This window comes from Callorhinchus milii, unplaced genomic scaffold (assembly GCF_018977255.1).
Source record: "Callorhinchus milii isolate IMCB2004 unplaced genomic scaffold, IMCB_Cmil_1.0 Scaffold7, whole genome shotgun sequence".
NCBI lineage: Eukaryota > Metazoa > Chordata > Chondrichthyes > Chimaeriformes > Callorhinchidae > Callorhinchus > Callorhinchus milii.
In genome coordinates, this window is record NW_024704748.1 from 17,440,889 (window position 1) to 17,729,246 (window position 288,358).

A 288,358-nucleotide genomic window follows, 5' to 3' on the forward strand; every position below is an offset into this window, starting at 1 on the left:
AATACATGACTCATTTTTTTCATATAGTGAAACTAACTGGAATTCAATCCAGGAAAACTAATACATGTTACTCAGCTGACCTCTGGAAGGCCCTGCTCCCTCATACAGATGCTCTTCCTGCTAGCCTTAGAATCCCTGTCAAACTATATTAGAGCGAACGACATGTCAATGGAGTACAGACTGTTCACAAACTACCTTTTGTGTTGGTTCGTAAATAAACTAAACCCACATTAATCCCCAAATCTTCCACAATATAAAACATGTTGATTGGCTCTACAGGTAAGACATAGGAACAGGAATGAGAGAGGCAAAGGGAATGAGAGAGGCAAAGCAAATGCACCAATGCTCTGAAAAAAGAAATCCCTGAGCCACATACTATGAATACAGGTGACATAGGGTGAATGGAAGAGTGAGATTGAAACTAGCAGATCCAGAGTGGAGTGAATCAACACAAAACACTCTATAAGGGTAAAACTATCAGCCACCGTTTGTTAAATAACATCTGGTCTTGGTTTACATCTGCATGATTTACTAAGTTTCAAGGTCAACAGACAAAACACACCAATTTTCAATGCACAGACTATGAGTAATAGATCCGGATAGTCTTTTTGAAAAGAACAGAAGTTGTAAGTAAAGCATCAAAGCCAGGACTTATTTTACATATCCAAGACAAGCTAAGCCTCTAATTTTGGTTGACAAATATTTGCACACAATAATTCTAGAAGCGTTTGAACTCAAATTGATGTGCAATTTTTGTCAATGAATTACTTGGAAATTTAAATTTTGCAAAATGCAATAATATCTTGGTACTTATAGAGCAATGTAAATTTTCTCAATCTGTTACATATGAAGGTACAATAATACATATTTTCTATGGATAAGAAAGAGTTAAAACAACTTATCTGAGAGCCAAAAGCAAGTTCTTTACTGGTTTTGAATAAAAAATTTATGGTAACAATTGAAAATTGAGTTTTATACGTGTGCTGTTTTGGCATTGCTCTTTTCATCTAATTCCTGTCAATCACAGATCAGAGGTAACATCTGCTTCTTGTTACTAACATCCTATTTACTAAACTATTATCAAAACTCATTATCTTAGGAACATTATTGATTTACAGATTAACTGTTTTACCTTAACTCCAAACACAGAATTTGGCAGTGTAACTTCAAAATAAGTGACTAACAATCTGAAGCAAAAAACAGCACGTATTATATTAATAGGAAATTTAAACCTGATCATGATAATATTCAACCATTACATCAGCCTACCTCCAATTCAACGCTTTGCAGATTGTACAATACGTCTACACTGCACAAGTAATGCCTCTGTACTCACTAGCCTAAAGGGTTGTAATTTGTGGGTTGTGCTAACTGTGTGTAAACAAATGTGTAAGAAGGGACTTATAAATTAACAGTCAATAACGCCTAATGGAATCTTTGGTTGTTATTTACATAATTAAGCACACCTGCAGTTCCTCCTGTGTTTACACATAGTTAACACAACCTACAAATTAGATCCTTGTGTGTCAGTGGACTTTTAAAGTGCACTAATAATCTAAATATTAAAAATGTCTAAAAATAACTGAATATTGGATATTGAATATTCCGAACATTATGCGGAATCCACTCTTTTGAAGTGTAAATTATACATGAATAAACTAAATATAAACCATGAGAAATTACACACTTTCATAGACAGCAGTTTCTGATGTACCTGAAAAAAGATGCAGACACCATTGTCACGTGTTACACAGGAGCTTTGTTTCCCCAATTCGAGTGCCATCTTGAGGATTGCTTTGAATTACAAAAATGTAAAGTATCATCTTGATCTCAAAACGATTTTTTTGTGCAATTGTTTAAAGGAGTAGTATCATGATGTTAAACGGCTTGTATGTAAGGGTTTAAAAGTTTATGGAGTGTCAGTTTGGCTCATTTGGTAGCAATCTTGCCCTCTGGTTCAATAGGTTGAAGCTTCTTTATCAGGACTGGAATTCATAGTCCAGGCTGATTCTGGACTGCACTCCAATGTATTTCTCCAATATTTTAGCCACCATCAATCCTTCAGATGAGTTCATTTTGTGGCTATTTGTCAGAGAATAACATGACTGTGGCAATTACCTACAATTACTACACTCAACAGCAATTTCCCGCTGAAGCACATTGAGACATTTTGACATTACAGGTGCTATAACAAATGCAAGAATTATTGTAATGGAAGTCCTGGGCGATATGTTTATTTCTATCAGTCAGAAGTTCTTATGGCGCTTCAACTGAGATTAAAAACGAACATATACTGCCACATCTGCAAGCTTTCATCAGCAGGCAGCACGGTGATGTAATTGGAACCAGCTTGTTGCAAGAAGGAACTGAGTCTCCCAGCAGAGTTAACAAAGCCCTTTTGCTTCTATTTTAAAGAATATTAAACCAAACTATGAGAGTTTTCATCCAGAAAAAACACAATTGAACAAATTAATGCTGATAAGATCATATAAGTGGGTTATACTGAATTTAAACTATATATTTGGATCATGCTTGATTACACCCCCTCCCACCCCACTGTGGGTCCTTTAAAGTTCTAACCATCCAATGATTACCGAAGAGTTTCAACAGAGATTTTTAAAAAATGTAATTGCGTCTGTAATGTAACCAGCTCTTTAATAACACTAACAACTACACCCAAGTTTCTCAGTGTGGAGCAAGATTTATGTGTGAATGAATTATTTATAAGTATGTTTATTTGAAATGCAAACAAACTGAGCATTTCATAGGGCAAGAATAATATAAAGGAATACCAAGGATGACAAACATTATCTAAATACAAAATTGATATAAGTAATAATTTTGTATTCAAGCAACTGTGTTACTCTTATTTGTGAAATTTAAGGTCAGATTCAGTGTAAACAAAACTTGTTCCTGTTTTGTTGGCAATAATGCTAACTGTGGTGAACATCTAAAATATTTCCATCCAATTTGCTACTAATAGACCATGCAGTGTCTCACTTGAACCAATGCAAATCGTAAGGCATTGACTAGAAATAGGATGTTAATGGTACAGTGACCTACTTTTAATGTCCCAGCATTCTTCATAAGTTCACTTTATAATGTATATTAGAAAAGTTGCATTTCTTGTTTTAAATACATTTAAATGTTATTTATGTGCCCCATTACTCCTTTGAATTTTTTTTATTTCATACTTTTACAAATAGGAAATTGAGTCCAATTCGAACCATTACTGCCTTGTCCCTGCCTAGACCAGTGTTAATTTGTGCCAAATAGTTGGTGCACAGAATCTGTTACTGTGCGCATATTGTCTGAGACTTGAGGTCAAGTGGGTGACAGCGCCTAACTCACACACCCGAAAAATGGTAGCGCTGGCAGAGTTGCTTTCCTGCTTAAAATTAAGTTTAAAAATTATTGATAATTCTTTGCCAACTGAGTTAAATGAAATAATTCAATCCTTTAATAAACTCAAATTTCAACTGAAGTAGCCTATAAAAAAAGTGCACAGAAATTCAATAAAAAAAGTTGATTTATTCTTCCTTCATCAAAATATCACTTTCAATCTCTCAATATAATTTAGTGTACACAGAGTTCTTTTAAATTGCAGAGGCTTAGAAGAACTATTGTTGATTGGCATTTAAATTAGGATCTGATGACGTTCAATACTGGCATTTGGTGTCCTTGCCAAGTGTATGGAAAATAATCCATCCCTTTCTTCAGTTACCTGACCATCATCCTCATGTAAAGTTCAGAAAGCTATGCTGGAGGCAGGGATTGAATAAGCAAGGAGTAAATGCCTCAATTGAGACAGCAAATCAAGCTTGGTGATATATTGCCTCCCTCTGGCTGCATTTCTGTTCCAACTTCTGTAAATCCAAGGAAGCCTCAGTTACTAAACTTTAAGGAAGCTCAGCTGGGTGACTGATTTGCCACACAAGGTTAGGTTGAGATGAGGTCAGAATTAAGTTAGTACCATCTGGTTGAGCATCCTGTAGAAACATTACAGTGAAGTCTCGTAAGTGACAGATTCCCTCAAGTGTCGGGCATCTTAGAAGATAGGCATTGCACTCACTGCCTGTGCTTAAATGTAGCTTTTCAGCTGTAGCATTTATGTTCTTTACTTACAATGATACAACGCAAAATACTTTATCTGACTTTTAGTTAACATATTATGAATAATAATGTGCTTTAGTGTGTTTTGTAGCTACTGTAGTGTTTTATAAAAAATAATACAATGTTGCATTCCAGTTCAATAAATATGTTCACTTCAGAAAAATTGTTAGTTGATTGGCAGATTAGTTTAGGGGATAATAATTCTGCCCTGTTCAGACTACAAAATAGACAGTCAATTCACTTTACAGTATATTCTGTGAAGCGTTTGAGACGTCTCAATGACATGATAAGGTGCTATATCAAATGCTATATCAGATGCAAGGATTATTAAAATACTCAAACAAAAATGAAATATCTTAAACTGTCCAGATATATTTTAAAATCATTGCATATACAAACACAATTAAATACCTTGACTTTTGCTAAATATTCTTTCCTTTTTTTGTGTTCTGAGGGCTACACATATCCACATTAATAATTGTAAGTGATTGCTAGAAAAGTCCATGTATTATTTGTTGAGCCACATTTCTGGACACTTAATCAAATCATTAAGGTTCATCTCACTTTGTACTTATGAGGTAAAAATACAGTTTTTAATTACTTTAATTTTTAATAAATATATATTTTTATGGTTTTATTTGTTCACGAGTGTTCAAGTGTCCACCAACTTCCATGTCTAGCTCCAAGTGGACCTAAGGTGAGAGGATACATGGACAGGGAAAACATTACCAGGTGATTCTATTGAGAAGGACATATTGCAAGGTCAAGTTTTAGTTATTGGAACCTAAAAATAATAACTGGAGTTGCATCTGTTTCTCAACAATAATTATGTGATCATGATAACTTGGACACATCCATTGTACTGTATGACCACGACAGAGAGTCTTACTTACAACAGAAGACACATAGCCAAATGTTTCTCCATACTCTTGAAGAAATGAATGGACCTGCCAGCCTTCTGTAGGAATACATCAGTCACCTCTCGAATGCTGGCACACTTGGTGCCTTGATCAATGACACTGTAGCCAAATAATTAATAACTACTGTCACTTTAAGAGTCAGAGGCAAAGCATTTGGAATCATTGCTAGCCTCCCTAGATCTGTGGCTGGAAATTCACTTATATGTGTAATTACCTCCCTCTTGAGTCGAGCCATCCATACACCTTATGCTTCCATTAAATCCAGATGAAGAAATAACTTGCATTTTTATAAGACCTTATTAGATCAAAATGTCTTAGAGTGCTTTGCAAGTTATTACTGTCCATTGCAATGAAAGTTTTTGTAAAACATTGAACGGCCTTATTAGTGTCGGCAGCAAGCAATGTTTCATAGATGGAAAGCAGAGTGAGTAGGAGCACGGATATGGGGATTTGAAAGATAGTGTTTGGGAGTCAAACAGTTGGGAGTCAAACAATAACTCATTAATCAGAAGGATTGCTAGCCAGTGCACCAAGTAGATAATTTTTGATGCCTGTATGCTTTTTCCAGACCAATGTTTCGCAATGGTTCTTTTAATTTGCTTTGTTGAATTGCCTATTGTCAATAACATAGATATTGTCATCTCTCTGGGGTGAGTGAAGATGTGTAACTATGATAATTTAAACTGTTACTGAAAGTCAAGCTGCTGTTCGAGATGGTGTCTGACTGCATGGCCACCAGAGATACATCAGTAAGAGTTTAGAAGCATTTAAACACTGTGATCTTCAAACAGAAACTTCTGTATGTTGACAACAACTTCCATTTATGTAGTGGCTTTCAATGCGAAAAATAACTCAAAGAGCTTGACAAATGTACACCAAGCAGGGAAATTAGAGATTTGAAAATGCTGACTAAAGTTATGGTTAAAGAGATCTGTTTATAAAACAATTTTAACAACAGGGAAACAGGCAGTTTACAAGTTAGAAAATTCTGATTATAATGGGTCTTTTTTTAAAAAGCTTTTGTCGTTTTGTGAAATAATAGAAAATTTGCATTGTGGATGGCTAGTGTGGTGAGAATCTAGGGGCACAGATCCATACATATGAATACCACGGCATCCTGAATAATGATAGGAAACAAACCCATTAACTTATCCAGCCTGAAATCACATCCATCCAACCCCATCCAATCTAATTAAAAGCAATCACTGTCTACCTCTACCATAGGCCACAGCAACAACCCAATTACGGCACAAGGTTTCTGTACAACAAATCAATGTTTTTAAGTAGGTGACATTGTATTGCATAAACCTGTCAACTACTACTTTAGTTTTCCATCAACAGCAAAATGATAACAATCCCAATACTGGGATTTCAGTTATGAGGAGAGGCTAGAGAAGCTAGGTTTATTCTTCTTGAAGCAGAAAAGGTTAAGAGGAGACTTAATAGAAGTTTTCAAAATTATGAGGGGATTCGATAGGGTGAACAAGGAGAAACTATTTCCACTGGCGGGTGAGTCTGTAACCCAAGGACACCAATTTAAAATAGTTGTTAAAAGAAATAGAGGGGAGGTGAGGAGAAATTTTTTCACACGAGTTGTTCGGATCTGGAATGCATTACCTAAAAGGGTAGTGGAAGCCGATTCGGTAACAACTTCTAAGAGAGAAGTAGATAATTATTTGGGGAGGACAAGTTTTCAGGGCTTTGGGGAGAGAGTGGGGGAGTGGGATTGATTTGGATAGCTCTTTTCAAAGAGCCGGCACAGACACGATGAGCCGAATGGCCTGTTTCTGTGCTGTATAATTCTATGATTCTATGATTCCATGACTGTACACAGACATTTGAAATATGTACTAGAATTAGGCATTTCAAGTGGAATTATTATGAATTGCATTTACAAGCAAAAGGTCACTATTGTTCTTTCTTCAGGTTTGTACTTATACAAATGTCAGGCACGACATATGGCAAACTTTTTTTAAGACAAAACTGCAACCATGCAGAATTCTTTTTGAAATGTAATATAACTTTCAACTGGATTTTATTATAAATGTGCTTTCAGTTTTAGGGATTACAAACTTAAATGGATTGTAAAAGGGATTCCGATTCATATTTAGGTCCATTATACTGGATCAGTTTAAAATAAACAGGAACACATGATTATATTTTTTCTAATTGAAAGCAGACAACAGGCTGTGATTTTTGCAGCCAAAGACAAACAAGCAAAAAAAATCTGACTTTAGGGATTGTTGATCATGTACAATATAAAAATGTATAATACATCCTTCGTACTTATTGTAATTGATTCAGTCTGCCCATTGCCATTTTTGATATTACTAAATAACAATAAGCTAATGAACTTTGTGTTCACGAATGCAAATTTAATTTTTCTAGGCATTCCGAAGTCTTTGACTTTTTTCTTACTAAATGTGCTGATTGTCCAAGGATTATCCATCCTCGATCTAGAAATTATTTTAATTTTATTGTTCTGATCTAAATCTTATCCTTAATAGAGTACTTATCTTTTTGTATGATATAATTGTAAGAGGGAATCTTACAGAGGTATATAAATATTTAATGAGAGAGAAGGTAACCCCTGAACAATACTGTCAGATATACCAAACAGCAGAAGAGGTCACAGATTGAGAGTTAATAATAATCTTTCTATTTGATATAATGTATGTTACATCAGGTGGATGTCTCAAAGCATGCCACAGGAATTTACTGTAAAGTGTGGTGACTCCATATTTTGTAAGCTCAAACGACAGTCAATTTGGTGCAGTAATGTCCCACAAGTAAATGACCAATTTTATCTGTTGGTTGTTGGTAAAGGCACTCGCTTTCCTTTTCAAATAGTGCTATGGGATCTTTAACTTCCACCTGAACAGGCAATATGGGACCTCAGCTTAACATATTTTCTAAGCACAGTACCTTCAACAATACAGAGTTCCCACAGCATTGCATTGAAGGGTCGTTTTAGACTATGAGTTCAAAGACCCAACATAGGGTTTTGAACCCACAATCGTCTGACTCAGAGACAAGAGTGCCACCAAATGAGCCAGGCTGACACCTGCTTAGGACAGGCACCAAGACTGTATTCATTATGCAGGAGATAATCAATAGGTGGAACAATTTTAACCAAGAAGGGTGGTTGAGTCGAGGGAAAGATACTGAAGTTATTTATGAAACTTTTTAACACTATAATGGGTAGACAGTAAGGTTGGTATGCTGGCAGGTGAGAAAAATAGGCAGATTGGTCTTCTTCACCAAACTCCCCTTGTGATCTTGTGATATAAAAATTGGAACAACAGAATTCTGTTACTCCAAACGCAGTGTTATTTGTTATTTGTGAACTCCTCCATCTAGTGGTTTAGCTAAGAACTGGTACATCTTTCCAAATAAAGATTTGAATGGTAATACCTGTCCTAGACTTACATCAGTCACAATTAAAGCACGTATGCTGTGGAATGACAGCAATGTGTTATACCAAATGGTAAAGTATGGGTAAAGTTTGCACGCATGAGTTTCCATAGTGGATTCCTGATCTCATTTTGCTGTTAGAAGGAAGGTGGGGGCTTCCATTACTGAAAGGGTGGTTAGCAGCAGGCAATCCACTGAACTTCTTTGCTAGGTAAATGACACATGGCATGGGGAAACCTAACAAAAGGAGAGAAAAACACAGAATGCAAAATGAGTGAGCCACAATCTATCTGATTAAACAGATTATGTTAGACATAACATTTATTCATAAGATGGTAAATTCAAAGTTTGGCACCCATTTAGTATTTCACAATGTCTGTTTCATTCCATTCTCATACTCAGCAGGACAATGCTTCTTGCAATGTCTTTTATAGGGTGAAAAGAGGTGGCACAGGAGATATTGAAGCTAGTAATTGAAGGTTTGAAAGAGTGAACATGGTGCCTATGTGTTTATAAATACAATATTCACCACTGTAAATAGTTCCTTAAGAAATATTGGATTCAGTAAAGTTTATTTGATCCAGAGAAGCTCATTCCTTCAGTACATTCACTCTCTAATTATGGCATCTGAGAGCAGATTCTATTCTGCCTATTCTAAGTTTTTGAGACCATTTTATATTAACATTTAGGGTCGTGCAGAACTATACAGAATTCTTAGATTTATACTTGTGTGGAAGCCAGTTCTTTTTAACAGCTGCAGAAACCTCTCTTCCAAATTGAAATAATTTATCTTCCAAAATTCTGAGTGATTTTTTCAGACAAAATGGTATTAGACAAAGGTTGGATGGAACTTCAAAGCCATAAATGTATTTTGAATGACCATAACGTTTTTGCCTGTGACCTCGATTGACTGATTATGCATTTATCACTTTTATAAGTAAAAAAGTTTAGATATGTTTTACTGTGCTAGTGGCAATTTGTTATCCAGAGTTATAGAGTGCCTTAAACATGTATGCGGATGACACCCAACTCTACCTTTCCTCCTCTAATCTCAACTCCACGACCACCGATGTCCTGACAGCCTGCCTGTCCGACATCGAGTCCTGGACGAGAGACAACTTTCTTCAGCTCAACGTGCGAAAAACCGAGGCCCTCCAGATTGGCTCACGTCAGCGCCTCCGCACCTCAGGCGCTGACACCATCAGCATCCAAGGCTGCACTCTCCACCTCTCAAAGCCAGTCAGGAACCTCGGCGTTTTGTTCGACCCTGAGCTGTCCTTTCTCCCTCACATCCGCACCACAACTGGCACCGCCTTCCATCACCTCCGGAACATCGCCAGACTACGGCATTACCTCACCCCTCACGCTGCTGAAACCCTGGTTCACGCCTTTGTCACCTCAAGGCTGGACTACGGGAACTCTCTCCTCGCCGGCCTTCCCGCCACCTCCCTCCACAAGCTGCAGGTCATTCAGAACTCTGCAGCTCGTGTACTGTCCCGCACCAGGCTTCGGGACCACATCACTCCCACCCTCGCTCGCCTCCACTGGCTCCCCATCCCCCAGAGGATTGATTTCAAGATCCTCATCCTCACCTACAAGGCCATTCACGGCCTTGCTCCCTCCTACCTCTCCAACCTACTATCCCCCTACCTACCTGCCCGTACCCTCCGTTCCTCTGGCTCCGGTCTGCTCCACGTCCCCCGCCCCAACCGCCCTACCATCGGTGGTCGGGCCTTCAGCCTCTCAGCCCCCAGGCTCTGGAACTCCATCCCCCAGTGCCTTCGCCTTGCTTCCTCCCTTTCCTCCTTCAAGGCCGGTCTCAAAACCTTTCTCTTTGACCGTGCCTTCAGCTCCCCTCTCGACTCTCTTCCCCCTCCTCGCTCCCTCCCTTCCCTCCCCTCACCCTGACCATTTCCCCCCTCCTCTCTCCCTCCCTTCCCTCCCCTCACCCTGACCATTTCCCCCCTGCTTGGGTCATGACCCAACTGTGCAGCGCCTTGGGACGTCCTCCTGACGTGAAAGGCGCTTTACAAATGGAATCTTGTTGTTGTTGTTGTTGTTGTTAAAGGCTATATGTTTAAATTTCTCTTATTCTTGTTGTATCCAGAATTACTATGGTCGTTCATGTATAACACCCACTAATTTGCATGGTGGGTCATATCGAAACATTTTTATGAAAATGGTCTTTGAAGGGATGTAAAATGCACTGTAATTTGCAATGTCCATTCCCATGGTATCAGGGTGTATCAAGGTCTTCTTTGCTGGAGTAAAGACATTTAAAAAGAGTCTGCAACTCTTTGTTCCGTGCATGAGTGCTAGGTGAATGGCATTTCATTGCAATTGTAATTTCAATTAAATTTTAGATAATATGGCTAGACAAGATAACAACACTTTTCCCCTTTTAGGGAAAGGTAACAAATGCTACAAGAAGAGAGAACAGAGTACTATCTATAACTACTAGATTATTGTACCAGCAACAAATTCAAAATCTTTTGTAAGAAGGAACAAATAATCTATCGATTTCAGCATAAATCTAGTTGCGCAACAGCAGCGAAAGGTTACTTTCAAATGTAAAATAAGATTTTGGAAACACAATGCATTCTCCCCCGCTCCCCCTTCATTTCTGTCAGAACAAAGTTCATAAATGCAAGGCATTGCTAAATTTAAACTAAGAAGGTATAATAATAATCCTTGCATTTGATGTAGCATCTTATCACGTCATCGAGATAAAACACCCACAATAGGTATAATCGTAATACAAGTAAAAATGAAAAAAACAGAGCCTTGCCAGCACTCTAGCAAATGATGGTACTTTGACCTGGCAATTGGTAACATTGGAGTGTCAGCTCCCAAAGGTAGATCTGCAGCTGTTTTATCATCATTATGTTTGTCAAGTAAAGCCTGCAGAGCCACCTGAAAGCTCAGTTAGGAACAAGATGCATGGGGCTATTTTCCATTCTGAGAAAGAGGTTGCAAAGCCTCAACTTACTCAAGACTTGTGCTGAGACACAGTTGGATCTCCTATCATAAAAGGTAATTACATTTGTCCGCAATAAAGTATCCATTTACTCTCTGCTTAAGTATCTCTGTAATGCTTTTGTTGCTATTAGTTACAGTACACTTTCATAGTACCTGCTTATCAGTCAAACCCAGATGACTGCAGGCTCAACCCAGTACTGCCTGTCTCTAGGATCCAAAGATGACTTCAATGAACAAATAGTATCACAACATTTCAGTGGCCTCATTTTAAAATAAAGAAAAACCTAAAAAGGCATATCTCTCCCTCCCCTGAAACCTCATGTGAAATATAAATATGACTACTAGTTTGGCCAAATGCTTTGTTTTCTTGCCAGATAATTCGATGTTACTCTCAACAGGTGATCAGAAAGATGCATTGATAATGATTGTGCAGCAAACTGCAGCTCAGACTGTTACTCATCCAAGAAACAGTGTGGAACAGCTTTTCAAGGAAGGTAGATAATATATTACTAATAACAATATAAGGCAGAAAGGAGAAATAAGATAACAAGAGAAAAATTAACATTACACATCTGTGCCAACGTGAGAAAATACACATTATTGTGCACATAACAATTTTGTTTTAAAAATACTCCTTTTTTCTTTTTTTAAACTTAGTTCTGGATGCAATCTAAGAACAGAAAATTTAGAAGCTTAAAGCAAGCACCAGTTGATATTTTCCATTTGACCAAGAAATAGGAAAAATGACAAAATAGCAGCTGTATATAGTGATTGATATGATCAGTTCCACATAATATAAATTGAATTGCTTTCTGGCTTTGTGCTATTATGATGGTCATAGTGGTGAGTATTTTTGAATGATGTCTCAATGGTCTTTTTGGTGGTACTTGTTGCCTTTGACATGGAATAATCTATGGATTTTCCACTGCCATTTTCCTGACAAACTTTAAAAGTACTATCTGCAGCAAACTAACAAGGGACTGTGCTCTAATATGCTTGAAGGGTTAAGGTAGTATTATTTGTAAATACAAATGGCATTATGAAATTTTTCACATAACGCTTGCCTGTTCTTTTCAGATTTCACTAGTGATCCACTTGATAAGTCCAATTCATTCTTGAGTTTGACTCCTAACATTTATTGGCTCAACTTGGTTATATGAATAGTTATTTTGTTCTGTTGATGGCAAAAAAATTAAGATCCATGATGTCAGTGATCTTGCCCAGGGTGAAATTTGATATTTGAATGAATCTACGTTTGTTTGAATGAATGGTACTATGTCAAGATACATAAAGTACTGCAAGCGTCATTTTTCGAGGCTCTGAGGGCAGAGTTAATGCTGACAAAAGTACAATGGGTAACTTACAGCAGTTGTAAGACCTCAGTCATTCTAGTTCAGCATTCTTTGAAAAAGCGCCTCAGTTTGCTGACGTGATACACATCGAGATGGATGTCAAGTAGCAACAAAACATCGAAGCTCAAGTTCACCTCCCAGTAATTCATTTTCAAAGGATCTTTCCATCTTATGTTTGACTCATCGCTCACAGCAAAATGTGTCTCTCAATCTTAAGTAGAATGGAAAGTCGACTATAAGTCATCCAGAGGCACTGACAATATTCCAACTGTGGCTGCTTGTTACAGCTGATACAATGGGATTTGGAAGGCACTCAAACTGAGAAAAATGTAGTCATTGAAAAGAATGATGCTTTATACATTACTTTTCATTCAGGAAACTGAATCTGGCTCAGAGGTTTTATGAATTAATTGATATAATAAATATGGTAAGATTATACATAACTTTGAATGCAATTCATTAGCAATTGTTCAAAGGTGACCAAGAGAATGCAGTTCACTAAGATACTTTTGAAAGATTTAGATAATATAATTAATTTCTGTGTTTGTTTCAAGTCTGCAACAAATGCATTATGCGTTGAATTAGAAGACTGTAGAATAAAACCAATTCTTAATTTCCATGAGAAATGTCATATGCAGTCACTATACAGCATTTGTTGCCCATGTGAAGGTGGATTTCACCCTTAGACATTAAAACACTCCACATTTGTTTAATTTTGAAGTTAAATCTACCAACTATACACTTTCCAAAAACCTAGAAGTCCCCAATTTTCACTGGATTAAAATTATATTCCATTTTTATCTCATTAGATCAAGTTGTTTTATGTAATTAGGTTTTAATTCTGCCCTTACAGTTTCAAAATGAGAGTAGAAATTAGTTATGAACTGGGCCAATAGAACAGTGCGGAAATATTTGCCTAAAGCTGCAGGAAAATGTGCTGAGATTTTTTGGAAAACTCCGGGGGTTGGGTGTGTGTTATCGGGTACATTTTACTGGCAACCTACAGTTTTTCACTTTATTGATAAAAATGAAACATGAGGAAATTACACATATTAGACTGTAGCAAAATATTTTTATTAATTTCTTCTTTAACAAAAACTGGGTGGCCCATTTGGGGGATGGGGGTGGTGGGGGGAACACCAGAGCAGGCTGGGGATCCACCAAAACCAATCAGGACCAGTATCCTGACTTTTTCATTTTCAGGTCTCTGCTGAAGACCTTTCTTTTCGACCGTGCCTTTGGTCACCTTCCTCCCCCTCCCCCTGGCTCGGTCCCGGGATCCGTTACTGTAAAGCGCTCTGAGACGCCGTCCGGCGTGGAGGGCGCTATATGAATCCAAGTTGTTGTTGTCGACTGTGAGGCTACAGGAGCTCATTGGATACGCATGCGCCTTGCGGCCCATGCAGCAAAAAGCCTAAAATCATTAGGATTTCTGTAATACTGTCTGTCTTTTTGTCAAAATATAAGTAGAAAAAGGTTCAGTGATGGTTTGAATGGAATAAATTACTTGCAAAGACTCCAATACACGTCTACTTTAATACAAATAGCTACAAAATAGAAATGTTTTCCCTCATTGTTTTTGACTAGGAAACAATGATTTTTGTGCTGTTGGGACAGAGGCTTGGGGATGTTATCTGTAGAGGGAAGGAGGCCAAGGCTGAATAATGAAGATTTGAAGATACAGTGGATAGGGTAGATTGAATCAGAGGGTGAGTTTTGTGTCATTTGGAAGGAGTGGCCTTGATGGGCCAAATGCCTTTTTTCCAGTCTGCACTAGAAAAAGGGCATCAGATGTTAATTTGCCTGCTATGTATTCTCAGAATTTTTTATGTTTCTTTTCAGATTTCTAGCATAAGCAGCTTTTCTTCTTTTATCTCATTCATCACTATGGTGATTTGGGGAGGGAGGGGAAGGGGTTAGGAATAAATGAGCCCATTAGCTCTTTCAGACATTTATGTTGACAGCAATGTGATTCCTTGGTTTTGCTCATTGCCAGTTAATTTAAGCCATTAAAATCCATTAGAAATCTCCGCAGGAAACCCATTACTTCCTTTTCCCGAGAATAAAGGTACTCTTGTTTCTTAAAGGGGCACTGCTTTTATGAAAAGCATCTTGACCACATTTTTTATTTGTTTGCAAACATTTATTGCGATGACATAAATTGGGATAATTTGGATTATCACATCCTCTGTGCAAGACATTGATATGATAATGCTGGTACCCAATTTTTTTTGGCTCTTCTTCCTCAAACAAAACTAAATTTATCAAACTTTTTTTTGTAAATGCATTTAGAATCTTAAAATTTGCCTTATTTTTCCCAAGCCTTGCACATTTGTTAGCCATTCTTTTCCACTCATAACTAGCCTGGCGAATATTCCACTGACTCATGCTACTTTTATATTATGGATCCAGTGGGACAAAAAGCACAGACAGCAAGACTTTAAATTCGCTTTATTGTGCAGCTGTACTTTTACGGGTCTGAAATTCCACACAGTAATTGTCTGCAAGACCATTTTATATTAAGATTCAAGAAAACACAGAATTGTAGAAGATTCTTAAATTAAGTTTTAATTTGGAGGTCGAATTTCATTAGTGATTAAACAGAATAGTCTTCGAAACTAAGAAAAAATCTAAAACATTTTGCACATTTATTATGATCAAAGAGTCCACAGACTACAACTGGGTAGAATTTCAGCCTTACTGTTTGGGAATAACAGAGTGTCTGGTAATTCATAATTAATGTGATGGTATCAGATATTTTGTGCATTTACAAGTACTTTCAAATTCATATTTTCAAAATTGCTTGATGCTGAAATAGCAGGACTGGAGGCCAGGGTGGGCTTTTTTTTCCAGTTCTGCAACCTGTATTCAAGTAAAAGTGTTTAGGGAACAAATTGTGTCAAAGGCTTCATGCATGCATGGTGTATACAATGTCCAAACATCCTTTTGCTCTAAAGTCGACATTTTTCATTTACAATGATGGAGCTCCTTGCCGTGGAGACAATTGGAGATTCATTGCCCAGAGGATCTATGGACATTTAGCTCTGGAAAATTGAGTCACTTTTCATTACAAATTGCTGGCAGAGGTGACATTGAAGTCACATATAGATAAACCGCTAAAACGTCTATATCTGAGGTAACTTGAAAAGAGAAGGTAGTTTCTCCTGGAGTCTTGCCAGCATTATTTCAGATTTAGGCCATTTTTTTTACCTCACTGGAGCAAAGGGTATGATATGTTTGTCAAAATAAATCTTGCTACTTGGCAATAATTACTTTTAAATACTTTGAGATGTTTAGAACATAGAGATAGAACACCATAAAAAATGCAAGTTCCTTCCTTCAAACTCTCAGTCCATATAATAATAATGATAATAATAATCCTTGCATTTTGACATAGCACCTTATCACATCTTCGAGATGTCTCAAAATGCTTCACAGAATATACTGTAAAGTATAGTGACTGTGTGTTTTGTGGGTGAAATGCGGCAGCCAACTGCACACCTAACCCTAATCCCACAAACAGTCATGGATTGAGTGACCAAATTATTATTATTTTTTTGAAGGGATTATTACCCCCGGAAAGCAATCTGCCAATCGACTAACAACAGTTTTCGTACTTACTACTAGTTAAACAGAGGAGTAAGGAAACTTGCCTAAGGTTTTGCCCTGGAATCAAAGCCAAGTCCTCTCGCTTGTGAGGTGAGTGATCTAACCACTTCGTTACAGATCTCCATATTTGGCTTCAGAGGGCTTGAAATTGGACAATTGATCGAATGAAACTAGTTCTGAAGTTCCTTAACATAAGTAAAATTGCTCTAGATGGATATGGAGTTAGAGAGTCTTCTACAATAGTTTGAATAAACATGCTTGGTTTCTATTGAGAAACATGCTTATACAATATTTGACTTGCTTATTGTCTAGTCCCAGCATTTTATTTCAAAATCCCAGTGTGTTGCTAGTAGAGAGGTAGAGTAAACATAGCACTGGACTGCACCAATGCTTTGAGACCTTATAGTGTCTGCCTCATTAAAACAATAGGGATAAGACAAAAATATAAAGGGATAGGATAGATTGATTGATTTTGCCAGGAATCAAATGCTTGTCTCCATCGACCAATGTAGAGTTACATAGACAATCAGGCTATTCAGCCCATCTAGATTTCTCTGAAACAAATTCTTCTGAGACTTTACTTTTGGTATAACAGAGTTGCATTCTGACCTTCTGTCCTTTGTTCTATTCCTTGCAGTTTCAAACGCTGACAAGATTATTTTTTTCAGATTCCAACCTTTCCTCCCATTCCTGTGTATTTGCCAAACCAGAACACAAAATGGTTAAAATGTTCCAGAGTTCATCACTGCTGCTAAGTGGATCAGAGTAATTTGAGTTGACCTTCAAAAGGCCAATGTTAATGGTTTTACAGTGTGTTCATGTCGGATCTCCAAATTCCTCAAGACAAGAAATCAATGTGAAGTATCATTAACTATTAAAGGTCATCCTTATAAAGGCACCAAATACAGCTCACTGGTTGGAAAAAAGCTGGAGCTTCAAGAAAAACTAAAATATAGCAAATATTTTACAATTAACAATATAATATGGGCTGAATTATGCAGTGTACTGGACTCTCCTCCTATACTGAAGCACGGACTCTTGCTAGTGTTTAGGTGGACTGCAGTGACTGACAGTTCTACAACTACAGTCAGCCATTTGATACTTCACCCATGAGGCTATTTTTCATGTTTAAACCTGAAACAGCAACTGGTTGATATTCAACTATGGGACATTACAGCTTATTCCTGACATAGATACACTTTCCAGTAGGGGTGATTGAGTCAGGGTCTTCAGAGTAAGAGGGGAAACATTGGAGAGGGGGAAAAATTTGAGAGGGGAATTGGAAGCAAAGGATTTATGATGCAGGTGAGCAGCAGTAATCCTGTATTTCCATATTTTATTTTATTGAAGGATTAGAAAATAGGTAACACAAAAACTCCATTATCAAGTACCTTACCTTAACTTATGAACTGGAGTTTGTCATAGGAAGCCAGCAAATTTCCTTAAAATGTGAACTTGTTCATGTCAATGATTCGTTGAGTTTCAAGAGCAATATGCTAATTAAAGGACTGAGTAATCAAACAAAATACAGAGATTGTATAATTAATGCAAGGAATAAATCCCTTTTGTGGCACACAACAGATATCCGTTGATGATTGCATACCTTGTTCCAGCTCTCACTGAAGAGACAAATTATTTATTTTCAATGTTTAGGTGGACTGGATGAGTAGTCAGCATTAAATCAACAAAAAATCTAATTAATTAGATGTAGTGGACATTTGCAAAGCTGTTGGTTGCAGTATTCCTCAATGGTAATTCAAAATCTCCCATCTTCAAGTAAAAGCAAGGTGATCTATCCATTCATTGCTGCTTCTGACTCCTACTGATGATGGTAACCATCCTCCTACAATGGGTATTGTTCCTGAAATGTCAAAAGAAATGTGAAACAGTGCCCTTCCACAACCAGACTGAAGTGGCTGCATACTAATACATGCCAATAGAATGGGGTGTACAATATGAAATCTGACTGACTCAATCACTCCTCCTTGCCCCCTTTACCTCTCTTCAAATTGCATCTGTAGATTTTCCTCATTGACTGTGTCAATGTTAACTTTCCCCCAGCTTGGCATCAAAGTCTACCCTGCTCTGAGATGCTACCCCACATGAAGGGCAGAATATAAATGAAAGTTGTTGTTGGTAATGTTTTGTTATTGTTGTACAAAGTGTCTGAAAGCATTCGGTGCAGTTTGGCAAAAGCCAAGGATTGAGGACCTCAGATTATGTATTGGGGTACTGCTGATTTAACTAACCAAAGTCACACAACGTGCTATAATAAATACTGTCTGGAAAGTTTCCCGCAAGCTTCCAAGTCTGCAGACTATCTAGAACTCTGCAGCTCGTGTCCTCTCCCTAGCAGGCTCCCCATCCCTGCTCAACTCCACTGGAGTTCAAGATACTTATTTTCATATTCACATAAAAAATAGGGTTTTGACTTACAAGGTTAATAGATCCAAGTGGGAAGAACATCTTTATCATGCTGAGTCTGTATTTGCTCCAATACTCATTGGTTCAATACATTCCACAACCATCTGGTGATCAGTGTCATTTTCTGATTCGTTCTGTATGAGTCCCTTACCAGACAAAAAACACATTCCAGTAATTTTATGGATGTAACAGAAGAGGTAGACAGGTCAACAAAATCACTCAAAGCTGCAGTTCTTGAAGATATAAGAACCTGTGACTTCTCTATTCAAAAAGTCTTTAACCTTGAGTCACTCCTTTAAAATATATGATTTTATATTTTATATCAGAACTCTGAAGCTTGTGACCTCTCTCACACCAGGCTCCTGGATCCCAGCACCCCCATCTTGTCCCACTCCACTGGCTCCCCATTCCTCAGAGGATAGAATTAAAAATCCTCATCCTCACTTTCAAGGCCCTCCATGGGCTTGTCCCTTCCTACCTCTCTAACCTGCTAACCCCCTATCAACCTGTCCGCTCCCTCCACTCAGCAGGCTCCTGCCTGCTTCACGTCTCCTGCCTGACCCACCCTACCATCGTCGGTAGGGCTTTCAGCCTCTCTGCCCCTACCCTTTGGAATTCCATCCCACAATCCCTTTGCTTTGCTCCCTCCCTTGCCTCCTTCAAGGCACATCTCAAGACCCTCCTTTTTGACTGTGTTTTCAGCCGCCCTACTACCTCCCTGCCCTCCCTCATCCCAACCCTGCTCCTCCATGCTTAAGTCCTAATCCCGTAATGTTCAGCGCCTTGGGATGTTCTCCCGACGTGAAAGGCGCTTTACAAATGTAATTTTGTTGTTGTTCCCATGAATTTTACAAAATCTATTCATGTTACATTATTTCAACATGTGCACCAGGCATAGATGGGTTAATTTTTGTAACCTTTCTATTTTATAAAAGCAATGTGATTCATTTTGATATTACCGGCTGAAAATCAACATGGTTTTGGTTCATTTTAATGGTCTGGTTAATACTTTACCCCAGACATTTGAATATGAAAGCAAAATCCACTTTGTAGCAAAACAGGATAACAATAATAATAATCCTTGCATTTGATATAGCGCCTTATCAGGTCTTCAAGACATCTCAAGGCGCTTCACAGAATATGTTGTAAAGTGAGTTGACTGTGTATTATGTGGATGAAATGGATGATGAGATAGTGGAAGGATAGTGCACTCATGAACGCTACATATACGTAAAATGAAGCAGTCTTTGGAACTAATTGAACCAAAGGTAGAAGGGTCAATGTCCAAGTTTTAATTAATTTAAATTGATTAAATTCTGTTTTTGATAAGCATAAAGGTTTACTTTAATTGAATACAATAGAAACACAGTTATTATTTTCAAATATGTCCATATGTTTCAAGGAACTATGAAAATCAATTTTGATATTTAAAGACTGTCAATTAAACAGTTTAAATTCTATAGCTCCATAATGACCTGAAAACAATGAAATGCGCAACATTAGCTCTTAAATGTATTGTTCTAAATTGTTCATGTATCTGATATACAAACTAGATTGCTATTATTTCTTTTCAGGTTACATGCAGTAATGTAAGAAGGGACTTTAAAGGGTATTATTGTATAAAAGCAATTGTGGTGTAAATTTTGCATTCAGGTGCGGGCACATTCTCCATTGAGTATTTGATGCCAGGACTGATCTGGCTTTATTGAATCAGTCAGCAGGCAATTCAGAATATGTTTCAGTATTTGTGTTTCGGAGAGTAGTTAAGAGTTCTAAACCTCTGCAATTTTGTGAAGAAGATGGCATCTGTGGGTAATACTGGACTTCATAAGACACTCTGGGGTTGCAAGTACTACATTAGTAGAGGATGCATAGGTCGAGGAGGAAGAATATCTACTACCTACAATTAACATTTAATTTGGAGCAGTATTGTCAAGGTGACGTGGCTGACTCAGGAGACTATCACTGAGCTATGCCATCTCCTACAGACCTCCTATTAACATTGCCTTAATAATCCCGGGCTACACCCTCCTGTTATTCTGCCTTGGAATATCTTTACGTCTCATTCTCATTTACTTTGTCTATTTTATTTATCAGATCTCCAGTTAAAAATCAACGTGCTGAAACCACAACTGAGAATCCTAATAATAGAACAACTGATTCAATGGTGAAACTGCTGGCATGATGATGGATTGATCAGTCATACTATTTTTTGGTCATTCCATTGGTCATCCCGCTGGTCTATCATTCTATCCATCACTTTGACCCATCTGGTCCATGGTTCTATCCGTTCCCCTCATTCCTTCCAGTCTGTTGTCTGTCCCATATGATGTTCCCATCTCATTATTTCATCATTCAGTTCTGACAACCTACTGTTTTTTTCTGATGTGTTGTTACTAGAAACATTGAAGGTTTGAAATGAAGTCCAATAATGTCGTGGAACTGAACAGATCTGTTTTTCCATGTTATCTTACGACAAATCATGCTTATCCAATGAATGCTATTTTTCCCTGAGGCAAGGCATCTTGTCATTACAAATCCTTAGAAAAATGATACTGGTTATCATTCATCAATAACACACAGCTAAAATAATAATCTACACAAGTGGAGGAAAGTTTGATATCTTTTGTTCATTTTGGCAATACTGTCTCCTAAGAATAGTACAATTAATAACGAGAGGGAAGCCATTCCATTCCATCTCAAGACAGAAAACTTAGCGATTGATTTCTCTTCTCACTATATACAGAGTTACAAGCATTTCATTTCTTCCAAGCTCAAAGATACTAAATCACTTAATTACAATTTTAAAAATAGCTTGGCAATTAAATCCATTCCATATGCTGGTCTGTTTCTATGCTTATATAATAAAACTATTCTAACAATGTTATGGAATACTTGATCTCTTTATATTTTTTTGAAACAGAATATTGAAGATCAAACCTGGGACCCTTTATCAGAGAAGTATTTATAGGAATTTATTCAAGAGGGTTTGGTTGGTTCCTTTTTAAAAAGTGCAACAATTATTTTTACATTATTTGAACTTTTTGCATTATTTTCTAAGTAGTATTGAAATTCTGAGTTATTTTGGTCACGTTTAACCCAGAATTGGACAATATCAGCAACTTATTGTATTGTAGCTCAAACTAAGATGACAATAGAACACACAAAGCCACACTAGTTTTCATTCCTTTCCTTAGCTGCCCACATCATCCTTAGTCATGAAGAATTCAATTCTTGGTTTTCTAAGGCAATTCTTAGTCTGGGCTTTTAAAATACTGGCACAACTACCAGTAATAATAATAATCCTTGCATTTGATACAGCGCCTTATCATGTCTTCGAGACGTCTCATAGCACTTCACAGAATATACTGTAAAGTGAATTTATTGTATAATTTGTGGGCAAAAATAATAATCCTTGCATTTGATAATTAGAACAATTAGAATCATATGCAAGTTTCAAGATCAAATTTCATTACAAAGTAGCATCTTTTCTAAATTCATTGAAAAAGAGGCCTTAGTCATTAAGAAACTTAGTGCTCTTATACATACTTTCCACAGGGAAAGGTATGTCTAAGTGATAAGCATTCATTGTGGTTTTTACAAAAACATTTTGTGAATCCTTGAAAGTGTAATAGAATGCTGTACAAGATCAGCACCTGTTTGTAATGAAACTCCACACATTTATAATGAAACTCAGGCTCAAGTGATATTCAAATGTGGCCTTCTTCAGTGGGTTAAGTTTTGAAAGTTCCTTGGGACCCCCAGCGCCTTGGGATGTCCTCCTGACATGAAAGGCACTGTATAAATGTAATTTGTTGTTGTTTTGTTGGTTCTAGCAATCCCCAAATACAATCGATCATCACGTCACAATTGTTTGTGAGACACTGCTGTGCACAAAAATTGGCTGCCATTTGCTTATAAATAGTCACTGCACTTTACAGTAAATCCAGCGAAGTGTTACAGACATCCTCCCGACGTGAAAGGTGTTATTTCAAATGCAAGGATTTTTAAAATTATTATTGTGAAATTACATTGGTGATGGACAAAGAGAAAAATTCTCAATACAGAGTAGCAGCTATCAAGAATATAATGGAGATAAGAAAGCAGGAGAAAATACATTCAAAATGTGCACACATTAGTGGTGGGGGCACAAAGTCTGATTTTAAAGATATCTTTGCAATATGCTTTGGTGGTGCAAAACCAATACGACACAGACAAACACATAGGTATTGCACACATTTTTTTATTATACTTTTCATGTTTTGCAACCATAAAATACAGACATCTTGTTTCATGCTAAAAGTAATTTTTTAAGTGTTCAGCGACGCTATCCACAGGAAGGGCAGTACATAAATGCAAGTTATTGTTGTAAAAGTAAATTATTTATTATTTCAAGTAACAGCAATTTTAGCCAAGGACTGGACTGAAAATTCTGTTGTCAAAGGTCCTAATTAGAATTGCTCTTTTCTCTAATAAAATGAATCTTATGCTATTGCTTGTGCAACATAATACTAAGATAATATGCTCTAACTACTTCAGACAGGAAGAGCGGAAATAATTATTGAAGGCTGACGCAAACTGAACAGCCACAAACATTTTGTGACGCAAAACGGGCAAGAGAATAGCTGGATTTATGTGAAGTAGACTTCAGAAGGTACTATTATGCAAAATTATTCAAACCAAAAGAGCAGCTATTATTACAGGAAAATGAGTACACTAATCTATGCCCTTAATCATTTCAAGTACACAGATTTGAATGTGGATAGGAGCAAAAATGACTCCAGAAAAGCAGAGTCTAATATGTGGTTCAGGTTTGTGTTGATATTTCTGTTATTTACTTTAATACTGTTGTGTGTATTGAACAGTACTTCATTGGCAATGTATTTTTTTAAAAGACAAAAAACAAGTTAATACTGAGAAGCAAATTTCAAAACTGTTAGGATTTCGTTTTTATAAATGCATTCAGTACTTTTAAAAGGGCATTCACATTCAGAAGCTTCCTGGTTCGAAACATGTTCTGTGCTGAGTTTAGTTTGCCAAGGCTGCATGGAAAAGTTACGTTAGTCTTCCTTGGCTTGGGGATGATGAAACTAGACAGGGTTCCTGTTTCTTGTCTCTCTTCAGCATCCTTTATTCCATGTGTGAGGCTCAGTTGTGCTACAGCTGAGTAGCCTCCTGACAGTTACTGGCATGGTTCACACATGAATAATGTCCACTGGGTGGGGTACCAATGGAACAGCAGAAAGGCGAATGTCAATGTGGAGAAAATTCAGACAGAGACTAAAATATAATTTTAAAAATATAGGCCAAGTAATAAAATCGAAAGGTTAGCACAGGTAAACTAAAACGATAGAAGGATGTGAAAGACAAAAAGGGAAAAGTCAAAATAAGGCAAACTTTAAACTTTTAAATTTTAAAGTTAATATTAGTCATGAAACATCTTGAAATTTGAGTAGCTTTATTACTGGACTGTTATTTTCAGCACCACAGCTTACAAAAATTCTGTTAGAAATGACCACATATTAGACCCAGCATTGTTTAAGTTAAAAGGCGATATTTGTTGCTGTTGTTTTCTTGGTTAAGTTTAAAAACAAAACCATTTATAAGTTCCCTTTTAAGTGCTACTTTAGACTTGGCATTTGACGTATGGATTTTCCAAATTCTAGCAGCCCACTAGCAGTAGTCTTTTAAGCTCGGCCAGATTTACTGATGACAAAGTAACCTTTATGGTACTTTTGTTTTAAAAGTTACTTGATATAAGGGTCTAAAAGAAGCAATAAATAACAATATCTTACAGAAGCAATATCTTACAGAAGGAAAATAGAAGCAAAATTTTCAATCCCATTATTATAAGGGCACATTTTCATATTGCACATTTTCCTCATTAGTGTATACTATAACCCTTACATTAACAGGTCATTTCAGTGCTAGGCAAACAATAATAATAATTCTTGCATTTGATATAGCGCCTTATCACGTCGTCGAGACGTCTCAAAATGTCCTTATAAACAAAATGTCCCTTATAAACTAACAAAACAGAATAATAAATAATTGTCAACAAGTTTTTGACTTCATAATATACTAACACAACGAAGCAGGAGTAGGTGTTTAGCTGGACAGTTTGGCATCTTATCTGCAGGCTGTTACAATTTCCATTTGTGTGATGTTTATTTGAATGAACACAATTGTATAGCAGTTAAAAGCTTTGATGGGTGTACGATGAATGTTTTATGATAAATGTTGTCATAAAAAATCTGATTTTAAAGAAAAATCATATCTACTATAGTTTTGTGACTGGTTATTGGGCCATTTGTAATGTCATTTGTGAGACTTACTGAATGATTAATGGGTATGCCTCAAGCAAAACTGCTTTTGTAGCTTATAGGAGAGTATTGAAGCCATTAGAACAAAACAGAACACTAAAAATCACAACAGCTTGCACCAATTTTTATCTGAGCAAAATATAGCTCCATAGAAACAAATGGGATCAAATCACTATATTTGGAAAGATAACTTTCTCTTAATAGAATGGCCCAGATACGATTAAGCCTATGAGCTAACAGTAATGCATCCCAAAATATATGCCCTAATTATCATATTTAATTCACTTTATAAAGTATTTCTAGCTGTTCATTCAGGTCATGGTCAAAAGTTATGTTCGTTCAATGCATCTTAAAGGTTTGTGATTTAAAGTAGAAAGGTCATTAGGCTGAAACTGTTTCACAGCATTGAAAAGCTCAATGAGAGGAATTTTTGTAGGAGTTTAGTGGATCAATCCACATTATCAAAATTCTGGAGCCTTTTTTAAATGTTTGGGAAAATCACTGAATCTTTCAAAATACTGAAAAAGCTCCAGTGAAATTGGGATTTGTTTTAAATAACATTTAAATGTATATTTTAAAAAAATAGGCATTAACTGTATGTTGGTGCATTAATGTGCTTGCATCATGAGAGGGTGCAGTTTTTTGAGAAATTCAAATTATAGAGATACTTGAGTATGTACAGCAACTTAAATGCTACTACATTTAGTGAGAAGACAAATATTACCCACTGAAATCCAGGAATCAAAATACGGTCACAGCAAAACTGAATGGGACCTTTATTTTATAACAAAACTGGTTATAGAACTGGTCTGGATTGATTCTGTTTACCATTTGTGGAGATTATAGTTTCAGTAATATACTGCAGATTAAATTATGGCAATTTTACACCAATCAGTGCAAATTGAATCTTTCAGCATCAGTGATGGCTACTATATCTACAGCACGGGAAAGAAATCATTTGTTACTGCCCATGTGATATTTAATTTTCCTTAAAAAATATTACTAGTGCATGTGAGTGAACGGCTCGAGCTTCACTCTCATGATTTGTGAACGAAGGAGTGGAGTCGGGCGACATCGATCACAAGATAGAAATCGAGAGTGGGAAAGCCCTGAGTATTTTGTTCCTTTCTCTAGTCCAGAAGGGTTTGTTAGCCTGGCTCAGTGGTAGCATTCTTGCCTCTGAGTCAGAAGGTTGTGGGTTCAAGCCCCACTTTGGGACTTGGAATCACATAGTCTAAAATGACACACCAATGCAGTGCTGGGGAGGGGGTGTTGCATTGTTGGAGGTGCCATCGTTCAAATGAGACTTTAAACTGAGGTTCTTGTCTGCGTGTTCAGGAGGACACTAGAGATCCCACGGCATTATTTCAAAAGAGAAGGGAGTTTCTCCTGGTGTCCTGGCTAACAATCCACCAGATAAAATTGGTCATTCATTCCATGGCTGTTTGTGGGCACATTGCTGTGTCCAATAGGCTGCTGCGTTTCGCCCACTTTACAATGTAACCTGTGAAGCACTTTGTGATGTCTCGACAACGTGATAAGGGAAGGATTATTTATTTATGAGAAATAATATAATAATAATATAATAAAAGTACTAAGATGGACTATAATATCCCGACTTCTGCAAAGTAGATACCATGCCATTGAACAGAAATTGGAGTTTGGGCCTGTGTGGCCTGGTCTGTGTGGCTCAGTTTCGCATTGGGTATGCAGCTGAGTTGCTAAAACTATTGTGAGTACAATTGATTTCACATTTACTTTCTGGTAAGGTGAATAAATTAAAACCCTTTTTTACAATAAATTGTGTATAAATAAAAAAAACTTCTTCTTATAGTAATAATTAATCTGAATTGAACAGATGAAGACTCTTAGAAATTCTAAGGTTGTTGGCTCCTCGCAGAAATCTAAGATCTATTCAAAATCACTAACAAAATGGGGCAAGAATTATTAAATTATATTTTTGATACAGCCTATTAAGTGACTACCACAGAAAAGATTACTGATCACAGCCAATCAAGCTAATGAAAGATGATCAAACAGTGAGCAGACAAAAGAAATGCAAATATTTCCCTTTGAAATCTATTGCTGCATATTATACATAAAGTTCTCAACCACTTGTTGGTAATCAAATTCAATGGCCGTCCTCACCCATCCCATTGTTAAACTCAATAGCTGCTTGAGCTGCATTTGCATACGTCTGTACTCTTCTGTTGAGTACAGGTTTTAAACAAAAGCAGAGATGTTCTTATTGGACAGCAATTCAATTACACAAGGAATAAATTGTTTATAATAGGCCAAATACTGGCTGTTCCTGTTTTCTCTTTGGCTGGAACACATTTGTCTTGAGAATGTTCAGCAAAAGCTCTTGGTCAGGAATTTCCCTGAAACAAAAGCAGGTAACATTTGAACATTAGCAATTATAGAATACCCGGATTGTGAATATATTAAAGCACTGACAGACAACCGATGGCACCGTTGCAAAACTGCATTACTAATGCTATAGTTATAATGTGCATTTTATGCCAATTTGACAAAAAAATCACTAAATCATTAAAGAGCAGAATAAATCCTACCTAAAAAATACAAACCATTTATCAGACAACCCAGACTTTTAAAGGAATTTTTTAAAATGTTATTAAAAATTTGATTGCGTGAAGGGTGCGATATAAATGCAAGTTGTTGTCCATTGACCTTAGTTAGTGAAACCTCCCTACCTCCAAAGTGTATACAAATATTTTTTTACATATTGTACATCAAAGTAAATTACTACTAACCTGATTCTGGTATAGTAATCTGTATTTGCTCTGCTCCTTTACTGTAGAAAAAGTATACTTATGCTTATAATGATATAAACACTTATGTTTTCTAACTTATGATACCAAAGAGACCTTGTTGTTCATGGTATTCTTGTAACTGTTTTTCTGCCACAGCTATCCGATGAAGCAGGCCTTCTATGAATCGCTGCACCTTGACTTTCCCACGTGCTTCCTTTTGAACTGCTGCCTGCAGAAACTGGTTTATATCTGCTGCTTCCCTGAAAAATAATGTTACAGAGATGTCTTCTGTGAATCAATAATTAGGTAATTCCCTCACCAAAGATTTCCACAAACTAAATTTTGTGTATTGGAACCAATGTTATATAGAAAACTAAAATGCATTTGGGTCAATACAGTAAATGATATGCATTTTATCTGATATTCTTCATTCATCATCTTAAATTCTAATTACAGATTTGAATAAATGAACACTTCTTTCTGTTTCTGTTTGTAGAATGCTGCTAGCACAGATTGGCTGCTGAATTTGCCCGTGTGACAATAGTCACTACACCTTAAGTAACTTAATCCCACTCTCTAACACATTTTGAAAAGTCAAGCTGCTTTATCAAACAAGTTTCTTTATTATTGATTTGTTGCTTTTCAATAATGCACTCTAAAATTGGATATCAAATTGAAAAATTTAGGATAAAAAAATTCTATCCAATAGAAATACATGCAAAATATAAAATTTTTATTTCTGTGCATTTCATTTTCACTGAACAGCTACAGTATCTTTCATTGAAATAGAAGCAAATTCAAAAGAATCACACCACCTTTGTCTAGGGTAATTGCAACTGAATGGATCAGTCGATACAAAACATTCAATTATCAGAATTTTGCACTTTGTTTTAGGAAGAATACTCACTGTTCTCTTGCGTGTAGTTCTTGCTCCGTCTTGGCAAGTTTTNGTTTAAGTATGATGATCATTTCTATTGCTAAGTTTACTTGTGTGCTCAGTACCCGCTCTCGCTCTTGGATCATCTGCTTTTCTTGGGCAAGCTGTGCAGACTCGGCCTTTATCACTGCTATCTGTGCTGCCATCTTCTGCAAACAATGGGGCAATTGGTCTATTCTTTTCTCAGTTAAAGCATCCAGAGCCTGAACAATCTGCAATCTTTCCTCCATGCAATTCTCATATGGAGCGATGAAGTTTATGTTCTCAGAATATAAATTAGATACCAAATGGCACCGTGTTTCTGTACCTGTCCATTCCTGGGGTATTTCTGATTTTCGGTCTTTAGTATTTTTGCAATGTGCGTAGTTACTGTGAAGATTCCGATTTGAAAAAGAGTGTGGGTGTTTTGTTGTGCTGGACATGTGCAAGCATTTCTCTGGAAAAGAAGATTTTAAGCTTGACTGTGGAACAGATGAGAATGTGTTGCACTGCACTACAGTTTCATATGAATGGCTAAACTCCAAGTGCGCTCTCAAAGATGATAGGCTTCTAAATCTCATGTGTTCTCCACAGCGTGGGCATCGATAGGGTAGGTTTGCATGACAATGCTCAGTTGGTTCCTGGTCACTTCGAAGTAATTTTCTGCCAAACATCTTCTGTTATATTTTGAGGAGCACTACAAAAAGGGACACAATGTTTCAGAATTGTAATTATTTCATAAATACAATGTAATTTAAAAACATGGCAAATGTCATACTTCCATTCTCTAAAAGCACTTTCCTCACGCACAAGATGAAACACCAAATGACATTGAGTGTACAACACTAAACAGGCCATTCACCCCCAACTAAGGTATGCTGATGATTACACATCAGCCTACACTGCTCCTAATCCCGATTGCCTCTATTACCTTTTCCCTCACACATGCAAGAAACAGGAAAGGCACTGTCTTCGAGGACTGGTAAGTTCACCCGGTTGTTTACCTTTGTATTTGAATCCAGTCTAAAATGAGGCAGGTGGACCGAGTTGGATGGTCAGTCTTTGCGCTATTCCCATATTAGTCTATTTACCATTGAATTAAGAATCCTACTCGAAGACCATTTATTGTGGCACAAAAACTTCTAATTGAACTACCTGTAACTCCACAATAGGGCAGACTGCTATGAAATCTACCCAACATATGATGCAGGGTAGATTTTCAACATATATACCAACCCTGTGAAAATCAATCCTGGGCTGCCTATAGCGTTGGTGTACATGGCTCCTGGCAACTCTCTGTGTTTAACAAAGTGGCTGTCTTTTGGGTCAGTAGATCACCACTGAGATCACTTCCTGTTCGTTACACCCATTGCATGGTATACAAGAACTCAAGGCTACTACCTGTGTAAAGGGCGCTATATAAACGCAAGTTTTTATTGTTGATCTGCCACTGATGTCACTCTGCACATGAAGCGATGTCTGCTGTGCTTAATATGTATGCAGTGTGCAGTAAGTAATGATAGTGGCACATGGAACATATGAAGCAACAACAACAAAATTACATTTGTAAAGCGCCTTTCACGTCGGGAGGATGTCCATGTCAGTGGCGAGCTTATGATCCAGAACTTGTCCATTTTTTATTTCTTCATTTTAACACTTTGGTCTGAGCTTATGGATCCAGAACACTGTGTGGTCAAAAATAGGATTGACTTGTACCAGTAAAAAACATAGCATTCACTTATGTGAATTGTAATTCTGTTGTCTGGCTATTAGACCTTCCCCAGTGGTCAGCAGATTCATTGAAATAAAATGGCTTTTGATGTTGTCAGACATTTATTGCCCTTTACCTCCAAGACTTAGGTTTTGATGCAAGAACCTATACATCTGATCTAATTTACATCAATTACAGGTCTGACAAAAATAGTAGGAATAATTTTGTTCACAATATATTTTTGAATTTAGTTTGTAGCCCATTGGTGTCATTTACTGTCATGATCAGAGCATTTAAGTCCTGAGAGATATGAGTAAAATGAGATAAGATTTACATCCATTGAAGCCATTGCGTTTTATTTTTAAAAGGCAAAACATACATAAAAAATAAATGTTTTTTGAAGCTGAAATTAATATTTCATTCCCGAAGAGCCATCTGAAGGTAATAGATTCTGCAAACAGCCCCAGTGGGCCCAATGACCTCTTTATGCTGTAAACTTGATCACTGCAAATTACTAACATGCAGCAAATATAGGTGACATATATACTTCACTGGTATCTAAATCAGACACTTGCATTTGAAATATTTTTCCACGCAACAGGTGTTTCGAAATGAAAGGTTAGATTATGGTCATGAGATGGTTAAAGGGGTCCCCGGTCTGTTTCTACACAAGAGCTGCTGTGGTGAACGAAAAAATTAATAAGCATTATATTTTTGCAACATCACAGATATTAGATACAGATACACAGATATTAAACGCTCCGCACAGGAGCCAATGCATAGGCGGTTCTGCTGAATGACATACACACACATACATACACACACATACATACATACACACACACACACATACCTGCACAAGACTGACACTGAACTCCCCAGAGCCGTAACAGCCCACAGGAGCTCCTGCGGAATCGTGTCTCCGCGCCGGACTGAGCCTCCACCGGGCAGAACCGATCAGATGTTATTTCTAGTTGGACCGTGAGCTCTCGAGTCAAGTCAGTCTGTACTTATCCGCAGGACTGCATCGCCCGACTCGTCCCCGCAGCGCCACGACCGCGGATGGTCATGTTCACCGGCCCCGATGGACGGCCGCGGGACTTCCAGTGAGGCCTCCTCGGATTCCCACATCTGTGGTCCCCGGGACCGGACACTCCATCTCCGGACCCAACCAGACGCCCGCACACTGGGAAGTTATGTATGTACTGTGTGTGTGTGTGTGTGTGTGTGTATGTACTATGTGTGTGTGTGTGTGTGTGCGGGCAATAAAAATACAACGCTAAGCCAAGGTTTTGCGTGAGGGATTGGGCGACTGAGGTTGGCACTAAGACTGCCCTTCCCTCACCCAATGCAATCTGGAGCAGGCGGTAGGCAGGTAACCTGTCACTCACTCAGGTGGCAGTCTCTTCCCTGCCCTCCTCTCTCCTCTCTCCTCTCCTCCCTTCCCTTCTTCCCCCCGGCGGGTGCGGCCAGTTTGAATTTGGCGCCACTTTCGCGGCTCCCCTGGCAACGGTGGAACGCTGACTCGGGCCGAGCGCCCGATTCGAATTCGGATTCGGATTCAAATGCTGGTCCGGGGTCGCGAGACCAACGGCGGCGCCTCCGCCAAACGCTGGGCGACGGCGACGGCGGGGATGGAGGTGAAAGGCGAGGGAAGGAGAGCCGAGCACACGGTGAGTGGCCGGTGGCCTCCATTACTGCCGCATTATGGCGACGGGGCCCGGGAAGTCGGCCGTATGTACACAGACATACACTACACTACACACACACACACACACACAGCCCCTGCGCTCTGCGCGACCCGTGGCCCCCGTCGGCAGTTCGTGAGCTTGAAGGCACAGACAGACAGACAGACAGAGAGAGAGAGAGAGAGATTTTTTTCGTTCACTCTCCTGGAGTCTGGCCGCCTCCGGGTTAATCTTCAACCAACCCTCCAAGACCTTTTTTTTATATATATAGCGAGTGAGAGGTAATTGGGGGGTGGGGTGGGGAAGGGGGTTCTCTTCGTTTGCGGGTTATTTTTAAAAAAAACTTTCGTGCCCCGTCCACTGTCGAAGCTCATTTAACCGGTTATAAGAAGTCGACAGAGAGGGAGAGAAAGAGAGAGAGAGAGAGAAAAAAAATCCGCCTCGAGAGAAGATAGAAGTAGCCCCGAATTTAACCGAACCGCGTTCGTCCCGAACGCAAAGCGCTCGGCCGCCGCGCAGGAACTTTCCACGGCTTCCAGTCTGGACCCTCCACCGGCAGAAAGCAGGTGGTGGACTGCCATCTGCACCACGTAAACAGCGTCAGAGACCCCCCCACTGCTCCGTTGTGACCGTGGGTCGAGGTCGAGCTCTCGGCAGAGCGCGCTCACCGAAATGCACCTCCTTTTTGAGCGAAAATCTGCGAGTTATTGAAGTGGAGCAGCAGAAACTATTGCTGTTTGCAAAGTGAAAAGAAGCGTTTAGCAAACAGAAATCTGTGTGTGTGTGTATATATATCTCTCTCTCTCTCTCTCTATATATATATATAGAACTGCTGGGGTCAAGTTAAATTGGGGTGTGCAACACCAAATGCATTTCTTTAGAAAATGGGTGAAAGTTACAACAGTCCATTTGTTCGCTATCGTTCAGATTTCGGCAGTGCGGTTTGCTAAATGTTTGGGGTTTTCAGTGCTGTCTGGCCGCGCCCCTCTTTGATTCTGGCTTTGAATTGAATTGGCAAGAGCAAAGGGCACAAGAGTTAGCAGATGTTGAATAACCCACGAAGACATTATGCCTGATCTGCAGTCTTCTTTGTTCAGCGGATATTTATCACATTTCATTGCTTTTTTTTTGGAAAAAAAAAGCTCAGCAGGCCGCTGGGGCTAATGCGTTTAATTCAAAGATATAGTTTTTTTTTCCTGCAGGATATGTTATATCCTCACTGTGATTTTAAAGGTCGAAAATAATTTTGTTATTCAAGTGTGGTAAACACAGATGGTGCATTTGCTTCATTGCAAAGTATATTTGCATTTATGAGAGCTGAGTAGATTTTGTGGTCGAATCCGAAGGCAGTACGGTTTTGCCTAATTCAGGAGAAAATCAGGTCTTCTCCAGTCATTTCTATATATCGGTGACTGTGATCGCTCATGATGTATTCAGTGCTTTTTTATGTATGACGTTTTTTTCAGGCATTTTTAGCTGTTTTTCATTGAGTTACCAAAAATGTAATCACCAAAATCCCAAATTTTGGCTTATTAAATTTACATTCATTCAATATAAGATCTATCTAGTGGTAACTCCCTTCATCCTTATGCAATGTCTATAAAACATACATTTTGCAGGTATGTTTGCAGTAGGGTTTTGAACCAAGCATAAAAAACATCCGAAAATAAAACCTTTTTCACGAGATATTGTATTGGGAGGAAATGTAAAGCAACCTGCATCACTGGAACAAATTCTTAAATTGTAATGGCCGGTTTTATCGTTCTTTTAGTATGTAATCTTGGTGAATACAATAGTAAAGTACATTATAATATTTATAAAACATACCAACAACCTCTTATAGCGTATATCGATACTGCAACTAACTGTCTCTGACTTGCTGAAAGGAAAGTTGTGCACATTTTACCTGTTTCTGAGTTAAGGAGCTGGCTTGCACACTTAATAAAAGCAACCTCAATTACAGTTAGGAGTTATTGCCACGATTGTTGAGGGAATTTAATTGAGGAATTAGTGATGTGTTACAAATGGTCAATGGAATGACTGATCAGGTGTGTCTAAAACGTAGAAATGTCTCATTTTTGTGTTCACTCATTTAACGGCACACTTGCTTGCAGGTAAACGCTATGAAAAGATGCGGTAGTTTGAATGATGCTCTCCACATCATCGAGGACATGAACTTATTATACATACGACAGATTGCATGCAAGATGAAGGTAGTTGGAAGTGCAAGTTTCTTGGGAAGATGAGTTATTAGAGAGAAATCGTGAATCTAGTAGACTTTTATTGTTTTGGAGATGCTAAAACAATTGTTTATTGCATTTTGATGTTTGCAATAAGATGTTTCAAATATTTTGGAGATCAGTCAAGGCAGCAGAAGCAGCAAGCTGAACAATAGGATGCATGAGAAAAAATAATACTGATTCACACTGCTGACTAGTGACTCCTGCTGGAAAATGTGCATTTGTAGCTGTTGGGTGAGGCAGAATTTGGTTCAGACGTTACACCAGTCGGAAGAGCCTGTTGTATTTACAGTTTAGGTTAGACGTGAAGATTAGTAATTTAGATGAGGTGCCAGAGGACAGTTGTCACCTACGAAATTGAATAGAATTTATATTCTGAATGCTCACTCTAAAGTGAGGTTCTATTCTGCTTCAATGGAAGTTTTAAAATAGATTTTATCTCTATGAGCTCATCAACCTTTGAAATACGACTTTGCACATTTCAGTTTGCTGTCTACATGTATTGTACTGTCTACATGTACTGTATTGTCTTTACCCTCCATTCTGAAGGTGCTTTGTTTAGAGAATAATAGAATTTTTTTTTGGACAGTAACATATTCAGAATTCAAAACCTTAATTCTTCACTCAGCAATTTGGATATCCTTTTGTTCCATAGGTTGTATGCTAATTGATAAAGCCATTTTAAGATATAGCAGTATCTCCACATCAAAATATAGCGCTAACATTTATTGTTGTCAGTTGTCTATTTAAAGTTTTATTTTTCCACTCACACTTAACAAAACTGTACCTGTTTATCATCTGCTTTTTCTTTTCTACTCTTACATGCTTTCCTAAAGTTTAGCTATTAATGCCATTTAGATTAAACTCTTTAAGCGGTGATTTGTGTGAACTGTTGAAGGATTACATTAGCAGGAAGTGTAGAGGGAACTACTCATGAACACCACTGAGCATTTTGACAAGCCTTTGGGCGCTTTGTCAGTACAGTTGCTTATTTTAGGATTATGTTGCAATCTTTAATTCGTTGATGTTTGATATGGTATATGCTGTTTGTAGAATTTGTACCTTTTATAAAAAGGTGAACGTTTAGATTTCTTGCTACTTTGTACAATATTCCAAGGTTAAATAATGTTTACAGGAAATGGTGTTCTTTATAATATTACTTCAGGTTTATTAAAATATTAAGCACATTCCAAGGAAATTTCATTCAATGTATAAGTCCGGGGATTTATTATTCTGTTTAGATGGAGGACTCCCATGGCTACCCGGCTGATTCGTGTGAACCTTCTAACTGAAGCATTAACAATAAAGTCAGGAGTGTATTACATTCACAAACTGTCATTCAGTTTGACATTAGTTCAAAAACCTACTCCATAAATCAATAGTGAATCGATCAATAGTGAATCACACCAGTTGCTGTGGATGCACAAGTTGTACACCGAACGCACTGCCATTTGGCAGTACTTTCATTGTACGGTAGACTTTATAAAGTAAATATGCTCTTTGATGTATATAAAGTGCCTGTTTATAGGATTCTCTGTGGTCCCATAAGTAATAATAATCCTTGCATTTGATATTGCGCGTTTCAATTCTTCAAGACATCTCAAAGCGCTTCACAGAATATGCTTAAAGTGAATTGACTGTGTATTTTGTGGGCGAAACGTGGAAGCCAGTTGCACACAGCTGTGTCCCACAAACAGTCATGGATTGAAGTGACCAATTTATTATTGTTTTTTTTCCTTGAGGGATTATTATCAGGTGTGTGGAGTAAGGAAACTTGCCCAAGGTTCCGCCCTGGCCAGGAATTGAACCCAGGTCTCTTGCTTGCAAGGGGAGTGCTCTAACCACTGAGTTATGTAATGGAAAGTAGAGCAACCTTCAGCATATAAGTGGGCTTCTTTAGCATTCAATCAGGGAAAAAAAAACTAAGCTTGTTGATGAAGGCAGGACCTTTTTCCACAAGTAAATGCCATACTTTCTGCAGTATAGGATCTCTATGGCTTATTACACAAATTAGTTCAAGTGCATGGAGAACAGGGAAAAGTATCTGCTTTGCACTTACAGATTCTACCTGCCTACATTCCTGTAACTATTGCACAAAAATGTCTTGAAAGATTAATCTTACTATAAGCTATGTTTTAACTCTTGAATTGATTGGAATTACTGACGTTTACACTGTGTGTGTGTGTACGAGGGTGGCCAGAGGAAGTAACCTTATCTGTGCTTCCCTAACACCCTGGTGGTAAGGTTGCACACTGCTATCAAGTCTGTTCGACATAAATACCTGCTTAACATAAGATGCAGTCATATGGCTCAGCATGATAAGACCCCCCCCCCCCCCCCAAACTTTCTTGGGTATTGAAATGTAGGGGGGGAAGGGTTGTATTTATTTGCAAAAGAGAAAAAAAATGTTAGTTTGGGTTCTCTCTGTTTGTTGTCCAGTTTTAATGGGTGTCAGAACTTGATTATTTCATTTTAATAAGCAATTGGTTGGAAGAGATGCTCCTCTTGTTCCCAATACAAACTCAAATTATTTTGTAGCCCATTTACTACTGAGTGTATCTAGCCACCTCTGCAGAGCACTGGAAAGGGAAAACTTGCCTCTGGCGGATTTGTTTTTGAAACTTAACCAAATAATTCTGGCCTTGCTATTTGAGTGAAACCTATGATTATCAAATAACCTATGAGTGAATGGATTTTCAGTCTTTTTACATTTCTTTTGTGCTTTTGTCTGTTGTTTATAAGGTGCGCTCTTCTACTGTCTAATTATACTCTCCTGCAGGATTGCAACATTCAAGACAAAATGGACTTTGAAATTCGAATGAGGGAAGGCATTTGCAAACTTCTCGCCGCATGTACCCAGAGGGATCAGGTGGTACAAGCTGCCAAGAACCTGCTAACGTGTAATGCCCGTATACTGGGCTACATGGCAGAGCTTCAGAAGCGCAAAGAAGAGCAGATCCTGCACAATATGGCAAGAAGGTGGGTTTGAACTAAGTTTGAACAGGATTTTGTAGACTTCTTTGTTTCATGTTGTCTTCCTCTGGCATTCTTTGATAAACCTGTTCATAACTTCCTTTCTCATGGAAAAAATACCTAGTTTACTTTCTGACAGCATCAAATTGTTTGGCTCTTGCGGATAGTTTTATGGAGTAAAGAGAGTTTGCTGTCTTTTTATTGTACCTGCTTAAATCTTCTTAAAGGAATCTTCCTTTAACTTCATTTCCTTCTGCTTAAAACACTGTTACCAAAAAACACTATAAATTCTGTTGAAATATGAATTATTAAATAATGCCATATGACTGGAAAAGCACCATCTGTTGGTAATTTAGAGGGGAATATTGATTTGGGAAAATCTTTTTGAAAAGCGCCTCAAGGGCCTGCAATTTAACTGTAGAAACAGATTGCCCTTCTTGCGCAAAAAATGAAAAAGGCTTCCTGCATTGACAGTATTGTACTTAAATATGTGATATGTAAATGATGTATTTCCTGAAAAGACTATAACAATGCATCTCTACTGTGTCAAGTTAAGATTCTCCTCTTGCAAACAACAGTGTATGTTTTGTCAAAAACAATGCATGTTTCTAGTTATTTCACAGCCTGTTTTAATTTTTGTTTTCTCTTAATTGTACAGATCACCTGACGCTGGCAGAAAGGAGCATTCTGCATGTTATGGAAAAATTGCAATATCTGGTAGTGATATGAATCTTTGTGCAGTGTTTACGCTGTTGTAAACTTTTTGGAAGTTCATTTCACATCTCTATTAATAATTCAGATAGTGATTTTTGCGGGATTAGCCTCTGTTTCTAGATGTCTCGGATAAAGTTCATCTTTGTATTCTGAGGTCTTGTTTTTGTTGAGGATACACTTTCGGTGAGTTATGCACATTGAATTAATCACAACTTCCCATGGGCAGCCACCTCTTTGGTAGGATTGATGTTGGGATCAATTTGGAGGTGGCACAATATAACTTACTTGATTAGCATCTGGACATAATGTATTCAAGCCATACTACCTGCTGTTCACTACCATTAATTGCTCCTCTCCCTCAGAAATAAAATGCTTACAAATATTTTTATATAAGGATCTGAGATGCATATCCGGTGCCAATTCTGTATAAGACTTTATTAGTATATGCAAAACAGAAGGCACCCCCTGAGAGTCCGAGGTATAAATACCAGCATCACTCAGCCTGCATCGATGAAGCACACATTAACAAAACTTTATTTAAAAGTACATTAGTAAAATATTAAATACAAAAAGAATACAGAGATTGTAGACAAGACTTTTTACTTGTATTAATATCTTAGAGTTGGATCTCATTATGTTATATTACCATTTCATATCTGAATCTAGGATATTGCTTAAAGTGTGTTCCAGATGAGTCTTGTTCCATTGCATAAACTAGGCAAAACATATCAAGCCATTTAATTTCTTACTGAGAGTAGAATGAGATTGCTGTTTGTGCATTTTATAGATTAATATAAATAGTAATTTAAAGTGGCACCTAAATTATAAGAGGGGACGTTGAGATGCTATGTTTGGCTGACCATATTCATTGTAGAAGTAGTGCCATGTAGGCCGATCCCACTATAAGGTGTATATCAAGGATCTGCTTCTAGCCCTGGTATATTGGAAGTGCGGTACACTTCTGTTTTGCAGTGTTGACTGTGTAACTGGCCAACTTCCTGCAAATAGCGAGCAGCCAGAAGGTCTCCTGACTTCTCCTGGTGTCCCAGCAACCATCAGAAACATTCGTGAAACTGGCTGCTGACGTCCTGCACATTGCGTGCAGGAAGTGATATCAGCAGAGACCTGACAATCTGGAAATGTGGTCAGCAGTTTTTTCTATTTCTTCACCTTGTAATAACATGGGGTCTCAGTTTATGGACACAAATTCCCAGGTTATAATGGGTCAGCCTGTATTAAAGAAGTGTAAAGACAAGCCAGTGTACTTTTCTATTTAACTTGATGGACATGCTTCCTACATTGTAAGTATTGGGTTTTATCATATTGTACAGTTCTATGAATATACTATTTTCCATTGCAGATATTCGAATTCCATTAATGTGGAAAGATTCTGATCACTTCAATAACCGAGGGAGTAAGTGGACGATATATATTTTTTTAAAAAAAACTTTCTTTTATTGATTTCCCAATTTCTAGACTGATCTTCTCCTTGTTTTCCAGAGACTCAGCGTTTTGCAGTGTTTTGCCTCCTGAAAATTGGAGCAAACGTTTTCGACACCGAGTTAGTTATTGTGGATAAAAGTCTTACCGATATCTGCTTTGAGAATTTGATAATATTGTGAGTATTAACTTGTTTTGAAAAGTGTATTTTCTTTCATTAGTCATAGATAAATATTTTCTTTGTTTTTATAAAGAAAATGCATATCGTAAACCTACAATGTAAATAAGGTTTCCTCTTGATGTAGCACTTGTTAAATGTTGCAGTACTGCACTTTCTGGTTCTTGATGTTTGTGCTACGTCTGTGCAACTTTGAACAAACTACAACATGGATTCATTATAAATATTTTGTTTGTTGCAGTTAAGGGCGTAAAACATAAATATCAAGGTCTATTTTCAACCACATGGCTACTCATTGTAGCTGCAGGATAATGATAGCTATTAATGTGCTTATTTTATGTGAGTTTTTGCAATCATGAAGATGAGGGGTGGCAGTGGTCAGAGTAGAATTCCTTTTTATGCAGCCCCGTTTGTAAGGAGCCAGTAATTTCAGGTGGAGTGTAGTAATTTGCTACATTTAAGGAAAAGCTTCATCTACAAAACCTCAGCATTGTACTTTACCCCAAACTCTGGGGAATGAAGGCACAGTCTCTTTGACCGTGCCTTCAGCTTCCCTCTCGACTCTCTTCTCCCTCCTCGCTCCCTCCCTTCCCTCCCCTCACCCTGACCATTTCCCCCTTCCTCGCTCCCTCCCTTCCCTCCCCTCACCCTGACCATTTCCCCACTGCTCGGGTCCTGACACAACTGTGCAGCGCCTTGGGACGTCCTCCTGACGTGAAAGGCGCTTTATAAATGGAATCTTGTTGTTGTTGTTGTAAAGATGATTTATGTTTATCTGATTACTTTACATCATTTTATTGTAATAGTGTAGTTTTAATCTGTAGATACAACAATATTAGATTGTCAGGATGAATGCTCTTCTCTGTGTAATGCTCCACTGATGAATACACAGAATCACCCAATAATAATTCTAATTCTGACTAGTTGAAGGCAATATGTTTTAAGCAAAGTGTTGCTTCCCTCCCCACCACACCCAAACACAGACTTACACAAATACGACATGCATCCTCCTACTCAGCAGTTCCAGTAACAAATTCATCGGGATGATTAAATGGAGACAGGCAGCTAGTGAACAAATACACAGAATTTATTATTGAAATAAAAAGTAGAGTAAGACAGCAGCAAGCACTGGGAATTAAAACCTGAATTTGTGCCCCCCTGCTCTCAGCTTAACCAATTACATTCAAAATAATAATATCGAAAGTAATTGTGTCTGTAATCATTCAACAAATTATTGCTTCCCTCCTCACTGCACACCCAAGCAGACTTACTCAAATCCTCCATACATCCTCCTAAAATAGCTCTGCAGATTGAATTTATTTTCTCATTTAACTATTTTTCCATCAAACTAGTGTTAATTATTTTGCTCAAATGCCTCTTGACTGGTGAGTGAGTTCTGCTACCAGCAAGTTATGAGATTCTCATTTATTGCTAATCACATTGATTTACAGTAATAATACAAAGCCAGATTTTGAATTGAAGCTGGAGGTGTACAGCTGCTGCATGGAGGACGAACCTTCCTTAGCCAACACTCCAAGGAGACTTGCCAGGAAACTCAGCACCTCGCTCAGCAGGTCTACGGGAAAGAAGATCACATTAGGAATGGAGAGTGGAGACCTCAACTCCATCCTACTAACCAACCCTGTGGCAATGTAAGTTTTTAAACTTCATTGTGCTCTTATACTTTCGGAACTAAACAGTAATTTGATCATCTTATTCTCACAGATGTTTTTATTTCACTGATTTCATAATCCTTTAGAAGTTTACCCAATATATGAGTAATATTCTACTGCTAAATCTTCATTAAAATGATTCTGTGTATTTTACTTTTGTGTAAAACTTTATGAAATCCACACAGAGCTCTCAATGAATATTAACAAGACTATTATTGTATTGCATCTTTGTATTTATGTTTAAGCAGTGAAGTTAAAGTTCATCAAATACGTCCATAGTTTCAAAACAGAAATTAAACGGGTTTTCAAAAAAAGTTTTATTTTGAAATATTGAATCCAATTGTGCATTTACAGAATAATACTTTATGAAATCAATCCATTCAGAGATCCATTATTCTGCTGTAAACGTTTCTAAACAAATGGTGTGAAAAGACTTATAATGAAAAGGATGCGTTGCTGCTTCCCTCACTGGGTTGATGCCTCATGGACCAGTAGCTGGATAGATGCAGGCTGAAAAGAAGAATAGAAAATTTAAACAAATTTAATGGACCTCCTCAACTTGTCCTTGTTAACTAAGATGTTCCTTCTACTCCTGTTCGTGAATTAAACTAACTGAAGTCTTGCTGACTGCAGAAGTGGCACAGTTTGTGGGTGAATTCCTCTGGTGAATAAATGTCAGGAGAAATCAAGTGATAGTTAGACTATTAATGTTCAGCAGGTTGATCTATGCACCAATGCATTATATCAGAGAACAATAAAATCTATTCCTTTGCCATCTGTTTTCTCAGCTTGGTAGGGAAGTTAGCCAGTGAAGGCTAAATAGTTTCCCCTCAGGGAAGGAGGAAAAACTATCAAATCGATCAGGTTGTTCCCATTGTATTTCTCATGTCTGATTACAAAGTGGCATTCACAGAGGTTTGGGAACAGATCATTTTCCTACCTTCTTAGTCAAGTAAGATGGACAGGAAGTAACGATATTTGGCAGAGAAACGGACAGAGTAAATACAGGAGAATTTTTAAAAAAAGCTAATCTGTTTGGCTCGTTTTCTTCAGAGACGTTGCAGCAAACTAACATTACACTCTTCTCCACCTAGTGGTGCCAAATATAATTTGCTTGCAGAAACCCTCCTGAGAATTGATAATGCTGAAAGCAGCTTTCGAACTCACAGCCTCACCATCATAGGAAATGGTGAGTCAATTTCTTACTGTTTGATGTTCCTAAAGCAGAATTGATATCTTCTTTTAGAAATGTTTATCTTTTGAAGGCTGAAAATCTTTGGTGGTCTTTAAATACACTTTGTTTCCAGATCAGCTGCTCCATGTAAAGTTACATTGATTGTATTTTTGGGTTTAACTGTAATTTTTTTTAACTCTTCCTTGCAAATTCTCTTTAACTCCTCCACTATGTTTCCTGAGAAATCAGCTGTATTCTTCCAATTCTGCTGTATGCTCTACATTCACCTCCAGCACAGCCTTTCTGCAATGTTTCACATCTGATAAATAAACCTCAGTCTACACAACCACAAACCCAATGATAGCGCTTTATACATAGCGTAAAACACAATAATAGGGGGTTAAGGACTTTTGATGTGCTATTGTAGCCTACTAATTGACTATTCTTTAAGAAACCCAGTAATCTCCCAGTGAATGTTCTGTTAAATCCATCTAACCTGTCTGAACCATTCAATGTGGAGAGATTGGGATCTAAGGCCGATCGAGTAAACAGAATGTTATCAGTATACCTGCAAAGCATCCTGTAACTAGGCAATCACAGATGCACTTGTGGCAACAGCTGCAACTATTTATGTTCATTCTGTGCAAAACAGAGTCAATGTGTCATCACTTTTTTGACAGTTGATCTGAAACATCACTATTAATTATGGACATGTTCAAACAAATCATTTCACACATTTTAAATTAGGACACAGATTTTTTTTAAAGAATGAGATGTAATTAATATATTTTGGGATGTGGGTGTTGCCAACAGGCCCACCAATTATTGCCCATCTTGGCCTGACCTAAGAAGGCAGTTGGGGGGGCTTTCTCTTTAGACTGTTGGTGTCCTTGCTGTGGTGCTCCCTGGAAGATGGGGTACAGAGTTCCTGGAATTTGACCCAATGACAAAAAAGGAACATCAATGTATGTCCAAATCACAATGGTGTGAGTGACATGGTGAAAAAAATGGGTGTGGCAGTGTCCTCATGCTCTCCTGGATGGTGGATGTCACAGGAAGGTGCTGTTGAACCAACCTTATTTCAACAACATCTTGCATTCAATTACCTCATACAATATTAACCCTTTTCTTCAATAATTTAAACTAAAGGCACAAGGAAACTGTGAGGCAAATTCTAAATGTTTTTGTTTTGCATGTTTGTCACCATTTTTATTTTGACTAGCGAAATGTAAGGCACTGTGAAAATAGGAGATGGACAGTAAAATGCATTCTTACAATAGATTTGCTTCGCTTATAGAGCAAGTGATCTATTGTCTGAGCAAGTGCGGAAAATGCATTTTAAACACAGGTGAGAACTTGCTACTCTGCATATTTGCAGATTGCAGGGCTATGGAGAGAAAGCGGGCCAGTGGGATTGAGTTGGATTGCTCTTTTAGGAGCCGGCGTAGACGCGATGGGCCGAATGGCTTCTTTCTGTGCTGTATGATTCTATGATATAAATTTTATTTCAGATTGGTGCTGCATTTCTGTTGAGGAGGTCCTTTAGTGAGCAATCACATCTACACTACAGGGCTTAAAACCATCACAAAATGTAACAAAGAAAACTATTATGTATCTGCCAAGTCAGCTGAATGCTGATTTCAGCTTCAAGATTTCCCAGCACCTCCGCTGCCACTCTATATTCCCACTTAAATTATTACACTAGTTTTAAATATATATGGTGTATTTAACCAGATGTATAAATGTGAGAAATAGAGAGCGTCTTTCAGAAAGCACTGTAATTATTTATCAGGGTTATCCAAACACAGGGTGTAATTAACCAGAAGATAACTACCAGTTTTGCCAATTCCAGCTGCTATTATTTTTTTATAGTGCAGTAAACAGCTCCTTGTAATATGTAGTAAACCGATTAAAATGTGGGCAGCTTTCAGATGTATAAAACTGTTCTGTTATTACCGGGCAGTAGTACGAAGAACTACAGCAACTTCAATCATTTTAAATCTGATCCAGACAGGGAAATGATTACAGTATATAGAATTGCTAGTGGTGTTCTACAGAGACATGTAATGATATTGATAGTATAACAGCATGCATTGCTCTCCACGATTATTACTGGCATTATACCTTGATTATAGTAATGGTGTACTGAATTTTGAAGGTCACATCAAACTTGAAATTGGTCAGAATCCAACCTTTCAAAACAATATATGCAGCAGTCAATTTATATGAAATAAATCAACAGTAGTGTAGACCAGACCATTTTATAACTGGTTTCATATCAGTATTCATTCAATGCCTGAAGTCACATGTAAACCTGCCACTCTCAAAGGGTTGATACATCTGTTCCTATCCCTGTTGACATTGTTCCAATTGGATAAATAAAATAACAACTTTCTATCCATGCATAAATACATAGTGTGTGTGTGTGGGGGGGGGGTTGGGTGGGTGGGGGAGATAAAATCTGGAGCTGGTCTGTTGAGAGCATGCAATACAGCTGGCTGGAGCAGGTTTTTTTTTAGCCATGTCTTTCTGGCCTTTAATTACTGAAGCTGCATTACACCACCCAGGAATAACCAATCAGGGTTTTGTGGAAAAAAGTAACAAGTTATAGGATGCCACTGAGGTAACTAAAATAAATGTAATTCTAATTATTAATTATAATAATCCATTTGATATAGCACCTTATCATGTAGTCAAAACATCTCAAAGCGCTTCACAGGATATACTGTAAAGTGGATTTGAGTGGATTTTGTGGTCGAACGTGGCAGCCAATTTGTACATAGCAATGTAATTATATCAGATGTTTGATTCTTTACCCTGCATTGATATATTTATCAAAACATTAAAGTGTCTAATTTCAATTAAAATATTGGATATCAACTCATCAGATTGAATAGGACAGGAAAAAAATGGGCATCTGGGTATCCGATTTCTTTCTGTTGTAACTTCTTCTGTGTCAGGATGTCTCTTCTGTAGACATATAGTGGCCAGACTTGCGTGAAATTCTGGACCAGTGCTTTGACAAGCTGATTATCACTTCAGTTGAACTTGTATGATATCCCTTTACATTTACAAACCATTGAGAAAAACTTTCTGAGCTTTTGCAAGTTGTATCTTTAAGTTGTTTGATAAAAGTAGATGGAAGTTGGAACTTGCATTATTGTTCATCTGTTCCTTTGTACATTGTTAACTTCTTCAGAGGAAAGTTCGTTCTGGGTGCCTCTGTATGGAAATTTGTGCTGCAGATTAGTAGCTCAACCAGCATGTATGACAGATGATGTGATGACCGGATTCCTCAACCTGCAGGTAACATTCACTTTGTAAGATCACAAAAGTGTCTATGTATGTTTACAAACCACATCCTGCACTGAAGTGTTATTTTTACTGCACTGAAACTGAACTTCTTTTTGATCATTTGTCTACAGAATTTCGAATGTACTTTCCTGTTTTGTCTTCTGATTTGCAGATAGCTTGTCTTGTATGGTATCTTGGAAGTTTATCAGTATGAAATTCTAGGTATTACGGAAGACAGTCAAGTGACAGAATTTAGTGTGCATTTGAACTGCAGTAAGACTAAAAAAAAACCAAATTATGACTTGTTTTATTCTGTGCATTATTTCCTTATAATTCACTTCCTCTTTCCCCTTTTTCCATTCCCTGCTCCAGTATTTCACTGTTTTGCAATTTAGATATATCAGAAGGAAAATCGGACAGTTTTAATAACCATATCAATTTTACAAATGTATTTATCTTCACTGATCTGATGAACAGTTGTAGCAAAGTGTTCATCTTCCAGTGTATCTCATACCTGCTACAGTATTTCATTCAACTCCAACCATTATGAACAGGAGAGCAGTCTCATTATTGGGCTTCAAAGTGATATCCACAGCCATTCCAGTGGTCTGCCTTCTCCTGTGTCAGGATGTCTCCTCCTTAGACATATAGTGGCCAGACTTGCATGAAATTCAGGACCAGTGCTTTGACAAGCTGATTATCACTTCAGCTTGAACTAGGCTTTTATTTCTCCTTAAGTTTTTTTTCACAAAAATGTATCCCTTGATCTTTTCTCTACGAAATGTAAGTTTCATATTCAAGCTTCATAAGAATATACTGCTTCCCCATGTAATAGATTTGCCAGTTTCAAAGGTATGTTGGAAGTCCATGGTTCATTTCCTTACTTATGGAAGGAGTCTTGACAACCCAAGTAAGGAGCTGTTTTGATGTGAGCAAATCTTATATCTTGTCTGGACATGGATGGGAATTATTTGTTCTTGTCTAAACACTGACTGTTACTCACTAATTACCCTTTGATCCTACAGTGACTGAGAACATCATCAACTAATACTGCCACCCCTTGCATCAATTGTTTTACACTGGACCTGATGACTTTTGCACTAATCACATTTCACTATTATTCTGGGATTATGCTATTAGATCAAAAATGACAAAATGGAAAAATAGAGAGCTGCTTTGTGAAGACAGCAGCTGTATACTGTATCCTCTTCTATTACCATTTAGGTGACTTAATGGCCAGCAGCGGTTTGCCATTCTGTGGCTCGAGAATTTTTTTAAATTATAATTTTTACTCCGATAGTTGCTACCAGAATAACAGTAGTGGAACCAGGGAACAAAGCTTGAAAGCTCTGATATTGAGCCTCAATATCCAACCTTCCTATTTCAGAATGCACATAAAGAATCGTCATTTTATAATGTTTTGCATTAACCTGCATAAATCAGGAGAAGTGATGAAAGTTTTTTTAATATTTAAAAATACATTACATCCCTTTCCCTTTTTTACACTCAATACAATAAGTATGCTTAAGAAAACTAACCACTAAATACTTCTGTTTTTTTTTCTCTTTCCACCATATCAGCAATATGTATCAAAACATTACACAAGTCAGTACTAGAATATACAAGTCATCTTTTGGACAAAACTAAACGTGTGTCGTGCAGACTATATAGATTGTGGGTGCGATTATTTGGCTGTTTATGCAAACATTATTGAATTAAGCACTTTTGTAGACAGAATAATCACCCATATCTTAAAAGTTAACATCTGTCTATATCTGGTTGAAATTTTGCTGAATTTAGAATAGTGAATGGTTATGGAGGAACAAAGCATGAGCCAGTGATTCATAGTGGAGTTTTATTTCTCAAACTTTACACAAAAATTGCAAACTACAAACGCATGGAAATGCTGTTAAAAAACAAAATTTTTATTTTTAAGTACACTTATGTTTTGTTTTTGAAGGAAACAGTTGTAAGAGAATGATTCTGCTAGAGTACAGTAGCTGATGCCAATCCTACCAGCACCGCCATAAAAGGCAGGTTGGATTGCTGGCAATTACTGACCCTCCTTTTGGTGGTGTGCTTTTTAATAAAATAATTAGAAATCACTGAGGCCCTCTAGGTTGAATAGTTTTTTTTTAACAACCACTGTTGTTGCTAGGATAACCCTGCCTCCATTGCATTTTACTAGAGTATAGAGTAACAGATTGCCACACATATCATTTCCACCATCCATAATTCTCTAAATCTAAAGTGCAGCATGTTTACTATGAACTAAAGCCTTTTACAGTCTTTGAGTATAGCTTCTGCTGCATAGCAATGTACTTTTATTAATTAAAAAAAGCATTATTTTGAAACCATAGTTTGAGTTCTGTGCAATGTTTTGATTTTTCTCTATGACTGTACATGTGAGATTTCTAAGGAGGCTCAGAGCCAATGTCCAATTCAACTTCGTGAACGAGAATCAGAGTGATAGCTGCTATACCTGGAAAGAGAGGCTCCTCATTAAATATGTTAACAGGACACCTAGATTTCAAACAACTGTGATGTATTGTGTTGGAACAAACAAAACAATCCTCCATTATGTGGTTCCCAGCACTAATGCATTTTTTAAATTGTTTTACCTACACAGTTAAAAAAAACAAATTTGAACTTGAATGTCCCTTCTGGGAGCAAGAACACTTCTGATAAATGGGTTTGTTTTGCCTTTTCAAAGTAGATTTGGGAGGCTTTGTGCCAGAAATGCTGCTCCAACGTTCAGTCTAGATGAAGTTAGTAACTAACAATTTAGAGCAACATAAAAATATTAAATTACTCTTTTGTCTTCAACCCTCAAGTAGGCCTCTCAGTGAAAACTGAATGTATTGGCAGAGAATATAAATATTAAACAGCAAGTCAGCAGATTTACTGGCACACAAAAAAAAGTCTGTACTGATAAGGGAAGGAAACATTTAGTGCTGGCAAAGCAACTTCTTAAATGAGGCTTGATGAACGCAAAGTTTTTTTTCCAAAAGATCAATTGCACATTTTATTAGTTACATTAGAAAAGCCCTAATGTAATCTTGTCTAAATAACTTTAATTAGTATGGGAATTTATAAGTAAGCACAGTGTACAAAGCAGTAGAGAGCGGCTCTGTTGCTGTCCCACCCAAATTATCTTCTCTCTTTACAAAGTCAACAATGGTACCATTATTGAAAACTTTGCAGCACTTCTCACTTGTTAATACAGCAGGCTTCCTTTTGGTGTTATTGTGCGACGGATTGAAAAAAGAGCCAGAAAGGTTTATCAAATAAACTGAAGTCCACTGTAGTTTGAATAAATTGAGGCGAGTCCCATCACAGGTCAAATTGCTGATTTCCAGTAATACACAATACCATTCAGATTTACTTAGTACAGATTGTAACCTTTGCGTATTTAGGGTATCCATTCTTTTGTTTGTTTTTCCAGCAAATTGTGGGAGGTCTGCTTAACTGGACCAGATTGTACTGCATCCTGCGAGGTGGCTATCTTATAGCTCACTATACACCAGAAGAAATTGAGGCAAAAGTGGATCCCACATTAATCATTCCTGTCAACAAGGTATTGTGTTGCCCAGTTTTTATGATAAACTTTGTAACTACTGCAAAATCCAACTTATTTGCTGCTGTTTGTAAAAAGTCCATTGGAAGATACTTTTGTCCCATGCATAGTGTAACAAACCTGACATGCTTAGACTTGAATATCAAGTGTTCAGCTTTACTTTGCTAATCAGATAAGCGAAAATAATAGTTTAACTGCTGGAGGAAAGTGAGCCAGCTCTAAATAAAGATATTCTATCACAATGATTTTGGAAACATCCTTTGCACACTGGGTTCTATTATAGTCAATTCTTTTTACTAGGGATAGTTGGTATCTGAGTAGTGCAGAAGTTTAGTGAATTGTCTATTCAGCTGCAATACCTAGCTTTGAAAGTAGCTGAGACTCACTAAATTGGAAGTGCCACTTCACTCTGATAGCTGGAATAGTTTTCCATATGAAATTAAACGTTTTGATAAACCCAATCTCCCTTTTTTAATTTCGTATTATAAATTTGTAATATTTAACACAGTTTTAATTAAATGAGCTTTTATTTTTTTTAATACCCACCTGTCAGATACAGGATTTCACCATTCCCTCTAAATGGGCAATGGAATTACATAAAGTAGCAGTTTCTGCTAAACATGATTGGCACTCCTTCTAAGGATTTAATGTAAAATATCTCATCGTAAAGAAAGTAGACTTGTGTAGTGAAACCCTTCACACGGTTGTCATTTTTTTGGCAGTGAGTTGAACACATCAATAATAGGAAAACCACTCTACTGTCAACAGCTGAAAATATAAAATAAACCTTCTACTTTCTGGAACCCAAAAGCTCATATTTTCACCCATTTTACTCCAAGGTTCATGTTTTCTGGAATCCTGGATTATGTAGGAAACAAATGGATTAGTTGTTAGGAGTCAGCAGAGACTCCTTGTGAGATTGTGAGATCTGACATGTTGTGATTTAATTATGCAGGAAACTAGAGTACGAGACATTGACAAAGACTCAAAGAAAACCATGTACAGTTTCTCCATCGTCAATCCATATGCTGGCAAAACTATGAGTTGGGTGTTTGCAACAGACTGTAAAGAAGATCTGTGCAACTGGATGGAGGCTTTCTGGCAACATTTCTATGACATGAGTAAGTTGGCAGAGAGGTTTGCTGAGAATTATTAATAAAATGTATTTACCAAAATAAAAACAAAATGCAGCCATTCGCTTATCAGTCTTGGGGTATTTAAGTTTTGTGCTGATAGCGATTTGGCTGCTTCAGTGGGCAACTTCATAGAGTACTCAGTGAGCTATACTGTAAGTTGTGCCATTAGAATTTTTTTTATTGTAACTTTTTCAATAATACTGTAGATACTAATGTTAACAAATTGCATTTAAATGGAGCCTTTTACGTCGGGAGGACGTCCCAAGGCACTCAACAGTCATGGGTTTGCCTCCAAGCTTGGGGTTGGAATCAAAAGGGGTGGAGGGCAAGCACTTGGAGTCGGAGGATGACCAAAGGTACGGTCAAACAAGAAGGTCTTTGGACGGTCCTTGAAGGAGGCAAGGGAGGGGGGTGAGGCGGAGAGATTCCGGGATAGAGTTCCAGAGGGTAGGGGCAGACAGGCTGAATGCCTGACTCCTGTTGGTAGGTGTTGGTAACTACTTGTCCATTCAATTCATGGCTGTTTGTGGAACTTGCTGTGTACAAATTGACTGCTGTGTTCACCTAAGAAGTCACCGCACTTTATAGTAAATCCTGTAAAGTGCTTTGAGGTATTAGAATGATGTGATAAGGCACTATATCAAATGCAAGGATTATTATTTAAAGCTAGCTGATACAATCCAATTTATGAGAATACTTTGTCATGGGAAAAAACGTTAATTCATTGTTGTATAAAATATAATGATTTGATTAATTTATTAGATGAATGTTTTGGGGCCCAAGTCTAGTTCTTTGGTCTCAATTATTTGTTCATCAAATGACTGTGTGCTACTGATAAGTATTAACTTTCTGTTAACATTAGCAAGTCAGTTCAGAAAAGTAAGCTATGCTTTGAAGTTGGTAAGACTTGAAGCTCTATTTTCAGAAGTTTTGCAGCTAAATGCTTATGACACATTTTCAAAGCATTATTGTATGACAGTGCAGTGTGTTTGCATACTTTCTGAGCAGTGTCAAATGGCATTGCAGCAAAAAGCCACTATTTAAAGATGTTTTGCAGAGCCATAGACTACATTTTTATAGTCTGGGTTTATCTCACTTTGTAAGGAGGGACCAGTAGGCCAACAGATATTTATCTTTCATTCACTCTTTCTCTGAAGAGTTAGGATTTCTGAATCTAAGACACTTCCGTTTTTTAGGTTATAAGGTAGTCATCTAGTTTACAATTATTTAGGCATTTCAGAGCCTCAACAACAACAATTTTTACTTGTATCGTACCCTTCACATAGAAAAAAAACATCTCAAAGAAATTTGCAAAAGCTGAATAGGAGTTCGAGCTGGAAGGGAAAGGAGTTGTAGGGGGGAAGATGGCATAGGTGAAATCAAAGATAGGTTTTTAGACGGGTTTTGAAATCAGAGATAGGGCTGGGACAAGACCATGGAAGCATTTAAAGGTAAGAACAAGGATTTTAAATTCAATCCTCACAGGCTGGTGGAGCCATATGAGGAATGGGGGTAATACACTCATAGAACCTGGTGCCGAAGAGGAAGTTGTTGGTGATGAAGAGGAAGTTGTTGGTGACTGAAAGTCAAAAGAGTCATGTTTTCATTCAGACACATAAGAGAACCACCACATGTGCTTTCAGGTGACTGATGGCCAAATGTAAACTAATATAAAGTTGTGGGCAAGCAACAGTGCACATAGTGTTCACAAAGTCCATGTTTAGCTATCCATCTAGTGAGTCTGCTTGGGCCTAATCCCATCTCTGCATAAGATTATGGGCTCCCAACTTTAACACATGTTTCTGATCTACAAATTACCCCTTCTGAAGATTGCATCAGAAGGATAGATTGTCCTGATCCCAAAACAGTGCCTGAATTGCAGGTGGCACTGAAGCTAATGTTCAGATTTTTATACTCTGCTCAGTGTGTGTTCTTAAGTGGGTGTCTGAAGCAAGTATTTTTAAGAAGTTGTTTCTGAATAAACTTGAATGAATGTTTCAAAAGGAGGCTTTAACGTTCAGTCTTCATCAGCCTGTTTGCACAATGATTTCTTTACTTAGGTTCATTTAGTACTGGATTGCTGCCACTGGATGTCTTTATTAGTGTGCTATGTTAATACTGTACAATGTCCTTTTACTAAATAAACACGCAAAATCAGGGAGCATAAAGTAAGTTCTCTATCAGTTTTTTCCTTTATTTGTTTTGCAGAAACAAACAAGGAAATCTGTTGAGAACTAATCCTCTAAATAGCCACTTTTTCTTCTGTCAAATGGGAATTGATCCTAAAAGAGCTGCAATTTAATTCAATTTTCAGGTTTCCATGGCCATATTTTCAGACAACCTATTATAAACTGCTTGAGAAAAGCTTTCAATTTGTACTTGTTCCAAGTAATTATGTAAATTTGATGCATGATAAATGCTATAGTGCCAGATATTTAGTCATTTCCAATAGAAGAGAAGTCTGTTTGAATTTGCTTTTTTTCTTTAATTTTTTTTAAATTCCAGTAATGCTGTGCTTTAACTTTCAGGCCAGTGGAAGCATTGTTGCAAAGAGCTTATGAAAATTGAGATTATGTCACCACGGAAACCACCTTTATTCCTCACAAAACAAGCAACCTCAGTCTACCACGATATGAGTAAGTGGCTTTTGTCTTCTGAACATGGCCTTGTTATAAAAGAATCATTGTTGAAATTTGAATAGTTCCCATGTTAAAAAAGCTACTCCATGCATAATTTGAGGCTGCATGATTTAACCAGCAATGTCACGGACTAGTGCCAAGCGAATTTTAATATCGGTCAAATTGTTAAGATGTCTCACTGAATTCTGAGAAATGTCAGTGCTTTGATAAGCTGCTCAGTTTATTCTAAAAAAAAGTAAAATGTTATATTGTGTACCTACAGTTTTATATTTTATAATACACTATTGCTGCTTTTAGCAAAATATGAGATACATTCTTATGTTTTTTTTAAAAAGGATGCAATTGTTCTATTTCAGAATACAGAATTTGTTCATTCAGGGTGGTTTTATTCTAATGCGGTATATTGCATCTAAAATATTAGATATTGCATTATACTCCCCCATAATACACTCAAACACACACTTTGCCATTATTTTGTCGCTGACATCACTTCCGCTGGCGTACGTATAGGAAGCCAGTCAGTCAGACGCGAGACCGATTACAACTGGCTAGCCAGCCTGCACATGTGGAAGCTGTTTAGTCTACAATGGAGCACTGCAGTTCTGGTTACTGTCAGTTTGCAGTGGATCCATGTTGTAAACCGGCTTGGGTCATCCTGCATTGAGTTTTTCTTCCTTTAGTCCTGAGCTGTTCACAAGTAAGATGGCAAATCATCTCCACAGTTATGTGCCTGTTTTCTAAGGATTAAGGCAAATAGCTGAAGAGAGAGCTAAAGATGGTCCCTCCATATTGCTATTGTTCTATTCATTGCATTCAGCTGATGGCTAATTCTTTACGCAGATCCTGTTCAGTGTCTAATCAAACACGTCATTCAGAGTCCAACGCTTGGCTGACATTTTAGCTTCACTGGAAGATTCACAAAGGAAATAAGTTGAGACCACAAATCCAGTTTGTTCAACTTTTTAATGGTATCTAGCCTGTTGTTCAGTATAGTTGATTTTTTAAATCTTTACAAATGCTAGTGTTTCTGTATAAAGCAAGGCTAAAACATTAGAGCTTTAGGCTCCAGTTAGAATAAGCTCAGCAGTCCTGCTGCCGACAGTGATAATGATTCATCAAATTATCGGGCGAAGGAAACTTTATGAATGCAAGGTGTTGTGGAGATTTGTTGCAGTGAATATTATAAATTTACTTTTATTGTAGGGAAAATGTAGTACCCTTAAATATACATATTTAACCACTTACATATTCTAGAATATTTTTGCATTTACCTCCTCTTACAAAACTCAGGCTGCTTTCCAAAATAAAAATGGAAAGTATTTCACCAGCAATTGTGCTTCAGTATGAGCAGTTATTTATGGTCTGAGCAGTAGGTGGAGATGTATCCCAGTCTTTAATGTCAAATTCATCAACACTAGGTGGCACAGTTTCTGTGGAAGGAAGATTAACAAAGCACAGTTTGTTTGCACACCAGCAAGTTCTAAAATAAAACTTGTTATTGTTGATTAAAAATGTTTTGCAAAATTGTTGTTTGTTTAAGTTACTTCAATAAAAATGTTCTGGAACAACATGGTTATTTGGGGGCTCTAAGTGAAGAAAGCAGTTCACTTAACACAGCTCAAGGAATAATCTACCAAATTTCTCTGCAGCTTTCACCACATTTTAGTCAGTTCTCACCATAGCATATTTTGAGTTATGCAGTAGTTAATCATAAATCCCCCTGCCTTATCGCACCATGTCCAAAGTCAGTGAGTTAAACAAACTGCGGAAATGAAAGTAAATTCAACTTTACAGACCCCTTTCGTAGCTTGTTGTGACCATGTATATTTATGTAACCTGACGTATGTCATTCAGTCACTTTGTGTTACTACAGTGTGGAGATCAAATCTGTAAAAATTAAAATCTGGGATTATTAATAATAATATCCTTTGCATTTATTATAGAGATCAAAATACTAAAGTTGATCAAAGTGTAGTGATGGTATTTGTAGCAACCAATTTGACCCAGCAAGGTCCAACAAACAGTCGTGAAGTGAATGATCAGTTCACTGGAGGACCGTTGCCAGGAGACCAGGGAGAAACTCCCTTCTCATTTTGAATAATGTCATGGAATCGTTAACTTCCATTTGAACAAATGGATGGGACTGTACCCAAGTATCAAACTAGATTATGAACTCAGAGTCCCAATGTGGGGTCTGAAATCTACCTTTTGACTGAGAGACGAGATGTCTATCATAAATTGATTATGAATATCTAGATAGGTAGAGTGAGGTCTGAGATCCATGATCACTTTGATAACTCATAGTGGGTCACGTGCAGAAAGTCAAGTCAGATTCTCACGTTGCACCATGGCTGACTTCTTTGTCATCAGGTTGTCTTCGACCGCATTTCCTGTGATTTACAGTACACCAAGTGACATTGATAGTAACTTAATGATCTTGAAGTCAGGCATATTTTAATTTGCGGGAAGTTGACTGAAGGTCCGCATTGCACAGTGTTATAACCAAGTACTCTATAACAGGGCCCTTCTATAGTCTTCTTTTCATAAATTGAATTCAGCAAATAATTGTAATAGTACGGTTTCTGTCTGTTGCGTGTGATTTGTCTTGTATGTTTTGAGAACATGGTATCCTGTCAGTAGTTTGCCAGGAAGGGTGGTTGAGGTTAGAAGACTGGACTCAATTTATATTTTTTAAAAATTTCTGTTATGATGGGAAGACAGCAGAATGGATATTGTGGAAGGATGAGATCAAATGGGTTGAAGGGCCTTCTTCATTCAAACTAATCTTATGATTTTATGAGTTCTCTGAATTTGAGATGTGGTTGATCTGGAATGGTATTGTATATCACATGGAATTGTACATAATATTATTAATTGTAATTGTACATAGGCTGTTAAATCAACCAGTCCTCTAATCCATCACTGTGCTATAATACTTAAAGATAAACCAAGCACAAAAACAAGTGTTTGCTTTAGTCCACACATGAACCACTGTGAAACTAGGTAGAAATGACATGGAAGTGACAGCATTATTCTGCTAGTATGAAAAAACCACATCTGTGCGTAAGTTACTCCATACGTTTTTACACTAGTACACTCCAATATAAAAGTGCAAGAGAAATAATAATTTACAGTTTGATTTAAATTGGTGGTTTGGGATATTATTGCCTGTTATTTTATTATCTACCAATTTATATTTGTTAATAATAACGTGAAAATATACTGTGTTTACACAAAGATTGCAGTAAAAGTTGAGGTTGATGCTGGAGCCCGATGGAAGATGGCTTGGAAGCACATCAATTCTCATTTCTCATTACAGCTCCACTCAGAATTGATTGTTTAAATGTTCTTGTGTGGTCCAATAAATGACCAAGGGCTTTGGAATAAATGTATTTTATTGTTAATAATTTAACTTATTCTTGATATTGGAATTCTGCATATTGCCTTAGTTGTGTGTACGTAGAACTCTCCTCATTACCAGGGCAATAGGATGAGGTGTGGGAAGTATAAATTGCTTTTTCTCCTCATAGTGTTGGAAACCATTATCACTTTGTTTCCACCAGTATAAAAAGGCATGAAAATGTGTTTTAATTTTTTTATGTAGTCTATGTAAATAGACTGTATAACCTTTGTAAATCCCGATGTAATGCATGAAAACAGAAACTAGTGAGGTGAAGGTTGTATTACAAAAATATGAACTGTCAGTAATTAGTCCAGGTAGACACTACAATGATCAACTCCAACACTGAATTTTCTATATTTTACAGCTATTGAGTCACCACTGAAGGACAAGAGTTTGATGGATATTATCCATAATAAAATTGAGGAGACTGATGGAGAATTTCTTCTTGGTCATCAGCAAGTTTCTGAGCCCCCTCTGTGGGCAGCTCTGTTCGATGGCACACACAATATAATTGTCCAGAGAAATGTACAAGTGCCAGATCAGAACAAGGATAACGCCACAACTTCATCCACAAAAGGTAAAAAGAGGCCAGCTCCTCCCCCTCCTGTGGACAAACAGCCGTACAAGCCAGAAACAGCCTGCATCAACCAATCCCAGAAAGAGAATTGGAAAACCTCTGTTTCAACTCAAAAAATGTCTATCCTGGTTCCCAAACTATCCTCCACAATGCAGCAAGTGCACAGGTCGACAGCCATTTCTCATAGGCATTTTCCAACCAGTCAAGCGTGCCTGAATGAAGGCAGCAACCAGGCAGCAGCCAAGCCACCGCTGTTCAACAGACCAGTACCTGCTCCACGTCAGAGAGGACCTATCAAGAACAAACTTGATCCCAGAACTTGGGTTCAGTCTCAAGTGTAGCACGTAGAAACAGTGAACTCCTAATAGTCAGAGACGATAGATAACGTAGATAGTTAATGAGGAGCCTTTGTAGCAGGGTTGAACATCAGCATTTTATTTCATGTACCAAAGTGTTGGAGAAAAAAAAAAGCTTGACTTATTTAGGGATCAGTCACTTACATGGATTGACTTGAATGGTCAGCAAATTGATTCTTTGAAGCTACTTTTAAAATCCTTACCAATACAGTTACAAAATGCACAGTAACAATATTTTCATTGAAATAATGCTGCCTTGTTGATGTTTTGTCAATTCTCTTTTAATTTGACTTTCCAAGTGAGGAGTCTATCCAGAATCATATGAGAGGTATTTTTATTCAGAACTTTTTTTTAAAGTAAGACATGCTACTTTATTCATCATTGTACAATAATTGTGCAAGTTATTACTGTAGGGCATATACCATTAAATTTGTAGTGAAATTGGGAGCACAAATTTTACTCCCACATTGTCTAGATGTGTTTTAATGAATAAGATAGACTAACTGGATGTTGCCTAACCAGTGATATGAAAATTCACACTCAATATGCTTGTGGGAAGAGGGAAAGGAGAGAACAACTGCAGAATAACTCCTGATCTACTTGCTCTAAATGAAGTGGCTCCAGCTGCTATGGAATGTGTATAGAAACCAACATGACTTTTATAACATTGAAAATAAGTAAGTTTCCAAGTACACCATGATTTGTTTTCCTGACTTACATTTGTTTATCTGCACAAATGTAACTTATGTCAAGCAATGAGCTGCTTGTGCTGATATTGGTACAGTCTATAAATTTTCAGGGGCAAACAGAAGGGAGATTTTTGTTCAATTCCTCAACTGTTCTAGGATTGATAAATTATTCAAATGTTGGTTATTTTTGGAGTTTTGAACAAGTGTACAGGATTTCATACTTTCTGGCTGGAATTGTACGACAAGTCTTAATAGGTCTGGAATAGTCCAGATGAGGAAATATGTTTTAATTTTTATGCTAATTTTACTTTAATAATTATGTAATTATTTTAATTAATATAGTTTTGTTAATATAATAATCGTTGCATTTGATATAGCATCTTATCACGTTGACCTGATTTACTGGAAAATGGCTTCACAGGATATACGGTAAAATGATTTGACTGTATTTTGTGGGCAGGCAAAAATGTAATTTTCATTAATATAATTTTCTAGCCAGCGACTATTTTTAACAATAACAGTTGCTACTATGTAACAGGATATCCCGTAGCTTAGTACATTTTAAGCAATTTGCTTAAAGCGTGACTGATCAATGTGATATGAAAATAGTGATTGATTCAACACTTCACCACCCATATCCTTGTCAGTACAAAACTCACCCCCATCAATCGAGTCATTGCCCGACTCCTTGTCACAGAATAGATTGATTACCAAGATCCTCCCACCCATCCACAATTGACTTCATGCACTACCACCTCCTCACTTCTCCAACCTGCTCACACCCCACTTTTCTACCTGTATCCTTCGCTTCGGCTTTCTGCACCTCCCTCGGCCCCTCCACTTCACCATCATCTGAAGACATCCACAGCTGAAGAATTTCCTCTTTGATCACACTTACAGTCATGCCTACTGCTCGGCATCAAACCACACAATTGTTAAGCGACGCAGGGACACTACCCCTTGTGACGGGTGCTATAGAAATGTTGTAGTGTTTCTAATATTGGAATCAGCAAATTTGGATTAATGTTAGAGAAAATATTTTGAAAAATGTAACAGTAACTGGAATTCTGAATAATTTTGTATGTTGACTACTGTTATAATAATTATTAATACTGTTAGAAGTTTTTTGCAATTAAAGTGTGAACGTTTCAGAAAATGATGATTACATGTCATTTGATAGCTTCTGAAGGAACATGGAAAATCTTCAAAGCTGCCCCACCAAGTTATAGATCCTACAAATTCTTTTAATGGGCTTCCTAGTTACTTTCCTTGAAATGATGCATATGCCAGTTTGCAATACTGACTTACAGTACTTTATAGTACTTGCCAATTGCTGTCTACTGTGTCCTTCAAAGTTAAATGTTGGCACATAATGCATACACTTTAACATGGTGTTTCAATTTGAAGATTTTTTTTAACTCAGTATCACACAGATTGATACTTCATAACAGATTCATAATAGATTCATGTTCAAGTAATTGATGGTTCTATTATATAAAATAAGCTAAAGCAGCAACAAAACTACTTTTGGATCTAAAATGTTAAAATCTCCTTATGATACAATCCAAGCCAAATGTGGATGTCATTTGTACTAGTCTGCGAAATCGAGACTATATTGGAAAATAGTAGAATTGACTTCAGTCTTTCTTTAGACCATCTTCAGTTTGGTAGGCTTGTAGATAATGAGCTGATTTACTGTTTTAAAATATTTAAAAATATTCTAATACTACAGAAGTAATTTTGTTGGGATTGATAATGTTTCTGACAGTTTTTTGCGATTTGCAAAAAAAAAAAAAGGCAAATCAGCTACCACTTTCTATTGGTTTACAAAACTACTGCAAAAAAACATTAACTAAGCTATTAAAGTATGATCTGATTATAGCTGTGCTGGAGTTTCTGGTCACTTAGGGGAGGGAAATATCAGTGGAGAGTATGTTTCATTCAAAGCATGCGCACAACTTCAAAGTAGATTACATCCTGATAAAACGGGACACAATTTCTCCTAACCGCTGTGATGACTATTTCAGTGTGTTTTTTTAATGAGTCATAAGTATTGATTTTGTTGCTGAGCCAAGAGACTCTGTGGTTGCATTTCAGAGTACATGTAATGAAATTTAGAATTATTCTGGGGCCACTCATGTGCACTACAAGAAATCCTCTGGGAACAGTGGGAATCAGAAATGTTTTTTGTTTCAGCTTCACATTTTGGTTGCATTTCAAATGGCCTGTCGGGTGCCTGTTTTGCTGTTATCTATAGCTCTTTACAGTTTGATCCTTAAAATCCATTTGTTAATATTCATGTTTTATTATTACTGGGCTTGCTATTGACCAACCCCACTGCCCATTGAAATGCAGCATTGGAAAGCTTTGCACTATTACAAGTTTTAATGGCTACCAACCAAATCCTGTTATTGTATTATGCTAATTTCTGCTATGTGCCGATGATTGATGCAGAAATCTTCACAAAAAATGCTTTTACAATTAGAGCAATAATTGCTATATTTATGAGTTTGTCAAGTTAGAACATTGCATTGTTTATAATTTACTAATAGATAACTGACACAAGCATACCCCTTATTCTTTGGCCTTTTTAACACTGGATATTAAGTGCGGGAGGAAGGTGATTCTGTACTTCCAAAGTATCAGTATTTTGTAAAGATATTGTTTATTATGGTGCTGTAAAATCTGATCCAACGTCAAGCAGAGTTCAGTTGAAATCTGCAAAAGGTTTCTTCATATGTTTAGAGACAGATGAAAACAATTAATTCTTTCTCCCTTCAGGCAGAGATAATATTAAGAGGTTCCAAAACTGACTTTACGACTATTCAATTCAGTTTTTCCAGTGCGAGTTGCAGCACTTTGTTCACTAGTTTGCTGAACCTCCAGCAATAGAACTGTAACTTTCAATTAAACAGTGTTATTAGCTTTAACACCAGCATTTATCTCAAAGCAAATCAAACATACAGGAACAGTGTCCTGTATTCTCAAAGAAGTTTTAGTTTTAAAAACGTTAACATTTATGTTTCTCAATTGTGGCACTGTTTTTCTTTAAATGTGTATGAGCGTAACTGCAACAAACAGTGCCTTTTCTACCACACTGACTTGCACATTTTATAAATCTAGGGATGCATGTTATAAGTGCTCTATAGTGCTTGCTGAATGTTATACACCATCAGTTTTTACTTGAGAAGGTTTCAAGCCAGACTGTGAAGATAAACATCTTGTGAACAAGATGAGCCATTAGCAGACTGCTTCAACCTGTCATTCTAGGGATTTCTTGACACTTCCCAGTGAGAATGTAAATATGCAATTCAAAATCCACTGTGAAAGCTTCTCCATAGCTAATGATGCAATGCTTCTATTGGAAAGGTGTTGATAGACCTCACCCTCGTGCCAACTAACTTAGAACAGGCCTAGAGACAAATCCGTATTTGATATACCCATGCTCTTGGTGTTCTTTGTGCTATTCAAGCTTCTATCTCTAATCACTACATTCTGCTATTTAGATTTGTCCAGAATATTGAAGGCATGTGAACCTAAAGGTATATAAAGCGCCATGTCCTGAACTACAATATTATAATTTGCAAGAAGTGTATAATCCTAATATACTATATATTGCAAAAAGTGTATAATCCTGTAAACCTCAGAGAACAAACTGGTATTTTAAGAAGCGTGAACTATTCATCCAAAGTAGGTAAATGTGCATTCAACAACAATAAAATTACATTTATGTAGCGCCTTTCACGTTGGGAGGACATCCCAAGGCGTGAAATACATTCCGGGAATGTATTATGGTCTAAAAATAGCATATATACAATAATAGATTCTAAAACTAAAAAAAACTTAATAAGCTAAATGGTTGATATAATATTTAGCATAATTAAGCAACATCTGTTTCAATTAATTGGTACTAGCTACTTTAATTTTGTAGGGTATGTTAATGATAGATGTGCATTGGAGAGTTGGACCTACTTTCATTGTAACAGCCCACTCACTACTATTACATAGTCTGTATTTGCACAGTGATAAATGATGAACATGGCATATCTGATTTATTCTCCGAGCAGGCCTGAATACAGGAAGACAACACTTGTATTTATTTTAAATTTCTGCACTGCAAATTAGTAAAAAGTCCTTAATTACAAGTGGGGGGTGGGGGAGACATTATACTATACCACTGTTTTACTACAGTCATTTTTAAATACCCATGGCAATAATCCCTCTTGTCTTGAAAAAATCCAATCTGAAGAACACGGTCAATGTTAAATAAATTACCAACGAGGAATTAGAAAATTCATATTAAAGTAATTGTGTGTTGAATATTTCATTATTATGGTGTAACAAAGGTGGAGAACAGAAAGAAAATATGACAAACCGACATAGACAGGGAAAGTGGTTTGTATATCAATGAAATAGATTTTTCCCCTATAAAGTGGGACTGCACGGTGTAGTTAAATCACTCAGACTAAGTAGACAGAATCTAGGTCAGTCATGCCAGTATCCACTCTGTGCTCTGTTAAAATACAAGTCATTTGGGACATACTGGGAATTATTCATGGCAAGATGGAATGTTCTTTAGTAGTAAGCAGAGTTCAGAAAAGATAAACAGTATAGTCAACTAGTTAGAATAAAAATAATCCTTGCATTTGATATAGTGCTTTTCATGTCTTCTGGCCTTCTCAAAGTGCTTCACAGAAGGCACTGTAAAGTGAATTGATTGTATTTGTGGTCGAAGCACAGCAGTGTCCCACAAACAGTTGTGGATTGAAGTGACCAATTTATTATTGTTTTTTTTTCTTGAGGGATTACTATCAGGCGTGTGGAGTAAAGAAACTTGCCCAAGGTTTCACCCTGCTGAGAATTGAACCCAGGTCCCTCGCTTGCGAGGCAAGTGCTCTAACCATTGAGCTACAAGAATCCCAGCTTCAGCTAGATTTTAGTTTTAGCTACAACTTTAGCTAGTGTTCCTTTTCCCTCTGGAAGGTATGGTAACTATGCCGGATTATAGGACTGTTGTAACTGGAGGATGTAAGTGAATCTTTCCACAGTGAACATTTCCTACATAAAGCATTGGGGGGAAGGGCAGAGTATGCAACATCTGGGAGTTACATGACCAGGATAACTTTACCTTGGTGATTATCTTAAACTGCATTAGCAGCCCCAAGATATGATGTAACTGAAGACTCTGTAATGAATAGAACACTGCATTATTAATAATAATCCTTACATTTGGTATATTGCCTTTCACATCAGTAAGATGTCCCAATGTGTTTCATAGGTTATACTGTAAAATATGTTTTGGGGGCGCATGCAGCAGCCAATTCTGCACACAGCAATGTCTCACAAACAGCCATGAAATGAATGACCAATTTTATCTGGGGAATTGAAAGAAACTTCCTTTCCTTTTCATGTAGTGCTATAGGATCTTTAAAATCTCTCCAAACAGGCAGAGAGGGGCAGATGGGGATTCGGTTTAATGTCTCATATAAAGGATAGCACTTAAATAATAATAATCCTTGCATTTGATATAGCGCTTTTTACATCAGGAGGACGTCCCAAAGCGCTTCACAGAACACACTAAAGTGAATTGACTATATTTGTGGGCGAACGCGGCAGCCAATTGCGCACAGCAATGTCCCACAAACAGTCGTAGATTGAAAATGACCAATTTATTATTGTTTTTGGTTTTGGAGGGATTATTATTTGGCGTGTGGAGTAAGGAAACTTGCCCCAGGTTTCACCCTGTGTGGAATTGAACTCAGGTCTCTCACTTGCAAAGCGAGTACTCTAACCACTGAGCTACAGGACTCCACTTTCTACAATACAGCACACCCCCAGCACTGCATTGGAGTGTTATCTTAGACTATATGAGTTCCAGCTCCTGATGTTTGGTTTGGGCCACAACCTCCTGACTTCGAAGCAAGTGTTACCAATCGAGCCAACCTGTCACAATGTATATATGTTACTTCAGGGAACAGTAAATGTAATCATCAATGTTAGGAAAAATAATACTTATATTTGATCCTTTGTTTTATAGTTGATTTGCAACATTATTATTATCTAACTTCTTATATTAAAATGGAAGCTTCTCACAAGGGGATTAATGGATTCAAATCCAGTGTTTTTTATACTTTTTTTAATAAGGGATACTGCAGAACATTTTATATTTGTAGAAAATAATAATAATATGATATTCCAGATATTTGATGTAGTCTTTCACACTGGGAGGGCATCTTACTGTGCTTCACAGAATTTACACTAAAGTGTAATAATAATAATCCCTCCAAAGCAAAACAATAATAAATTGGTCATTTTCAATCCACGACTTTGTGGGACACTGCTGTGCGCAATTGGCTGTTGAGTTTCGCCCACAAATATACGGTCAATTCACTTTACAGTCTATTCTGTGAGGCGCTTTGAGACGTCGAGAAGACGTGAAAAGCGCTCTATCAAATGCAAGGATTATTATTATTTATTATTGTAAATTGTGTATTTTGTATGAGAACACTTCAGCCAATTTGCATACCGCTAGAAAGTAGCTGGTCTTCTAAACAGAGGAATCTTACATGAGATAATGGGGAGTATTAAACTTCCATCTCTTCCTGTAATACATATTACATGTAAACACACAAAAGAGCTAAATACAAAATAAATAAATTCTTCTTTAGAAAATTAACATCACACATTCTGGGAGGAAATACAACAACAAGATTACATTTGTATAGCGCCTTTCACGTCGGGGGGACATCCCAAGGCGCTGGACTGAGTACAGCATTTCAGACCCAAGCTGAGGTCGGGGGGGAGGGGCAGGGGGGTGGCCGATGGCATGGTCGAAGAAGAGGGTCTTGAGGCGGGACTTGAAGAAGGCTAAGGAGGGGAGCGAGGCATTTATATATACATATATTTGTATATACACTTATAAAGAACAGCTAATTTATTCCACTTCAAAACAGGTTCTTAATAACCCAGTTGTTATCTGATGTCTGAGCACGGTGCATTAAGGACTTTTCAGCACAATCTACTCTACAATTGTATCAATGTGATTTGAAAATAATGGACCCATTTCTAGAGCTCAGAGATATCATTTCATTGATGTGAACATAAGTGGACGTGTTCTGATGACATCAGTGAAAGGGATCTCTATGGAACATTTCAGTGGGCAGCTTTGGCTGAGCTGGGCTTCATTGTTTTCTAGAACAATCTGGTACTTTTTTTTTAGAAAAAGCATGATTTGTTGTGCCAGACATTTTTCATGGTCAATTTCTGTAGTTTATATTTTTGAAGGAGTTCATATGAGCAATGTCAGTGCTGAAAAATGGAAGGTTATACTGCTCTTGATTCGACTGAGTATTTTATTACTTTCATTATTTAGGCTGCTCATTTTGAGACCCCACTCGTGACATCATTGTATGGTTTTGCACTGGTATCATTTAAGAACCGTTCTGCACGTGAATTCTTAAAACACATGCACAGAATTCTGCTACTGCTATTCAAAGGTGGTGAGATGTTTAACTTTAGAGAATGTACAATGGTGCTGTGGTGCTTTCTGTGACCAGCTGGCTGCATTGGTGCTGTATAAATCTGAAAGATTTAGACAAATGGCTGACCTTGTGCTAGTTATACTCCAACCAGTGCAAAATTGGGCCATTTTTGACCTGATAGCAAATCTTGGAATGACACCAGTTTGGCTTTAGTTAGTTAGACTGCAATATTTTGCATGGCTGTAATGTCGAAACCACATTGCAGTGAAACAAGACGTGTGGTTGTAACTGCCTGATTAAAGTGCACCTCTTCTGATCCCGTCTGTATCTAATTTGCATTACAGTAATTCCATGCGTTGCAGAAGACGAGGTTCCTGCTTATGTGCTGAGCACGTTTGCTGATGAAAGTTATTTTCCGTAAAAAAAGCTCTTAACCTCTAAAAATGAAGTAACTTGCTTCTTAAGAAAACGCAGAAATGTTAAGTAGTAAAACTTTATTAAATATAACAGTGAATCAGAAAGTACAAAATATTTTGCCAGCTATGTGATTGATAAACTATTGGCACAAAGTATCAAAAGCATTTGCCAAGAAGTACACTTTAAGAACATACAAAAACTTAGTGTTTACAGTTGGCTCAGCAACATTAGATTGAAAGTTTTAGCCTAATGTAAAGGTTACTCAATAACCTTAAACTATCAGGACTTATCTTAATGTTACTAGTCTTTACTTTTTACTATATACAAATAATCACCATACAGAAAAAAATGTGCTAAATAACTAAAAATGCAAAGTGTCATTATTTACAAAGTACAAATTATAATATGAATGTGTCAGTATAAATATCTTGCTGATAAGATTCATACACTGAAAATATTAAGCAATGTGTCCTTGTGAAAAACAACCACTTTGGAACAAACATTTCAGTAAATAATAACTACAATCAAACAAATAATCTCATAAGTGCCCATTTAATCACATGTACGGAAACCAACAAAAATAATATATCCTGATTTCACAATACTTATTATGACCATAATACTCTTTTTAAAGCTAGACCAGATGTGACCATGGTATAACATTGACAAACATATGTGGTTAAGTACTGAAGTTTTAATGTGTTGTTAAAATGAAAAGGCACAGCTAGTTCTTGATTTAGCAGTGTGGTTGCCAAAAAGCCATATGTAATACTGAAGCATCAGTTAAACATGTTTAGTGTAGAACTGAAAAGAAATTATTGCAACCAAATGTTAAGTTCTCGGAAAGCAAATGTTTGAATAAGTTTAAAAAAGACTTTCTTTGGAAGTATTGCCTATGTTTAATTTACTTAGCATGAGAGCACTTTTAAACACAAAGTGACATTTTCCAAGCTCTAAATGAAAAACAAAAGGCTGCCATTGATTGGAGGCCAAACCCAGAAGTTAAATAAAAAGCCAGAACTGCATTTCAGCACAAATCTTATTATGTTTCACTGACAGCTGCAGAGACAAAAGAGATAGACTGGAGGGCTTTTATTACAAAAGAGATCAACTGGATGGGTTTTATTACAAAAGCTACAAAATGGCAACAAATGCCACGTTGATGTCGATTTTTTGATGTTGTTATCCATCTTCACTTTAATTCTTTTTAAAATCTGCTTTGTTTACATTAGAGATTTAGATTCAAATATTGTGAAGGATTGATTAGCTACAACTATATGCACAACCACAGAAAGAGCCCCAGCAGCTATGCTTTAGTAACATTTAACACAAGATAGGCATGATTCAGCCAAGATCTAAATGTAAAATTTTTACCATCTTTTTCTGGAATATAGCAATTGCAGACAACAGCTAGCATATCATGTGCTTGCATTTTATATACAAAGCAAGAAACAAATAATCAGCTTGTATAATTAGTAGCTGCTTATGGCAGTGGGCTTAAAACTTTGCCATGACGCCATTTAAGTTATTTAACTATATCCAGAAAGAAATTTAATTTGAATATTTACATTTACTTTGAAGTATTAATAAAGCTGAGTTAAGTGTTTCTTGAATTACAGTCATTTTACCCTTTGTAAACAATTATTGTTTTATCATTGTGAATGACAAGCTCCTAACAATAACGTAGATGGCAGACATACCAAATACATAGGAATCAGTGGAAAACAATGGTGCACTATTACATAGTGTAGAAATTAATCACCACATGGGATCTACAGAAGGATTCAAAAGAATCCAAACAGACATTTACAAGTTCAGATGGACTTCCTGTAGTTATTATGTCTATCCTGCTCTGGAGTAAGCACACAATAAGTACACATCCATCATTTTAGACTACTGAAAACAACCCCCCACCACCAAAAATAAAATAAAGCTGAAACTAAAACTGAACTACAATTGTATAAATTAAGGATGTAGCTATGTAAACTTTTGTAGTGAATATTTACAGTCAATTTAATGTGTTGATGCTGCAATCGTGATAGTGTTGTGATGCAGTCATTATTATATACAGAAAAATTGTCATTACTATGCATTGAATGCACTAAAGTCAAATGATATATAACATCACCAAATAAGTGCAAAAGGTTTACAAACCAATTATGTGTAGCTTGTGATTATTTAAAGACTTTTACTATGCATTGTGGAATGTCCGACTGTTGCTATACCTTCAGAATTCAGTTCTGCTTTCAGGCAGCAACATTAAAAAGTAAGGAAATTATAGTTTTGTGCTAGGGTGTACAGAAGACACCTGAGAGGAGGAATATGCAGCTTGTGGGTTCAAAGCAGCTAGAGGATAGAGACTGTGATGCAAAAGATCTCCATATGAAGCAGCTACTGGTGTTGCAGCTGCAGACAAATGTCTATAGAGCTGTGGATTTGTGCCAGAAGCAAGGATCTGTCTCTGCATTGCTGGTATCATAAAGGAATGGATAGCAAGTGGTTGCATGAGAGGTGACAGCACTGCCTGGTTTTTCAAGTACTGTAAGGGATGAGCGTATCCAGCTGGAAACCGTGAACCTAGACCATCACACATATCTTGGACCTGAGACACAAAAGCTCCAGGATACAATCCTGGGAAAATAGGAGTTGGCATTGGGAACTTGTGGCCTTCTAATATACTGCCAGAGGGCAACATTTTACTGCATTCACCCTCTAGGTCAGATGCTTTTTCTTTCAGAGCCTTGTCTTTTGATGAAAGTAACGGTGATACTGCTCGTAACTTTCTCTCAGGGCTTTCATTGTTACCATTATCGAAATCCTCACGATTCCTTTTGATAGGTTTGGTGGTCCCGATAATTTGCGAACTACCTTTGGAACTCATTATTGGTCTGACCACTTCTTCCAACTTTCCAGAAAGCTGCACAGTTTGTTCACTGGTTTTCTTATTGGTTGAGATTGTCATTGGAGGAACACGGCAAGACTTAGGTTTGCAGTCACTGTTTGATACTAGTCTACTTGCTGATGTGTGTTTATTTTCTGGGTGTATTGATAAATAAGGGGTATTGTTTACGAAGTTCTTAGATATTGTTTTCTTCAGCTTCGGAAGACTCAAGTCAGTTGGCTGGTCATCAGTGGGAGGTTTCAGTTGGCATCTCTTTTCTTGTTGATGCAAAGTTGAAAGATAATTTAAATACATCTTTTCCTGGTTTTTATGTTGTACAAATGAGGAACTCTTATCTTTTTGGATATTGCTAAGATATTTTGATGTTTGATCATTATTAAGGTGGTGTTCTGTATGTCTGTAAAGACTGTGCAGATGAGGGGAGGAGTAAAAGTCGGCTAGAAAGCTAGATACATGTGACGGTTGGGGTAATCTTCTCTCACAACTTTCATTGTCCTGAGATTCAGAATAGAATGGGTAGGGAACACTGCTTTTATATGAGTCTAGGGAATTAAAATGATGATTTGAGAGATAACCAGACTCTGAATCTGACAATTTATTTAAACCGTCATGTTGAAATGCTTCACTTGAAGATTTTCTCTCATCAGTATGTCTTTTCTGAAAACTATGTGCATGCTGAATCACAGAAGGTCTGTTAATGGTCATGGTATCTGATGAAGAGCCTTGTAAAAAATTTGCTTCCGTTGTAACCATTTCCTCTCCACTATCGACAATTTTTTTACTGCTAATTAATGGTGGCGGAGTTCCAAGAGAATAATTATTGGGCAAAGCTCCACTGACCTGTGATAATAACTTTTTCTTGGCCAGTGGTGACATGATCCCAGGGTTTCCTCTGGAGTATACCAATGGCATGTAGCTTGGGGAAGGTTCGTTTTTTACTGAAATAAACTCCTGTTTTTCTGTATTCACTTCTGGAGAAGGATTTGTGGCAATCCTTGCTGTCTGTACCTGTTGCTGTCTATGTGCATTTTGTAACTGGTTGTTCCCAACCTGGGTTTCCAATTCCTCTTTTGGCGATTGATCAACCTTAATGGAGCAGTTTGCAATATATTCTGTTGTTTCACCTGATCCCTGATCGAGACCATTATTTTTAGTTGATACATGGGCATATGTTTCAGCTGTATCAATGTTGGTAGAGTTTTGTTGAAGTTCATCTCCAAGTGTCTCAGTTGCATTTTTTGGTGATTTAATTTCCTGGCAGGTTGTTGTAGTGATTTCCGTTTCTAGACTAGGCTGTCCCTCACTTGCGTTTTGTGTGTTAACATCTCCTGAATGGATTGTGGGGCCTGGAGGCAAAAATAGCTGTTGAGCTTCTTTTTCTTTTGATTTATCATTACTGGCTTTGTTGGTCAAAGAAGCCATTTTTTCTTCAAGTCTGCTTCCTTTCACATCTGGCCCATCTGCTGAGATGTGGCACTGTTGTCCTTCTGTTTCCTTTTGCAACTGGTCCACTGCCATTTCCTGTGTTGAAGCCACACCATGTTTAGGACTATCAATCTCTTGGCTGCCTTCTTTAGCTAAAGTCACCTGATTTAAAAAAAGAAAGAACACAACTGTTAATCTTGGCAAATATCCATATTATAATCTTCACAATAATGACAAATCTGGACTGACATTTGACAATTGCTTCTAATTACATGGGTATCCAGGCTTAGCCAACTGCTGAATTGTAGACCTATTCAAATTCAGCAGATTAAATGTAAAGTGAGACATTTTCATTATACTATACTATTTAACCATTGGCACTTTTACAATAAAGTCATTAAATCGTGGCATTAAAATAATTATATGAACAAGTCTTATATTTGAGATGTATTCAGTATTGAAATTTGAGAGCAGTGCATTACTGGCATTTTTGGGAGATGAGCTTGATCCACCCACAATCTTAGATGCACTGTTGTTAAGAGTTGCCAAGCAGAGGATAACCCTACTCATTAGGTTGGGAAGAGAAAATTGGAAGAGACTATGTCCATGGGTTGTTTCCCAGCGACTAGCTCACAGGGGTTTTGGCAGATTTGGAGTAGTCAGGCTGCCGGATGTGTGTGGCCTTGGCAAACAACAACAACAAAATTAAAAGATTGATTGGTATTTCTGTACTACTTTGTTAGAGCACATGCAAATATAAATTAAGGCTTTCATTGATCAGACATTAAACATTTTTGCTTTCTGTGTCATGTGTATTCTTCTCATTCATTTGCTGCAATAGTCAGGAAGATAACTTTTAATGTTTACCACATTGAACAGCTGTTTTCTTTGTGCCAGGCAGTCTGCTTTTTTTATAATTATGTAATTATTTTATCACCAACTCAATTACAATGGAAAAGTGCATATTTGTTATTCCTCACTCATAAAAACATGATTCCAATGGGTGAGAAGAGACCATCTACCCACCAAAGCCTTTTTTCTTCTATCCTCTTACCCAGTGCATTTTCTTTTTAAGTGACTTATTATTTTTGCCTCTGTTTTCCCACTGTGCAGATTGTTCCAAACGTTTGAAAAAAAGCGTTCTAAATATTCTAAATGCATGTCCCATATTCCTATTTTCCTGGAACTATTCCACTTTTACCAAAATGCTATTTAAGAATTTATATACCTCAATGTCCTCCCCCTTAAACTGCCTTCTTTCTGAACTAGGGATTAAGCTTCTTGAACTTGTATATGTTTTGTTTCATGGTGACCAGAAGTGAACACAGTATATTACTGCAAGTGTGGTTAAAGCAGTGCTTTGTAGAACACCACATAAACCCTGGAGACGTGTGTTCTGTGAAGGCTATATTCTGTTTGCTTTTGAACTGGTTCACCAAATTGTGCTGCCATTGAAATCGATAAGTCAACCATTATTCCCAAGTCCCTTGATTGTAGCAAGTGATTGTGAAGTGTAAACAGTATAAGACATATAGTTTTTTATTAATATCTAATGTAGTGTTAACTGTTTTTGCTAATATAAAACAGTGATTCAAACAGAATCATATCTTCACATAAAATTACAAACTTAAGGATTAATTTTTAAAACACCAAATTATAGTGGGAAATTATCCCAAACTGTTATCTAATCTTAGAGTTAGACGATGGTTACAAACCACCTGAGCTTTGCTCTCTTAATTTATGACTTAATCTGAACCATTTGGTTAGACTCTTGCTTGTGATCCCCTCCAGCTATTCAGCATTCTCAATTTTATTACCCAGAAATACTGCACTCAAATAAGACTAAAACCTTGTTTATCAAACCATACATGAATGATATTAAAATCATCAGAGTTCTTAAAATGTTAAACCTTTTTTTAAAATCCATTCTTATATAGCAAGAGATTATGCATCTTGCAGCAGATAATCTAACTGAAACCGCATAAAACCAGACGTTAAGATTCCTGGCAAGCTTCCCAGCTCTCCTTACAATGTTTTTTTGATCTGTTCAACTAATTTAAATGTTCACTGTAGGAAAGTCTTGCAATGAAAAAAACATCAATGCCTAATAACATGAGCTATTATTATAGAAAGCAAGAAAGGATATGATTCAGGACTCTTTTTAAACAGGAAAAGAACCTGTACTGAGAATAAGATGAGGTTAGGTTAACATTATGATCTTCCACTGGAATAAGTCCCTATTGAATTAACGCATTCATGAAAAATCCTGGAAAAACAAACTACTCTGGTATCTGATTCTGATACTTGGTTTAATGAAACAGAAGCAATATCTGTGGTCAATATACATGCCAAAAAGGAAACTAGTAAAACTCAGTATTTTTTTTAAAAAATAAAACAGTTTACTTGATGATACCACACATTTACTTTTCTTGTAAAACCCTTTTTTTTTCCTGTCACCTGACATAAAACCACATCGAAATACTTGGCAGCTGCAATGGCCGTTGGTGGTAACAGCAGAAAATACAAAGCCAGACAGGAAAGCCATCTAATGAATAAAAGTGAGCATTGATCCATTGTTTTTCTAAAAGATGGCTAGGATTGTGTGTTGCTTGATGTAACAATCTGTGGCCTAACATGACTTTATAAATAACTTCAGATTGATTCCCCCCAAGTGTACTACACCCCTGGTGCAAGTCATTCTCATTCATTAGGTAATGAGAATAGACCAAATTCTAAATAAATTGAATCATCTTAAATTAATACCAACATTATTTCAATAACTACAAAGTAACTAACTAAAACTTTGAATGCAAAAGTTTTAAAATCACATAGTGTTGTGCCAGAGAATCCTAAATTAATTGCACAACATTGCTGTTTATGTGTAACATTTTCCACAGTGATTCGACTGTGCAGAGTGTAATTCAGATTTCTAGCAATATGACTTGTGAGCATAATTATCCCCATTGATACCACTATGTTGAATATTGAACTCTGACCCTAGAGGTCAGAGCAACTCTCTATCTGTATCAGTATTGACTGACAGGCCTTTTTAAGTTTGTTGTCAGTCTGTTGCAACATGCCTTTATTCACTCTAAATGGCAGCATTGTCCAAGGATTTCATTTTCCTCTAAGTAAATTGTCATGATTAGTGGCACATTCAGAGAATCCTCATTTTTAGCTGTAAATCTCAACTGAAATATATCTCTAAATCTAGTTTGTAACTCCAGTTGTACATTTTTCTCCATATATTTTCCATTTCCCTTGAGGCACACACCATTCTGTTACTGCGCTGTGTCAGAGTGTAAATGTCAACTACAGCCTTGAATTTTCCTTAATATCTCCTGATAAAGTCACTTGTGAATCCTTTACCTGGACTGTCTGCATGTGGAATCGCAAAGGGATCACCGATTCTGTTCAGCTGAGGTTCAGTGTACAATACCAGCACACCACCCCACCAGACCGGCACAGGTTTCTACAATACGTCTGTAACAGACTAAAACTGCATTTCATCCCCTTTAGGAGTAGCTTAATTTGTGTAAAATAATTCTTTGCTGAAGAATATTGGAAGCCAAGTATTTCAATGTATTAGGATTCTAAAATACTCAGTGAATGGTAAAAAGATAAAAGCTCCATTAAGATTTGGACAGCAAAATTTATTTTAATGGAGTTTCCTTCTGGAAAATATTGAAGTCTTATTAGTACATTTTTTCCTTTTTGACAAAGGGAAGTGGTTGTTATTAGTACTCTACTGTTTCTGGAACATGTATGTATCCTCTTACTACTACAATAAAGTTACTTGGTCTTCTCAGAATAAAACTGTATCCTTAAAATAGCGGACCCACTTTTGTGAAATCTCAATTTACTTCTTAAGTGCCCATTACTAAAGCGTTGAAGTAAAATCTAAATTATATAATTGAAGAAGAGCAATTCTAAGATTTTGACTTTACATCAGTCTAAGTTTCAAGGACTCTTTCAACCAATTTTAAACGACATAAAAGGGTAGATTTCGGTTAAAATGTGATTATTCCAGTCTTCTCCAGAATATTATTCACATTCTCTTGGGCCTATGAAATTGCATGAAAAATACCAGACAGATGAGCAAACCACAGAAGAGTCAAATGTATTCTGCACTGTTAAATAGTCACCTCCGGAAAAAGCTCTCTCTGGATCTGATATGAATTAACTGAAATTGATACAACATTCACCTCTGTTTAAACAGGAGCTAGTGTTTAACATGAATAAATCCAGACTGATTGATAATGTGTGTGTGTGTGTATGTATACTACATAAATTTGGACACACTAAATATATGTATTACACATATATAGAATCATTCCAGGTGTTGCCCAAGTACATAGCAGTTGGTTTTATTCATATTGTCATGTATTGGATTTAAGCTCTTATTGTGGACAGAGTAAAGAGGTGAGCACTGAATCATATTTAAAGCACAAAGTGGAGGACAGGTAGTTGTCTTATTTTACGTTTGGCAGAAGTGTTCCTCTGTATGTTTGTGGAGAGGGGAGTTCCTTTACATATATGCAGCAGCATGTTTAGCAATTAGTATGTATTGGTACGGCCACTGTTAAAACTAGTTGTTTTACTATTTTTTCAATTTGTGATATAGGGAGGAGGATTGCATACAATTTCAAACAGCTTTATAGGGAAAGAGAAGACTACTTACAATCTGGGAAGAGGGGTGACCTTGGGAAGCATTATGATCTAGTAAATCTAGATTTCCAAAAGGCATTTGACAACAAGAACAAATTATATTTATATAATTCCATGCCCCATGTGAAAGAGTCGTTCTCCAACTGATGTCGCTGGGCATCAAGGTCATGACATTGATATGGCCCAATTTGGGTGAACTGGAATCAGAGGAGATATAGGATAGCTTGATTGGGTGTGCACATCGGCTGATGAATGGCAAATGAAATTCAATACAGATCAAAGCAACGTATTGAATATAGAAAGTAAAAATGGGAAGCACATGTACTCCATGGCTGGGACAGAACTTTTCCCATTCTGCACCAAAACAGTGTGAGGCAGCAAAATACAAGGCAACAGGATGCTGGGCAATATTACCAAGTCAATTGAGTTTAGATCCACATAAGTCATAGTCAAACTGTGCAGCACTCTAGATAAACTGCAGCTAGAATACTGTGTACAGCTCTTGTTGGTGCAACATAAGGAGGCTGTCCAGGCTCTGGAGACAATACATAGGAAACCAACAAGAATTATCTCCAGTATTTGAGAAATAAGGAACAAGCAACTATTAGATAGTTTGGGGCTCTTCAGGCTAGAAAAGAGATATCTCAGCGGGAACCTTATAGTATAAGATTTTAAATGAGGTTGAAAAATAAACCCAGAACAAAACTTTCAGATGTGCCAAAATAGCAGAAAGAGGACACAGGTTCAGGGGTCTTTTCATCCGAATCTCCCTGGCACCATGTGTTGGGTATTCATTAAATACTTGGGGGCGAATAATATATTTGTAATCATGGGATGTCTTGAATATCCATCTGATTGATGGTTGCATGCCACTAGAAGTGTATGTGGCGGGGAGGTGGAGGATCAATGTCCTGTACAAGTCTAGGATGCCTTGTTCAGTGGCCTGAATTTTATAGGCATGAAAAATCAGCTTCAGTAGTACGGTGATGTGAGGGTTATGTTTCAATGGTTTGTGACATTTTCCCTGAAAGTCCACTGGCAAATGAGGAAATGCCTTTGATTTCTGATGGTCTAATTGCTGGATATGCATCTGAATCCTTGGCAACATATTGGAGGGAGGAAACACATTTATTCCCTGATGGTAGTGTTAGCGATTAGTCCAAGACATTGGCAGTTTGTTTCTACAGGAAGCTTGTGTGCCAGATAACATCAATTGACACCTGACATCTGAACTGTGTGAATCCAAAGTTTAAATTCATCAGAACATTCAGGCCCACTAATGAACCTTTGTCAGCTCTTAGCTAAACCACTAGGTGGGAGCATCCCATTAGTTCAAAGAGCAATTATTTGTTGTGCAATTCCTCTGGACCCACACAACCTCCCTCCAACCCTCTGCCCCAGGAATAGCTTCTCATCCATTCATGTTGTCGGAGAATGAAAGACAGAAGGTAATCAGGAGGATCGGATAACTAAATAAACATTCTGCTCTTAGGTGCAGCCTAACTAAATTAAATTACTTCATGTTGTTTGCATGCCATAGACTTTCAAATGAGCTGTTTTGAATTGGAATGATGAAGATTGCTGAAACTATTGCTTCCCCCCAACATTAATTTTGATGAGACCAGGTACTCTTTGAATATTATAAAGTGAAGTTAACCCGAAATCACCAATGCAAAACAAACTCTCACAAAGTTACTTGAAACATGGCATTAGTCCATGGCAATAACAAGTATAAAATTACACAACAGAGACATTTATCAAACTGTGGCACTGTGATGGCGTGGGCAATTGGAGGTAGAGCATGAGGTGTCCTTATATTTCTTTTAATCATTGGGAAGATAAATGGTGAATTAATATTACCATGCAAATATTATTCCATTTCTCAGTACTTTTGTTGTAAAATCAGAATAATCAGTGGAGACTCAGATAACATTTTCACAACTGATGACATAACTTAACAGCTTACGAGTTAAATAGGCTCAAAATCATGAGTTGTTAAAAATCTAATGTTCCATTAAGTAACTTTTATTTCCCACAGCCCTAATCACAGCAACATTCAGCTTTTTTTTCAAGGAACGAAACTCATACTTACTAACAATTTTACTGCACGGACCCGTTAAACAGTTTTAAAGAACAAAAAGGAAATATTACTAACCCCAGAGGAATCCTTGATTTTCTGAGTGGCGTCTTTTTCTTTCTTGCCTTTTCTGTTTTGTTCAATTTTGCGTTTTGTTCCCACCACCTTCATTTTACTTTCACTCTCCTGGGGGCTGTTATCCTGTTTTCGAGGCTTAACTGGCGGTAGAGGCTTGTCTTCTTCTCCTTTTATGTATCTTTCATACGGCAGGATCAGTCTGGAATAACCATGAAACACACTTGTTGATAATGTCCATGCAAATTGCAATAATTATGGCCACCCTTAATATTAGCCTCTTGTGCTTTATTCTAAAACAATGCCAAGTGAAGGAGGTTTACTTCAGAAAAACACATCAGGCTGCGTCGACTAAGCAGAGCTTGTAAAATACTTTACATTCTCTGCGGTTTCCTGGTTCTGCTCACTGGAAGCAAGTGATGGTGAAAATCAATAACTGAGACCACAAGAGGTATTTTGTATGGTTCTTTTCAGCCCTTTTATCGTTTGTGAAGAAAGTAAAATATAATTAAGAAAGGAGATGGGACTGCAGTAAAGTTTTATTTGGTATCCAAGGATTGTCGTGATTAATGTGTCTAACAGGGATTAAAGTTAGACTGAAGCAATTATATATACAATATATATTCATTGCGTTCAAACAGTCAGTCAAAATCTATTTTCTAATCAAACAATGTTATGCGGTTTAATTATAAATAACTGCACATTAAAACAGTATTTCATCTGAAAAAAGCATTAATCTTCTTTTTCTAATTTGTAAAAGCTAAAGATGTCATCCAGTAAATATTTTATTGCTAAGGCACAAAAATTATCAGCTTAGATATTCGCATTCTATGTGCAGAGGGGCATGAACTAGCCTTTACTGGCAGTAAAATGGCAATGTGCCAGCAATAATGCTTCAGTAGAAGACCACAGGGTATATTTATCATTAGATGCCATTAGAAAGAATGTTTAAATATGTTACAGCTGCTAAAACTGGAAAAGGTCTTTCTATGCACTGGAAATGCACACTGATATCAAAATAATGAGGATCAGCCAAATTCCTGGTCCCTGCAGTAATGGTGTAGTAACGTTTATATAATGAATAACACATTAATGCACTGGATAGCAATTTGGCTCACATTATGTTCTATTAAATGCGAATTGCAAAAAACAATATTTCTTACAATGATCTCCCATAGATTAATCCTGTGTGATCTTTTTTACAATGTATGATTATTTAGATTAAACCCTGATGCTCTTTTTTGCACATTTTATTTTGGAAGGAAATCTAATACATTGTTAATGCTAAAAAGGAGACTTCTAAGAACAATGCTAAACCATACAGAACAGCTAAGTGCAGAAATATTCCTTGTGGAACCCAAGGGATGATAGACAAATATGGGAATTAAATAGCGAAAACATCCTTTTGCACAAAGTAATGCAACATATAATTAATGGAATAACATTTATAGCAATGGACAATGCAATAAAACTTGTATTAAATAAGCTGTTAAGTGCTTCCTGTTGCGTTGATTCTGTTTTTTACCCTTTTCTACTGCCATAGGCAGTGCATACAACGCTATTTCTATCCAGTGCACCAGCTATTCATATAAAACATTACCACTCCTGGAAACAATGATGTTATTCTTGCAATATGATGTGATTTAAATGATTTGAGGTCATATAATAAAAATTCCTGTATCGTGTGAACATTCTTATGCTGATCCTAGTCTGGACCAAAATGGAAATTTTAAATTCTGCAAGATGATGCCCAACAAGATTAATGATCTCACATTCTTTCCACTTTCCTATCTATGGAGTTTTTCTGAGAACGACTCCTCCTTTTTCTTTTGAAATACAAAACTATCTTCAAAAACAGATTTGTTTGTTAGCAATTAGGTACTATGGCTACAATTTCCTTTTGAATCTCTTTTAACCGTTCAGCTGGGACTGAAACGTTTAATTTTATTTTATTTTTCACAGAGCTCAGCAGCTGGCAGTGAGACAAGAGTAAAAATACATTTAACACAGCTGGTCAGGGGCCTTCTGCCAACAGCAGGAAATCTAGAATGAAATGTTCCTTGTATCTGGAGAGTCATGACTAAGGTAAAATCAGAATCAAAATACAAGATTTGGTTGTTCCAGGCTATCAATTTTTATCTGAGCCAATCTGTTGCTGCATCTCTGATGCTGGGCAGATCATAAATTTTACCAACAAAACAGGCAAAGGGAAAACTTTCAAGAACATACACTGGGATACCCTGGGGATTTGAGTTTAACTTAAAAAACACAGTCTGTACCACTGGCACTTACTCCATAGACTTCCGTTTACTGTTAATGCGGACGACATGTCGCTATAGTAAGCTTGTAATGGTGCAGGACAATGTACAACATTCAATTTTACAAATTGTTTCCCTATATTCATTACATCCAGTAATGGGATTGAAATTCTATATATATCAAGAGACTTTCAAGAATCTAAATTTGATGTTTGGCTACAGGAAATATCTTAATTTATTTTATTTTGTGAGGAGGGAGGGGATGGGAAGAGGAATGGGCATGCAAAGGTCACTCCAACATTTAAGACAGGACTTGTGTTCAAGCTCAAAGATTAGTTTTGTTCCAGTTTTTTAAGTAAATGTGAATACAATCTTTTGTTAAGCACTTTATCTGGAAACCAGAGGAAACAGTCTAAACACTTACTGGCGGAGATACAATGAAAACAACAGCTGAACACAATTCCCAAACTGTTTATGTTCACTTTGTATTTGCTTCTTTTACATGCAGATTTGAAGAATTTGATATGGTCTAATTTTCCAACCACATTTAGTTGCAAGAAAGCAATGGTCAAATTCTCTTGAGGTGTAAACATTAAATCTGGAATGTTTTCAAGTTATAATATTTCCTTAATATAATTATGTTTTATTTAGTATGGATTTATTCCCGCAATGTACTGATGGAATTTTTTATTAAAAAAAACTTATTTTTCTGGTAAGGCAGTTAACCATGAGAACAGCTGAACAAACATGATATATTACCTCACATAAATAGCTCACACACTCTCATTAAATTCTCCCTAGTCATAAACCTTCTTCAAGCTATTACTCTAAGATTGCTGACATTACACATCATACCATTATTTTGTTTTTCAGATCGTGCAACATTTCAAGAATAGAAGCTGGGATGGTGAAAATGACTGTTTTAGCAGTCCTAGCAACTGTTATTTTCTTACTGTCTAAACTTATTACACAGCAACAGCTGTGTCCTTGTCACATTGCCCTGTAATTCTCTTTTACATTGACATTTCATGAATAGTAACAGTAATAGGCTCTGTGCATATTATGGCAGCTGTAAAATTGGATAGGTATAAATCATTGTTAGCTGTGAAATTAATCAATTCAAACTTGTAAGGTGGTTCACAGAAAAACAGTTCCAAAAACAGAATTGATCAAAATTGATTTGGTTTCTGCCTTTAGTAAGTCATCATTGACATTCACAGGCAGAATCTAGGGCTCATGTCATATGATTTAGGCCAAGAAAACTAATATTGCTGAACTGTAATTTTAATAATAGCAAAGACTAGCAGAATAGTGAAAATGCTGATCTGTAAAAAAAATACACCAGTTGCAAGCTGTAGAGCAATGCAATCTGTAGCTTTACAAAGACAAATAACTCGCCCTTCATGCGGATAGTGTCTCAGATTGATTTGACATTAATGACAAACTCTTTCTAGAGTCAGTAAACTGTAACCTCACAATGTAATTTCAGTATTAGTTACCTGACTCAAGCTGTTTTTCATATATATTGTAGATGTTTAGATTTTGTCAATGAAGACCTGTCTTCCTGGCATCTACTTCTTATCAACTAATTCCATTATGCCCCTGATAAGATACCAAGTGATAAAATACTCCATACCTGCAATGTGATACGCAGTAAAACAGGGAAAACAGAATAGCAGCAGTGGGCAACTGCAATGGAGATTACACACCATGATGGTCAGGAAAGGTAAACAAGCCTGGACTCTACATAATGAAGCTTGAGAACATGTTCAAAGGTTTAAAATACTCTAGGATTTATGCAACTGTGAGAGCTTGGCTTTCATATTTTATTACGTAATCTGAAGCCCACTAGTGTATTGCAGTCCTGTATGTCAATACCAGGCATTGTTTATTCTCTGTATAATTACTGCAATAACTAATCATTACAGGAGTGATTTGAAGATTTTGGTTATTTTTCCAGGAAGTAAGCATGCCACACATGTTTTTGAAAGTGATATTCTATTAAAAGCCTAATTATTCTTAATTTGGATATCAACGTAAAAAATTAAAACAAAGTCTCTAGTTATGAAAGATACTGAAATAAATTGAAAATTCTAATGCTACTTTATTTTTAGATCTTGCATTATTCAGAGTTATATACAGTTTGTATCTTCTCTATGATATGAAACTGTTCATTTTAACATCAAAATATTGGTCTTTCAAACTTAACTCTAGAAAAAGTATTGCAATATCACTGCCCAAACGTCCCACTATATTATAGTGAATTATACTCAGGCTAAATACAGTCATTTAAAAAGAAATATCCAGTTGATGTATCTTTTCAATTCTTAATTTGTTAATTCTTTCACTGACTATAATTTTCTGCTCTCCTCCCCTTAAAGAACAAGCTGATGTGCAGATCCACCCAACCCTTGTCCAATACTTCATCTGTGATCCTTGACAGGTGCCATCAGTAGTCATTGCCATTGTGGGGTGGGTGGAGGGGACATCATTACCAAGCACGATGCTCTCCTCAGCCAAAATCCATGTACCTGCACTTTCTGGCAAGAATCGCTGGAACTTTGGCTGACCTTTTTCTTCCTTAGCCTAGGGCATGAGGCCAATTGTAGCACACTTAGCGCTGCCCTGTCTGAGATCAGCTAATTCAGTACAGACAAGGGATCAAACCCGAGACCTTTCAGGTTTGTATGGTTCAATTTCACTCCTGCTTTAGGAACAATTCTGAAAACTAAGTCTAGAAATATCTTGTTATAGATGCTCGATGGATACAGACATAGAGAAAAGATGCAACACCTACAATTTTAAAAATATATAAATTTAGTTTTGTTAAGATTTATAAATTGAGTCATAAGCATTTAGCAAACATTGTGCAGAGATCAAATATGTCACTGCTTTGGTTACCTACCCTGCAACCTATCCCTTACCAGGACTGGTTTCCTCCTGCAGCCTGCCTCTGACCAAACCTCAAAGCAGCTGAAACCCTTGTCCACCCTTATGTCACTTCCCGCCCGTCACTTGACATTCCAATAAACCTTCTCGCCAGTCTCCCCATTTTCACTATCCACAAAATCCAACTAATTCAGAACTCCACCACCTGAATACTCACACGCTACAAACTCTGTATCCCCATCACACCAGTCCTTGCTAGGCTCCACTGGCTCCCTATCAGCAGAATGGATCGACTTCAAGATTCTCACACTCGTCTACAAATCCCTTCGTGCTCTGGCACCTCCCTACTTCTCTGACCTGCTTACATCCACTCCACAACCTGCCGCCTCTACTTGGCTGGCTCTGGCCTCCTGCTTGTTCATTCGTTCCCTCCGCTCAATCCCTCCACTTTGACCCCTTTGTCCCCATTTTCAAATCATGCTTGAAGACCTTTCTCTTCGACTGTCCCCCCTACCCCCGGCTCAACATCGTGCTCCACCACGGTTAAACTCTCCAAGACACTACCCCAAGGGTAGTGTGCTGTATGAAGGGTGCTGCATGAATGCAGGTTGTTGTTGTTGCAACTCCAAGTTGGTGCTGTGATTATAGCACAAAAAAAGTTTCTAATTGCATTGTGACTTAGATAGAAATGTACAATACCTCAAATTTTAAAACTATTCTGAGTATGCTTTTTATGTTTTTTTCCAAAAATGTTCCAAGGCCAACAAAACACATTTTCCAAAAACTATAAAAAAGTATCAGTTTTTGATTTGAATTCAGCAATACTATTGTGTGTTCCAAAGCTGCTTTCTTCTGATAACTGTGGAAACAATTTCTTGTGAGAATAGAATATCTTGAGATTGAAAATATTACATCAGGCAGCAACCATTGAGAAAGTCTGGTAGAGCTTTTAAGTTCTAAAAAGAATTGACATGTTTGGAAAACTCCACTAATTTTATACATATATATATATTAAAAAAGACAATATGTGATATGAATTGGCATGATGTTAGGTAAAACCAGGCTTAGTCTGGTGCCCAATACAATAATTTTAGTTCCAATAAAACTTTGGAAACCACAGAGATTTTGTCTGTTTTTTGTATTTTGTAAATTGCGTACACCGTTACTTTGATTATTGGCAAAATCAGAGATACATTACTGTAATAAGACCTATTATGTTGACTCTATGCTGGGATACAATTATTGCAATGTAAGCAGTGCTGGAAATCTGTGGTCTGTTATAAATTATTCATTAAAATTATTTATTTGAAGAAAGATGTATTCATCATAAAGAGTTTCAAATACTGAGAAAAACAATTCAGCAATTCAGAAGAATTTCTTGCTGGATTTTCATTGCAGTTCAAAAGGTCAACACAATATAGTGTGGCTGAACATTATGTGAGATAAACACACAGAAACAGATAATAGGTAAATTCTTTGAATTTACAATTTGAATTAGCAGGCATGGTATCCTCCAAAAATGTATTCTCTCACACAGCAGGCCTAAACAAATCTTATTCAGGAAATAGAACCAACTTTATTTCTATAATTTAGAAAGATAGTTGCATGAGAGACATTCATTTAATTCAGTAGAGCTAGTCTCGAGGCCATGTCTCGGAGGTAAAAATATAGTGATGACCTGTGGCATCCTATCTCAAAAGTTTCACAAAAGATCTGCCATGGTTACTAAATCTCAGTAACTATGCCCTAAGGACACTATTATATTTTCTTTTGAAAAAAAATCTAGGACAGGTCTTCCTTGCTTTCATTTAACCTATTAACATGAGATGTTGATGAAAATGTTGATGTTCTACCTTTATTAAAACAAATTGGCACATTGGGATCATCCATCATTTTCTCCAGCTTACACTGAGCAATGTTTCGAATGTTTTAGTCATTTGTTGCTAATTCTCTGACAAAGACTGTTTATTATGTCAGAGTTGGCAAATGTGTTACGATTGCTTCAAGGAAACTCTTTGGTGGTGACACAGTTCAGCAGTTTAAAACAGAAAGTATTAGTTTATTTTGAAATATCATTGATATATGGTCATAAAATGAACACATTTTGTAAGCAAGATAATTTCCTCTTCGTTTACATTTTAGTTAGAGTATTAGAGTGAAATTTGGGTAGTGGAGAAAATCTGAATGGCTTTGCAAATAATATCCTCTATGACCCCAATATTTCTGTTATTTTTCCACCATGTTAATTATTCTTGCCATAGACAAGGGATATGCAAGGATATAAACAACCTTGCATTTTGAAAGAATAATAATTCTAATAATAATCCTTACATGCTTTTCATGTTGGGAGAAAATCTTAAAGTGCTTCATAGGATACACTGAAAAGTGTAATGACTGTATTTTGTAAGCGGATGTCTGGGAATATTTTATTGAAGAATTTAAGATTATGAAGTGCAGATAGGGCTTCCGTTTTTCAGGGTTTAATAATTGAATATTTTAGGGTTTATTTTTAGGAATTTTAGAGTATTTATAAATTGTTTTTTTGTTACTGTAATGAGAACACAAGCCTGGGCACACGGAAGGGAGAGAGGTGCCCTAATTCATATGCAATGCCTCCCTCCTCTCAAATGCTTCACCAGAGGCACCTGTGCACATGGAGGAGAGCGAGCGAGAGAGGCGGAAAGCGATGCATTCGCAGATCAGATCGGCGCCAAGAGTGAGCGTTAGAGAAAACCTCACCTTGGAGTTGAGTTGCCATTTCTGGTGTTGTTCCAGTGTTTATTTGATTACATATTTTTGTATCAAAGGTGTTTTATCGGTTTTATCTCAGTTAAAATCAAAAACCAGAAGCCATATAGATAAATTGAGCCCTTCCCTTTTTAAAAAAAAACTCAACATATAGGGAAGGTGATCAAATTTGTATCACACTACCTACCCCAAGCAGTGGGTATGTGAAATGGATTACTAGAAAGGTGGTGGAAATGGATTGGGCCAGCAAATTCAAGGGAGCTGCGAATAGTTTTGATGAAATCAATTAACGGGAAGTATGTTTTTTTAAAAAAAACTTTGATATTGACCAGATGGTCCTGTACATTCCTATGTAAAATGTTTGTTTTTGTGAAGAATGTTTTCTCAGATTTCAAGGTCATCCTCTTCATGTCAGTCTGACTGGAGGCTGTCAGCAAACCTGTAGAGCAATCTGGTAGGGCAAGCAAAATAAGGGGCAACAGACAAACTGTTGCTTGAGACTCAAAGGGCCTTTACTTAGACACATAGTTGCTGCCCTGTCAGTGGTGTTCTGACTTCTAAAAAGTTGGTGTTGCAAATAATACCTTATGAGAAAGACGTGCGACGATTTGCCTGTCTGACCATTCGCAATCTTGAAAAGGGGTTCCAGCTACTTATTGGCAGGTTTCATGAACCTATGAATCTAAAGAGCTACTTTCAGTTTATTATCGCTTGCTCAAATAAATATTTGAAGACCTTTTGACTTCAGTGCCAAGGGAAATTGCTGCCTAATCTCATGGATTACTGCTCTGATAGACTGATCAGGTCCCAAGTGAAAAGGAAGTCTCTCTGAGTGGAACTGTATTGGTGCTTGTATAATATAGTTATAATATAATGTATAATAGCCTGAGCTTTACAGAGAGGCAGAGAAATCCATCAGGATCTGCAGTCCAAAGTAGACAACATCTAGACCTCCAAGACCACAAGCATTGCTAGCTCCTCTTTGGTAGAGTTCAGAGCATCTGCATGATCTGAGGAGGAGGATGGATCTTCCTTCTATCTGTATTTTTGTTACAAAAGGTACATTTACTTTGATCTGTTTGATATGCTATGCTTTCAAGAAGGTACCAACAGCTTGAGAGGGACAAAATTATACTGTTGAGTTCTCACAAACAAGTCTGCCTTGTAGCCAAAAGCAAAACTTCTTTTAACTCTCAATAGATAGCACTACTACTTCAATTTTAAAAAATAATAGCTATTGGAGTGGGAGAGAAAACACACAGAGAAGGCAATTTTGCAAGTTGTGTTAAACATGTAAAACTACATGTAATATAGAGGGTAATACTTAATTATGTAATTCTTGGCTGTCCCCTATTTGTGATTGGGATCCAGCATCCACCACAGCAACAATTGTTACACAAAAGGAAGGGAAATCATTTATTAAAGCCTGGTCATAAATGCTTTTAAATTACAGAGATGGCATGTTGTAAATCACAACTCAGTGGACAATTGGATGGATAAAGACAAGCAGACGGACGAGCACAGGAGCAATGCTATAACATTAATCTTCCTGCTGCTAGCCATGAGTTATCCTGTCTTTGTAATTTTAAGATGCCGGGTGTAGCAATAGACCTTCAAGCCCTCAGGGTTCTCTTAATTCTCTAAATGAAGGAGATTATTTTCTATTATACTGTATTTCACAACCCACTTGCTGGTATGGATTCCTTGAATTGTTACAGACATGTGTGTATTGCAAATTAATTCACAAACCGATCCATGTTTACAAGCTAATTATATGGCTGAATAAAATGAATTTAAATACACTCTTAGCAGCAACCTCATGGTGGGAATAGCATTAATGCTGATTCTACAGTTAATCATCTGTAATCCAACTAATTAAATTTGGTGCAGTGGAGAACTTTAGCCAAGTGGCTGGCAATTTGTATTAAATTCTGACAGTGATGGATAGTTTCAGAACAAATTAAGGCTGACTAAGACATTTTTTTCTAAAGTACCTGAGCCGATTTGAATTAAAACAAACTAGAGGCAGGTTTGGACCAGTTAAGCCTGCAGGGACATTAATGAAATCATCAGCATTAAATTGTTCCTGCTTTGCTTAAAATAAAAACATCCAGCGAACAGCTGAGATCACATCATAAGAAATATTTTTTTAAATACATTCTGCACTAAGTGCAAAGGACTCAAAATAACCTGTGTAAAAATAAAAAATAAACGTCTTTTGTATGTTATAATGTTAACCACAATTCATGGTGACAACACATAGGATATTCAGTGCTGCACTTAATCATTTTAGGGAGACATAGCATGAATGGATAGCTTACATGTATTTAATTGTTGCTTTTCTGGGAAAATTTCTAAAGCAGATTCATTTATCATGCTCAGCAGCTTGTCTATAGGTTTGAAATGACTGCAGACTATTACTGAGAAACAAAATCATGTTTATCTCTTGATTCCTAAAAAAAAAATAGCTAATGTTAATTTAGTTTCATGTCAAACATCAGAGATGTACATAAAATGATTGATGTTACATGGAAGTGTTTAAGGAAACGACGTATTGACATCCAAAAACCCACTTCAATTCATTTGAAGCGAAATGAGTCTTTCTAATTTGACTTTCAGGTGTTCTTAAAGTCCATGGTTTCCATAGATGTCAGTGAGCAACTGCTCAAACCAAAAAGTTTGTATGAAAAGATCTGAAATATTGGTGTCTTACCTCTCATAATGCCTGCGAGTGCATGTAGCAGCACTTGTGCTTCCAGGATTACCACCTAATTCATCATAAATATGTTTCCATTGACGACGTGCAGTTATCTGTCAAGATTACAAGTAAGTCGGCATTAATTGACAACTCTGGACTGATGTTCTATTCCTGACAGTGTAAACAGGTGAAGGGAGTCACTTCAGGTTACCCAAAGTCATTGAGTCCAATTCTCAAGGTGAATTAATGATGTGAAAATGCAAGTGTACAGTAGGAATTGCAAATGCACGCAATTAACAGCCAATGGGAAGGATTAAAAAATCATCTGTAATCACTTGTAACTGTTCACTTACAAAATGTATTCACTACGCTCCATAGTAAATTCGGTGAAGCACTTTTGAACGATGTGATAAGCTTCTACATCAAATGCGAGGATTATTTCATATTTATTTATTAATCCTTTATATTGCTTATTAATTACAAAATTGAAATGACTGCACACATATGCTTGCAAATTGGACCCTATTTAACAGGGGCAGTAACTCAAGTGGTAGGTCACTCAACTTGAAGAATCACAGGTTAAAATTCTAGCCCATAAGTCAAAATTCTAGCCTCAACTATTCTTTGAATTTCACCTCCTGTTCTGGTAAAATCGTCTCTCATTGTTTGAGAAAGCAGAGAAATCTGCCCCATCAAAGTCCATTTTCTATAAACCAATACTGTGTGCCATTAACAGAGGTCATGGAAACAAATAATAATAATAATCCTTGCATTTGTTATTGTGCATGTCGTTAAGAGTCTCATAATTTTTGTATTGCTCCACAGAATATACTGTAAAGTTAATTGATTGTATATTTTGTGGGTGAAATGCGACAGCCAATTGTGCACAGCAGTGTCCCTCAAACAGTCATGGATAGAGTGACCAAAATATTATTATTATTAATGAATCATTATTATTAAATAGTCCGAAGAACCCTGTACTCCTGACCACTGGATACAGAAAAGCGATGAAAGGGATGGATGAACAGGCATTTCGTTCAAAAAAAAATCCACATTTTCTTTCTTTTTTAATTCCCCAATTTTCTTACATCTACTTTCTACTGATCCTAAGTCTCCCAATTGGCACAGGCAAGTTGACTAGCCTCAGTTAATGTTGTACTGTAATTGGCCACTAGGAGATGCGTGAGAGCAACTCAGAATGTCTTGTCAAACAATTTCCTCTCCTTTGAAAATCATTTCTGCTTTGCTCACCCCTCCAAACATTGGCATGGCCTAGTTAAAACTATGCATTGTGTGGGAAATTTATAATCGTCTTGTAGAGAATTACCAATAAGTTCTTTGAGACATTTCAACATGATGAGGTGCTATAAAATGCAATTTCCTTTTTTCTTAAAGTCAGACTGTGCAATTTCACAAACATTTCATCATATGACTAATGTAAGATAATGATTTGTAATTGTATTCTTTTGAATGGAATAGGTATCTATAATTTTTTTATTTTGTCTGAAATTATTCATGATCTTAGACAGGACATGCGTCATGTTAATTGGAAAGGATAATCCCAGAACTGTACATTATTTTCAAATCAAGACTACTGAAGAGTTCTTTTAACTTTCTAAATTACATCCAAGGTAAAGAAATGTAAGGCAAATTCAAATACTGTAACATCATTTTATATGAGCTGACTTTTCTGTTTTGTGTTCAGATTCGATAATAAGTTAGTTTCCAAGTTAAGTTCAGCTCTCACTACCTCAGTTTTCCGAGTTACAGCAAACAATATCGTTATTTGACGTGCATTATTTTGACAGGATACAATTACATATGAGTCAAAATGTTACATGTTCAGAGAAGTCTCAAAGGGGAAAACTCAGCTGAACCAGAGCCTGATTTGCATAAGGATTCTGTATAAGAGTATTGAAAATATGTTTTGCATAGTGCAACCTTCAATGGAATTTCATTACTAAACGCTGTAGTGGAAAACCTATGCATGAAACCACCGAGATTGCCTTTATTAAAATAAACAAAATAATTCATCTGGTTTCTGAAGCAATTGAACCTTTGAAAGATTTCACTTGCTTCAGAATTGTGCAAAACATATTTATAGCTCGCATATAGGAAGGAGTTTTTAAAAAATATGTATTTTTTATTAAAGGGGTGACAATTTAAAATTAGTAAGCCTTAATGTGATTCATATTTCACACCTGTTGTGTCAGGCACCAAGAAGACAGATGTAAATTTTTGTCTCTATTTAAAAGACAATATGGTTGATAAATGTTTTTTTTACTTTGACAAAGCACAAAATCATTTCCAAGCCTCAAACTGCCTGGAGAGTAATTTTCCGTTCACTATCAGATTAACATTTCGACAATAGTATATCATTGCCACATTGCCAATTAATAATAATGCAAGGTGGAAAATTCTGACTCGCCTTTGACAGTGCTATAATAGAGACTCGTTAAATGTCTACACTCTGATGCTGTTATACCCATTATGAAAATATCATTCTAGAAATAACATAATGGAAAACATTTGCTGACTAGATACCAAAACAAATTCCTTTAGTCATTCAAGGTTAATAATTCTGGTTCAGCAGATTAAAAATCATTTGTAGATATCTGCCAACAACACAAAAATTATTCACTGAGATGGAATGCAGAAGTACCACATCTGGATGAATCAATATACAGGTACAATACAATGTTTTTAAGCGGCATTTCGTGATCTATATTCTGCTCCCATAAAATTCATGTGAATACGTTAGGCATTTGCCTAAAATGTATTAACATTGAAATATGCAGAATGTAAGTCTTAGAGATCTTACATTGACTAATCAATTCCAAACCATTCCACTGAGATGTAATCATTCTGACTGAAAAATGTAGATTTAGATTTGTTTCCTGGTTACTGTGATGGTTTTTTATTAATATATTGTATATCAGTTTGTCAGACAAGTCATTTACACCACCAGCAAATGGAAACAATACCCTTCACGATTCTTTAATGGCCATGACTGACTCACGTTGCAGACATTAATACTTTCCCATATTACAAACGAACACATGCCAAGTAAGCAGCCAAGTCAAAATTCTTTTCTGCAGTCTTGGCTTGCTTTCATAATTGCCCCCTTTGAGAGGTAACATGGGAAAAAATTACAGATCTCACTTATTTCTGTGACAGAGAAGCTTTACATATGTTTTCCACTGGTAGCTTTGTACAATAACTCTTAACTGCACTGAATCTGGATCTAATCTGTAGCCTCTGTGTAAAATGATTCTATAAACGTATCCTGGCTACAGTCATCATAAGAGTTTATGATAGGCTGTATTTATTTATAACAATGCAGAATGACAGACTGAATAGAACAAAGTTAAAGGGAATAATTATTGTGAGGTACTGCAAAACTTACCGCCTCATATCCTCCTAGTTTTTGAGCAGCTTGAAACATAGTCCAAAGGTTAACTGTTAGAAGGGACAATAATAAGTGTAAAGATAAGAATTTCAGGGCAAAAACGCTTCCATTTTCAGACTTCAGGAAAAGGCAGCAGTGGTAAACTTTCATTAACAATGCTACCATAGAAAAATAACATTTGAAAAATGCATAAAAATACTGTACTTGGAAACTGGCTTGTTAGGGCATGTTTAATTCCACCAATATGTAACATATTCAAAGTATTCTGAGCAATGCTGATTGTGAAACAAATACTGTTTTAAAGATAATACTTTAAATGTTCAACATTTGTTCTATTTTGCTAAAACTAAGGAAATGAAAGGTACAGCCACTGTTGAAATCATTCCACTTCATGTCTTTCTAGTAATAATATTTACATTGTAAGAAATCTTTACTACTCTGACATAGTAGTTAAGTGTTTTCAAAAATAAATGATAATGTGTAAAACAGGCTTTGGCATGTTATTTTCATCAAACAAGCATGAGCCAGCGACAATTAATGAAGGGCAAACTGTTGAGTTCCTGTGTTGGGAAACCACTACCCAAGGTAAACAGAGATAAACTTTATGGAGTAAGTCACTATATCAAGTATCTGTTGAATATTCAGTGTCACAATTGTCCACTTTTCTTTTGTATTTTGCACTTTTCCTTTGCTCTTTTTTCCTGCATTCTTCCAATGGCCATGTGTGGTTTAACGTCTAATCCTCTGAGAACTCTTTTCCTGGCTGTATATTTTATATCTGCTTGGTTACTGTTTACTAGTGTGTTCCCAACAATTTATGTGCACTTTGATAACTGTCTGCATATAAATACTCCCATTCATGTGGCAGACCTATTCTTGGTTACCTGCTAAGGTAAAGGAGCAACAGATACTTCTGATAGCTCTGACATTTTAAGCAGACACATCACCCACATATCATGTTTTTTAAAGAGATTTACCCATAGGAAAAAAAGGCTTTGCATGCATTTCAAACTCTTCCATTATGGCAACATTTTGTAAATGTCCACTCTTAACACTCTTTATAACTCTCGAAACAGTTCCACATACTGTTGAATCTGGGCTGTACCAGCATATAAATCACTGGTTGCCGATTTAGTCAATAAAAGTTGCATGGTAAATTTTGAGGATGAGAAAACTGTCTGACAGTGTGCACTATACACTGGATTTTATTGTACATATTGTAATCTTACGACTGTATCCAGTTCTTTCACATTGTTAACTGCTTTAGAATAATCTGCAGTAGTAGTACTCTGTCATGAATGTTCACACAATGGGCAAGTGCCCTGAGGTAATTCTCAACAAGCTTTAATGACATAGACTTCTCTGGTAGCACCATTAGAGCCACTACAGATCAAAGATAAAACAAATTGTACTTTACATCATCACTTGAGTTTAAACAGGGCATTCAGAGGTGATCTAAAAAACATCTGTGCAAATGTTGTTCCTTGGTTATATAGGGTTACAGGCTTAAAGCCTATTTACACTACAACAAGTTTTATTCTGAAGTGAATCTGATATGGACTTAATTATGTGGTGAAATTTCTTTAATAGATCTCGTGTACTAGTTATTGTGCTATAAAATCTGTTTTCCCATGGATTTCAAACCAACAATCATAGGTTTAGACCATACTGACACAATGAGTGCTTGTGAAGTTACCGCTTTGCTTTCCAGAATCCTAGGTTTGGTCTGTGTGCACAGAGAATCAGGTCATATAAATGCACACATGGATCGCATAAGGATCCGATCAATCATGTAATCGCCTTTACCAAAATAACAGTAGCAGAGGCCAGAAACGGAATTGTTTGAATTTCACACAATTTTGCCCCTGGCCTTTTGTTCCTGCCTATGTTCTAGTTATTTACAGTAGTTAGTGGGCTTGTCGAGTAAAGGTTCCTCCCATCATCATTATGTTACTGATCATGTCACAGGTTCCACATATGTGCAGAAATAACACTATAAATGCCTGCCATTCAGCCACCAGGATCAGTCACGCTGGATGGTTATGTCTGTGCAGGCATCTGGTGGCATGTGTGATCCAGCCACCGGTGCCTCAAAACATGCTGCCTCTTTTTTGTTCTTCCTGCTAAAGAGGACTAACCTCAGATCAGTATTGGCACCATTAAAAGTGTAAGTCCAGGGACATCAAAGTTTGACCCATAAAAGATCCCTTAAGCATCAGAAGGTGTTAGTGAAATTGTACAAAGTGGCTACACTACTCTCCTTCTGGGTATCTATAGAACTGGATTCTGTCTAAAAGTGGTGTAAGTGCTGAGCCTGATCTTGGAAGTGCATAGAGCACTGGACCACAACAATGTTTCCTGAAAACAAGTGGGCCTTGAAGAGCTGAACACAATCACCTTTGCTAGGCTGCCTTAATGCAAATCAAATCCTTTGTTTCTTGAAAAGCAAAGTACATTGAATAACATGGGGTTTCTAATTCACAAATTACACTTTTCTGAATCATTATAGTCGTTATTTATTGTTATTACAGTTCTGCACATATAAAAACATCTTTAACACAAAAGACTGATGAATCTGAGCCCATAACAGCATATGGAAAAGAAATGGGTCAATACTTGAAGTAAAGAAAGAGCAGTCAGCACCTGTAGGATTAGCAATAAAACAATGGGGCAAATTACCACCTCCTGTGCTCCAAAGTATGATCTATGGTGAGAATATATTCTAGCTCCTAAATGTAATAATTTTGACATGAATAAGCTTATAATGGGATATCACCATCTAATTCCTTATTGAACATGACTTACAATCATTGAGTTCATCAGTAGGAGGAAGACCTCACTGTAACAGATTAACTGATGCAATAATGCTGAAATGGTACATGGACAAGAAAATACAGAAATAATACTCTTTATTGTTCTAAATGTTAGATATTTTAATATTATGGGGAAACACAATTTTTTGTTGCTAAATGTAGCACTTATAATTGGAAAATTCCAGTGGTCAACACTTAGCAGCAAGAATAACTTCTTATTCTGTTGGTAAACAGTGGGATACCCCCAGATAGGCTGAATATCAGTCAGATGTGCAAAATGATGTGGCTCAGATGTGAACTGACTTTATCAGTTCATCATAATACATCCCTCATGCAATGTCGTACTGATTGATAAAAGTGTACTCTTGAGTTGGAATATTCTTAAACTACTGTAGTGCTGTTACTTCTACCACCTGATTTGGTAATGGATCAGTACTCAGTACAGATATAATACTTTTTCTTGTCCTAAATGTTAGATATTTTAGTAAAAAAAATTACACATACTTTGTTTAAATCCAAGATAAGGGATCCGTTCTATTGGAGTGCTTCTTTCCTTCATGTATTTGTAGAGTTCAACAAGGAAAGCCTGCTCCTCTGCTCTGCACTCATCACCTGATGCAGTCTTTGTTTTTTCATGACTTGTGATGTTTTTGCAGTTGCTGTTGTTATTTTTGGGTTTTGCCATCATAGCTTTAGACTCACATTTTGACTGAGAAATAAAATAGGCAGAATTTACAACAGCAGCAAAATTTTCCATTTGACGTTTTCTACATAAACCCAAGTTTCATTATGCAGTGTAATTTCCTCAGGATTGATTTGACTGACATGACATCCATCAATGATATTTTGAACACAATTGCAGCCAATAAAAGAAAAAAAAAGCTGGGACTTGAATTAGTTTGTTGAACGTGCATACCTTGGCAATGTTCTTTCCATCTGAATCATCATTGGAATCTTTCAGTCCATTCAGAGCTTGTGAGTCGCGTCGTTGTGAGCCGGGCTTTTTCTTGCGAGGTCTGCCCTTTAGGTTTGGTGCTGAAATCAAAAGAACCCCAAATGTTCATTTGGCAGTGTTTTTTCAGGACTGACAGGTGTTTACACTGTTACAATTGACCAATGTAAAATGCGCCAGACTATAAGCTACCCATTTCCATTCTGAACGTGAAGTGCAAAATCTCATGAAAATTTCAGGTACCAAAGAATACACCAGAAGGGCTTATTAGAGAAAGTAGAACTCTGCACTATGAAAATGTGCATATATATATATATAAGCAACTATATATTTTATGTTAGAGGTAGCATACACAACTAAATACATAATGAAGCAAAATATGCTATTGAGAGATGACCAATCTCACAGCTGTAAACTAAAATGATACTTGGAAACCCCTCAACCTACCCACCCACCAACCAACTCACATTATCACTTTTGTTCTGTGTTTGTACTAAAATGCCATTAGGTGAGAAATTCCCATTTTCAATTATTTCCTATTTCGCTTTCTTTTCTCACTTTCATTCTGCCATTGTTCCATTATCAGTGATTTTTAACCAAATTCTTCAGTGGGCATTATAATAATAATTATAATCCTTATAATAATAATTATGTTACAGTCCACCACCACGTGGTTTCCACATGGGTTTTGGCAGATATTAAAGGTCCATAAGTCAGTCAATGGTGAGTTCTGTTTCCAAGCTTACATAGAAAGACAGGCCTGATCCACCTTCATTTATAGGTGGCTTCCAATACAAATTTTGCAAAACACCTTAGCTATATTAAACAGATCACTGTTTATTGTAGCTCTATTATAATGCTAAATTTTGCTATGAATTGCACAAATCGTGTGAAAATAATTTAATTGTAAAATGATACAGTTTTACAATATTTAGAGCTTCAAGCCTCACTTTAAGATTTGATTTACTGTGTTTTCTAATCTTTCACATATGTCAACCCTAGTAAAAGCTGAAACACTGTTGTAAACCATGCCAAATATGCTGTGTTAATACAGAGTAATCTTAGAAGCAAGGATTGTTTCATCCAACTAACGCTCTGAATCCACAATTTAAATGCAATTTGTTTCACTAGTCATCATATCGCTGTATTGATGAATCTGAACAATACAATAACTCCCAATCTGTTCTCATTCACTGACAACAATGCAAATGACATGCTCACACAGTACCAGTGCAACGCCCCAGGAATACAGTTTACACCAGGAATATATCAATTCCTCTATTTTAAATGATGAAATAAAAGGCTTCAAGTAATTATGCTCCTCCCAAAGCAGCAGTATTCTGAAGTTAAATAAGAGCTGTCTAAAAAAATTGAGATCTTGTTTTATTTAAGTCTTTGGAGCTAGACTGTATTCAATCCCAAAACGTTTGTGAGATTTGGGAACATTAATTATAGCGCTGCATATTTGAAAAGCTAAATTCATACTTTCTTTCACATAATACCATAACAAGCAACCGTGACATCAAAAGTAGCATGTAATAAGAAAGGATTCTGATCTAATTACTATGTATGTATCCAGTAGCCAGAGCCTATTCTAATGGCAGAATGTGTGGTTTAACTGTAAGCCATAATTAACAAAGTACAGATTTTAAAACAGAACTATCACAGAAATATAATTCTGTATGTGCAATAATGCCATGCAAATCTGTTGGGATGTTTAAAGACCATAAGGCTTGTATTTATATTGTAATTAAAAGAAAGCAAGTCATATAATAAATACTTAAGAGCTCTGACTTTGCTACAGATTCTTTAATCTTTAATTAGTTTTATTCAGTGTTCTGAATTATTCACCTAAATAAGTTTGGGAAAAGAACAACTTAAGGTTGATACATTATTTCTGGTAAAATGCCTACAATGCTTTATATATACAGTACTAAATATAAATTCATGGCCTGCATTAAACATCGACTAAAGGGAAATATTAGTTAATTAGGTTTGTTGTGTAATGAGCAATGTTGTTCCTTTAATTAGCAAAATCTTCCTTGTTGTATGCTACTGAGTATTCTAAGCATGTGTAACAAATGTCATTGTTAAATTTCATAGTAACTCTTAAAAATCAATGCCTGAAGAGACAATCCAATTTAAGGTGATTAATAAATTCCAAAAAAAACACTTTTGGTTTAAAATACCTTAGCAGCAATGTTAAAATATGGTGATATCTTGTATTACAGTAAAAATGAACTCTTTCTCTCTTTCCCCCAAACACATACCACATATAACTTGAGTTATGAAATGCTAATTTATTTTATTACACAACCACTATAACATGGTTATCTTTCAATTCAGTTCGCTAATGCTGTGCAGCTATTGTTGAAATACTTTCCCCTTGATTAAATACTACAACCTACAATGAGTCATTTAATATACAATACGTTTTCTACACTGCGAATTTTTAACATCCTTCTGTATAGAGGGAGGAACGAGAACCAGTCAAAGAATATAACAGACAAACAGAATAAACAGAAAAGTCTTTTACCCATTTTAGCTGAATCAACCTTGTCCTACTAGCTTCAAACATTAATATTGCAGCATGTGACAATATGCAGCATTCTGATGCACAGTAAATTGAAACTCTGGTGAATTATCGTAGCATTTCCTCTCTGCCCACAACTTCTCGCTCCCACTCAAACGCCGATTACTCATGTAATAGCAGATCACTGACAAAACAAAAAGTGGGATGGACTGCCTGGCAAAAATACTTGTGAGCTTAGCTGCTCGAGGGCCATTTGTCGTCATCTTGTCCCACCTCCCTTACAGTAAGAGTGATTTCAGTTACTGGAGTTGCTTTGCTGAGTCTGATTATGAATTAATTTGAAGAGTACTGTGTATGCATGCTGCGCAGGCTAGTTACTCATTTCTAAGAATGTGGCACAGAAAGGGCTGCTGGCTCTCAATTTCATGTGCTCCAATTTGGTATTTATGGTACATTTAACATTTTGAGTTCTGGCTCTGTGTTTTATGTGACAAATGATATATTTTGAACTTGTACACAATTTATTTTCTAACAAAATTATATGGTTAACGAAGGCAACATAGATGGATTGAAGTAGTTTGTGTGTACCTTTCAAACACATTAAGCCATAACATAAGCACAATAACAGCCCTGCTTAGCTGAACCAATACCAAAAGGATTATTAAAAAGCAGGATAACTGTTTGTTACGCTTAAGCTAGTAAATTATTGAAAGCAATGCAAGGTTTTCAGATTGTACAGGTTCCTCAGTGCTTCCTCTACCTATGAGTAAACAAGTAATTTAGTGTGTTTTTGATAGATCCATTAAGAGATTTGCTTGCCAAATAGTGCATTTTGTGATTAAATGAATACCACCAAGGAATGGTTATGTGCCAGTGGCTGAACAAAATGTCCTCCTAACGCAAATTATTTCATTTGTTAAAGACAGCCACAGATTTCACATTGAAGGTGGCAAACTTCAAAGTTCACATAAAATGCAGCAGTTTGTAAGCAAAAGTTAATGCATCACAGATAATTTCACACTCATCATGCAAACAACTGACCAGATACTGTAGTTAGTTAAAAGGAGGACAATGATTGTTTTAGCAGTTCACGAGTTAAATATTCTTACCTAAAAGCCGAAAGACTCCATTCTAAAGGTAAACTTATCTCAGCAATGTATGCCTATAAAAAGAGTAACTAAATCTCAGATTGAAAAATGTTTATTGGCCTTGTGTAAGATATCCTCTCCTGATATTTGTGAACATAAAACCCTTACCGTTTAAATATCAGGGCATGTAAATCAAGCACTGCAGCAATCTTAACAAAGGATTATTTTACAGCGAGGCATAAATTTATTCTTGCCTATTAAGTTTCACATGGTAGTGCCAGAATGTGAACAAAACAACCTCTTAATTACTCCAAATGAAAATCCAATTTAGTATCACTGGAACATGATCCCATTACTTCAGTTATTGTACTCCTTCCATAATTCTTTTGTGGACCAAAACACAGTATAAACAGTTCAATCAGTTTCCAACCATCTCTCTTTTGGGATCTGGCAACCAACATCCTGTCTCATTATGTCTATGATTAAAGCAACGATGGCAGATATTCTAAAGTAGAGAAACCTCTAAATAGCAGCACAACCACAGACAGCCACTCTTTTAATATAAGGCCTTTAATTCAAGTTTGCTTGTTTAGTTTTAGTTCAGTTTAATTAGATTTGGGAAAGATTTTAATTCTATCGCATAAAATCTTTGTTGAGCATTTAGCCAGGGTGCAAACCCTTGACTGTCCAAAGTCTTGAGGTGACCTTCTGACGTGAAAGGCGCTGTATAAATGCAAGTTTGTTGTTGTTTACTGTGGAAAATGTCGCTTGCTACAAATTCTAGTTCAAGAAATAAGATGTTATATACATATATATGTGTGTGTCCACCCTATTTAACTTATAAAGTTTATCACATTTTACCCATATTTCATTTAATTGCTTTCAGTAGTGTGGAAAACAATCTCAAATTTCATTCATCTGATGCACCTGCATTGTAGAAAATGATGGTGAGTCCAATGATATGACATTAGGAACACCAAAGACATCAGATTCTGCTGCAGGGGTTCCCAAAGGATGAATCTACTTTCAGTTCTTAATTCAATTTATACAAGCTTTATTTAATTGCATCAAATCTAAAGTGAGGTCACCCAAGGAGGGTGTGCCAGAGATTTGATATTCAGATTTAATTCATTTTGTGTTTATGTAACATACTGTTAGCACAATGGCTGTCAATGTAAGTCATCTATGAATTCACAGAAAACTTTAATTAGGACAAACTATCCTAAGCAATGCTAATACTTGCCACAGCTTGTACATAATAACGCTGAAGCAACGGTTAGTTCATTGCTTAGATTTCAAACCTGATTCAAATTACAACAAAGTTTCACTACAGTACTTCCAGACACACTGACAATTTTCTCAGAAACACGTTTCAAGTGGCTGTCAATGGAATCTGCCAGCTCAGTGGATATATGAGCAATTCTAAGGTATAATTTACTGATGTTCATAAGTGGCCTGAGCTTGTTTTTATTGTATTTTTGTCATTTCCTATAGACAATTCAAGTTTTCCTTTTTTAAATACTGTGAAATGGCTTCTGTTTAACAAATGTGTCTGGATTAAGTTCCCAAATGCCTTAAAATAATAAATGATTCATGCATTATTTTACTCCCAAGTAATGTACCTCTCAAGAGTCACATTCATAAATGTAGATAATAATTGCTACCAAATATGGGTAAGGTCTGTTATCTGAGCGGAATATTTAATGTGATTGCTATTGTATTTGACTGATTTTATTCAGTTCAGTTCTTCTAAGGCTGTCACATATAAATGCCATTTCAACAGCTCTAACTTTACAGTGGGCTGTTAGATTTCAATGACAGACAAGAGCTGCTGACAAGAAAGAAGAGTGTTTTCACTGTTTATAATTTTACACACTTAAGTGCCAGCAGCAGATTAGGCAGATGTTCAACCCTGACTGATCAAATTTACAGTATCTTTATATTTAAAAATACTAACATAAAATGTGGTTGTAATTTGCACTTAATTCAGTTCAATTGGTGATATTCTTCTTACTACTAAATCAAAATTAAATAATTTAGGTCTGCAATATGAAGAAATGAAATGTGTCTGTAGACATTATCTCTCATTTTAATTTCAGATATCCAATCCACAATATAACGTCGTTTTTGCAAATAATGTATGCTGCATATTTTGACATGTGCTAAAGAAAGACACCATTCATACAGTTATATGGTGTGTTGGAGAGGATTAAAGTTGTGGTGCACCTTAATTACTACATTTTAAAAAACAAACTTCTCAAATGTATTTACCCATTTAAATTAATATTCCAAGATTCATGCTGGTTGACATTCTTGTGTTTGCTAATTTTAGTGACAGTGTAGAAATTTGTACAAAAAGGTTTAAAATATTAGGAATTTGATTGAGTGCTGAGTGCTATTGTTAGCATTCCTACCCCTCAGGGTTAAAATCTTTAGCAAAATAGAAGAAAAAGGTTGGGTGCAGTGGCTATAGGTGGGTATAGCATATGGAGAAGGCTTACACTCACCAAAGTCTGAAATTCCACCTAGTTTTAGTGTGTGATTCCATTTTCTATGATTGTATTGAATCGTGAAAAAATCATGAATTTAATCTTCATTCAGATGCCAATCCTTTTAGGTACTGTGGGAAAACCAATCAAGGCTGGATTGAAGAATTTTCCACAATTCTGAGCAATCTTACATTTTCAGACAAACAGTCTTACACTCTTAAGACTTGGTGGAATTTCAGCTAACACCAAGGCTATGACTGAGGTGTAGCATCTGATCCAGACCTAGAGAGATTGTCCAACATTAGGCCTGCACACTTAAGGTCATTACTCCTTCAACTGTTATGCAACTCTTGACATTCCAGGCACTCACAGGGAACCTCTTGCGAGCCAGGTTGCATTAGAGAGCTAATTGAAACTCTGTATTACCAGGCACTCACTACATGAACCTTAGCAGCAAACCTGGCATAAAAGACATCAGACAGATATAAGAAGATCTCATTGGCTGGTGTTTGGGTGACTTTTATTTTAGGTACAATTAATAATGATAATAATAATAACAATCCTTGCATTTGATATAGCGCTTTTCATGTCTTCTAGACATCTCAAAGCGCTTCACAGAATATACCGTAAAGTGAATTGACTGTATATTTGTGGGCGAAAAAGCAGCAGCCAAATTGCTCACAGCAGTGTCCCACCAACAATCGTGGATTGAAGTGACCAATTTATTAATTATTATTTTTATATAATTACAAATATAATTACAAATGATAGTGTGCAAGGTGTATTAAAATAAACATTTTTTTTCAGTTGTGTAGCACTGTGGTGTACTGATTTGATGCGATTCACTCCTGCGTTGACTCCTTGTGTGCCTTGAACCGTTCCTTGCCAGTGTTGTACATAACTATTAGCTGAAGCTTCATTGAAGAGAGATAAGGGTGGATGGCTGACCAGCGAAATATGAACAGAAGGCAATATGGAACACCCTACAAGTGTTTGCAACTAAATAGATCTGTATCAATATGACGGCAAAGAACTATTGATAACATTGGTGTGATATTCTCACAATGTCTACTAATCTGTGTGAGGAAAGAATACAGTAGCTGCATATGTGGCATGTTGGATCTTCCAAAGGTGTATGTGTGCATGCGCTGCTCATTTCAAATAGTGGTGCTGACACTACATGTTCTGATGTGTGTAGCTCTTGTCCTGCAGCAGTGACACACTGGGTTCTCCATGTTCTTTGAAGAGAGCAGATGGTAGATTATCAGTACAAGTGTTCACAGTTCTATTTGCATAATTGCCTTGCACTGCTATATAGCATTGCGATTGCATGCACAGTATTGCGATGCTCTTATGCACAATTAATGTATACGTTCTTGTACCATATACTGAACTGGAAATATCCAATTTCAGATATTTGCAAATCGGATTCATTGAGTGAAATACAATTTCTGATTTGTACCCCCCTAGTTAGCAAAACCTGAACCCTACTAATCTCAAGATAGCAAAAGTCATTTTGTTGCCTTGTGCTATGATGCTGCGAATCTGCAATTAAAATTATTGCAATGATCGAGTTTCAAAACATTGCAAATTAGGCGCCATTATCGGAATAACACAGCACCAGTCTCATGTTCTTCTTCTCTATGTCCATCATCCCTATTCCTTCAAAGATTTTGCTCTGAATAATTCCACTGTCCTGTTCTCTTGTGATTTTGGTCATTTGAAGTATGGAGCCCTCCTCCAGTTGCTTCTTCTACTGCACCAGTACTCAACTACTGAAGCACATGTCAATAGCTTCATCAATATGAGAATTGATTTTTCAACTGCTTTCCTCACTGGTGATCCTGGCTCCACATTTCGTAATTATCAACCCTTTCAGAGCTCTGTTGTCCAAAGTCCATCCTGCACAAGTTCCTGCACACAAATCCCCTGCTTCCCCAACCATCTTTGCCAATCTCGACTGGTTCTCTGTCATTCTGCCAATCAATTTCATGCCGACATATCCAACTCAGTAGATTCTCCAACTTATGTTCCACCCCAATATAAGACATACATATCATTTACAACTTCAATTTTGTTTTAAGATGCAAAATACTTCAAGACTTATCATCCTTCACAACAATGTTTCTCCTTTACCTTGGAGCTTTTCTTTAAGCTATACGGATTTCATCCAATACATTGTAAGTGCTGTCAAATAGGTCCATAACAGGTGCCTCCTTTATACTTTGCGAGTGGGGAAACCCATCTCCCTCAGTAAAAATTCCATGAAACCATCCCATTACCATATCCATTAGCACTGGCAGGGCTTTATCCATACATCAGCTGTTGAGAATTTGTCTTTCCAATATTTTTACTTTAAATTCTACACTCCACAGCTGGATTCACAGATTTTTCAAATTTTATAGCTTCAAGTAGCTTGTTATTGCTTCAGAAGTGAAATAGTAATTACTGCAAGTGCAGTGTCATTAATGTTAACAAAATTCACATTTCTTTCAAAGGAGATATACAATGCTGGGTATCATGCTATTTCATTAACACTTTGTTACGCAATTGATAAAAGAGGCTCTTTTTCCAATTTATATGAAAAGAGGAAATTGAACATCTGAATGAGAATAAAGGACATGACTCACCTGTTACATAAACAAATTCAGATTGATTTTTAAGTGTATGGGAGTGATGTCTATTTTATTGTAATGTGGGCTCAAATTAGACGTAACATAACACATTTTATCCATCCAAGTAAAATCACATAAACCAGTTATTTGAATATTTCCATGGTGCCACTAATCAATACAGAATTAAATAATATGATTCTGTGCTTGAGGGTAAATTTGTACAAGAGCTAAAAGGACACACAATATACTTCTAGGATTAATATCTCTTCTAACTTCTAAAGATTAATGTACTGAGTCAAATGAAGTGGATATCAGGTTTATTGATCTTTCCCAGCAAAATATCCAGATCATAATTTCACAAAATCAACCAAATTTATAAAATAGCCCCAAGTATTAACTGCGGTGAATAGGCCATGTTACTGAACGACTGCAAAGGCTTACCAAACAGTAGAATTATTGTGCTTCATTTTTGTTACCACTCTGATCTGGGCCCGAGCATTTGACCAGATCTGGTTGCGCTTATACGAGATTCTCAGAAAAGCACAGTTTCTAATAGTACCCCAATCATTCAATTTAAATGAACATACAAAGGAAACAAACACTAAACAATAGCTTCCAGGTTGAAGAAAATGAAGGCAGAATTTGTGACAGTTTATGATGTTGCCTAGGTATTAGCTACAAATGACATTAGTATTTCTAACATTACCCTCTGATGGCAAAATAATATTTTAATTTTAAAAGTATTATAATGACATTGGCCCCAGACAAGTACATATTAATTCAAAGCTGGAATTACTTTTGGAAAAATAGATTTTCTGGAATACATTTCTCATCCATTAGATCATAACTGACCACATGAGGGTTTAATATTAAATATAGGCCCATATTATGACTAAGCTGCTGTGGTTATATTGAGTCAGGGACCATTTTATACCAAATAGTCCACATACCTCAACATCCAGTCCTATTAATTTACAAGCAGCTGTCGTCATGTGGTCATCGTAAAATGTTTAGAATCTAACATTTTGTTGAAATCGATTATACCATAATAAGACTTCATAGAAGAAAAAGATGTATTTTAAACAGTACATCTCGTAACTTGCCCAAATGATGCATGCAGTATTACGCTCCCAGACAAAAAAAAATGCAGACAGAAAATACTCAGCTGGAGTATGTACTTAAGAACTACTAATACAAGCCAGGGCACAGGAACTTTGAGGAGCCAGATTTAAGGAAATATCTAAATGTCCTCAGTTTGGGTTTTTCATTGAAGCTCTCAATTGCCCTCTAGTGTCAGCCTTTTATCCTGTTAAACAACAGAAAAGTAATTGCTGTTTTCTTTTATCCAATTACTGAAGTATTATTTCACTTGGATTTTGTGTTGAAAACATACCACGGGGGAAATTTACCTCAGTTACGTGTAAACAGTGAAGCATTTCCTTCTGGATAAGCAAACAGTAAAGCTCAGTGTCTGGTTAAAAGCTTAAAAATGGAGTTAGTCCCTAAATAGTAGATTAACACATGCTGATTCAATTTAGCTTCATAAAGTTACCTCATTTGAAGCAAAGTTCATTCATGTTCAAGATTCCAGGAACACTATGTTAGGAATACAGTAATTGAAAAACATTATGCTAATCTTTAGCAGGTTTTATTATTTACAACAGGCTCTGTAAGTAGGGTTTCACTCAATTACATGCTGTAGTCAGGATTTTCTTTAATTACTACATTAAAGACCGTAGTATAGTTTTCTGTTGACTTTCTTAAACCCCTGGACTCATTCCCTATTGACCTTTTTTCCAGCTAAATCAGCAGTTAACATTCCCATTGAAAATACTGTCAAAAAAGGTTATCGGTGAAAGAAGATTAAAATTCAGTCTTTAAAACAGCATTAAGATCGCTATTGTTTGTTAATTAATACATTTCAACTAAAAAACACAACTGCTTAAGTTCATGTAAGAGATCTTTGTTAGACCAAACAACCCCTCCCTATCCCTCAGCTGAAGACATTCAAAGCCCCATTCTAGATCATAGATTGCAAACTTCAAAGCTCAGTGTCATTGTAGATCTATGCAAAAGTTAATACTTCACTAATGTGTTGTGCATCGCTGCACAAACCATGGTGGAGAAGTTAACTAGCAGATTAGCAATTTTTGCTAAAGATTTTTGGGCTCTGCTGGTAAATGGAAATTTTAATTTAAGAAGTTCCTGGAAACTTTGTGAAGCTGTGTTTCACAACTACGCAAGACCTCTTTAAAGAACACTTTATACACTGCATTTGAAATAGATATTACAGTGAGTTGTCCCATAAGCTTATTTTGCTCGAGGCATTGGTGGAAAGACTCATTGAGGCCACTGAAATGTGTGGTATAAAATCAATAAATGACTTACAAGCTGTGGCTTACTGGAAAATAAACCGTTTGCTGACATCAGCATATCGTGGGTTATACAGTCCTGATGTCACTCAGTGGTTTATTTTCCAGGAAACTGCTGCTCTTGCCATTGTTCATATGCACCAGTTGAGGATGGACATGAAAGTTGCTCACAACCAGACTTGCTTGTAACTGGAGCAACTCTGTCATTATTAAGACATCAACTAGCTGGAACTTTGTAAAAATGTGCTTACGCCAACAATATACTGGAATTTGCTTATATCTTATATCTAAACTGCATATTACTGTATTTCAGCTATCTTTAACAGTCGTATGTTGTCAGTAAAAAGAAAGCTGAAATGTAATAAAGGAGACTGATTTCTGTACTACAGCTATCACCGTTTATACGTGTGTCAGCAACAAAGAAAACTAAAAAAAACTCAGAAAATTCCGAAGAATGAAGAAGTTGATATAGTTTTAACTTTAATTCACCCTACACTAGACAAAAACAGGATCCCGTTTTGTTTTGAAAGTTCACTATTTAAAGATTACATTTTCCAAATATTTTCAATAACTTTTGGGTCATTTGAACAAACACAAGCAATCACATTTGTAATCATTTAAAGTATTTGCATTGCAAAGAGGAAATTGCAAATTAAAATTGGCAAAAGGTTTCTGAATCTCAAAAGCTTTAACAAGTGTTTTCATTTATTGCTGCAACCTATTTTGTAGATGTTTGATGAAGTAGTTGGAAGTCTACAATGATTTCATTATTAAACACATCCTGCAGCTACAAAGAAATTATTTCAAGAGTGCAGGAATGTCCACAACTTCTTGCTTAGCTTGTTTGACCGCTGCTGTGTGACATTAAAATGGGTTTCTCTTTGCTTAATATCCATTGTTCCCAGTTCACTCCCTTTTTACATTGTATGTCATAGGAGTGGGTAGAGACATATCACACTATTGACTCAGTTAAGTATATAGCTTTCTTGCTAACAACTGTTTGCAAAGTTTAATTTTAACTTGCTATTGTACAACACACATTGTGATTAATGATACCTTTTATAAACAGGTTTACACATTAGAAATTCAGCAAGTTGCTATCTTCAGTGTATGAAGATGAGGAAAGAAGCATTTTTTACTGACCCTGTATCCAGTCACAACAACTCTCATTTATTGCAATACATGTTAAACTTCACAGCTGAAGACCAGATGCGATGAAAAAGAAACATCACAACAGAAACTTTTAACTCAGCCCCCCGACCTTTTTCTCTGCCTTTTAACAGTTCCTGCAAAACACATGAAGCTCCTAAAGATGCCCATTTCTATATATGCAATATATTGTAAATGATGTGATTCCTTAGTTGGATTCCTTATTATATTGCAATAGTGTTAAACATACAATATAATGAAATGGAGGTGTTGTAGTCTTAATAGAAACAAGCTCCCGGCCATCAGGTAAGGTGACACAAATTGCAGGTATGTATGAGGGCACCAGCATTTTTGTTGAATTGCTGATTTATAACACTTTTACTTGTTACAGGATCAACAGGTCTGTCTGCATAAAATTCTAGTTTTAAACAAAGTCCAAGAAAATTTTACATGTCAAAAATGTAAAGCGTATGAGATCAGGGACATTGACAATGTTTACTTTAATAAAGATGCAAACTTTCCATTAGCCCTTAGTTAAACATAACCAAATCTGGATCTGTTGTCATACTCTTGTGGTATTTTGTAGCACTAAGGTGATGCAACTATGTCAATATTGGCACTGGGAGAACAGGAATAGTAAGCACCGCTAAACTAAAGATGAGATCATACTCGGAGGGAAACATAAAAAAAACAGATGTATAATTAGTAAAAGCAGAACACTCATTTTCTAAGTTATTATTGAAATACTTCAAAATACATAACCCTTTGTAATCTGTTTCATTGGCTAGAATCCCAAGTTTAACTTGATGCTAAATATCTTTGGAGTGTAAGCTATCCTTCAAGTCTGTACAGCTTTGTACTAAAGCTATAATTAAATTGAATTGAAAATGTTCTTATGGAAAAAAATACAGAACAGTTAAGTAGAGACTCCCACCTCTACTTATTTTGTCTACAGAACAAGTCACAAAGAAGCCCTTAAGCATGTCAAGGCTAGAATATTTAGTTTCCGCTTTTATCAAATTCTAGGTAGGGTATCTGGATCTTTTTCTTTGAAAAAAGAGCCACATCTGTTTAATTCACTGATGAATTATGAAGGAGAAAAAGTACAAAGTTATTAATATCTAAACATATTTAAATATATTTATTTTAATTACATTGTATTAATTATAACACGTCAAAATAGCCACAAGACATACCAGTTTAGCTTACATACAGAACTTGCAATAGGTAAATTTGCTGAATGTTACAAGTGGTTGAATATTTTTGAATGAAAGAGATAACTTGGGCGAACATGGGTCAGCTTCAAGATTCACATTCTTGAGGTGTCAGCTGATTAATGACAGTTACATATAAAGTCCTGCAGTAGTTCCTAAAATGTTATTCTCCACTCTATAAAGTCACATGTCTTTTATCATGTAGCAGAGAGGTTTGCCCAACTTCAATAAATGATCTCAGTTGCCACATCAGATGTAGTGTGTTCTTTGAGTTTATGCCACTAATTATGTTGACTGAGTTCACTTTGGTTTCCCAAAAAAAGCAGTGAACAACCGACGGGTGATTCAAGTGTTATTTTGGTCTCTGCGATTAAGCACCACACTGAAGTAGAAGATAGAAAGAAATGGCTCCACAGGCTATTTATTATACACAGTGGAATGTAAGTGATTTGTGTCAAAACCATGCGCCTTATTATTGAAAGAAATGTTTCAGATTCTGGGAACATTCTTGAATAATCCACATTGAAATGCTGCTCTAGATCCTAATCCTACAGATCAGTTAATGAAAACTTGGAGCATGTACTTGAAAAATACTGTATATAACTTCCATTGAATAAACAGTTGTCTATACTGGCATTAGTTTGCTTCTCATGGGCCTGCTGGTTAGAGGTCCATTAATCACCAAAGGAAAAACTAAAACAGGGCACAAGTTTAAATAGCCTTATTGCAAACAACTTTGGTACTCTTGGGGATCACTTTGTTGTTATAAAATTTTAAAGTTTAGCTTGAGGATAAATCCTTGTCTGTAATATATTGTATTAGATATTTTTGGAAGACAAATAAGGAGTGCATATGATAAACGGGAACATTTTAAATGCAGTAGAAGAGCAGAGAGACCTAGGGGTTAATGTACATCAACCTTTAAAGGGGGAAAGACACATGGACAAAAGTGTGGAGAAAGCTAATGGGTTTCGAGGTTTTATAAATAAGGATAAATAATAAACCCTCAATTTTTTAAAAATAATAATATTTTGGTCACTCAATCCACGACTGTTTGTGGGCACTGCTGTGCGCAATTGGCTGCCGCATTTTGCCCACAAAATATACAGTCAATCCACTTTACAATGTATTCTGTGAAGTGCTTTGAGATGTCTCAACAACATGATAAGGCGCTATATCAAATGCAGGGATTATTATTATTATTATAAATAGGGATAAAGAACATAAAGAGATCATCTTTAACTTGTATAAATGGTTAATTTGAACCAACCACAGTTAGCATTGTGTTTAGTTTTGGTTACTCTACTTTAGGAAGCATGTCAGGACTATAGAGAGAGATAGAGACCATAGAGGAGATTTGCATGATACCAGGCGTGATTGATTTGACCTATGAGCAGAAACTGGAGGAACTATTTTCAATGGAACAGAGAAGTTTGAGGGAAGACCTGAGAGATGTCTTTAAAATTACGAGGGTGGTTTATAGAGTCAATAGGGAAACATTATTTCCATTGGTTGGGGAATCAGTGACTGTAGGGCATCAATTTAAGATAATTAGTAAAGAAGCAAAAGGACATTAGGAGGAATTTTTTTTACACAGGGAATTATTAGGGTGTGGAACTTCGAAGAAGAATCCATATTGGTTTTCAAGAATCGGATAAATATCTAAAAAGGAGTAATTTGCAGGGTATCTGGGAAAATAAGTAGGTAAATGGGACTGAATGGATCGTTCTTTTAAAGGGATTGCACAGACACATTTGGCTAGATGACCTTATCCCGTGGTGTAAATTTCTATGGTTCCATAAAATAGCAAAGCATTCACTGAGGAAAAGTCACTTATTCCATCAATATTAATCGAATGGAATTATCTTCCCATTAATTAGTGGTCAACTCCTGTAGTCAATTCCACAATCTGAATATCGAATAAGTGAATGTGTCTGTTAATTGAATATAACTACAGCCATTGTATTCACTCCAGTTGGCTCAATAATTTTAGTCAGTGAGCATTTTTGTCCCAATTACATATTTTACCATATTTACATACCAAATTTTACAATTATCTTTGGCATAATGTGTTGCATAATTTAGAACATTCTAAAACCTAGGATATCTGCTAAAAGGTCATAACGATATAAAAGGGATTACATAGAGAAACTTTCCAGTTAGAATTAATAGCAGACATTTAATTGTGTAGCACTTACTAATATGTTCCTTTATATTTAGCGTAATTTGCTGTACAGCAGTTACATGCCCTAGTTAGAAGATCCTGACAAAGCACAATACTGCCTAACATGTGGGTAAATTATTTGTTAGCACATCACAAATGCAAGCTGATAGCCAGCCCAAGCATTGCTGCATCAGCGAGTTGGCTCCAGGATCTGTGACAATGGCATTTCCTCTATTATTGCCAGTCGTAACATTGCAGTCACAATGCTGTGGGTATCCATTCTTTTTTAAATTATGTCTTATTCTTGATCATTCTGGCAGTTTCCTTTTGCAGGGTGCCCAATACATAATATTCAGTACCCCCTAGCCTCGCCCACACACAGATACGCATGTCAGATGACTGATAGTACTAGGCAACCACTTTGCTGCTGTACAGCCAGCTATCTTACATGTAATCAACAATGTTATCTAGCACTGATGGCAAGAATGTAAATTCTTCTCCAACAATTACACAGCTTTTGCCCTGGGTTTGTACTGAGTTGAGTATTTTCAAGAAAGTTTTGCCTGGTCTTGTTTAATAAACGAGGAATCTGGCTACCAATAAAAATACATAATTATGTAATATGTGCGTATCTGTTTGCTTATGTGGGAGGGGAAAAAACCTACTTTAAGTATAAATCCTTACGCATACCGTAAAGTCACATGCAAAGGTTCAAATGAGTTTACAGTAAACTGTTGAGTGATGCAAACTACAACATGTTCTAATCAATAAATACAAATTGAGTCTTATCATTTTTGCAGTTCCTTTTAATCAAATTGTTTTTCTTCTTCTTGGCAATGACTCTGGAGAGTATGCTTGGATTATTGAAGGCTCAGTTGTAAAACGTATGGACTAATTGCTGAACAGGAGCTAAAGGACTATTAAGGTTGCAGGGACACAGAACTTCAAACAATGGACTATTATTTCAGCATGAATGCTATTGTATTGAACTGAATTAACAAGCGGAGGACCCCTGTAGGCTAAAACCCTAACCTAATTTGATTATTGAGCAGTGTTCAGCCTGTGTACTCTGCAAGCAGCAGACAAATTCACAAATTAAACACACTGAACTAGCCTTAAAAATAAATCTGCATGTAAAATTTAATCAAGTGCACATTACAACTTAGCCTCAACCAATATTAGAATAAAAAGTTCAGTGTTTTCAAGTGAAAGTTGGTCTCTTTATCTATATAGCTGCTGGATTTAAATTTCTATGTTAAGTACTAGGTACGCTCAAACAAAATAGGTTCTTTGTAGTCTACAAAAGCTATCATTGAAGAACAAGCTACTTCAAATTGGAATGGTTTAAATCACCTACTTTTTTAAAGAAAAGTTTTCTTTACCCCTTTCCCTAAAAATGTTTTTATTAAACTCTACATCGTAATATACAATGACTTGTTTGCAAACACAGAAACTTCAAGTCAAGCTTCATAATAACAATCTCATAGGGAGTATTCAAGTAGTTCTTAATGAGGTTGAATTTTGTCTCCAGCTTTTACTCTATCACTGCAGGCTGCTGAACAGATCCAGTGTTTTTTAATCATTGCGAATGCACAGTAAATTTTAGATCAAATTACAGAAAATCTATATACACAAATTAAACTGCATGTTTATTTTGTTACATATATCTAAAACATCAAAAATTTTGGATTTGTTTCTAAGTGTTGTGGGACATTATATAATTCAGGATTTCCTTGGTTTGTATGGGATTGACAATGTCATAAGGGAGATTTATATATACTATCATAACGTAGTGCTTTTTTAGCTTTACTATAAATAACACAACCTCACTATGATGTATTTCTAGAACATTACAAATAATAATAACTTTTTCAAAGCTGAAATGAATACTCTTTGCGATTGAAACTGTTTGCCAAACAACTATTGAAGGAAAATTTACAATGCATGACACATGTAACATAAAACAAAAATAAATCTTCGTTGATTAAAAATTCCATTAAGTAATAGCAAAATAATAAATACCTCTTGTGGTAAGAAATAAAACACTAAGTACTGAACACTAAGTACATGCACAAATTGTGTTCTTAAGATTTTTGTTTTGTTAACAATTTTACTTAAATTGCAGACATTGTACCTGTCAAACAATAAAGCACAAATACAATCACATCATAAAAGTAAACATTACCGAATCCCTACATTTTTTATGTTGCCAGTATTTTTGCTAAATGGATTTCATGAAATAATCACACTAACAATCTAAGCTAGATATATACATTTTTTAACTTTTGAAGAATACTTAAAATTGTACTGCAAATTTGTATCTTGCTTCTTTGAACTTATGTCTGAACATGTGATAATCCCATGATTTTAGCATTGTGTGCCGTAACCACTCATTAACACAGATCACAGTTGCAGCTTCTCTGCTTTAAGCTTAGGCTCTGTGCCAGAATGAAAGGTTCAGCAGATGTTACTTTGACCTTCTATCTAATACTTCAACCCTTAATTAAAATCTGTAGTCTTTGTACTCCCTGACTCTTATTCTGTCATTCTGCATCTCAAGACACAATTGTCCACAGTATGATAGATAACTCTACAAATAACATTTCAGTAACAAAATTGTGAATATACTGGGGCAGTCCTACAGAGCAACAGCAAAACAAGTAACTAGAAACTTACATCAATAAAACAACTAAATGATTTAAGGCCTTCATACTGAAAAGATTATTAAATGGTTATGATTATCAGATTTTGTCAGTCATGGGTTGAAACAAAGCTAATAATATAATGCTAATTTCTTGGTTTTTGTTCCAAAAATAACTATCTGTAATTTCTGCTAGAAATCACATCTGGTATCAGAATTCCACATGAGTATGAGCTACAGAAGAATGTGATTTTAACCAAGTAAAGTGCTTGCATGGCAAATAATTTATAGCCTTATTCAGTATGGCAATAAACCCTTCATCGAAAGAACATTTAGCATTTCTTTCAATCCTTCACCAAACAAACTCAGAATATATATGGATATATTGGATATCTCTAGCGTTGTTTAATATTATTTTAAAATGTAAAAGAAACCAATAATTATATAAAATAGGCTCCAGACATTGTCCTTGGAGCATAAATTCTTATGACGGAAACTTTCAGATTTTCTACTTTCTCAGATAATGTCTTATTATACCGTTTGTGTGTGGTTATTTTTTCTCCCCACTTTAGATTTCTGCATGCCATGCAAATTTCCAGACCAAGAAGTTAGGATGGCAACCTGCTTACAGAGTTATGCCAAAAGCATTCCAAGTTGTAACATAGTAATCATTTCAGGCAGGAGTGGGCCATCGGTCCATCGAGCTTACTCATCTACTTTCCCACAAGATTCCTTTGATGTATCTATCTCTAAATCTAACATCCTTAAATCCTTTTAGTAGTCTGGAATTTATCTAGTTCCTTTTTGAATTGAGATATAAGAAATGTGTGAGACTGGCTGAGATTCACTCATTCTTCTGTTCCCCCGTCTCTCTAACCCTTTCATTGGGGGAAATTATCAGCATCCACGCAGCACCTCAATTTGCTGACTGAGACAATCTGTGGCATTGCCACTATAAGCCAGAAGCCTATCGTTCAGTGGCACCATGTGTTAGTACACCATCACAATGCACTATCAGAGTAGTCGTTTAATATAAATAATATTATAGGCTGTTGAACAGTTAAGGGAGCTGAGCTTCATTTGTAGGATGCTGGTGCCAGAAGCTGAGAGAACCAGTAGCTGCAGATCTTGTTGTAAGGCATAATTTTTACTGTATGCGTATTCACAATATTTGAATACCAGTTTGAGTGAGTAGCTATATATATCAAGTGAGATAAAAGGCACTATTGTGGCTAAGCCAAAGTCAGTTAGAGCTCAGGTTGGTCTTCAATGTGTTTTACACATTACATTACACATTTACACAAAAAATGTCACTTAAACAACTTGTACCCAAACGTCCACAGAGCAGCTTTTGGTGCATTGGCAACACTTGCACTGGCCTATGCCACACCTTCAGCTGAAAATAAGAATGTCATACATCCATCATATACTGAGTTGACCTGAAAGAATAAACATGGATTGTTTTATATTTCAAGGACTGCAAAATCAATAAAATCCCTGAAAAATGAAGAACTAGAGAAGAATTCATGCAAAGAAAAATAATACCCTAAAAATACTGGTTTTACTTTTAGTTTTACAACTAGTATGAAATCCATTCCAGTTATCCTTTCTGTCAAACAAGATAAAAATAAGCATAAATGTTGTTTCAATGTGGCTTCATCTTATTTCTGTCCTCAACAAACACCTCACATAGTTCTTGTACATCCTGAACAAGCTGCTGTAATATTGCTAAGCATTTGTAATTGTTTGATGACATATACTACCCTCACAATAGTGAATAGTCCAGCTTGTTATTGAAAATGTTACTTTCCAGTAACCTGAAGGACAGAAATAAACAATGAGTAGAGTTATATCATCAAAATAGAAGTACGAAATGAAAGCATATAATGATAATAAATGATACACCTCATTTCATCTTACAATGCAATTTAAAGGTGTTAGATATGGTATTTTGCATAAAATTGTTGTGATTTATATGATAATAGCATATTAATGAATTATTGAACATACAACAATGACTTTGGCAACTAGATGAAAGAATACATTTATAAAATATATAAGTCTGTTATTTGGTATTTAGAATTCTTCATTTATATTCATTTATTCCAGCCACAGCCAGTTGTAGACAATCAATTCATTGTCCAGTTTGCTAACATTCCACATTTTTGTCTTAATGAAATTCCAATGCATATAAAACTAACAGGTTCTGCTTGGAATATTTCCTAATAGCAGAACAACATACCAAAGTTCTCCTGCTGATTTAAGGCAACCATTCATCACTACAGTAGCCCCGAAAGAAATGCAGAGACTTGATGTGATTCTGGAAACAAGTCTGAACAAAAGAATTCTTTGTAAAATCATAATTTCTCATCAACTGTTACAAATACATAATCTAATGTTTAACCAGCATAGCAGGTACTAACATGCTTGCACTGAGTCAGTGTATGAATCTGTGTAAATAATATAACACCTAAATCAGTATTGTCATTAATATTCCCTGAAGCAAAAATATTTATTATTGCATGTTTGGTGGAAGAACTAGCCAGAAGCAAGGTCTTTCTTTATAAAGTAACTCTCATCTGATGGTGGTTAAATTAGTTTATTAGTTTTGTATTGCCAGAAATGAATGCTAATAATGTAATCTTGTTCATTTCAATCAAATTATATTTTTTCTATTTTGTTTCTATTACCACTTCCCTAGAAATTAGTAATCAGAGCCACACGTATGTGCATTAATAAGGGCAGACAACAACAATTTAAATTTATATCCAGAGGACATCTAAAAGCTTCACACAGCTGAAAGACACAGAAAAGAGTGGGCTTACTACATGACTTATATAACTGGTATCCCACCAATATAATCTCCAAGGAAAGCAATGCTGTGGAAGCACCAGGATTTTGATTTCCCACACCGTTTCTCTAATATTTAATTGCAAAATTGCTTCCATAGAGATAGTCAATATAATTCAATGTTTTAGTCTGACAGTTGCCATAGAATGTTGTTAGGGTTCCACCACAGCCCCATGAGATGTAGAACCAAACTGTTGGTATTTCATTACATATCCTGCAGAATTAATTAGGCAAATCTAGTGTTAGTGTGAAACTTTGTGAGAAAGTAGGTAGAAGCATGGCATAAACCCTTACTTCACTGTTCTCTCTGTACAGATCCAAAGTAAAATGAATTTGGGCAATTTCAGCCCAATATTCATTGAGTGAAAGTTCAGAGCCCCAAATGGCTGAGAATTCTGCATAAGTTAACAATTGTAAATCTATAATTGCATTGAGAAGTAGCATGAGAATCAGTAATATTCAAGTGAAATGATTCATAGAGATAAAGTGACGTAGGACCCTACATTGTTGGTGTGGATTGGAAGAAAATTTACTCTCCCTCTAATCAGCCATACCTGATCTGGGAGTACTCAATGTTTACACCAGGCGACAAAAGAGAAAAAGCACTTTTCGCCAAAGCACATTTTTTTAATCTATCTTTTCTTTAATCTTTTCCCATATGGAAACAGCATTGCCAGCAGATTGATTAGTAGAAATTCACAAGGCCCACAGCAAGTAAACACATTGGCGTTATTTCATTATTGAGCTATGAATGTAATAGTTGGAAACCCGTGACATTGAATGGTATGATGCAACCTAGTTCTATAGCTCAAAGGTTGGGTTCAATTATGCAATGAGCAATTTTTATTGCCCGCAATTTGATTCTGCACTATAAATCATACAGGCATAAATTACCATCCTGAATAAATAAAAATAATTTGAGCCTAATTTGATGCATTGCAAGATAAACAATAGAGTGTATAGAAAACATTAAAATGCTTCATTTTAAAGAATAAACAATTTGAAAGAATGATCAATTTAAAGTACAAAACACGACCATTAACATTACCACTATACTCATTTCCAAAATGCTTGAATCATTGGTACTTATGGTTTCTCCTTCCTTAATATGCAAGCATTCACTGGAACCAAGAGCAGGACACCTTTGGGAATGTGAGAATGCCAATGGTGTACGATGAAACCGAACACCTTGCCAAAACAAAGCCTACAAGGCTATAGAATGCATTGGAGCCTCTGGGAGGTCCTTTACCTTGGTTATCACCCAGTCAGAGCAACTTCAAAGTTAATAGGTCAGCAAGTGAAGCGATTGTACAGCCAAGGAAGCTAAATGGACACGGCTTCAGAGATGGTTAAATGAACAAAACCTAAAATCACAGTGATGTCACTTCTCCAGTTAGACATTTGAAAACAACAACAAAACCTTTTACCAAGAGAATTCTCCAGATTAAATAATTTTACAGCGACACAGGGTACTGCTACTTTTAATAATACAGCAACATATATTCACAATCCTCACTTGTATGAGACAAATATGCACACAACAAAAGAAATCCTGGAGGACAATGTATTTATGCAGCTATGGTATTTGTGTGCACTCATGGATAGATAGCAGCATAGGTTTCTATATGAAAATCTGTCATGATTGTAGTACTTGTGGGCAGTCATTCATTCATCAATATTTCCTAAGAAAATGAGTGCATTTTTGCAGAATACATAACAAAATGATTTGTTTTGAAAAAAACTGCATTCATGTAGGATTTTTTTTTCATTGTTTAGTAATGCAATCAGCCGAAAACGATGTTGCTTCAGATACTAAAATATGCTGTGCTTATTGAAAGATTATCCTGTCATCTGATATTGCACAATAAACTGTACATAAGGCAGGCTTACAAAAAATATGGTGTTCTCCAGTATTTCACAATGCACTTGATTGTGTTTAATCTTGCACAATATTGATGTGAAATACTGTGATATATTTCACAAATATTTGATCCAATAAACATAGTACAGTACAATGATAGGGAGTACAATCTACTAAAGTCAACGTAAACTGCTCATAAACTGCCCCAAGGAAAAAAATGTTAATAAAGCCATGCTAGAAATCAGTTGAAAAGTGGTAAATACGATAAGAATAGAAAATATAAACATGGAAATGTCACTGGAAATGGAAAATATTTCAGCATGTTATGAGGTTTAATTAAATACAGAATAATGGATTCCTGGAAGTGATTACAAGGCAGTAATCTATTCGAGGTGTTCAAATGACATCATAAACCCTTAGTGGAAAGCTCAAGGGATTCTTAGCTATCATCTGAACCCTGAGGTTAAATTACAGGCTTGAAATTGTTCCATATATCTGTGTTTTTAATATGCAATGCTTTAGTTTAATGTTTAATAGTGTTTGGTGGATGTTTTTTTTGTACCAGTAGAAGCTGTCAGTTTGGACACTGCTTGTCAGGGTGTTTTGTGTCCTTGAGGCGGAAAGAGTTTCTCACAAGATTAACAATTTGCTTCAGGTTTCAAATCTGCTTTTGATTACAGGAAAATGTCTGCGTCGGAAATACACTGAAGATCACATTGAGCATCAATTCAAAAGAATAAAATAGAAAAGTACTGAGGAGCAGCACGCTATGAGAGTGAGCAAAACATTAATTCAATCTATATTAAGAACCAAGTGCTCTAAAGTTTTCAGTTCAAAATACACTATAAATGCCCTGAAACAAAAGAGCTTTGTCTTACAAACCGAGTAATAAATAGCCTGCTTAGTTCAAACTACCACTAATATTTAGAGAGTAAACACTAATGAAATTAATTATTGTAAGGCACTAGCTAAAACAAGTCATAAATCACCAAGATAATTGCCACTTTTAGATATGCTCAAGATATACATTTACAACAATGTAAACATACATTGTAGCAATAGGAAAGTGTGAATTTCAGATGAGCTGGAACTCATGTTTCCACTTGATCATTAACAATATGATCATGTCGCAAGACCAGTTTACCATTTTGGAAAGCAGCCAAGTCTGATGATTAAGCAGGCTTATCAAGTCTTGTGACAATAAAATGCTTTTTTAAAAAAAAGGCAATGTGATAAATTTGCATTATTCCAGAGAGTGTTTATGAATGTATGATCAGGTGCACTTATTATAGTTCCCAGCATGTTTACTTCCAAAAGAAAGCCAGAGAAGATGAAAGCAGCCACATCAGTGTTTACAGATGCCTGAATAGGGAACAGACAATCTGGAGCAGGCCTATTTTCAAAAGCATCCAGTGTCGAATGACAGGAAGTTACTTTTGAAGTTTAATAAAAATCTGAACAACATTTTTAGCTTCGGAAAATAACAAGCAGCAAGTGTTTACAAAAGGATAGCACCATCAGGAATTCTCATTTCTAGATGCAAAGATAAAAAGAAGCACATTGTAAACAAAATACTCCGTTTTTTTTTAAAGTGCACTCTGTGAAAAGTCATATCCATTTTACAAGTCCTGGTCCTAGAATACATTTCAAATAATGGATGGTCAGGAATGCATTCCAAATTTGTATGCAGCCTGAGTTGGTTTTGGCTTAGTGCCAGGAGTACACATCCAGGCCTGAAATTAACCATTCCTCACCATCTGTTATTTTCTATATATCTAAATACAGAGAATGCTCATTTTTATAATGTCCTCTGTCATTTAAAAGATGCCTCGAATGACTTTAAGATTTAGGTTGAGTATGCTTAGTTGTTTCATAATGTTTATTTTATTCAATGTTTTTTCATGTTGTCTGAAAATAACTGCAAATCTGGAATGTGCACAAATGTTCTGGACTCTTATTAACTGAGACAAACATAAACTGTGCTCACTGCACACTTTACTTGAATAAGTTGTAAAGGACTAACAGTGGGCACTTCTGCAGATGTTCAAGAAGGCATAAAACAGATGGGAAGAAACTAATAAGTAAAATACATCAGGGGCTGACGATTGAAAATGTGCCACTTTTGAACATTACAGTTTTATTCAAGTTTCAAGATCTGCAGCTTTTTTGGGTGAACCTACAAAGCTCATTTTATTCTTCATTATTCTTAAGATAAATACACTAATATGGAATTAGACCCAAAATCATAGAAGATTTAATTTGCAATGTAACTTTACAATGTTAAGTATCTGCCTCCTTGTGTATAAGGAGCCAAAGATCACATTAATGCTGCTTTACATCCAGCTAATGTAAAGTTGTAATAAATTATTAATCTACTCAAAGGAGGGAAAATTTCAAGTATCAACAGTTTAATTCTTATATTATCCACTGTATTAAATTGTTTAAACTGTTGGCTCTTGAAAAATTCTCCCATACCAAGTGGATTATTCTAGCAAGCAATTTATTGCCATGGTAACCAGAAATAGGGAGCACATTTTCCACTCTATATAACTTTAACACAGTGCATTTTCAAGCATGCATGCTTGATCACAAAGCAGTTTTGAGCTATTTAGATTTTGATCCAGAAATACGATTATATGGCTGGAAGTGCCCAGCATCACATTTTGACATCAGAACATGAACATAGAAATTGGAATTCAAAAAAGAAGCAAAATGTTCTCGGCATAATGTATAACTAATGAATGCTTGGGAATGAGTCACAGGCGGTAACCCAATCGAGAGGCTCAAATGTCATCATAAACTGCAAGGACGAAACTCAGGTAGTTTATAAATACTGATCGAAACTTGAGATAAGGATATAGCATTGGACTTGTGCCTGGCAGCTATTATTAATTTAATACATACAGTGTATGCAATTTTGTATGACGGAAAATTAAATGTTTTTTGTCAATGTTCCTGTGTTTCTTGCTGTTTTTAGGAGTGTTTCAAAATAGTGCAGCAAAACAAAATGGAAGTGATTACTGCAGTTTTATTGAAGAAAAGTACTCAGAAAATTATCGGGAAATTCCATGCACAGAATATACTAGAGTAATGTAATAAGTGTTGTATTACTGTTCACTGTACATTAGATTCACATCTTGAACACTGTCACATAATTGATATTAATAATGCTTTCAACAGTTGCTTGTATAGTCAATAATGTCCTAAATATATTATTATCTGTGCAAATGAGTCACCACCTTCTGTATTTTTCCATTCAGTCTGCCCAGAAAAGCAACTCGTGAATGCTTTTAATTTCAAACATGCTTTTCAGTTCCAAAGCACATGAATGTAATGTGGAAGAAAGAAACAAGTTTGAATTTACAGTTGCAGTGATTGGTAATAATCTGTAAAGAAACTAATTAAAGTAATTTGATAACGTAATGGCAGCTGGAGTAAGAAAATACCAGTGTTCTAAAGTTCAAGGTTAATACTTCCAAGTAAAGTAAACACAACCAAACCTGCCAACTGCATTTTGTCAGTTCTACTCACTTACCTGGCAGGAGTCCAATAGAATGTGATTTTGCAGTAGAAATACCTGATCCACATTACAACACAGTCCTTCTCAAAGCTGATATCATCTCCTCTTGGGTTACATAGAACCTATAGAATGTTGCAATCTGCAAACTATACATGGCCATATACTTCCTTCTCCAACCGAAGCAAAATGCATACTCATTCTATTTTGGCACAGTCCTGTTCAGCAAAATCATCAGCAAACAATGCCACAAACAAGATAAAACATAGTATATGCAAGACAATTAGTATGTCTCTTTTTCCTTTGAGTCACAATTGTCTATTGAAGCTTAAACTGAATACTTTTCACCAGTCCAAGTTTTCTGAATTATTCTACAAACATGGCTGTTTTGTGAAGAAGGAAGTGATAATTCACTGCAACATATTTATCTTTCTTTACTCATTGCCTTAGCCAACAGGGACTTCTAAGTTAAATAGAGAATTTAAAGAATGTGAACAGAAATCACATCCAATATTTTTGACCTCTGAAAATTAGTGTTGTAATAATTCACTAAAGCACCACATAAACATGATAATTGGAATTCAAAAAATAAGTTCCTTCAGCTCACTCTTTTGTAATATTGGATTTATAAACAAAGGAAATGCCTTCAAGGCTAAAATTTGGAATGCTGATTGTTAACAGTTACATAAAATAATCTTTTTAATTGCCTTACATGTACAATTAAACCTGCCTCGTTTTAATAACTAGCAAAGTTACACCACTTTTCTGCCTTCGATATTCCAGTCTTTTCAATTTTAACTGTCTAATGCGTGCGTTTAGTCAAACAAAATGACATCAATATTGGCACACCTGCAAAAATGTTGCAATTATAAATTTCATTTTTATAACACTACAAGGAATATTAGCTCATACAATATTGTCAGTGAGTTAGACAAACCCTATAACTCAAGGCAGTTCTCTTATAATTACCATCCACTATTCAATCAGTTCATGAAAAGACCATTTACCTTTGATATATATATATAACATTTACAGCACAAATAGTTCAATAAATATTTAATGGCTACAGTAGGCAATAGTTTCAGTTATTGACATGAACTTTCAATGCACCATTACTTATGTGCAGCTGTAATTATTTTCATTTACAGCGCCCCCTGTGTAGGATTGCAAGAACTGCAAAGTTCTCACTGCATTACGGGAAACACAGTTGGTACTGGGCTGCCAAAATACTGTAAGTCTGTTTGTTTTGGTGTAATGTCACTTGCCTCAGGGATGTACAAGCCATTTTCAGAGTTATCCTCCCCCCTCACTGAATCATTCCAGCTAACTCTTATATATTTTTGTTTTCCCTATGCGTACACAGTCACTACACTTGATAACAGTTCCTTATGCAGCCCTTTGAGACCAAGGAAAGACCTTGTTGCTTTTCAGTCAACTACTTGATTTCATATGAAAATATTAAAAATTATTTTAATTTGCTACCTTTCTGAAAACTCTTCCAAATAGTACAACATAATAGCATAAATCACTGCTTATTTTAAAGCTAAATATGTGAAGGTTTCATTTCTCAACAACATGGCACAATGATCCAAGAGATTGTCAAAAAGAGATAGAGATACTGTTTCCTTTACATTTGATTTCACTTAATAATGTAAAAATGATACCAGTTCTTACATCAGAATATATATTTCAGAGGTTATGCAATTCTTTGGTTAAATATCCTAAAACAGTATTAACTTCCTCAATTGTAAATTTTGGTTTCTGTCTTCCAAAATAAGTCAAGTACTTACCAAATTCATCACAAATGCTCTCATTTTCTATTAAAGCTGGATGATCAAATGTGTCACGGCAGTACAGAATTCGGGTACTTTCATTTAATATTGCAATGCCGCCCAAAGCCATCACAAATTCGTCCACTAGCCAGGAAGATGATCTGTCCTGAATCCTTTTAAGCATGGATTGATAGCGACAGTACTGTGGGTAACTGAGGATAATAACTTTTATATCATCGTCGTCATCATCATCTCCACCTACAAAGGGAAACAGACGTGACATTTTTCACTGAGAATGTTGCTACAATTATTTATGAAAGAAAATAGACAGTGCCTGTTACTATATCATACCCAATCCTTTTTAAAATTAATACATTTTAAGTCACTGGAAAACTTAATGCATCATCCATAATATTAAATATTTGTTTCCATTGTCTATAGCACTGAACATTAGACAGAGTACTAATGTACCAAGGAAAATATTGCAGTCCATTATGACAAAATGTAACAAATAACCTTGAAGGCTCAATAATATGAATCACTTAAAACACAATGCATTAAAAATTTACATAGAGATATAATAAGCCCCATTATGAAGTTTATTATAAGATGCAAACTTACTCATTATCCATTTAAATATTTATTTGAAAGAGCATACAACACATATATAATTAATGCATAACAAACAATCATTGAAATAGAATTTTAGAAAGCACTTTGCTATAGTTGGAACTAACTTAGCCCATGGCAAGCTAAACAGGACATCACAATAAAATGGCTAATGCACTCATAGGATCATGCACTAACTCAGCTTCATGGATACCATGCTCAGAGTTGTGACAGGTACACAATAATTCAGCTGCATTACTTGTTGTGATGGGCTAAATATTAAACAATATAGTTACTAGAAACATAAACCATTTGTATTGAACTAAATACAGTAATTGATCTGATACAATGCATGATCTGAATTCTCTAAGAATGTTTAATATGCCAAAATTGAATTAATGATCTTCATAATAATTTAATATAATTTCATACAAACACATCTGGATGGCAAAATCTCTGCTGGGTAATGCAGGAGAGTGTGTAATACAGTCTCGAATAAGGTTCTGCTATAGTTTTGCTGACAGTGTTATTGAACCATTGAAAAAAGGAAAGATTGGGTCCATAGGATAAACGTACCAAGTACCAAGCTATATATTCCAGGTTTGATCCTTTGATCTGTTTGATATCTTAGCAGGATAATGGCAAAATCCTACTGATGGCTACTTTCCTTGTCATTATCCAGAGACCCCTGATAGAAATTAATTTTATTGGTTCTTAAATGATCTTAAATGCTCCTCTCTTGCCTTGTACATTTAAGAATGGCAGTGACAAAAGGTATTAGCTCTGCTTCATGTCAATATCAAACAAGTTTCACTGTCTTCAGGAAAAGACACGTTAGGAAAAAAAATAAAGGAATTATAAAGGGAAATATAAAGCCTTTATAATTGAAACATTCAAAAAAATAACATTGTTAAAACTAAAGTTGTTCCTATGACATTGCTATGTTTGATACCATCAAATTGGAATTTATCAACACTTTTTTTTGCGAAATGTACACTTGAAAGTATTTGTTCAGTTTATTGGAGGACAGGAGCACTCTTCCAAATATTGAAATTAATTGAAGTGCTAACATAAACCAGTTGTACTGAAAACTAAAACCTACAAATGCAAAATCACAAATGTTTCATCTGTCCGGGTGAGAGGGACAATTGCTACAGCTACTGTAATTGATGGAAAGAAATAATTCCAAACTCTAAACAGCAGGAAAGCAGTAATTGAACAGAACTAAAGTAGCTTGCAAATGATTAGTTAAATAACTGAGCTGTTAAAGGCAAGCAACTCCATCAACTCACCCAAATATGTAAATTTAAGATTTGTAAAGGATCTTGGAAAATTCAATTTTCTAGCCATTTTCTTACATGGAACAATTTTACACCCTTATATATGATCACCTTATAATAATATATAATAATAATCCTTGCATTTGATGTAGCGCTTTTCACATCTTCTAGATGTCTCAAAGCGCTTCACAGAATATACTGTAAAGTGAATTGACTGTATATTTGTGGGCGAAACGTGGCAGCCAATTGCGCACAGCAGTGACCCACAAATAGTCGTGGATTGAAAATGATCAATCTATTATAGTTTTGTTTTGGAGGGATTATTATTAGGCGTGTGGAGTAAGGAAACTTGCCCAAGGTTTCGCCCTGCCTGGAATTGAACCCAGATGTCTCGCTTGCAAGGTGAGTGCTCTAACCACTGAGCTCCAGGACTCCACCTTAAAAATGTTTGTAACTATATCTGCCTTCCATTAAAGTTAGTACATTTCTCTAGGTGCCTACATTGTAGTTGCAACTGAGAGGTCAGACAGTGGATACATTTATGTTCAGCCAGTGAAAAACAAACATTCTTTTCTTGCATCTTTCATTTAATTCCAACCACACCCACAATTAAACTCATATATTCATTTCAGCAAGTGGATTATTGGCGAGCACATTCCCTATTTCTGAAAGTGACATCTGAAATACTGAATTTCATTTGATATTGTCCAATGTCTATTTGCTTGTAATGGCAATAAGTATCCACACACTTGTGTAAAATGTATACTGCTTTCGCATTCAAGAAATTATTTTATATTATTAAAAGCAAGTCACTGCATAACCCTTAATAATATTCTAATTTATATTGTATTAATTATACTATAATTACAGTTGAGCCCTTACATCAGCCTCTGTTATTTTTATATCCCACCCTTCCTATCCACCTATTTTGATATGCAGTATACATACATTTCTGTTAGTATTCTGCAACATCAACAGTTTTGACAAAGGGCACAGTTAAGAACTGAGCTTCAACCTGTTCAGCTTTATTTAGACATGTAAGTGATGCAGTGATGTATGCAGAAATAATGTAAGGATGTGCAATTTATATAAAATAAATTTAATTTATGTAATTGAAGACAAGTGTAACTATTACAATAATATTATGATACTAAATTATATCTGAATTTATTGTCATAAAGAAAATATCTCTATTTAGTGAGGAGTCAACCCATCACCCTCACCAAAGACAAAAAGTTTTGAACAATTTTCTTTTGGAAGCAAAGCCTGATTGTGCTCGTTCCCCATTCCCAGTCACATAATTTGCTAAGACTCATTGTCAAAGCTCAACCATGAAAGCCATTTGGTTGAGGCGGTGGAGAGGTACTGATACCTGTGAAATTGTATTCAAGGAGAAGAAAAAAAGGAATCAATACGCTTGGGGGAGGAGTGAAAGGAGGGGAGAAAACTTAAGATTTAATGAACCTTACAACCAGCCTCATTTGGCCAAACTGGCTGTGTTGGTGATAAATCAGCCAGGTATTAACCCTATTCTGAAAACATTTGTGAATGAGTTTTATTCATATTCTAAATTATTGCAAGATATAAACAAATATATAATGTCTTTCATATTTTCTTTACTTTGCTTTCTATTGGTGAAGAGCCTCATTTTGCTTGAATTCAAGGTGTATGTTGTGTTGAAATCTGTCTACTGAACAGGATTTGACACTGATCACACCAGCAACAACTACCATAAAGCATTATAGGATAGATATCTAATTAGTGGTACTTTGGAATAAATTATTTATACAATATATGACACGTGTAAAGTTTTTTAAAAAACATTTTGCTTCACTTGCAAATACTTAGCTAAAATCGGGCTTCTTCTACACGTGCCACAAATTCCCTTGTTGCAATCTAGTAGTTTGTGTAAGTCAGCCATCGCTAATGATTTATGTCTTGTACAGCTGGAATATATCATTTGGACTTATTCTGTATAAATTTAGTCATAAATACTGGAAACAAATAAAACAGTTCAGGCAAGCTGTTTTTTTTAAATTCAGTTTGTTTAAGACAAATTGCAAAATTAAGTAATCGGCATAGGTATTGAATCTTGCATTCTAAAATTTCAAATAAAAAGCAATTAATAAAATTAAAACAAGCACTACGAACGATTTCAGCAAAAATGTGTTAAAAAGAGCACCATGGTGCTTTACTGCATGTATAAACTTTAATGCAGTACAAAGTGCTTAATAAAGTAAATCATTGCTAAATTTTATGTTCTTAAATTTTAAATTTTCAGCGCCTTGGGACGTCCTCCCAACGTGAAAGGCGCCAAACAAATGTAATTTTGTTGTTGTTGTTGTTCTGTCAATATAAAAACAAAATAAAACCTTGGATTGAAATAAACAGATTGATTTGAGGGAAATACTTGAAGCAGTCTAAGGTATAGTGAAAATTGTATCTAATGCACTGTGAGTTATTCCACAGCTCCAACATGGTGGTGTATGTGGAATAGGATATTCCTGATAGTTACAGGAATGAATCTCCTCAAAAAATTCTCCAAAACAATAATGAACCTTTAAATTATCAGTAGCCCGTGGTCCCAAACACACCCATAGATTTGAGTAACAGCACTGAATGTAAACACATATCATAAGAAGTCCAAGAACTTTGGGTGCAGAGCCAGAATAGAATCACGACGTTTATACTGTAGTGGTACTAATCAATGTACTGCCAAAACCACATCCTCAAGGTAGTCCCGGAAGTGGAATTCACATCCAAAGTGTGATGCTCAACCCTGATTTATATTACATCACAAATGATTTGCCATGTAAACACAGCAACAGCACACACAACATCAAATCACTGGTAAACAAATCACGACTAACACAATATATTTAAGATACTTTTGCTGCTTCTTGCACTGGTAAAGGTGTTTAAATGACTCAAATATAAAGTAATCTATTGGGCAACAAAAAAAACCTTCTTTTGGACTATTGCAATCAGGATGGATTATAATGCATTTGTACGTTAACCTTTTTCTATCCTAGAAACATTCGGGGCTTTCTAACAACCAACAAATGTTAATCAAGTACAAAATCTGTGTGGCATATTTCCAATAATCACTAGCAGCCTTTCAAGACTACTAATCTTTTTGTTTGGAACAGAAAAAACTGTTTTACAGCAGTATTACATATCACAGCGTTCAACGGAACACCAAATCCTATTTCAGAACACATTTTTGGGATAAAATAGATGTTCTTGATAAAATTAAAAACAGTGGGCTACATATTTTTGTCTTTGTGCAATGGTGCAAAACACAGTATGCACTGATGCAAAGCAAATTTCAGGTGTGGAACTGAATATCTCCTCCTGTCTAGTCTCTAGAACTAGGGCTTTGATCTAACCACATATTTTCTCCACTGAATGACTTAATGAGGGGCGTATCTGGGCAAAACTGTGCTCTGATTTATATCATCACCTCATTCAAATGGAGAAATTCACCGATGAAAGTTACACCACCAAAGTAGAGCCTTTGCTTACTCTTTTAGCCCATTAAAGTTCATACTGCTTTCAGAACAAAACAACCCGCAGACAGACAATCTTTTTAAACTTTTTTTATTGTTTAGATATATAGTTTAGGGATTTTTGATACGCTACCAGTCAGTATCTCTGTCCCTGCAGGCAAAAGTGGCTTCAGGAGAAGCTCCATTCTTTTGGACGGAAATGCTTGAAGGAGTCTGAGGTAATGTGAATACAGAATTCTGTACCTAATGCATAGTGGTAAGAATACTGTACAGAATACTGCCATATTCTTGGCTATGTCCACACATGAGGCTCTTCTTCATCTGAACTTTCTTGTTATTCTGCTTGTCGGCACCAAGACAACAACTGCTGAACAGCCGATACTGTATAACCCAAGACCTTTTACCTACCAGGACCAGAAGATCCAGCAAGAACACCACGAGGACTGAGAGTCCATAGTATTATTAAATGTAAACTGAGCAGAGGTTGTCTGGTGTTTAGTCAACATGTTCAGGCATATGGCAACATGATGACTCAGATTGGACACCTGTCCACTCAGCTTAGCATAGCTGTCCTGCGTTTCTCAATGGAACTGGTCCAATCTACTCTGCAGGGCAAACTGTGCCTGTTTCAAATCAATCAAGAGCTTCCTAAGCAGATTGATGTGTTCAGTGCATCAAAACGTAATGGCTCTTGTCGTCCTCTTTCTCACAAATGTTTAGCATCTTTGAATAGATATTTCAGGACACTTTATGCCACAGAGTGGAGTTTCTTCTTGCTCCTTGCCCCAATGATTTTAGTGCTATTGAGAGAAAGCATCTTCATCTTCTCCACCAATGATGACCACGAATAAAAGCCCTCACCCTAAGACTGACCTAAACTGAGGAAGCTCCACCTCAGAAGAAAATGCTAATGTGCTTTGGTGTAAAATAGCCCTCCTTCACCTGACATAGGACAAATAAGAAATGTTAGTATAAATCAATTCAGGAAAAGTTTTAAAATACACTCAACTAACCCTCATGTCCCTGATTAATGTACATAAGAAGATGTAACACAAAATTATACTTAAATCAATTACTAATTCCATCTTTGAGAAACATCTCATTTTGTTCATTACATTACTACTAAGCAGCAGAAATTAAGCATCTGAATTGATGCTCGTGTCATATCTTTATGTCTTTCTGTAATTTACTAGCTTGTTGTTAATCGTCAACTCAGACCAAATCCTCTACTGCTCCTTCTAACCCTTCTTTGTCCTCTGTGGTGCTTTGCTTGGACAAGATGGGTTTGTTCTCATTCTGTGGTTTACCACCTACATTCTTTTGTTTACAGTAACAATTTCATCATAAAAATCACCTTAAGCTGTCAATCACTCCTTTCTAAGAGGTGGCACTTTTTTTTTATTGTAAGCTTCTTGAGAATATTTTCCCTATCATCTTTTCAATAAGTTTAATTCTCAGTATCGCAAACTCACTAAATCAATACACAACCTTGCCGTTCGGTTCGATTACCAGCTAGCTTTCCTCCCTCACATCGTGTCCCTGACTGTTTTTCTGTATCTCCGCAACATCGTCGGTCTCTGCCCTATCTGAGCCTGTCCCACCATTAGTTGCTGAGCCTTCAGTGAATTTGCCCATTCCCTAGATCTCAATCTTCTCTATCTGTTGACAAAAGCCACCTAAAATCATCTCTCTTCCCCTTCCCCTGCTCAATGCCCAGCACTGTCTCTGAAAGCATTCCGAAACATAAAGGGTGCTACATAAACTCTTCTTGTTATACTGAAGTGAGGCCAAAGCATTTTTTTATTGGCAATTATTGGGAAATGATCTGAAATTAACATACAATTTATATTGGCAGGAATTGCAGGAGTGGAAGGTATGTGTTTTTGTAAAAGGTAAACACATTGCAAATTGTTCAGTGTTAGCACCTGTCCAAGCATTAATGTTGGCCAACGATTCTTGGATAAATCGTTGTGTGGGAGATAAATTGGCTTGTAACTTTTTCTGTTTATATTTTAGAATTGAATAAAATTCAACATATTATATTGGTAAATACTGAAAGATAATCTAGGTAGCTCTAAATTCTACTCTAATTTCATAACAGCTGAAATGAGCATGTAATTGCAGCTCACTACAACAGTAGGACTTTGCATTAAATGTTGGCATTAGTGTTCAATACAACATAATTTTTTATTGGTCCAAAAATATCAGCTTCACTATGTCAACTGGAAAAGTTATAAATTTATCTTCCCTCCTTTGCCAAATGAAAACTGACATTTGGAACAACATAATCCAAATGTGATGAGAAGAACAAAAGACAGATAGCAAAGCTTCTTCATCTGTGAAATATGAAGTTGATTCAGTACACAACACTGAATCAAGTTTAGCTTCACAGATGAAGACCCCATTGATATTACTCATTGTAACACAGCGACATATGTAAAAAAAAAGTTGTAAGATTTCATGAAACATTTCTGTTGGACAAAAGCACAAAATATATCATTTTCAGTTGATTTGAAATCATATTCAAAAGAAGATGATCAAATAGACAGACAGACTCCAGCAAAACCATTTGAAAATAAAACCCAAATCTGATAACAGAGAGTTACATAATAATAATAATAACAATAATAACAACAACAATAATAATAATAATGATAATAATGATAATAATGATAATAATGATAATAATGATAATAATGATAATAATGATAATAATGATAATAATGATAATATTAATAATAATAATAATAATCCTTGCATTTGATATAGCGCTTTTCACGTCGGGAGGACGTCCCAAAGTGCTTCACAGAATATACTGTAAAGTGAATTGACTGTATATTTGTGGGCAAACGCGGCAGCCAATTGCGCACAGCAATATCCCACAACCAGTCGTAGATTGAAAATGACCAATTTATTATTGTTTTTGGTTTTTTGGAGGGATTATTATTAGGTGTGTGGAGTAAGGAAACTTGCCCAAGGTTTCGCCCTGTCTGGAACTGAACTCAGGTCTCTCGCTTGCAAAGCGAGTGCTCTAACCACTGAGCTACAGGACTCCACATATCAAACTTAGTTAAAATGCATTGAGGTATGTTTAATTTGTTGAGGTAACAATTCAATAATAATATAAGCATTTTCTGGTGAGCTTATAGTTGAAGACTCTCTAGAATCTGATGAGAAAAAGTGACTTAAATTACTAAGGTGACAAATATGTGTTTTCAGTTGAACAGACGGATCCATGTAAAGGTTTCATTTTCAGAGCAAAATTCCCTTAATAAGAAACTTATGATGGAGTAGCTACAAACATTATACGTTGTGAGATTGATAGATAGTTTCCAACATATACATTTCTGAAACAAATTCTGAGGACTTTGCCAAGACTAATTAAGTTTAATAAAGGCCTGATAAAGCTGTTCTATGTTATTAAAGTGACAATTCAGCATAACACACTTTCAAGTCATAGGAGAGAAAGACACTTATTAAGTTGAATGATAATCTTTATAATAGTTGTAAATTGTACAAGTGGCATATTAAGTAATCTGGAAAAAGAATATTTCCCAATGAGTATATCAACTGTTAAAAAATCAATTATTATGAGTCCAACTATTAAACAAGCAATGTTTTATGAATACAACAACTATTAAATGAAGGTTTTAGTACAACAATCAAAGTATTACCAAAAAATGTAAGATTTGTTGAAAAACAATAGAATTCAGTTTCTAATTTTCAGTAGTAATTGTAAAAAAATAACCATTCCAACATTCTCAAAACCTTTAAAAGCATCTGCACAGTTTTAAAAAAATCTTTGATCTGAAAAAGTAGTAGCAAATGGAAAAATCACATTTGTAGATAGGGTTTTCATTATTGCTTTGAAAAGCAGTCCTAGCTTTTAAGGGTCCACAATAGAATTCTACTTTCCTAAAATGTACATTATATCTAACAAAATTAGAATTTCCTCCAGAGCTTTTTAAATTTCCATAGGATTTCTCCATTATTCCATACATACAGATTTTCTTCTATTTCCAATATAAGTGGCAAAAAGAGAAACATGCATATCTCGTGAAGGACAATGAAATATTTCATTGTGATAAGGTGCTATATATGATGTTCTTGGGTCTTTCTTTTTCAACTCCAGACATATATCCAAAAAATGTAGCACTGCTCCAAGAATTAAATATCTGGTGGCAAAATGTACTTGAATTTTAAAATAATATGAACCTGCTGTAGACTATAAATTTAAATTTCAATCCTTTAGTTTTGCTGCCAGCAATGTTCAATTTAGCTATTGTTACTTTGCGACCCTCCAGGTTATGGAATGATAACATTCAGTTGTTTCAGAGACAGTATCCCAGGAATTCTGGAAGTGTCCAATGTAATGTCAGCAAAAGCAGCTGAACACTACATGAATATTAACAGATGGCCAGGGAGCTCCAGCAATACAAGGCTGAGCACTCATTCAGATAACCCTTCAAGCTTGATACCCTCAATGAGTGAGTCTGACTAGGTCTCAACCAGGCATTTATGTTGAGAGAGGGTTTCACCTTAGGATGATGAAAAGATACAGGAGCAGTTCTACCCCACAGAGCACATTTGCAGTTGGATAAATCACAGTGCGGTATTCGCAGTAGCCGTGTGAGATTTGTTGCCAGACCAAACTGCCCAACCAGTTGGATAAGGAATGGTGAGGTCCTTACTGTCTCAAATGGGATTAAACTATGACATCACAGAGATAGGTACATTAATACCAAATATTCAATGTTTCAATTCAAAATGGCGACTGATGTATTTTTTTTCTAGTTTGGGGTTAATAAATATTTGAACAACAGTTCAGTTATTCCTTCGAGTGCAGCTACAAAGGTGTTTTCTCCCCCTTTATGCTATATAAAATCGCACAAACACATCCATTTAAAGGTATAGCTATTTGCCTTGTTCCCTTCCCTGTCTCCTTCAAGCCCATCTCAAATCCTTCCTCTTTGGCCATGTCTTCGGTCATCCTCCCATCCCCAGACCGCTTAGCCCCTCTGGATTCCACCCCCCACCTCGGGTGCACAACTTTGACTGTCCAGCACTTTGGGACATCATCCCGAATCGAAAGACGCTATACAAATGCTATTTGTTGTTGTTGCTGTATATTCCAGCACTTTGAATTGAACGCAAATCAATGAAAACAGTATCAAGGATATTTCCACAAAGTTCACAAGTTACTTTCTATAATTAATCAAACCTTTCCAATGCACATTTTTTTTTGCAAAATAATACTTTTCTAAACATAACTACAAATAAACGATCTTGTTTTCCTTCTCATAAGGAAACAAAGACTATATTCAGCCTCTGATGTTGTTTCTCAATTGGAACGTTGGTTGATATTTTCTGGGAGAATTTTGTCACTTTTATTCTAGCATTCAGATTTTAAAAGGCCAAGAATGGGGAGGGTAATAATAACCAAAACCATATTATTTTGATTGTCTTTTGCATTAGAGGTCTTCCTGGGAAAATTAGATCTCTTTGCTCACCAGTCTATTCCTGTTTTTACTCAACAACAACAACTTGGATTTATATAGCACCCACCACGCTGGACGGCGTCTCAGAGCACTTCACTGTAACGGATCCCGGGGCCGAGCCAGGGGGAGGGGGAGGAAGGTGACCAAAGGCGCGGTCGAAAAGAAAGGTCTTCAGCAGGGAACTGAAAATAGGAAAAGGTGGTGAGGTGAAGGGAATGAGAAAGGGAATTCCAGAGCCTCGGGGTGTAGTGGTTGAAGGCATGGCCGCCGAGGGTGGTGCGGAGGACTTGGGGGACGAGGAGGAGGCCAGACCCGGAGGAACGAAGGCAATGAATGTACTCACAATGTACAAGGGAATTAAATCACCCCCATGTCTTCCTGTTTGAAATAATAACTTTAAACTACACTGCAACTGCTTAAAGATTGCAAATATTTTCCTTCTTGTGAACATTTCTTGCCTATATAATTCAGTAAGAGAGAGCACAAGTTGAGAAACATCCATCCACTTGTACTGAAATACTCTCCTGCAAATGGACTTCCTTTTTTTAAACCTATTCTCCTTAGCTTATGCACGTAAAAACCTAAAAGAAAACATAAATTCTGGGAAGATTGCTTTCTATAGCTTTGTGCTGCAAAGAAATTGTGTAACAGCCACAACAGATAACAGCTCATGTTGATGGTTTTTATGTTACCTTGAAAATTCTGAGACCTGTACGTTTCTTGATTTGAGAAAAAAAAGAAACATAAATGAAACATCAATGCACAATAGCAATAGCAAGCTAGTAACAAACATATTGACACAGGTGCTGCGTTCTACTGGAAGTACAGTATATCACGTACCAAATTGTTCTCAGATTATGTTGCCATTTCCAGACATGCTGCCCCAATTAAAGAATAAATCTTTTATAATCCTGAGCCCTGTCATGTAATCACATGCTGTTTGCTACATTTACATATTTAGCAAACACCTCTCAGCATTTACTGTTCCCACACAGCTTTTTCCATTAAAACATTTATCTATTTATTGCACATCAAAAAGACACATATTTCAGAACATAAAAATGGGTTCCAAAATAATATTGCATGGAGCAAACTGCAAAATGTAAACAATGCCTCTGTAATAATCTCAAGTACTGGTCACAGCCCAAATATAGTCCTGAATTCTTTCGGCATTTACTGGTACTGTATGATGTTGATAATGATTTGGATACGAAGCGTATGCTGTTCAAAAGCGCAGTGCAATAAGCAGCACTAGCATTCAAATAACTCAGTGTTAAATTAACTTCTTGCCTGCCTCCATGCTGCTTCTATCACCTTCACCCATGGTTCTAGCTTTCCTTCATTTCACTTCAGCAGTTACATGCAACTATGTGGTAGAACAGGGCCATTTGCTTTGGTATTCTGTTTCTTTTAAACATTGGTCAATTCTTTTTTATTTTAAATGCCACAAATTCCTCTCTGGATTCTTTGCATGTTGGCCATGTTTTAAAAAGGAAGAAGCACAAAGGGCTCAATTTTACTTTTATTGTCAGCACTCGCCATTTACAAAATTTGTAGCATGTTTTTCATTATCATTGCAGTGTTGAAATTATCCTTGCTGAATAAATATATATCCTTTGTTTGTGTTTCTTTTAGCCACATTTTGGCACTGATGAACAGGCAGTTTAAAAGACATTTCCTCTCCTGTTTGTATGGAAAAAAAACTTTAAATAGGGCTACATTCAATAAGAGTTTGCACAAAGTGCCCTGTGAGCCAGAACATCAATAAAGAGATAGTAACATAGGACTACAACTCGTGCTCAAAGTTGGATTATTAGTGGCATGAGACACGCAACACATTAGTGGCAAATTCTTTAACCTCACTCCCTCTTTTCCAACACTGGAAGGATTGAAATAACGCAATAATCTGATATTCCTGTGACACTGTTTAGCAGTGCTGCCAAGTCATAACAAAACACAAGCTGTCGTGGCAGAATGGCAAAACTGTCTGCCCTGTACCAGCACCAAAGTGGTCTTTGTTGGCATTGACACTAACTCCGCCTTTTTTTCACTGGTAATGTACCACGAGAAACAAGAGTCAATTATTGTGAGGCAAACATGGAATGGCATTCTTCCCCTAAAGCATTGATGCATCAAAAGTACCCACGAAGCATTACAAAATTACTTTGATTCATCTGTTGTAGTCTTGGTTTGTTTTTCCTCTGTTCTGCTGTCCTCAAGGGTGGATTATGAAGGCATCAAGTACATCCAGTTGTTAAAGAAATCCTCCATGACTGGTACATTATTATTATCATTATTATTATTATTATTATTACATCATTTTCATCAGCAAATCAACGATTGCTAACGCAGAAGAATCAGTTACCATTTTCTGCCAGCTGGCAATGTGTATGGAGCATCGATACATGGCGGCAACAGGGGCTGGTGTGCCTCCTGAATCCTTGAGTCACTTAGTTCTAATCTCACCCATGCTGGTATGAGATGGTATCACAGTCCACAGGAGGAGTGAAAATCAAAGGCAGAGAATCCTTGCCTTCGTTGTATTTGGCCCAGCTGGTAACTGAAGAGCAGCATTGGTAAAGGCCTGGGGGCAGTCAGTCACTTTCTTGCCCTCTCATCTACAGGAGACGTATGGCTTGGTGACAGTTGTTTCAGGAGAACTAGAGAGATTTCATATCCTCTAAAAAAAAAGTAATTGCAATCCAGAATAAATTGCATACGCTGCAGTGAGATGTAAGAAATTGAGTCTTCTGCAGTAGGCTGTCATAACAGATCTCTGTTTCTTGTTTCCATGATATTATTGCTCCATTTGTTAGAATATAAAATTAATCTCAGAGTAGCTCAGGACCTTTTCCTATTGACTGCTGTTCGTGCCCAGAACTTTTGCATTTGTGGTCCCAGACACTTTGAGCGAATCTTGCCTCAATGAGTCCCGCCACTGACAGATACCGCTTCGACTATCGCAGACTACTTCTTCGGTTCACACCAAAAAGCTTGCACTTCTAGATGCAGCAATGGAAAAAAAACAGAAAAGGGTGGTGGGGATGGGGGAAGCATAAAAATAAGGGTATTCTGCTGCATTTGTCATATTACCGACAGAAAAAAATTCAGAGGCACCAATTTGAAACCACTGATAGTTTTATTTCCAATTTCTGCAACTTGCACCATGTGCCATACAACAAATGTGCAAAGCTGCACCTAGCCAAGATCCCTTGTCCAAACATCACCTTGGACAATGCAACAGGAAAATGGGAACAGAATTGCAAACAACTGTTTGGAAAGAATAAAATATATAAAACCTTTAGAGATGTTTTCATTTCAAAGTATGACTCATATTAATAACCACATTGTTGTTTCAGTCACTGAAATGGACAGACAATAAAGCTATTCATTTCCTGAAAGGTCACCCTGGCAGAAATGCACATTGTTTAGAAGCTGAACAGTAAAATGAAACTCTGAAGTAAAATATTATAATAAGTGCTTGAAAAGTCCTGATGACTTCATTAGAAAGATAGAAAAAAAACAATTTGCAGAGTAAATCTGAAGACAATTAATCACTCCCTTGTTTTATTTAATTTCCCAATCTGTTTACACTTTTCCAACTACAAATGCATTTTTTATGTCCCAGCTCACAATTTACATCATGCAGACTCAGATTACTGGCCGCAGTCCAAGCTGCAGTCATGAGGAAACTAACTACATGAACAGATTCAGTGTTTCATAATGGATAAAGGAACATGTAAATTTTCAGCATGCCAGCAAATAAAAATCATGGCACACAGATTGCATACAAAGCAACCTACACAACACTGAATACTCTGAACATCTAAAACAACCTTCCTCCGCTGAAATAGAAAGACAGAAATGGCTCAAAATACAATCACAATCTTTCGCTAATTGTTTTAAATCTTTTTTTTAAACTTTTCTTTCAATCGGATTTCCAACCTTTTTTTATTCCGATTTTTAAAAAAAAATCAGACTTGTTTGTATATGTCAAATAAATATATAACCCAAAGTGTATCCTCACAGAATAGCAAAACCTAAAGGGCAGCAAGCCAAATCGAGTTAATAGATTAATCACTGTTCATTCTTTTCTGCTTAACAACAAGCTTGCTGCAAACACATAGGATACCCACTATAAGTGCCATCAATCACTTTGGATGAAACAGAAAAGGGCACAATTTGGAGCCATGTTGTTGGGGTGACCATACTGAGTCCTGATGAAGGAATGAACCTTCTAGCCAAGAAATTGATTACATCACTGAACCCTAACTACTGTATTCAACTGGAAACAAATCCACAGTTCAGTCATCATAACGTTTCATTATTATTTCCCTTGTAAAATGAGACGGCAACTTCAAACCAGAAAAGAATAATAGGTTTCGTTTCCACATTATTTTCAAATCTGAAGAGTGGGAGATTTTGTTGTTCCCTGTTTCGGAAAGCAATCAAAATATGGATAGTACAGTACACAGTCAGTCTATTCTCACCAAAGTTTTCAATCTCTTCCAAAATGACAACATCATCTAATCCTCTTCAATATGATTCAATTAAGATACAATTCTGTTAGTGCAGAATATTTTTCATTACCATTGCAGTCTGCAATGTGAGCATTTTTACATCTTAAAGGATAATAATATATTATAATTTGGCGTCCACAGTTTGAAATCTATTGAGTTAGCACAAATATATTTTGTGCCAGTTATTACCCATACAAGGCATTTTTAAAAAAAGAAATTTGGCAATCTCAACCTCATTCTTATTGGGCAAATGTCCACATCCCAAACCTACTCAAATTTTGGCACCAATTAGCACAAAATCGGCAATTTTATTCAGAGAAATATGGGAATTGTCAGACTGGTGCAATGCAAGAGTACTATTCCGAGGTTGCATTAATATTGAAAAGTATTATCCCATATCTCCCAATTCGATATCTGATCTGGAAAGGCTTGATTCTGACCAATGTCAATAGAAAAATGTTTCATTTCCAAAAATTATGTCACTTATCCCAATAAGCATACAACTCTCCCTTCTCAAAAGACAGGTATGTACAAAGAAGTTGCATCCCAAAACATCTATTTTAGTTTTTACAGCAGCCAATACCAGGCATGACATGAGTTCATGCAGGTAAAAAGCAAAACAAAACAAAATCAATTGGACTGCAACGTTTCTCCCTGTTCAATTTATTCAGGGCCTGCTGGCTGGTTCATATTAATGGCACATCCCTAAATTGAGTTTATATTACAACATAAAGGCAGAAACATTAAGAAAATGCCATTTGCCTTAGTAATTTTGATTTTAATGTATTGCTCATCCAGGCTAGATTCAAAAAAAAAGCATAGAGGGATTTGGGGAAAAAATGAGCTATTAAGTTTTTTTATGGTATAAAATAAATGTTCATTATTCCTGAATGGTATATTTAGTAAGAAAAGCCTTCTGCACAAAACTATACCAGTGAAGGTGGCATAGATGCGGATTGCAGCAAAGATTACCCATGCTATTGAGTTTGAACTTATTAATTAAGTTTCTAATCTTAAAATGTACTTCTCTAAGAAGATGCTGAGCAGAAGTAGAAGTTCGCCCACGGATTCATATTCCAGGAAACTCGGTGGATTTAACCTCAAAAGCCCCAGGCTGCATTCATATACCCTATAGTGACCACCCTAAGATTACATCACAGAGGCATGGAACTAGGTTAACCAGCTGTCCTCTTGATTGTATGTAGTAGGTGCATGGTCTGGAGATATATATATATAGAAATTACTGGAGAGAAACCAGAAGTACAATCATGGAAGGCGAACTAGATGGACCTTGGTCTTCATTCGCCTAATATATTCTTGTGTTCTTATAATTCTGCAGTGTCCTAATGAGCAAAGACGCTCAAATAGACTGGAAAGCTTGGTCAAGACAGCAGTTGGGTTACTCCAGTTGGCCTCGTTATTCCCGGGTTCGGGAGGGAAATCAGCCAGCACCGCCTGATTGATGGCTGGGCAACACTACTGGAAGGTAGGCTCACGTGGATGTTGGGTGAGAAAATAATCCTCTTGGCTGTGATGGCCCGGGAGTAAAATAGCCTGCCAGGGCTCACACATTATAATAGCTGTTGTGTGAGGTACAAGAGAGTGGCCAGCACTAGTGGATCATACCCAAGTGGAAGGAGAGAGGGAACAAAATTTGAAGGGAAATTCATGGAGAGACGCATAGAGATATCTGAGATCATCACAAAGCAATATGTGATTGAAATACACTATCACAGTACATTGTCACTCTGTAAGGCACACATATTTATTATTAAACATGGAAAACAATTTATCATGTGAAAATAGCATTTTTGTAAAGACCTGCATTGACTTTTTATATTATGATTTTTAAGTCTCTTAAACAAGCTTTGGTAATAGTTCTTGAAATGTATTTTTCTTGATGCCGATTATGTGTGTGGTGTGTGAGTGAGAAACATTTTGTGAGATCTATCTCTCAAGCTATCTGAACTGTATAAAATGCAAACAGCTTTTCATAAGTTCCATTCCGACCTCAGGCAATGAGATGGCATGAAAGACCGGAACATATTTTACAAATTATGGGGTATCATTATTCGACTGAGTTAATGCAACACTTTATCATATGGAATTCCTTACAAATGCAATTACTGTAGCAAAAAAACATGATTGGAAATAGCTTTAACATATTTGTGACACATTTTGACTTTGAAAAATTTGCATGAACTATTGTTTTCAGCAAGCTGATTTGAAACCTATTAATCACTTTGTTGTCACAGGCACTGTTCAAAGAGCAATGGAATGATAATCAGAATAAAAATATTAATATGATTCAATAGAGCATTATCTTATCTACATTGGAAATTAAAACATTTACAAATATAACCTTATTACTGTGCAAATAAAATTTTAATGTACTCTAACGAAACAAGTCACAGGGAATAATAGTGTCACTCTTCATGAATACAGTTGAGTCAAAATGGAAACTAGGTTTCTTTTCATGTTTTTCCTTTGAAATGACACAGTGTTTGTTTTTCAACATTTTTTCTTTGAGATTACATTGTAAATAGACATAAAAATCAAACAACTGAGTGGAACAGAAATAAGACATGATTAAAATTACATTTGTATCCCTGGTGGATTTCATTTAATAAGATCATTTTGAATTAAATAAAAAATGACAATGAGAAGCAGTTACAGTGTAAAACATCTACTCTGCACGGACAAATTTGCTTCTTGGCTATAACACATAATTCAACACATTAGAAGTAATTCAACAAATGAGCACCCTTGAACACAAAGCAGTGAATTTTATATTTTTATTTGTTAATGTTGTATTGTAATTTTTTTAAAAAAGGATATATGCGTGAGATTTGGAGGGCGATTATACATAGCAAATGATATTTGTACTGACACATTCTAAATTCCCTACACTTAAGTGCTATCATATATCAATCACTACAAATAGAAATATTTTCCCTACTTGTCTATAATGGGAAATCCCACCAAAAATCCACATTGTATTTTTAAGATCATATCTGAGGTAGACTTGGGAATGAACCTGAGTTGATCACTGGCAGATGAAACTCAAATACAAGATGTTGTATATTTCAAGTAAAAATAAATCAACATATGTACTCCAGGGACAGGATACAACCTCCAAGAGGGAAGTTGAAAGAGACCTGGGGGTGATACTTGACTCAATACTCATGGCAATGTCCAAACCATGTGAGTGCAAAAACAAAGTGAACAGGTCTAGTGCCAAATTCCAATGAAAGGTTGGCAGAAACTCACTTTCCTCTCTCCATAGATGCTGCCTGACCTGTGGTTTGTTCCCAGCGACTTCTGTTTTTATTTCAGATTTCCAGCATCTGCTGTATTTTGCCTTTTGTCTAGTGCCAAATTTGCTGAGTTCAAATCCTGGAAACCCAGCTGTGCGATAATCTGGTCAGTTTGCACCTGAAATACTGAAAACAGTTCTAACAACAAGATTCCATTTATTCCATTTATAAAGCGCCTTTCACGTCAGGAGGACGTCCCAAGGCGCTGAACCACCGCAATATTAACAGACGATTCAGCTCTTCCTGATAGCCCAATGGAAACCAGGACTGGTCCCATTGTTAGCTGGGAGAAATTCCATCATATCTAGATTTACTCTTTTAAAGTAACATTTTGGAGTATCCAGAAGTTTGAAATTATTAAGTACAATTTTAATTTTGAAGCTGGCTTTCTATAAAAACTGTGATCCATTGCAAGACATTACAGTCCATGAAGAGAGCACATAAATGCAAGTTGTTCTAGCAAATTCTTTATCCATATTAAGATGAGTCACAATTAATTTATACATTCAAGAGACCAAGCATTTACAAGTCATTTGTATCAGCGTGAAAGGTAATGTATTTGTAGATGTATGGTATAATGTAAATGAGCTAAGTGTTATGTCAGGTATATTTATAATTTCTGAACGCAAATGAATAAAATGAGTAAATGAATAGTCAGTTATGATGGAGCTGTGTACTGTACCAATGTGGAAGTGTTCTGGAACAACATATTGGTGAACCACTATGACAGTGTAAACAGGGCATTGCTGTACCTATGTGACGCAGTCATGGAACAGCGTATTGGCATACTAATGCCTTCTTCCTCAGAATGGAAGGAGCAGGGTTTAGGCCACAATTGCATGCAAAGCTAGTTTCTTGACCATACCAACAAAGTGAAGTGTCAAGTAAAGGATAAGCACTGCCCAACGATGAATCATGTCTGAGCAGCCAGCGCGAGAGACCTCAGCCAATGCCTGGCCACAGATTTCCTTCTTACCTTCTGAACAATGGTGCATGAGATGGGGGAGCTTAAGGGGAGAGGAAACAAAGTAGAAAATAGGCCAAAAAATAACTTATACCAATGGAAGGATAAGAAAGATGGAAAGATGCTTAATCTGAATAAGTGATGTTTTTGTTGCAAAATTAGGACATTTTGATCAAATATTTAGTTCAATAATTGCAAAGTAATGCATTCAGATGATAAGACAGTACAGGACCGCTATACATACACTGAACTCAACAATGAATACTGCATTCTTTGAAGACTGCCCTTGTTGTTGGTTAGATCCACAGATTACTCGTGTAGAGATAATTCCCCCAAACTCTAAGAGGAACATTATGTAACAATCAACACATCAAATTGGAATTTCTCCAATATTAACTTGGAATGGAAACCATTTTTCCTTTGTATTTCCTGGGTATTTGAAACAAGATAATATTGATTTGCAGAGCACTTTCAACAAGAATCAAACACTTCATGTTTTTCTAAAATTAAAAAATTATAACTGTATATTATTTGACTTCAGTCACCAATATAATCATTTATTAATTTATTGGATGGATGAATTTTTATTGTATCTTAACAAATAAGGACTTTGCTGAAGAGCAAAAGCCAGTTCCCTGAACACTTGGTTGTTGCAGCCAGCAGCATTATTCTCTGGTGATTTCAAATATTCTTTCTCAGCATTACAAAAAGTAGAGCACATTTAAATCAGAACCTTCCTTTGGCAAGCTGCCAGAATCTCGAGCTAAGTAAGCACATTCAATCATATTTAACTAAATATGTATGCAGTGTGCTGATGGTGCTATGGGGTGAATACAGTACAATAAATTACTTGAAAACAGTTGGAATCGCAATAAAATAGGAAAATAAAATATGCAGTGATCTACATTAACATTTTATGGACTTGCACTATGGGCAAGTGGCTCTCTAACAATCAATGGTCTTAACATCAGACCTAATGCAATACACCAACAATTTTGTGTTTCCTAATTATTCAAACAACCACATTCACAAACTGATTTCATGTTGCTGTTTCATTTAGCATTGTAATTGTTAAGTTATGCTTATCCGAACCCTTGATTATCAAAACTAATTAGCTACCTAACAAACTGTTTTAGATAATTGGATATATACCGACAATCTTTATAAACTGTTCCACAAATAGTTTGAAACGTTAAGCAATTCAGAATCGCTCTAGCCAATGCAATAAATTGGCCCAGTCGTGCACAAAGTCAACTGATATGCAAAGACTCATTTGCACATCTAGCAAATTTAGACTAGTTCCACAACATTCGTGCTGCATCTCAATGAAAAGGAGTATCTTATTTTAATAGGTGGCCCCTGAATGCTAAAATAGATTTGACCAGTAAAGGCAGAAAGCACATGCAGAGCATATGGTTTCAAATTACAGCCTTCATTGACATTAGACTATATTCCGTGGATTGGTTTTGTTCCTCCAAGTTTGAACTGCTAGATATTGTGCTTCAAAGTGGCATATCTCGTCATCTTAGGGGACACCTATCTGTCCCTCAGAACACTCTTGTTTGCCACTAGAGTGGCATTGATAACAACCATATAAAGATTTCATGCCCAGACTCTCTTAAACTCCAAATGGGCACACTACTTGTAAGAAGAAATGAAAGATAGAAAAAAAANCACAAAACATATTAAAGAAATAGAAGAGTTGTCATTAAGTGCCCAATAATTTTTAATTTTGAGGATTAACACGCAGGCCTAAAACAAGCCCATTCAGGCAAGCAAGGTTTTGTTTTACATGCCCAACTGTTTTATACTTGCTCTAGGCAACAGGGCAACTGGTAATATAGACCCCCTAATGTGCATAGATAATTATCCAGAATCCAGCCTGCCAAAACCTTTAAATCCTTTCTGCAGTATTGCTAGTTTTGTGAATGCTTACTCTGCTAGATTAACCTTTAGTCTCTTCATATTCTGAAAATGACTAACACTGAAAATATGCATCCAACAGCTTAAAACTGAACCAATCAATGAATGCTCTTCAAATTCATTCCCTACCAATATTTACTCAAACAAATTTTACTCCAGGTACAACATATATTCAATGATTTGATTTTGCTTGAAACCTTTCAAATACTTATTATGTTCTTTAAAGAGAGATGAAAAATATTTATCACCAAGCAAAACCAAAAGATTATTAAATTATAAACCAGGGTCTTTGCAATTCTTGACTGTTTTGCAATATTCCGTCAATACAGCAGAACAAAGCACCAAACACTAAGATAGCATAAATTGTTACCATAGTTATGTGATATTATTTTGATGCAAAGCTTGAATTATTCGATAAAAGATGGTGATTGAAAACATGAGTCCATTGGATTTTTACATCAAAGACCCATTATGCAGTTTCAGATGTCAAGCCCAAACGTTTGAAACTGGCCATCAGTATGCTTATATAAAGCAAAGCTAAATCAATGCAGAATCACATTTTTTCTGCCATGTTCAATAACGCCAACTTGCTGTTCTATAAGCAAGAACGTCAATGACATAAGAATTTGATTATATAATAAGTGTTACAACACTTCAAACCAGGAGATTAGTCTGATTTCCAAGCAATAAACTCCTTCATGTCACTATCCAAATAACTTCAATACGATGCTTCTACTTAGTACCTATTGTCTCAAGTGAACCTTGTAAATAAAGTGAAAGAAAATGGGGAAAAAGTTTTTTTTAAGCTGAATTCCAAGCTCAAATAAAATGTAAGAATAAAATAATTACCGAGGTCAGCCTTTTCTTTTAACACATCCTTGAAATTGAGGCCCATGTTGAGGGTACATTGCCTGTAGTGATGGAGGGCTTCCTTTTGTCTATTCATCTCCAGCTCTTTTCTCTTTGCGGATTTCAGTGGCACCGCCCCAAGGCCCCGTGTCCATGTGCTGAAATCTGAGCACGCCCATTTCAGCAGGTCATCCAGCTTCACAACTACTTTCTCTGAAACAGCCACAACTTCATCCTGTAAACAATACGCAGGACAACAAAGCAAAAGCAACATGACCCTGCTGATTCTTCACAATACATAACACTATCTTTTACCTCTAGACAATCTCATTTTCAATGTACTATGTTGTGGCACTTCAAATTTTAATACATACAAGTATACTTTTAGAGGGGGAATAATTTGATGATTTTTGTTCTTTTCTTTCCCCTTCCTCCTCTCATTAATCCAACTCTTTCTGGTTCTCACTAGTCATCAGGTACCTTACCCAATTGGCCACCCTTCATTCATAACTCAGGTAGTAAGTATCGGCTGTTGTTGGACTGTGTTACGCATTGCAATTGAGCCCAATCTTGATTATTTTACACATTATAAATTTATTTTTCATCTCAAGCTTTGACTTCCCTTAATCTATGGATTATTCTCCACGTGATAAAGTAGTATGCAACCTACTTCCCAGAAATTTTCAGTTCCCCCACCTCCTTCTCACACACATTAATCTTAATATGCTGTTAGGAAGCGTGTATTAGTATGGGTCAGAATGAGTTTCCCTTCAGTTTTACTCCCTCACTAAGGTGGTGTCTGTCCTCTGCTGGAGACTTCCTCCAGAAATTCAATGGGTGAATAAGTGTAGAGATGAGGCAGTGTCAATATCACCCATAACACTAGGCTGCCAATGCACTGAACCAACGTGCTGTCGAGATGATTGTTTTGAAAATAATTTTAAGTTACTTTACTAAGTGATTTTGATTGTTTGGGCTGCCATAAAAATCTACTCACCTACTCTGTTTAACAGATGGAATTGTAGTTTCTAACCAACACTTCACTTACCCTGGGTGAATAAACTAACCAGGACAAAACTTTACAAAGAACATTTGAGATGAAGGGTTCAAATACAATTAAGGTAAACACGATCTGTGTAATGCTAATGTTCAACTGCCAGTCCATTTTGCAACTGTCAGTTGAAAGAGTACAATATCTCAAAGGGTTAAGTCATATTTCCATTATATTCAAAGCACAATAATGGATGCCCAAATGAGTTTCTTTTAAAACATATCAAATTCTAACGATTCTTCCAGTTTCCTTCCTAAATAAACCTGATTTTTTTTCATTACGTTATTAGATTGCACTGATGCATTTAACATGTATCAATGCAGATTAAATGAGAATCCGATACAATTAATGCAACAAAATTCATAATTAGTACTTTAAAAACAATTGTTACTTATTTATCTTTAACATAAAAGGTTAATGTGTTACTCGTATTGGCTTACAGAAAAAAGGTTTGTGGAAGAAAGTTTGATTTGCAACACACATGCCAAAGATAAAAGACATTTGCAAGTTTCAATATCCATTTTGAATCTTTTGTTGTCTGCTGGTTTTATAATTTGTTTCAGTTCTGTTTCATGCTTACTGCCTTGATGAGTACATCTGCTAGTTGTGTAGGCAGCAATGCTTTAGCTTGTAATATGAGAAGGTGAAAACACTCACTTGCCCAAGTTCATCAAATCAACTTTTCTGCCAGAATTTCCAGATGCTTGTATAAACACTCTATTTCCAACAATGACTAAATTGACTACATGATTCTATCACTAAAGAATTTCACTCCCCAAATCAGTATTCGTCTTAATCATATTCAGAGTTCCTAATTTAGAATATAGTTTTGGGTTAAAAGGAAGAAAACAGATGTAACAGAGCTTCCACAGATTCTTAAGATTTATTAGTGGTTGTAAATCTCAAGAACAAAGATTAAGGAGACTGCTCTATGTAACAAGCACATTAAACCTATCTTAGTCACACATAAACAATATTGAAGATCAATGAAATGCATTTTCATTATTTGTTCAAAGTACCCAATATCCACTTAAAGGGATACCAAAAGGGTAATACTTTACTATAATGTATAATTTTCTGGCAATCATATTACAGGAAACCACCTATAACACAAAATGCTTGATAACTGTACAGTAAAATGCTGTTCACAGTTAACAATGAAATTGTATGTGCCCATCCATATAATAGTTTCAGTTAATGTACGGTTTGGCCTATTCAGCCCTTTGATAAAACGGCTACCATAGAAAGAAAATCTGTCATGCTGAGAATGTTTCAGTCTGTTGCTTCATGAGGTCAAAGAAAGAATTCCTTAGGTCAAAACAGATTAGTACACCTGCTTTGCTGTCTATTGAATTACTGACCTAGCAACATGAGAAATGATGCCTACAGGAATGAAAAAAAGACTTTATGGAAATGACTATCTAGTAATATGTGTTCTTAAGAAAACAAATTACTGCCTGACATGCAGATTTTCCAAATTGGTTCTATGTCTTTAATCAGCGGAAGAAGTTCAAATCAAAGAACAGCATTGTATCTACATTAGATTTAAGATGCTAACATTAAAAACTATAAATATTATGTTAACCAAACAAGACAAATATGCATTTTGAACAAAAAAAATACTCATTTTGTGAACTGGCATCCTTCATTAAGTGTTACTATTACCACCAATGCTGTGCACACTGGTTTTAATAACAAAACTATTATTACTTAATTTATCCTTATAGCACATAATAGTTGATAATGCAGTATGTCAAAAAAGTTGATAAAAAATGTCTTATTAAGAATGAAATTATATAAGACAAATAACAATCAGGAATTCTATTCTTTGAACCATTCTTTAAATTTGCTGAATATTTATATCCATTTTGATTATATAGCAGCTATATGATCACTATACGGATAACAGACACTACTTTACTTTATTGACTTTGTTTCACACAAGTTGTCAATGTTCTTGGGGCCTTCATTTCACAACAATGTACCAAACCTCACACTGCAGTTTTTTTATATAACAGATTCATGTTGATGTTTGGTAGTTGCATCCTGTGGCTTCTTGTTTACAACCTATTTTGATTAGGTTAGCAATTCAAACCTGATAACAGTGCCTGTATTACCACAACTATCACTGCAATACCAATGTTCCATTTTCTATTGAAGTTTGGCTTGTACAGTTGCAAAATAAAAACTAGAAAATAAAATCCTTCACACTGACCACCTACAGCCCTGGCACCTTCAAATGCAAACATGTAATCTTGCCAGAAACCATAATACTTTCTGGATCACAGCCAGGGGAAATTTGAACCAATCTTCTGTAGTGTTGTCCTCTAAGAGAACACTCTGTAACCTTTGCAACCCAGTTATTTCATTGTTAAAGTTAGCAATGAACTGCAAAAAGTAATTGGAGCTCTATCATTCAGTCCACAATACTATTTTAGGGAAGAATGGTTTATGAGTATTTGTTAACTGGATTACTGGAAGCTAATTTAAAGCAGTCAGAGGCTTGGCACTAACTCTTGAGTTTATTCCCCTTTTTACCCTGAACAAACAATCATTTTAAAATATTCTAAAAACAAGATTATCAATCTTTTTCAAAGTAGACATGCCAACACTAGAACTGGGAGTGCATTTTGAGCACATGTTAATTTCATTCCTAGGCATCCATTTGCTTGTGCCTCTTCAAGCCTTGTTTAGAAATGTAAAACATTAACAAAGTGATTGCACTACATTTATATTCATGTCATCATTTCTTCTAACTATCCTTTGACTGAAAAGTTATTTTAGCATACCTCGAGTTACTGCATTTATGACTGTTTCACTTTGCATCACTTATTGTACTGAAGTTACTGTTTTGCTGAACTTGAATTTTGAAATAGACAAATTACTCTTGGGAAAAGCATATTGCAGTTTTGATGTTACTCTTGAAAATAGCTGACATTACAACAAATGAAAAAGCATGATGCTGATCTTGTGAGATTCAGAAATGTAAAATTAGAAATTTGTTAACAATTCTGCTTACTGTATTTGTTAATCAAATTTACATAATTGTGTTCATTAATACGCGTGACCCTCCGGGGCTGGGAACATTAGTTTACTGTAAAATACAATGCAGTCATTTCTGCTAGGAATATGTTACTCTTATTATAACTGATTTATACCACTTTTAATGTGTGGGTGCAATTAATATCTTATGACTCACAGTACAGCACTGCAACATAGATAAGAGTTTAAATTGGGAGGGAATTTTCTGTGATGGTTTAGATTAATCCCCTTTGGGTAGGAAATGAAGGATATAATACACAATATTATAATAGCAGAAATAAATGGTCTGATGTCTCAAAAATCAACAAGAAGTGGTGATCATATTTGAGCTTTAACTACCTTTTTTTAAAAGAAGACTAATAATCTTGGGAAGAGTTTGCAGTGCTATAAGGAGAGGAAGTGGTACTGGCCGTGAATTAAGGTGTAACAGCCTAAAGAAGGATGGCTATGATGGCAATTTCAGGAATGATAAAGTAATAGATTTGTTGAAGAAGTCGGCCTTCTTTGTAAAGTGAGGGGGAAAGCTGGAATAGCAGGGAAAAAGTTGCTTGGACTATATATAATATAGTCTGGTCCAATTAGGAGCCATTGTTTTTTTTCAACTTTAAATGACATATGCTTTGTATTAATTGAGAAACTAACAAAGAGAGCATCACAAGGAATTAATGTCGGAAATCTTGTTAATTATTAATTTTTCAAATCATTTTACGATTTTGAAATACAAATATTGACCTTTGTTCTTTCATTTACAAATCCAAAACATGGTTTGTTCTTCCATATAAAATAATCTAACCAATATTTTTTTTCCAGTCCCAATGTTTGCATAGAATGAATTTAATTCCTGCAGAGACCACATTTCAAATGAATGCAACTATTATGATCTAATACCCAAATATTAAAAGGAATGCATTGTGTACAGTATGGAGTCCATACATGTTTGGCATCATGTGTTGTTCAATTGGAATGCACGTTTTAAATTAACAATTGATTTCACATGAGACCTTAAACTGTATTGTATTTACAGATTAAAGTACAATAATAGATCAATTAACTTAAAAGCTATTTCCCTCCCTACCCCCACTCCCCCCCCCCCTCCCCCAAACACACACACACACACCACAGAGAGAAATACAGTACAGGAAAACAAATCCGTGCTTAAATGAAGAGGAATGTAATCCGAGAGAGAGAGAGAGAGAGAGAAAGAGAGAGAGGAGAAAATAAAATGTAGGCGATTGCTCTAAACTCTTGACAAGGATCCGTATGCATACGGTATGTCTATTAATGCGTGACAACAGCGTAGCATATTTATTAATGGAAGTCTCGTATTGGCCTCGCTGGGCGCTGGATGCTGGTGTTGGTTTCTCTGGGCGCAGGGCCAGGCCGGGATCACTGTGTGCGCTTGTTGCTGTTTCTGCTGCCGTTCTGCTAATGAATGACTAACTCTGGCCAGAGGGGAAATGACATCAGCGGGCGTGAAATACACAGCATCTGGAAACTACAACCTGCTTCTACCATCATTTTTGTTTATTGTTGATTGCAGCAGTCATTTGCATAAGTTTCGGGGTGTTTCCCCTCCCCCCCCCCCCCTCTCTCTCTCTCTCTCTCTCCAACGGGAGCAAACTTCTCCCGACGCGGCAATAAATCAGCAAATGGTCTCAGCGTTTCCTGCAGCGAAAGACCACTGATATCCAGAGGCTAATAATTAACAGGACCACCTTTGCCCTTGAATCGAATATCATAAATAGCAGATCGGCGTATTTGTGAGTCACTGCGATTTCTGTGGAAATAAATGTTCCTAAAACTTGACTCTCCCGCCCCGAATAAAGTTCTGCTCGGTTTCCTCTGCGATGAAAGGTCACAGTCTGACTTGAAACAGTTAGTGTGGCGGAATAAACGGGATCATCCAATTCAATTGATGAATAACTTTGGAGATTATTAAAATTATATTTTGTTTCACTTGAAAGGGCAAATTTATCTTCGCAGTGTACAGGAGATAAATTCATGTCAAAATCTGAAATGATTGCATTCATAAATAATTTACCATTCACAATAAACTAATCATCTTCAGTGGCGCAGCATTGGGGGTGAGGGGGTAGTGGTGGTGGGGGGGGGGGGATGGTTTTGCAGGGAAAGTCTGGATCTGTGATGGTTATAGTTAATTCTGTTTTTCAGATCAGTAACTGCGTAAGTAATGAATTTCAAAAGCAAATAATAAGGCAGGAGGCGGGGGAGGGGGAGAGACAGCTGCACAGGAAAAGTTAGACAGGGGGAGGGGAAACAGTACTCTGTGGGAGAGAGGTCACTAAATGTTTTCAACAGTCTTTATTAGTTACAGTGTATTTAGCGCTTATTGTCGACATCGAAAGGAGTCAAATTAGCCCATACTCTATTCCCACATCTAATTTTACAGTAACATTAGGGTTCGAAATCTTTCTGCAGCGTTTTGAAAACACACACACACACAAAAAGAACTGATATGAGGGGCGTAAACTGCCTCTAAACCTGTTGCAGATATGAAAAGGTAATTTGACACGCCGGCTTTTCAGAATGCACAATTAACTCCATCGTGCAGACAAGAGCTGTTTTCATTAGCAAACTGATCGCCTGGAGTGTTTACAATCCATACAGGGATCAGTAGGTTTCGCTCCTATCATATACTGTAAAATGCAGGGTGTTTTTTTTAAAAAAAAATGCAGAACAATTACAATTCAGGTCGTGTTAAACCACTTCCACCGCGTAATTATTAATCACCGATTTCACACACACACACACACACACACACACACTCACACACCTCGCTACTAAATCGCAGAGCACATCGAGACGAAACAAGCTCTCCCTTCCCGTTTTTTTTGTATTTATATGGTAACAGAATTCAGAATGTGTGTGAAAAAAAAAGTTGTTTAAAAATTTGCGTCATTGCATGGAAAATTGAGTGAGGCGAGTTTCCTTGGCACGATCTATATTATTTTTTTTCTCTCTCTCTCGAAATCTTGCCGGCTGGATGTTTATATGGAAAGAATCGCTTTTCATTACATACTGTAGAGACACATCACATGTTTAAGATTAAAAAGCATCGAGCCGGTGGTTGCATAACATAATGCCTTGTGTTAAGACGCTCTGTATAAAGAGTATTCATTTTTCAGTCTCTCATTGTACCTGTCCCCCCTGTCCCTGTTCACCTTAGTTACACGCCTTCTGTAATAGCTTTGATCTCATTCGGCTCCATTTCGTAATTTCCGCCCTCTTCTACATATCAGATATTTTAATCACACAAGCACTTCAGAAAGCACTAGAAATACCCAATCAAACTACAAGTAAAAGATTTACCAAAATATCCCCCCCCAAAAAAACACACACACACACACCCCAACACACACACACACACACCCCCACCCTCCCAACACACACACAAACACACACACACACCACCACCACCACCTTACAATATGTGCACACATCTGAAATATTTACTTTTGCTTTGAAAAGCACAAGCCGTTTCAATGCACCGATCTCCCCAGACAAAGGCAAGGTATTATTTAATACAGGTCAAATTTCATCAAGCAGCTAAATATATCGAGATTAGAAAAAAATATGAAGTAAAGTAAAACAGAACAAAAAAACAGGGGTCATCACCTCTCCATGGTCGACTGCCCTTCCTTGGGGTGTATCTTCAGGAAGAAAATAAAGTTTGGAACTCGACAAAAGTTGATTGTTATTTCTTTCTTCCCACAACAGCTGGAGTTCTGCTATGCAAATCGGATCTTCTGGCTTACATCTTACAAAGAAAAAGTCGCCAAGGGACAAAATTCTTGGTCTCCCTTCAAGATTGAATTTGAAAGCTTTGTAGAAAATGTAGGGTCCGTGTAAACCACACGGAGAACCAACCCACTAAGAAGAAAATAAAAAAAAATTAAATAAATAAACATATTATCAAAAATTTGAACTTAATTGGCCTGTGAAGGAATTTTTTTTTAAAAAAAACCAACACCACCAACAACCAACAACTGTGCGAAAAAAAAATGTATATATATATAAACGTGTGTGTGTGTGTCTGTGTGTGTCTCTGTGTGTGTGTGTGTGTGTGTGTGTCTCTGTGTGTGTGTTTCGAGGTATTGCTTAAAAGAGTTTCTGGGTTCACCCCCAAAGAACTTGACACATTATTATATCGCAGCTCGTTAGAATTACAGAGTAGGTTAACACGGTAGAAAGGCAAGATCGGTTTGGAGGCGAAATAGTGACAATATATATATATATATATATATATGTAAGAAAAAAAAACACAACAGCAGCAGCGGGGCAGCAGCAAGCGGCAGTGAATAATAATACCTTGATTGAGTTCGTCTCCATATCGCCGCTGTGAATTGATTGAAGTCTACATTCTCCTCCAAAGTTGGCTTGAATGAATTTCCCAGGTCCTGGCAGAGCAGAGCTGCTCCCCGACCATCCAAACCCTCTCCAGCCCTCCCAATATCAAATTCAGTTCCCTCCGCCGCTTCCACCTCGAGCCTCTCGGACGCAGCACCTGATGAGTCGCCGGCCACCTCCACGTTGGCTGGTGTGTGGGGGCTTGTGTTTGTGTGTGTGTGTGTGGGAAGGGGGGGCTTGTGGTGGGCTGCGTTTGTAGTGTGTGTGTGTGTGTGTGTGTTGGGGGGGGGGGGGGGGGGTGTGGGGGCTGTTGGTTGGTGCTGGGGATCCTTTTTCAAGTCATGTGGATTTTTCTTCCTTTTTTTTTTGCGCGCACGGAATGACAATCTGTGCAGCTCCACCGACTCCCCGGTGCGTCCCGGTCCCGGTCCCGGTCCTGGTCCTGGTCCCGGTCCCGGTCCTGGTCCTGGTCCCGGTCCCGGTCCTGGTCCTGGTCCCGGTCCTGGTCCTGGTCCTGGTCCCGGTCCTGGTCCTGGTCCCGGTCCTGGTCCGGCTCTCCCTCGCACCACGCGAATCGGGACGTGTTGCTCAGGGTGGATGGGTGGGTGGGTGGGGGGCTGTGGGTGGGTGGGTGGGAAGCTCACTCCGCTGTCCGGGCCGCGCACCCCTCCTCCCCACGGTCCAGGGCAACCGCGGCGATCGCTGTGTGTGTGTGTGTGTGTGTGTATATATATATATTTATATAATTTTTTTTTAATGGGAGAAATTGTTGTGTTTTAAGTGTCTATCTATCTGTAACAGCCTGCGGCGTGACGTAAGCCTGTGTTTTAAGAGACAAGATTTCCCGCAGCCACTCGGCGGGCACGCGCACGGCGTGCGGGCGGAGGGAGGTGTGGGGGCGCGCCCGTCCTCGGGAGCGCGCACTTTGCTCAGGGGTTCACAGTTGGAAGAGAGGGGTTGCGGGGGGGGGGGGGGGGGTGGGTGGGTGGGGAGCCACTTGGTGCAGTGATGGGTGTGTGTGTGTGTGTGGGGGGGGGGGGGGTGGGGGGTTGCGGGGGGTGGGATGGGGGGAGAGGATTGCTCACACTCTCAGTCCTTACAATCACGCTTCAAGACTTTCCTCTTCCATCTTGCCTACGGTCGCCTCGACGCTCTTGGACGCTACCCTGCGTGAGACGCGCTGCACAAACGCAAATTGCTGTCGTCGCAGCGTCAGGAGTTTCACGCTCCGCCATTAAATTGTTATGCTCGGGATCATGTACAGTCTCGGGAATGCTCGCACATCCCTGCAGGCTCAGGCATAATCAATCCTAAGTCTCAGAAACACGCTCATTGCTTAGTTGCAGGGATGTGCAACCAGACCAGTCTCTGCCACGCCGAGGCTTGTTCTCCGTGTCTTAGCTTTAACGACACTTTTTCTAGGAATCCATTTCCACTGTTGACTTGGAACTTGGAATCACACGGTCTAAGGGGACATGGTCCAATGCAGTGCTGGGGGTGTGTTGCGTTCTCGGAGGTGCCATCCTTTGGATGAGATTTTAAATATCTGCCTGTTCAAGTGGATGTTTAAGACCCCTTGGCACTATTCGAAAAAGAGAAAGGAGTTTCTCTTGGTGTCCTGGCCAATATTCGTCCAAAATAAAATTGGTCACACTCTATAGTTGTCTGTGGGACATTGCTGTGTGCAACTGACTGCTGCGTTTCTTCCACAAAATACACAGTCAGTCCACTTTACACTATATCCTGTGAAGTGCTTTAAGATGTCTCAACAATGTGATAAGGTTTTATATCAAATGTAAGAATTATTATTAATATTATTACCCTCTCTGCAAAGAAATATTTCCTGCTGTCTGAGCTAAAATTGTACTTCACAATCTTGAACTTGTGCCTTCTTGTCCTGCTGCCTTGGCCTTGGTGTACCTGAAGGTATTGTTTAAGGTGTGTTTTCTCTTTCGAATAAATATATAGCACCTGGAGCGTCGAAACATCTCAAAGCACATCACAGTTATTGCTGTCAAGTACACTTGTGCACCACGTTGTCTTCTCTTGTCTTCTGTCTTCTCTTTTCAAAGAGTGTCGTGGGATCTTTTACATCCACCTGAACGGTCAGACAAGATCTCAGCTTAACATCAAATTCAAAGTACAGCACCTCGGACAATACTCCCCGGATATTGCACCGGATTGGGGGCTAAGAGTGGGATCTCCAAGTCCCAACTCTGGGCTTGAACCCCAAACCTTCAACCATTTATACACTTTATAACCACTTATAAGGCCTCCCTCCAAGATGTTTTTTCGAGACTGAAGTTTATCTTGATCATAATAATAATAATAATAATAATAATAATGATAATAATAGTATTTGCATTTGATATAGTGCTTTAACAAGACGCTTCTCATTGGACCCTGGTGACTTGCCTCCAGGGAGCCTCAGCAACTCGCTCATTCCTGACGGCCTCGGGAGCGCGCTTTGCCCTGACAGCCTCAGTCGCGGGAATGCGCTCACGTCCCGGGAGCGCGCACTCCCCTCACCCGGTTCCAGTCTCAGATCCGATCGGCTCACCCGCGCACGATTTATACGGGCGGCGCGCACACTTCCTAACTCACTCACTCAGCACAAGAGAGAGAGAGAGAGAGAGAGAGAAAAAAAAACCCTCTTAAAACTGGAAACAGCGGCAGCAGCAGCGCCGCATCACGAGATCCGATCTTAACAGAGCTCAAGTCCTATAAAGCTGTCATTTACAATCCGGTTGATGTCTTCTCGGAAACGTCTCGCCTTCGGTGCGGGGATTCAGTAACGCTAAACTATGTTTCCCTTTCCCAGTTCTTTTGATGCAATGCAATAACCTGTGCGGTGTGTGTGTATAAAACGCTGCTGTGGTTATTTTTTGTCCCGAATCGCCGAGCTTTTTCCCTGTCTTACAGATTTTTTGCTGGCAGTTTTCCAGCTCATCTCGAAATTCGCAGCCTTGCATGTTTTTTTTTCTTTTAATATTCACAAACGAGGGTCTGGTGCAATGAGTTGGCGCACTCCAGTGTTGCGTAACGTTAAAACTGGATACGGTACTTTGTTAATAATTAATTACTTTCAAAGGTCTTTTTTTTTTCTTCCTTTTTTTTCTGGTTGCGATCTCACGTAATAGAAAACACGAGCACCAGGAGCAGGAGTGCAGACCCCTTGTTAAGTAGATAGAGGGAACGGTGTAATTATGTCTGATGGTTTCATACGGTCGGGGCTGCAGTAAACTGTTCAAAGCCCCGCACGTAAATAGCTCCTTTACGCTATAGATCTATTTATGTGCACTGCAAAGCTGAGTGTTATTAATACAGCAGCCAGAATGCAGGTAGGGTGTTATGTATTCAAAACAAGAATTGCACCGTTTCTGCTGCCCACAGAATTTGTCAACATTTTGGGGTCTTTTCTTGGGTTATTTGGTTTTGTTACTTTCACACTCATGAGCCCCCCCCCTCCCTCCCCTCCCCAACCCCCACCGTCACCACCAACACCACCAAATAAACGCCTTCGCTATTTAGTTTGAACGGAACTCAAACGTCCAAATGACCTTCAAATCAACGGGAAGGGGAGAGTGTATGTGTGTGTGTGGGGGGGGGGGGGGGGGGGGGAATTTTTGCATTACTCTGGAGTTTGAAACAATCTGGTTCACTCACGTAGTCTTTACAATGATGACCACAGTTACGCGCACAAAGATGAGAAGTGTAGTGTAGCGACGTTAAACAGTCAGGGGGCAGTAACGAGGTTCAACTCAGTCTGGCACAGTTTAATTTTTCAACAAGTACAGGAGAAGTGAGTAATTTCAGTCCCATCTTTGTTGGAATAAATAAGAATCGGACTTTTTTCTTTGCAACCTCATCCCACTACCGACTACCGACTACCGACGTTTGATTTCACTCACGTTTATTGTTAAAAAAAATTTTTTTAACATTAATAAATAAAAAGGGGGCTTTTTTGTTTCGCGAACCCTGATGCCTGGTACACACACACACACACACACACACACACACACACACACACACATACAAAAAAAGCGGTCGAACAAAAGGTTTCGTATGATTATGCTCTTTGCGTTTGTTAGCACATAGACTTAGATCGAAAGTAAAATAGTTGCCATTTTACTGTTCACACTGTACTGCTTATCAGGCACGGGGTGGGGGCGGGGAGGGGTTTGCATGTACTGTACTTGTACAGAATTATTATTTTTTTTTGCAAAGGTAGAGGGACAATCCCTTGTTACGAGGAATGCTGTGCAATTAATTAATTGATTGATTGATTGATTGATTGATTGATTGATTAAATACATACATGCATAAATAAATAAATTAAAACGTGCTGCTATTGAGTGCTGGGTCTTCCCGTAAATCTTCACCTCAGCATCCTTCAAAATAACAAGAGCACAGTTTGATTGAGGCAACCTATTTTTGGATGGTTTTAGCATGACAGTATTTCATCCGTTATCAGATATCGGGAGAGGTGATGTGATGGCAGAGAGGTGGTTGGTTATCTGGAGTGGAATTTAAGCACAATTGATCTTTTTTTTGAAAAAAACCACACATTGCTGGGGTTTTTTTTCGCATTTCAGAAGGTCACATCACACGTACGAGTTCCTCACAGTTACAGAATATTCTCGTGATCAATGACGTGCGTTGCAGAATTAGTAATTATTTAAACTGGTGGTGGTGGTGGTGGTGGAGGGGGGGAATAAAGAACACAACGTAAACTTGCAAGGGAAAGCATATTCACCACCTATATATATATGTATATATGAGTTGCTTCATATCTGAGCGAGTAATTAGTTCAGTGTATCTGTATTTCCGATAATCAGTTAGGATGAAATAAGTCATACTGCATTGTGATCAGTGCCACTAAATGTATGTTGCATCACATCAGCCCACATGTCACTGTCATCTTAATTACCCTTTCACCTACAATACCTTTGCCTCTGTCTTGTTCGCCACGCCCACCAATTTAAGAGAAAACAGTAAAAACAATGTTATTGTGAAAATGGGAAGAAGTCCATATATCAAGAATAATAACAAAAAGCTGTCAGTAAATTTAGGACATTAATTCAGTCTCTGGGGTTCGACTGATGTTCATAAACCACTCAAGCTTCGCACTTATAGTTCATATCTTAAGGATATGTATATTATTCGAAGACACTGTCTCCTATCTGAGTTAAATAGATAAATGTTGTATCTGCTCTGAAAATGTAAAGCAGCATCATGAGTAGCTAAGCCTTAAGGGTAATGTTTATTCTAGAATATAAAGTCATGTTAATAATATTGCAAACTACAGTGATGAATAATTTAGGAGAATGCAGTTGGCAGAATGCCATTTGTGTGTATACGTGTGATTTAACTGCAATGGTGAGAATGAACATCAAAAAAAAAACGCATCTAAAATTAAAGGCAATAACCAACATTCCAATTAACACAATGTATGATATCTGATTATTGGTTTGTAAAACGTGTTACATAGAAAAACAAATTATAATGTAAATTGCTGCTCCATAGAATACATCAAGAATTATCTCAGGAATGACTCCAGAGAATTTCTCAATTGATAAACTCCAAGATTTTTACTTCTTGGAATAATTCATTTGCTAATCCACTTCTTGCTAACGTCGTGATCTAATTTGAATTGGAGCATGATTTGGGGTTCAGAATCGATGCCAACAAATGAAAATGAATTCATGCAGTTGTGTCATTTTCTATGAGTATTTTCAATTGTATTCAGTTCATATATTATGCAGCATTTAAATTAAAATGTGCCAACAGTTATCTCCTTTGCCTTCTGAAACCAGCAGTACATCATCCGAAATTATTGCTTAAAGTATAAATGAATAATCCATTGAAGTGCAATAGATTCTGCAGCAGATTTCAAAACAACTCCCTCATTAAATTACTAAACTGCTTAGTCATGTGGTTATTTACTAATTAATTTAAGGATGTAAGAACTAGTATCCACAGTAGGTCCAGTAAGTATATTCACAATACATATAACAGTTAGTGTACCAGGATTAATAAATCAGAAATAGAAGTTATGTGAATTATAGAAAACTAAGTAAAACAACTACAACAACTTGCGTGTCTTTCACACAGGGTAGTATTTCGGAGATTTTAAGAGTGGTGTCAGCGCCTTGGGACATCCTCCCGATATGAAAGGAGCTCTATAAAATGTAATTTTGTTGTTGTGTTGTTGTGTAGCTTGAACTGGAGAGAGTGGGGAGGTCAGCGTAGGCACAGTAGAATAGGAAGCTGTTCAGATGTGATCTGAAGATGGGGAAGGAGAAGACAAGGTGAAGGGCTTGAGGGAGAGAGTTCTCTAGTTTTGGGGTATAGTGGCTGAAAGCATATATTAATAATAAAAGCATGGGCGCTGATAGTGGAGCAGAGGAGATGAGAGACATGTAGGAGGCTAGCTGAGCTAAAGGGGCAAGTACAGGAGTGGGGTGTAAGCAGGACAGAGAGGTAAGGGTCGCCAGGCAATGAAGTGATTTGTATATGATTATTTTGAAATTGATCCGTCTGTAATAGGGAGCCAGTGGAGCCGAGCAAGTACTGAGGTGATGGGATACGGGTGGCAGAGTTTTAAATTAATCAGATTTTATGAATGATGGGGAGATTGTCAAGAAGGGCATTGGAATAATTGAGGCGGATGACAGATGCATGGATAATGGTTTCAACTGGGTTGGGTGTGAGGTACAGTCAAGAGTCGGGTAATGTGGTGGTGATGGAGGATTATAATCCTAGTCAGGGATCTGTTATGGGGAAGAAAGGATAGATAGCTGGGGATCAATATTGACGTCTCGGTTATGCACCAAATTGTAATGTGTTGCAGTACAGTAAATCTTTCATGCAATTGCATTTTTTTAAAAAAACTGATCAGCTCTTGCAAAGTAGAAAGTATATTTTAACTCACTTTTGCAGAAAAAAATGTACAGAAGGTCTAATCAGAAATTTGCATCTATTTTTATATTCCATGTATGGTATGACATAATACATGTTTCATGAAATTAGAAGTATTAAAGTATGCTATTTGTAAACTCTAAGAGATGAACATAAATCATAACATGATGTGCAATGCATTGAATGAGGAGGATTTTTAGCTACTGTATATACCCAAAATTCTGAAGGTAAAGTAAATGAGATATGGCTCTTTATTACTCATATAATGAACATGAGTAATTTCATCCTTGAATTCATTATTCCTAGGACATTGCAGCAACCTAGTTTCCACACATTTCATTCAACCTAGTTACTTCTAGGCGTACAGTTGTTTCGAGTACAAAATCCACAGAGCAACAGAGGTATTGATAACATATATAATTACAAAGTTTTTCAGGTATGTAAACTACATTAGGACTTTTTTTTAGAATAAATCACCACTCACTTTATACATAAAGAAATGCAGTCTGATTAGATCTGAAACACTAACATTTTATTATGCATGATTGGAACATTATTTTTATACTATTGTAACATAATTCCAGAAAACATACACTATTTCGGCACATAATGTAATTTGAAATGAATTGTGGCTCTGCATTGTATTTTGGACTGATTATTGATAATGACTATCCCTAACCCCTTAAATTCCCTGAGGCCTAAAATCTTTACACATAAATATGTATTAACTAAAATCTAAAACTATATGTATCTGAACATAAGTTTTTACTTGCACAAAGCAAATGTCAGATCCAGGTATACATATCTCACAAAGTAGAATTTTTCTGCAGTTTTGTCAAAGTATGAATCTTACTCAAAATCATAGTGTTTGCTAAAAGGTCACATCTACACAATAATATATCTTGTTCTTCACCAACTTGTATAGCTTTAAAACCCACGGGTATATTTTCTGTAATTCTAGGGTTATTGAAGGAGAAATGTTGTGATTTATCTCCCTACTATTCCTTCTAGCTGCTCTTTGACTGTCATCTTGAAAGTTGGCATGAAGGATTACATTCACAGAACCATCTCCGCCCAAAATAGAACATATTGCATCACAAAATTATGGAACTGATATAAGATTTTAAACTCTGTGAATGAACAACAACAACAAAATTACATTTGTAAAGCATCTTTCACGCCGGGAGGAAGTTCAAAGCCACTGAACAGTCGGGGATCAGGACCTGGGCGTGGGTGTGGGCAGGGTTGGGGTGAGGATAGAGAGGTAGGAGGGTGGCTGAAGGCACGGTTGAAAAGGAGGGTCTTGAGTCGTGCCTTGAAGGAGGAAAAGGAGGGAGCAAGGTGAAGGGATTGTCAGGTGAAGTTCTAGAGGGTGGGGGCAGAGATGCTGAAAGCCTGGTCGCCGATGGTAAAGCCGATGGGTCAGGGGGGAGACACTGAGCAGGCTAGAGCCTGCTGAATGAAGGGAGCGGACAGGTTGAAAGGGGGAAAGCAGGTCAGCGATGTAGGAGTCCTGTAGCTCAGTGGTTAGAGCACTCGCCTTGCAAGCGAGAGACCTGAGTTCAATTCCCGGCAGGTCAGGGCGAAACCTTTGGCAAGTTTCCTTACTCCACATGCCTAATAATAATCCCTTCAAAAAAACAAAACAATAATAAATTGGTCATTTTCAATCCACGACTGTTTGTGGGATATTACTGTGCGCAATTGGCTGCCGCGTTGGCCCACAAATATACAGTCAATTCACGTTACAGTATATTCTGTGAAGTGCTTTGGGACATCTAGAAGACGTGAGAGTTTCGGCGGCTTGAGGGGTGAGGCAGAAGCAGAGTTGGGCAATGTTGTGGATGTGGGGGAAGGCAGAGCAGGTTATGGCATGGATATGGGGGCCATGACAAGGAAATCAATGTACAAGTTTAAAAAAAACAAGAGATGCAATTTTGCTATCAACACTGAAGGGATATTTACAGTATATTCTGTCAGGCGTTTTGAGTCTCGAAGACGTGATAAGTTGCTTTATCAAATGCAAGGATTATTATCATTATATGTCTCTCTCTTTATGGTATGACTTAAATATCCCATCTAATATCAGTGTGACACCCCCCCCCCCACCTATCAGTCAAGCATCAGATAAAGTTGCAGCTGCTAAGCAATCTGACATCTATTTTTGAAAGATGCACAATAGGGTAATGATTGTTTCACCAAAAAAGAAAACATGTTCTAAATTCAAACCACAATTCATTATGAATCAATTAACCAAAGACCCATGAGATATAGAATCAGTATCCATTATTATGGTGGACTGGTGCACACGTATCAGTCCCCATATTCACTCTCTATATTCACAGTAATCCTTTTCCATCTGATGTGCTTATACTTGCCCCATCCTATATGAAAGATTATAGAATATTCTAACACAATATGGATATAAAGGTTGCAAATTAAAAACAATCACAACTTTAAGTAATAGTTTAAACAAGTTCAGAAAGTCCTTTTACCACATAAAATTCTGTAAGTAGGAAGCATGTAATTTGATTTTTTACATTGCAGCAATGCATCTCTAGTTCTTCTGAAAGTGGAGTCCTGTAGCTCAGTGGTTGGAGCACTCGCTTTGCAAGTGAGAGACCTGAGTTCAATTCCAGGTCAGGGCGAAACCTTGGGCAAGTTTCCTTACTCCACACACCTAATAATAATCCCTCCAAAACCAAAAACAATAATAAATTGGTCATTTTCAATCTACGACTGTTTGTGGGACATTGCTGTGAGCAATTGGCTGCCGCGTTCGCCCACAAATATGCAGTCAATTCACTTTACAATGTATTCTGTGAAGCGCTTTGGGACGTCCTCCCCAAGTGAAAAGCGCTATATCAAATGCAAGGATTATTATTATTATTATTATTTAATATTTTGGGGGATTGGCTGGTGTCTGACATGTGCAGACACCATGCTTAAAAGCATCCAACTCAGACTTCCACACATGTATGCATCTACACATGTACACTGAGGAAGAAATTATGGCAATTTAACTGCAGGACAACAGGCCTTTAGAAGCATTTACATGATATATATTATATATAAAAGTACAATTGTATCCAGTGCCTGGTGTGCATAGCCTCACAACACTTCTGAAGAGGTACAAGAGTAATCTTTTATACAGTAAACAGAAACTCTTTTGATTAAATAAAAAGCTAAAGATTCAGACCAGTATTAATAGCTTTCTGCCCCTGATTGAAACGGCTAACCGATCTTAGATCCTTTAGTGTTAGGCCTGTTTATTAACACTAGTACTAGCAAAACCAGTACTGTGTCAATGTGACAGTTTCACTGATTCATAGGACGTTGCAATGATATGTTGGAGAGCATTCCTACAAGTTGCCAATAAAACAGTTGAAATCCATCTAACCTTGTGTTTTGGTCTAAAGAAAAGCACATAGCTCTTGTGTGAGCTGGCAACAGCACAAACACAATGGGATAAATGGTCTGCTTCTGTGCTGTAAACTTTATTTGATTGCTTTAATTCAGCACTGCTTTGCAATATCAGACAGATTTGCCACATATGGCTGATATGGGAAATGGAAAATGTCACACTGTACAGGTAGGGATTCCTCTTCTTGGAGCAGTTACACAACTAGTACAGAGGAGGATTTTTCTCTTTCTGTTAATCTGCTACATCTGATCTGGGAGGGCTTGATGCTTGGAGCCTAAAATAGGAAAGTGTTCCATTTCCCAGCAGTAAAATTCCTGATCCCAAATTGTTTAAAAATATAAGTTTTAACATTGTCTTTATTAGGGAGTCTGGGGAAGATAATATTTAAGAAATTTTACTGATCTGACACTTTATTCCACCATTTGTAAAATTAGCAGTTTTGTCTGCAGATCTACTATAAAATGTGGGTGAGGGAGAAGCATCAGTAAAGCCATTTCTGAATAAGATTAATTATAACAGTATCCTTAGCCTTCCACAAAAAACACTTTCAGAAATGTATTGAAGGAGAGTATGGAACTTTTTTCATTCAATCTGAATTCTATTCAAAGCAACTTGCTGACTGAAAAGCAGATTTCAGTTAGTTGTATTTGCAAGATTTGTGGTAGAGCTTCTTGCCCTTTGTCAAATGAAGCCCATCTGTACACCTTGTTATGTGGTCTGCTTCACTTATGGAATAAACATTGTGTTGAACAACTTCCTATGCAGTATCCTCTATTTATACCACCAGTGAACGTTTGTTACTATAAAGATAGAGGTACAAAAAAAGTTCAGACATTTGCATATTTCCATGACGACATTATCACCAGCAACTCTTTCTCAATGATCTTGAAAATCCCCTTTGTAGAGGTGAATAATTACATTCTTTAAACTGACGCAGTCTAAATAAAACTGCTTCATACCACTGAATCACAGAGAAAGAATTTGTTCAGCTTCCTCATTCTACATAGAGAGAATACTTAAAAATAATTACTATTTAAAGTTTAAGGTTGGGAGTCATTATATTTTCAGTTCCTTAATGCTGACAAACTTCAATTTAAATACATACATATATGAAGGCAATGTGCCTACAGTGGCAGGACCTGCATTTCCTCAGGGAAGAATTCCTGTCTGATTTATTCTAGATTGGCACCTTCTGCATAACATACTTTGTATCATCTGTCTTTAATTGGATATATATGAGACAAATTTTTTACATGACTGGGAAATGTATTTCTAAGACTTTCCTGGGTGGATATGACATGTAAAGGGTTCATAACAGAGGCTTTCAGATAGCCTTATAATTTTGGAAGTTATTTGGACCATTTGAGAGTCCTAATGAGTAGATGCCACAAGATTTGAGTATGACTAACATTGCTATGCAGCAATAATAACTTTGCAAATGGACTACATTAAAGGAAAATCAAGCCAATTAAACTACTACAACAACAACAAAATTACATTTGTATAGCGCCTTTCTCATTAGGAGGAAGTCCCAAGGTGCTGGTCAGACAGAGTTACGGACCCGAGTTGAGGGTCGGGGTGGGGGAGGGGGGAGGGAAGGGCAAGTGGAAGCAGGGAGATTGAAAGCACGGACAAAGAGGAGGGACTTGAGGTGGGTCTTGAAGGTGGCGAGGGAGGGGGCAAGATGGAGGGACTCCAGGATGGAGTTTCAGAGGGTGGGTGCAGAGTGATGGAAGGCCTGCCTGCGATAGTAGGGCAAGCAAGGCGGGAGATGTGAAGCAGGACGGAGCGAACAGGGTAGTAGGGGGTTAGGGGATCGGAGGGGTAGATGGGAGCAAGACAGTGGAGGGCTTTGAAGGTGAGGACCAGGATCTTGAACTGTATCCTCTGTGTGATTGGAAGCCAGTGGAGTTGGCCAAGGATGGGGGTGATAGGGTCGCGGAGCCTGGTGCGGGGGAGGACACTGACTTCAGAGTTCTGGATGTTCTGCAGCCTGTGGAGGAAGGAGCTGGGGAGGCCGACAAGCAGTGAGTTTGCGTAGTCGAGCCTCGATGTAATTAAACTATTAGGGGTAATTGACCTCCCTGTATGGACTTTCTTACTATTTTCCTATTTATGTGTATTGCACTTTTAGAATTTGCTAGCTATGTTTTGCTTTGTGATTTGATTGTAGATAAAGATTTTATATTATTTAGTATATAAATTACTGCTCTTTACCACTATCCACCAATTTGAAATTATTTTAGTAGCTTGAAGTAAGCTCCAACGAAAAAAATACTGCAGGTGGAGGTAATTGTTGGGCCTCTGGTGCTCAAATGTGTAAGAGGCGAGTTTAGAAAGATGACATCTTCAGTTAAGGGACAAAGGTCCACTTACAGAAACAATTGTTAGATCACTGAAGCAAATGGTTCTGAAAATTTCCAAATTATAACATTATCTCAAGTGATTTCTCTAGCCTATAGGATAGGTTGATTTCTCTAGCCTATAGGATTGATTTCAAGATCCTCATCCTCACCTACAAGGCCATTCACGGCCTTGCTCCCTCCTACCTCTCTGACCTACTATCCCCCTACCTACCTGCCCGTACCCTCCGTTCCTCCGGCTCCGGTCTGCTCCACGTCCCCCGCCCCAATCGCCCTACCATCGGTGGTCGGGCCTTCAGCCTCTCAGCCCCTAGGCTCTGGAACTCTATCCCCCAGTGCCTTCGCCTTGCCTCCTCCCTTTCCTCTTTCAAGGCCGGTCTCAAAACCTTTCTCTTTGACCGAGCCTTCAGCTCCCCTCTCGACTCTCTACCCACTCCTCGCTCCCTCCCTTCCCTCCCCTCACCCTGACCATTTCCCCCCTGCTCGGGTCATGACCCAACTGTGCAGGGCCTTGGGACGTCCTCCTGACGTGAAAGACGCTTTATAAATGGAATCTTGTTGTTGTTGTTGTTGTTGTAGGTAGTTCTGAGACCTAAAATAAATTGAACTCATATATAGACATCCGATTGTGTATAAAACTGTAACAAATACAAAGTGAAAATGTGGGTGACAACTATACCAACTACAGTGAGTATGAAGGTTAGCAAAAATCAATGCCATTTTGAAACTTGCCCTTTTAAAACTAGCTTGAACCTCTAAATCAAAGACTGATTGATCCACCCAGTAGTTTTGTATCCTAAAGGAGAATGAATTCAGACATTTACTGACTTTCTGTTAAATGCATAGCATACTCCTATTTTGCAATAACAAATTTTAATCATCCTGGGATGTACCACATTACACAATCTAACTCCATTACTCAAAAATGATGCATTGGTTTTGGTATAGAGTTATTGGTATGACTGTTTTTTTAATGTCTTGATTTCGATAAATCTAGACTCTTAACAGCTATTTGCAAGCCTGACTAATATAATACATCTGCTGTTAAGGGAAAAAATATTTATGTAAAAGGTACTTTGCATAAAGGGTATTGTGGTTTCCCAGAAATCAGAATTTACAATTCATTGTGGTTTTAAATTATAAAAACACATTCCAGATTAAGTTCTGTGAAGAGTGATGACTAATATGGCTGATTTATCTGATTTCCACCCTTGGTATTAAAGAAATGATGCAAGAGATTCCACTTGAAAGACCATGACAAATGTTATGTGATAGCTGCTCAGTAACAGAGTTTTCGTCCAAACAAGCAACACTAGTCATCTTAATTAACAATTCAACAAATTCACTGCAACTTCAATGCAATGGTAATTCTGTACATCTAAAAAGGAGCTTGTATTATGTATATTACATTAATTAGTAACACAGAACGAGGCCTGAGCCGGAGTATGTTATCCCATATGTGGGGCATACGAAAGCAAAGGTCAAACTTTACAACCATGTGATTGTTCACTGTATAGAACTTGACATTTCATGAATGATCAATTATCTAACAAACACAGACTTTCAGTACTTGGAAAGATTATTAACACATGTAAAATTCAAGAAATTAGAGTGCTTTATAAAACTATTATAGCAAAATTTTTGAATAAGAAATGCAAGTGGAATGTGTTGCAATAAAAATTAAACATGACTAGTGCCTGACAAGATAGTATAATCTTTCAAATGATCTGAGAAAATGGGTTTTCAATGGAAATATGTGACTTGAGAATCTGTGACAACAACAACAACAACAACAACGTGCACTTATATAGCGCTCTCAACCCAGGGTAGCATCTCAGACTACATATATAATTTCAAAGTCACATTTTCAATGTAGGAACAGTTTTACGTCTCATGGTGTAAAAGCAAATAGCTTTTAAAGAATATCCCAACTGTACACTACACCTCTATTGAATTGTCAACTTTAAGATTATTTGCAAATCAATGTCCTTCTAAAATACTGTTTAAAAATTGATCAGACAGAAATAAATAAAACGCAAGCAAACAATTAAATAAAAACAGTGACAGTAGTATATAGTATTGCACGCCAAAGAATAATTTACAGATGAAACCTAACAATGACCATCAGTACAACGTCATACAAACTGCATGAAAAATGTTCAATGAAGAAACATGATACACGAGGATATTAATTTTATAATGTAAGTGACAGAGCAGACATCTAGCAGATCCAGTGCTGCCCAGCTGACTCCAGAATGAGGTATTTGATTGTTTGAGCTTTGCTACATTCCAGATTTCTTTAGATAGGCTGCAATGTCATCTGACTCAACTTGGAGAGTAACTACACAACATGATTTGATCAGAATTATGCATTCCCTTCATCTCCCTCATGCTGCCTTTTTTGGTAATGGTTGGTCTCTCTTTTTTAATGATTGTGCATGATTTAAAAATTGGTTATACTGTTCCTGGTGAATTGAGCTAACTCTTGCATCTTCTCTGAGGCTGAGGTTTGAGAGCTTTGCCACACCCCCCCCCCACCCCCTCCACCCCACCCTCTCTTTCCTGAATATAGCTTTGCTTTGATTGGTGAGTCATTCACCTCTAAGAAAGTTTATTGAAGATGTATTGCACAATGCATTAAAATTAAAGCAGTATTTTGTACTATGTTATCCTCGGCTCTAACTCTCAATCCAGCGAATTATGATTCCATTGCTTTCCTGTGCAGTGGAGAATTATGATGTCATCACTGATTGCTGTCTGGAACTTAACAGTATAATTTCATAATAACATATTTTCTTTAAGCTACTTATGAAAATCCTTGAAATTCAGCAGGAAGCAAAATATTTGATTAAATTAATTGTATCAGAAAATGCTTATCAAATTTGATGAAAGCATTTGGCGGATATTATGCTCACATACATAATACAGAATTGACTGCTTAATCTTCCTTAGCCATTGGCAAGACAAAGGTAATTACAATGTAGTCTGTTTTCCATTTAAGCTAGCTCTAACATATTTTAAATTAAAATTGCTCTCATAGTGATCAAACATATTTTTTATATTAAGGTGACTTGAGCACAGCAAAACATTTTGGCTAAGATGACTTTAATAAAAAACAGACAATGTAATCTATGTCAGCTGTTTCACAGCAAACAATGTGATATTCCAAATCAATTTTTTGCTACACGTGTAGTAAAATAGCAAATCCATTCCTGTCAGGAACTGACTGTATTCCAAAAGAAGGAAGAGTTACTGAAAAAAAATCAGTTATAATTTATTGCTTAGTTTACAGATCCAGCTTAATAAAATTGTCTGGATTGGAAACAAACAAAGGATGTGCGATTTTAAAAAAATTACAGTGATTTCACTGCCTGTTATAGGAAAAAAACATAGTTTATAACAAGTCATAGGGTTGCAGAGTATTTTTTATAAATTCAAAAGCAAGTAAATAAATACTTATTTAAACCTTTCTGGAAGAAGACTGCCACTAAATCAATCACCTGAAGTTTGAAATAAAGATATCGAGTTCAAAACAATGTCTGTAGGAAAACATCATGAAAATGTTGGCCAGATAGAAAGTAGGCTCAAGGCAATTTTGAACAGCACGGACAAAAGGTTCACTGTATCTCAAAAATCTGTTTAAATATTTGAAACTCTTGGATTCATCAACTCCATAACTCTTAGTTACATATACAAATTAATCATTCTGTATAAAACATTTTGTTGGACGTTATGTTCCACATATTCACTTGTGTCCCAGATATTCTGAAAAGCATCCAGAAGAAAGAAAAACATTTTGAAACACTTCGGAAAATTAAGTTTCTGGCATAAATAATTTTATTCCTTCATTAAAGAGATTCAGCAACACTAGAGGCCATAGGTCTAATTACATTTGTTCTACTAGTCATCAATAGCATAGCACTTGTAGTGAATGTGTACTTATTGGAGATAAATTTGTATGATACATGCTTCTGGGCCATTTTGCTATAATTTTGCAATGATTATATGACGTTATATCTGACGGATTTCCATGCTGCTCTGCTCAGTGTTATGGAGAAAATATCCATCCATAAACCAGATGACTTCCATGGTGACACAAGTCTTTTTTCTTTCTATTGGTTGTTTTAATGATTTTAACAGAAATTTGGAGGGAGCATGACTGCATTTCCCATCTAAACCATGATTATAGGAATCCCTTGGGGCTTTCACCCTTACTGCATTACTTCATTTAGAATAGCTGCAATGATAACTTTGCTGTGGTGCAGTTAATGCTTTAAATTATCTTATCACTTGCTTTGCAACAGACACTAGGATAATTGCTTTCATGCAATTTTCAGCCTACAGAAAACCATTTTAAAAAGCAAAACCTCAAGAATGTTGCAACATTGAAATGGATTCCTTCTGTCAGATGGTTGCAAATGGAAGCTCAGGAGTTTTTCAAGTTCTCAGCTGTGCCATGAGGTACAGTGCCAAATGGACATTGACCAGCTCACCCTGTTTAAAGTGCATCTCCTGCTGGTCAGTCATTGAGCTACACACAAAACATTTATAAATTGGAACACAATCCAGGCTGGCTTTTGACATACTCTCGTCTGGAGAAGGATTTGCATTCCTGAATTATTCAGAAAATCCTCCCATGTTAATCATATAGTATATGTGAATTCTTCAAAACAGTTTTAAACCATTCCACATATATTTCTAAAACTCTACAAACACACTGGTGAATATCATATTCTGAATCATAGTTTCCTTAACATCACTTCAATAAAATGATTCCTACCCCCATATAAAAAAATCTAAAAACATTCCTTTTTAATCAATTTTTACCCACATCTGCAATCATTTTTTTCATCATAACTGCTAACTTCAGTCACCAATGACGTTCGTGTTAGCAGTGAGTGACCTTATTCTGAAAATGTTCTTTCATCCGTGGTCCTAAAAACACAATTTTCATATATTGTTAATGAATAATAACAAAGTAATCAAAATACCCATGGAAACTTTAGTAGAAATATTTATTAGGTAGTTAAAAAACAATCGTGACCAGTGAGCCAGAATTATCCACACAAAATGTAGTGCTCATTTCTTGAGGCTGTTTCCATCTCTTACCTTGATCTCAGTAACATTTATTGTTAGTGTCCCAAAAACTTCTAGCAATAGCACAAATTTTAGCACTTTCTGGAACTTCATTCTAGAGTTCTTCTGATTTGCTCCTTCCTTCCCCTCACATCTCAAAATGTACCTCGTTGACCACATCTTTGGTCATCATCCCCCTCCCAACTTCCCTTGACTCCCTCCGCCAGCTTGGGTGCCCTTTAAGACATCTTTCCCACGTGAAAGGCGCTGTATACATGTAAATTATATTGTAAAATTCCTATAAAAGTGGAAAAGAGCTACAGGTTGAAAACTTTCTTTATGAAAAAGCGTTTCCCACAAATTTGTTTTTTGCATTATTTGCATCACACACTGTACCTTTCTTTGATATAGAGAGTGACTGATTAACATTCTCTCAGACTCTGTATTGAATTACTAGCTATAAGAACAATTCACAATATTAGTACACATTCAGGTGCCCTACAGCTTTTCTTACTCCATACTGGGAATTTGTTAAATCTCCAAATTGCGTCTCTCCAAAGCTGTGAAGATTGCAAAAACAAGCACAATATTCCAAGAATCTGCACAGTGGTGCTTGAATCTATCTTTTTTTTCAATGTAAAGTGAAGCTTATCACTTAGGGAAATCACAAGTACAAACACCCATCCTATCGCTGTGTACAAATTTGTATTTAAGGCAGCATATAAGCTTTAGATTGTTATAACATAAAAATCCATAAGAAAAAATAATATTTTATATCATATATTAGTTTACTTAGCTATACTATATTACAAACCTATGTCTGGCTCAGTTGTTAGCCCAGTTGGGCCTTTGAGCTGGTACTCTAAGTTGACACTCCAATGCAGTGCTGGGGGTGTGCTGGATAGTTGGAGGTGTCACTCTTCAGCTGAGAAGCTAAACTGTTTACCGGTTCAGCTGGACATTAAAGATCCTATGGCACTTCAAAAAAGAGGGTTTTCTCCTGATGTTATGGCCAGCAATCCTCCAAATAAAATCCTACGTTATGGCTGTTTGTGGTACATTGATGTGCAGAAATCTGTCACGACAGTCTATGGTCAATCTAGTGAAGTGTTTTGCGGCATTTTGACAACAAAATAAAAGCATTATACGAAATGTAAGAATTATTATAAACTAGTGAATAATTCAACTGGAGACATATTTGAAACCAAGTCTTAATTGACTTCTCATTTTGGGTTTCCACTGGGAAATAACATGAAAGATTGATATATTATTTAAAAATTGGCTGCATTCAAAACAGATTTTTAAAGAAATAGAACATTATGAGAATGTGAAGTAGATGTTGCAATTATTCTTGGATACTTTTTTTAAGCAAATTATTGTGTTACTGTAACTGTACAATCAAACACCAGGAGGCTCCACTAAGCATAATTTCCATTGGAAGGAGGTTGTTGTTTTGCATGACATTCAGTGATCCTCAGTGATCTAAAAAATGTTTTATATTAAATCAGTTTTCTTAAAGAATAGGTGATTTTTGTTTGAAAAAATTTAAAGTGCACTCTGTGTAAAAATGACTACAGTATAAGGTAATTTTTAAATGACATTTAAATAAATAATAATAATCCTTGAATTTACAATAGCATCTTGCACTTCAGGAGAACATCTCAAAGCTCTTCACCGGATTCACAGTAAATTGTTGTGACTGCATATTTATAGGCAAATGATTCAGTCAATTTGTTTGCAGCAATATCCCACAGATAGCCAATGAAGTGGGGGGTTGTTAGCTAGGATTTTGAGAGAAACTCCCTTCTCTTTTTGCCATGGAATCGTTAACATCCACCTGAGCAAGCAGACAGAACTTTGGTTTAATGTTTGATCTGAAGGACAGCACCTCCAACAATGCAGCACACCCCAACACTGCCATGGAATGTCAGCCTAAATGATAAATTCAAAGTCAGTGTGTCAGCTTGGCTGACTGGTAGCATTCTCACCTCTGAGTCAGAAGTTTGTGGGTTCCCATGTTGGGACTTGGAATCACTTAGCTTAACTGACACTCAATGTAGTGCTGGGGGTGTTGCATTGTTGGACGTACAGTCCTTCTGATGAGACATTAAATCGAGGTCCGATCTGCCTGTTCAGGTGGACCTTAAAGATCCTATAGAACTAATCAGAAAAAGAAGGGAGTTTTCCTGGCCAATAATCGTCCAAATAAAATGAGTCACTCACTCCATGGCCTTTTGTGGGATATTTTTGTGTGCAAACCGGCTGCTCACAAAATACAGGCAAACCACTTTATCCTGTGAAGTGTTTTGCGATGTCAAGTCTATGTGACAAGGCACTATGTCAAATGCAAGGATTATTATTATTATAAAGTCCCGACATGGGGCTTGAACTCACAACCTCCTGACTTAGTGGCAATAGTGCTTCTAACTGAACCAGACTGACATCTGTGACATTTCTTTGGTTTATCATAATTTTAATTTTTTATTTACAATAAAAAATATAGAATATAAACTATCTTTTACATAATTATGGATTATCTACATTAAAATAAACGTTTTGTAATATTTACCATATCAAAAATGTCATGGTAATAAGATTATAAAAAATAAGAATCAAAGCAGTGACTGTAAGCTAATGTTAGAGTTTCTTTCGATCTGGTCTCTACAAAAACTAATTCAGGAGGTCTAACATTGCAAGTCTCATTTTTTTTACAATGAATCATTTAACCTAGTAAAACAGTATTTCATTAGTCTTTTACTGAAGCAATTTTTATATGCGTAGGTAATGTAGTAGATTTATTATAAAAGCTTACAAACAAAATTCAATGCACTTACTTTTGGAAAATCAGTTTATTTTATATGAAATTAAAACGATTCTGTATTAGTAATCGTACAATTTGCCAAAAACACATTAACTGCTATTAGAAAACTAAATGAGAGCTCTGTCAATTCCTTAGTGGGCAAAAGCACCACCACTATAGCACTAAATCTTACAGAAGAAGGTCACTGGTTCGAATCCCAGGTCTGTGCTGAGTTAGCTAATCTCAGCAAAAACAGTCTGGGTTTCTGCTGCTAATCACTATCCAATGACCCCTGCTGCATATTCAGGATGATAAAATAAATTGAGAGGGGAAGGAAAATTGGCCAACCACTGCCCCACTTCTCTAAACTAAACTACTGCATGTGGAATAGTGAAATGAAGATTTCGCAAAAGATATTATTCTGTTTCATAAAGTGTGTAGTGATTTTGTTGATTGGGAATAAGCAAAATTCTGCTCCATTTCCTAAGTTTAGTAAATATTTTGCTCTTAAAACAATAACATGCATAATTTTATTTGTAATTTATAATAGAACTATTAACAATTTAATTAGCGTTATTCAAAGCATACAAGAACAAAATAATAATAAAATAATCCTTGCATTTAATATAGAGCTCTTCAAGTCTTCTCGAAGTCTCAAAGCACTTCACAGAACAGACTGTAAAGTGAATTGACCGTATATTTGTGGGCGAAAATAACTAAACTTCACAAATTAGAACAAAACTTATGGGTACTCATCTCCAGTTTGGCATGTGAACTGGAGTGTAGTATGAGGAGGCACTGGAGAAAAAACAGAAGAGCAAGATATTTCTAAAAAAAAAATTTTGTAAATAATTTAGACGCTCAATCCACGACTGTTTGTGGGACACTGCTGCGTGCAATTGGCTGCTGCGTTTCACCCACGAAATGTAGTCAATTCACTTCACAGTATATTCTGTGAAGCGCTTTGAGACGTCTCGAAGACGTGATAAGACTCTATCAAATGCAAGGACAATGATATCAATGGGCAACATTTTCATGAAAAAGTGTTAGTAAACATGTTTTTACTTGTTTTATAGCAAGATACAATGATACACATCATGTCAAAACATATCATTATGTCACATACAGTTTATCACAGTGACAAAATGACTCATGGCTCTTCCCTGTCAGCAAATACTTTTTTTTGAAGAATACCAAGATAGTAACTTTTAGGTAGAAGTAGACATCAGTTTATCTACCTTCAAGGTTTTCTTTTTACTACACACTTTGGAATAAGTTAATACATGGAAACAAATAACTTGCAAAAGACAAATTGTATATCTTGCTGAGTTGTGATACGTAGGGAATGCTGACAGTTACTTTTTGTAACTCGCCTCAGGGATTTTTCAGTTTTTCGATCCTTGCACTATAGGCCTCTTCCTGCTTGTGTAGCTTTTCATTTATCTCAGTCTGTTAAGAGAATACAATGAAGTATCATCATATGCTGCACAATCACTTTCGGGTTCTGTTATACCAATAGGGTTACAATATTCAACAGTCTTCATTCTCCCACCTTCCTGTTTGTCAGTCTCTTAGATTGCCCAGCCTGTCCATGCTTGATAACTGTTAGTCTCACAGTCTACACACCCAATGAACATTATATCTATAATGAACAGGAGGTACAAGGAATTGTTTTTTCAGGATAACTATCTTTCACACACTGTTCAGCGCAGACAGATCTACCATTATCTGTATATTCAGGCGAGCAAGTTTATTTGAAACAAAAAAACACTGCTATCACTCAGAGGTTAAAATAGTATCCACTGTGCTATCAACTATCACTTTTAAAAATAGGTTTTTTTTTACAATGGAGGTTGCGGGTTCAAGCCCAACAACAGGCTTTGAGCTCAAGTAGCTTATACTGACACCCCAATAAAGTGCTGCATTATTGGAAATGCTGTCCTTCAGATGAGATGCGCAGTCTTGTAGCTTCGTGGTTAGAGCACTCGCCTCGCAAGCGAGAGGACCTGGGTTTGATTCCTTAGCGGGGTGAAATGCTGGGCAAGTTTCCTTACTCCATACTCCTCTGTTCACCTAGAAGTAGGTGTTAGTCGATTGGCGGATACCTTTCCGGGGGTAATAATCCTTTCAAACAAAAAAAATTTAAAAAATAATAATTTGGTCACTCAACCCAGGACTGTTTGTGGGACACTGCTGTGTGCAATTGGCTGCCGAGTTTCACCCACAAAATATATAGTCAATTCACTTTACAGCATATTCTGCGAAGCAATTTGAGACATCTCAAATACTTGATAAAGTGCTATATCAAATGCAAGGATTGTTATTATTAATATGTTAAACGAGAATCTCTTGAGGACCAGTGTGAATATTTTCCCATTTGCAAACAAGTCACCATTATGGCATCTCTGAATGAGATGGCATTTGAGTGTGAATCTGTGCTTCATTGGGAACTGAATCGAGGTTCATTTCCAGGAATATCAACAAAGTTGGCAGACAGAAGAGATCGTCAGCACCTGTCTGGAGTGGAATCAAATTCAGGTCCCATAAGCAGAAGGACAAAGGTTAATTTAATGAAGCATTCCGTTTCCCAAAGATTTCCATTTGAAGTGATGCACAACGGGAGATATAAAAATGGTGTTTACTAAGATTTGTACATATGTTTTATGTTGCTAACTTAATCTGTGATCCATTTAAATTTAACTCACAGACTCATAAAAGTGTTTTATCTAATGGTTATATCCTGGAAAGAAACCTATTGAATTGCAGCAAAAAAACAGTCAAAGTGTTTTAATTACTGTAATTCTATAAGTAGATGCTTCATGCTGAGACCATTTTGTTTGGTAGTTTTAGGGAATTATTATGTTTGGTTTCAGTGTTTCTGTTGATTTTCTCAGTGTTTTTAGCTGTAGTTACAAACTTTTTGTAGGGTTAGGGTTAGGGTTAGGGTTAAACCCTAATTTTTGCACTTTTACCCTTAAATTCAATGGCTTTATCTGCATCATTGACTGCTTGCTTGTTTTTAGGTGGACCTTCTATGAGAAAAAGAATGGAGTTTATTCTGGATCCTGGCCAATAATCCTCTAGATTAATTGATCATTCACTTTATGGCATCTTGTTGAACCTTGCTGGCACAAACAATTTCTGTATTTGCCTGCAGGAAGTACTTGTGAAGTATTCTGAGGCATCTTGATGTGATAAGGTGCTATAAAACTACAAATTACTGTACAGTCCCATTATAACACATTTCAATATAGCCCTGATTTGTTTATAACACAAATGGGGCAGAGACTCTATTCATCGTGCCTACTGCAGCTGGCCGGCTCAGTTCCTGCGCAATGTCTGATGTGAATACACAGGATAAAAGGTGAATGGCAATCTGGTGACCCAGAAATTGGCATTGTTTTTTTGCATGGGTACCGACTTTTGTTAAATATGTTCAATGAAACCACCTATCATAACACTGGGTTAGGATTTTGTGAAACTCCCCAAGCACTGTGTTCTAACAAGGCTCCATTATATTTTCTTTCCCTAATAGAAAATCTGAAAATGATTCCACAATAAATAAAAAAAGCAGCAGTCTGTTACCCTAGGCATGCCATATACTGTACGGCAAGTACCAAATAACATGAAGTAACTTGTTATTTTGCAACAAATTAAAGATAAAAGCATTTGGTAAATGAACATGGCAAATAACCAATTAGTGATTACATTTCAGGGAAGGAGGGGGGAAAGGTGGAGGCAAATGGCTCTCCTTGGAACTGAGCTGGGTCCAAGGTGATATGGTTGGCAACGGAATGTCAGAATCGATTCAAAACTCTGTTTGCTCATGGTAATCTGGTTCCTGAGCAGGTCAACAGTACTCCAAATCACTACTGATAGACCTGCCAGCCTGGCTTGTTTTAGGACTTGGAGGGGCAGGAAATTGGTAACATGGATTCTTCCAATCAGCTTCTGTTAACCCTGAAGCCAAAGCACTGATGGGTAAGGCATCTCTCACTGGATAAGCAGCAGGAAGTAGGTCAGACAGTGAACTCCAAGGCAAGTAATGCAGTTTTACCCAGTTGAACTCCAGGAGTAACCCCAACACATTGTGTTGGCTCTCACCAAACTATGCCTGATACTCTCCAGAATTAGGTAAGCATCCCTCTAGGAAGATTGTGCAAATTTCATTCAAGACGCATAGAAATTTCCATGTGTAGATGGCATACATATATGGAACTCTCAGTCTGGTATGTATGCTCCTAGAAGTTCATTTATATGCCATTTATATTCATTTATTTAGCGTCTTTCAGATCAGGAGGACATCTCAAAGCACTTAGCTTAGATACCTAGCTGACCAAGAAAAAAAATAGGGAAATACTTTGATTGAAAAGTGGTTTACAAAGTTACCACATTTAATAATAATGAAAAGTATTATTATTTATAGTCTTACATTTGAAAATGAACTTTGTAAATCCTCAAATAAACCTATTCCATCTCATATAAGCCGCTTATCTCAAAAAACCCTGGCTTCCCATCACACAGAAGATACAGTTCAAGATCCTAGTCCTCACTTTCAAAACCCTCCACAGCCTTGCTCCCCCCTACCTCTGTGACCTCCTAACACCCTACCAACCTGAACACTCCCTCCGCTCAGCAGGCTACGGCCTACTTCACATCCCCCACCTTGCCCGCCCCACCATTGGTGGCTGGACCTTCAGTCACTCTGCACCCACCCTCTGGAACTCCATCCCACAGTCCCTCCGCCTTGCCCCCTCCCTTGCCTCACTTCAAGACCCTCCTCTTCGACCGTACCTTCCGTCACCCTCTTTTCCACCCAGACATATTAACTTCTGGGGAAATGTCACTATTCCTTACAGGTATAACAATTTAACAACTAGACTGTTGTGGCTTGCTATTCCATGACGCTACATCATATGAATAGGATCTTGCACACAAATATGTGGAGTTTTTAAAAAGTTATTTTCTGCAACTTATAAACCCAATAATATTGTAGCCATTAATATTAATCCTCCTTATACAAGCCGCTTCCATTTTTGAAGTACCTATTTCCTGATGGTAGGTGCCAAAGGGTGGGTCCTGTGTGTGTCTGGAAGCTAATAGAGATTACTGAGCTAAGTATTTCCCCTTTATCCTTCAGACTGGAACTTCCACATGTGGACAGTTGATTTACTTTCAGATCTATCCTTGGGTGGAAAGTATCCTGACTACAATGCTTGAGACAATCTTCTTGCAGAAAGATCTTTGATATTGGGGAGATGTGGTTTGTTGTAGAGTGATATGCAGTAAAGCCTTAGTTTTCAAATTCCAATTAGAAATCTTCACATTCCAAATGGGTATATGACAAAAATACTTTTTAAAACTGCATCATGAAGAATATGCAGAGATCATGGAGAACAGATCAATCACATATGATTATGCATTTGTTGTGGAAAATATCAGCTGAACTCCAAGTAAGCTGGGCCAAATTTCTCCCTTTTCCTCACTTTATAGGCACTAACATTTGCTAAGGTATAGTTTCAAGGTCTTCTGATAACCCACCAAGTAGCTATTTTTATGTTCAATGAATGCCAACAAGCTATTCGAACGTTGAGGACCACAACTCAACCCAAACATGTCTCCAACCAAGTTCCACACACAAGCACTTTCCAGCAGGATTCACCGAATGGTGATCTAGGGCAGTAAACCCTTGCTGTAGTGTAGAAAGTGCTGAGGCAAATTGTAAAGCCCCATATGCTTTATCAGCAGAATTTACTCAACACACACAGCACTGAAATCTACAACTCTCTGGTCTATATAGTTTAGCACTACACCATCTGTGCATTAACCATCTAAGGATTTTAATATCTGTAATCTTACACCATCTTTTTATAATTTACACAAGTAATGAAAATTACCAACCTCGACCCTCCCAAGCACGTCTGCTGTTACTTGACCAAGCACTAACTTGACATCATCTATAGTGTAAGATGCCAAGCGATCCCTGGTAGTAATATCTGTGGTATCCTTACTCTCCTCATGCTCTTGTGCATCCTACAAAATGAATAATTATAACAGATGGTTTAACACTATCCTTTGCACAAAGCATTAAATAATTTTAAAAAGTCATAATTTTAAATAATGAGCTGGTAATACCTCAAGTTCCGAATCTTTGAGTGGTAGTTGTACAAAGGAGGCAAAGATATCCCAGGATATACCCTCTTCCAATGGCAGGGGGAAAGGGTCTGGTGGCATGACAAGTTCAACTTCAAGCTTTTAAAAAGAAGAAATATTATCATCATGATTTGAAACCACTTTAAAATATACTTTCTGCCTAATATCCTGCGCATTTCAACTGAAGCTAGAGGTCAGCGCATGTCAGGAGGTGTTTTATCATTAGAAGTTTGTTTCTATTCTCCCTGATAAAGGTTGCATACATCACCTATTGTGAATCTAATTTCAATATGCTCCTAGAAGTTCCCAGCATTTTTATTAACAGCTACATTTCCAATACAGCTCCCTTCATTGTATTTACTTTGTGTACAGTATTAAAATAACAGCATTTTTGTAAAGTATCAATACTTTCTTCACAAAATTACAGTCTTCCAACAAACAAAAATCCGATCTTCCGAACTTTAATAACAGTAATAACAGCACTGAAAATAGGTTTGATTTTGTTAAAAGCACTGTAATTAAATTAGTTTTCTTCAACAGATTTCTTTAAAAATTTGTTGGTCTATAAATCTAAATGTTGTAACATTCCTTATATATAAGGAAACAAGCGATTAATGATACAGCCATTTATTTTTTTCAATAGTTTCACCATCACCCACTTTGATAAATATTCTATATTTTATATTCCAGCACTGGCATGCAATCTCATCAAACTCTATAGACTCACATTGAAGTGGCTAATTCCACAGAAAACCATCAACAGAATCAAATACATTTTACAAAAATATTTTTGCAAAATTGCATTACAATTAAAATAATTGTAATAATTAAAATAATAAATAAAATAAATAATATGAAATTAATGAGTTTCATGACATTTACGAACTAGAGCATTTGTAGATATGCTAAAGCTTGCCTTACATAAGATAGATGTCATTGTGCATCAGTCTACATTACAGTAGTTATCCTAAACATCCAAAACTGGATGGAAGTCTAATTTGTCTGACCCTTTTTTTGTAGCTTTTATAGAACATCTTACAAAACAGATTAGCACAAACCATTCCTATATTTGGATAATAATCTTAAATATTTTAGTTGTGGTATAACTAAATATTTTAGTCGGACGCAATATTCACTCAAAATCCAATCTAGCTTACCAATACTGTTAGTTGAAAACATAAACTATATTATTTAATTTGGTCTTTTTTTAAGATAGATTAATTTATTAACAATTCAGAACTTTTGTCAAATATGGTCAAATATATATAATTCATTACAAATTAAATTTATACCAAGTTAGAACTAATACCAAATTTGAACAATGCAAACAGAACAAGAATATAAGAGCTAAAATTTCTGAACATAAATCGAACAAAGACAGGAAAACTCGGTGTTTGTCTAGCATTCAGTGCCATTCCTTTATTTATCAAGCTATTTCCTTAAAGTTTAGAGAGAGTAATTTACATTCTGGCCCATTGGCTCTGAAACATGGAAGAAAAACTATACATGATCCAAAAACAATAGATACGACAATGGGGTTGACTGATGCTAAAGAACAACAATAGCAGCTTTTTAAACAAAATTACAATGCAATCAGCATCACAAATATAAAAAATATTTAGCTGATGCATCATTTCATTAAGACATTTTAACTTTGTTTCAAAGGCAGATACTGAAGTTCATGGAGAGAAAGTAATACAACATTTGGATGGTCAAAGCAGTGTTAGGTGCAAAATGATTTCCTAGAAAGATAATAATAATAATAATAATCCTTGCATTTGATATAGCGCTTTTCACGTCGGGAGGACGTCCCAAAGCGCTTCACAGAACACACTGTAAAGTGAATTGACTGTATATTTGTGGGCGAACGCGGCAGCCAATTGCGCACAGCAATGTCCCACAAACAGTCGTAGATTGAAAATGACCAATTTATTATTGTTTTTGGTTTTGGAGGGATTATTATTAGGTGTGTGGAGTAAGGAAACTTGCCCAAGGTTTCGCCCTCTGCCTGGAATTGAACTCAGGTCTCTCACTTGCAAAGCGAGTGCTCTAACCACTGAGCTGCAGGACTCCACAATGAGAGCGAGTGGGTGAGAAAGATAGAACAAAAGAAGCTTCCGTTCCCCAAACAAACATTGCTGTAAACTAAGGGTGATGAATTATGATTGCAACAGAAACACTTTGGCTGGGCCTTTCATGCCCCCTGGTGCACCCAAGCCTGCAACCTAATTTGGTTGGACAATAGCTGATGTATCCTACTTATATAACCCTAGGATTGACATAAAATCGTCTCAGCTTTTAAACTACCACCCAAACGAACAATCCCATCCCCTGTGATAGAATTTTAGTGAATACACAAATATATTTTTCAAACCAAATAGTAAGTACCAGTAATTATGTAAAGTGGAAAGGTTTGTAGAGAATTGTTCTTCTTAAAAATCAAGTTGAACCTACAAACATCATAGTTATTTTTTTCTGTACTGATAAATTTTGTTTTGAACATACTTTGCAAGCTAAGGTTGGAAACAATGTTACATCATACATCATATGTAAGCAGTTAAAATGAACACTTTCACAAATAAACTTCTTTTCTAAATATTTTGTAACAATATAACAATACTTTAAATTGAGAATAGGAGAGAAAATGTATCCTCAGGGCTGAGCATAGCAGTATTTCCATGACTATACTAAAAATGATTCTCTTGTGTGATTTTGAGACCTTATGCTCTTGAAGTATGAATGATAATTTTAGATTTGATGTTATTGTTGTATTACTCCTCAAATTGGGAGGCTGTAAATACTGGATTTCAACACTCACTAAAGCAAAAAACAGAATAAAATAATTTCACAATACAGCATTATCTTATCACATCAGTTTTAATAAACTAACATTAATTTCACTATCAACATTCATTTCATCTGCACTTTGTTCTGAAAACTACCCTTTTTTGCTTATAATGGATACTTTGTTCCAATACAGAAACGTAATAAATGTATGTTTAAAACAATAATTCAATTTCTGAAACAACTAATATTAGCTTGTAATATGTATATCATTTGTATTTTAGAACCTCGCTGTAACTGAAGCAAATCACAAATGTACAAACTAACATGCGTATATTCTTTTCATTTAATAATGAACTTCACTAAGATGTAGGATACATCTTAATTGCAAAACTTCACTTGTATTGTATTTGTGTTTCAAAGAAAATGCATTACCGGACAAAACTAAATCGGTTCTGAAGTTAAAGTTTTCCTACTATAATTATATCTAATGTTATGCAACTTTATTTCAAAGCAGATTAATATTACATTAAGAATTATGATTTCCTCACCTCTGTTCTTAGAATTTCTGTATCTGGAATCTGTGTGAAAATAAATTCATATAGTTTGTAGTGCTGAAATAAACTAGACAAAGAAAACATGCAATGAGTATTGAAAACTGTAAGTTTTATTTTTTGAAATTAACTAAGCAGAGGTCATTAGTCCTGCAGCATACAAAGATAAAAATTAAACATATTAAAATATACCCCAAACCAACATCAAAGTCTAGCCTCTGAATAAAGGGTACACATATAATCTCTGATAACAGTAGGGATTTAAATCCCATGTAAGAGAGATACAGGTATTCAGAATCATCATGATCACTGAAAGACTTCTAGGTGAATAACTATTAAAAAGGCATTCCAATCTAGACTTGAAACAGACACAGAAATCCTGGACTGGATGAGAAGACATAAAGTCAATAATGACAATAATGAAATTGAAAAGTCATTCAAAAATTGAAAAGAAATAACTGAAGACCGATCAAGAGTCTGAGTGAAATAATGGAACACCATTCCACAAATCCTGGAGAAATCAATTTGTAGAATGACGTATCATTTTTTCTTTGTTTAACTAGAGTTTAAGTTCCAGGAGCTTCGCTCCCTCTAGCCATATGGTCGTTATTGCTGTGTCAGTTTGAGTTGTTTACAATTAAGCTAATCAACCATGGGAAGATCATAACAGACCCCAATCCTATCCTCAATGTCAACATGCACACCTTCCAGCAGGTTTCACTGGATTTATGATACATAGCGAAGAAAGACCATGATGATTTTTACATCTCAGAAGTGCAAACACTGTCTGATTTTACCCTTCTTAACACGAGTCACTGAGGAAAGTGTAGTGCATTTACTGCTATTTTAGCTGAAATTGGCTAACTCAGCCAAGACAGTGAGGACTTTCCCAGTTTCATTCAGAAGTAAGTCATCAACTAAGTAATTAAACGATGAGAAAAAATATTTATTTGAGCCATCTTTCCTTTGATCTGTACAGCAGAAATTGTTAGAAGTATGTTTGATCAGTTACAGGACATACTTGATTGCAGTTTATATGGCCAACTTGTACTGTCAGAGCCCCTGTCCCCCTGTCCACTTGTGAAGTGCTTTGAGACATTCTCAATGTTATGGGCACTATATCGAATGGAAGAATGATTATTAGATTATAGTGTATTGCCCATAATACCCACACTGTTTGGTGTTACAGGATAAAGTCAGAATCCAAGGTTATAGCAGAGCAGATATAGACTGGTTAAAAATAGAATTTTGACAAAACAATTATAATAATCCTTGCATGTGATTTTTTTTTCATTTTACGTACTTTAAAGAAGTTATCCCGTGATCTTATTGAAAATTTGTATAAATGTGGAAGTCAGGAAGGACAGGATTGGGTCGAGCTGTGATAATCTTATGATTAAACAGCCGACTGTCACTCACCGTGCAGATTCTCATTAAAAAATTGTCACCTGAGAGAGATAGAATTATGTCATGGTACATATGGAACTGTATCCCCAGCATGAGCTGTTGACTTCTGATAAAGAGGTAAAAGTAGACCATCAGAAAGAAAAAACAATGGTAGAAACAAGGAAACAAATCTGTTTTGTAAATGTGATAATACATTGAAATCTCCTTTGCTTACACATCAAGGAAGATCAAAAATGGCAGAAGAAAAGCAATTAAAATCCTGTTATTCTCCTGAGTTCAATTATCTTTGCTTGCACATACAGTACTATGACACTGTTGTGAATCTGAAGGCCCTACAACAACAACAACTTGGATTTATATAGCGCCCTCCACGCCAGACGGAGTCTCAGAGCGCTTTACCAAAGGCGCAGGGGAAAAGAAAGGTCTTCAGCAGAGACCTGAAAATGGGAAGGAGGGAACGAGATGAAGGGAGTGAGGAAGGCAGTTCCAGAGCCTCGGGGCATAGTGGCTGAATTAATCATATCTAAAAATAAGTGTTTTAGTATCTCTAAATGTTACTATTTTTATGATATTCAGGCTCCAATTCTTTAAATTATATAGTGCCAGATTCTATATAATGCTCTGTAATATTATGATAAGAATCCTTGCATTTGATATTGTGCCTTGTCACATTGTCGACATTCTCCTAAGTTCATCATGTGTAGTTAATGCAGATATGACATGGATCCAAAATGATGTGGTCAAAATGTTCAGACAGTGAATAGATTTATATTGCAATAAAAATACTCACGTTAATCTGAGGTCTAGCTGGATATACTTTCCTCCTTATTCTGTAGATAGAACAGCCAACTACCTCTCGTGAAAGTCTTTTTGGGGTTAGCACATCTTCACTACCCTCTAATTTGCTGCAGTTTATTATGGTCTTCCTTCTCTCTTGGTGGCACAATGTTTACATTCACTGTGTTAACATTCACTATGCTGAGATTTTGAGCACATGTCATTGTGGATCTTATATTTGCATAAATGTTACAATATTACAGCGCATTATAGAGGATCTGGCACAACAAAATTTAAAAAAAGGAGACTGGACATCAGAAACATTCTAACATTTGAAATATTTGGATGCTTCTTGCCACATCTACAATTCTCTTAGGATGGCAAATTTAATTTATTTGTGGCAATTTCCATCCAAGCATTTTGAGACATATTTTATGTCCATGTTTGTTTTCTTGCGAGGCCATAATTACTTTACATTAACCTATCTAACAATCTTAATAAATGCATATGGGAGATTCAAACACTAGCCTGTCGAAAAAATGGTAGATTTTCAAATTAGCCATTTGCTGCTGTCAATACAAGAATTTGTTCCTCTGTTCCTGCCCAACTGGACCACTGCCAAGTTATCTCATCAGTGCTTTGATTTTCTGCTTGGCAGTCTATAAAGCGCTCAGTCATGATGCCTTTGGTCAAGTTGCAGTATCACTTATAGGACAAATGTCCTGCAGTTTTTACAACTCTTCCATTTTTTGTCATTCGATCCATAAACGTTATTAAAAGTTACTTTTGTAAGATTTATTAAAGCACCATGCTTAAACGTTATGTGTCACCTGCAACTCTTACAGCACAGCTCAGCCGGCTCAACGTCCCCTGACCCACCCACCCCACCATTGGCGGGAGAGCCTTCAGCCACTCTGCCCCAACCTCTGGAATTCCATTCCCCAGTCACTCCGCCTCGCCCCCTCCTTATCCTCCTTCAAGTTCCGCCTCAAGACCCTCCTCTTCGACCATGTCCTCCCCTCCCTTCTCCCCCCCTCCCCCCCCCCCCCCCTCAACTCCAGCTCAGGCCTGAATTGCTGTACTCTGTCCAGCGCCTTGAAATGTCCTCCCGATGTGAAAGGCGCTATACAAATGTAATCTTGTTGTTGTTTGACAGTTTTTCCATGCAAGGCACAGCAATTTATTTTCTCTTGAATTCACTTAAATAGATCGTTTTTCATTGTAATTTTTTCTCCCATTGATTTCTATTTCTTTATTCCTTTGTACTATATCAAGCACTAGTTTCCTGTCTAAACATTAAATAAATGTCACAGGGCTTGACTTTTTAGGTACATTCTAGTAAGGCAGCCAATGGGAGATTTGTGTACTTATTCCATCACAAGAGAAAGAATATGACAATACTGACTTCCAAATTTCCTAAAATATCAGCAATAACTCTGGTTGCAGATTTTTATCTGAACCCATTGTGAATCGTACAACCTATTGATAGCTTTCAATATTTCCTTGGTTAATGTATCTAGATCCTATATTGTTTCTTTGAAAAACAAATAACATGGTAATACAGTGCATGAAATTTGCTACTTTTTAAATGAAAAATGGGATATCCTAAAAGACAGACATTTAACAATTTGATGATAAGTAATATTTCTATTGAATAAGAGTACAATTTGGAAGTTATTCATAGAATACTGTAAAATAAGAAATGTTTGGGTGAATATTTATTTATTTTTATTCTTTAAAGGGGTGATTTTATCAATATTATTCGATAGACTATTCAATGTTGAAATTTGAAAAGCATGTATGTGGCCTGAAAATTGTAATTTGCAATATTAAGGTAGGATTGTTTTTTTCTAACATTATAGCATGTTAAAACAAATTAAAATAATCAAATAAGCATAAATACTTTAGTTGCATATATAATTCTATTATTATGTTTTTCTGTAAATGCGGGCACTGTTTAATAAAAGCAGATTTCTTACCAACAAATCTAATCCTTGTGAATAATGCCTTCTCTGCATATATGGCAAGCATACATACCAACATTGGTAGTTGATTGAATTATTTTATATTAGCACTTAACACTGTAATTGGCTGGATTTTGCCACATTATTTACAAAAAAATCAAAGAAATTAAGGAATAATATATTATTTCTTTGTTTCATTTCTGCTAATTTTCTAGGAAAAGATTTGGATTGTACCCAGGACTTTAATTTTAACGTAGGTTACATTATGTAACCCTGCTGTGATGACATCATAAAAGTCCATAGTAACTACAAAACAATGCTCGCTAAACTACATTTGCTTTAAGACAATGCCAAGGTATTTCAAATTCAGTTGGTTCACAAGAAGATTAAGGAAGCTGAGAAAACCAAGAAAAGGACCATCTTTTTCAGTTCTGCTACAATTTATACGAAGAAAAATTCACAATAGCCCAGAATATGAGAGAGTAGATGACTTTGATCTTGAAGAAAAACCCTTAACTGTGGCTGAACAGCTACAACTTGGACGCTATTGACACAGAAGATGGAGATGGTACCTGATTTTTATGTAATTAATAATAGCCTTGGACTCTTCATTGGGGAAATTCACATCATTTGGTTGTGAACTTGATTGGTTATTTCCTGACATGACTTTCACAAGCTCCTTTACATTATCCGTCAATGGCAGGCGTTTGTCTGCAATAAAACAGCATTGCGTGAATGATTAGAAGAACAATGTCCTGTTTTGTAAAAGAAAAGTGAAATATTAAGGAGACAACAGTATGCAATCTCTAATGTTGAAAGCTTTTTATATTATGTTTTGTGTTATTAAAGCTATTAATGTTCTATTTGTGTGGTATTAAAATCTTATGAAACCTTGTGAAATTTAACCTTGAAACGTGAAAGTAGCAATGCTATCTTTTATGAATTATCAAATACCTTTCCTCTATTTACAAAAGAGAGTTATTTGAAAGAAGTATTTGTTTGCTTTATCTCTTTTTTTTGTCATAACTACCACATTGCTAATAATAGTATTTGCTAACAATGGATCAATGAAACAATTTTCTGCTGTCATGCTTTAATGCTTCAATTTACTATGTACCATATTTAGTAAGAAATCATACTTACTACTGACATTGTCCAGAATTACTCTTAATAGTGTCATGAAGCTGGATATCTGTTTCATGGTGAAATTCTGCTCTTTGGCCCACCAATACCCAGAGACATAATAATCCAAGATAATGCCATCCTTCAAAGAGATCTGGCACTCTCTAAGATCTAGAAATTCTCTCAACCTTCTTTAATTATACAAAAAGAAATAGAATGATTAGAAACAGTGAAAAGATCTGTATATCTAATAAAATGAACCCAATATTGTTTTACAGACACATACTTCTGTAAAACAACAGAACTCACTAGACGTCAATGCAATTCAATACGCATTAGCTGGTGGCATTTTTGCATCTCTTTCTCATTCGTGATTGATACTTGATAATTTTCCTTATGGATGAAAGACAAAACATGGAATACCTTAACCTGGAGAAATAGTACAGTTTTTCCACTGGCACTGTTTGAATCAGATTTAAAATATTCCAGAGTATGTACACAATATATATCATTAAGCAATAACTAAAATATATTTTTTACTTCACTGTTATATATTCCTGTGGACTTAATTCACCAGAAGTACTCCTGCTGGTGTTTTATCAGATCTATTTCAATTCTGATATGATCTGTTAAAGTGCAATTAAAACATTTGTTTTCAGATTAAGAAAAGGAATGTGATATCATCATAAATTAACACCACCTTCAACCCACCAAATCAAGTTCAAATCAGACTTTGTACAAAACATTCATAAATATTTTCCTCTCCTTCCTACACATAAATAAAGAATTTCTCAGCACAGAAGGAGGCCATTCTATCTACATTGTCTGTGGAATGTATCTTACCAACTGAACTACATCAGAGACAATGTAACTTTTGGTCATTATAATATAATGGGAAATTCAATTCTAAATGCATACAGTATTAGAAAGATCACTGATTGATGTGACCACTGCATAATTCCTCAATTTTACCCTTACAACAGCCACAAAATCAATTGATGTAGTTATACATACACATAGTCTTTGGCAAGAGCAAATTTGAAGCAAAAAAAATAAGATAAAGTTCACACTCCTAACTGCTTTATGGTTGAACATAATAAATTATTGAGTATCAATCTGGCACAAGAGGCATTTCCATTTATAATAAAGTCAATGTGGGCTTAAAAAACAAGAACAGTTAATACATCATCTGATTTTTATCTAGTACATGTTTGGTTTAAAATGCATAAATGAATGACCATTTATGTCTATGTGATACAAATTACTTTGAAGCGATCATGTATGTTCAATTTCTAAACAACTGAAAAAACAATGAGTAAATAAGAACAGTCATCTAATTTCCCAGCAGTGCTTTTTTTTCCCAGAAACAAATTCATCTGATAGTCATCATGCAGCACTGAATAAAAACAAATTATCAGCAAACGTAATCAAATGTCTGGAGGCACCTATGATAAAATCAATGGTTCACCAATAAAGCCTTGATAAAAAGATGATGGTAGAAGGTCACAGGAAATAATTAGTTAGTTTTACTAACCTGTTTCCTTTCTGTTTTGCTAATTTAATTTATGTAGTTGATATGATTTTAGTTGTACATTGCTGCCTGGTACATATATATATTTTTCTGTTCAGAACATTTAAAAACGTTTTTGTGTGTTTTGATTTTTAGTAGAACAGTGTGGAGATGTAAACCCTGGCAAGGCATCATATGTTGGTGTTCCAATGCACCATACCATGCAAATTACATACTTCCTCTCCTCAAAGTTGTTGACTATTGCTACATTCATGTTGCCATATGTGCTGGGTATTCTCCAGTGTCTTGCCCAAGTAGCTATTCTTCTATCTTCTATACTAATAAATATAATGTCTGTCCGTGTCTGCCAAGAACTCAATAACCGATTGACGTAGAGACATGATTTATACCGCATCGGAAAGGTCTTGAATAAGAGAGTGTCGTGGGACAAAAAAATTTCAGGGATCTCCTATCGTTGATTAGTTATATTAAAAAATATATAAAAAAATGCTTTCATTAAGCTCCCAAAAAAGTATGCATGGCATTCTGCAACAAAGTAGCGACAGAGGTCACACAGCCTTCTAGAGAGATAAATCTATATAGACAAATCTCTCTTTCTGTGTGTGTGTGTCAGTCCTCCCAACAGGATACTAATAAAGACAAAATGTCTGTGTGTGTCAGGAGTCCTCCCATGGCAGTCTTCCCAAAAGGATATGTATTCAAATATGTGAACAAGGGATGATAAAGAGTTCAACAACATATTTTCTTAATGGATAAAGATCCCTAAGAAACCAAGATCAAGCCTTTCAAGGACAAATAAAAATGCTAGGCAGAAAAGAGGACGATTAAATTAAACTGGTTGCAAGCATAGCTGCAACGGGTACAGCTTGTCATTTATAAACCCCTGGACAGTGAGTATTTCCACATCCAAAATCCACCTGAATGCAGTTTCTGACAGGGGCACTGAATAGTGTTTCGGACCGGGAATCTTGGCTGATGTTTCCTCTCCTTTAGCCATGGGTAATAGGCCATTTGCAGTGCCCATACTGCTACCCCAGCTGAAATTGGGTAGCCCAATCTAGGGATCAAACCTGCAACATTCCAGGTGTTTATAGCGCACGTGCATCCTAGGTATGCCTTTATCCACCTGAGCTATTGGGGATTAAAAGTTATGTACAGATTTGCATTTTTATCATTTTTTTGGTTATGCCGATTCCTTGATGATTGATGATTAAACAAACAAATTAAATTGTAGCATAATTAAATTGAAAGCAAGATTGAAAATCAAGCAATTTAGACAATGTCGAGTGAATACATTTTAAATTAGTACAGTACTTTCAAATAATAATAATAATCCTTGCATTTGATATAGCGCTTTTCATGTCTTCTAGACATCTCAAAGTGCTTCAGAGAATATACTGTAATGTGAATTAACTGTATATTTGTGGGTGAAACTGAAGTACAAGAAAGAAATGGACAAATACACTGGAGCCTGGAGCACTTTATCCTCCCCTATTGATCTAGAACAGAGGAAATTGAGAAAAATTATTCAATGGTTATAGCACCCAGCACTGCAAACTGTTTTAACGTGTATCTTTGAGATGTATGGTACTTACTCTTCAACGCCCTCCAAAGTTAATTGGTTAAGATCAATCATCTGGGTAAGAGAAAGATATTTCCAAGCCAGTGACTCTTTTTCATCCTCTTCATACTGTTAACAATCAACCACATGTCAATTGGGATGATGGAAAATGTCAAATATTCTTTCTGGATATAAAAATGCAATAATCGAAGATTTTGGATTATTGTGAAGCAGGACAGGTAAAAATATCCAAGTTCATACTCTGATTCTATCATCTTTTTACCTCTTCCATTTTTTCCCCCTTATTTCCTCTTTCCTCTCTTGAAGCTGGCGCCTTATACAGAGATATGGTTTTGCAGGCACCACCAGTTATCAAACACCTTAGTGTCTATTTTACAAGTTAGAGTTGGTGAGTTTTTTGACTGGAGGGAAGGGGGACATGACAACTGCAGATTGCAATAGTTTATAATAATCATAATCCTTACATTTGATATAGGCCCTTTACATTGAGAAGACATCTTTTCTTATAATGGAAACTGAGGTTACTGATAGTGTTCAGGACAAGTGGAAGGACTTAATATACTACAATGACTATAGTGATTTTGAGACTGGTGTTCTAGCTTCTCATTTAAAGTATAGGCAAACTCAGCTTTTAATCTTAAATTGATGCTATTTAAGGTGACTTTACTTATACTAGTTAGCAAGAATAAAACTATTTCACTATATATGAACTACATTATATAGAAGTACATTGAGATAAGCTTTGAGCACTATATACCTTCCTCAAACTATAGCAATATTGGGAGAGGAATAAAAGGAAATAAATGAAAACAAAAAAGAAAAATTATGAGTTAGGCCTACTAAACTGCCACCAAGTGAAGCAGCATAATTATAGTTTATAATAATAATCCTTGCATTTGATATAGTGCCTTATCACATCGTTGAGAAGTCCCAAAGCACTTCACAGAATATGCTGTAAAGTGAATTAACTGTATATTTTCTGGGCGAAACGCAGCAGCTAATTGCACACAGCAGTGTCCCACAAACAGTCGTGGATTGAGTGACCAAATTATTATTATTATTTTTGGAAGGGATTATTACCCTAGGAAAGCAATCCACCAATCGACTAACAACTTGGTTCCTACTTACCATTAGGTGAACAGAGGCGTGTGGAATAAGAAAACTTGCCTAAGGTTTCGCCCTGTCTTGGAATCGAACCTGGGTCCTCTCACTTGCGAGGTGAGTGTCCTAACCACTGCACATTTAATGGGAAACACTGAATAAAGGCTATGATCTTCCCTATAGAAGGTGAGGGGGGTGCAAAAAATAGGAAAACAAGAAAGCAACCATCTGCAGGGGTCCTAGGATTAGGGTATGCACTTGCCCTGTCCGTCTCCAGTCACGTAGAATAGAGATTGAAACGTTAAAACAAAATTTGGATACCCTTGTAAAAATAAAATACTGTATTGAAAAAACTAAAAGGCAAACACAACATGTGCTTATTATGCATACTGGACAGTCAGCATGTGCACCATTACACTTTCCTGAAATCTCAAGGACTACTCCACAAAAGTTCCATACCTCCTTCCAGTACCATTTCAATCTCCCTTCAACTAAAGTGTAAAGGTTTAAAACTTAGCCTTCCCTGAATTAAACGCCATGTGCATTAGCAGAGGGATATAGTTCAAACATTTTATTTTTTAATCCTCTAATGGCAAATAATGGATTCAAACAGACTAACCTCCCTATCATCACTAGTTACATGGTGTTAAACAAAAGGACTGCAGTACTGTATTTTCTACGCTGGAGAGAGCAAAAAAAAATACAGACTTTGTAGGAGACTTTGATTACGAGTGGAGAGACAACAGTAATGGTCCGAATCGAATGGGTTGCTACAGACTTAACAACCCTCTTAACATATCCGGCATTTATCATTTTGGTAACAACTCAAACATCTTAACACACACAAGAAAAAACTTTATCCAGCGAGAAATGGGAGAGTAAAGACTCTGCTGTTTGTTTACTGACATTGTCAGCCTCCTCTCCTGAATGTGTCAATAACAGTGTCAGAGTCCTGGCTCTTGATGGGAAACAGGAGAGTCGTTGAGGGAATAATCCACAGGGAAGACTTAGTGGTTTTATTATTTATATATAAAAACTCTCCTCCTCCCTCCCCAAATAAACTCTGTGGCGCCGTGAGTATGGCCCTTCACACTGGTCCAGAGGCTCAGGGTATCCTGTTCCTGTCCCCCATCTCCCCCAGTCCCTCTCCCCCTAACCCCTGCCCATCTCCCCCTACCCTCTGCCCCTCTGCCCCTACCCTCTGCCTCTCTCCCCCTACCCCTCTCCCCCTACCCCCTGCCCCACTCCCCCTACCCTCTGCCCCTCTCCCCCTTACCCCCTGCCCCTCTCCCCTTAGCCCCTGCCCTCCCCCCCTTCCCTCTGCCTTACCCCCTGCCCCTCTCCCCCTACCCTCTGCCCCTCTCCCCCTACCCCTGTCCCCATACCCTCTGCCCCTCTCCCCCTACCCTCTGCCCCTCTCCCCTTACCCTCTGCCCCTCTCCCCCTTACCCTCTGCCCTCCCCCCTTACCCTCTGCCCCTCTCCCCCTTACCCTCTGCCCCTCTCCCCCTTACCCTCTGCCCTCTCCCCTTACCCTCTGCCCCTCTCCCCTTACCCTCTGCCCCTCTCCCCCTTACCCTCTGCCCCTCTCCCCTTACCCTCTGCCCCTCTCCCCTTACCCTCTGCCCCTCTCCCCCTTACCCTCTGCCCCTCTCCCCTTACCCTCTGCCCCTCTCCCCTTACCCTCTGCCCCTCTCCCCCTTACCCTCTGCCCCTCTCCCCTTACCCTCTGCCCCTCTCCCCCTTACCCTCTGCCCCTCTCCCCTTACCCTCTGCCCCTCTCCCCTTACCCTCTGCCCCTCTCCCCCTTACCCTCTGCCCCTCCCCCCCTTACCCTCTGCCCCTCTCCCCCTTACCCTCTGCCCCTCTCCCCCTTACCCTCTGCCCCTCTCCCCCTTACCCTCTGCCCCTCTCCCCCTTACCCTCTGCCCCTCTCCCCCTCCCCTTACCCTCTGCCCCTCTCCCCCGCCTCCCCTCCCCTCCCTCCTCTCCGTTACGTACAGCAATGATGGACGGCAGTTTATTGCGTGCGGAGTCGCGTCCCAGACCAGACTCCAGATTGCTGGGCGTCTGTCTGGGGCCTCTGGACTTGGCTCTCCCCGCCATGGCCGGCGTTCCTCTGCACTCGGGTCGCTATGGAAACGCGGGGGGGGGGGGGAGGGGGGGAGAGACCAGCGCAAGCGCACAAGCCCCGGGGGCTCAATCTGCCAGAAGTTGGCTCTGTGCAGTATGTACTGAATGTGCATTTAGATGATTTGAGAGATAACAGAAGGAAGAACAATGCACTGGATAAACAGCACTTTAAGTAATGATCCTGTGCTACCAGCATTTCCACTGTCAGGTACACTTTAGGATACACCCATAAGACAATGGGGGAAAAAAAGTGGACATTCGGTACAATTCACATTTATCTGACACTTGTCACGCTGGGAGGCTGTGTCAAGCGGCTTTAGGTTTAGTTTTGCAATGGGCAATTTCAGGACTGGTTCCATAAGTATTTATTTTCCTTAGAAGGTAATCAACGCCGGTCACCTTCCCTGTGTATGTTGTAGGCAAATGTGGCAGCCAATTGGCACACATAGCAACGTCCCACGAACAGCCATGAAATAAATTTTGTCCAGGGCAATGTTGGTAAGGACACCCGGAAAAACACGCTTCACTTTTTGAATGGTGTCATGGAACATCCATCTGAATAGACAGATGGGAGCTTGGTTTAACATCTCATCTGAAGTTTGGCATCTCCAACAATGCAGCACTCCTACAGCACTGTGTTGTGGGGCTTGACCTAGAGGTGGGAGTGCTACCAACTAAGCAAGCATGACCCTCCCTGGACCCTTCTCTACACCCTAAGTACCATCTCCAACCCCCCTTCATCTCCAAGGTCCTGGAACGAGTTGTTGCTTCTCAGCTTCGCTCCTTCCTCTCCCGCCATTTCCTTCTTGAACCCTCCAATCGGGATTCTGTGCCACCCACAGCATAGAAACCACTGTGGTCAAAGTGGCAAATGACATTCTGTCCATCTAAAACCAGGGCTCCCTCTGCCTCCTCATCCTCCTTGACCTCTCTGCTGCCTTCGACACCGTTGACCACTCTATCCTCATCCACCGCCTCTCCTCTCACCTCAACCTCCACGGCACTGTCCTTGATTGGCTCAGATCATACCTCTCACAATGCCTGCACTTCATCTCCACAAACGGTTTCTCTTCCAGCCCCCGTGTCTCGTGCGGCGTTCCTCGGGACTCTGTCCTTGGTCCCCTCCTCTTCAACATCTATATGCTCCCTCTTGGTGACATCATCCGCAGACATAGGGTCAACTTCCACACATATGTGGATGACACCCAACTCTACTCTCTGTCTCCATCCTTGACTTCAGGACCACTGTCAGACATCAAGTCCTGGATAAGAGCTAACTTTCTTCAGTTGAACGTCAACAAGACTGAGGCTCTCCTGATTGGCTCCTATCAGCGCCTCCTCACCTCAGGCGCTGACAGCATCACCATCCGTGGTTGCACACTCCACCTTGCTAAGCCAGTCCGGAACCTCGGGGTCTTGTTTGACCCTCAACTATCCTTTCTACCCCACATCTAAGCCATGACCCGCTCCGCCTTCCCCCACCTCCGAACAACATCCAGCTCCAACACTGTCTCACACGGCAGGCCGCCAACACCCTCATACACACCTTCATTACATCGAGGCTCAACTATGCAAACTCACTTCTTGTCAGCCTTCCCAACTCCTCCCTCCACAGGCTGCAGATTATCCAGAACTCTGCAGCCCGTGTCCTCTCCCGCACTAGGTTCCTCGACCCTATCAACCCATCCTTGCCCAACTCCACTGCCTTCCCATCACACAGAGGATACAGTTCAAGAACCTGGTCCTCACCTTCAAAGCCCTCCACCATCTTGCTCCCCACTAGCTCTCTGACCTCCTAACCCCCTACCACCCTGTTTGCTCCTTCCGCTCAGCGGGCTCCGGCCTGCTTCACATCCCCCGCCTTGCTTGCCCCACTATCGGCGGGCGGGCCTTCCGCCACTCTGCACCCACCCTCTAGAACCCCATCCCGCCGTCCCTCCATCTCGCCCCCTCCCTCGCCACCTTCAAAACCCACCTCAAGACCCTCCTCTTCGTCCGTGCTTTCGATCTCCCTGCTTCCCCCCGCCCCTCCCTCCCCCCTCCCCCACCCCGACCCTCAGCTCTGTCCAACGCCTTGGGATGTCCTCCCGACGTGAAAGGCGCTATACAAATTTAATTTTGTTGTTGCTGTTGTTGTTGTTGACAATGGCCATGCTTTTAGTTTTAACAGCCTGGATGTGTGGTTTGATGCCATGCATCCAGCATTAAGCTATTGGATCTTGATAGCATTGATTGCTCTTACTATTTAGGGGAAGTCACAGTTTATCTCAAATCAAGTGTTTTGTAATCATTGCCTGGAAGGTGAACTGAAGTTTTAGGAAAGAGCTAATGCAAAACAGACTTAGTTTGACACATAATTCTGACATGCTCGTTATGGCATGCTCGGTATCAAAAAAGTCACAATATGCATGGTCATGCATCTGATTTTGCAGTGTTTAGTCACAATTACATTATACGGTATATATCTTTTGTTAAGCAAAACACTTGGTCACTATTTCACTGTAAAAAATAACCCGAGGAGTGTATTTTCATCCATCAACAAACGTTCTATGGTAGTCATCATAACTAATGCTCTGTTAAATTGAACAAACAACAAAAAGATTATTAATAGTTTTTGTTGTGCTTTTCACTGAAATATTTCCAGCAAGCACAAACTAGAATACGAACAATTGGATTATCAGCACATCCATAGCACTGTTGCAAATTTAGTATCTGGTTTTACAACTTGTAATTATGTAGTGCTTTCATATAAAACAACATAAATAATAACAGTTTCAGTGCAATAGTGTATATACAAGCCTCTGAAATGAAAGGTAATAATAGTCCTTCCATTTGATAATAATAATCCTTGCATCTTCTAGATGTCTCAAAGCGCTTCACAGAATAGACTGTAAAGTGAATTGACTGTATATTTGTGGGCAAAATGACTTTTAGTAACAAAACTTCAGAGATAATCAAATTTCAGAAGTAATCCCTGTCAAGTGTAGTGACTGTATTTATAGGGAAACTTGGCAGCCAATTTGTACACAGCAATGTACATCAAACAGCCTTTAAGTGAATGATTAATTTATCTGGAGGATTGTTGGCTAGGAGATGAGGTCAGTGGAATTTGTAATTTTGAACTTGGGTTTGGGTTTAAGATCTGATTTAGGTTTGGAGGAGTAATCATGAACAAGGAACATATTTTCGTTCAAAGGAACATCTTAGATTGGTGGTAAGATTTAGGAATGAGGTGTCCTGATGTAGGGCAAAATTTAGAAATGATGTGCACTTGCCATTTTTGACCCTTAATAGAAATACTAGATCACATTACAGTATATTGGATTCATCTTTTAAAAATTCAAAGTCAAACCACAGATTTCTAAGAATTGAGTGACATCTACGAGTTTTTGTACATCTACATTCTGAATTTTGATGGTGATCTAGGGAAAGGGTATCTGCTGTGTAATTTATCTTCTCTTTCATTTTGAAATAAAACTTTCATGAAATAGTATATGCTGGTGCTGCCTGCCAAATCAATCTTTGAAGGCCAAACATCAGCCACAAAACGAATCAGCCAGCTAGGGATGAAGTCAAATCTGTTTTCATTTAGCTAGGAGGCATTTTTCTTTAGGGTATTTAATTTATTCCGTTCCATTTTCTTCATGCACAAAGGCACTAATACTTGCAACTGGAATAAAAAAAGCACTACTTTGGCTAAACTTCTAAATTGATACAAATTTAAATTGTCAGGTAAAAGAAAAACTTTTTAAAACGGGTTCAGTGAAACGAAATTCTTGAGTTTCAGCTGAAGTACAACAGGAACAGAACATAGCTGAGAGACAAACAAAAAAGGCATCGAGCCAATTTGGCACCGAGCCAAAGCGTGGGACACTCTGGACAATGAGAGAAAACTGATCTCATGATCTTGTTCTGTTTTACTTCTTCAATCAGTGCTGCTTCTCAAGATTGGAAATTAAAGCATATTGCAATTTCCCTCACCAATGCCCTGGAGCACGATAAACATTCCCAATAAAGTTCAAGAGGCATATGAGTAAGACAGCTTGGAGAACTAGAGAGTACAGTTTTCCACGAAATCTCTCAGTTACAGCTGCAAGTATGCATTTTCAAAACATTTTACTGGAATAAGCAAAATCGAGTTAACAGTGAGGCATCATTTGAAATTGAAGAGTTTCTCATATTCTGAACTTTAATCGTAATGAATTGCATTGCATGGGCAGGTTATACCAAAAGATTCGGAAGCTGTACTCATCCTGTGGTAAATTCCTGTGGTAAAATGTAAATGCTTTAATCTGTTAGGGCAAGTTAGGTCTCAATAAGATCATTCTTTCGGTTTTAAAATAAAGATTTTTTTTTAACCCAAATTCTGTCGAGTTTGCTTTGTGAAGTCAATGTAAAATGTGCAATCATGCAGCTGTTAACTTTTCCTTTTCACTCCATCACACAATGTGAAGCGATTTGTGGCAACTTTGCTGTTATTTCTGGGCCTGTGGAGTCTGGGGGAGGAGCAGGGAGTTGCCTGTGTCCACACTCCAGCTGCTTTGGCTGAAGATAAAATTTCCCCTGGCTCACTGAGACTGAGACACACTCAGACTGAACAGAGTCACACAACAGGGCGCTCTGGGAGAAAATGGCTTTGCTAATATTCCTGAGTGCTATTATTCCTCGACTTGTTTTTATTTTACATACTTTATTGGCGGTCTGGAGAGTGACTACAGTGAAAGAGAATCAGAACTACTGGCTTCTAACTCTGCTGATTTTGCTGATCTGTATCGAGATGATAGTGACTCTAAAGATCCGAAAAGGGAAAGATTACAAAGGGTAAGGGTCGCTATCAGTTAAATGATTTAATGTGAACAGTTGTTTTAATCTGTTGAAATTCTGAAGCTCGTTTTCAATACAATGTGTAGCTATAATTAGATTGAGTCTCTGATGAATTTTACAGGTACCTTTTCTGTGAAAGAAGCAGGTTTTGAATTGGATAAAAGAAACAGGCTTTTAGTTGAGTCTTAGATTTTATGAATCATTGCAATTGCTAAATAAAAGTATGTAAGAATGTGTACAGGATAACAGGGTCAAATGGGATACACATTGGAATCAAGAGGAGAATACTAGGTGAATACTGTAGGTTAACAGATGTGAGTAACAGGAGTATGGAAATTATATGGACACATTTTCCCAGCATCTTTAGAAGGGGAATCCTTGAGAGGAATGTAGGTGGTGCTATTAAGCTCATCTAAAGAACACAAGTTCTGTGGAGTCAACGTTGGTTTAAACAAACGCAATTCATGGCTTACAAACCTACTGAAATTGTTTGAGAAAGTTAATTTAATTAGTGAAGGAGGAATGTCAAGTGGCTACAAATTAATGTTTCTTTCAGAATGTTTTTAATGAAACTCCACTTTTTTAAATGTAAAGGTTAAAGCTCATGGTTCTAACAGTAAAATAGATTGCTAAATCAAAATCTAATTTGGCACTATGGAGCAGAAGGTAGGTGAAAAGTGTTGTCTTTAGGCAATGCCTAGTAGACCTTTATTGGGTCTTTTTTGAATCCCTACTATTGACACTTTTGAAGCAAGAGAGAACTTTTAATGTAGCATTTCCTAATTATACCACTCTGTGGGCAGGTGACTAATATAAGGATTAGATTTGGTTTACGGATATTACACATTAGCCCCCCATGTCAAGTTATCAACAAAGCTAATTCAATATTTGATTGATATCATCTTAAGAAATGACTTTAAGTTGAGTGAAGTTACTCTAAGCTATTTATTTAACTGTTAAGACCGAAGTACCTAACAGTTGTTTATCTGTTTTATACCATTAGTACAAAAAATAATTTTATCGGAAATCTTTCCCTCACAAAGCTCTTTAAGCTTGTTTCCATGTTGTTGTAATACAAATGCAAGGATTATTATACTGAGGTTGGCCTCTAGGAACTTAGTTGTGAAGTAATGCTCATTTAAGCATCGCTTACAGTGCACTTATCTTATTATTATTATTGATATATATCGCATCTGAATAGTTGTGTTTTCACCCACAAAAATACACAGATCCATTGAGACATCTCGATAATGTGATAAAGCGCTGTATCAGATGATTATTGTTACCATTATTATTAACTACTGGTTTGCTTCAGAGAGAAATATTTTCAAACAGCTTATAAGTGAATCATAGTGAATTAGGAGGTGTGCTAGACCAAATATTTTCACTAAAGTGACTGCAAATCTTGATTCAGAATCTTTCTATTAAGTAGTACAGAAAGTATTTTCAACAAGTCAGGAGGAAATCCTGAAAAGACACGGTCCTATGTTCTGCCCAGAAGCAGGAAATGTGTAAAACACAATTGTTTATATACCTTTGTGATGGAACGCCTCCTGACCTGAAGTATTTTTTTTTCATTTTAATGGTACAACACAGAGATAGCCAACATTTAGATACTTTTGTTAGTCTTTTATGAGCAATCCTCCCTCAGGAATGAGTTACTGATCTAGACAGAGAACTCATCTCCAGAGGTAAAGGACAATATCTTAAGTGCTAGAATTTAATCTTAGAATAAATTGAATGGATTGTAGAAATCGATTATGTAAGCATTATAGTTCTGATTATGCAGGTGCACATATCGTACAGTGAACTTCACATTGGGAAGTGCTAAAAACACAATTTGTGTCTCTGTTATATTTTGGAGTAAGATTGTCACAGCCAGATGTCTATTAAGCAGAGCAAACCATTTACACCAGCTGGGGATTAATGACTCTTGCCTTTGCTTGTGAAATCATACTGGAAAAGCTCACTAATTTAAACAATAATACATACCTATGGTTAAGAACAGTTCCAATTTATTACTTAAATGTTCACAACTCTAACTGTGCATCCATACATTCTAACCAGTCACTTAGACAAGCACTCCCTTTCCTGCTGTTCTATCTTATCAATGGAGTCCTTCATGTGACTGCTAGTGCTAGATCCAAAACATGAAATGAGTCATTGAAAACCAATGGAATAAATTGATAGTGTACCCTACAAAACACTTACAAGCTGAGATAGCGACAGAACAAGACATTCTGCTGTTCAAGTTCTAACTTTTTTAGAGAATTGCGCACCTTATCCCTTTAAATACGATTTGTTGTTCACATGCAGTGACGTCTGCTAGGCATTCATCTGCATTTTAACCACTAAAGTACTATAGAGGAATCAACATAATTCTCCCTTTGTTTTTCCTTCTAAGAGACAAAGAGATAATTATGTAGTTTTCATAACAGTCACTTTAGGTTACAGTTAAAGTTAACCTACAGTTAAAACCTAGTGTTTCATTCATTTTAAATATCATATCCTTATAACTCTCAGACCTTAGGGCATTTACCTCTTGATAGACATCAGATGGCACTTCTGTGAGTTTGTGTATCTCAGTTATTATTGTTGAGTGACTTCCATGGTTTATGGACCAGCTGGCACTGTGACTCTGAGCTTCTCATTCATTGTGCCTTTGTAATGTCCAGATAATTCACTGTGTTGCAATACTCCTGATGGCTCGGTAGTACCTTTTATGACTTTTAACTTTCGAGTGCTCTCACTTCCTACTCATATAGCTCATTACTGCTGTTCTCTTCACTGACTCCAAGTCTCACCTGAACTTAAATACTTAAATTCACATTTGATGTGCATTCTGAGTTCAGTTGAGGATTGCTTTGAAGGAATTATATTATCTTTCCCACTTAGTTTACCTATCAGCCTGGCTCAATTAGTAGCATTCCTCCCTTAATGGGTTGTGAGTCCATTTCCCTTGTCACAACCACACCACTGTGAGCTGACAGTTTAGGCAGATGCTGCAGTGCAGTTCTGGGTGAGTGCAACATTTTCAGAGATCTTTTGGATGAGATGATAAATTAAGATCTCTTTTGTTTGTTTACATGGATGTTAAAGACACTGTGTAATGCTCTACTGGAGCACTGGTTGAGGCAGAATCCATTTTAGCTTTCAAAAGGGAACTAGATAGAGTAGTAAACTACAGGGGTCTGGGAAATTACAATACAATACACATTTACATTTATATTAGCACCTTTCAAATTGGGAGGACGTCCCAAGGTGCTGCAGAGTCCAGAAGGCACATGGGATTGAAAATATTACTCTTAAAAGAGCTAACACAGACACAAAAGGCCAAATGGCCTTCTTCTGTGCTGTAAATTGATATAGTTCTATTCAAAACTAGAAGGAAAAGTCTCCCTGTGTCCAGCCAGCAATCTTCCAGATGAATTGATCATTCACTTCATGGCTAATTCTGGAATCTTGCTGTGGGCAAATTGATTAACTTTGTTTGCTAACAAATAGTCACTACACCTGATAGCAATTTACTGTGAATGTAAATGTTTCAACATTACAAACACACTATCAAATGCAAGGATTATTATTATCATAGTAATTTTTATGGCTAATGGTGGAATTTTCAGAATATAAACACACATTATCAAGTTACTACACTTAATGACTAGCAGATTTGTAAAACCACAACTGTCGCTTGGATATAATATAGAATTGTACACCATTATAGAGGACATCAAAGATCCTCATCTTGAAACCTAGCATTGTAAAATACTGTACAAAAGTGTTTTTGATAGGCCATTCAGGAAAAACAATGGGCTCTAAAGGCTGGCTGGTACTTGAACCTGCCACCTTCAGTTTTGAGAACTTGTTCTTGGTTAGCTGGTAAGTTTGAATCTTTTTTGTCATAACAAATCAATTATAAGCTTCTGTTATTATAATATAACACAAAATTGACTGTTGCCAAAATATTATGGCCCAGAAAGCTAGATAAGTCTCTACTTACTTTGGTTTGTTTGTGATAAATTGTTATAATTGTAACTGGACACAGGCAAGTTGGAAACTTCAGAAGGCTTTTGGCTTAGGAACACTGGTTTACACTTTTCACACAGAGTACTGCACAACCTAAATGTAGAAGATGACACTTAGGTCTGATTAAACTCTGAATAGACTTATGGTGAATAATGCAGACCCAGCTATGTTACTTAAACCTAATTACACCCTAACTGCATGAAGTGAAAACATATATTCGGATATTCTCAGTCCTAAACTTTTAAGAGCTCAGACCATCTCATTACCAAATCAAAATATGTTTGTGCTATGAATTTGTCCAATTGTACGAGGTTAATTTCAATGAGAAGAGATGAGCTTTTTACCACAGCTCAGTAAGAATCTACATGTTTAAAGACAGGGGATTCTGACAGACAGTTTTGTGTTAATTTATCCTAAATATTATGCTTTTGATTTCCTAGAATACAGCTCAATACAGTAACACATAACTTTTAGCATCACTTAAAGTTCACAATTCATCAGGAGTAATTTCCTTTTTCATATTTGAGAGGATTTGAAAATATGTGATTAATGCCCTGATAAATTCTGTAATTGATTTTCTAAATTAATTTCCACCACAGGTGTTCAAAAATGTTGTAAAATTTTCACTGAATGAAATATAGATGAATGATAACTAAAGATGCTGAAATGTTTAGGATTGTGTCACTGTCCTCTAACATATCTATACTCTCGTTTGAATAGGTTTTCTCCAGCAATTTTTTTTTATCTAATCAATATAATTCCTTCAATCTGGATCCTTGAAGTCAATCACTTTCAATGGATAAAGAAAAATAAATGTTCACCAGTGAATGAATCTTCCCACAAGTGCTTGGTATGTATTTTCCATTCATTTGCTGAATGTGATGCAGTATTAGAGAGAACCTCAAAATAAATATTGTCTCTCATTACATTGGCCTGAAAGCTTCCTGTCTTTCATGTCTTTTAAATGAGTCATAGTTGTGTTTGTATATTACATGCATTTACTCAATGCATTCCTTTGGTGCAGTTAACCTACTACAAGCTAACGTAGCATTGTCTACTACAATAATAATATTTGCATTTGATAAAGCACTTTATCATGTTGAAAAGCACTTTGACTGTGTAGGCAAACACAGCAGTCAATTTTCACAGAGCAATGCCCCAGAAACAGACATGAGTTGAATGATCGATTTTTGTCTATCTGAGAATTTGATGGTCAGATCACCAGGATAAATACTTCACAGTGCTGTGGGCACCCAAGCTGACATATATATATATATATATATAATATACAATAAATTCATTATCTATATATATGGATTTATTGTTGTATCTTGGGACAAGTTAATTAAAACAACAAATGAGATTCCAATTCTTATACTCTTTGTAAATTGTCCCCTTGAATTATAACATACTTAATGCCTAATATTCCATGGTTGAGTTTGAAATCTTACAATCTCAATCTGTTTAATTCCAATCTACTGCGACCTAAGGAAAAAATAATTAGTATTTTATGATAAAAATTGTTTATTCCTTTCCTACTCACAGATTACTAAGATTAGTGTCTGAGGTACTTCCCTTCTCATAGTTTGAAGGAAACTGTTTTTAAAGCTTTGGCACAAAAAACATCTTGTATCCTAAACAAACATTATGTTTGGCTCCTGGAGAAAACTCCTTCAGACGGAATATTTTTAGAAAAAGCAAAAGTATTAATGCTCGTAGCTTCTGATATTCAGTTCTATTCAAAGCAAGCTGCAGCCATATTACCAAGACAAAAATTAAGTACATTTTTCCCTTAGACAAGGCATGTGCTTGGTTAAGCAGAGAATTGAAATACTCGTTATCCCTGCAACAAAGTTAGCATTACATTGTCTTCACAGAATATACTGTATGAACTAGGCAGGGCTTTAAATCTAAAAGTAATTACAGATTATCCTTCAAGTAAAGCAACACAAATTAAACATCTGGTCTTAAATTAAGGTCAATGTAAATATGTTCTGTGTCGGTGAAGCATAACTCATTCTCCACAGCATTACATTTATATATGCCAGGCTACAAAATGTATGTAGGCTATGTAGAGTAAATGTTAACAGATGAAAAGTTGAACAAATATCTATGGGATACAAAGTAGCGAGGGGGCGTTTACCTAAATGTTAAGTGGCTTCAGGACCAATAATCTATAAAATTGAAAAGCAATTGAGTTATTAAATCTGATGTCTCTAGGCATTTTTGGTTGAAGAACCACCACTTCTCCACTTTCTGCATCTGGTTCTTACCACACATTAGTTTCCACAGATTCATGTATTCTTGTGAGGGCAGTTATATTGTAACACTGACTCAGTGCTATGTATGCAGTAGAGAAGTGTGAGCTGGCTCCCTGGAGTTGCACTACCAGCTCCCCTATCACTCTCACCCAAAGCTCAGGTCCAAGTGACGGCCATCTCTGTAAACATAAACCACACTATGTCTTGCATGCTTACCATTGCCAATCCTCCCTTTGCTCAGCTCAGCCCAATCAGTACTTTATGGCAGCAGTTGTTGTGTTTCAACAGTGACTCATCTGATATACAAATTTAATCCAGATATTTTGGCAAGGTTGTGCGTTGCTACAAAACATCTGTAGTATGGTATTCTTTGCCAGGTCAGTGGAAACCAGATTTAAAAATGCTGATTCAGTAGATCCACGTGTAATTTTTAGCTTTTGTGGAGTCCTGTAGCTCAGTGGTTAGAGCACTCGAAGGCTTCGCAAGCGAGAGACCTGGGTTTGATTCTCAGCAGGGCAAAATGTTGGGCCAGTTTCCTTACTCCACATGGCTCTGTTTATCTAACAGCAAGTAGGAACCCAGTTGTTAGTCGATTGGCGGACCGCTTTTCCGGGGATAATAATCCTTCAAAAAATACAATAATAATTTGGTCACTCGATCTACGATTGTTTGTGGGACATTGCTGTGTGCAATTGACTGCTGGGTTTTGCCCACAATTATACAGTCAATTCACTTTACAGTATATTCAGTGAAGTGCTTTGAGACATCTAGAAGACGTGAAAAGCGCTGTATCAAATGCAAGGATTATTATTATTTATCACTGGTGATCCCACAGAATGAAATAATTGACTTCAAAATTGCTTAGATCCTGAATACATTAGAATATTATATAAGTAAGATATTCAAAAAGTAATCTGTCTGTTCCTTTATAGGATAAGATATGGACAATTATTTAAAAGCAGCATTAAGTTGTTCAAATGAAATATATGGTTTGTATGAGCTTAGATGGATATTTTTTAAATGTTCACAATGTTACATTGTTTCTGAACTGAGTTATACGACTGTTGCCTGAACCTGCCATGTTTCCCTTATTTGGGAGAGATGATAACTTTTGCAGTGCTGATTGTCAGAAGTCTCTTCAGATCTTTGTGGAGCATGTAGCGCTGCTCTATCACAGTCTTCCTGCTCAGGCACTGCCCTTTTTTCTGACTGGAAGGTTTTATTATATCACAATCTCTCCTGGGGATTAGACCTCCTGTAACTTGTGAGCCTTTGCTATTTCTGGACGTTCCTGGATGTCGCTTTCTCTTGCATATGAATTGCAATGGCCTACAGTATTTATACTCTTCATCACAAATATGATGTTGTTTCTGCTTATAAATCTCATTTTGTCCTCTAAATTGGTCACCTCACTCTTTCATGTCCTTGCCTGGCCTGGGTTAGACAATCATTTTCAATGGATTTCCTCAGCTGCAATTTTTTTCTTAATTTTTTTTCCTTAATGACATTGGCAAGTCCTAATAAGTTCAACTGGACAATTTTCATTAAATGTTTTATTTTCCTTGGGGAGGAAGTAAGAGTGATCCCCTTGGAGCTAAACTGGCTCCAAGATGAATTGTTTCGCAATGGGATGATAGAATCAAGTCTGTGGTGATCTCAGTAGTTTGGTTCCTGTGCCAGGCAGATCCACAGTACTGTACTCCAAGGCACTGCTGATGACAGACTTGATAGTCTGACTCATCAGCAGGACTTGGAGGCGAGACAGGTCATTGGGGCCAGAGATTTTTCTAACTCAGGTTTGGTTAACCCTGCAACCAAAGCCCTAATGGTAGAGTGGTCCTAACTGGATAAGCAGCGGGAATCTTGCCAGAAGTGCAATGGCAAGCTATGCTGTTTTAGCTGGTTAAATGCCAGCAGTGCTTCAACACACACTCTCTTATAAGGCTTGTGGTCACCAAGCCTTGGTTCTTGAAAACCTGTGACAGGTGCTTCAGGGGAGAAAGTGTGCATTGCATTCCAGACACAGGAATTTCCATGTGTGGGTGGCAAAGCACAGAACTCTCATTCTGGTTTGGAAAGTTTTAAGCATGCAGGCTGTGTTCCTCCGAGAGAGAGTGCACACTATTCCAGACATGGGAATTTCCATGCGGAGATGACAAAGAATGGAACTCTCAGTCTGCTTCGGCTAGTTTTTAGCATGTTAAAGTTCTGTATGTGTTGATCAAAACTAATCTATAAACAGTCAATCCTGTCTTCAATAACTTCTCAAAGAACTGGGACAAAATGGCCTTTATATAGGGTGGCCTCTGAGTTAAGGTCCATTGGTGTGCAAACGTGGCTGTTTCCAGTACCCACAGCAACTAAAGGTGTCCCTCACAGCATAGCCAATACCTGGGACATTAGATTGTCTGTTGATGTAACCCAAGCAAAACCAAAAAACAATATACAACACTTAGTATTTTAGAGATAATGGGGTAAAAATTGCAATGTTCCTTAAACTATTCTGTCTTAATTTGCACAATGAACATGTTAAGCATACTGCAAATATTATCTCCATTGTGTGTTTCATGGAAATTCCAACATATATCCTCCTCAGGGTGCTCGTGTCCTGAATGCTTATTGTTTGAATATCAATTTTCCAGGAGGTTTCCTCACCAAATGATGATCCAGCTGCTCAACAGTCAGAAGATCTGAGTAGTCCACTAGATGTGGTAAAACAAATTATTTGTATTTTTACCTTTGCACAGAAACACAGAGCTGCACCTAGACAGTAATTAATGTTGCTTCCTTCATAACATTTATAACATAATTTCACAAACCCAGAAAAGATATCCTGGTGAATCATTACACACCTTCAATAATAAAGACCAATGTGTAGATTCAAAAGAATATACGTGTTCTCAAAACTCTGTATAAATACTATGTTAAAAGTATTGCATGGTGTGTTTTGCTTGTGAATGTGTTGAGTGTAAATTATGTAATCTTATGATTTTTTTTATTTTAAATAATTCTTTACTTGAACCAGGCCTTCAAGAACATCGATGATTGGACATTAGCTCTTCACCAGGCTCTTTTGATTCTGCTTATACTAGGAAAATGGCTTCTTCCCATGGGAGCCGGCATCACCCGAGACCAACTCTCACAGCTTCTCCTGATGTTTGTGGGAATTGCAGCTGATATCTTGGAGTTTAGCAGTGAAACGCTGGCAGAGAAGGGTGTCAGGTAAGTTGTATATTAGACAAAAAACAATCAGTGTCATTACGGCCACATATATTGCATCATCATTGACACATGAAATGTAATGATGATTTCAGGTGCAATTCTGACCTGGTATTTCTAATCATGGCTGTGTGGACATGGAGTATGTTACAATTTCCCTTGGATGTTGTAGGTAAGTTTTAATATACTTTTCTTATCCGGTTTAGATTTTTTTTGCAAGTATTTGAGGGCACTGTAGTAATGCATGGTTTTAATTTTTGGAAATACGACTTCTTGTCCCCTGGTTAAATTTGCTGTTTAATGTATTGCCATGTCAATTTGCTTGAACAACTCTCTCAGAATTCTTTGCAACTTTTTAAAAGCACCATACATCACATTATTAGCTCTTTGATCAGTTATTAAAAACAGATCATATAAAATACATTTCCAGAATATTTATTAATAACTCTGAGCCAAGACTGACGCATAATGATTAGCTTAAGGTATATTAATGACTGCTAAATTTAGTAAACAGAGTAGCTGTTGCCCATTGTCACTAGTTTCAGATTATTCTCTCATTTAATGCTTTCTAATTTTTATTTTTACTAAATATTATCATTCATCTGTATTTCTGACATTTCTAACTACCCTTAATGCTGACAGTATATCTTGTGTGAAACAGACTGAAAGAGAATACCAGCGCCAGAACAAAGCTTGCTGATGATAACCTAGAATGGTACTGTAGGAAAAAACAAGATGAAAAGTCAAATGTGGGCAAAGCTGGAGATGAAAGGAAGAGCATAAGGAAAAAAAATATGAAGAGATAGGAACCTAATTGTAACCTAGAAAAGCTCAGACATGGACAGGACCAACAAAATACAACAAAGATAACAACAAGGAACCAAGTGAAAAAAGTGAATCATTGAAATGTAATCAGGTGCGGACTCGCTATATGAGAAATCAGGAAATTTCCAGAATGCCCTCATGGATGGTTCCCGAGCTCCTCCGTGAATGGCTCCTGATACTTACAACCCAATGCAGCCTAATTTGTAAATTCTATTTAAGCCTCGATAAAACCTTGTGGTAATTTATGCCGAAACCTGAGAATCCTGAGCCCATTGGGAAACCAGGCCACCATTGAATATAATGTATAGTAGCTCTTCCCTACCATAACTGATGAGGGTTCTGATACTTTGGGATGATTATGTGAGTGAGAGATATCTTTCAAGATCCCACAGCACTAAGCTAATGCCTGCTTGTTCAGTATATTGTAAATGCAATCATTACTAACACAAGAGTTAATTTTGAAATCGATAGGAGTAAATTGACATTTTTTCTCATCTATATTGCAGTGCAACAGATTGAATGCCAAGCAACTCCAACTGGAAAAAGGATGAGAAACTTACTGCTGTGCAAACACAGTGCAGACCTGTGGAATATTTGCATAAGTATATTTATTCAAGACGGGCCCTTCCTTTTTGTCCGATTGTATTTAATGCTGAAACATCATGTTATCAACCAGATGCTCGCATTTTTTGCTGTCAAGAATGCATTAGTGTTGATCCTGCAGGTATATCGCTTGGTAGTCATATACTTAGACATTCGAGAATCACTCAATAGTCAACAGCAAAATCGCCAGCGTGAAACAAACTGTTGTCCATGTGACATTGAGGATACGCAATTTCTCTGAACAGTTGGGATACTGAAAAAAAAAGCACTTGGATTCCAATGAGGGAGTGTTTCAGGGACAAAATGAACATTTATAACATTATAATCGTCTTTTCGCCTTATACTATTAACAATTAATGATTGCTTCTAACACAATGGTAGCTTTGTGCCTCTTTTGAGTTATTCTTGTGATTCGCTAGAATTATTTTGTTTAGGAATCAAGAAAAGTAGACATTTTATAATGATTGCTAACAACATACAACAAGAACAACCACAATAACAACTTGCATTTAAAAAGTGCCCTTCATGCAGGGGCAGGGACTCAGCTCATAAATGATGAAATGATTACAAAAAAAACACATTTAATGTTATTTTCAGTTGTATTAAGTAATTTGTTGCTCAGTCAAAAAGTATTATACTTCATGTTTTTTTCCAAACTGCATTCTTGCACAGCAGTAATTTTATGGTGGCACCTTTGAATATTATAAAACAAGGAGCCACAAGGAGGATTCGGAAGAAAATAGAGGGATTCATGCTCTCAGGAAAAAGTTAAAGCTTACACTGCAGTGCAAGCAGAATCAACACTTGAATTACTACACATGCCGGTTTATCATTCCAACTTTGTCACAACCTCATATTGGCAAGAACCTTGTAAAGTTCAAATAGTCATTCAGAAAAAAAATAAGTTTGGAAAGGAATGGCCCATTATCTTACCTGGCACTGGGGAAAAAAGGCTTTGATATCTGAATGCAATACAAACCACAGCCACATATAAAGTGCATAACCAATTTGTGCCTTTGTGCAAAGTGACATAAATATTGAATGGAAGCGTCTATGTGTAGCACAAATAGATAGTAAATTTGTATTAGCTGCATTGTGTCATGTAAAATGGGACCCAAGCTATTTTAAAGTTGCACATGCTTTTTTCCTAATCTTTTATACAAATACTTTTACACACATTAGGTCCAGACAAACAAAAAATAGCACGTAACTTGCATGGAAAGGGTTAACGCTAGTATTGTTGCATTTGTAGGGAGCAACTTTTATTGGGAGTTGCTAGGAGAATGTGGGCCTTTTGTCTTTTATGTATGCAGCTTTTCTGTTTCACAAAATAAAGTCCTTTGTTTTTTTTCATATCCATTCATTCCAGTGCCATTTGTATTTATCAGTTTAATGTTTGAAAAACAGAGTGTCTCTTCAACCGAACAAGCAATACACTAAACACAGAGTAGTGAATACGTCATAGCCAGAAGTAAAACTCGGAGAGACTTCTGACACTACATTCTAAAATAGAAATATAAAAATGGAAGGAACAAAATCTTAACTAAACCGGTTCATAGTTACAAAGTTCATGTTTTTTCTGTATCACAAGTTAATATATAAGGTTGTAAAACCATGTTTTTTTAAACTGTTTGACAAAGTGTGTTAAAACTGTTGTATAAATGTGCAGAATATTGTGTAATTATACAAGCCAACAAATCTAGTCCCCATTTATACACCTGCGAAGAAATAAAAATAATCAATTCAAATTATACAGTATTTGATTTATCCAAATAAAAATCTATTTCAATTTAACTATGCATGGATCAACATAGCTTCAACTGAACTAATTCAGGCTTATACAAACAACAACAACTCGCATTTATATGAGGGAAAATGTGGGGGTATGTCTAAAAGAAATACTATTTCCTTTTTATACCCCAATATATGAAGTGACCCAATAATTTCTGTGGCCAGGACAAATAAAGAGTTAATAACCGATAGGGGAAACAGTTTTGTCAGGTAAAAGATCAGTACAAAAAGAGCCGTTCTAACCCGAATTTAATTGAAATGTTGTCGGGGATCCTCCAGTTTTAGATAATCAATAGGTTGAGGAATGATAAAACGTTCACGCAAGAGATTCTTTCTTTGGTCATTGTGTACTTATCTTAAGAAATATTTCTGAATCTTAGATTGTCCATCCACATTGAAGCACTCCTAATTAGCTTTAATCCTAAATGGTTCATTGTTTTTTTATATAGGACCTCATTTTATCCTTTAATATTCATTGGTTACAGCAGATCCAAGGAAATATTGGATAAGCAATTAACAGTACAATAACAGAGAAAACACTATACGTAAAAGCATTAAGTAATGGTTTTGTTTCCAGATTTGATTGTAGTTAATAGCATCCTCGTGGGTTGTCTGTCGCTCTCAATCTCCTCATAGTGATTTCTAGGTACTTAAGAGACTCCCGGTATTTTGGCATTGCCACTGGGGCTGAGATCAGCAGTACTTTGAGGAAATTTCCACACATGAGAAGGCCAGTTTGGCACAACTCCCAATTCTTGCCTGCACTGTGAAAGTTCCCACTAGCAACCTACAAAAGATGAGCTGATGGAAAAACATAAATGCTGCCCAGCAGGCAGAAAAGCTTTACAGTACACGAGCTATAGTGAAGACTGGTCCACATTTACTGCACTGAGGCGGAATTGATTGATTACTGTTCGAATTCCAGGCTCTCCCTAATGCAGTACATCCAAAACATAAAAGCAAAAGAGAATATATGATTTGACAGTAGTTACGAGGAAGAATGTGAAGCGTATCTTGCAGCATCTGAATTATATTTCAGGATGAACATAGTAGAGGGAACTAATGTAGAATCTTTTAATTCATATATTGAAGAAATGCTAAAGTCTACTTTGAAGTGACTTTGAAGCCCTCCACAGCCTTGCTCCTTCCTACCTCTGTGACCTGCTGACCCCCTATCAACCTATCCACTCCCTCTACTCAGCAGACTCCAGCCTGCTCCACATCCCCCTGTCTGGCCCACACCACCATCAGCAGTCGGGCCGTCAGTTCCTCTGCTCCCACCCTTTGGAACTCCATCCCCCATTCCCTCTGTCTTGCTCCCTCCCTTGCCTCCTTCAAAACATGTCTCAAGACCCTCCTCCTCGACCCCACATTTGGCCACTCTCCTACCCCTTGCTATCCCTGCCCTCGACCCCAAACCTCTACTCGGGTCCAAATCCCTGACTGTCTAACGCCTTGGGATGTCTTCCTGATATGAAAGACGCTGTACAAATGTAATTTGTTGTTTGTTGTTGTTAAGGGGCACGGAAGATTGGAGATTGTGATTGTCACACTCTAAATTACATGTGTCAGTGATATCACAGTGGAGGGACGTAGTGAACAGCTGCTTCCTCATCAGGGGAGAAGGGAAATGGGAAGTACAATTGCCTCTCACCCATTTCCTAGAGAGCAGCCTTGAAGTAGTGAAGAGATAAAAACAGATCACCACCTGCTGTATCAACCCATGGGAGAAAATCAATTTAATATGGGGCATTTTTGTTGATACATTTGATGCAAAACTCTGCTGTGCAAGATTTATTAGTGATGTGTGGAATTAAATAAATGTCATGTAAAACTATATAACACAAATTTGTATATTCAAGCACATAGAGGTTTGATTTTTCCCCTGATGCTAAATGTGGGGACTTTGATGATAGGCAAATCTATTTGTAAACTACACATAGCAAAACAGAATATCACCCACTAGGGTCTAAAACACTCTCCTATTTGCTAAAAACACAGATTTTTTTCACAATATCTTTATAAACATCCCAGCATATTTTTCCTTTTTTTAAGTGCAGGTTTACACTTTTTTATTTTGTTGCCATTGTAAAGATTTAGTGGAAAATATTGCTATTAGATATTAGGATATTTTAATAGTGTTATGGGACAATGTCAACAGTGAGATGTTAGAAATCTGAAATGTGAGACAGGCATGTGCCATAAACAGTCCCATTATTTCTCAAGATGACAAGAGAAACTTGGATGAAGAAGGCCCTTAAGGCCATTTGATCTCATCCTTCCAAAAGACCCACCTTCCAGTCACAGTATCAAGCTACCTTTTAAATTAATCCAATTTCAGGCTACCTGGCCTGAAACACAATTCCTTGTTATCTGTTCTGGTTGTTAAATACCCTTTAGGTAAAGAAATTCTTCCTGGTATCTGTTCGGAAATTGTCCTTTGGAACCCTAAACCTGTGTCCTCTTGTTCTGTTGTCTCAGTGCATTTGAAAATATTAAGTTTCAATCTTGAGTGAAGACAATTCAGAGAGAATGTTATAGAGGTGTATAAAATATACCTTTTCTGTGAAGTGCCTTGAAACGTCTCGGAGACATGATAAGGTGCTAATATCAAATGCAAGGATTATTAATATAATATTTTTAATGGAATTAAAAAGCAAGCACTAACAAACATTAGTATGCATCAAGACAGTAGAACAAGAGGACATATGTTTAGCGTTGCAAAGGGCAATTTCAGGACAAATACCAGGAAGTTTTTTCTTGATGTAGGGCATAATTAATGACTGGAATAGTTTGCCAGGAAGGATAGTTGAGGCCAGGACACCTGATTCATTTAAAAAGCAGCTTGATGAGAGGACGGTGGGATGAGATAAAATGGGCCAAGTTGGCTTCTGCATCCAAACTAACCTTATGATTTTGTGATTATTGTGAATTTGCTTTCTCAATCCCATTTAAAATCTCTCAGCACAGTATGGAATATTTTGACTAAAATATACAGCCTCTTTCAATTCATTCAAGCCTAAACTTTTCTCAATAAAACAAAGTGAGTTTAAGTCAAGTCAAATTTCTGCTTCTATTTCCATTTACTTATATCTAAACCATGCAATTTGGTATACCAATGCAGATAAAATAATATAATCTGTAGTTTGACATTCTTATTATCACAGTTTTCTTGAAAAGTGAGACTTTAATGGGATTAGTGTTTATTGACATTTTAGTTTTCTATATGAAAAAAATTAGGCTAAAAATAGCAACAGACTAACAAATAAACTTTACTGCCATTGCCCACATTGCATGCACACCATAATGGGACTCTGTCTGTTCACAGAAACTCTGCAGTTCTGCTGTAGTTGGTCACACAACTCTATAGTTTATATTTTGTCTGCTAGGAGCACTCACTGAAATCACTCACTGTTGAAACAATCCTTGTAGTTTTAAAGATATTTCATTTTAAAATAATAAAAGAAAATTCTATTTATTTGTACAGTTGTAGACTTGACTGATTGATTATACCTAATCCTACTTACTGTAGCCCAATCCTTTTCTATTGGACTGTGGTGGTGTAAATCTCTGGCCACAAACTTGTCATTTCTGTCACGGTGATCATACCAATGCTGCCAAACTCAAACAAATAAAATAATAGACAAGTGTTTAAATAGGGTTATAAGATTACAATTCTGCATACCTGGATTTATCCGGGGAAGGTAATCCATCTACTTTAGTAAGCCCCAGCTGCTGCCATTTCCTATCAACTCCAAGCCACTCTCACTCAGTCTCTCACACTCACCATTTTTTGGGGTTAGTTTACACTCCCAGCTTCAGTGCTTTTGTTAATTACATGGCTGTTAATAACAAATAATTATCCTTCCATTTGATATAGCGCCTTTCATGTTAGAAGGACATCTACAAGAGCTTCATAGGATTTACTGCAAAGTATAATGTCCCACAAACAGCCTGGACTGTTTGTGGGACACTGCTGTGCACAATTGGCTGCTGCATTTCACCCACAAAATATACAATTCACTTCACAGTAGTTCTGCAAAGCACTTTGAGAGGTCTCAAAAATGTGATAGGGCACTATATCAAATGCAAGGATTATTATTATTATTATTAACAGTAATGTCCCACAAACAGCCATGAAGTAATTGATAAGCTTTTTTGGGGGGCAAACTCCCTTCTCTTTTTTTAAATAAAGGATCGGGATCTGTAATGTCCACCTGAACAGGTAGACGGGACCTTGTTTTAACCCCTCATCCAGAGGATAGCACTTCCAACAATGCGGCGCTTCCATAACTCTGCACTGGAGAGTCAGCCAGATTGTGAGTTCAAAGTTCCCATTTGGGGCTGAAATGCATAACCAACCCTCTTTTACTCCAGGTATGTAGTGCAGTCAATGTCTCAAACGGTTGATGTAAGAAACCACTGCATCGCAGAACAATTGACTGCAGATTCAGATCCCCATAATTACCGACCAAAACTGTCAGTAACTGAAGAGTCTGCCCATGCATGCATCTCATGCATCTCCTAGTGGTCGAGTTTTCATGTCATTCTACTCAGTCAGGGAATGGCATGTGGCACAGGGCCTAAAGAGTCAAAGTGAATAAACAAAACAAACAAAACAATTAAAACAAAGTGAATCTAGAGTTAATGAATTTTATGCCTGACTGCTCATTTTTTTCTAAATTCTTAGGGACCAAAGTATGATGGTAGCTGCTGTGAAAATTTATAGCCTGTGATTTACATTGTCTAAAACAGGAAGGAAGTGGGTTGAATTACATAATGGGACTAAAGTTCAGCTCAGCCAGTCAATCAGTTAAATCTAAAACTAGGTAAATACCTGAGGTCAAAAATGTCACTGGTTCTAAATTGGAAACTTGCCATTTCAATGTCTGGATCAGCAAAGAATATCTGTCAGAAACTCAACCAACGTTAACCATTCTTTGGCAATTAAGCATTAACAAGTATTGCCCTGAAAGTGCAAACAAAAGGCAGATAAAGAAAACAGACCCAAGAAAAATAGAAAATAATGTGAAAGATTAAAATAGAAATAAAAGGAAATAGTAAAATCCAAAATATATAATAGTCATCCAGAAATACCCACCCCCCCTCAAAAAATACTTCTGATCAAAATATCTGAATGATGTATGTCAAGATGAAGCTCATTAATTGTGTCCTCAACCATAAGAAAGATTATTTTGAAGCCTTCCATAATCAATGGCCTCATTCTTTTGCAATTTAAATATCTTTAAAGCAGTGTCTTTTAAATATCTTTAAAATTACAATGAATTTGCCAGCAGCTTTCACATTAGCTGGTCACATTCACCTCAAATAAGAAAGTAAAAATAAAAGAATCATGTAACTTTTAAATCCTTTTCTTGTGTTGAAAAGAACAGACACTGGATTTTATCCTTGGCACTCAGAAATAAGAGATATTTTTGTAGCTAAAGTTGCTTGAAGGTGTTGTCACCACTAGATGACACTGTACCACTACTACTCCCTAATCTGAAACCAACACCAGTAGATAAGTAGGACACTGGAGTTTTCTGAATGATACCACCCTAGTTTAAACCTATCAGGATAAATAACTTTAAAAAGCAGAAATGCTTATTGATAAAAGTACTGGTGGTTGAATTTTTGGGTTAGAGTAGCAAATTAGTAATATTTTATATCTTTCAATTACTGTTCATATCTACTCAAATTATTTTTATTATACAACATAGTGATGAGTGTATTGCAGTTTATTTTGCAATGAAAGTGAATTATTTAAACATGGAGTGGTAATATGTAATACATATGTGTGCCAATCAATACATTATATTCAGCCACAACTCTGAATTGCTTAACTTGTAAAACATAACAAATACATATGACCACAATATACTTGTGTTTTATATGTTTTACTGTGTTGTATTCACATTCATGAATGTATCCCCATACATTCACTTTCTTTTCTCTGTACTCTGGACAAGGCAACACAATACAATAAATCACACATCCTTGAAATGATCATGTCTGGTGTGGAAATCAAAGTTTGTAACAACCAATGTCATTTAAGCTACCATCATCAGCACACAAACATTAGGCTAGATTGAGGAGTTGTAAATTCAACAACTAGAGGAAAGATCAATACTTGGGACTCTATAAATCAAATATTTAGGCATATTGGTAATTCATAATAGAGTCCTAAAAGAATTCTCAGGATTGCAGGAAGAAAGGAAATACTGTTCCAGCATTTGGTAGCTAATAACTAGGTAGAGACACGATAGGGCAGATTGGATGTGCTTTGTGCAGCAGAAGGCTTGAATGACCTTTACTTAATCCATGCTTTCTCATTTCACTTAACATTCAACACTGAACAACGTAATTTATCTTCAACTTTCTTGAAAGGGAGTAGTGAGCCAGGATGAAAAGTTAGGAATAGTCAACAAACTAAAGTGCCGATATTCTTGGCATCACATTTAGTTGAACAGTATGTTTCTCGATAGGAATATGTGATCTCATTAAGGAACATGCTCTCAAGATGGTAAGCAATCCAACAATGGTTTTAAAGTGTGTTACTTTACATTGTGCCTTTGTATTGTTGTGGCTGAGAATATCTATAGAAACACATAGGTTAATGATTGTCTTCACGAATGCTGTGATCTGTTGGACACAGTTACAGTTGACGAAGTTCCGTGGTCCTCCTTCAAAATAATGTGCCAGTCAGTAAACACTGAAGGTTGATTTCACCTTCATTGCTGTTGGTAAGGCTACAATAATAAAAGCTACCGATTTTAAATCCTTATGTAATTTCTAACATTTATTACTAATGATTTTGTCTGCTGAGCCAGGAAAACCTGATGAACTGATTCCCGCTCAGAGTCAAGTAATTCATGTGTTTGGAGAGTACTGCATCCTAATGAGGTCAGGTTAGTTTTCTTATTCTGGGCGTTTGTACATCAGTGCTCCAGAAACTGAAGCAGCATTTACCCTTCCTGAAATTTGGCTGAGAAAATGCTATTGCAGCTGTTTTATAGTACATCAGTGCTGAGTAGGCCAACCTTAAATCCCAGCTTTGCTTAGTTTGAACTCGGCCAAGCAAAAATTGCACATTTTTCATGTAAATACAAAAAACTATTTGAGGTGCATGTCATTCAGCCAACATCAAGCATTGGGCTTTCAAGTAGACATGATTGTGTTCCTTAGACATGGAAGCTGCTCATTTACATTGGGCTGGTGACTCTGGGCAGCGAGTCAAGTGGAACTTAAAACTAATCCATAATGAATAACAAGGAATGCACTTAGTTACTAGAAGTAAATTCATTGCCCATGCAGGTATTGCATGATGCCAAAACTATCATTACTCATATGTTACCCAGCTGTCCTGAAGGAATGAGCCAGGACAAATAAATACTTTCAATTGTACCAGCAGTTGAATTTTAATTTATATTTGGTGAAGAAAGGAAACTTTAAATTATTCAAAGAAAAGCATTGCATGGAAAGTAAAAAAAAACATTTTTGAACAGTAAAATACTTGGATACCAGCAAAAATATATTCCAACCAGCTAATGCCAGAGATAAAGTGCAACCAAATATGGATGAAAAATATCATTACGTAAAATTACACAGAATGAACAGCACAGAAACAGGCCAGTCATCCTAACTTGTCTATGCCAGTATTTATGCTCCACAGGAGTCTCCTTCTGCCCTTCCTCAACTAAACTTATCAGCATAACCTTCTATTTCTTGCTCCCTCAATTACCTATCTAGCTTCCTCTTAAATCCATCTCTGCTATTCACCTCAACTATTCCTTGTGGTAGTAAGTTCCACATTCCCACCACCCTCTGGGTAAAGAAATTTCTTTTGACTTCCCCATCTATTAACATTACTAGAAGTTAATAGATGCTATATGTAGTGGCTTTGGCAATGTGCAGTTATAATGCCCCTAAACCGATCGTTCTGGGTTTACTTTCTATATCCCATTTAAAATCTAACATACCTCTAAAAGGTTCTATCTTTTCAAGGCTGAAATGCCATAGCTTATCTAATCATTGTTCATGGTTCATGCCTCTGGCAGTAGGAATCATCATCTGTACTTTCTTTAATTTGTGGACAGCTTGCTCGTGGTTTAGTGAGCAGAACTGTACACAATATTCCAGGTACATCTTAACTAGAGCACTGCATTGTTGTGCATGACCTGGGGATCTGAACTCAACTGGAATGACTCTATGGTGAGAGACCCCTACTCCTGTTTAATTGATTGCCAGTAACTCTTCTGTTAAAACCTTGCTATCCATTTGGTGGGGCTTCAAATGTATCAGTGAAGGCTGTTCCCTGATCACCATTTTAATAAATTGATACTGAACTGAAATACCAGCAGACATTTGCATCTCAAAGCTTACACTTAGAACTTTTGAGGATACATAATTATAATGGAAAAATCCCATTAGCAGCTGGTTTTGCCAAAGGCACTACAAGTAATGATGCCTGGAATTTCAGCGCAATGGTACTTTTGCAGTCTCTCTGGATAGATAAATGCCTGACAATAGACAATTAAGTACTTTAATTGTTCCTTTCAGCTGTGTTTGGGGTAGCCATTATCCCTTACAAGCATCACTGGGGAAAAAAATCTTATCTTCAGTATATAATTGACTGATTTCCCTACAGTTAATAATTGCACAGTATTTTTCCCAACAGGAGTAAATTTGTCCCATGGTCCATTAACATTAAAGAAAGTTAGCAATGTCACTGAGTGCCTTGTGTTGAGAGTGGGTACATTTGAGTTCGTTGAAATGTTAACCATGAAGATTGACTCAGCATAACCAACATCTATGTTGATTATTATGGTAATAAAGTTAAATTATCTGATTCAATGTATCATAATAATTTGCACACATCATGTTGTTCTGCCTTTGCATTGATAACATTAAATACAGTGACTCAGAAGTATCTGTTACTGTTTACACTATACTTCAATAATTGTTCAACAATGTTCTCTCATACTTTTTTTTTGTAGATTTTTGGTTACATTTCTATACATTTTACTTCAGTCACTTAATCCCTGCTTCAGCCATCCTGAGAGCAGTCTGCTACCACTCCATTTAATGAAACTAGTGACTCTAAACAAAAAAATCATATATTTTTTAATCTGCATGAAGTAGTACAGTAACAGAATTTGCAGTAAGTGATTACTATTAATAAAAGCAATATATATATATAGGGCCTTCACGTGGGGTAGCATCTCAAAGCTCTTAGAACATTCAACATCAAGCGGTATTGCACTATCAATTGGTTGTAACAGTCTTTGTACAATAATATTTTGATTCATTTTTCTTGCACCAATTAATCGGCGACTAAGGAAATTGTCAACCGAATGCAACAGTATAATAATTTTCCACGTTTTTAAAAGATATAAACAAACGCCTCTGAAAACAGCCCTGTTATTGAAGCCAATAAACATTCAGGAAAAAAAAATTTAACTGGAAAAGTATTAATTTTTAACATTGACTGCAGAAGAATCAAAATATTTTTATATCAAAGTGAAGCCAAATTTCAGATAAAGGGCAACACTTGCTTTCGCCCCAGTGAGCTTTCATGTCACGGAGCCTGAACTGGATCAGACCTGATTTTGTAATCTTTTATATAAACACTGATAGCAACAGAACAGCACATTCAGGAGAAAGAATCCAAATACATTTGCACAAAATGTGGAATTATTGAGCAATATCTCTCTCACGATAATGTACCCTAGAAGTGGCAGTTTACAGCAATTGCTAATGCATAATAGAGAATAGTACAACATTATGGTATATATGTTAACTTGGGTGAGTCATAATTAATAGTTGTTACAGACTACAAAATTACTGACTTTTGATGTAACTGGGAAAAATAATACCCTAGAGGGGAAACTTCTGGTGGTTGTTAAAGTTAATATCCTTGGTTGAAGCATACTACACCATACATAGCATATTCATGCCTCGACATGCACAGCAATGGTCCTAGTTTCAGAAGAAATAGGAGCTCCCAATTTGCTGGTGGCCTTTCTCCACCCTGGCAAATACATGTTTAGTCTGATGTGAAAGTGCTATACAAACATAATTTGTTGTTGTTGTTGTTGCTCACCAGTGAACCATCCTTCTGAAAGGGAGGAGGTGGTTCAGACTGCTGTAGCCATTATTCTTTGAGTGGTACATATGAACAAAGAACAGTATCTGATGCTCATTAACACTCTGTGTGTGCAGATAATTGAGAATGTATCTGTTATACTGGGAATAGAAACTCCATTTAGGAGAAGAGCAGTGGTTACAGGCTATTACCAACTCTCAGTTGTAGAGCAGCAATGGAACTGACTGTAGATCACGGAACATTTTCTTCCACAACTACTCAAATACATTTTGGTGCATATATGAGATTTTAAGCATTGTGGTATACAGATGTCCAGTTCTAGATATTCGTGAATGTGCTTCCTGGTACAATGACAATACAAATCGCTACAAAACCTGCTAAACGGTTTAAAACCTTTCCCAGGAAAGGTTTAAAAGCATTACAGTAAAAAATCAACAATAGAATTACTCAGAAAGAATAAAGCAATGACAGGGATTTATTTCATCCAAGATACGAGAGACGTGTCAATTTCACACCACACATGAAATCTGCAAAACTGCAGAAAATCATTTTGTTAAGCACGTCCCCTGCATAAATCCTGATAAATGGAAAAGATTCATAATTGCTAATCTACCAGCACACTGCCTTCATCCACATGACTCCTTCCTTTGATCCAATTGATGTAAATTCAATGTCACCCTCATCCTCGCCCAATTCCACTGGCTTCCTGTTACTCAGAGGATACAGTTCAAGATCCTGGTCCTCACATTCAAAGCCCTCCATGATATTGATCCCCCCTACCTCTGCGACCTCCTAACCCCCTACCATCCCGCCCGCTCCCTCTGCACAGCGTGCTCCAGCCTGCTTCACTTACCCCGCCTAGCCCGCTCACCATGGGCAGGCAGGCCTTCTGCCACTCTACCCCTACCCTCTGGAACTCTATCCCGCAGTCCCTCCACCCCACCCCCTCCCTTGCCTCCTTCAAGACCCATCACCACACCCTCCTCATCGACGTGCTTTGATCACCCGGCTTCCCCTCCCCAATCCCAACCCCTAGCTCGGGTCCGAAACACTGACTGTCCAGCACCTTGGGACGTCCTCCCGACATGAAAGGTGCTATACAAATGTAATTTTGTTGTTGTATTTTAGCAATTGGGTTGTATTGTATTCTATAAAATGTAGACTTTGAAAAGATCATATGATTTTGAAATAATAAAGATGAGAACGGCATCAAAATGTAATCATCTAATTTACATCAGTGTTCTTTGCAATGAGGGCATCGAAAAACAACAAATATTTTGAATATATTCCAAAACAACAGAGATTCTAAAGTCTTGATCATTCCAGTATTTCCTGAAATTGCTAGTGCCAGAGAATAGTGTTAGAAATTATACTTGCGTACAGGCCCAATAACCACATAATTTAATATTTTAATAACTTTTCATGGAGCTAGTTAATTTTTTTATCTCCTTGCACCATAAAGTTTGCTAGAATAATAATTAATTTTATCAGTGTCAGCAGGCAGCCGTAGCCTTAACTGTCATTAGAGTTGATAAACCTGTTTTGCCAGCACAAAGTGCTGATGCAATTTACTAATATTTTTAATAAACAAATTTAGTTCAAGGACATAGCTCCCAACCAAGTAGGCTTCTGAGAAATTGATTAAACAATGATAGAGTTTGCCATTAGATGAAGTCTGATTCACTGAAGAACTTCAAACACAAATGATACATTTCCAAGTTAACCAAGGTTTATATAGGACTCGTATATTTAATTTAGAGAAGTACATGGAGAAAACAGAGTAAGTTGCTTTTAAACTGATGTATGATCTTGGTTCTTGAATGACATTGACTTAATGGGACATCTGTAGGTTTCACTTAGTTTTTAACAACAGCAACAGTCTGCCTACTGCTCTGCCACTACCCCATGTTAACAGATGTGGCAAATTCAGCGAACTCTGGGGTCAAACGTCCATGCACTACATAGTAAACATGAATAAGATAAGATGTGCAAATTTCCATGCAGAATTCCTGTTGATCATTTGCTTGCTTTTTGGAAGATATGGCTGTTCTATCATGGCAAATGTCTGTTTTCCACCTGGGGCAAATTTGTTATTGTGTCATTTCAAAAGTAATGTACGAACTCCTCTTTGGAACAAGGAAAACCATGTTTGTTTTTAGCGATGCAGACCACAGAACATATAAAGATATCCATGGAAGAAGTATAAACTTAAAACATAGAAAAAAGCCTGAGGCTAGAGATTGGTGATGAAAAATAATCATTCACATTCACACATTAAACAAAATTAACATATTTACAACCCTATCAATATGCCTCCTATCAGTTACCCTCCTGTGTTCCCTCTCTTCAGCTCCCTGATGGCCATCACATTTTCTGCAATGCCCACATAACTGATGTACTCCACCCTAAGCCCTCCTGGTCCTCCACATCCACCTTTCTCTATCCATTAGTCCTGTGCATTTCCCAGTGAATATCCATATAGTTATATCTACAAACGACCTGTAGCAGCAAGTGATTATCACCTCATTATGTTTGTTAATCAGACCCCAGAGTCTCCATCTGAAATAGCTTGAGATTGGCTACGGTTCTGCCGTTAGTGTTGTGACCCTCCAGGGACTAACACTAACAAACCGCAATTTCCCTGTGTTAATATTTTCACACTAGAAGTTTTTCGCGAACATCAACCACACCTCTATACAGGAGCTGCCTTCATGTAATGGAACATGAACCCCATTATACATATCTTCTACAGCAAAGCATGTTAAATGTTTATATTGAATTTTTACTTTTTTTGCTGCAATAAAAATAATTATTAGCAGCAGAAGCAGATGTGGTCTCTGTAATGCCATTGCAACCATAACTACTCCACTACAACAACAAATTACACTTGTGTAGTGCCCTTCACGTTTTTGCCCAAAAAATATACAGTCAATTCACTTTACAGCATATTCTGTGAAGCGCTTTGAGACGTCTAGAAGACGTGAAAAGCACTATATCAAATGCAAGGATTATTATTATTATTATGTCGGAAAGGCATGCCAAGGGGCTACACAATCATGTATTTATAAAAAAAAGGTGAAGTATGAATAATTATCCGAGAATTTAATATAGTGCTATAAATCATGATGTTGGAATATCTCAAAGCATTGTATAGGATTTACTGTAATGTGTAGTGATTGTGTATTTTTAGGCAAATGCAGCAGCCAATTTGCAAACAGCAATCTCCAACACTGCAGGGCACTCCCAACATTGCATTGGAGTGGTAGCCTGGACTGTGAGTTCAAAGTCCTGACATGGGGTTTTAACCCAGAACCTTCTGACTCAGAGGTGGTACCATTAAGCCAGGATGAGTATAATGCAAACAATCATGAAAATTGTAGTTGCTTCATTCAAGGCTTGACCAATAAAAAATGCTGTGTAATTATGCACTTAGAATGCATTGTTCCTTTGGATTCAGCTGACTGATCACAAGTGACCGGCCTTCCCTCATCTGTGCCTCCAACATTTTTGCAAATAGTTTACCCACAAGTGGAAGTAAGATATTTCACATGCTATCGAATTCACAAACACACTGAAGACACGGATGCAGCTGTTGGGATGATAAGAGTCAGTATCAGTGTCCAGTGGTGCTTCTCATCCAATGAGGTCCCATTCTGCTGATTCCTGAAGAAGATAAAATTAGGTTTTAATTCTGTGTTGTTTTGATAATGTAAAACATTTTCTAAATTGAAGCAATCTGTCACACCAGTTTGAGTTGGTTGAGTTGAGCTCTGGCTAGTAATGCAGATTACTTGATTTCATAAACTGTTTTATATAGAGTCCTATGACTGTGGAATGCTGAAAACTGGGTCTGGGATCAGTAACATTGGTTTGGCTAGGTTTATTTTGCACTTTATGTGCTGAAGTCTGCCTACAGAGCTGACAGATTCTATAACAGCCTGAAGAGTGACTATGTCACATGCCAAGTAGATTTTTTTAATGAAATTCTATTTCAATTAAAACAGCTGTTCCAGGCTCACATGGTAAGAGAGTGTATTGGAGCTGCAACCTGCTGTGCTGAAGTGGTAGGACATGGCTTCAAGCCCACAATGTACTGCAGGGCGAGTTCCTGATCTCTGGCTCAGTTGATAGCACGCTCGCCTCTGGGTCAGAAAGTAGTGCATGCATTCAAGCCTCATGTCTAGACACGCACACAGTTTGGGTTGACACTTTAATGCACTACTGGGCGATCGCTGAATTATCAGAGGTGCTGACTTTCAGGTGTGACATTAAACCAAATTTCCATCTGTCCATACCTTAGATTGATTTTAAAGATGTCTTAACACTATTTGAGATTTTTATCAGGGCAGCCTAGCCAACAATTCTCCAGATAAATTGGTTATTCATTCTGTAACTGTTAACATTGTTTGAATGTTTAAAACATAACATTTTGTTCAGTACGTGGTACAAATGCACCGTGGCATAGAATGAGAAATTGAAATCCTGGCCAATGTTCAGTGAAAAAATAATCCAAGGAGAGGACAGAAATTTCTTTTAGTACTTCATTCCATGGTGCCAATGTCAGAGAGCTAGCAGCAGCTCATCTCTCTGATCTCTTAAAAGGGGAAAGTATGACTAATGTGGGACCCTAAAAAAATCAGCTGATGTGGGCGGCCAGTGAGTGAATGATATTCAGAATCTGAGCCAACCAACACTGTCCACGTTTTCAAATCAGCTTCATTTAAAGCACTGAAAAGCTAACTGTAAAATTATCTTGCAGGAAATGTATCCGAAAACATCACAGGATCTTTAAGCAGAAGTCACAGCAAGCAGTCCTTCCGTCTTAATATTCATCCAAGATTTCCTGGCTTCGAAGTTGATTGAAGTTAGGAATTTTGCAATATTTTGCAATATTACAATCTTAATAAAGGTTGTAGTCTAGGACCTTAAGAATTTCGGCCTTCAGTCTAAATGAACCAGGTTCACTGAAAAGGAATGAAATATGTTTCACCCAAGTATAATTTTGTTTTGTTTACCCTGTTCCTTTAAAGAAAGCTATTTTACTTAAAAGCATGCCTTGCTTTGGTTTATTCCCAGTGCACATCAATGAACATAAGTGACCTTGTACTCTTTTATCCAATGACCTGCTCCATTAATCAACAGTCATCAATCTAAACTAAATTAAACTAAACTAGTCAGCAATTAATGACCCATAGTTACATAGGAAATGCCTCTGGTTTCTTTTCATTGTTATACATCAATGCATCCTCGGTCAAACTATTTGTTAAAATGTCTGTGAAAGAAACACCAATATTTAAAATGCTCAGCCGGGGAGGAACAGACTGAAATAAACTGAACTAGGAAGAAGGGGCTGAAATAATTTAAAAGAAAAGATGGAGGGTTCATCAACCTGAAGTATATTAAATCATTAAAGAAAATGTTGAATATTTGCCAATACTTTGACAGCTTCTACCACATGCTATGATGTTGTTGCCTTTTACCAAACACTGAGGTTTACATTAAGATTAGGTGATGGTCGCCTGAAAGTGAATGGTGAATGAACTATGTGCCATTTAAATGTTTCCTTAGAAATAGTCATTTGAGTGAATTCATGCTTGGATTTTTTAAAAATGAATGAATTTTATTTCTAATAAATCTGAAAGAATTGTACGTTGTTTGAGTGAATCATTAAGAGATTTAGAAATAAGCCATATTTAAGTTTGAATGACCCACTGGAGTGAGTTTATGTATTGTTGCTTTATGTAGCTGTGTACATTGATGGTTGTTTTACATTTTGGCTGACAGAACCATGATTCAAATTAACATTTTAGACAATGGCTTAAATTAAAAACCTGAACCTTTCCAAAGCTATTCAACAATATATGGCTTCAACTGTCCAGACACAAAACGCTGCTTAAATATGCTGAGACTCAGGTTACAGTACAACAAATTCTTGTATATCTGGAGCCTGATAATGGGATACGATAAAAGGACAAATGTTCATGTTATTTCAGATGAGTGGTGATATGCTTACTGATTAGCTCTGTTGTTGGCTTAGTTTATCCTTTTTGCCCTATTTGATATAACACACTCCAGCATTGATATTGCTGACATTTCATGTTACTGCAATTATAGAATTGATTAGGTTCTACAGTAAAACCCATTGCTGTCAGTATGCATCAGTGCATTGGTGTATTTCATGCATTCTGAATTGCACATCACATGATTAAGAGTGCAAGACTTGTGTTCTGCTTTATTTGCACATTATGGAATTTCTGATCAAATAAAGTTAAAAAATCTCACTTCAAGTAAAAACTAGGAACCTGCATATAAATAGTCTTAGCATATAAAACCATTTTGTTTTACAATTTAAGGTTGAGGAGAACTGTGAAAAAATTCTTAAATTCAGTTTTAATTTTGAAGCCAGTTCATTTTAAGACTCGCCAAAAACCAAATTCCAAATTAAGATTGAAGAATTCTCCAAAAATTCTGTGGTATCTTAAATTTTAGATAAAATGGTTTTAGAGGCTAAGGCTTGGTGTAATTTAAGAACATATAGAAATAGGAACAAGAGGAGGCCATTCAGCTCATTAAACCTGTGTCACCAGTTTATAAAATCTGGTCAGATTTTAATTTCAAAGCTCTGCCCTTCCGTCATTCCCCTCAATATCTTTAACAGGAGTTTTGTAAACAATTGTTTTAGTTCCGTAAATAAGAATATTAAAATGTTTTCTATACACTTTCTCTATTCTTTGAATCAGAAAACTTTACTAGTATCTGTCTGTCTCCCTTTTAAACATTCTTTACTGATATCATCACGACCCTCTGTGTAAAGAAATGCTTTCTGACCCCAGTTCTATAGTCTATTAGAACGAAAAATAAGTATCTAAGGTCTTTCGTGTTGTGGTGTCTACAGCAAATGATCCTTTACTAATCCTAAGAGGGTTAACCCGTGACCTTAGACTAATACCAGTGGGTTGCTACCTTTGCACAGACGAGCATGCTATTATGGGCCGATGCCTAAATTGTGAATGTTTAAGATTCTTCAATTAAATTATTTAAATCAGAGACAATGAACATGATAGCTAAAGGCCTTTCCGTACACTTGGCAAGTTAAAAATTGATAGGATTTTTTGTCCACTTCAAATTTTATTCCCTAACTCCATTCCATGCTTGTTGACAGGTCCACTGATGCTGGCCGTTCTCTGTTACTTTACTCTGTGTTTGAGCCTGGACTGTATAGTGGTGATTTTTCAAAGGTGGGTGCATTTATGATGAAGGTGAAATTGCACCTTATAATGGAACTTTCCATAAATCTACTGACCTTCAGATAATTACCCCTTAGTTGTTACTGGACAATAGAGAAACATCACAGTTAAGTCAAAATCCTATCCACACACATACACACACACAAACACTTACAAGGTGGAATCACCATATAATAATCAGGAGCAAGAACAGTAACCAGTTTTCCCCTTTCTTAACCTAGGAATGCTGAAGGTAATTTTTAGACCTCCACGTTGATTAATATTACCTAATTCCATAGGTCAGGGAACAAGCATGGGATGTTTCTGGTCTGCATGGGTCAGTAATACACCACAAGGCATTTACCATTGAGCCATAAGAAAGCTAAGAATTTTTTAATTTAATATATTTTAAGTATAATAGGACCAGTTTTCTAATTTAAAGGATAAAGTGTATAGTGAACATTTTAATATAAAGTGATTCTCATTTACATAACTAAACCAATTGTTTACAAAATCCCTACGCTGTCCTAGATATTGGAAATATCTTCTTTTATACTTGTTGTTGGAATCCTCAAAATAAAAACAGCTGCTTATCTCCGCCAGCTAACTGACCCACCAGGACGCAGCTCCATGGGGAATAACACAGATAACAATAAAAGGGATGACCTTGCTTTGTTGCATAGTGACATGGGGCAGTCCACTCCCAAAGATTGACAATCCAGTTTGGGGTCAGCACTGGTAAAGGGGAGAGATTATTTCTATTGAATATTTCACTCGCTTTTTCACTGTTACAACCCCTCCTTTACCCCTATTCCACACTCACCCTTTGTAACTATTATTTCTGTTTTCTCCTTGTGTTACATACCCTGTAATGCTTACTAAACATAAATAACTGTTCCAGATCAACTGTTACAAATTGAACTGCTGCTGTGTGTTCTATGATCATTGTGTAGCTATTTATTTTGGTTTCAATATACTGTAATTATTTGTAGAACTGCTCTAACATTGTAACACTCCAGTAAAACTGAAATTCGGTGCCTAGGGTGACTCGAGCACAACTCTGAGCATTGATTTACAGAGGAGCATAAGGATCCTTGAAGCAGGCTGTCCAGAGTCAACACTAATATATCACAGTCAAACAACAATGGATGTTTTGCACAAAGCATTCTGTGCTTCAACTCAAAGCTATAATTATAAAGTGGAGTTTTGTATCCTTCAATAACCTTCCTGATTCTGGACAATTGAAGCCTCATTGTATCATGCTGGGCTGATTGTAAATAGATCACTCAAGGTTCAAAATTATCATTTTCTATGTTTTGAATATCCCATTGGAAAGAATGTTCTATCCACTTCATATTATCTGTTGAAATGAAGATTAAAAACATTTTTTTTCAGAATCTACACATACAATAACATCTGGGGAAATGTTGGTTCTCATGTGTCTATTTCAAATCCCATCTACTGGTAGAAGTTTATTTTTCCCTCACACATTTCTCTGAGGACTCAGCAGTCTGCCTGTTTCACTTAACAGCAATTCAATTAGGCCATCATTGACGTCAGTTGCAAATACGATTTGAGAAGAGAGATGAAAGCCTTTGGATTGCTCACTGACTCCTAATGCTGTAACTGGCTAATGTGTCATACATTCAAAAAGAAGCTAAAAGACATAAAAGGTGATAGCTTCAGTGAGAATAGGATTACGGTTTTATTCTTTTTTTTGCTAAATCCTTTGGATGAAGCAGATTTTTGTACAAAAGTAAATTCAACAAATACCTTGAAATCAATTGCTCTCTCTGGATTTTGAGATGTACTTTTCTTCCCTATAAGATATAGCGATTCTAATCATTCTATTTCTATTGGAGCCACAGTTTATTCAAACATTAAATGAAAAGCTGGATGAACTACACAAGTAGTCTACTAAAATAATACCCTCGTGACTGCCTAACATTGGCTTTATACCAATTAAATGGTTTATTGTCACTCATTAACATCAAAGTCCAGTAAACATTTAAATTGTGTAACAAGGGGATAAATCATGATGTATGCCTCTTGTAGCTTTCCAAACATGGGTATCATAATTCAAAAAGAGGCATCCCATGCAGTTCAACAATAGACATATTAAAAAAGAGGGATATTTCTATTTGAAAGAACAAAATAGAATGAATCAAAAATAATTTGTACTTAAATTAAAACAGGAAAGTTTACTTTATTTAAAAAAATCAGGTCCAAACCAAAAGTTGAATGCTTCATCAAGTTACTTTGAGAGTCATTTTATTTTCTTCCATTTGGATTGAATTGTCGGTTTGAGCTGAGTTTCAGTCATGAAAAATAATATAGTGTGCTAAGACTTCCAAATGTTCCTCTCAACATCCAAGCTGTCACTTCTGTATTGAAGCCAATTTTAGTATTCTTCTTTTCAAACCAAGGAAAGGATGTGTAGGTGCTGTTTTAAGACTGGTGGATGCACAAAGTTTGGAAGGGGATGTATGAGTCACTGATTCAAAAAAATGTGACTTTTATCATCAAGCTATATGTCACAGTTACTTCTTCTTTTAGGAGTACAAAATGAAGTATGCAGTAGAATTAAATATTAAATATAAAATTCATAATATTTAAAGAAGCGCCAGATACCAATGATGCCTATTTTATGGTGCAATGAGTTTTACTGACAGAATGAAAGCTTTGGCAATCCTAATCTATACAGGAAAAGGACCAGTAAATATTCAAGAGAAGGGTAAAAAATTACACCCAAAAGTCAATCATTTTGGGATTTGCTTTATTTTCATAAAAAGAATTAAAACTGTTGCTTTTCTGCAGTTAATTTTCATAACGTATACCTTATGTATATAAATGTATACATAAAACACAGATACACCGTCTTATCATTTCCTTAACAGTTCGGTCACACATTATTTTTTCTTAAACTATATCAATCCAAAGTAATATTTTATCACTGTTCTGGCATCACTATGTTCATTTCAACCCAGTCTTAAGCAGCACATTGTTCCCTTGTTGCTCTCTTTTTTAATTTGGGCCTCACAGGTTTGTGTTGAACCACAGCTACAGACAGATTGGCAATCGGTGAAATATATATTTTTTAAAATGGTTTACCAGCTGCTGTCAATACTAAAAAGGATTCAAAAACATTAACATTTTAAAAAGCCTTTCAAATGGATTTTTGATGCAGTCTCATTTTGGTCTTTTCATACAATAACAGAGAAAAGAGTAGCATGAAATATCATTCAAATACTAGTTTAACCTCAGTAAATATAGTTATCTAAGGCTGAAGTCTTTCAGCATGCAGGAAATGTCTCAGATTACCTGAATATAACTGAAGATTTTTTTTGGCACAGTTGCACATTGAAATGTACTGTGAATTGAATCACTTAGTAATCACAGTAAATTTATGCTGCTCTGCGTTTAATGAGATGCACCAGAAAATCTGTCTCATGCTATGATTAGAACTGGGTCGCAGGTGTATAGCAACTACACCTCCCCAGTGCTGACTGGAAGTAGGTACTGTAGTTGGCGTTCCTGCAATTTCACAGCATGTTAACATTCACATGTGATACTATCCTTAGCCAACAGATGGCCATTGACAACTGAAGTGACAATCTGCAGAGGCTCAACCCTTTAAATGCCATAATGAATGCAGCTTGTAAAATGAGGGCAATTTTCTATTTGTGAGAAATCTTTTAAAATTGAATTTCCAAACATTTCACTTTCTCTGTCCATTACAAAATAGTTGGTGTGTTTCGTGTTTCTCTTTTCTCCATAATATTATGAAAAGGCCAAAATGAGACTGAACCAAATGTCCATTTAAAGTACATCTATTTGATCGTGCTTTCGGCCTCCTCTACCTTCCCCTTCCCAGTTTCTTTCCCTCCACCCCTTCAAGATGAGGCTTTCAGTCAGTTGTGTGAAGCGCTTTGAGGCATCCCCCCCAATTTGAAAATCGGGAAATAAGTGCAAATTGTTCATAGGTTCAAACATTAGAACAAATACAAGCCATCAATGAATGTTTGATCACCTGTCGATAGCCATAAAATTAAAGACTCAGGCTGCCAGTCATCCCTTTTGGCGAGTTTCAACAGTTCCAACCTAGCACAGTGGATTGCACAGTGGATTACAGAAGCAAGGTTTTAACCTCAGGAGGCACCTTCTGTCAATTACTAGGTGAATGACATCAAACCTAGTCACTGAGAGATTTATGGCCAAAATGTCCCTCCCTTCAAGCTGGCGTGAAGTTACCTGGTCGTGAGTGAGTTTAACAAAAAAATGTCAGTAAATTCTGCACCATCTGTATTGTTTGAAAACACAATTGTGTTTCTATTCACAATGCTAAACACATGTTCCCACAATATATATGTCTTACCTGTACACCACAAAGAAGGGATCAGAAACACAGCTGATGCTAGCAAATTTACCTTGTTCATTTAAAAGCAAGATATTGCTGCCACTGCCCCACATTTGAGCATTCCCTAGTACATTTGTGCATATGATGTGCATGTGAAGCCATTTTCACCAGCAACTCGCTGTAAACCAACATAACTGTGCAGGTATGATACCATACTAGAGATAATAATAAAATAGTACTCCTTTCATTTGATATATCATCTTTCATGCTGTTGAGACATCTCAAAGCGCTTCACATGATTTTCTTTGAAGTTCAGTGTCTGTGTATTTTGTAGGCAAATGGAGCAGTCAATTTGTGCTCAGCATGTCCCACAAATAGCCATGACGTGAATGACCAGTTTTATTTGGGGGATTGTTTGCCAGATCTCACCAGATCCCACTTAAATGAACAAATGTCATTCAGTGAGCTCTGTCTAGTTTTCATATTCTGAAAGATTTAAACTACGTACTTTGGTAAGATTTTTAACCTGGCTAATAAATATTGTTTTTGAACAATTCTCATTGGAAATGAGAATTCATAGGATGTCTTCATAGAACAACTTATTTTATAATGTTCACCATCTTCCATTTGAGTTAATCTCTTTATTATGCTATCCTCCTCATTTGCTCCAGTGCACAAATGCATTTTGAAATTTTAATAATTCAGATGAGAATCACAACTTTTCATTACCTGCTTCAAACAAAAATGGATCCAATTAGTGAATCACTGACGACCACATTAAATCAGTATGCTGAGTAGTAGGTTGGACACACACATACAATTCACCCCTTAAATAACAAAAAATGTTTTTGAATAACCAGTCCATTAAGTATTATTTTAAATGTTTAAGAACCACTATCGCACTGGTTAAAGCATTAAACTGACGATGTACAGGCTGTCTGGAATTCAGGACAACTTGCAGATAAGGGGAGACAAGCATGTTTATTTTCCCAAATGTGACAAGTTTAATTCTCATGAGATGAATTGTGGCTGGGTTGGAATTCTTTCTGAGTATCAGTATTGCAACAAGCTTTTCCATTCCATATGGAAGGAGCTAAAACAAACATATCTAATCAAAACAGATAATCCCTCTGGTGCTAATACTTGACTTCTTAATTAATTATTGAACCTCTGACCTGCAACTGTAGTCCTTTTAAAGACATTGTCTAATTAAGCTTTTTAATTATTTATGGCAGTGCTGCTGTTGAAATCTTATGCAATGTTGCTATGGGCATAGCTTGGAATTATGCCTGATTTCAGCTGTAGATTTGGTTTGAAATATAAAATCTGTTATTCCAGATGTAAAGTTTGGGTGCAAACACCTGCAGTGACACAATCTGTACTTTGAAATCTTTCCATCCAAAATGTACAGAAGAAAAAAGAATTTAGAAAACTGTCTTCATATTGATATGAAAAATAGCCTTGTACTTAATAAACTGGTCGCTGGATGTCAGCATCAATTCCCAAAGATCTAACTGATAGGTAAACATCCAGACACCCTGCCAAAGCCGCATTAGACTCAGAAATGTGGGTAAAGGACAGCAGGTTTTTAAACTAAGCTTTGCTCATTACATTCATTATCCATTTCTCAGAGAAATTATGAAACTTTCTATTCAGTGGATTATAAATACATATTATTTAATTTGCACTCATCACCAAATCAAACTTTGTACATTGTGTAAAAGCAGTGCAAGTTTAGCAATTAGAGCAATATCCTGCAATTAAGATAACTGTATTTACCTATTACAGATTATAAGGCTAACCCTTTGTAGGGCATTTGAAGTTGCTGCTATGTATAAAATAATTATTTTTACCAATGTTCCTGCGGTTCCTATGGATAGTAAACTGCTCTAAAACTAAATGGGTGAAACTCATGTAAATTTCCTAACAGCTGGTTTGTACTCTTCTTGTTTTTGACTCCAAAAGATGATGAACAACAAACTCTTGCAATGAAAACACAATCTGACCCCAACAGAATGAATTACTGTGCAGTGTTTGGGGACTGAGAGAAGATTGCAGGATTACAATTGAGTGCAATACGAGCCTTCCACAAGCTCTCTTAAAATAATAATACTAATAATCCTTGCATTTGATATAGAATCAAATCAATCCTCACACCAAATCCTCCCATCACACCAGATCACATCAAATCACCCCATCCCACTGAATCACCCTATCACATTCTACACACCAATTCTCACCCAACCACACCAAATGACTCCCATCACATCCTCACACCACATCACTCATTCACACCAAATCACAGTCCATAAAATAAATAATAATATTCTTTGCATTTGATACAGCGCCTCATCTTGTTGAAACGTTTCAAAAGGATTGACGGTAAAGTGTGGTGAATGTGAATGTAGGTTCCAAATCACACCCTTTCACAATAAGTCACACCCCATCACATCAAATCACACCTCATCACATCATCCAACATCCATTCTTTACTAGGCCTAGAAAGCCAAGAATTTAGTTTATTAATTTTTTAAATTGCAGAAAGCATTTTCTACATTTATAGTAGTTTTGGAATAAATACTGTATATGCTTAGATACCTATGCACACTCATCAGCAGCACTTGGAATCGCTCAAACACTATTCTTTCAATGTAACATTGCTCATTGTACACAATGTATTTTAATTTTGTGGCAAGGCAGCTCTATATGTCGAACCAACCTTCCACATTGAAAAGTATCTCTTGTTGACTTTATATCACAAGATCACTTCAATGTTCTTGACAGGCAGATTTAAAAGACTGTCTGAAATCTGATGGTTAGGAAAGTCCATCAAGCTTCCATTGAGCATTGATTCTCCAGTGTGGCTTCTATCAGAGCTCTTTATGAACTATAAGGTTGCAAGTCAAGCACATGAGGTGGAGGGAAGACATTCAAATGTGCTCTGTTTGAAGCACATTGAGCCAACCATGTGAAGATTCTTTCCAAGTACAACTTGTTTTAAATACAATATTGGGGTCTAACTTTTGCTAAAGATGTAATTTAAAAAATCATTACTTTAGATAAAGCTGTTCTCATAGATCTAAAATGCAATCAATAAATTGTAACTCATGTTCTCTAGACATTTTGAATGAGCAACTGCCCTCAATTTTTATTTTCAGATTGATTTGACCCATATTCACCCGAAGTCCTAACCTATAGAATAATAACTTGTATCTGAATCAGTGCTCAGGTCCTCAATTAAAAAATTTTATATGAACAATTCGTATTACTTTCAAACACTTGAGTCACTAAAAGATTGTGCAAGTATATAGAAGCTTTGAAACTGAGCTGCAGAAGGCTTACATGAATCAGAATCTATTGTTTCTGGTGTGTCATTTATGCAGCCTAGTTCTCTATTTACGATTCTGTATTTACACTTTGCAATTAATATTGGAATTCACATACATTTCTTTCACAAACCTGGACAAAACATGCTGGTAATCAAAATTTTGGTTGAAAATACAGTCACGTTTCATAATTTTTTTAATAATAATAGGTTTAAAAGTTGTCACTTTTTATTGTATTGCATCTGTGTTATCCAAATATGTTCCATAACAAGTTCTCATAAAACAGACAAAGACAGATTTCTACATGGCAAGTAATGACTGATTAATCCAACAGGATGCCTGTCAATTTTCTGAGCACCGTATCTGTCAGTTTGGGGCTCGAGCAGTAAGGCATGTACATATCAGAGCTATCAGTCTGACTAACTGGCCACTCAGCCTCCGGCTCATGACTTGGCCTGAAATCTATTATGTTCTATGGGCCACACAGTCATTTTGAAAGTTCTTTTACTGGTAATAAAGAAAAAGTATTTGTTTATTTACCCCATGAATGTGAAAAGATTAAAAAGTAATCTTTCCCAGATGCAAAAAAAATTATAAACATGAGTTTTTAAAAATTTATTATCCAATCAACATAAACAATTATCATTAAGTCAAGAAAATAGCCTCCAGAATTTGGTCTATCAATGGCAATGAAATATGTACAGTGGATTTAAACTGATTGTAATAACAAAGCCGGAACTAACTGGTTGGATATTGAGTACTGAATGTCCTTTACAGCCTTCAAATAACACAAACATTGTAGAAGTAGCAAGAATTTGTCCCTGTTGATTTTTTAAATATTATCTAGAAACGGAGAACCTTTAACAAACCGTGATTTGCTCAGAATAAATGTTTGAGCATAAATTTAACTGGACAAGTAACAATTGTGTTCTATACACAGAATTAGGCCAAATACATAGTCTTCTGTCAGCGTGATTTAAAACTTAGGTCCAAGTTACCAACCTGGGGGAAATAATTAATGTGATTTTAATGTATTGTGATTTTATGATCTTGTGGAACCAAATTTTACTAAAAAGAGTAATTGTTATATTTATAATCACTAATACAAAATATAATATTCCTAAACTGTTTATATTTCTTATTGATCTATTTTATTTGCCCACAAAATATACCATCAATTCACTTTACAGTATATTCTGTGAAGCACTTTGAGATGTCTCAACAACATGATAAGGCGCTATATCAAATACAAGGATTATTATATTCAATTTCAGTTTCACCCAGTTGGTAGGACTTTTGGCTTTGCATCATAAGGTTATGTGTTCAAGCGTCACACTGGTCTCGAGTTCATAGTCCAAGTGAACATTTCAATGCAGTACTGGGAGTCAGAGATAATGATAAACCAGGTTCATGTCTGTCTATTCAGAACTAACTACATTTTAAGACAAGTATTGTTATTACAACCTTGTCATGCCACATGGATTCTTCGACATCCATCCAAGGTAAAGCTTCTGGTCTCTTTCCAATCTGCAGCCTTTGAATCCACCAAGGTGATGGAGACAAAACCTTTTTCCATCACAAACAAATACCAAGGGTCCAATGATGCAGAAGACAGCCCAATTTGAAAGAATTCTGTACTTGTTGCTGATAAACCAGAAGTTTCAAGATCAGTACCTATTTCTGGCTGATATCAGTAGCAATCACCTGCCTGACTAATGTCTATTGCTCCCTAAAGCCAATTATTAGCACAAGGCAACTTCCAGCTTATTGTCACATGTACATGACAAAGGCCTATTAAATAAATCCACACAAAAAGGGGGAAGATTAAAAAGAATTGGGCAGTAAAAATAATCATGTGCCACAGCATCTTAATATATGAACACTATATGTCACAGGTGATAGAATGCAGGTTCATCCCTGCAATTCATCAAACAGCAAGATTTTAAGCTTACAGCTGTCCCATCTAAAGAGGAATTGACCTCAGTGAAGATAATTGTCTATAGAGAGACAAAATTAAAGTAGAAGCCACTTTGAATCGACTACTTTGTTGTGGCCAATTCAAAGTGAGATTGACAGAGGCTTCGGAATGGGTTGGCAGCCTGCCTTCCAGTTTAAGAATAGAAAACAGAACAAATGGACATTGAGAGGAGAAATGACTGCAGTAATTATTTTATAATATTGGTAAAATGAGGAATACCAAAAGAAAAAAGAAAAGTACAACACATGCAAGTTGAAAATAATATCAGAGCTTACTAAAAGGGCACACGATTTGGGGGTTATGTTTGTTACATTCAATATTTTTTTACAACCAAAAACATTCCCCAAAAATGGGTTTAAACATAAAATAAATCATAAAATGTTCACTCTGTGTTACTTTGGGCTTTGCAGACAGTAAATATACGATTCAGCAGAGGTGCAGCTTTTTAGCTCAAATTTCAAACTGCTTCCCCTGTCGCTCAAACACTTCCAATGTTATTTATATATGTGGTTGGAGCCTACACAATGGATTAAGTCTGGCTACTGCTGCTATTCTATTAGGTGGCATGAAAATCTTTCCCTTGAAGCTATAACTTATATGTGCATGTGACTTTATTTACCTTTTCCATTGCCATCCTTACATCACCAACATAAATTTTGTAGTAAATATTCTTTTTTTCCCTACCGTTAAACAGCACAGGAAGATCACAGGTGTAAATCCTTGGTCTGTGCTGCATTATGTAATGCTCACTGGGGTGGCAGTGAAGGATCTATGATTTATGTCCTTATTCCTGAACTAGTAAGAAAAGGGAAAAAATGGGTCAGAATTCCTGTGCCTCTTTGCTATTCAACAATTAATGCATTGAGGCTTAAAGTGCATTTTTGCAGATAGAAATCAGATGTCTAATATATCTCGTAGTTGCAGCTTTAAAATGATCATTTGTAAATTTAAGGTTGGGCAGATTTGCAAAAGATTTAAACCAATGAGACAAAGACTGCAATTAAATGAACACATTGAACATAACAGCAAGCGAAATCTGGTGAAGCTACAGAAATTTATTGTTTAGAGTAGAAATCACTTGTTTTGTGTTGTAACGAGTACTTTGAACGTATATTGTACCTCCTAGATGTTTCCCACCTTTGCTTAAAACAACAATTCTCCCAATAACAAAATACAAAGAAAATATGTTGACTTAAGAACCCAACTTAGAAGAAAACCTTCAAATCAGAGCCGCCCTCAAAAAGTTACAGGGTGGTTTAATTTTATTCCCTGAGCCCTGTTGTATGAACCAAAGCTCTTTCATTTGTAAATAAATTAAAAGTCAGAACCTATATTAAGCACCCAATCTAAATCCAGAATAGGAATTTGTTTTGTTAAAGTTCTTGTATTTTTAAATGTTGCTAAATATCTGGTCCTTTATTTTACATACAACTGTTGATGTTAAGGTATCCAGTTAAATCTCAGCCATGCTTCCATTATCTGTTTAACCCTTAATACTGTGCAGTGTAAAAAGCTCAACATAATTATTGCAAAACAGAAAGGTGGTCAATCCAGAAATATGAACTTTGGATGTTACATTTAAATAAAGGGATCCCAGTGGATTTTAGAATTTGACAAATCTGTTATGTTGATTAATACAAGAGCTCTTCTATTTGTGATATTTGGGACATCTGTCAATAGCTGTTGGAAAGCTTCCTATGATCTGGTGAAGCAAAGCTATTACTTCTTGGAAAGATGAGAGGTTTTGGTACTGTTAATCGTTTGGGGGGGAAAAAAAGCTTTAGAAATGCTATATGTTTATGAGAGACACAGAGAGAGAAAATATGTTAAGTGGTCTCCCAGTCTCCTGATTAGTGGAACATTTCTCTCTCAGGAATTGCCTGGTAACAGGCCAAATGCCATTGGGCAGCTGTTGTGCAGAGCAAAGTCCAGATGGCCTCTCTGGCTCCTACTGGTAGTGCAACTGGTGTGAATACAGTATTTGTTATACTAGTGCAGTATCTCATTTAGACTGAGGCTTGGTGCCATAATGTGGGCTCATAATTTGCACTATGTCCACGTGGATTTAATAGAGCTACCCTATTTGTACCTAATTGTTTTTAAAAATAAATATGTTTGTACATACACACAGACACATAATGCTGACATGTGAGCATTAGAATTGTGTATGTATACAATGTATGCTAAATAGATGTAAAATTTACTCAAGCCTTCTCTTGGCATAATACGTGGGGCATAACACAGCTACTAATGCCAGTCTATGAGTCACTTTTTGGAAACATTTGATTAAAGGCAGAATAATTGTAATCCAGGTCGGGAACTAAAAGGTTCACTTACCATTCAGCTGTTCATCTGCTGAGAAATCGCACTGATGTCTTTCAAACTGATCCTGATATTCCCTATTTTATATCACAAAATCACAGTTGCTAAAACTATGGACAATTCCCTAGATGTTAGTAAATGCATGGATGAATGGAAAGCAGGAATGTTGAATAGGCGGTGGCACTGACATTTTATCCCTTTAGAATTTAAGTTAAATAAACTTAGTTGACAGCTTTCGCAGAGTGTATAGAGATGTTTGCATTAGCCAATGGCATATGCACCAACTGTAGTTTCCATTGTACTGTATTATTCTAGGAGGGGTGAATTGAAAGGGAGGTTAAGGGCAGCAAGCAGAGGACTTAATGCGATTGCATGTGTGCGAGAGGGTATTCAAGCCCACACTATCTGAATAAACCTCATTGTCATTTCTCAGCCTGCAGTGATCCTATTGATTAGCAATGGGAATATAGATTACAGTTCTAAAGTCACCCCCAACACAAGTAAAGCTCACTGTCAAAATAACAACTAGCACTCACCGGCTGCCCTTCATGTAAAATCATATTTTAAAGTGCTTCAGGAATGACTGTCGTCACTTTTTATCCATCATTCCTTATCACTTTTTTTTAAAAAAACTTAAATCCTATATTTAACTTATAGGTACTTTTAATGTCATTTTCTTCAGTTAAAATCAAAACAGAAACAAAGATCTAGCTAATGCATTAAATCTCATTTTCATGCCTCAGCATCCATACGTACTTGGTCTATAATTTGCCCTTCCATTTGCTGCAGTATGTTTAGATTATAGAGGAGCCATGGAAAATTAATAGTTATTGACTCCTTTTACTGTGCTTGTGTTCCATGGGTGCCTGTCAACTCCTGGCCTCAACCAACTCTTGTTCATGTGTTTGGACAGGCATACTTATGGATCAATCAGATTGGCATAGCATTTGCCATCTAGAAAATAAAGGGAGTTTTAGTTTAGAAAGTAGAGAGACACTTTTGGACGCTGAAACCTTGAACACGCCCAAAATTATAACCACGTTATCTTTGTCCAGATGCTGCCAAGCCTGCCGTGCAATAAAAACAAGAAAAAATAAAGAGAATCGAGGAAGCAAGCACCTTTGCAAAAACTTTCCACTATGTACAATAATAATAATCCTTGCATTTGATATGGCGTCTTATCACATCAGTTGAGACGGCTCGAAGCGCTTCACAAAATATCCTGCAAAGTGAATTGACTGTGCAATTTGTGTGGGGGCGTATTAGAAAGTCTGTGGTCTGTGTTAATAAATTGCGGGGTGGGTGGTGGGTCTGGACAGTAAATAATAGAACTGCTGCTGCTGCTGCCTCCTCCCAGTTGATCCGGGATTGTTTGCTGCTCTTGAGAGCTTGAGCTCAGACTTCTGGCACAGTTTTGCTGTAAACTCTGCGGGTTTGTCAGCCCCCAAACCATGGAGAGAGGGAGGGAGGGAGGGAGTGAGCCCTGGTGCAGAGACAGGACAGTGACTGAGCAGAGCACTGCGTGTGCGCGGAGGAGCAGAGAAGCAAAGCCACAACCTGCCCTCCTCGGAAGCCCAGAGCACAGCCAACCGGAGTGACAGGAGGGCGGACACACCTTCAGCCACACAGAGCAGCAGAGAGTGAGAACACTGGACGCACACTGACACACACAGAGCAGCAGAGAGTGAGAGCACTGGACACACACACACCAGCAGAGAGTGAGCACTGGACACACACACAGAGCAGCAGAGAGTGAGCACTGGACACACACACACACAGCAGCAGAGAGTGAGCACTGGACACACTCACACACAGAGCAGCAGAGAGTGAGAGCACTGGACACACACACACACACACAGAGCAGCAGAGAGTGAGAGCACTGGACACACACACACACAGAGCAGCAGAGAGTGAGAGCACTGGACACACACACACACACAGAGCAGCAGAGAGTGAGAGCACTGGACACACTCACACACAGAGCAGTAGAGAGTGAGAGCACTGGACACACACACACACACACAGCTGCAGAGAGTGAGAGCACTGGATACACACACACAGAGCTGCAGAGAGTGAGAGCACTGGACACACACTCACACACACACAGAGCAGCAGAGAGTGAGCACTGGACACACACTCACACACAGAGCAGCAGAGAGTGAGAGCACTGGACACATACACAGAGCTGCAGAGAGTGAGCACTGGACACACACAGAGCAGCAGAGAGTGAGCACTGGACACACACTCACACACACAGAGCTGCAGAGAGTGAGAGCACTGGACACACACACACACACAGAGCTGCAGAGAGCGACCCAAGTGTGCACAGTCCCACTAACCAGAGGGGAACCCCCCACCCCCTCCCTACCCTGAGCCGACACCAGCACCGCCCGCGGGTACCACCACCAGCACATCATTGCGACCCACAGGTAAGAGCCGTCCTGACCGTCCGCCTCTCCTTCGCACAGGCACCAACCGGCCAGATCGCTCCGTGCGGTTAATGAGACGCTCCGCAGTTCACTAACGTGGGAAAAGTTGGGAAGCTGCCGGCGCTGGTCAGTGTCTTGGCTCGTGGTTCTGGTTCACAGCTCAAATGTGGGTCTGTTCTCGGGGTATTTGTGTTGCGCTTTTTTTTTCCAAGAGTGGAATAGTTTTCTTTGGGGGGCTGGAAGGGGGGGGGGGGGCTGGAGGTGGGGGTTGGGGGGTGGTGGTTGGGGGGGGGTTGGGGGGTGGTGGTTGGGGGGGGTTGGGGGGTGGTGGTTGGGGGGGGGGGTTGGGGGGGGGGGCTGGTGTAAGTAAAGTCTACCTTTATGGGATTAAGGGGTGACGCGCAGCGTAACTGGTTCCAACGCGTTAACTGGATGCTTCCAAACAAGCCCAGAGCACAGCAATAGGCGCCACATGTCCAGGAAAGACAGTGAGGAACAGCGCAGCGAGTCGGACACGAGGCTGTCCCGAGTTAGGCAGCTGAGCAACATTATTTATCTCGAGTCATATGCAGGAGGCGTAAGCGAGACAGTGTTCCGCGCCAGAAAGCAGATGACCGCAGTCAGACAGGAGAGATGTGAAATCTCAAGTCGGACAGTAATAATCATCATCATCATCCTCACATTTGACTGTTGTGTGCGATTGGCTGCCTTGTTTTGCCCACAAAATACACAGTTTATTCATTTTATGGTATATTCTTTGGGACGCCTCGAAGATACGATAAGGCGCTATATCAAATGCAAGGATTATTATTATAAGGATATATATATGCAATATCCCAAGACAGACGGGAGAGATATGAAATCTCAATTCAGACAAGAAGGATAGTATCTCGAAATAGACAAGAGAGAGACAGTATTCCGAGACAGGCAGGAGACAAACAACATCCTGAGACAGACAGGACAGACACACAATGTCTCAAGTCAGTCAGGAGAGAAAAGATAAGTAGGACGGGAGAGGAAGACTGAATATCTCCCAAGTCAGACAACGCAAGAAAAGTCCTTGCATTTGATATGGCGCCTCTCATGTCAGGAAGACATTTCAGGATTCACTATGAGAAATCCTCAACAAGTTTCACCATAAGTGATTCTGTACACCAGTGCTGCTTGTTAGCAGTGGAGATCTTCTGGGATTTAAAGTAATTCCCAAAGTGAAATACAAAGTATTTATCACCCATTAAATGATAACAGCATATTATTTTTACTGTCATGAACAACACCAGCTGAGACTGTGGAAATGCTGACATAACTTCTAAAATAAGATTCTCTGTAAGAAATCCTATTTTTTCTTTATTCTTTCTCAATAATTTGGGATAATGTTAATCCTTTATAAATCCATTCCCATTAATTTTGCAGCATTTTTGTATTAAAAAAAATCCTGGTTATGTAATATACTGTGAAATTCAGAAATATGATGAATTGGAAAAGCTATTGCAATAATCTAATCTTTCTGTGTAATGCTTTTGTAGGCTTCTTTGTTCTAAGTTGGGTAACGCCAAAATGCTTACTGGATGCAGATTACAGGCTTACCATGTGATTTGTGTTGAATGGGGGTAACTATGGATGCTTTACAATTCTGTTCTGCAAATAAAAAAAACTAACAATGGAACCATACATTTTCACACATCAAATTTGTACAATTTGGCTTCACATTCCACTAGTCCCAATAGCTTGTACTTGTACCTTTAGGTTCTTAATCAATGTTCACAGCCATGTGTGCACAATTTCAAATGTCAAATATTTATTTCGATTCTGCTGTTGTTTATATGTGACATTTATTTGAAATAATGAATCTAACACTTGAAGAATTTTACCTTAAAAATGACGATTTATGGGATAACTTTTGAAAACACAAAATGTTACATTGTCCACACATAGATAGCTACATAGAGTTGAATGACTAAATTATCTGGGAGAAACTCGCTTCACATTTCAAATAGTGCCACATGTCATAAATGCCCAACTAGGGACAGGCAGTCAGCACTTCAGTGTTTAGTAAATGGTTTTAGAACAGTAAATAAAGGGTATTTCCACTGATCAGTGAGTCAGGAACAAGTGGGTGTAAATTAAGGATTTATCACAGGAAGATAAAAGGGAAAGTTAGAAGAAATGTCTTTTCAGAAAGTTGTTCAGCAGCACAGACAAAGTTGGCTGAATGGCTCCTTCAGTACTTTAGACATTATGATGGCTATGCATTCACTTACAGAGTGCACAGACACCACACATTGCAGTTGATCCTGTGAAGCTCTTTGTACATAAATACACATCCTCCCAATGTGAAAAGTGCTATATCAAATGCAAGTGTTATTATTGTTGTTATTGTGTCACATGCTTTCCAGACAAAAAGTAATCAATCGTTCATGTTTGAATGAGACTAGAAGAATTTATATAGATATTTAACAATGCTTTTGTGTTTTCATTCTTGGATGATTACACAACCCTCACTTGCCTTACAGAAGTGAATTGAGCCAGACACATTTGGTTCACTTGGGCAGGTATGTTCTTCTTCTTTGCTCATGCCCCTTGCATTCCTTGCAGAGAAGCAATCCAAATATGTTGAGACATGGGTGATTTTTGGAGCAGAAGAGGAACACAGTAGAAAATCTACAGTTTGCAAGGAGACAATTCCAAATTGTAAAAAGAGAATAATTTTAGTAATATTGGGGTATCAGAAATAATCCAATGTATATTTTGTTTTATATAATTCTCGTCAGCATGAAGCATTTTTGTAATACGCCATCCCATTGATCTCTTAAACGAAAATATTATGGAACCAGAGAAGAGTAGTTGCTTCTTGGTGAAAATATTTAATAGATTGGCCACAATGAATCCTATCGTAATTGTGGAACCTGAAATTAACTAAATAGCTGTGAAACCCCTTAAATGTGGGATATTAGGAGAGTGCTTTTATCACTTACGTCAACCGTTGATGTGTTTACTTCCGATTCTTTACACCCCTGGTTATTAATCCAATGACAATTTTAATTCGCTACAAATGCAAATAAAAAGAGGTGATGTAAATCACATGAGAGGTTCCCAATTCTGTAAAGGCCATGGTACTTCCTGAACAACTGTTTTGTCAAATGTTTAACTTGTGCATAATAACGATGGTGCAATTTGCAATGGATTTCATCTGTCATCTTCATGACAAAAATTACTTTTTTGGTTCTGGATGCTCCCTGAACAAAGAGAGCTTTTTGCCAAGCAGATTTTGATGAGGCTTTGCATTGCTGCTTTAAAACCAAATTCCTTGGCGTTAGATCTATTTCGTCAAATGCTAAGCAATTATTTCTTGACAAACATCAGATATTGAGGAAGTTCCAGATGACTCATCAACTATTTTAGCAACCGAACCAGCTATTATGTTCATATAAGGCCTTGAGTGTATGTAGTTTTACATTTGAGGTATGTGGTTTAGTGGTTTATCTTGCCCGTGCTTGTTTAGGATATTGAATTAAGTCAGCCCCAAGTTTACAAGGCAATAAATAGATCTTCTGCATTGAGTAGCAAACACTGAGAACCTCAGGCTTTGTACGAAATACATTCCTGGCTGCACAAAGGGTTTAAGGAAAAGATATGTGTCTTATGGAAAATTCCAGTCAAACCCTCCCCCAATTGCTACATAGAAACAGTGTGAACAGAAAAATCAGAGAATGGGTGCTGATCATTTTCTTTTGTGAGAGGAGTAGTTAATTGGCAAATTCAGTTATTTGACCTTCTCTAACTTTTCTTATGTTTTGTGAACAGAGTTCAAATAGCATATTGATTCACATCCACCCAGCAACAGTTTATAATGTTTTTGCCTATGTTTAGGTCCAGATTTGCATTTTATTCATTATGTACCCTTATTGTCCAGGAAATGCGAAAAAGATGCATGCTCTACTGTATAACAAATCACTGAAATGTATAAGTTTTTGGAAGTTCTACGTTAATCAGTAAGAGTTTTATTGTGGCATTGTAGAAGTTTAAAGGCACTAGAAAAATAAGCCATACTCTGCTCATTCCTGTACACCTTTAATATATTATTCCTCAAGAATTTATCCAATTCCCTTTTAAATATCATTATGGAGTTGGTATCAACAGCCATTTGTGGTTTAAGCTATTGTGGTGTTTTGCCCAAGTGTACAATGGGCAGACGGGAATTTTGCAGAACTTTCCATGTACTGTATTTCAAAAAGAGAAGGGAGTTTCTTCTGGTGTCCTGGCCAACAATCTCCCAAATAAAATTGGTCATTCACTTTATGGCTGCTTGTGAGACATTGTTATGCACAAATTGGCTGCTGTGTTTGCCCACAAAAACTTTACAGTAAATCCTGTGAAGTGCTTTGGGACATGATGTGAAAGGCACTATACCAAATGTAAAGAATATTATTATTTGTTGTGTATAAAAAGGGTGCAGCCCATAACTTGGCAGACCATAAACATTGTATGAAAGGAGCAGGCCAATGTGCTGAACGACTTTTTTTCTCAATCCATGCTTTCTGTTCTTAATCCATGGTTGTAATCTGTGGTTAGGTATAGCACTTACATTGATAACAGTTACCTATGCATGTGTGCTGCTTTCTTTTATAAAGGCTTTTGGGCATATAAAAGCTTTTATAAATGCTTTTGGGCATTTATAAATCTGTATTGAGCAAAGGCACCTCCCAGTGCAGCACGTAGTTGTACAGATGTAAAAGTCATAAGTTTGGTTCATGGAGAGTGCTGAGCAAATTGATTTCAGCAATTGGGTGCTATGATTGACTTCAACACTCCTGAGCTAAGCAGTAAAAAATCAGATAGGGTTCCTCAGCTTGAACACTGACCAAAACTAATGACTGTTGGAAAGTGCATGTGTTTGGACTTCTGGTAAAAGAGGACCAGGCTCGGCTGTGATACCCTGCAAGGTTGAAGTATCAGCACCTCAGGAGATGATTAAAGTGGCAAAAGCTATACTTTATCAGATTACATTTCTAATTCTACTTTTCTGCACTTCTCTTAAGGCACTGACTCATGTCAATGCAATGGATGTACTGGTTCCTTAACCTTGAATTGTACTTAGACTTTGTATCATAGTTAGTAAATGTTAGCAAGTAACACAACTGAACAGAAGATGGTCCACACACAGTCCACTATCTAACAGGGGTCATTGGTTAATGATCAAGAACAATTTCCAGACTTGTTTTGTCCTTTCATAGCCAACAGTGTGCAATAGTAGTACCCCATTGGCTTGTAGAATGAGATCAAAAGATTGCCCACAAAATGCAGTCACCATACTCTAAAGTAAATCCTGTGAAGTACTTTGAGACATTTTGATGACATGATGAGGTACTACAGTATATCAAATACAAGGATTATCGTTATTATCAGTTAACTCGGAACAGACCAGATATTGAACCTGGGACCTTTCTGGTCCGTGAGGTTCAGTACCTCATCACATTGTACATTCATCCATGAATATTTAACGAGCTGCTATACCAGATTTTAACCACTGTCACATTGAAAACCGGCACGTTTAGTATTGCGCTTCGCCTCTTTATGTGTCACCTCAGGAAATTTAAAATGCTTCACTGGATATAAATGAGATGCCTCACATGACAATGGTTGCATTTCAAAGTGTCAGTCATAAGACGTAAAGTAGACTGAATTATGCTTACAGTAATATTTCTCCTATTTTTAGTTTATTTTCTCCACTGTTTTGCTCCCTCTTGTGCTGCAGCTAGGCAACCTGCTCCCAGGGTTGTCCTACTATGCTCAGTAACTGCTCACTGGGAGTTGTTGACTTGTTCTCCCTGCCTATGGTTAAGCACCTGCCTCCACGCAGCATCAGTTCCAAAAGCCTGTCTGAAATAGGGAAAGTCACTCTCTGCAGCTGTGAACTGGTGCCCTACTGCTCCACCCCATAACCGCAGTGTCTGCTTTTGTGATGAGTTTACAAAACTTCTGATGCTAGTGCACACCCACAGTTCACTGCAACAATAATGCCTCATAGTTCACAAAGAGGGACTTTCCATTTTATAGTGCAGTTTACTTGCTTGTGTCTAATGTGCAATATTTATTTCTATGTCAATGATTTTGCAATCTCTAAATAACTACGGGGAACATGAGGTTTCCTGACAGTGTACTTTATCCATTAAAAGGATTGTACTGTGTTTTAAAGAGCTACAAGGGGTATATGTCCCATAACAATAGGTTACAGTATGTTAGAATTTATCACTGAGCTGTTGTGGTGCAACAGAATTTAATTTAAGGTTAACATTCATTTTAAAAGTACTGATTTCTAGGATGGATTTTGGACCTATTAAGGAGAATGGGGATAACAACATGTACTTTTGCACTCAGTTCCACAATGGAGCATTTACAAGTGAGGTGTAGCGAAGGTTAGCTGTGAGGTAAAGCCACTGTCCTAAATGTGACTGAGCATTCTATCATGACCTAGAGTGACATCTCTAGTTCCCACATTAGCCTTCTTTGTGGTCATTCTTATGCTGTCTCAGTACCACAGTAGGTATTTGAACGCTTTATGTATGATGGGTTTCACTCTAAGTAATTAATCATGTATAAGGACTGTGTTAACGCACATGAATCAATCCATTTTGCAGGGTTCTAAAGTCATGTAGCCATGTAGAACAGAAAATTCTTGTCTACAAGTCAAAAGATGCATCAAACAATCACATCAAATAATAACTTACTTGACATCGGTATCCTGTACATTATGAGGAAAACCTTATAAGCCACCAGGGGTTTTCCAAATTGCTTGTTTTCCCTTGATTAAAACAATGCATCTGAATTGTTAAAGGCAAGGCTATTCAACTGCTGCATTAAGCATATTTATGGGATCCACTTGTTTTGCAAATATTTGACTCTCTAAGCAATTTGGACATGAAAAGAAGAATTCAGAAAATTAGCAATCTTAATGGACTTTTCATTGAACATGGGTGGTATTCAGCTGCTTGGGTATTCTATTGTACTGCTTAATGTAGGTCAGCACAACACTGCACTGCTTTATCCCCTGACTTAAGTGATTCTGCTTGAATACCGGGCTAAATGTATATTTATATCATTTGGGCTACTTCTGATTTCTTATCCTAAATCATATCCTTAATTTCTTGCCTATTATCTGACATTGTTAAACTCCTGTTTTACGAAACATCCAATTTCTTATATCTCATCAAGATGAATGGATTACTACTAAAAAAAATCCACCAGTACATCAGATACTGAATCAGGGCAACAAGATTTTTTATTATTTAGCAACCTTTATTACATAAAAACATTTGAAGTGCTATAATATCTTAAATTCTTATCATTTATTTTCATTTAAGCTAATATTTGATGTCCTCCTGGGATTTCAACTGTGTTAATAATTATTTATTCAGTTATTTTAATATTGTTTCTGGACATACAATCCTACTCAAATTAGGGTATGATTCCACAGGACCACAGAACCATTTGCCCTTTGGTAGCTTGCCTAGATAGATGTCTATTCTTCATGTGTGAGACTATACAATGATTGTTGGCAGGTTACTTGACTATAGGAGTGGAATCTAGCTGATTCCAGTCGCATCTTTATATGGTGGCTACAGACACACACTGTTTAGAAAAGTGTCCATTGGATATAAGGATAATCTTTGACTTTGATATAGAACCCTAATCACACTGTTGAACATCTCAATGTGATTTACAATAGTTATTCTGAGGTATAGTGACTGTATTTATAGGCAAACATGCCAGCTAATTTCGGCAATGCCCTCAAATATGAAATGAATGACCAACTTTATCTGGGGGAACTGTTAGACAGGTCACTGGGAGAAACTCCCTTCTCTTTTTCATACTAACGTAGGATCTTCAATCTCCATTGGAACAGGCAGACTGGACCTCGGTTTAATGACTTATCCAAAGGACAGCACCTCCAACACTGCAACACCCCTCAGCATTACATTGGAGTATCAGCATTTAGATGATTGTAGATGGATTCAAAGTCCTGATGTGGGGCTTGCAGCCACAAGCTTCTGACTCAGAGGCGAGAGTGCTATCAACTGAGGCAGGCTGACACTGACTCCCCCAATACTGCATTGCACTGTCAACCTAGCCCACAAGCTCAAAGTCCCGACATGTGTCAGCAATCAGGAGTATCCTGGCTCACTATTCCCTTTCGAGGAGCTATTGAGGACAACTATAGCACCCATAATGCTTCCCCAGCTTGGCACTTAGTAGGTTTGGAATTTATGATTATTAGGTCCCTAAACAATAAATAAAAACACAAATCTACATTTATATAGCACCTTTTACGTTGAGAGAACTTCGCAAGGCGCTGGACAGCAAAAAGTTTGCACCTCTATGGTTTAATGTTGCATGGGTGCCCAGTCTAGGTATCACCTTTACATACCATTCAAGGAGCCATAGATACATTTCTTTTCAAGAAATTTTGGCTCAAAACAAATGAATTCTCAGACTTAGTGAAAGGTTTCATAGCTTTAGAGGATTAATGGAAAAATGATTTATGAAGACTGAAGCAGAAGAATAGCTTCACAATATTAAACAAAGATTTTCAATGTGTTCTGAAATATAATACATCAGGATTAAATATCCATTGTCCACATTTGTGAATAACGCACTGTAATTGTGGTTGGTCTCTCACAGGTGAAATCTTCAAGCATTCAAAAAGAAAGGGACCACTTAAAATAGTATTATTGTAATAGTACATATTATTTTGTGTATATATTCCTTTTCAGCTGCCTTAAATATTTACCATAGTAATAAAACAATCAAAAGGTTAGGAAAGAATAATAAACTGCTCATCCATTTAGACTGGTTTCTGTGGCTCACGTTCCCTTAAAGTGAATGGCTCATTTATGTATGTTAGAAAATGATATCTGACATTGTTATGTTTTAACAGACAACTTTAATGTACCAATTAAACTAAATGTACTGTACAAACAATCTTATCAAGGAAGTTATTAAATAATCCAAATTTCTTACTGTGCGAGGCTGTTATGTCACCTTTCATAAAGCTGTTTCTTTAGAAATTAACACTATCATGTTTGTAATGATCTATGAGGTCTATCCTACTGTACCAATTAATGACCAGCATTATTTATTGAAATGCAGCTTGAACAATTATATATTGGGCTTTTTAAATTTATCATGTGCTTGTTATTGAAGAAAAAGATATTCACCGTAATGGACAATAGAATAAGACTACAGACAATATTCTAGTAGATTAAGATTCAAAAGTACAGCATGAGAAATTGCCCTTGAACAATAATTCCACAAGTAATATGTTGCTCAAGGTTTGTATCTTGCTTGTATGCTAGAGTGAGCAGAGATGTCTGAGATGATGAATTTTAAATAGCTATTTCTTCCATTAGAGCCCACTCCTGCCACCTTGTGTTTGTCTTCTGCCTGGAGAAGGGATTCTCTGGGCTGCATATTTCTCCATGGCACTATTAATGTTCCTGTGTGATTAACAAATGAGCAATTTGCCTCTGTGGAGCACAAATGATCTTGCAAGCTTGTACCAAAGCTAGAACACTCCACAATCATGAAATTCTTCTCTAGTGTCCAGCCAAAAGCGAGCATTGATCAGATACGAATCAATGATTTGCAGACTGAAACTTGAAGGTGAGCCTTTCAAGTGTCCAAGCTCTATCTTAACTCTACACCCTCCACATAAAAGTTCTGTGACATTCCCAATGTATTTATCACCAAGACAAAATCTATACTTTGGTGTAGCGACTAGAAACAGAGGTTTCACAGATAAATTAGCATGTAGAATATGACCAAAGACGCAATCCTAACGTCAGGTTGGAAGAACAGTACATTTTAAAAGGGAAAGATAGGCTCTGGTTATTTCCAGCTGTCTGATCTGTTAGTAATAACGGATGAAGTTATGTGGATCAGGTTTACATTTGTTTGGGCCTCTTTTTAAATTGTGGTCAGTTCACATACCCTGGATTTTGATCCTTAGATAATTGTTTGCCCCTCCTCCCCCCCCCCCCCACACACACACACACACATGCCTTAGCTTTCTGCTGTTTTATCCTTTGTTCCAATGTAGCATATGTCTGACATTGTAACTTGAAATGGAACAGCTGTTGTTTATCCACAATGATGTCCATTGTGAACAGACTCCTATTATCTTCCCAACTTGTTTGGTTCAACAAAAAGGAAATGCTTTTGCTTTATCCCTGTTTATCAACTCATTTCACATTTGTGTTTAAATTGTAAATTCCTTTTTTCTTTAATTTTACTGCAGTTTTATTTCTAATTATCAGCCAATAGTTATTGAAATGTTGTTTTGTAACTCCGTTTGAAAAAATATTTTATTAATAGTATTACATAGTTTCCATTTCAAATGCAGTGAAGTTGCATTTTGTAGCCAGTAGCTGAATACTGGGCTGGATCATATCTATAACCAGTTCAAGGACAGTGAATGTGAAATGCACCAAATATGCCTGTTCACAAAACAGGGACCTTGCAGCACTATAGAAATAGAACAGCTATCCTACTTAACAATCTTCACTTTTATTAGAACAAGTACATTGGTCTGTCGAGTGCAGATTCAGAAGTGCAGTTATTGCAAGAATTTGAAAAATTAATATAGTTAAGTAGTAGGATTGCTTGAAAAAAGGGGTTTTTCAAAGGTATATTCACTGGTTTAATCAATAATTTCAATTTGAAATCGAGTCAAATATCACGTTGTTGTAGAAAAAGACCAAACCACTCAGTCACGAGTGTATACTTTGTAGTCAGCAGAGCCTGGCAATTGACGTCACTGAAGAAATTGCACCGTCCCTGCACCAGATGTAGAGCTGTGTCCTCCGCTTCAGGCGAAGGAGAAATGACAACATGAAAGCAGGCTGCATTTAGGATGTAGTCTTTATTTAAAGAAAAACATCCTGTTAGATTGTTGGAGTCTATTTCAGTGGACTTGGTATGAGAACACTTCTGTTTGAAACACATAATTTAAGTGATGAAATTACCATAGAATGAGTACAATAATTTGGTGCAAATGAGCCTGAGCAGAGGTTTTGATGCAGTGCAGTTACATTATATGTTAACCATGTCTTTGTGTGTTGGTTATGGATTGGTAAATTACAAAACCAGGAACCTTAAAGAAGTAATCATAGGACCATTTTTTAATAATAACTGTAGAAATTATTGTCTGCACTAAACAAACAAACAAATAAATAAATGGGCAAAACATTGGGCAAGTTTCCTTACTCCACATGTTTCTGTTTACCTAGCAGTAAGTAGGAACTTGGTTGTAAGTCAATTTGCAGAACGCTTCTCTGGGGATAATAATCCCTTCAATAAAATAATAATTAGGTCACTCAATCAACGACTGTTCGTGGGATACTGCTATGTGCAATTTATACAGAATTAGCTTTACAATATATTCTGTGAAGTTCTTTGAGATGTTTTGAAGATGTGATAAGGAGCTATAATCAAATGCAAAGATTATTATTATATAAAACAATTATATGTAAATTGGTGTATGTGTTGGGGGGGGATTAAAAACTGACCTAATAATCATTGCACAAATTTGGGTAATGCTATGGGTTCCTAATCCAAGAACAGTACAATGCTTCTTTTCATAGGATTAATTCAATACAAATCTGTGTCGCATCTCAGAACAACCTACATTTAAATAAAGATACTTGCTTACTGTTGTAGAAATGTTAGTATGTGCAGAGGGATTGCATTCTACAATTTACTGTAGATGTTTCATGTAAGGCAGTTGCAGTTTTTACTTTATTTTTCAAATGTTCCCTATCCTCTCTTGAAGAAGATGGGTTATGATTTCATGTGTGCTGGCAGGCTTCCAGCAATTTTTCCAAGAAGCTATTCTTCATTGTGTGAGTCTAGACAGTCGGTTGTGTCAGCCTATTCAACCGTTGCATGTATGTCAGCCAAGCCCAATCCTGTCTTCAGACAAAATATGCACACACACAAGCACAATGGTTACTGATCAGGGTCTGAACACTGCCACAAAACTAATGTGTGTTACTTCAATATAGTATAATTTTAATTCTTATGGGATACCAGGTACAGGGGGCAGAGTCCACAAATCAGCTTACTGTAAAACGAACCTTTATCAGAGTTATTTTCTCTCCTCCCTTTATTTTTCCCCAAACTAAATTACTTAGGATTAATTTCATGGAAGCATCTCAGTCTATTACTTTGCCCAAGTGGTTAATTTTCACATGTGAACCTAAAGAGTGACGAACAGAAGGCTAACTGTTTCAGCTCACACAATGGGCATGGCAGCTGAACCCAGTCACATGCTCACCTGATGTTCATCAATGGGAACTTTCCAGCAGCTGTCACTGGATAGTTATTTGGAATTGGAAGTTCAATTGTTTTTACCATCTCCTTAAGGCAAGTTGGCTCAATTGGTAGCACTTTCTGTCCCTCATTGAGACTTCAGTTCATTATTATTAGGCTGACCTCCAGTGCAGTACTGGGCTAGTGCTACATTATTGGATGTGCTGCCCTTCACATAAGATGTTAAGTAGAACACAGCTTCAAGTGTAAGTTTCAGCTCTGAATGGTACTTTGATAAGATACTCAGTGTTTCAATGAGCTGAATGTATATAGATTTATATTCATCCAGAACAAACGGCTGTCTTGTCTTACTATCTGGTCTGTTTCAGGGAGTTTACTGAATTTGATCATACCAGTATGTATGTATACTCTGAGCAGCAATGAGCTACAGATAGTACCCAAGTATATCTGTATCAGAAAAATGTCATTCACAAATTAAAAATGAATGAAATGCTGAAGCAGAAATTATGTCATTTCCTTAAAAAATTGCCCTAAAAGGTCATCAAAGCAGTCAATTTCAGTCTTATCTGCATTAGTTTTTGAAACAGAAAGGCCCACCTTCTGACCACCTTCTGAGGCAGCAAATATTGAAATGTCAAGGTGATACACCCACAAATTTGGAGATCAAGCCAAATCGCTAAATTGTTATGGCCACACTCTATGACATGAAATGTCCCAGATGTTCACTTTGACACTGTTTTAAATGAGAAGACAAAAATCTTTGGCCGGTGAGGAAACAATAATAATTTGAGTTACTGATATATGCTAGCAAATTTCCAAAAACTGGCATGTTTAGAAGATCTTCTAATCCATGTTTACAGCACTAAAAGTATCCTTAAAACACCCAAGGTTTCTAAAGTATGATATTATGTAAGTGAGCTTATGGTGAGCCATCACTCATTTAAGCATTTAATATGATCTAATTGGTGGGTTTTTTAATTCCCCCCAAAACGCCTTTGGATTTTTGGACATGTATACAAATTTATTTTAATGCTCCACAAATTCCATCACACATCTTCACATGCATCTTGAGAAGGGAATTCCTCCCGGTGACTTGGTCAATAATTACCCCAAATAAAATAGATGATTCACACTTCGTGACAGGACATTTCTATATGCAAATAGTACAAACCAAAACAAACGTAGATTGTAAGTGTCAACTGTCAATAAAAAGGAATACGATTCACCATCACTCTATGGAGTTCAACTGGTGTATGGATCGTCACTGCATTTAAAGTTATTTTTCAATATATTGTTGGATAATTAAGGGAATAAGAAACTGGTTATGTATGAAACTATTATAGTGGTCTAAAATTAAAGCAATAGATCCAGATGTTTATTAACAATAGGGAGAGTTAAGGTAAATAGACTGTTCCACTACAGCACCTCTTTTGCAAGTAAGATTGATTTGAGAAAAAACAGATCACTGATCAAATATTAAAAATATTTATCACTGAGATGGGTAATCCAATGTGTGATTGATTGTATTATGTCATCATTGTGGAGTTCAGAAAATTTATATTTGCTTCTCTTTAAATTGGGACAGCAATAGAACAGAGTTTTGGCTTTCTGCATTTCTACCCCCAACCACCACCATCACACTAAAATACTTTGGGAGATGGTTTCAGAAATGAATCAATGTCTTCAACTGCAGTATACTAGTTTTACTGCATCTGATTTTAGTGCAGCTGATTTTGAGCAAACTTGTAATTTAAGTTTAAGTTTGCTAATGTCCTATTGCTTTAGCAAGAAAGGGACAAGATAACATATGACGTCTTGAAGTGTTGTACTCTTCATGTAAAACAAGCTTTATTTATTGATTGTCAGAAAAGGGATTTAAGGGAGTACAGAAGAAGAATTGAAAATAATAAAGATATATGTGAATCCAGGTGCTATTTGTGAAAAGAATAAAACAGGAAAAAATACAGGCATGATCAAATGGTTTGGCCGCGAGAGATGAAAACTCTACTCGTGTTGCAATCCACAGTCAATCAGCGTAAGAGATTTAACGGAGAAACCACTAATCCTTTAATGCCTGTGGGTGAAAGACGTAGCCCCAGTAGAGCCCACGGCTGCGGAGCATTGTTTTCTAATGTAACTTGACATTGCAGCCCTTGGTGACAAGGTGTCATACATTTGCTTCATTCGAAATGAATGAAGGAGGGAACAGTAGCACAATGTGACAGGAGAGCAGAAGGGACAATAGCATGGCTGCTGCTTGTGGGGGAGCTGACTGCTGACAGCCTGCCCTCGCTCCCTACCCCCTGACACACACCAAACAGCTTGCTTTCCGCTCTCTGATCCTTTCGTTAATGAGTAGACCAGCAATACCTCCATCTGATAGTTTAATGACATATAATAATAATAATAATAATAATAATAATAATCCTTGCATTTGATATAGCGCTTTTCACGTCGGGAGGACGTCCCAAAGCGCTTCACAGAACACACTGTAAAGTGAATTAACTGTATATTTGTGGGCGAACGCGGCAGCCAATTGCGCACAGCAATGTCCCACAAACAGTCGTAGATTGAAAATGACCAATTTAATTATTGTTTTTGGGTTTTGGAGGGATTATTATTAGGCTCTGTGTGGAGTAAGGAAACTTGCCCAAGGTTTCGCCCTCTGCCTGGAATTGAACTCAGGTCTCTCACTTGCAAAGCGAGTGCTCTAACCATATTTTTTTTTAAAAAAGCAACACGTGACCGTTTAAACCAAACACATATAATATTGTCCAATTTAAACTACTATTTAAACAGATAAAGTAGTTCAGGATCCACAGAGTGCACAATGAAAATTCCCCCCCCCCCCTCCCTGTTTATAGGTTTTCTGCTCGTTGGATCGGAAAGTACCTTTGGACGTTAAGTTAGAATTCTATGTATAATTAATCATTTAAAGAAATATGCACAATTTCACATATTTAATTATTTTCAACAACATATATTTATGGCGAATGTAGGAACAGTACTGTAGTTTCTGAGGTTTGATGTCCTTTGTATGAAGACAATGGTGGACTATATATATATATATATATGTATATAGGGCATCATATTCCCATTGGGCATTGATATTATTTAATAAAATAAATGTTGGGGGGGGGTGGGGGTGAGAGGGCATTCTGCAGGATGCTGCTTTGAAGAATCTGTTAGCGCTGCGCTCAGGGCGTGAAGGACAGTTGGATACTGCTGCACATTCACAGTATGTTATGTATGTGTGTGTGTGTGTGTGTGGTATGTAGGTCCCTGAAGGACGCGCCGCTCTGCTCCGCTCTGCAGCCCCAGCGACAGACTTTTCATGAATGGAGCCAAATGGCGCGCTATAAATAGCGGAGCGGTGGGCGCTGACGTCACAGGGAGCCGTGGCGAGGTGCGGGAGCGGAGCGCGCGTTCAGTGCCCCCTTCCCCCCCCCTCCCTCTCCCCATGAGTGACAGGACAGGAGAGAGCCACGTGCCCCCCCCCCCAACCACCACCACTCAGTGACAGGACAGGAGAGGCGCGCGCGACCCCCCCCCCCCAACCACCACCACCACTCAGTGACAGGACAGGAGAGGCGCGCGCGACCCCCCCCCCCCCAACCACCACCACCACTCAGTGACAGGACAGGAGAGGCGCGCGCGACCCCCACCACCCCCGCGCGCGCGCGCACACACACACCCCCCCCCCACCACTGAGTGACTCAGCCCAACCCCAGGGACACGCAGCCCGGGACAGAGGCAGCACTGGCCGCCGGCACGCGCCGCCGCCTCCCGCCCGCCCGCCCGTCCTCTCTCTCCCTCCCACCCCCCACCCACCGCTGCAAATGATCCAGACGGTAGCCGGCGCGCGGCATGAACTCGGCTGCAAAGAGCCGTTAAAAGAGCGTCGCCGCTCCTGCTGCCGGTTATATTCGGGAGAGAAAGGGACAGCGGGAGAAAAGGTAAGGCAGGAAAGAAGGAAGGAAGGAACTCGGACGGACACACACACACACACACACATACGGACACGTCAGACCTGCCCTTTTATTTTAATTTTAATTTTTTTTGAAAGTTTTGTAAAGACGGTCGGTGCCCGGGAGGGAGGGAGGGAGGGAGGGAGAGCAGTGCGTTTTTTTCTACTTCTTTTTGGTTGATCATTCCGGCAGGAATAATAATAACACGGCGCGCCCGGGGGGGGGTGGGGGGTGTTATTCGGTAACAAAACCGTTAGTTCGTTAGCGCGGCGGCGGCGGCGGCGGCGGCCGGGACTGCGCTGGTCAAACAATGGACGCGCGTCGCGTGTGTGGTGTGTGTGTGTGTGTTTGTGTTGTGTGTGTGTGTTTGTGTCCGAGCTTCCAGGTGCCCTCGCTCTCAGGCTCCATTTTAACGGTTCGTCGGTCTTGACCGCTGTCACCGGGGCTCATGGACTCCGCTCTTGTTGTGTGTTACTGTGGCAACACGACAGAGAGCGCACAGCCGCCACCTGTCCCGGAGTCAAGTCAAAGCCCGAGCCCAAGTTCCAGCCTCCCCCCACACCACCCCCCCCCCCCCCCCACACACACCCCCCCCCCCCACCACACACACCCCGACCAGTCAGTCCCTGTGTGCCGATGGGTGAAAGAACTGAGCTCAACTTAAATCTTTCATAGAAAAGTCACCCCCACATACACCTCCTCCCCACACACACACACACACACCTCCTCCCCGTCTTTGTTTTGTTTTGTTTTGTTTGGGTCAGATTTTTCAGGCAAAGATTGGTTGGAAAGTGCTTTTTTTTAAAAAAAAGAAAAAAATTAGCCAGTTTGGATGCGCGGGCACTTGTGACTTGTGAAGGCGCTTTTTTAAAAAAAAAGTGAGGCAGGACATCATTTCTCTTTTTATTTCCACGCCTTTAAGAGTGCCAAATCCTGGCAATTTCAGTCTTCCTCGACCACTATTTTTAAAGCGTGGAATGGAAGTGTCGCTGTAATTAGGAATATGTTTTATTATGACGTTAACTTCTATACAACTGAAATAAACCCCAAAAAAGAAACATTGTTGACCTCTGTTTTCCCCCAGTTTTGTCTGGTTCCAACATTGTTGCATAAGAAAGATGGTTACAAAATAAACAACATACTTAACATGAAAAACACTGTATATATAAAAGTCCAATGCGTAATATATATATTTATAAATAATCTAGTTGAGAACAGCCCTGCTTTGAATTTCAGATGACATTATTTGGAACACATCGTTCAAAGCTGTTGTTGCTGAAATAGATATGGAATAGTAATTATGATGCTTAAACCACATACTGAATCTTGTTTGTCACCAAAGCTCTCCCTTTCAACAGATAAATAATTTCACACACACAAGATGGAAATTTATGAACGGAAGTCAGGAACAATTCTTGAAGATGCAAACAAAAGAGACAAATTTGAGGGTGATGGAAGACAAACACCTATAATTGACATTATAGGGTAAAAGTTACATAGACAAATTCACAAGAAGCAAACCAATAAAAAATTATAAAACAACAACAACGAGATTCAATTTATAGAGCGCCTTTCACGTCGGGAGGACGTCCCAAGGCGCTGGACAGTTGGGTCAGGATCTGAGCAGGGGGGAAATGGTGAGTGGAGGGAAGGGAGGGAGCGAGGAGGGGGTAGAGAGTCGAGAGGGGAGCTGAAGGCTCGGTCAAAGAGAAAGGTCTTGAGACCGGCCTTGAAGGAGGAAAGGGAGGAAGCACGACGAAGGCACTGGGGGATGGAGTTCCAGAGCCTAGGGGCTGAGAGGCTGAAGGCCCGACCACCGATGGTAGGGCGGTTGGGGCAGGGGTTGTGGAGCAGACCGGAGCCAGAGGAACGGAGGGTACGGGCATTTAAGTAGGGGGATAGTAGGTTGGAGAGGTAGGAGGGAGCAAGGCCGTGAATGGCCTTGTAGGTGAGGATGAGGATCTTGAATTCGATCCTCTGGGGAATGGGAAGCCAGTGAAGGCGAGCGAGGGAGGGAGTGATGTGGTCCCGAAGCCTGGTGCGGGACAGTACACGAGCTGCAGAGTTCTGAATGACCTGCAGGTTGTGGAGGGAGGTGCCGGGAAGGCCGGCGAGGAGAGAGATCCCATAGTCCAGCCTTCAGGTGATAAAGGCGTGGACGAGAGTTTCAGCAGCGTGAGGGGTGAGGTAATGCCGTAGTCTGGCGATGCTTCGGAGGTGATGGAAGGCGGTGCCAGTTGTGGCGCGGATATGAGGAAGAAAGGACAGCTCAGGGTCGAACAGAACGCTGAGGCTCCTGACTGGCTTTGAGAGGTGGAGAGTGCAGCCTTGGATGCTGATGCTGTCAGCGTTTGAGTGGTGCTGTGGTGAACGGTGAAGTAGATGAGAGTGTGTCCAGCTAACATAATATTGAGGTTATGATAATTACAAACTTGTTGAGACTCCCTCTCGCAGTTTCATTTTTAATGATATTGGAACATTTCAATTGTGTTGCAAACTTGTAATCCGCTTTTACCCTCAATGTAATGTGATCATCTTAAACCCAGGTGAATTTCTAAAGCTGACTTGTCAATTATTAACAATGTAGAGTGTGCTGATGTCGGAAATACTTTGTACAGAAAGATTTTTCCCCAGAAACCAATTGGTATGTATTTTTCCCCAGAAACCAATTGGTATGTATTCCACAAGGGTGGAATTTTATGATCAGAAATTTTTAAATTGTCCAAATTACTGTACTCTGGAGAGTAAATAAGTTTACTGCATTGATCAATTCTAACAAATTGATATACTGTACTTTAGAAATTACTGTCTCATTGTCTCTTCATTCATTATATGGATGAGAAGAATACCATCTATCAATCACTCTGGAAATGTATTCAGACGTATATTCATCACATTCTATAGGAATCACTTCTGGTGGAAGCTGTAAAATATATTGGCAGCCATTCCCACATTATTATTATACAGGATAAACATTGATAGTTATCATTTAACACTTTAACACTATCACATCATTGACTAGCCATGCTAGTTAACCACTGTAAAGATTGACCTTTCTGTAACTCCCCAATTCTGTCACTGCTTGGGCCTGAAGTTGACCTGCACTGCTGCATTGCAAAATTGGCGTATTCGAATACTGGTTCATAGAATACTGGTTTAAAAAGGGCCCACAATTCCCAAATCTACTAATATTAGAAAATTGTAGAGGTGTATACTGCATACTAGGAATTGTTTGATGCTTATCTTTTACCTTCTGTATTACAGGGGAAAAGCAGTTTTAAAATAAACTTTGAGCATTCTTGTGGACTTCAAAACAACTAGTTAAAGAACAAAACTGATAAATCCAGGAATATGCATAGATATCTATCACATATTTAACAATCTAAAATCATTTTAGTGACATTTTATGTTTTTCATTAATGTGTTCAATATAAATAACTCTTAGGATTTGAAGATCAAAGGAATTTAAAGGAAGAAGTTGTATTTTTATACCGCTTTATAAATGTTTCAAAGTTATGTTTTAAAATCCACAAATAATTACTGTTAAGCATAGTGTCTGCTTTTTGTGGGTGAATGTGGCAACCATTTGATCCTACAAACAGACATGAGGTGAATGATCAATTAATCAGGTTGATTATTGTCCATCAGTTTTTTTTGTTATCTGACCAAGGTTATAAACTGCAATTTAAAAAAAAAACTGTGCCACTTTCCATGAAGTGTTGCATTTGTCCCAATTCCGATCTGTAGGTTATGATTCCACCACAGGCACTAAAACCTCTGTTGCTACAGAAAATGTGTGAGTCAAGAGAATTCACAGTTACAATAATAGTTCACTCTGTGCTTGACTGTTGGCTCGAGAACAAACTACTGTCACTAATTTAACAGCATTATGGCTATTCTCCCTGTTGAATTGATACTGGAATATAATAACAATCCTTGCGTTTGATATAGCACCTTATCACATCTTTGAGACTCTCAAAGCGCTTCACAGAATACACTGTAAAGTGAATTGACTGTATATTTTGTCAGTGAAACGCGGCAGCCAATTGTGCACAGCATACTGGGAATAAACAAGGTTCACATCACAGAACTCTCCCAAAATGTACCAATTGCCATGGAATTACACACCAGACAATTTACAAGTTTATATTTATACAACCTCCTATCTGATTTCAAAAAATGTGCACTTTCAATCAGTGGTCAATAATCCTGCACATAATTATTATTGTGTTCAGATCACTGACTGAAAGTGCCCATTTTTTGACCTTTCACTTTTAGGAAACATCAGCTGTACAGATAGTCAGGAGGCATGTCTGCTTGGGATCCATTTGGGGATAAGTGTGTTGATAGAACATATTCCTAAAAATCTTGAAGTTGAAGACTTTTGTGACCCTGACTCTTTATCAGAACTGAGATTTTATTACTACCAATAATTCACATAGTTATGGCATTAAAAATCAAATTTAATTGCGTTCCCTTTAATACTCTATTCTTCTCTGTGCTTCTGACACTGTTAATTACTGACAATTCTTGATTACAAGTTGATCTATCCGTAGTCCTATTTATAACTTTTCACATCTATTAAAGCTGAGATAGGTCCTGAGACTAAAACTTGCTAAGATATAATGAAGTGATAGCATTATTTCAATTTTCACGATGTTGACAAAGTGGCAATTTCCGATTATAGAATCAGAAATTTTATCACAGGGTGAGGACATTTGGCCCATTGTATCTGAGCTGTGCCAGATACCCTACTGGAACTATCCAATTATAAGTGCAGATTGTCAAAAGTTCTTGCACTTAATAGAATAGAATGAACCTTTTGTACATACCAAGGTGAGAGATATGGTGGAAAAAGTGATCAGTGTTGAAAGTGGGTTATCGCAGTGTCCTTTCATCTCTTAAGACACAGTGACTGATGGGATGAATGTCTTCCTTCATTTTTGGCTATAAAATACTTTATGAAATGAACTTGACTTCAATATTCTTTTTTCATGACCTGGCCATAAACCTGAGGTAGTTAGAGCAAAACCAAAATAGTTAAAATAATAGGGTTACACACCTGTATTCTGCTGCTTTGCTGCATGTTTTTAATCTGCAGTTAAGCAAAAATCTTAATGCATTAAGTACTATGGAAAATTTGGGATACTACATCTTGGAATGTAAACCCACACCAATAGGTAACTTCACTATACAAATGCCTCCACTTGATTAAAGTAATGGAAGACATCTGACTTAATTGAATAAGAAACACAAGAAGTTCAAATACCTAATGCATTGTCTATGAAGGGTGCTATCTTAATTCTATAAAAAGACATTTTGGGAAACTAAATTGGCAACAATATCAATCTGGTGAAGCAGAACGTTTAAATGGCAGAATAAACTAGTTTCCAAATTTATGTACTGGGGAGAGAAAAATCCATGAAAAGTAGTTTTTCTATTTTGGGCACTATTACAACTAGAGTGCACAACAGAATTTAACATCTAATTATAACACCCGTTTGCTATGACCGCTGAGGATTAATTATTATTTTGTCTCAGTGTTGCTGCTCAGTGGAACCATCTGTTAAATGTGTTTCTAAAATTGATTTAAAAACAAAAGCAGATTGATTTCTCCTGGAGCTATATTCCTGTTATCTGTTAGGGTATCATACAACTACCATCCTTGTGTCTGGTGCAAGGTTTGTTTAACTCAGTGGATTGATTTAGAGACTGAATTTCTGTACAATGTACCAGAGAAGAATGGAGGGGTATGAGAAAATAGAGCTAGAATAACAGGTGCCTTTGGAATTACCTTGTTGATTAATTCATATTCAGAGCAATTAACTTATAATATAAATAATGTACTGTAGCTCAGTACAAATAATTTAGTACTGTATTTCAGGATCTTAAATCCTCATTCTGTTTAAATTAGGTGATGATTTGTAGGTTGTATTCATAGTTCTCTAATATAAAACCCTAAATCTTAAACTCATCCTTGTTATACAGCCAAGTAAGCTGCGATAGAAGTCCAGAAGCACATAGGGCAGTGAACCAGCTGGAAAGTATAGTCACAAGTAAATAGTACTTCAAGCAGTATATTATTGTATTTTCTGACAATATTAGATGTTTTAAGAGTTTTCAATAATATAATGAGTATGTTTCCATGTATAAGGTGTATTACTTTTATTGTGTGGATGGCTCTTACGGTAAAAAAAATTCACAATAAGTATATCGGTATTTGTGTAAAATATGGTGAAGCCATGGTTGTCCCTGGCCACAAGGGCAAATTAGGTGAAAATGGCTTCAGACCTCCTGATTTGTATTCCTGCCGAATTGGATTTTTTTTTAGCCATGAAATATTTTTGAACATGAAAACAACTTCAATATGTTTGTTCCTTCTGTGTTCATCATCAGCACAAAATTCTGTGGGCCGATAAAGGTGGATTGCAGGTTTTCGTCAACAAAATGTGGATGAAGTATACATCTGTCCACCCTTTTCCGCTTCTGTGAACCTAATAAATCCAGCCAAGTTAAAACAGTTGAGTTATGTTAATATAGTAATGGCTTAATATTGGCCTTCATACAACTAAAAAAAGTACAGTATTAATAACATTTGCCTATAGTTTATAATATGCTGTAGTATTGAGCTGAACTTTACTTTAGTTTAATTAAGTGCTAATTCTGATTTTGATAATTTTAGGATCATGAAATATATTTCTGCAATATGTATTACTATTTTTGACATTTTTTGTTCCAACAGAGTTTAACATAAATGGATACTGGTATGGATTACGAACGGCCTAATGTTGAAACTATCAAGTGTGTTGTAGTTGGTGACAATGCTGTCGGAAAGACCCGACTGATTTGTGCAAGAGCATGCAATGCCACCTTGACACAGTACCAACTGCTCTCCACCCATGTCCCCACCGTGTGGGCAATTGATCAATATCGTGTTTGCCAAGAGGTAAGAATAATTTTGTTTTCCTAAGTGTAAGATTTACATCATTCATACAAAGTAAAATTTTGTTTCTCAGACATTACATTCTGTTATAAAAATAATCACTTTCTTTGGTTCCAGAGGACCTGTAAAGTGGTACTTGTCATTGAAGAGTTTTAGCTGGTTTAGAAGACCAGTGTAGTGCATTGATTTATTTCAAAAAGTAGCTTAATGCAAAGGTTTTAATATCATTTTAGCTGCAACTTGTACCATAAGAGTCTTAAATATAAATTCTAAAACAATTAAAGAAGCACCTTTTTACATATAAAATGTCTTGCTATAAAATGTCTCTACTTTTGAATAAAAAATTAAGAAATCATCCCCCTTCATTAGCTCAGCAAGTGTAGTGAGTAAGTGAGACATTCAGCCAGAAAGGGTCCTAGGCTTGATTGAGGTTTGCTGGTGGGTATGTCAATTAGAACATGGAGAGAAATTTCAGCCAGTTAGTCGCAATTTGTCAATTGCTGGAAAGTGTATGTTGGGTGAAGACAAGATCAGTAATCGCTACAATGCTCTTGAGGTTGAACTCCCTGCTGCCACTTACTGTTGAGACTGATGCATGAATCATGCTATTTTAGCAAGGCACGGGAAGCCGCTGGTTCAGTGCATCATATCCCAGTAGAAAGGAAAAGGAGTAAAACGTATTCAGGAAAGGAGGGAAGAAAATTGGCAAGAAAAATGCATAAAGATGTAGAATTTTAAAATCCATTTTAAGCCAATATTTGTCTGATTTTTTTTATGACTGTAAAAATGTCTTCTAAAACAGAAGTTTTAAAACAAAATGTAATATTTTCAATATTGTAACAGAATTAACTATTTCAAAATAAGAAATTTGATATTCTTGCAGCTATTTTTGAGATTCTTAACTAGTAAATCCTCATTGAATGTACCGTAGTTTATAGATCATAGGCAACACTGCAAAAACAAAATAATCTGAAAATCAGATTGATAGAGTACCAAATATTAACTATTTTACTTCAATTGGAACTAATTCTGTTCTCTTTGCTCAATTACAATTACAGAATAATTGTTTCCTGTATTTGGTGTATTGTATATATAATATATATTATATATGAATTAGTCTCCAAGAGCAATATTTATGTATTGCACTGAAATATGGGGTGGAAAAATACCAAAGTGAAGTTTGCTTAACTCAATCACATTAACTGTTGGTTACATTTAGGTCCTTGAACGTTCCCGTGATGTTGTAGATGAAGTTAGCATATCGCTCAGGCTGTGGGATACGTTTGGTGACCACCATAAAGACAGGCGTTTTGCATATGGCAGGTAAAAAAGAAAAAAGAAACCTTGCAGAAACATGTTTTAGTTTTACAAGATGTAATACGTTTGATAAGTAATCAGAAATACAAAATGAGTAGAACATGTCTGCACAAGTAACCTAATGTAGGAATATTAAAGCTTCTGAATGTTCAGATGTAGATGTAGAAAATGTAACATTTCAAACTAAAGAATGAACACATTTAAATTGAAGGAAGTACTTCATTGATGGCCGATTAGATTAATACGCTATGTGTAGAACTGAGGCTTACAAATCAGTAAGGTCCCACATTTTATCATTGGTGTGTGCTAAATTAGGTGATCTAAGTCACTAATGGGTTGATGACTATGGGAACTTGTATGGCTGGGTGTTCTGGAACAATGAGATCAAAAGGACCAAATGGCTTTCTTCCTCCAAACCTCTCTTGTTACTGGAAACTGCACATGCATTGACATTTGCAGAACATCAGCCTCTCCCTTCAAAGGAGCAGAAGTAAAATTGGAGTTATTGAACAAATCCAGATTAGCAGAGCAAAATATAAATAAGCCATTACTTGAGGAAATCCTCGTGTTTCTAAATATAGTAACTTTGATGTGTGCTAAACAAGGCACTTGGACCTTATGCCCATTATTTCTATAAATAATATTTTGAGCATTCTTGACTAAAAAAATTATTTTGGTAAATGTAAGATAACGTAAACATTTCTAATATGAAGCATTTTGTTGCTATTTATAAGTTTCTAAACCTCATTTCAGTGTGACCTTCATTCAGTGTGACTTTAAATGCAGACTACAATATGAGACCATGTTTGATATCTGGAAATGTTTATAAATAGGACTTGCATGTGCTGCTTTATAAAAAAAATTCCTGAGTGCAATGACATTGTCAGAAATAGATCGTTTGTTTCTAACCTCTAATTCCTCAGACGGTCAGCATTTTAAACAGCTTTTTGTTCTGTGCTTATACAATGATTTCCTATTATAACTGAAAAGCGCTATATCAAATGCAAGGATTACCATTATATTGTTATAAGTGTGGAACAAATAGTCTCCAATGTTATCCAATTATTTATGTTGAAACCAATAATACTAATTGCTTGTGATGCAGACATGAGTTCTAACAACACTATATATTTCCCTCTCCCCCAGTATCTTGCCTACAAGCTAATAAATCTGCTCTTCCGATGGCTGGTAATACTGCAGTGTAGAACAAAATTAAGCCGTATAGTCCGAATGGCTCCTAATTTTGATCCCTGGTCTTTGCTGAGGTAGTTAGTTTCACACAGAGCATTACTGATTGGCATTAATACCTTAGTTAGCAAGGGGAAATCATTCCTGCTTCTGAGCACTATCTACTGTCCATTGCTGGAAAGCTGCATGAGTGTATGCTGGGTAGGAGGATCAGGTTTGGTTGTGAAGAATGGCCACTTGGCTAAGATACAGAGACACATGGAACTGAAACCCAGCACAAGTCAGTCGCTTCAATGGAGGATGAAGCAAAACAAACTTAAAAAGGAAAAAAGTCCAACAATTTTTGTGGGAAAGTAAGTAGCCATCAAGACTATAGTTTCCTCTTTTCACTAAATTACACAAATAAATATGAAGTTTCCTGAATTTTGGTAGACAAATTATTTTTGAAAATGATTGATTATTTGCCAAATGGTCATGCCATTGCAGAGGGAATTTATAACTTCGATCTAACATCTCAAGGAAGGAGATGTGCTTTAATATGCTTATTAGGATTATCTAAGATATTCAATAAAACAAGGTCCATATAAGTAAGATTTTGAGCAATTTAGATTTAACTTGAATCTTTTCAAAACTTTTTTGTGATTTTTCTTTCAAGTTAGATCTGAAGTGACTTAAAATTTGTTTTGTGTCTCAAAGGCTAATAAGTGAATGACTACAAAATCCATTTTTATAATTTACATGAACCTAAATGTGGATTTACCAATTGAGCCAATGAGGAAGTATCCTGTCAGCTTGTTTGACAGATATCAAGGCCTGGATGAGCACAAATTTCCTGGAGCTGAATGTCGGCAACACGGTTTCCCCAGCTCCACCATACACAAAATTCAGTAAATCCAAAGCTCCGTCTTGCGGATACACATCTACACAAAACTCTGTATCCCCATCACACTAGTCTTTGCCAGGCTCCACCGGCTCCCAATTACTGAACGGATCGATGTCAAGATCCTCTCATTCGTTTTCAAATCCTGAAATCAAATTGTTTTCATGCCCTCACACCTCCCTACATATCCAATCTGTTACCCGGCCTCCTGTTTGTCCCTCCTCCCCTCTGCTCCAACATAGATGGCTGTGCCTTCAGTCACTATACTCCAATACTCTGGAACTCTCCCTCAACTCCTCACCTTGCCCCCTCCCCACTTTCAAATCCCGCCTAAAATCCTTTTTGATCGTGCTTACAGTTACCTCTCCCCCTGGCTCGGCGTCAAGTGCTCCAGGACACTCCCCTACATGAAGGCCGCTATATAAATCCAAGTTGTTGTTGCTGTAAAGGGGCAGATATATTATGTGTGTTGCAATTGCTGCAACGTGAACAAGATTCATCTTTGGGTTGGTGTCATGTTGGTGCTGATTTGAACAAGTGATATTATAACCTAAAGGCACATTCTCGATCAATTTTTGTGATCAACTCCTCCCCTTTCCCCAATGCATTAATGCTACTGCTATTTCCTCCATTCCAGCTATAACATCCTTCTCCCCATGTTGTCAAGGTGTTTCAATGAGATTTAATGAGGTCCAAGGTTGTTGCATAGATTTACATAATGATTTAAATGTTGGTTTAAATTTTTCAAACCTGTCAACTTGCCTTGCTGAGAGTTTGCAATATAACAGAAGTAGTTTCATTCAGTCCACCCTTGAAAATCCAAAATACGGAGAGCGCCTAGGGCTCCTCATAACTACAAATTGAGACAGAATTGTTGGTGATATGCAATATCGAGCAGGGAATTTGGTGAATCATTAGATGGTTGGAGACTAAAACTAGATGTTGAATTGCAGCCCAAATCCAAGTCTTAAACTTAAGTAAATATAATTATCCTCTTGTATTAATTGTGGTATTGTGGGAAGATATGAAGTACTTGAAACTACTTGAAAAGGAAAGATTTGCAGGGCTATGGGGTAAGAATAGGGGAGTGGGACCAGTTGAATAGTTCTTTCAAAGATCCAGCTCAGGCATGATGGGCCGAATGGCCTCCTTCTATTCTGTAATATTCTATGATATACAATCTATTCAGAATGTATGCAATCCAAAAAAGTATTTAAACTACGCAAACATTGTTAGAATACAATGACTATCTTCTACAGATTTTATTGTGGTCTGGTACTTGTTTAGAATTCTTTTAACCATTTTTGAGGAGTGTTCACCAGTGCTTTAAAATTTACCTTTTCAAAACCTGAAATAATGTGATTTTCATTATTGTTATATAAAAAGTAACTTGCTGTTAGGTAAAGAAAAACAAATCTGATTTAAAATCGCAAAGAAGTAGCAATAATAGCACTCAGGGAAACAATGTGTGTCAAAGATTTAGAAAAATAAATATATTAAAGCAACCAACCAACTTGCCAGATAATACACTTGGAAACGTATTGTATTTGCTTCTCTATAATGAGCTGTAGTGAAGTCTTTGCTATGTCTCCAGTTATCATTTGGTGTATCTGCAAGACATTGATTGAATTGCTTACTATAAATAAGCTAGGAAAGGATCTGCAGTCCATAGAGGTGAACAGAATAAGAGGATTCAGTCATATGACTGTAGTTTAAGAAGTTTGGATGCCTGCCCATAAACTGCAGATATAAATATCACTGGGGAACTTGTATCCAGGCTACGGATAGCAAAATGTATGATACCCATCTGGAAGGAGTAAGAAGCCCTAAAGCAGAAAAGTACTGATAGCAAGAAATCTCGATTTGGATTATGAAAGCAATGACACTGATAGTAGCCTGGGGTTGGTGAGTGCAGTCAGCTTTATCAAATTCCTCAAGTTCCTATGAATGACTGTTCTGCTTTGAGTCATCCATTAAGTGCTGAAGTGTCTCTTAGCAGTATTAAATGGAATGTGGAATTGCACACAAGCACTCAAGATACCTACATTAACAATGACTTCATCACGGCTTCTTCAGCCAGAGTTTGATATTTAACTGATGACCTTGAAGTATTATAATGTTACATCTATAAATGTTAGTGGTATATACTGGGGCCTCACTGTAATGCCTAGATGTTACAACCATTTCATTACAAGTACATATTTAGTGCTGTACCCAAATCGCCAAGAAAATACTGACACCAAGTGTTCTTTTTTAATGGACTGTGTTTTAATTACCAGATCATCTATTAGCTACATTACTCACTTTTCGTCAACTTTTTATACTTCTAATTATGTTGGTTTACATATAAAATATAATTTCTATGAATTAGAGTAAAAACAACTCTCCTTATTTCTAGGAGATATTTTTAATTTTGTGATTCATCTTAAATCAACAATCATAGTGTGTCACTGTACGAAACCTGAGCAGGGCTGAGAAATGCCACTGAAGTAAATCAGAACTGAAAAAATAATTGAATCAGTTAAAGGAGAAAAAGATGCTGTGATTGCACACCCTGGCTTAATCCTGAGTCGCTTATAGTATAGTATGTGTGTTCTGTGGATCTGCGATATCACAGAAGCACATTAATATAGCCAGCTTCTGGTACTGAATGACTGCTAAAAATGGCCCTTTCCGCTTCGCTACTGATGTCACCCCCTTTAACATTGCATGCACGAAGCACAAGAAGTATATACATCTAGATAAGATAAACCCACACTATTATTTCAAGACCAGAGGGCAGAGGTGGAAAGTAGGAAAAAGTGAATATCAGGAATGTCTTTCTGCAAGAGTGATAAATATTTGGAATAATCTGCTAAAAAAAGATAAGAGGACAAATATTGGTATTATTGAAAATACAATTTAATCCCTTGATGGAGGATTTTAACATCCCAAAGGGATGATCTTTGCTGATTGAATTCCCTCTTCTCACACCAGACCTGTGATGTGGTTGGCATCCCGCCAGTTAGGATTGAGTCCTCGTGATGTATGAGTGTTTCAGAGTGTTTAATTGATATTTCTACACAGCAAATCCACAAGGTTAATTGTGCTCAATTGTTTCTGCGTTGGCAAGGTCATGTTTTATATAAGTTTTAAAAACAAACTTCAGAAGTGATAGCAGCATTGTGTGATAGCTGACCACATGGTGCAGTTTCTGATATGGTGCAGCTCACGACAGTTGAAAGGAGTTCCACGAGAAAAGGTGTCACATTAGTGGTATCATATTACTCCAGATGCCCTAATCGTATAAATAACGGTTCAAACTACTGTCAGCAAATGAAGTCTGTCAAACTGTCTGGTATATCTCTCTCACATACGTATACAAATATGCTTATATACACAACACACAGTTCTATCGGCTCAAGATAGTCTGCAATAGGACAGAGCAATGAACTGGTTTTGAGTAAATTGAAGGTAGTAATTTCACTTGGGGTTCAGCTGACATTTATACACCTCGCAAGCCTCACTCTCACTATTTATGTCAGCTGAATCTTTTGATTCAACGACTGCCTCATAACTCACTTTTTCCTCAATTAAACTTGGCTCATCTACAGTTTTAACCCATCTGCATAATTAGAAACATTTTAATTTCTTTTGGATTTGTAAAACCACATTTCCATATAAAATGCTGTTCTTTTAGTGCATTATAATAATATTCTGAGAAAAAATCTTTATTTTTAAACGTGGACATATCCAACCTTTCCTCAACATTTTGCATGAATTTCTCACTGAAGTGTAAATCAAATTGTCTTTCTTTTGTCAACAATCTGTAGTGTTTGTTGTACCTGTTTTTGTTTATAGGGTTTCCTCTGACTCACATTCAAGATATGGCAAATGAAACGCACTGTAAGTTGCAGTCATGGTACTTTTTCATGACTCGTGGTGTCTTCTTGCATTTTGGAACTTTTAAAAAAAACACAAATCATATTAAAGAGACAGTATCCTTTTTTTAGTAAGTAGGTGGGGGAATGATTGCAAACATTTTTGTGTCTGAAACTTCTGAGTTGCAGAGGGAGGTTTGAAGGGCCGAATAGCCTTTTCTTGTTCCAGGTTTTTTCATGTTAGTAAGTGTGTTTCTTGATTTTTGTGCAAATTCAAAATGGAACATTTCTCCCTATACTCAGTAACAGCAGCAACATTCCCAAGTCAGATGTGGTGTTGCATTCCCGAGAATTGCTGAGGCAATTTACCTTATCCAGAATCTCTGAAAACTGCAGAACTTCTATTATACAAACACATTTCCTACACTATTATAGTCACATAGATCTCTCTCTCTATATATATATATATATATAAGTTAGATTTAACAGTCAGTGTTGCATTATTGACAGTTGTGCTTGTGTGGACTCCTACTCATTGTAAAACAGATTGAAATTATTCAAATTCAGTTGAGACTCTGAGAAAGCATCATGGAGCGGGGATGTTCAACACATTTGTCCAGAATAAGTTTGAATCCTAGTCCCAGAGGTGAGCCAAATGGCTTTCTTCTGTGCTGTGAATTTGCGTGGTTCTAAATTTCCATGAGGTGAAAATTATTAACATGTTTGGCTACACTGTACTGTATCTCACCTGTAGTTGTTGTTGATTAATAAAATATGAAAAAGTGAAGGTTGCAATTTTTAAAAAAAGTGCGGGAAACTACTTAGGTTTTAGTTTAGAAATGCTTCTTCAATGTCATCAAAAGTGATACTGACCCTTTAAAGACTAAGGGTATAATTTTCCTCCATTGACCATAAATGGGGCAAGATTCTGCCCTAACAGTTTTCTGTTGAAGTTTTGTTTTGAACATATTTACTTTATCCAGTTAATCGATTATCTTTGAGTCATTTAAGAATATGCATGAATGGTGTTTGCTGCTGTTTTTTCCCCCACAAAATCAAATAACTAAACCATTACTTCCAAGAATGTACACTAAGGCAACAATGTCATCCCTAAAAAAATTTTTTTAAAAGTGACATGTAAACGAATTGTCTTCAAAATAAAAAGTTCAAAACCAATAATATCAAAACATTTGTTTTTATTAATACTTAGAGAATGAGATCCAAATAAATACTGTCTCTGGGAAACTAACATATATCAGCACTGTGGATATACCATATGATTTACGAGGTAATGTAGCAATGTTACTGGTACTGTCAGCAGGAAGTGCATTACTGGACATCTACGGCTTTGTATTATTTTCTGCTGAAGTGTAGTATGTCACCATTTTGCATGGAAGAAAATGTTGTGCATAGCTGAAAGAACAAATGTAAATGATCATAAACAAGGTCTTATCAATTATGAATAAGATATAATCAATTGAAGTAATTTTTCAAATCTTTTCATTTTTCAGGTCCGATGTGGTGGTCCTGTGCTTCTCTATTGCTAATCCAAATTCCCTTAACCATGTTAAAACAATGTGGTTAACTGAAATCAAGCACTTTTGCCCACGAACACCTGTTGTTTTAGTCGGCTGTCAGCTGGACTTGCGTTATGCTGATCTTGAGGCTGTAAATCGTGCTCGACGCCCCTTAGCAAGGTACTATGTGATATCCTTGCAGTCAATAACTTAATAATATAAATGTGTAACAAACTAGGCATGAAATCCTAATGAAAAGATATTTCTAGGTCTATCTTGAAATTTGGATACTATGCTAATGCAAATTGTTACCAAGTAATAGTTTTACTTCTTACATAGTCAGTAAAGTTTACTCAAATCTGTTGCATAAGTTTGACTCCAATTTTATTACATACGTATCCTGGAATCTTCCATGTTGCTTAGAAAACAGTAATAGTAATAGCAAACGTTTAGCTGTTTTTTTGGAGGAGAATCCACCTTCCAATCACTGTTTTATTGCCCAATATAATTACCAAAAAACAGTTTCTCCACTGGAAGTAAACGTAGTCTGATCAGAAAACACCTGTGATAAACGGGTTTCACTGTTACCCACCATGAGTAAATCAACTGATACGTGTTTTTTTGGAAAAAAAGCTTGTTTTCCACTCTGGAAGTTGGCAAAGAGTGGAAAACGGGTATGTTGTTGCAAAGAAAATGAAAGGTATGTAAAGTTAGTGCAGAACCAAAAGAGTGCAGGAAGAGCATCACTGACTATGGTGAATTACCAGCAAAAAGATCGCTTTAAAAGATCCCAAGATGGCCTAAGAGAAAATCATTAAATTTAGAAGAACTGAGAGGTAGCCAACTCTTATACCCCGTGGATCATGGCCAGCTTCTGATTCAGAAAATTCTGGTAAGTTTCTTTTTCATTATTTTTCTTTAATTGACACAGCTTCTAATACTTCAAATGTTTCATATTCAATACATAACTTTATAACTACTAATCCTATAATATCTTTGTAAAGGTCGTGATCATTAACCAGTTCTTTTTAATAAGTGCAAGTTTTTTTATTTAAAAAAAATCTTTGTGGGAGAGGGTTTGTTTCATATTTTTCATAATGAAGTAAAAAAAAAGTCTTGTTTTTCACCTGTCTACAGCTGACGTATTCATGACATCCTTGAGTGGAACAACCACAGGTTATTACAGTATTTTGGAGGAGAAGGTCTCTTCGTAGCATAATGAAATTAGCAAAAACCTTGGGAAACGGAACAAATATTTGCAAGAAAAGAATTCTAGAGAGTATAATTGGAAGGTAGGCGCTATTCCCTCGAATGGAAATATCCTCCAAGGCCATGACAGGTAAGAGGCACTCATTTGCCAAGGTCTTTGAGTTACATGATGTACTTCATTGAGGATTTCTACCAAAGCTTTTCAATGATGCTTGTAATCTCTACAACCTCATGAAACATCAGAAGTGCAAAAGAGAATGTATTTGGAAAGGTTATTTAGATCAAAAGTTTATTGTTCTAAATTTCTACCTATTTATTTTAAATCAAGATCACGCACAACTGCAGATTGCATTATGATAGTACATTATGAAAGTGCATTTTAATGCTCTTGTTTTTAATTGATATATTTGCTTTGGTTAAAAGTGATGCAGTGAATGGAAATTCATGTATCTTTTAATCCATATCAAAGCAGATATATTTGTTTTCCATACTATTATTTTTATTTTGCCAATAAAAGTCTTGTAATGTGCACTTCCTTGTCTTGTCTCTTTTTCCTAACCATATTGGTTTTTCAGTCACATTTCCAGTATAACTTGCACATGTGGCTCAATTTGTCAGAATAAGTAGAAGGGTTTTGTGGTGAAGCTTCTAGAAATACGTCTTATGTGGCTCTCCTGTTTCCTATTGGTCCAATATCATTTACGTATTGCTGTAGTGTGTGGTGTGAATTGGACCATTTGACTTTGTCATAAATATAAATATTGATTAGTATATTGTGCTGTGATATTCTTTCCACTCAGGGGAGTAATAATAATAAAACGGTTGAGTTTGAATGTTGAGCAGTAACCAATCTATAGCAATTACTGGATTACTATGATTGATAATTAATTACATTTTGAGTCTGACATTATATAATAATAATAATAATAATAATCCTTGCATTTGATATAGCGCTTTTCACGTCGGGAGGTCGTCCCAAAGCGCTTCACAGAATATACTGAAAAAAATCTGCTGGACTTTACAGACAAAAACAGTTACATTTTATTTAACACTATCCAGGTGGAAATGTTGTGAAGGCAGAGCAAATAAACCAATAAAGTCCAAAATATCCTGGATGCACCTTGTAATATGCGCATTTTGACATGCTTTCACACGGGTGGCCCATATAAACGCCTAGGTTTTTACACAAAATCTAAATTTTCAGCTTTATAGAAATAAGCATATTATATGTGCAAATTGGCTGCCACATTTTCCCCAAAATGCATAGTAACTCCATGCTACAGTAAATCCTGTGAGGCACTTTGAGATGTCCTTGTTACTTGATAAGGCACTATACCAAATGCAAGTATTATTATTATGTGTTTTAGCAAATAAGCATTTGGATCAAAATGGTACAAGTGCAAAGTCGAGCAAAAAAAATTCAACATTCAAAATGTAATTCATTATCAATCATAGTAATCCAGTGATTGCTATACGCTGGTGAATAAACAGTTCCAAAGGGAAACTAAACAAGTTCTTATCAACTAAAAGGATTTAGAGACTGATATAGAAATGGAATCTTGAGGGAAACTGTAGAGTAAACTTGATAAACTGATGGTCTGCTTTTGATTCTATTGCAACAACAACAACAAGATGCCATTTATAGAGCGCCTTTCACGTCGGGAGGACGTCCCAAGTCGCTGTATTACTTTAGTATGTAGAAGTTTTTCATAAAGTGGTATATTGTTATATACTGCCAGACCATTTTAATACTAACGGTGAAAGAAAGTTTAGGCAAATTCAGGAAAAGGTGAAAAAGAGTATTGAAAATTACACATCTGGGGAAAAAAACTTCAGTTTCTTTTTAACTAATGATTTAGTTGTTAAACCTAGACATACGATGTTCTTAAATCTCCAAAGCATTGATCGACCACTAGAAATATCCAGGGAGTCCTATCATTAAATTATAATTCCCAGAAGTTGTTTGTCTTTGTCACTCCTTTTTATATGTGGGAGAGATGTGAGCGAACACATTCTCATGATCTAATTAAGAATGTCTTTGGTGACTCGTGTTTTGCTTGGCAGAAAATCTCAGGGGGCGAGTAATCACCATGCTATAAATCCTTTTATACTACAATTACTCATTTAGTTCCTATTCAGCTTTTTGCATTTTTTTTTAATATATGGGTACTTTATATAATTTGCCTCTGAAAATATCTGTCCATTAATAGACTTTTTGAAAAAAGAAATGCTGCCATATGCAGTTCATTCAAATTAATTAGAGCCAATGATATGTTTCTAAAGGTCATTTGGCCCATCAAATCCACTCCCACAACCATGGAAAAGCTACTTATAATAGATTTCATCCCATCCAGACTATCTACTTGGGGAAAGAATTGTATAAGTACTCTGCGAAATCTTAAGGCAAATCCTAAATTCAAAAATTGCTAATTATTGATCTATCCCCACATTTCTACCATTCAATCCTGGCCTGTTTTCCTCTATAATAATTGAATACCAACAACACAAATTCACTGTGTTTGTTTGGACACTTTGATCTGCAGCTATCTTTATATCCTGCAGTGATACGTATCCAGTTTATTTTTGAAGGAATTAATCTTCGGGATTTTTAAAAAAAAGTGAAGTTAAGTATGGGTAAGAGACACTTCCTAAGTATTTACTATAGGTCTCTAAGTTTGCCTGCAATGCTGGATGATATCACTCTGAGGTGGCATAGGCACTCTATTCTGTGCCCCTCGTAAATACAAAATGAGTTCTCAGTTGCAAAACATTTTTTAACTCATCTTAATTTAACTCAGATCACCTTTAAGGGTAGTAATACTGTCCTTTATAGGAAAAGGAAGAATGGGGAGCAGATATTTAAGTGGACCTGAACTGTTTTTTATTGTTTTTTTTACAAAGTGATGCATTTGGCAATGGAGTAATGAATCGCGTTAACCCTTTGTGGTGGACTCAGTAATTAATTTTTTGAGCCAGATGGGTTGACAGTATTTCAAGGCACTTTTGATGACAGACCACCAAGCCTGTCTCACTGGTAGGAGTTGGAGGAGCAGGCTAGTTACTAGGGGCACAATTCTTGCCACTTGGCTCTTATTAACCCTGCAAGCCAAAGCCCTGGCGGGATGGATGGTAGACAAGTAACAAGAAGCAAGTTATGTGGTTTTACCTGGTTGAATTCCAGTAGCACATTAATATGGGACCTGTCGCCCCTGGCTCTTGAGAACTGCACTCTATACTGTGGTATTAGGTAGGCAGGGTGTGTCCCTTTGTCTGCATTCCATTTCAAACATGGACATTTCCATGGATGTGTGCCAATCATTGTGGAACTGTCCGGTTTGAATACTCTTAAGCAACGTGCTGGATTTCTATATGTGTCAGAAACCCGGCAAATCAAAAAAAACTGTAGCAAATTATGAATGGTCTTCCACAGAGCATTGAAATGTTTAGATTAAACAGAAATGTACATTATTGTTGGCAAGTTTTTGTCACTTCTATACTAAAAATATTAGTCTTTTTTTGTTTATATCCTAGACCAATAAAACCCAATGACATTTTGCCCCCTGAAAAGGGTCGAGAGGTTGCCAAAGAACTTGGAATCCCATATTATGAAACAAGTGTGTTTGATCAGTTTGGCATCAAGGATGTATTTGATAATGCTGTCAGAGCTGCACTGATCACTAGACGGCATCTTCAGTTCTGGAAATCTCACTTAAAGAAGGTCCAGAGGCCTTTACTCCAGGCACCATTTCTACCACCAAAGCCACCACCTCCAGTAATAAAAATTCCTCATTGTTCAGTAAGTGCTTATGGGCCCAGTCATTTGCTTGACAATCCACTATGTGCTGACGTTATGTTTCTACTTCAGAACCAGATTGAAATTTATGCTCACAAGGCATACTTGGCTACCTCATCCTCAAAATTCTATGACCTGTTTTTGTTGGACCTAACCTCTGGTTCTCAAGCTCATGATGGAAAAACTGAGAAACCAGGTAGAGAACATTTGATGAGAACCATGAGCCTTGACACAGATGATGACTGCTCTGAGATCAGTTCAAGTCCAATGCAATGCACTCTAAGAACATCCAAGAGTGATGGCACTTTGAAAATGATCAAGTATGAGGAGGAATCTTCAGCACTAAAGGTGCCATCTGCAGGAAAGGTATTATCTTTCTGGAGCAAGGCTTTTATTCATATTCATGAAGAAGTCTTGAAAAACCCTATAACACAGAGGACAGGTCTAATAACAGTGGTCAGGATGGATTATTCAATCCAGCCAAGGCCTTTTGAAGCTGTATTGCGATTTCTCTACACAGGAGAGCTAGATGAAAATGAGAAAGATCTGATGAGAATTGCACAAATTGCTGAACTTTTGGAAGTTTTTGACTTGCGTATGATGGTTGAAAATATTCAAAACAAGGAAGCCTTCATGAATCAGGAGATCACAAAGGCATTTCATGTCAGGAAAGCAAACCGAATAAAGGAATGCTTAGCAAAGGGAACATTTTCTGGTAAGTTCTTATACTCTTGTATTTAATGGGAAATGTTTTTGTAACAAGTATTAACTAGCTACACAATGCAGCCAGACTAGTGTTCCCCCTCCCCCCAAAAGACCTTGTGAGTAAAGGTCTCAGTTTCGGATGTGGACTGCAGTACTAGGCCATATAAACCAGAAAATTGCAGATTTGAGGGTTGATCTGCCATGAGTTAGTTGACCTCTCCCAGGCTGAAAAATGAGGTACTAAATTAGCCTCTGCACCAGAGTCAGGGAGCAAGACCTCCTGCTACTGATTGCTCTATATGCAGATAGCCTCCCTGTCCCATCTCTGCCCCCCCCCCCCCCACCTCCACCGGAAGGTATCTGTGTGTGAATGTGCAGAGAATTGAAATCGGCTATGAAGCCTGCCAAAACTCACTGAAGGTTCTTGCATGAATAATAGCCACTTGCGTGAGGTGGTGGTTGGCATCTGGTGTCTAGAACCATACCACAGAAGGAAAAACGAGTCCAGGAGAAAAGCAAAGGAAAGAAAATTGGATGAGAAAAAAATGGGAAACAATAAGTCAATCATACTGACAGCAGAGACCATATGGTATTAACCTGATTTTGAGGATAATCATATTTATTTTAAATCATGTTAGAATAATATTTTATGGCTTTGAAATGTTGCCAATTCAATTTGTGTGTAGGTATCTTAACCCGTTACCCTTCTGAATATATAGGAAATTCAATAAAATGTGACCTGCGTTGGAAGCGTTTAAGATTGCCCTGCTGCAGCATCATGTCACATCTTACCAGTAATTGAATGTGCATAATGTATGCACCATTTAGTTCAGGGATGTTTTATATTTATATGATTAAGTAATTTTGAGTGATTTCAAAATGTTTTATTTTTCATCTTTTTCTCAAAATAGTTATCCCATCAGAAATGCTTCTCATGACTTTCTGTTGTCACTCATGGGCAGTAGATTCCTTCATAAGAGACAAGAATGTGAAATTCCCAGTTGATGCTGTAATGCTTAACTACATTTTCCACAGTAAATACTGTATTGACTTTAGTTGGATAGAGTCCAGTGAAACAATAGTAAAACCTCAATAAGCCAGATAAAACCATGATGGTATCAGAATTATTTTTGTAAAATAAACCAAGTTAATAGAACATTTCTATTTATGTGAAATGTCCTGCTCACATACTGAGGATATTATCAGTTGCCATTCATTAGCATAGTAATGATATATTCTTTCCATGTTGGGAAATTTACTAACTTTAGGTGGAATGAGCTAAAAATATAAATTGCCAAAGACAAACTTACCTTTCCAAGTGCATATATCCCAAGTTTAATAAACGTACCCATAGCAGATAGAATGTAGATCTATTATCCGGGTGCCATGTTGTCTGAAGTCTAGCTATGGGTATATGAAGTATTTATAACAGGTACAAAATGTATCTCTAAATCTGTTAGTTTACAGTATAAGAAATTGTATTTGAAATGTAAATTTCATGTATTTGAAAATGTAAATTGTATTTGATTTCAGTGATGTTTTATATTTAGAGCATTGAGTAGTTGCAAGTGTTTTGAAAAATTGTTTTTAAATTTCCAACGACAGATGTAACCATTAAGTTAGAAGATGGGAGTATTAATGCCCATAAGCCTTTGTTGATTTCTAGCTGTGAGTGGATGGCGGCTATGTTTGGAGGGTCTTTTGTGGAAAGTTCAAACAAGGAGGTTGGTGAAATAAAGTTTATGTTCTTAGAAACAAAAATAGATGTCTGATTTATTATTGCTAGATTCAAAAGATATAAATTAGAATTGGAACAGTTCTTTTACACAACATATTATTACGGGCTATTGCTGTGGCCAAAAGCCAGCCTGCCTGTCTCAGCTTTCAGTTTTACTCGAAGTTATTTGATTCAGTTTCTTTAAAATGAAGGTTTAGATAAAACCATATCTTCCTGACATGTGAGGCGCTACATCAAATGCAAGGATTATTTTATTACTAAATAGTGATTGTTTGCCAAAGCTCATCTTTTAATGGCTCATAGATTGTAGGATTGAGGGAGGCAAGGAGTTCGACAGTATTGAGTAGGAAAAGAAAGATTAATGTTTTACCTTGCCTTTACTTACAGGTTTACTTCCCTAATATAAGCAAGGCTTGCATGCAAGCAGCACTCGAGTACCTGTACACCAGCCAGTTATTATTCAACTCAGCTCTCGATCCAATTGAGCTGATTGCCCTGGCAAACAGGTTGTGCCTTCCTCGTTTGGTGGCTCTCACAGGTCAGTTTTAAGAATAAAATGTGACATTAATTAAAATTGAAAAACAAGTATTTTGCCACTTATTGTTTCCCCTTTTTCAAGCAAAATCCTGTCCTACATAAGCCACATTTTAAAAATTCTAATTATTCCAGATTAGAAATGTGTACAGTGGATTTGTAAATCTTATGAAATCACATTGTCAAAGTATACAATTAAATGTGTGATGATGTAATTAATTATAGTCGCTCTTAAATAGTGACTTTACAGGTGATGATGTCAGCTTGGGACTCAATTGTAACACTCACTTCTAAATCAGAAGATTGTGAGTTCAAGTCACATGCCAGGACTTGAGCTCACAATCCAGATTGACTTTCCAGATGAGCAATTTATTGGAAATGCCATCCTTCAAGGTCCTATCTGTCTGTTCATTTAAAGTTTCAAAATTCAAAGTTGTGGTGAAGATGGATCAACTTCTGTTTGTTTTTCCAATAATACATACTTTGTTGCTGACTCTGAAACCATTTTACACCTCTGCACCACATGGATTATTCAGAGGTTTTCATAAGAAATTCAAAATTAGTCTAGCAAAATTGTGTTTCATTGTAACTTAGTTGTGTACATTGTCATTATACAGAACAACATGCTGTGCGTGACTTGCTGAAAGCAATAAAAGAATTTATCGATATTGATGAAGAAGTGTTGGTATACCTGGAACTTGCCCAAGTAAGTAACTGCAATGTATTTCTATTACTCAAATCAGATTTACTTAAATAATTTACAAATGTATACATAACTCACATTACATCAAATCTAAAATCAGCTTTTCGCCTGTATTTTAGTTTCATAATGGACATCAACTGGCAGCTTGGTGTTTGCATCATATCTGTACAAGTTACAACAGTGTTTGCTGCAAGTTCAGGAAAGAGATCAAGTCAAAATCTCCTGGTAAGAAACCAAATATTACTTTGGTGTTTTTAACACTTAATAATAAAAACATGCTTTGAATGATCTACACAATGAACATCCTAGAAATCATACATTTTCACAAATTAAATTTATCTGCCATTTTAATTGTAGAAAATCAAGGGTATTTTGAAAAACACCGTTGGCCACCTGTGTGGTATCTTAAGGAAGAAGACCATTACCAACGAGTGAAAAAGGAGCGTGAAAAAGAGGAGGTTGCACTTCACAAGCATCACTCAAAACGCAGGTGGTGCTTCTGGAGCCCATCTACAATTGCCTAAAATAGAGCTGAACCCAAGTAGATGATCAATAGTAGTTACTAGCCAGAACATTTTGTGCATTGTTCTGTGGGGTAAAATAAAAATCACCTTGTGTTTGTCTTAACTGTTTACTGTAAAAATGGTTGACTATGTTTGGAACAATTTGCAAACCACAATTGGTCTACCACATGTATTTTAACAATCATTGTTGCTTTCAAAGCACAAGTCCAGACAATGCTGGTTCTATGAAAACACTGCTGGGTCCTTGGGGGGGTGTGGGGGCGGGGGGTACCTTTAGATTGTTTTAAAATACTGTTAATATTGATGAACTGTCAGTGGTAGCGTTTCTTTGGTTCTGAAAAGAATTGCTCCTATTGTTTTAACTCAAAACTAAATATTTAACTATTTTTGTACTGGTGTTAGCTATATAACTTTGTTGTAACCAAAGTTGAAAAAGTAGTTTTAGTTTTTAGAAAACTAGAAGGGCTTAGTAACTAAATCTAAACAGAGGTAATTTACTTCTATATGGACCTAAATACATAAAAGCAGCTAGGAGCAGCTTCAACTCTTATGCATCATTCCAGTTATGCTGCTTTATCTTGCTATTATTAATGCAGTTATGCACACCCAAATGTTTGCTTATTGAACAATTTAAGCTACGTTTAACACAAATGTTTTGAAATGTTTAAGACTGATAAAAATGGATTCTTCTGAGCATTGAGAATGCAGTGGTTGTAAAAGATAATTTAGTCTGTGTAATGTTGAGCTAAATACTATTTTTGCCAAAATCTTCTGGATGTCACTTCATTATATAATGTAATATTCATCTATTGTGAAGTCTTCAGCTGCTGAAACCAAGTGGCTGGTTCATTTGGTTGTTTTCTTTAGCCTTTGATCTTTATGGTTACTTTTCTTTTTGCAATAAAATGAAAAATGTCATGACTAGCATTTTGTACATTTATCAGAAATGTAAAAACATAAGATTGTTAATCATTTGGGATATTCATTCTTTGTATCATCAAAGCATCTCCCACATGTTAAACTCATTTCATGTAGTTCCAATCATGCTGTATACAAGGTGGAGCTCTGTTGCAGTTGATTTTGTTCCACAAGACCAGAGAGGTAAGGTTGATTTAAAGAAGTTACAGCTGAGTAAACTTCCCTTGCATTGTCAACATACCCTCTGCTGCGATCAGACTATTTAGTGAATGTGGTTTGCTGGAGGTTGGGCCCTGGCAATTCTTGACAAGAGACTTGCTCCTTCCACAGCTGCTCAAAACAGTCAGTTGCAAAGCTGGAATGAAACCCAACTAATCCACAAGAGGATTCACCTGCAAGCAAACATTGTGGTAGTTTCAGTTCAAGTAGCACCACCTAGTAGTTTGGGATTATATGAAAAATTTGTTTGGCAATATTAAGACAGTAAAACCTCTGGCCTGAAACTGAATGACTGCCTGAGAGAAAAATGAAATAATTTAAGGTAAGAATGAAACAGCTATTTTGGGAAAACAAATAAAATGAATGAGTCAACAGCTCATCACAGATACAGTTTTCACTCGGTAACTTTTTAGTAAAAGATTTGAGTATATTGAATACGCAGATACGTCAATTTAGTGGCTGGCAACATTCAACAGCCAAGCGCATCCAATCAAAATCCACCGAGATCTGGTAAACTTGCAATATGGAAATACGACAAGCACACGCTGGATCCAAAAAGCAGTTTATGCGGCTGTAAATCATTGTGAGATTTGCTTTTCATTACGAACACCCTGAGCAAGTGGAGAATATGCAAAGAAATATGAAAGACCGACTGTTCAACATCTAAATGGAATACATCTCTGGTCTCCCTCCCACCTCTGCCTTCCCTCACCCCTACACCACCCCTCCCACATGCTCA

The 288,358-nt window shown here is 37.0% G+C and overlaps 6 protein-coding genes across 10 annotated transcripts; 3 read left to right on the forward strand and 3 right to left on the reverse strand.

Moving 5' to 3' along the window:
- Positions 1-27,477: 27,477 nt before the first annotated feature.
- Positions 27,478-29,498, reverse strand: znf365 (zinc finger protein 365). The gene is made up of 3 exons (XM_007897201.2): positions 28,816-29,498; positions 28,023-28,168; positions 27,478-27,515 (listed from the first exon to the last, which is right to left on the reverse strand). The coding sequence occupies exons 1-3, from the start codon at positions 29,496-29,498 to the stop codon at positions 27,487-27,489; spliced, it is 858 nt and encodes a 285-aa protein (XP_007895392.2). The 3' UTR covers positions 27,478-27,486.
- Positions 29,499-31,996: 2,498 nt separating this feature from the next.
- On the forward strand, positions 31,997-58,582 carry rtkn2 (rhotekin 2). 3 transcript variants are annotated; one of them, XM_007897214.2, is made up of 13 exons: positions 31,997-32,208; positions 34,338-34,436; positions 37,243-37,442; positions 38,095-38,153; positions 39,511-39,564; positions 39,651-39,768; positions 41,220-41,420; positions 42,536-42,630; positions 45,815-45,921; positions 49,355-49,486; positions 50,442-50,607; positions 53,151-53,258; positions 57,029-58,582. In XM_007897214.2, exons 1-13 carry the CDS (start codon positions 32,101-32,103, stop codon positions 57,580-57,582), a joined length of 2,001 nt encoding a protein of 666 aa, XP_007895405.1. In that variant the 5' UTR covers positions 31,997-32,100; the 3' UTR covers positions 57,583-58,582. The 3 variants fall into 3 exon arrangements, with proteins under 3 accessions (XP_007895405.1, XP_007895407.1, XP_007895408.1); XM_007897216.2 differs by lacking the exon at positions 34,338-34,436; XM_007897217.1 differs by lacking the exons at positions 41,220-41,420; positions 42,536-42,630; positions 45,815-45,921; ... (2 more) ...; positions 53,151-53,258; positions 57,029-58,582 and having other exon boundaries at positions 39,651-39,772.
- Positions 58,583-66,246: 7,664 nt separating this feature from the next.
- Positions 66,247-154,519, reverse strand: arid5b (AT-rich interaction domain 5B). The gene is made up of 10 exons (XM_042336686.1): positions 154,255-154,519; positions 153,562-153,816; positions 145,833-146,067; positions 123,382-123,621; positions 95,063-95,181; positions 94,651-94,855; positions 91,331-91,383; positions 87,940-88,037; positions 77,335-77,533; positions 66,247-70,673 (listed from the first exon to the last, which is right to left on the reverse strand). Exons 1-10 carry the CDS (start codon positions 154,273-154,275, stop codon positions 68,460-68,462), a joined length of 3,639 nt encoding a protein of 1,212 aa, XP_042192620.1. The 5' UTR covers positions 154,276-154,519; the 3' UTR covers positions 66,247-68,459.
- A 21,336-nt stretch (positions 154,520-175,855) lies between these two features.
- cabcoco1 (ciliary associated calcium binding coiled-coil 1) lies at positions 175,856-195,966 on the reverse strand. Its single transcript, XM_007897178.2, has 8 exons — positions 195,853-195,966; positions 192,765-192,859; positions 189,660-189,829; positions 189,089-189,227; positions 184,366-184,438; positions 181,013-181,129; positions 180,779-180,910; positions 175,856-176,326 (listed from the first exon to the last, which is right to left on the reverse strand). The coding sequence occupies exons 1-8, from the start codon at positions 195,955-195,957 to the stop codon at positions 176,252-176,254; spliced, it is 906 nt and encodes a 301-aa protein (XP_007895369.1). The 5' UTR covers positions 195,958-195,966; the 3' UTR covers positions 175,856-176,251.
- Positions 195,967-200,488: 4,522 nt separating this feature from the next.
- Positions 200,489-213,481, forward strand: tmem26b (transmembrane protein 26b). Its single transcript, XM_007897146.2, has 6 exons — positions 200,489-200,805; positions 205,555-205,684; positions 209,738-209,806; positions 210,121-210,317; positions 210,410-210,486; positions 211,646-213,481. Exons 1-6 carry the CDS (start codon positions 200,615-200,617, stop codon positions 211,981-211,983), a joined length of 1,002 nt encoding a protein of 333 aa, XP_007895337.1. The 5' UTR covers positions 200,489-200,614; the 3' UTR covers positions 211,984-213,481.
- Positions 213,482-245,120: 31,639 nt separating this feature from the next.
- rhobtb1 (Rho related BTB domain containing 1) lies at positions 245,121-287,451 on the forward strand. 3 transcript variants are annotated; one of them, XM_042336772.1, is made up of 10 exons: positions 245,121-245,276; positions 268,314-268,517; positions 269,734-269,837; positions 277,271-277,456; positions 282,017-282,993; positions 284,589-284,707; positions 285,109-285,259; positions 285,873-285,961; positions 286,078-286,183; positions 286,316-287,451. In XM_042336772.1, the coding sequence occupies exons 2-10, from the start codon at positions 268,326-268,328 to the stop codon at positions 286,480-286,482; spliced, it is 2,091 nt and encodes a 696-aa protein (XP_042192706.1). In that variant the 5' UTR covers positions 245,121-245,276; positions 268,314-268,325; the 3' UTR covers positions 286,483-287,451. The 3 variants fall into 3 exon arrangements, with proteins under 3 accessions (XP_042192706.1, XP_007895311.1, XP_007895317.1); XM_007897120.2 differs by lacking the exon at positions 245,121-245,276 and adding an exon at positions 261,480-261,559; XM_007897126.2 differs by lacking the exon at positions 245,121-245,276 and adding an exon at positions 268,062-268,091.
- The last annotated feature ends 907 nt before the right edge of the window (positions 287,452-288,358 follow it).

Bases quoted from the DNA above. Each gene is read 5' to 3' on its own strand.
- arid5b (XM_042336686.1), bottom strand. From the start codon at position 154,275: ATGGAGACGAACTCAATCAAG. The intron at 146,068-153,561 runs GTGATGACCCCT...TATTGTTTACAG, and splicing joins GGGCAGTCGACCATGGAGAG to GATGAAGTTGTGGCTGTTTC. The intron at 70,674-77,334 runs GTTAGTAATATT...TTTTTAAATCAG, and splicing joins AAATCAAGGATTCCTCTGGG to GTGACTTTAGCTAAAGAAGG.
- cabcoco1 (XM_007897178.2), bottom strand. From the start codon at position 195,957: ATGGCGGGGAGAGCCAAGTCCAGAGGCCCCAGACAGACGCCCAGCAAT. The intron at 181,130-184,365 runs GTGAGGAAATCA...TCTTTTTAAAAG, and splicing joins CAGAAATTCTAAGAACAGAG to CTTGAAGTTGAACTTGTCAT. The intron at 180,911-181,012 runs GTATTACCAGCT...TTCATTTTGTAG, and splicing joins TCAAAGATTCGGAACTTGAG to GATGCACAAGAGCATGAGGA.
- rtkn2 (XM_007897214.2), top strand. From the start codon at position 32,101: ATGCTGGTCCGGGGTCGCGAGACCAACGGCGGCGCCTCCGCCAAACGC. The intron at 38,154-39,510 runs GTAGTGATATGA...TTTCCATTGCAG, and splicing joins TGGAAAAATTGCAATATCTG to ATATTCGAATTCCATTAATG. The intron at 39,769-41,219 runs GTGAGTATTAAC...ATTGATTTACAG, and splicing joins TTTGAGAATTTGATAATATT to TAATAATACAAAGCCAGATT.
- rhobtb1 (XM_042336772.1), top strand. From the start codon at position 268,326: ATGGATACTGGTATGGATTACGAACGGCCTAATGTTGAAACTATCAAG. The intron at 269,838-277,270 runs GTAAAAAAGAAA...TTCATTTTTCAG, and splicing joins AGGCGTTTTGCATATGGCAG to GTCCGATGTGGTGGTCCTGT. The intron at 286,184-286,315 runs GTAAGAAACCAA...TTTTAATTGTAG, and splicing joins GATCAAGTCAAAATCTCCTG to AAAATCAAGGGTATTTTGAA.
- tmem26b (XM_007897146.2), top strand. From the start codon at position 200,615: ATGGCTTTGCTAATATTCCTGAGTGCTATTATTCCTCGACTTGTTTTT. The intron at 205,685-209,737 runs GTATGTATTTTC...TCAATTTTCCAG, and splicing joins AATCTTCCCACAAGTGCTTG to GAGGTTTCCTCACCAAATGA. The intron at 209,807-210,120 runs GTAAAACAAATT...TACTTGAACCAG, and splicing joins TGAGTAGTCCACTAGATGTG to GCCTTCAAGAACATCGATGA.